Genomic DNA, 237,807 nt, shown 5'->3' on the forward strand with positions numbered 1-237,807 from the left:
CTCAGGTTCTCTGCAAACAGTGTTGGGGTCATAGGTCGCCCGTGAACATTTTTGACTTGTAGCCGGTAAACTGCTTCTATTGATTATTTGACTGTGGTGTCTATGGTCTTTGCTCTTCCAATTTCAATATATACATCACTGCTCAGATACACAAATTAAGAATCCCGAGTGACATGAATAACAAAAACAGTAAATAAAAGATTGATTATGTAGGTGCATGGATAATGTTATTTCATCATTTTACCTGTAAACTGTAAATGTGCGATCAAATCTGGTGTGTTCAGAAACCTCGGGCGCTGATTGGCTGATCGCCCTCGATGAGGCGGCGCTGTGGTCATTCCACATTCAAACAGTCTCTGCCCTGCTGTGTCAGAAAAAGATAACGGACCATGGGGAGCAGAGGAAAACTTTCAATACTGACATGGAAGCGCAATGACTTCTGAGTAACAGTCAACTGGGGCACGAGGAGCTCCCGGCGCGAGGAGGACAGGGTGCTGCTCTACGGCAAGACGAAAGGTCCATCCGCGGGCGCACGGGAGCGGAAAGCGAGACGATTTCCAAGACGGTGGAGAATACGCTTGAATTGAAAGATGAGCTTGTTGTCTGCCATAGACACGAGTGCCTCCGTGTACCAACCCGCGCAGCTTCTCAACTGGGTCTACCTCTCCTTGCAAGACCCCCACCAGACCAGCGCCTTTGACGCGTTTCGACCCGAACCCAACTCTTCCCACCCGGATCACAGCTTCAGCAAGACTCCTGCAGCGACAGATCTGAGCTCTTCCCTCAACTCCAACTATCTCAACAACTTCTTTCAGCTGCAGCGAAACGAGGTGACACTCACAAACAATGCAAGGATAATTCTTTTGGCTTAATAGGAGGAATCAGAATATAAGATTGGGATTTTTAATCGAGAATACAACCTCAAAGCCATTTTAAAAATAATGAATAATCGAATTATTTTTCAACTTATTGATTTGTTATATAACAAAGTAATGCAAAAGTTCGTCACTTCGCCTAATGATCCCATAAATCTTGCATGACTGTTTTCCATGAAAGCTGCAGAAATCTGGCAGGACATTTAAGTACCGGTACATGTATACATTAAATAGATCAGCAGTAAAAAGAGGAGCAGTGCATTTAAATAGACTTCCATGCAGGCCTGTCTGGAGAGTGCTGTCCACTCCAATCCCTTCCTGAGCTCTGCTGTCCCTGACCTCTTCAAATAGATCCAGTTGATGTGCACACAAAATCAGTTCTTGTTTATAAATGGTCTATTTTTGAAGCTGGGAGTAAATTTAGGGACAAACATGCTGGTAGTGCACATGGGGTCTAGATTTCAAACAGGACCCCAACCCCACCCTCAACAATACACATGCACAGAAAGTAGTGCATAAATGGTAGATTCACCATCCACGTTTATCCATGTGATTGCAAACAGAGAGATCATGAAGTCACTTTTGATTAAAGGATGTGTAGAAACCGGGTTTCATGCAACAGTGCAATGCCGTTCAGTTCAGAGGAGTCTATATGATTTTGAAAACACATTAGGTCTGGAAATAGTTTAAGGGGTGCGGGGCATTTTGCAACTTACAACGCAAACCAAGCCAAGGAAAATAAACCACTGCTGCAGTTGGATGATTAAATGAGTGTCTTTTTTTCCTCCGTGAGAGATCATGCAACAGTTAAATTAAGGAAAAATGTCAATTTAGTATAGAGTTTTACAGTTAAATATGTTTTATCTCCTGTGAGGTCTGTTCAAACATTGTCTAGTCTTAGGGATGTTTAAAAACCCAATTGGAGATTAATTGAACAGTAGTTGAGTCATCAGATGAAACCAATGTTTAATATGCATTACATTTTAGGGCTGGGTTAGAGAAATCAATAAATTAATTTGACTAAGAAAAAGCACAATAGATTTTCTTTACTTGCAATTTTCTTTGATACAAAAAGCAGATTTTCTGGTCATTTTTAACGATGAAAGTTCTGTCTTTACTTAAGAAAACTTTTTCAAAACAAAACAAAATTTTTAGTGTAAACTGTTTCTGGTGATAACTGTTTAAAAAAGTTAACTCATCCAAAGTGCCCAACATTTGTTTCTATTTTGAATTGGATATGTATAATGCAGGTATAGGAGTATGCTACCCTAAAGTGTACACACTGCAGCGATCTGTCACTGAAAGAAAGTGATATTCATGGAACGTGGTAAAAATATAAAACGTGTCATTTTATAGGATGCAACCTGACACACCGCTGTGATGCAGTCCTATTTATGTGGCTGATGCAGCCATCAAAGTATTCTAGACACCCGGCACTGAAAACGCACTAGGAGGGATGGACATGTAGCTTCATTGTCCCTTCCAATGCCACTCCTAACCCCCTCATGATGCCACGGACACGCAAGTACTTAAAATACACAGATCTCAACATTTGCAGATGCTTGGATAGATGTTTTGAAACAGCAAAAAAAAGCAACACATTCTGTTTTATATTTGTTAAACTAATTTCCAAATCAGCACCGACACTCGAGCTTACCAAACACACAAAAATGATAACAAGCGCACACATTACAGCACAAGCAGTAACAGATGATGGAAAAACTCTGAGAAACTAAACGCGTGATTTACAGAGACTACATGAGTCTTAAAGCTGGAGCTGTTTAGCGCTGCGATCCTACAGCCTCCAGATAAAGAGCTGGCTTGCTTTTGTGGCCAAGCTGCCAGGTCCAACGTTTCTGTTCTGTGAAATGAAACATCGACGGTAACATCAGTTCCCCGACAGAAACCTGGGTCCCAAAATGATGCATGGGTCTGGGTGGTGATCAAGAGCTGAAAATGGGGACTTCAACATACCTACACATTCAGTGATGGCTTTACTTGAGGCTTGTTTTGAGAGGAGTTAGATGGTTAAAATTCAAGGCAGATGACTGGAAAGACTTTTTCTTTTTCGGTTTCCAAAGCTGATTACTTGACTATTTGACATTTAAAAGTCCCTGTCTGTAGTTTGTTGGATGTCATGAAGACATGAATGAGAAAGGAAACAAGCAACTTCAAGCAAAGCTTTTACAGTTGTTAATATTCTGCGGACCGGCGCCGTGTGCGTTGTTGCTTGTCAGGCTGTTCGATTTGCCCCCAAGCAAACTACGAAGTCTGACCACGGACACTTTACCACCAACAATGTGTGGTGACACTGATGATGTTTCACAGGCTGATGAAGAAACATGCCCCCCCATCCTGTTTATGATGAGTCATTCTTTGTAAAGCCCCATCTTTCTCTCAGTACTTTTCCAGTTCATAAGCACAGCTGGGCCTTTTGCCAAGTGCTCCGAGTTTAATAAGAAAAACGATCCAGAAAGATTGTTTTAGCCTTAATTTTTTGTTGCAGCAGAGAATTAAAAGAAAACAAAACAAAGCAGACGAGTAATGCCATTAACTGTTTTGATGTTTTCTGTGAAAGAAAATGTCACATCCATTTCTGATGTTGTTTTGTAGGCCTTAAACAACAACATTTATAAGAATGTGTCACCCTATGGCTCCCTGAACAACATCGTAGATGGACTCAACTCCCTGACGGACCATTTCTCAGACCTTTCCCTTTCTTCAGAGCCAAGGAAACCCAACAAAAGACCTCCACCCAACTACTTGTGCCACCTGTGCTTCAACAAGGGTCATTACATCAAGGACTGCCCTCAGGTGAGACTTCCAACCTGCAGTTTGGCCTTCGATTTACTCTATTTTGTTTCTCTTTTTGTAGATTTTACATGCTTGAATACAAATCTTATGTTTTCATGCCAAAGTCTATCCTTAAACCCCTGCAGAAGACCAGTGGTGGCAGCAAAAGCTGTTGTTGCCCCAGCCTGCCTTTCTTTCTCTGCCTGACTCTCTTTAGCTCTTTTAGGACCTGGTGTGACCCACTTGTTAAACAGGCTGGCCTCTGTCTTCTGCAGTCGTGTGTGTGCGCATGTGTGTGGGTGCCTGTCAATGTGTGTATTTGTGTGCATCTTAACTGGCAAAGTATTACGTAGCACAAATAAATATGTTCAAATAAACACGTTAAAATATAGATGTGCATATTTTCTCACAATGTTCAACACCTGTAGAGAACACACGAATCAAAGGTTTTTAAAGGTTTCCTGCAAAATGTGTTTAAAGGTGCAGCTGCACAGAAGAAATAGAAGGACCTCCTAACAAATGTAACCTACAAAAGGATATGCATTACATACATGCTGTCTTGCATGCCATGGTTGCCGTATGTCAGACCAAAGTTCAAGTAACTTGGAAAGAATTCAGTCTCTGGTCTCCCATAGCTAACTCCATGACTTAGGGGGTGGGATGCCTGGTCGTCGCTGCTCCTTGTCTGTCTGCCGTGGTTTGGGGGTCGTGGCCTTCCGGTGTCCGGTGGGGGGTTAAGAGCTGCCTGGGAGAGGTGGAGGGCCCACTATCGGTACGGGACCTTGGAGGTTTAATGGGTCGGGGTCTCCGCTGAGGCAATCGGCGGTCGCTCTAGCTGGTTGTCTGCCTTGGTCCCGTCGAGGCCTGCTCAGAGCTCTCCCAGGGCCGGTGCCTTGGGGCGGGAGCCTGGGCTTGCTCCAGAGGGGTGCGGCGCTTTCTGGCTCCTCTCTCTCTTTGTGGGGTGGGTAGTGCGGGGCCTGGGGTTCGGCACTTCGGGGGATGGGACCCCTGGGCTGAGGAGACCTAAGCGCTATGCTGGGGGGGGGGGGGGGGGGGGGGGGGCTGTTTGACCACCGGGGGACAGTCTACTAGCTGCCCCCGACTTACCCTCTTCCTCATATACCGGTATTCTCTTATTAGGGTGATGGGGGGGGGGGTTGTTCAGCCTACGATGCAGCTTGGGGGGAGGAGCCACTTGGCAGTGTTCCCCGTCCCATGGTTACCGTATGGAATAGCCCCCCCTCCCCCTCTCGTTTTTAATTGCACCTTAGACATGTAGGGCCCTTGGTAGGGGGGTGACATCACTGCTTGCTGGGAGTGATGTCCTCTCAGTGCCCTACCCGTCAATTTTAACTGCACCCCCTTAGTACACACACCCTTTACCCCTCAAAGTATACACTCCAATACAAATACACATACATGCACACACACACCCTTACAAACACACACACATGCATTTCACAAGGAAGGTAGGACCTCGGACCATCTGTCCCCTACCCCATCCCTGGTAGGGGGTATTGGGCCCTTGGCAACAGCGGCCGTGTTCCCTGGGTGCTGGCTTCCTCGGCCCGGCAGCCCTCTCTCCACGCAGGGAGACGGATCCCTGATCTCTCTGGCAAGACCAGGAGCCGGGAATCACATTACATCTGAGCTTGGGGGTGTTCGTGTCCCTGTTGTGTGGGTTCTGGACCCTGCCCCTGAGCGCTGGGCCTCGCCAAATTTCCAACTGTGTCTGAGCCTGGTCGGGCCATGTTTACAACACTTCTTGTGGACCCCCTCTTCCCTTGGTTGTCCTCCTCCTGGCTGGGGGCGGCTGGCCCCTGCCTTGCTCTCTCCTGGACCAACCGTGAGTCGGGTGGGTGGGTGCCTGGAGCGCGGGGCGGGTCTCCTTTGGGGGGTCCTGGCTTGTACCTGGGGTTGGGGTGGGGGGACGCCCAGAACTCCTGGGTGGTCATGAGGTGCTCGTCTAGGGCTGTGGGCGCTCTTCTGGGGCGGATTTCTGAGCTAGATTTCAGCTTGGATGAGTAAAACAAAGACGTTCATGGATCCATTTGGTTACAAGTAAATGCATCGGAAAGAAGCGGAGCAGCAAACGTGTGGCCCGCCAACTGTCGCCTACTTCACAGCTACAAGCTTTTTTTCTATTTTCTCTTTATATATGTCCCCTATCATGAGAAAAATGCTACAAGAACATGCTAAAAACACCAAAAACATGTTGGTCATTTGAATGGGTCTTTAAAAATAAGAAGTCTTTGTTACTACAAAGTGAAAATGTTTGTTCAAATTTCTATTTTGAACAAGTCCCTGGTTGGTGTCATCCATAACTCACTACAGTAAAAATACACATACAGATATTTAAATAAATGAATATTGTGGTGTACAAAAAAACTGTTAAAAGAAAAAATTGAGTATGTTATGAGAGATTGGACTGCTGGGTTGTTGTTTTTTTAACAGTTTAATTTTTCTTCTAGTGAATTCAACCTTCACGGTTGGGACTGTAACTGGAAAGTGACCCATTTTTATAAGAGCAGAACTATGCGTCTCTACCATGGAACTGTGGCATTTAAGTTTTATCCTTTGCCTGTGATTAAATCTCCTCTCTGTGTATCTCTATAATGCCTCTCCCCTTTTTTCATATCTCCTTTTGTTTGGGTTGAGTTACCCTAACCCCTACGTTCTGTGCATGGAATGGTAATGGGAAGCAGATGTGAGATTTAAATGCTTTGACTTGCTTTATGACGTATGATGACTGGTCTCTGGAGCTCTGTGAAAGAGCCATGTACTGATGAAACATCTACATGACAGGTCCAAACTGCACTGTGAGGGAATTGCGTCATCTGTGGCACACTTAACCTGGAAATTGAGATTCCTGGTATTATAATGCAGCGCTAAACTTATTGTTCATCATTACTTAAATATATATATATATATATACCGTATTTTCCGGACTAGAAGTCGCCCTTTTTTTCATAGTTTGGCAAGGGGTGCGACTTATACTCCGCAGCGACTTATATTAGAAATAAATTGAAATAAATCCATTGTTAACCCTCCTGTTATGTTCATTTGTGAGGAACAGAGATGATGTTCCTGGCTAAATTTGATGTATGAGGTATGTTGAGTGTTAAGAGTATGTTAAGTGACTCAGAGAATCAGCAAACCTTTTTTACAGTAAGATCTTGAAGGCTGACAACATAATATTCTATTTTCCAATGATTTCATAGATTCAGAAATGCAATAAAAATGACAACTGTTTCTACAAATACAGGATGAAAACAGAGTAGTAGTTGGACAATGATGCTTCATGAAAGGAATAAATAAATAAGTATGAGAAACAATTACTGTGAAATTATGAGATAAACAGTCTGCTATGATTGTGTCATATGCAGTTGTGCAAGTTATTAGTTCTTGGTCTCAGATTTTGTCAAATAAATTTCCCGTCAAAATGCGACTTATAGTCCAGTGCGACTTATCTGTGTTTTTTTCTACTTTATAATGCATTTTTGGGCTGGTGCGACTTATACTCCGGAGCGATTTATAATCCGGAAAATACGGTATATATAGGTATATGTATATTGGTATATATATTGGTAAAGAAGGAAAGAAAGTACAAAACAGAGTATTCCCAAATTCGTGGGACTTAATGGGACTTGATAATTTAATAATAACTTAATAACAATCATGTTTAGCAGTAAAAAAGAATTTATCCCATCTTCATATTTTCCCAACCTTAGATTGTCAATTTGAGTTTAACATGTTACAAAAAATAAGCAGAGTTAACACCAAATGTTGATTTTGTTTATTAAATGAATTTCAGAATCTGCCTGGCTCTATGTAAAAAGATAAGTGTCCACCAAAATTTATTTTAGGAGTAGTCAGTCTCCATCACAAGGGCATAAAAATGTCAGAATAACACATAGAGAACTACAAGCTTCACAGTTAAACATTAGTATTCGTGGTTCCACATTGAGAGAAACTGAATAAAACTGACATCCAAGAGGAGAATTCCAAGGTGAAATCCACTGCTGATCAAAGAGAACAAAATCTCATCTCACCTTTGCCCAAAAGCTGTCAAACATCTGAGTGAACAAAATTTGTTTTTCCACATTTGACTCCCCCATGTGGGAGCGGTGAGACACAGCTGACCCCTGCTCCGGAGCCTTTTGGTGATTCAACAGATCCCGTTCTCAGGGTGAATTCTTCACCTCAAAGCCACTGGGATGGCTGCACTAGTGAGCCAAAAGTCAAACTGTGTAAAGAGTTTGCATACTATTATAGCTGGCCAAACAACAACAACAGACAAATAGCATTTTCAAAAAAACAATATCATTGTGGTGGTAGTGTAGTGGTATGGAACATTTTAGTTTAAGAGCCTTGGGATCAAACCACTAGTTCTGCCATTCACCAAACATCTTGCCATCGGTTATGACCTCAAGATAACGGTCAACAGCTCAAAGACCCACCCCAATGAAAATCGGCTTTTTAACATATTTTTTTCTGATGATAGAGGACATATATAAAGAAAAGGATCAGAGAGCGAGAGTTTTCAACGCAAAAGCCCAAAAACCACATATACGCACGTTTTTCTAACACTAGTCATTATAGACGGTCGCTTGAACGCACATTTCCGAATGTCTGAACGTAGAATTGGATTGTTATCCAGCTGAGATGCAATGAACAGTCTTAAACAGTCTGTTCACCCTAAAATATTACTGGATTTAAAAAAAAAAAATTAAGACAACAACAAGTAAAAATTTCTTATTTGAAAATAATTATTGCAGCATAATATAATCTCCAACCAGATACTACCATTCAATTTCTGCTCATGTAGTTCATTTCTGTGATTTGTCAATGTTTTTTTTCTTTCTTTTTTTTTTAAAGTTTGGGTGCGAATAGTTTTTCACAGTATGCCTAATGTCATTATTAATTATGACCATAAAGCAGATCGGTAAGGAGAAACCATTTTAGCTTTACACATCTCTTGACTTTTTAAGCAAATCACGGGACAGTGAAGTTGTCAAATGAAGTTTGCAATGAAGTCATCCATTCTTTCAGATCACCACCTAAACTCTTCAAACCTGCACAGTTCATTAATCTTTCAAAACATATCAGTGTCTCCTGCTTTTTCTCTCCCCGAATTTACCTTCCATTTGCACTGCATCCCATTTCCTGGCATAGTCTGCTCGTACGTTTAGTGTTTCCCTAGTTTGTGTTGTCCAGACATGTTGTTGCCAGTAAAAGCAGAGGCTCCAGCTTCCCTGCACATTGCTAAGTTTGTCATGACGGTCCAGCAGGCAAAATCCCATTTGGAAGGCAGGTTTAGCCTTCTGTTTTACGTCTCTTCCTCTACTCTTTACTAAGACTCTTAATGTAGGTAAATTCTTTGATTTTGCTGTAACTTGTTGGTATTGGAAACACGCAGAGCAATGCTGTGGGTGGAGAGACAGAACTGTTGTAGCTGAGTGAAAGCCACAGGCCTGGCAGCAGCTGCCCCCTTTTCCCTGTCATAGGGACAGAGGTGTTATGCAAACTAGCTTTTATTTGGAAAATGAGGTCGCTTTTCTGGTTACGAGCAGAAAACCTCTCTCTGCAATACCTGAATCCAAGACGCCCTTCCTTTTTCTCATGATTCAGTTTCGTGAGATGGAATAACTTTCTGAACATTTGGACCTGCCTTTATTCTGTGACTGATGTAGTGAAATCTCAACAGAGACTAACTCATGGAAAATATACTTGCAGCAGTGCAGGTTTGTGAATAAAGGTGGAGATTTTCTTGTCTTTTTCTTTGTCAAAAGGTGGTGTCCTGAATCACAAAAATATTCCTGCTTTTTTGTTCATTCTTTTACTATTGTAGGTCTTTTTTCATTTCTTTATAAATGTTTAATAACTGGAAAATTAAAAACCAAAAACAGCATTTTTCATGTTCACACATTGCAGGTACTTCAGGTTTTTCTTGCTTGCTTATTTTTCACTTTCATAGTCAATTAAATTACAAGAAAATAGATTTGCATTTTTTTAAGGTTGGTGATGAGGTGTGGTTAATTCTAGTTTAAATATTGTAAAAATAAAGTCTCTTTCATGAAAAATGACATCTACCTTGACTGATATGGGTTGGGATATTTTTTAACTTTTTATAATAAATGTTTCCATAAAAATCTTAGAGAACATTGGCATATATTTTTTCTTTTGTCTTAAACCTCATTGAATAATTATTTAATTCTTTAGTTCAATATTTGCAGCACAGTTAAGTAGGTTTATAGTCATCACTCTTTAGTGGAAGTAACCACACAGACAAGAATATGACTTTAACTACACAAATGTCGGATTAAAAGTTTCTAGAGGGCTCTGAGCATCACAAACTGGAGAAATGTTTGGTTGGCAGATGGATTCGTGGATTCGTATTGGAGATCTCATCAAGAAGAAATTTGGTGTGGTGTGCTCAGAACAAAAGACAAAAAGGATCAATTATCATTTCAATAGCAGGCCTTTTCAGGCTCAAGCATTTCATGTTGTATTTTCTTAATAATTGTGGTTAAAAGAAGGATTTATAAGAAAACAACCAAATATGATGCATCTGAGATTAACAAAAAACGTTGGTAAGGGGACTTTTCTTTTTGGATAATCTATCAGATTGAGCTCAAATGTGTAGTAAATGTGGAAAAATATCACACTTTTACTTTGATCAATTACACTGCACTGTTGATGGTGTACCAAACAACATGCAGTTACCGTGTAAGTATTGACCAGAAAAAGCAAAGAAATCAAACTAGTAGAACCAGCATGAGCTTTCACACTTTTTGAGAAAACAAGTTGGTGTGGACCACACAGCCCTGTGTAAAAAACTCCTTTCACAGTTTGTAAATGTGTTTTAAATAACTAATATTCAGTAGATGTGACAAACGTTTCTGGGTAAAATCTCTTATTTAAATCCTTTAAATAATGTGAGGGTGTAATGATAAATCAATGAATTGATTGATCAATGAATTGATTGATCAATGAATTGATTTATCCAACCAGATCGATCAGTCTGATAATCTTTTGATCTATTGTGAAAGCTTTCCCAGTGGTCTTGTATTATTAATTATGTTTAGCTGTTTTTAGCCGAAATCAAAGAAATCGGTATCATTCTCTAGAACATAGTTACTGCAAAGTGGCAGTAGTTCATCAGAAATTCCCCTCCGAGTTTTGATACTCCAGATTCATAAAGAAATCCTCAGAAATGGGATTTTGAGCCTAATCTTTTCAACATACGTCCTCCACCATCAGAAAAATTCCACAAGAACATAAAAAAAACCAACATGATTTTCAATGCTACTGATTGAAATGATCAAGCACAACCAGATACAATTCCAAAATTGCAAAGCCATGGCTTAGGTTTTGTGGTCCATATCCAAGTATTTGTCAACTCTAAGCAAAGGTTTTCAGGCAATATATTTTATTTAAAAAACACAAAAATATGTTCACATAAGCAGAATTTTAGCAGTAACATTATGCAACACATACGTAAAGTGTTGCTGTGAAGTGTTGTATATTGGTGCAAAGTCACTTTTCTCCGCGACAGAATCAGATGATTTACGTTGATTGCATCAACAGTTGAAGAGTAACAGTAGTCGGAAGAAGGTAAACAGTGGAGTTAAAGCTAAGTCGATAAGACTAGTTGTTTACTGATAATCAGAAGACAGCTAAAAAACATAACTGCAAAAGCATGAAATCATGCCATCCAAAATATTACGCTATCTGCAACAGAGCTAAGTCTGTAAATGAATACAACTTTATTGTTCCTTTTTAAAACTAGAAACAAAAGAAGCTGTAAGTGACATTTTTTTTACTGTCCTGCTGTGAAACAACCTCAATTTATTATCCATGCTAAAGCAATGACTTTACTTTAATCCTGAATGTTATGTACTGCATGCACCCACTTGTAGAAAATAGCAGCGAGAGCAGATTAAAAAAAGAGAACGGGGCCTGGAGCCTCAGAGTTATTGAGCAGATCAGAAACACATGGGGCCTAGTGATCCACATACAGATCTTTCTTTATCACACCAGTAAAATCTGTCTTTGTTTAAATTGTTACTGTTTTACTGGAATGAGATTTTGTTGTGTCATGCAACATAGAGCACCCATTTCTAAATGTATTTTGAAGTTTATTTTCCAGTTGTGTCAGCAGTCATACCTACATCAGGCACTGTGTTTGCATGGAAATTAACAAAATTGTGACATATGTTGGGGCATGATTCAGTCAGATTTATTACTAAAAGTGTGCTGGATGACTGAAGGCCCGTACACACCGGGACGAATATTCGCCAGGCGTTATTCGCCAGCGTTTTTCGCCACGTTTTTTGTGTTCACACCCAGGCGATTTTCGCTGACGATGAGTGGAGTGAACATGCAATTTCATTCCCTGACATTAGATGGCGCTTAATGTAAAACCGAAATACTCCTGTACACAAGGTGGCGCTGCGCAACTTTACGCTTCCTAAAGTCGCTTTTCACTCAGAAGAAGAGAGCAAGTATTTACACGCTTGTCAGAATCAAACAAAGAAAACATGAATATTTCAAGCACCAGTAGCTCCAACTGGTGCTTGGTTCGGGGATGTTTTAGAATGTCCGTCATTATTGCTTCGCGGCTGTGTAGACGCTACTTGGCGTCTATCTTCTTCGCTGGTATGTGTGCTCAGCAACGCAGTTTTGTTTGAGCGCCCCCAAGTTGTGTTTTACTGTAACTTCAGAAGCTCCAGACACGTGAGCAAAAGCGCCATTCTCATTGGTCGAGTAGATTTCGACGCGACGCGTCGAAAAAAAAAAACGAACCCGAGGCGTTTTTTTTTTTCGACGCTTTAACGCCTGGCGTTTTTTCGCGTCGGTGTGCACACTCTCATTGGGGCCCTTTGTTTAGTCACGAGGCGTTAAACGTCGGCGAAAATCGCCGGCGAAATTCGTCCCGGTGTGAACAGGCCTTGAGACTGACTTTCAGTTTGATATGCACATGTGCCGATGCTTCCTCTTATCACTGTGGCCGGTATTCAGTCAGGAAAACCTCTGTGATTTGGCCAAAGCAACCTCAGCACTTGTCTGATGTTTATCAGTGACCATATGCCAATCAGTGCAAGGCCTCACACTCCATGTGGTGTTAAACTCAACAGCAGTGTTTTCTTTGGGACAAATGGTCACCATAATCTCCTGTAACGACTTGGAGACCTGGGGAGTGCTGGGAAGTGTCAGTCTTTTCACACCACAAGCAAAGAGCACCTTGGGTAATGTGCGAGTTGCAAAAATGTGTGCCTTTCCTTAAGTTGGAGCGATAAACTTAATGGCTTGTCATTATGGCCTACCAGAGTAAATATTAGGGGTCGTTGTTCTCAAAACACATATTTACTTTTTAAGGTTTCCTTTCAAAGTGTTTGCCTGTGAAAAAGCTGTGGTTCTTTTCAGTCTCTGCTGGCAGTCATGCTAGGATAATTGTGCAAACGCTGCAATGCTCCAGTTGGTGTTTGAATTAGTATAGTGAAGGTACCATGGTGGTGGTGGGGGGGTGTAATGTGTCAACAACACATCTCTAGCTTATAATTTACAAGTGTTGAACCAATGCACCGCAAAATGTGAGGTTTACTTATGGAAAAAAAAGGATGTCAGTTGTGGGCCTGTTCTCTTAATTTCCTGTTTTTTGAAAATTAAAGTAAAACTTGATAAAGCTTTGCAGCTTCAATGGACTTTTCTATGTATATTTAAGGAGTTGAGTGCACAAACATTTTATTGGTGATGGTTCAAATTCTGTAGGATCATCAAGAAAAAGTATCAAGAATAAATAAAAATACTCTAATGGACCCGATCCAATGAAACATGTTCTTGTAGCATTTTTCTGATGATAGAAGACATGCATGTATATGAAGAAAATTAAGAATAAAACTGGATTTTCTTTTATTTTTCCATTCAAATAGATGTAAATCAGGAGCAGACAAATAATGCACTAGGAAAAAGCTAGCAGCAGTGACATCGGTGCTACAGTCAGTGGGCCTAATGCTCCCTGCTCTATTTCCTGCTCTATTTTGATCCATCAACTTGCAGACAAATAGATTCAAAACTGTACAGCTACATAGCTCCAATATTGCTCTTTATTTAAAATTATACTTAAAGTGAAAGTCCCATTAGCAATGTGTTCGCATTTGTGTTCTCTCTCTGACTGAGCTTGAAGGCCAGCTGTCCTGCATTAACCAGAGAGGTTAAAAATAAAAAAAGATTAAAATTAGGGGACCTTTTTTTTATGATTGCCTCGATGAAAATAATAAAAAAATATAAAGTTCAGGAGGCCCGAGCAGGGTGGCTCCTCATCCTGCAGCGTGTCTCTGTCTGGCTGACAACTCGCCTGCCGGGAACCAGCATGTTGATCAGGATCCGTGCGCCTGCCTTCGCCCAACAGTAGCCGGGATCGGTACTGATGGACAATTTGGTTTAGACGGGTACCAAATTGCAGCATGCCGCTGAAAACGCACTGCTGCCAGGTCTTCGCAAGGCGCCCGCTGCTCAAATTGCGCCGCTGGACCTCAGATTGAGGTGTACCATTTACTTACACTGAAACTGGCCACCTCTGCTGTGAATGGCATTCGTTGTGAATGCAGTTTAACGTAACCTGTAATCCTAAACTTAACCGTTCCTCTGGGTCCGTGTGGCTAAGAAAAACGTTCAGCACTGGCAACACGTCTTTCAAAAACTACGTTAGAATGGTCACTTTCTTTATGGCATTTCATTTTATTTGCTGTGCGAGTGAATTCAACAATCTGCATGTGTTGGCATCAGATCAGTTCTGAGCCACAGCCAGTGTTGCCTGCTGGTGTAATGTAGCCTAGGTTAGATTGTAACTCAAAGCATTTTCATGGGCTTATCAAAGTTCTTTTTTGTGTGTAATTTATTAAACAGCAGGGTCTAGTACACATTCGTGCTGTCATTCCGCACATTGTTCAAAAATGTGTCAATTTACATCGTTTCTTTATCGCTACAGATAAACCTTTGAGAATCGAGACTGTCAGTCGGTGTCGTTTGTGCCCCCCTCCCCTTGTGTCTAGCTTATTACTTATGTAAGACGCAGCTTGCAGAAAGCGATGGATCAAGGGCGGGGCTAATCAGCTCAGCACCAATGGCCACGCCCATGTAGATGAGATTTTGGAAACAGTGGCTTGAGATAAACATGAAATATGACTTTTTAAGCCATTTAGATTGTGGGATTTTGGTTAAACAATGTCATAATCAAACAAATAATAAAACACCACTTAGAACGTTTTTATATATAAAAATAATTTTGGGACTTTAAGTGTTTTGTTAATTGCAACATTTTAGTTTGTGCAAATGCTTTTAGGATCACAATTATAAAAGGCCTTGAACCTGGTGAAGGTTCATGAGTTTAACACGATAAAAAGTAGAATATAATAAATATAAAAAGCTTTCAAAGATCTTTATAAACATCATTTCCTTTCACTAAAAGATGTCAAAAAAGACACATGTTGTCTGGGATCCTGTCATTTTTTTTCATTCATGTTTCATTAAATTAACTTGATGAGCATCCCACCTTTCAACACCACAGTCACATTCAAACATTTGTCCCCAAAAACGCCCCACATTCTACCCGTTTGATCTCTGCGGCTCTGGGGGCAGCTGTTGCTGACAGGGCTGTTGTTATACGCTGTGGCAGTAAGGCACAGCATAAAACACCCCCCCACCACCCCACCCCATATGCCAGTCGGTGCTACAGAGTTCAGCCTGTGTCAGAGGGTGCAGAGCTTGAGAATGGCACAAAAGCTGGGATACAGAGGATGAGTAAAAGGGGAATGAGAGAACTTCCCCTGAAAGGAAATCAAACTTAAAAGAATGATAAAAGCGTGGTTTCCTGCCAGCTGGTTTGTGTTCTGAGCAGAAATCCCATTCTTCCTCTTCTTTTTTGCTGAGACAACAGTCACAGCACTTCCTGTTTGGTTAACCGTGACACCAAAAACCTTATTTCTGGTAGGCAGCACTCTGTTATGACAACCAGGCAGGTAAATTTAGATGGAATAAACAGGGAACTGTTAATAATATGATGGCACTGCTGGGCTGGCATTGGATATCAAAATGAAATAAATAATCTACTTGAGTCTCTTATGTGTCACAATATTAAATGTATTTTTTTAAGTTAGGAGAAAACTAGGCCAGCTCTATTCTTTATATCTTGTCTTGAAACTAAGGCAAAACCAGTTAAATATAATATGTACCTAATAGTCAACTTATTTTTGTGCTTATCTTCACTGGTTTATCGATTTTTCGATAAACTGTAACAAGGAATATTATTTTGTAATAAAATGGTAAATGATGGAAGAACAGACTAGAAAAACAGTGTTGGGGCTCTGCACTGGAGTTTATGTCAAGAGATCAGGGACTGACACTGACAGCTTTGTGTCGTGCTTGAATGGGCACCTTGGGGAGTGACTGGGATTCTGAATGGGTTCCATTGGGGAAAGCCCTAGCGGTGGGAATTGAGTCTGGCAATTAAGGCTCTCATTGTATGCCTGTAGGATTTGCTAGACGGAGAGGTCAGGAAGGCAGGCCTGCATTGTTCTCTCTACAGGGCCCTTACTGCATCACAGTGGTGCATCAGACTCAAGTATGTTTGGACAGAGCCTTGGTGTCCAAGAAAAAAAAAGAATTACAACAACAAAACCTCCCAGAGGATGATATATATTCTCTGTGTCTTTACATCAACACTTACAGGTATTTGAGCTTTTGATTTAACAGCCATTTTATTTTGTTTTTGGTACGTCTTCCTCACCGTCAAAAGTCATTGCTGCATTTTTACTCTTTAGAACTTTAGTGTCTTTAAAAAATAGGCAAAATGATAGAAACAAAATGTCTAATTGGATGGAGAGCAATCTGCAAAAAAAGACATAAAGCCTCTTTTAGAAACATACAATGGCTGGTTACTTTAATAATTAAACTATTACCATCTAAAACTACCACAAACTTTACTTTTCAAAGTTTCTTTAAAGTTATAATTGCAATTTTAAAACCGAGATTAACAAATATTTATTAATTTATTTGTTAAAATATTTGATAAAGTAGAGGCTTTATATTGGGTACCGTATTTTTTGGAGTATAAGTCACATTTTTTGCATCGTTTGATTGGGGTTCGACTTATGCTCAAATGCGACTTATATGTTTATTTTAAAAATATAAATATTAGCATTTGTTGAGTAAATTTCTCTCAAAAGTGCCACTTGTGTATGATTTTTTTCTTCTTCTTTATATGCTTTTGTCTGGTGCTGTGATTTATACTCAGGAGCGACTTATAGTCCAAACAAATACAGTAACATTTGATGTACTATTCATTAAAAGTATGATAGTATAAAGGTAGAAGGATGGTCATTGTTGGAAAAAAGTAGTATACTTTCATAACTACAGTATTCTTTATTTTTGATCATCGCTCATACAATATATTTATATTGTGTGATATTTGTACTTTTTATGAATAAAGTGGTGACTGTACTTATCATTTGCCTCAACAAATGGCTAATATTTTGGTAGGAAAGCTTCACTGTCTGCCCTTTCTGTGTGTATTGCACTTCTGCTGCAGCGTGTCAAGAAGGTTCTGGCAGGGATGAGGGCTGGGGGGAGGTGCTCCATGGGAATGTTTTTACAGAGTGACCCCTGATCTTCCTTCCAGTCCCAGCAAAGTCTATGAGGGCCTTGCATCTGTCTCTGCTCTAACACACTCAGTCAAGTTGCTTGAAGACCATAACTGAGGCCAAGCAGGGCCTGCTTTGTAAACAGATAACGCTTATCTGTGATGCAAGGGACATGCTTGAGACATGGTTTGTAAAAGAAAGCAAACAAAATACAAACGAAAAGTTGGTTTGATCGCCACCTGTAAAGTTATTATATTTTAAGTGGTTATACAGTAGATCCAATATAAAACAGGGACCGAAAGAACATTAACAACACATATACAGTGGAGTGACTATTTGCTCCCAAATGCACACAGGAACTGCAGATGACACATGCAGGATACATGCAAACATCAACAGCGGTAGCATGGACTTCCTGTGGTGGTTGAAAATGTTTTGTACACCTCTGTATGCTGCAGGCTGCCACCCAACCTGCTCTTGTCATTCACCAGTCTGGTAACCCAATGCTCCCATGCAGCTGCACAACTTGCTGGGTCTAGAGACACTGTTGCTAAGTCCAAGGCTAGTAAATGCAGTAGGGGGAATTCACTGACACACTTAGTATTTAATGCCCCGTAAATTAAGTTTGCTGTGGGACAGTGATAAACCTGTGTGAGGCAGCTTCCCTGATCTGCTGGTGCGCTAATGGAACAGAGTTTCTGTATTTAACAAGGACACTTTCTGACTAGTGTTTGTGTTTTTTATGAATGAAGGACGAAGATGACTTGGTAAAACTACCAGTTAGAAAAACCGGGGAGCATTCTTTTAATAACTCAAAAAGTTGACTCGATGTGGCTGTAGCACACAGGTCGAGCCGTAAAGCTCTGTTGAATCGGTTCCCGCACATCTCTTTCTCCATTAGTCTGTAGAGTGACTGTAAAGCGCTCTGAGCCTTAATATAGGGTAGAAAAACGGCATACAAGTTTACGCCATTTACTCTCAAGAGTATCCATTAGTCATCTGAAAACATGATATTGAGAGCCGTGGCCAATTAGGAAAGCTGCATTGTGGAAATCTAGGAATTTAGGATTTGGGCTTTGGCAAAGAGCAAGTGATCCTGGTGTTATGCCTTTGCAGCTGTCTTGGACACCAGTGATGTGGGCTTTTTACCAAGGAGAAAAATGTGAACATGTGCACGCTCTGCACAGTAAACCAGGAGTTCACAGTGTCAAGTTACCCTTTGGGGCACCTGTGGTATCAGCATATAGATATGGAATCCTGAGTTGGTCAAAATCCAACACAAAGTTTGTTTATTATGATAGGAGGACATAACCTCCTCAGATCTTATAAAACAAAATCTTTCTTTCCAGTTTATCAAAACAACGTGAAATTGCTGGTCACCAATTTTCATTAGAAAGGAATAATATTATTAGAGAGGATTTAGCTGGGATCCCGTCAGTCTAGGTAAGCATATGAGCAGTAGCTATTAAAAAATATTATTATTATTCTTCAGCACATTTAATCTTCTGATTAAAATATGTTGTTTAAGTTAAAGATAAAAACATGACATTTAAGAAAATCCAGTATTTTAAATATTTTCTAGCCAAACCAATCCTCTTATCTACATGACTGATGGATGTGGGATATTTTCTCTTTGGTTCTACTGTCTCAGCTTACCTTTTGCTGTTTGAAATGAATAGCAAGTTTAAGAACAGACTGCACAGAAGTTGCAGGACTTTACTACATCTGAAAACCTGTTGAGAGCTTGTTTGTGGTTTTGCGACCATCGCAGAACCTCAGTTTGTGCATTCTAAGACCCAGAACCGTTTTTTTTTTTTTTTTACCATAAGCTCACATCTTTAAAAACTTGTACTTGACCAAGCAAAATCTTTTTGTCAGAAGACCATTTCTTTGTCACAATGGGGTACAAAAACATCCAGAAAAGGTGATGATCAGTGGTGAACCTGAAATCAGAAAGGAAAACCTGTAAAAGGTAAATGGCGTATTCATATATAGCGCATTACTACCATTTTATAAGGTTCAAAGCACTTTGCTGTCACAATCCCTTTTACCCATGCACACACACATTCACACACTGATGGTGGCTCCGCTGTCTAACCCTGTTGCCAACTTATAACCACTAGGAGCAATGTGGGGTTCAGTGTCTTACCCACGGACACTTCCACACATGGATGGACAGTGAGGGAACTGAATCTGTGTTCTACTGATCAGATGTGTACCACTCTACCTCTGCACCATGACCACCCAACACGTAGGACGAGGTTAGTGCTTACTCCAATCTGAACAGGCTTCACCAATGTTTTCTACTTAACATTTTGAGGAGCGCGTTGCTTTGTGATGATATCAGGAAATGTTGTCAGGTTAGACCGCAGGTTCCAAAGAGCTGAGGATTAGATGTTGGACAAAGATTGTTCTGGTTTCTTTCGGCATTCTAGATTAATATACACCTGTACAAAAAACTCTCTGCTACTTCCCTTATATAAGACCTGAGGGGAAATTTCGGCAAAAGTTTTAGGCATATTTAAACATAGAAACAACTAGAATTTGCTTCTATGATAGCACCACTTTAAAGTTATTTATCAAAGAAAATTGTGTTTTTGTTGTTTTTAACATGGTCTCGAGGCATTTTTCTAATGATGAAGGACATATATAAAGAAACTAAATAATAAAATTGCATTTTCAATTTACCCTTGGAGGTAATCTGCATTCTGGATCATCTTAATAAAATTGAAGTGCTTTATTTTGAAAATGCAACACTAATATATCAAAAGCAGTTTTCCTCTTATCCTTTTCTCCCCCCTATTTATCTCAGACAAAAATAAAAACGCTTTTCTTTTCACTTTTAACTCTTGTTGTCCACCTTTCGGTATATCAGGATACACCAAAAGGTAAGATTTCACTAATTCACACAGGTGGTTTTAGCAGAGATTTTATGCTGCATGCCCTTCCTGACACAACCCTGTATTTCATCAGGGGTAGGGACAGGCACAGGAGAACCCAGACTTGAGGAGTAGCGTGAAGGGTCTTGCCCAAGGACCCACACTGGATGAAGCTCATTGCGGCCCCTGGGAATCGAACCCTTATTTATACTTTTCAGTGATCTTTTGAATTTTATAATTGAAAGTTCCACCTTTGCTCCATTTAAGATAATCCTTTACTGTTTCTCATAACCTAACAAAATTGGTTTTGTTATGGAAAGATAACAATTTTTCTGTGAACTTTGAAAAGTCAATTGCATGCTGGACTTAGGGAGCGATACCCATCCCTCTCAGCACTTTTATTTTTTTGTTTGTTTGTGAAACCTGAATGAATCCAACACTGGGCCTTTTTTTTGTTGTTAGCTTGGTTGTGTTTCCTTGAATGTTGGTTATACTGTTTGTGATTGATGTTGTGTGGACCACATGATGTGTAATTCCTTGGTTTATAAATAGAGACAGTTGCACAAGATAAGAATGCTTATCTCAGCATTTGTAGCGGCAATTCAAGCCGCTTGGTTTGGAATATGCGCATAGGTCTTAAAGAAGTCTACTGTTCAAAAACACCACAAACATGTTGGAGGTTTAGGCTGAACTGAACATGACCCAACCACTTGATTAATAGATATGAGGTTACTGAAACACGTTTATGAAAAGCTCAGGAAATATTTCCTTGTCATGTCTAAGACAAGAATCTGATGTGATTAATGCTTTGATCTTTTTTGATGTATCACAGAGGAGAAACAGTTCTCAGCTCCAAACCACATCCAGGTTTCTGCCTTACCCCTATGCAGCAGTCATCAGACCTCCAAAGCTAGCACGCTAACTGAAACCACATTCAAGCAATTAGACGTCTTATCAGAAATACTACGCTTAATGAGCAAACCAAACAAAAACTCTAAAGGACCCAAAGCTAACAGAGGAGACTGAACCCCAATACGCTGTATCTGTTTGTATATCTCCTTCTGAACTGCGGCCAAGCCAAATACAGAGCCAGAGATCGGGACATGAGTAGACACAGAAATGCACACACTTGTCCACGCTTACGGGCACATGGTAATGCAATACACACCGGTCCTGGGCTGGTTTGACGTTCTTTTACTGCTCCCTGAGTGATGTCCTGGGGGATGCAAAGAGGCAGAGCAGGCCCGAGCGCCTCTGCTGCGCCTTTGTTTACACTGATGGTTTCCAGATGCTAGCTGGTGATTGGAGCTGTTTGGAACGCTGTGGAGCAGTCCAGCAGTTCTGAGACTTCGTCAGCCAGCGAGAATTAATGCAGCTCGGATTCTTGAAAAACAAGATGTTGTTTTGTAATGGTGTTCCACATCTTTTTCGAGGCAAAGACATTTAAAAAAAAAAAAAAAGTGGGAAAACAAAGCATTATGGGAATTTCGGTGATCCTAAATATTATTTTACTACACCATAGTTCGTACAAATAGATTTTTTTAAGTAGGTTTGAGAAAGTTGTAAAATGTAGAATTGATCCAAGCTTATCCAGATCTTATATATTGCAGTTTTTGTAACCCTGCTCATGCTCAACCAGGCCAAATGGTTACTGATTGCAAATTTTCTTGTTTTACTTTTATAACCGGAGTTTATTGTCTTGTTTCAACTATTCTGCCCAGATCAAATTATTTTTAGCAAACAGAGTTGCATTGTGCTTAAGTGAAAACAAATTGATCACTTAAATGACACACCTGCTCCCCTCGTCACTTTCTTTTTCTTAAAGGCATTAGAAAGAGGCAGCTGCACCAGCAAGAGGCAGACCAGGGAGAGCGTGCTGAGAAAGATGGCAGGGAAAAAGAGAGATGCACAGGAAACAGTGGGTGTTTTCAGAACTTAGAGTGCATGCTGGGATTGATAAATAGTCTGAATTGCACCTGGCTGAAGTCCTGGCACGAGGTTGTGGCTGTTTACCCCAGCAGCGGAAACAGCAGACAAAAAAAATGCTTGTTCTGTTCGCAGTGCGACACAGCTGAGGCAGTGACAGTGTCATTCTTGTGTGAGACTTTAAACCCTGGCCATCTGCATGCCCTTCTATGGCCCCCAGTTTTGGTTACCGTGCACGCTCAGGTCTTTTATCTGGTTTTGCTATGATGTCAGAGAGGTGGATGGCCAAAAGATGTCATGAATTGTAACAGTAAATCTATTTAACACATATGGGGGTCAGAATGGGAGCATTTTGTAAGTCATTTGGCAATTGGCAACTGTTTTGCAAGAATTTGGCCAAAGTATTTACGGTACTTAAAACTTGTTGGTTCCCTACTTTTTTTTTTAACAAATTCCACAATTCTTTATATAATGTATAAAGAAAAACACTGTGGATTTTATTTACCTACCTTTTTTATCCAAATAAAATCTATCCATGTAGATTTTTTGGAGGCCGTAGTCAAACGCTCTTTTGGTGGGGCTATTCCTTTTGCCAACATCTTAACACTTCTGTGTGACCTATAAAAGGGTCATTCCGCAACAGCCTAATATTCTGCTCCGTATTTGACGCCCCCAGGAGATAGTTTAGTTGAATCAGAGGCAGAATACGTACCAAATGAAAGGGGTAGACCAAACAGTGCAATGTTAGAATGGTGCTGCAAAGACAGATTATTAGCAACTATGTTCATTTTACAAAGCTAAAAACTAACTAAACTAAACTAAATAAATATTACTGGTATAAATTTAGTTTAAAACGGAAGCCAATCACATATTGCTTCCTTTAGAAACCTGCTTCCAGTGGTCATTTGAAGAATGCAACTTTTTGCGCCTTTTAGTTGTCTTATTTTATTTTAAATTTGTGTTTAACTAAACACAATGTCACTGAACTTTTTTTTTCTTCTCCAAAATTGAACTAAACCCACCATTGTTTTAGGATGTGATGATTAGCTAGCAAAACTAGCCAGTTTGTGCAATTTAAGGTTTAAATATAAAATAAAATGAGTATCAGTTGTCATAAGTAAAGAGTGCATCCACCGCCGAATTGAAAAAAGTATTGAAATAAAACAGTTAGACCATTTTGCAGTTTATGGGGAATCCCATGTTTATGACAGGTACCCTTATCTACCCGTTACTTCATGGGTTAACAAGATTCCATTTACTTTTGTTCTCATTTATCTGACAGGCAAACGGTTTCCCCTTAAAGTTTTCCTGTTACCAGGTCAAATCAGTGTAAAGATTTGCATTTATATTTAAATTACCACATGGCTATGACCATTTAGAACAATAAAGCTTGAGTTAAGTGTAAAACCTTGTGTATAAAAAGCAGTCTAATCCAGAAAATCCTGCAGTGACTATAAAAAAAATCTTATTTGTTACATTGGACACCTATGGATTCAACTAAGAAATCATGTTTTCTTAGTGCTACATACCAAATAGACAGGAGATACACATTACACCAATGTTCTTATACATCCAACAGAGAACTGTTTTTTTGGCCTATGGCTACAAAACTGTGGTCGGGACCCGTCACCTACAGCTTTGCTATCTGTTAACACGCTCTCCCACTAGCTTACGGCCCCTCACAACCCAACCTAATATTACCAGTGCAAGAAAAACGTCGAACAATGTCTGAGCTCTGCAGCTGCAGAGTTTTGAACCAGGTGCCACTTCGGACGAGAAAAACAAAGATGTACGTGGATCTAGTCGTCTGCAAGTGGATCCTTTAGAATGGAGCAGGGAGCTTTTGGGCCAGCCCATTGTATTTTCTACGTATTCTACATATTTCTATGTAACAAATCATCCGAAAAACATTGCAAGAAAATGTGAAAAACCCCAAAAACACAATTTTCCTTGAAGTGGGTCTTTAACGTTTTTACCACTGACAATGTCAGATACATAAAGTTTACACTGATAAAAAAAAACTTTTCTCAAGTAAATTTAATAAAATATAAATACATTTACACCTTGAAAAGGGCTTTTTTTTTTTTACAATGGCTACTTTATTTTTTTCTGGTAAGGAGCATCTAATATTAAAAGAAGCCAGTCCAGTCTATTGCTGAGACAAAGACTTAAGGGTTCGGCTTTGGGGCAAGCGTCTGACAGTGTACAGTCTTGTGTCTGTCCGCTGATCATTACTCTTTTCCTGGAATGTAAGATCAACACAAATGCAAGATCACCTTCTGGCCTCAGACAATGGTCTGGACCACATCTGCCAGTGGTCACAACACAAGTCGCTCAGATTTGATCTGGAGCCAGCCTTCTAGATGATTTTGTGGCACAATGAACTATAATTTCAGGGTCAGATGCCTTATGCTGCATACCTTTCAGTACGTTTCACGCTGTGGGTGTCGTCTAGACGAGGACGACTCAAACACGTATTGCCTCCCCACCCCTTCCACATACACACACAAAAAACAAGAAAAGACTACATTCCTCTACATGATAATGACTCCAGTTCTATGTAGTTGTGGCCAGAGCTACAGCGGTTTGTTAACGCTTTTTTATCCCCCACCACTCTTTCCCTGTCTCTGAAATGCAAGGCCTAATTGAAAACAGATCAGCAATTTTATGACGGCTCTGGTGTTTTGCCCCTATGGAGGCCATCTGCTTTGGATTTACTTTTCTCCTCCTCTTCTCCCAGCTTCTCCCTTCTTTTCGAGTGGACATTCTCCCAACATTTGGCCCTGGCTCGTACTATTTGTCCATTTCTCTCCTCGTGCGCTTGCACAAATAGTGAAGATTTTCAGACCCTTTTTGTCACTGAGTAAGAGGAGGGCTTTCTTAGTCATGCCATCTTGCGTGTCCTTGTCTCTCTCTTTGTTCAACTGTCCAGCCCTGTTTATAATATATAACTCCGCGTGAGAGCTCAGTAATCCTGCGATGTGAGCCAAAGTATGACCTGCGTCCTCGAAGCCGGGCGAAACACTGAGTGGGAGTAACGCCGGAAACCAAGACTTTCCAGCTATGTCTCCAGAGTGTACAAAAACCCAAGGATGTGGAATTTACACAGTGTGTCTGTTTTTAAAGTGGACAAAAGGAGAATGACAGTCTTTCCTTGTGCTGGTGTGGGACCATGTTTTTATCTAGACACCTTTTCAGACAAAAAAAAAAATCACAAAGCTCTATGTGCAAGACAAAAAAGGAACACTACATCATTAATGTAATGTTCAACAAGCAAACAAACAAGCAAAAAATGCTTGTTTTCACTTTAAATACATAAAAATATTTTAAATTGCTCCAAAAGCGGTGGGAGCACAAAAAATGTGCTCCGTCCTGACAGGCTGATCTACTCAGCGACTGATGGGTCGGATGACGCATTATGAACTATTTGTAAATGTTGCTTTAGATGTTTAGAAATCAAGCCAAGCTGAAAGGTGAACTTACACATGAACTCAAGTGTTTACCGCTCAGGGTTTTGATCTGTCACTATCCGCTTCATTATAAACACCACATTGGACAAATTGTGTGCCTTAGAAAACCATAAGGCTTGCTTCACTGGCCTCTGACTCTTGCACTGATTAACTGAGCCTGTCCATTTTCTTGTGGCATATGTTTGTAATCCATCGGAATGTATGGTACCCACTGTGCCTGTAAAGTTCATGACTAGAGATTTAAAGTATTCTCGCCACCGAAGACCTCCATGAGAGATGATGTGTTGCAATGGCCGGAGAACAGCTGACCACAGTTTGATTGCACTAGTCAGATTTATTCCCCTCAAATTTCCCCGTTTTCCCTTTGCAGTTTTATTTAATTCATCTCCACATGGTTTTTTATGATTTATTTTTCTGTTTTCTTCTTTTGTTTAATTTGATTTCTTTTATTTGGGTTACAAGATTACAAAAAACAAAAAACACATTTTCTTTAACAAAACATTCACATTTCAAATTATTTTTGATTGATAACGGCCACCATGTCTTCCAGATGCTATATGGGGATCCATCTTCTGATCAAATTAGCACAAAGGGTCCCACAAATTGTTTTAAATCTTGGTTTTGTACATAAGAAATTACCCATTTGGAGCACCAAGGTGGTAAATCTTCCTAGCCTCAATTGAAACCCCACAAACCCATCTGGTCTTCTGTCATTGTGGCGCACTCAGCGAAGAATGCCTGGTTGCCCACAATGCCTGCCTGACCCGACTGTCAAAAAGATCCTCCATCTTTGCCTCTTTTTAAAAGCAAACCCACTCAATGGTTAAAGACTGACGCTCCTCCACTAGTTGGCCCCCACCATGCAGATGTCCCCCCCTGCACGCATATAAACAGGTGGCTGGCAAAAGCCAAAGAGATGGTTTTGAGAGTGTTCCTTTTCCAAGAAGTACTTTAGGGAACATAAGACTGTAAACATAATTAAATATATAATCTCCTTTAATATTTAAAAACTCTCCAAAATAATACTCCTTAGCTAAGCTGCACTTTCTCACCCTGTTAGTGGCATAATCCTTTTGTGCACTTTCACATTAGTGATTCACTTTCCGTGCGGTAAAAACAGCAAATATCTGTCTGGGCTGCTTTAAAATACTATTTGAGAAGTTAGAAACTAAAATTATGAATATTTTAGCATAAAATGGCAAAGTGTTGTTAACAAAATTGAGATTTATTTTAAAGACAATTACATTGCATCTTTAACTGTGTGAGAGCATTGACTGAGCATTGACCTCCCCCCTGGCGTTCCAAAAAGAAAGTACCCACTGGTTCCAAGACGTTAAGATCGAATAGACTTTATTGATAAATTCACAGCTATTACTCAATCATTATATCTGTCCTGTATTCTTGCCCTGCTACCGTGTGGTTTTGCGTCAAAAATTCAAAATGTTTGATTGACAGATACTCCTAACCTGCTTTCGAGTGGTAGTAGTGTGGGCTTTCAACAAATTCATTCTTGATTAGCAAGAGTGGTCGCCATGGAAATGTTGACTCAGGCCGAGTCAGATCAAACGCTGCTTACTAACGATTTCTGGTTCCAACACGGCGTCATCTGCATCATGAAAAATCGCGACTGAATTGACTTCATTTGGTTGAAGCCGGAAGTAAGTCGTTTTCTTCGGGCGATGTTAGTCAATCCAGTTGCTATCTACAGTCAATGTGCTAGACATAAAACCAATTTCAAAATCAAGTATTGGGTCAATCAGTCGTCCCATTAGATATTAGATTGTTACCGTTAATGTACAAGTGTGTACAAACTGTTAACTAACCAATGATGCTGCCAATTATTGGTTTCTAAGTCTGTGTAAAACTGAAGGCATTTACACACATTATGCACATGAGCCTTAGCCAATGTGGAAGAACTCCAGTGCAGGCACTGATGACAAAAGAGAAGGTGCAAGAAAAGGCAAAGGCTGGACCTTGAAAAGCGCTGTGAAAACAAGAAGAATGAGGTGAATAAGTGCTGAATTTGGAACACTAATTCATGGCTTGTCAGATACTTTTTTTGTTTTTATAGTCAAGCAAGCATCTGTGAGTAAAAATGTGATTATCACCAATTTTCCGAATGCACAAAGAGAGCAAAGAGCAACTTCCACATGCTATCTTTACTGTTGTTCAGATTTATGCTGTAAATATATAATTCCCAACTTTATATTATACAACGGCTCATTTTTTACTTACTGCAGCGTACTGTTCATAGTTAAATAATATCGTCATTAGAATACCTATAGCAATGCCTTCAAACAAAATATTCTCCCATGTTGCACTGCTTGTGAATTACAGTGTAGACTGGTGTGGGGCATGGAGGCAAGAGTCACATTTTCCAGCCTGCAGGCTGTCACAGGGAAAGATGCAAAGCTGACGGTGAGGTTTAAGTCATGCTGCAGAGGGGCTTGACTGAAGCTCTGTGGTTAATACTTAGCCCTGGTGCTTGCTGGTGCTGATGCAAAGTGCTGACATCTGTTTGGAAAGCTGCAGAAGCTGCTGATTTAACTTGCTATTACTCATTCCAGAGCTGGGACACAGTAAGGAAAGACCACCGATCAGATGCCTTAAACTATTTGTAGTTTCATGGACAAAAAAGATCCACGCACAACCGCAGAAATGCACACATGCAAAATCTAAGGCTGATTTATAAATGCTTGATTATAAACTAGTTGCACCCCTGTTAGAATCCGAATTGTTTAGTTTTAAGTTGGTGGAATTATCTTTTGGTGCACAAAGCCCACATTTTCTGTGTTAAAAACCTAATAAAGTTACATACAAACAATTCGAACACAGTTTCCACTTTGCAACACTGTCAGACAGTAGAAGTAGCATTTGTCATGGAGTCGTGACCCTGATGGCAGGTGGAAAAGAGCTATTCCTGAGTCTTTGGAGCATAGAACCTGTAAAGCCTTCTAGAAGGCATTAACATTAAAAAACAACTGTCAGAATAAAATACGAGATTTCAACATATATACATATATATATATATATATATATATATATATATATATATATATATATATATATATATATATATATATATATATATATATATATATATATATATATATATTTAATATTTAGTTTTTTGCGTTTCCAAAAGTGATCCTATATATGCGTAGTGTGTTCTGATTCACTGAAGTTTTATGCATGAGTGACAGTTCAGTTCAGACTAAACCAAACGGTTATGGAGGAGGTGAGAATGCTCTCAGCTGTGTAAAAAGGAGAATGTTATGCTTGACCTTGAATTTCTTGTGCTGTTTTTGAAAAAAAAAAAAAAGAAGAAAAAAGAACAACACTATCTTGTGGGTGGAGTTTATGTCCATGAGTTTATTGAAGAGTTTTACTGGGAGTGAGTTGAAGCAGTATAAAGTCATTAAAAAGTACACATGGATGTCCTGAAGCAGATTCTGGGCGTTGATCCTGAGTCGTTTTATCTCTTTTTGGTTTTGATGAGAAACATGTTTTTTGCTCTGGACGTTTTACTTAAAAAGTTGGAAAGATTTTACCTTTTGGACTTGTCTTTAGAAAAAATGTCTCTGATTGTCCACACTAAATTATGATTTTTCCTCATTTTGTGTTTTTAGCAGCTATTTATTGAACATGAATCATCTCTGACCTGCTCTTTCTGTTCTTTTTCTTTTTAATCTAGTCCAACCTTCTCTTTTGAAAACAAGGTTCCTCATTTTTAATTGATAATAGTTTTTTCCTTTTGTTGTCTCTTCCTTATTTTTTTCCTGTTTTTCTTTTTTTGCTGATTACCTGATCATTGTTAACTGGAAGATCTTTTTTCCGTATCCACCAAACCTTTTGTGCTCTTTCTAAGTCAGTTACTCGGGAATCCTTTAAACATCTTCTTTTTTTTATTCATGAGGGAATGTTTGCTCTAAAAAATTTGAGAAAAAATAAAACCTGAATGAATTAGGTGTATTAAAAACACATTGCATTGCAGCTAACTAAACAAGTTTGAGGTCTTGGCAAGTCAGGCATGCACTGATGGAACCTGTTTTAAATATCAGTCCTGTCAGTATTTATTAAGGTACCAACTTAAAAAAGTAAGAAGAGCTCCCACCAGAAACTTTGAAATTGGTATGACTTTTCTTAATTTAACAATATGGGTACCGGTACATTTACATTATTGAATACATTACACGGACCATTAATGAACGTTCCTGCCCACAATTCAGAGACAAATTCCGAAGTCACTACTCTAATAACGATGTCCTAAAAACAGTTTTTATGATTTATACTTAAAATGGCATGATTACAATTAAAAGACCACTGGGGACGCTTTCAAAATATCTCTAAAGATGGCCAGAGTGGGACTTTAAAGCTTAAATGTATGTTCATTCATGTAGATAAATGATTAAACACGGAAACACAAGGAGAAAAAAATGAATAAACAGCATTAAAAAGGTGCATCAGCCCAAACATATGAATAAGTTTACCTTAGAGTTGGAGCAGCAGTATGGCACAAAATCTCTAAAACGGGAAGGTTTGCATAATTCTGGCTTTGCGGCTACTTAAATTACTAACAATCACAAAGGGGTATGTTTTTCTTCTTTTAAATTCTGTGCAGTTTATGTATTAATTTCCTTTTTACCCCGTTCTAAAAAAAACACAGATTTGAAAAGTGCAAGAGATGCATTCATTTCTTGCTCACTCTCTCTCCTCTTGAATTCAAGTTTGTGTGCAGAAAAACATCTTGTTTCTTGGACTGTTGATGCATCTGGTTTTAAGAATATTCTACCTCTCCCTCCCTTTAACTCTTATCACAGCATATTCCTCCTCAAACCTGCAGCCAATATTAAAATGATGGTGAAAACAATCTGCAGCCTCGCCGGGGGATTCCAGAGTTAAAAAAAAAGGACAGGTCCTATTTCACTTTGAAGGCAGAGAATTTCCTAACTTTATGGAGTGATGCCATTAGTTGCATGCATGCTGTGAATCAATATTACTTCTTTCCGTCATATCTGATTCTCATCCGTCTTCATTTTTGCTTTCCCAAAATGAATATTGACAATGGCTAAGATCAGTAATTGGTTTTCTTCTTGTAGTAGTTTTTATTTTGTTTTTTCAAAGTCTTGTTTTATAAGAGGTTGTTTAAAAAACCCAGCCGAAGTTGGACTTATGAAATCATTGAGGCGGTTTCTTTTGACAGAATTGTCAAGAGCCTGAGGGTTAGTGCTTTTTTTATGACTGACTGACTGTTTGTAATCATCTGCCTCACAAGAATCAGAACAGTAATGAATCACAGCTGTGATGGAAGTACATGTCAGCTCCAAAACCTCTTATTGATCCAAAACTGTGTGTAGAACTGTTCTATATGATGTAGTTGGTCATAATGGACACTCCCAATTGTCATTCCGGAATATACTGTTGCACAGCTGAGTGTCTTAAAAATGTCCCTCCGTACTGACAGGAAAACTGCATCTGGTCAAGATATAAAGCCAAAGAAAATCATTTCCATATGTGCATACTTATTCTCCTGACTCTTTCTCCATAGGCCAGACCCAAAGGCGAAGGACTCACACCCTACCAGGGGAAAAAAAGATGCTTTGGAGAATACAAGTGCCCCAAGTGCAAGAGGAAGTGGATGAGTGGCAATTCCTGGGCCAACATGGGACAAGAATGTATCAAATGCCACATCAATGTCTATCCACACAAACAGGTACAGCACTCAGTTTCCCTCCTGCAAGGGGACTGACATCCATCACACAGTTTGGGTCAAAAATTGGACCAATTTAGCACAAGTTAACTGAGTTCAGACTCTGGCTTTCATAATGTTTTGAGGTTATTCCAGATGGCCTCATTAAAATAAAAAAGGATCATACTACATTGAATTATGTGGCAATAAACCAACATTGAATAAACAAATTACTTTTTTCTGACTCATTAAAGTTTAGGGTTAGTTATTAAATGTTCTTTAAATTTAAAGCTATTTTTTTATGGCTAACAGAGGAAAATAGACACGGCGGCAGAAATTCCCCCAAATGAAAACCCTTCAACGAAATGTAAAACGTTGGTAAATTCTCTGCTTGGCTCTCACAGATGGAAAAAAAAAAATCAGTTTTTAGATTAAAGATACATCTATTTGTGTTAAATCTTTCTTCTTACCTGAAAATAAAATTGGAATTGCGGCTAGAGGCCCATCCATTTTTCAAATACCAAAGCTGACCGCACTACCACCATAAGAAAAAAAAAACGTGCATGAATAGAGATGGATGGGAAGTTGCTTAACAATTCATAAAAGGTAAACAACTTATTTATTACAAGGTTTTCGATATTTGTTCACCTTTAGTTCTAAACACCTGTGATTTCAACATTTTATCAAAAACTTGCATTCAATATAAAAATACATTACGATTATCCTTTATATTTAAAAATGGTTTTAGTTTTTTTGTTTAACACAAGATATTTATTTTTAAGCAATTAATCAGCTTTTGAACCATATTGGATTTACATTGTAGAAATTGAATTACCCACTTTACAGGGATTGGTCTAGTCTTGAATGACTGAATGGAAGAAATGGAAATAAAAAATTAAAAATGTAAAAACGTATGCATACAAATAAAGAAAGAATATTTTTACACAAAATACTTCCTAATCTGATATTAATTTTAGTTTTATGCCGTAACAGTTAATTTTTTTTATATATTATTCTTAAAAAAAATTTTTTTAAACAAACAGTCCTGCTTAACAGCTGGGCTTCATAATGACTGTTATTAAGGTGTAAGAAGATTTATTTATGTGGCTTTTAGAAGAAATCAGCTATTTTAAAGTCTGCAGCCCTGTTGAGTCTTTGTTAAATAGATAAACCAATTTAATATGCTTTAATTAACATATGTGGCTCCTTCCTGATAGTGTCTGCACTGGCCTGGAGGCTTTAATAGAGGCTGCATAAAAAGCAGAGTTTTTTTTAAGCAAATGGAACTATCTTGGCTATATATTTTTCTTTTAGCTTTCTTTTTCTTAACATTTGCTGGAGCATTTCATTTGAATTTAGACTGATAATCATATCAAATACTAAGATTTTCTTCTCCTTCGTGTTCTTGATGATTTGCTCCCTTTCAGTCAGAACAAAAGCACAATTTCTGCAGCCACCAACTGGGCATGTGCAGACAGAAGAACACACACGCATGGCTTCATAAATCTGGCAAAAAAGAAAGCACATTTCTTAATCTGCACAAAGCTTCATGCACGAGGCCCCTGGTCTCCTTCAGTTAAATCACTTGGAAGAAGTGAATGTTTTTCAAAAAGCTTTAACAATAAAGGTGTAGATGACAAATAAAAATATCCAGATGGACTGTTAAAATCACTTCCAAATTTGTGGAAAACTTTCCCTTTCTCACCGATAATGATTCCAAGAACCATTCCTTCTGTTTCCATAAAGGTCATCATGAGCAAATGGATTTTTCTTTTTTTGTTAATGCAAAGCTTTCTAAGTTCATTGCTAGTTCCACAGCTATTGGTGCTCTGCCATATTTTTGCAGCTAATTGTATTTAGTGCACATCTGGCCTAAGAATGCTTTTAAAGTGTATTTTGAGGGCAGATGACTGAATAGCTGCCTAAAAAACAGTTCAGACAAAGGTGCTTGATTGTTTTTTTTATTCTAAAGACTTATCATTGACTTTCTTTTATCTCTCTTTTCCTCAAGCGGCCTTTAGAGAAGCCGGACGGCCTGGATGTGTCTGATCAGAGCAAAGAGCACCCTCAGCATCTGTGTGAGAAATGTAAAGTTCTGGGCTACTACTGCCGCCGCGTGCAATAACCGTCAGTCTAGTTCATGTCCAAGGAGGGCTCAACCCTGCCCTGCACAGGTTTTTCACTCTCCTCCTTACAAGTTGTAGCTCAAATCCTGCCTTTCTGTCTGATGCATCCTCCTCCACCACAGTGGTCCTTCTTCTATGTCTTTGCCAATGCTGGAATGTAGGATAATGTCCAAAAATAAGAGGAACACACTCAAATAGGATCAATCTCGTTATGCGCTTTGCGTTAACGTTCGGAAAACGGCATTTCCACATGATAAGCAACACAATCTTGTATTGATGCTTGTTAGATTGGTGTCCTTGACAACATTGTTCTCATCACATCACCTCTGGGTTTGTTGGCTGTTTGTTTACAGAGATCTGCCTTCCATTTCGATGCCAACAGAAGAGTATGTTTATGGGACAAATATAGAAAAAATGAGGCCAAATTCTATGTTAACGGAGGCCTCGGATATTTTTGCCGTATTATCCGCAGCACATCTTCTTAACTGTGAATTAACTGAGGGGAAAAGTGCCAAACATCCCTCGCTTACATTTGGCATATTTATTTTCTTTTTGTTTAGTGTGCAATTTGAATTTGAACTGGGACATAAACAATGTTTTTTTTTGTTTTTCTATGTTTGTATATCGAATTATTGTGTAACTGCTTTCACGTGTCTTTACAATCTACTGTAAACTGTCCATAGAGTCGCTCAGAGAAGAAGCGTTTTAGCATGACGCCTACAATAACATGCACACCTTTGCAGATTTTCAAGTGGTGTTTATTAGTAGTGTAGAATTTTTTTTTTTAATGAAATTATCGCCCTTTTAAGAAAAGGGCAAATAAATAAATGAAGAGAAAACCAACAGATTCTGAGAAGAAATAGAATATCAGTGTTAAATAATTAGTGTTTTAAAACAGTAGACCTCAATAAGCATGAGCAAACTAATTAGGATGGACATTTTTACAGGTTAAAAAACTACGTTTAATTCGATTTTTATGGGAAACTGACAGCTAGCCAACTTTGAGGTGTCCTTGAATGAAAATGGAAATCTCACAGCTAACAGGAGTTTGAAGAGAACATAAAGGCGTGGATATAAACAACTGTTCTGGTGATTTGAATATAAGACGTATCTACAAAAATGGTTAATTGAAAGTGTAAAATGATAGCTGTGGCTCCCAGCAGTGCCGGTCTTACCGAACCAAGAGAAATGAATTAATATCTGCCTTTTAAGCAACTTTTTGATCAAAAGGCTGAACGTCTTTGTACGTATTGCATTTTAAAGTTTTACAAAGACTCGACTTTATTAATGTGCCTTTAAAAGATTAGCAATTAAAAAAGCGTTTTGAGTGTTGGAAAAAAATTCATGTTAAGGCGTGCCGAGGAAGTCTCACCGGTGGAGCAGCGAGTGCGATGCAAAGAAAGTTTGATGTAGGTTCAAGAAAAAAAAAAGATGACGCTCAGCTGTTAGTGGTTGAAGTGGCGTGTGTTTGCTTCCATGCAGTTTGCTGAGCTGGAGGAGTGGGCTAAACTAGCATTTCCAGCTGGCAGTAACAGTCTTACTGTTGTCTGTTGTCATGGAATATCAACAAAGATGTTTTCTCTTTGTCAATCCTCACAACAGGATGAAGTTGCTTATGAAACTGTGGACCTCACACTTTGTTTTATCTGTCGTGTTTATCCAAGGAACTGTAGGTTTTTTGCCAGAAATATACCTAGTTAATTGCTGAAGTGGGAGTCATAATTACATTGTGGAGAAATCTGACCAAATGCCAGCTTGAGTTCAGTTGAAAGGGGTTTTAGCTTTTAGATTCTACTCTTAAGACTTGCAGGAGATAGTTCCAGCCTCGAGTGTTGCTCCAGTTCTATAAAAATCCCTTTCCCACAATGCACCACAGAAGTATGTCATGTTGACTGTCATAAATGTTCACACCTTGTGTTAATATGTGTAATACGTCCACCAACAGATTGCTCAAAAGTACGTGACATTGGAATGTGAGTAATTTGTACTTAATTGGAAAACTAAAACGGCGGGTGTTCTGTTCTTCGTCTACAGGAGATGAACTGTATCCATGGATGCAGGATTGGCTCTTTCATGGTGGCCAAAAGACAGTTCATGTTTTTAAATAAATGAAGGGTCTTAAGGTACATTAGTACCGCCCTCTGCATCCCGCGTTCAAGCGGCCACTTCCAGTGAGAAGTCTATGTAAACGTGCATACCGGGCATCTGCGTCTACGCATGTTTTCAAGACACTTTCTATGTACAAAATGCGTGGCCGTTGAATGCTCATTGCTAGTTGAACCAGGTCAAACTTTGATCAGTCAGGGATGGACTTGGAAGAGACGTATAAATTCGGTTTATCTTGTATACCCAGACAAGCCTGACGACGTCTGAAAGAAAATCCATGGCAACTCTGTGTAAGTGCAAGGATGCTACCAGTGAACCAAACCGTTTCGTACCCAAATTACAAATTGCCGATGCACCAAGCCTCTTTCAACTGTAGGTGGCAGACTTGCACCAGTAAAGAGTAGAAAAAGAAAAAGAAGCCCCTCCCTGCTTGTCTAGTGTGAACATGTGACGCATCAGATGCCCCATGTGTTTGTAGCTTTAGAGCACCTCAGATGATGGCGAAGAGTCATCATATTGATCACTAAGTAATCTACTGTGACTTTAAATGTTTTCAGATGTTCTTAGTCTCTTCATAATACCAGAACACATAAGGTGGCTCGTTTAAAAACTTGGCCCCTTTAAGAAAGATGTGGCATGTATTTATTTCCACACCTCTTTTAGGAACAATTCATTTCTACTCTGGCTAACACCCCTCTTGTTCCTCATGTTGCTTCTATAGCTTTACAGATGTCTCCAAATCTCACCACCAGGCTGAAACTAAACGAGTGATGCCTTATCATAGAGCCTCATAGATAAGTAGGAATGTCAGATGCGGTTGAGAGTTTGATTCCGCCCAGAGACAAAGAAGCTGTTCCTGATGGAATACATGCAAAAGTGCTTTCAGACACGATGTCTTGAATGACATATACTTGACTTTTCTAGTACTTTTCCAGTTCAAAACATGTGTTCTTTTTTATGAGATGTGTATTTTGGAAGACTTTGTAGATGTTGAAATTTCTAAAGGAATCTGCAAACTCGAATTATCTCCCTAACAAAAAAGAAACACCGACTTTTTTTGTGTATGTATATATTTATATATATGATGGCCATTGAGCAATATTACAGCTTTTTTCTGTCTGTGTGTGAAAAAAGGGCCTATTTCTGAAAAATAATGAAAGCTGGGAGATTTTTGTCCTTCGTTTTACATTAATCTGAAGGATTGTTCTACGGAAATATTTATGGAAGGATTTTTTTTTTTACACTTTTTGTATAGAAAACACAACAAAAGTTACACTAAGAAGAAAATATTGATATTTACATAGAATATTATATTAAAGCTGGTACATAATTAATACCCTATCAATTATAAGCCATTGTATTTTTGTTGTTTTTATTTAATAACTCGCAGTATTTAGTTGTGACTAATTCTTAGTTGCCTTATAGCTGTGTGTATTCTTTCCTATTATGAAAATACATTCTGGTAACATGCAGAAAGTGTTTTTTCTGCATGTTTATGTTTTGGTTGTTGCTTTTTTGTATTACCTAGTGTTGGATACTCACCACTGTATAAGCACATTAAACTGTGAGATGTAGTTTGCTTAAAGCAGCGATGACAAGAAACTATTATAAAAAAATGTTTTTTTCTTTTTTTTTTAGAGAATAGAAAGTGCGTGTTTAAAGCACGTGTGACAAAGAACTGTTTTGGAGTTTGCATGTGCATGTGTTTGGAGTTGTGCAATGTATTTAAATTCCTTACAGTAGTTGGCTACCATACATGCTATTTTTAACATTATCAGCAGCGTCTGATTATTAGCTCTGAAATATTTCATTTACCACAAGTGTAGCCTCTTTCAATAACACATATTCACCGAATGTAATGTGTTAACACTTCTGTGGTCAAAGTCGGAACGTTTGTATCCTTTACTGTCTGTATCTCTTGCAATGCAGTGTTGCAATAATGTAATAATGTTTGAATTGGACAGGACGCAGGCGTGAGGTCGGGAGGACGAAAAGAAACCGGGGAGACAGTGGAGGTTTAGAGTGGGCCACGGGTCTGTTTTTCATGTCCATGAAACGGCATTCCAAAATGTGCCTTATCCGTGAGTTAGGAAAACATTTTAGTTCATTAGTGCTGTTGAGAGTTTGCTAAATAAAGATTTAAACTGAAACCCTGCCTGGATGGTGTTTGTTTAATTTGTTTGGATCCTCTGCTGAATGGATGTTATCAGAAACTGGGAGGTGTTCGGGTTTGTGTTTGATGTCCGCCAAAAGCAATATTTCCTGAGAGGTCCCCTCTGTGTAGAAGTCACTAATGAGAGTGTATGTTTTTACCTCGACTTCACTGTGTGTCTGAGTACGTGTTACACAAGACTGGGCTTATAGATGACCGTATAGAAGGGTTTATTTTGCTTGTTTAACGCAATGAAGGAGAACAAACGCACAAAAAGCTACCAGGACTGCTCTCCAGCAGTCCAAGCAGAAAAAAGCAAAACGCAGACGGGATGAGTGCTGTGTTGAATGCAGACAAACACTGGCCACAGCACCACTGTCATAATGAGCCAAGTTTCCATGCACAATTTCGGACATGCATTCCAAATAACTTAAACTAACCCAGAGGGTGGGGACCCAAACTTACACCAAGTTTGTTACAACATCTCCATCTCCGAGTGCGAACTGAAGAATCACTATAGCAACAATGTAATCTGAGGATTCAAACAAACTGTGGAAGGTCAGACCACATGTGCTTTCATTTAGGGGCGCGAGCTGCCTTTGCACGTTGGTTCATTATTTACTTTCATAAAGTATTAGCTCGATAAGCAGCACCACCCAGTTTCAGGCTGTCTGACCTTCCCCAGCCTCGCCGTCTCCCTGTGAGATGATCTACGTTTCCAGGAAAGAGTCCAGCGTACTTTCAAGCCCAACATATTTTTTAGGGTTCTGTGAGGTGCATCACAAATTCTGCAGAGAATGAGCCCATTCAGCCTATAGTGCAAATGTGCATCATCTGTTAACTGTATTAGAAGGATTTCGCTGCTCCAATAGGTGGACAGCACATCCTGCTCCTATGCACAGGAAGTGAGTTGTGCTGGAGCGCAAGTCTAAAAAAAGACACTCGGATCTTTTCCGGGAAACTTTGAAACCAGCGGGACTCGTGGTACAAGACAGCAAATGTCATCAACTCAATAGCTGTAAAGACAGAAAATGTGTCTTTAGTTTTCAGTCAATTAGAAGAAAAAGCTAAATAGTTTCCAAAATGGTAAAACGTTTGTGTAAAATAAAATGAATGCAGCAGTTTATTGTAAACTTAAACAAGGTTTTTGTCTTAAAGATACTAAAAAGAATGTCACGAATAAAAATAAAACCTTTTTTAATGCAGAAGAAGAAAATAAACTGAAAATGTGCTGCAGAAAAGACCAATTTAAGAAGACTGGCGAGAAACAGAAAATCTGCACTGGACTGATGTAACAAAATATAACATTTATTTAACAACTGTTGCATGGAATTCCAGAAAAAAAAGTGTTTCTGGGTGGTGCATTAGTCTGTGAAGCATAAATCACTTGCATAACTGTAGAAAAACAGATTTTGTAATGAAAAACACTGTACAATAACTCCCAAATGTTTTTCTTTGAAAACGGGTGTTGTAAAACAGTGCGGTGTCACATTCCTTTCCATTATAACACTGTTTTAAGCAAATCTAATTATAAATTAATGAATTGTGATCTGCTACAACCCATAAAACCTACAGGAAATTGTCCTTAACATCTTTTTTGGATGATAAATGATCTTTTAAGCATTTGTGAAAAAATGTAGGGTTTGCATAGCTAAAAAAATTGGCCCTCTTTTTGCCAATAAAATAAAAAAACTAAATCTCACAAAGGGATTTAAAATATGCATGTGTTTTTAACGGTTCTGACGTATGTATAAATTTTGTTTTTATTCATAAAACAAGTCGTTTTTTTTACTTTATATGCTTAATTTTATCGCAACACAATACGTTTTTTGACCTCTTTTCTGATTTTCAATGTAAAAATTGCATAAATATGTAATGGAAGACAGGGAAAGTAGCAATATTTTTACAGTTTTGCATTGATAATTGGCCCCAAGGGTTATTTTAACTCCCCACAATCAACAATAACTACTTTCTTCAGCACTCCCCCGTCGTGCAAACCGAAGGACTCCATCTTGGTGACCACTTCCATGCCCTCCTTCACCTGCCCGAACACCACATGTTTGCCATCAAGCCTGCCAAACGACAAGCAACTTTAACGACGTGCAACATTTACATTTTAATGTGTGGAGATGAAAAATGATAATTACCACTCTGTCTTAGTCGTACAGATGAAAAACTGTGAGGCGTTGGTGTTAGGTCCTGAGTTAGCCATTGAAAGGGTTCCTGTTAAAGAATGTCACTATTATTCCAATCACTTAATGTTGGGAACGTGGCAGAAGATGTACGTTTTTTTTAAACTTCTGAAACAAACAGCATTTTTATATAAAATATTGTGCTATTTTGATTAGTGCATGTTTACTTACTAAAAAGTAGGTCAAAGCCATGAGGATTGCAAAATCTTTCTGACCACCTACTGTGATGACTGCATGCTATGGTTTGACTACAGTCTGCCATCTAGTGGTGAGTTCTAAGAATTGCAGTGAGCGTACCGGGACCGGTGTGTTTTAATTTGAAGTTCTCATCCTTGAAGGTTTTCCCATAAATGGATTTCCCTCCTGTGCCGTTGTTGTGGGTGAAATCTCCTCCCTGCGACAAACAGAAGACACACCAGTGGGGCAAACAATTTTACTGCACCGGTCTCCCCAGTGTTGCAGCTTTTACCTGACACATGAACTCAGGTAAAATCCTGTGGAACACGCAGCCTTTGTACCCAAAGCCATACTCTCCTGTGCACAGAGCTCTGCAGTTTTCTGCAATAATAATGCATGATTAAAACATGACAAAATGATGGGAAACTGTCGAATTAGTTACAAGAGTTTATATTTTTTAAAATGTATACCAGCGGTTTTGGGCACGACATCAGCATTCAGCTGTAAAACAACACAAGTGAGTTAACTGGAGGTCGACCTCCAGCGAGGAGTCTGTTAGCACAGCGAGCTACCTCGATAACGATCCTTCCGAGAGGCTCGCTGTCGGCTTCGATGTCCAAAAACACCAGCGGGTTCCTGGAGGGCCCAGAGGAGAAGAGGCGGGCTGCCGCTACACCTGGCGCGCTGTATCTAACCCGGTTTTTGAGTTGGATCATGGCTGCACCGCTTCAAGGCCATGGGCAGCTGTTTACATGTGACGTCAGCGCCCCCAAAAGAGCCCTGAAATGGGGAAAAGGCGAAACCAAGCGGTGAAAAGTGGAATTGCAACTCATTTTTCTACTGTGATTTGGATACTAAAATTTAAAACTAACTCTTTGCAAAAAAAATTGCCAATTTTAGTGTGCAACAAGTATGCTTATTCTATACGAAAGGTGGGGCAGTATACTTGAAGTTTACTTTTTATATACTATCTAAATATTTTAAATTTAAAATGTTCCAATTTAGTCTAACAAAGTATCCAGTTTGTCATGGTCTAAAGCAGGTATGTCCAAACTATGGCCGTGGGCCAAATGCGGCCCATGTTCAAACTTCCACTGGCCTAATATTCAGCCCCCAGCATTTTCTAAAAACTAGGTGTACAATGTCTTAATTGCGGTTGACCAAGCTAAGTTTTAATCCGTCGTAAACTTGTGGAAACACTGTGGTGTTATCCTTCTGTGACCCTTTCTAGCTAAAATGTCAACTGTGAATAAAAAAAGAAAAGGTGACAGAGAGTGCCACCTCTTCCAGGACAAAAAACTGGCATCTTTTTTGGGGTCACAGGGTTGCTAGAGCCTGTCCTGGCTACTGTTGGAAAAAAGGCAGGGTACACCCTGGACAGGGCACACAGTCTTTCCCACATGCACACTTAGGGACAATTGAAAATATGAGGCACGTATTTGGACTGTGGGAGGATATCAGAGTGCCTGGAGAAAACCCACGCACGCACACTCCACACTGAAAGGTCCCAATCGGGATTTGAACCAAGGCCTTCTCACTGTGAGGCGAGAGCACTAACCACTTCATGAAACAACTGTGTCTGCCTAATATGCTAAAAGACTGTGGTTGTTTTCAAGCAGTTCAATATCAAGAGGGACTATCAGACAAGACATTATCTCCGACAAGGTACATGTAAATTGGAATAACCGGTGCAAAAATTACTGTAGACAACTTGACAATCATTTTGGTAAAAACTGATGTATTTGGTTTTATGAGAAGAAATGTAAAGCATGCCAATGCAGTAAAATGTTCATTGAATAGTTCATTTGCATTTAAGGTTTTTAAAATAGTTCAAAGAATGTCAGGCCAAACGGTTGTCCCACAAACATTTTCCCCTCACCAAATGTTGTCCTATTTGCAAAAATTCTTGACACCCCTGGTCTAAATGATACTATACTTATACTGAAGTATACTTAATAAAATAAACTTCAACTGCACTACATTTTGCTAAGGGAAGATGATGAAATGTGCAATTGTTGAGGTTTAAATCACAAAATAGGTTGATTTGCAAGTTTTTTTTTAAACTTAAAAGATTAATTACAAATTTTACTAAATATGTGTAATTTCTTTCCTTGTAGGAGTTCATGACAAAAAATATTATATTTCACAACAGTATAAAAAGCTCCTTAGACATTTCCACCAGATGGAATTGTATAGTGGTCCCTTTCATGTGGAAGACCCATGTTTAACAAGATATGAGACAAACACACAAATGATTGAGAAATATTAAATGAATGTTTTTGGTAGGCATCTTTGAAATCCTTAAAAATCCTTTGAAGCCTAATAACAAAAGAACAGATGTTCCACTATCCAATGACACAAGTGACAAGTCGTCATACCTGAATGCCAAGCCCAAGAAAAAGCTCTTTACACAAGAGTCCAACTGTCCACAGGGTAGAGACCACACACTCCTCTAGATACCTCCAAGTACCTTCTGGAAATCTACTAGAGAATGCACTGGGACCAATGAGCTGATATACACCACAGCAATTGGAAAAAGATCCATTCACCATTAAAACAGCAGAAGGAGTCTGAAGAACAGTCCTCTGACATGATCCATACCTACTGACTGCAGAAGCTGACTGGACCGGAACCAACTGCTTGAGGATGAAACCCACGCTGATCTGAGAGATGGACACTCCAGGACCCCTCAAGGTGCAAGTGGGGATCCTACTTATTGAATGTAGATATTGAAAAACAACAATTTGTTGCGCAGCAATTACCTTGTGACTTTTTATTTTTGGTCAAAGTTATGTAATTTTAAATAGATAGCGAACCTCGTTTCTGGGCTCAAGCCTCACAAACTTGCTAAATTTCTGGTTGTGTCCTGGTTCCAAAGTTATAAATTATTGTTACATATAATCTTATAAAATGCGTAAAAAGTTGTTTTAGTTTTTCCTTAATGGTTTTCAAAACTTGCTTGGCAGTAAAAATACACAAATGTTATTCATTATTTATATCAACCCCAGAATGCCGCTGACCGGACGTTGGCCATTTTTAATTTCATGCTTTGATGTGTTCAAATATGACAACTGCCCTGCTGTTCTAGACAAATAATATTACTCAACAAAAACTTCACGCTCATAACGTCCTGTCTTAAAATTTTAGTAGCGATATTGCAGCACAAATGTGCCATTTTTTCCCTTTAATTTTGCGGCAAATACTTTTAAAAAGGATCAAGAGGCCTTACATTGTTTCATCTGAATACATATTTATTAGATAAATATTAGAATGTCACATCATCTAACTACATACAGATTTCCAAGACTAAAAATCACAATGTTCTTTTGACCAGTTGAAAATATGAAATGATTGTACATAGAATGTACAAAACCAAATGAACAACCGCCAGTTGTGCCAATCATTTTAGATTTTTCTTTCAAAACACTTTTAGCCAAATCCCCCAAAAACTACAAATCTGACATTTATTTTATTTTTATCATTTTTTTTATAAACTGCAAATTTGGAAACGACCCTTGAGAGCTCCATGAAGCTTTCCAAGTCCCAATTCTGTTGCAAAAGTTTCCATAATTTTGTAGCACCTTTATAAAGTACACAGGTAATAGTGAAATACACAGAGGTTTAATATTACAGAAATGGGAAAAAAAAACATTTTTTCTTTGTTCAAACCCCAAGCAAAGGGATACATAAAGTATCTTACATAAATGAACAGGCATGGTTAGAGAGGTCTGCACAGACGCAATCAAACACATACTCATTTTCCCAATTCAATGTCCCCATTCTAAATACACTATGCACACTCCCAATGGAGAAAATGAATACATTTCTGTTAATGTGTCTCTATTGTCATTTACAATATGTACAAACATTCCCCCAAAATCCAAAATCTTCTGCTTTTTTTCTCTAAATTTGATTTTCCAAATGAAACTGACTTCCCTGTAATTTCCTCCACTCTGTTTCCAGTGTCTGATGTAAAAAAAAAACACAGACAGAGTTACTAAAATGACTGTCTGTGAACACTTGTGACGGCAGGCCTTGTAGGGAACTCAAACACTTGGTGTGGCAGTGCATTATCTTTGACAAAATACACAAAATCAGCATGTAGTTCTACAGCCGTGTCAGTACTTCGAGTCTTACTAGACTGAATTAAATCAATTTTTACAGAGGGGTAAACAAAACAAAAAAACATAAGAGGGGTGCTTTTATTGGACAACATATTAAACACTTTAAATTATTATTTTTTACTGCATAAAACCGTATGAAGTGAGTTTATACCAGTTAGAAAACACTGGACAAAAATAACTTAACATAAAATTCAATGAAGAAGCACAAATTTTCCCAAAGTATGGATAAGAAAAGCCTAATAATCAGCATTTTTTGCACATTTCAACTTTAAATAGAGAGAATGTGCTTGAATACTAATAAAACAGCACATTTAACCTCGACCTTCAAGATGAATGAATAGTTGAGCAAAAAAAAACAAAGAAAATAAAACGCAGCTTGTTTAAAACAGACCGTTTTTTAAATACATTTATATAAAACATTTAAATAAAAAGACTCGTAAGCAGGGAAATTTCATTTTTTTTCTTCCAAATGCCAAACAATACATAGAGACTCAGTACAAGGCCAGTCAGAGTGCATCTGGATTAATTCCTTGCAGAATCAGACTGATTTGCAGGGACTATGTGCATTTGTGTGTGAGAGCATGTGCAGTCCTTGACAGACACACAGTACCATGAAAATCCCAGGAATAAACAGTACTTTACAGTCACAATGTAGTCACAAAGGGTATTTACAAAAAAAGGAAGAAAAAAAAACAGCTTTGGAAACACTGCTAGATCATGTACAATTCTTTTTTTTTTTTCCACTTGAGAGGAATGCAGCTAAACAACAGGGATCATCGAGACAGACTATCTGAAAGCATCTACATGTTACTACGTTGAAAAACTTTAACATGGAAGATATTTTAAAAGAATAATAAATATCAAGACAAAAACAAAAGAAAAAGAAAAGAACCGATAGAGCACATTTAAGCTGGACAAAGACTACAGGAGCTGTTGGCACACATGCACTTGTGATCAAAATAAGGCTTAAACCAATTAGGAAGATTCGTAAATTTCAGAATTTTTAAACAGGAAGTGTAAACAGATACACGTGTGTATATGTAAACACACACACACGCACGCACACACACACAGCAAGCTGCACAAAGCACACTTGCTTGCCTTGCACTCACGGACGACGTTGCGTCCTCGATTCTGTGCGCTGAAGTTCCAGTTGTTCAGCTGTCACACATGCTAATGTGTGGGCGGGGTCAAAACATTGGGGCAAACATTTGGAAGAACACGTTTAAAAAATTAAAACACTCAATGGTTTCCCTCTGATGCATCTTTTTTAAGAAAAATTCTGAAAAAGAAAATTTGTTTTCCTCGATCTCACAAAGACTCCTGTTTCCTCTGTGATTTATATATATATATATGTATATATATATATTTTATGGTTATAGCTGCACAGTTTTCAGTTGAAAAGTCACAATTATAATATACGTTTATATATACATATGTGTATATTTTATATGTACATTTATAAAATATCACTTAAGTGCCCAACAACATGGCTATAAGTGGTGCATTTCTGAGCCAGAAGGAACTGGTGTGGAATCTTGCGAGCTCGGGGGTTTGGTGCAGGGATGAGTCCACATTTTCACTCTGCCCTGCATCACATCTGTTGAGGAACAGTTTGTGTGTGCGAGTACGAACACAGGACGCTGCTTGAAGTGTCGACAAGAGGTATTTGTGGACGGATAGTCAAGCATGCCACGACTCCAGCGAGGGGTGGAGGAGGTGACGGGGGTGGGGCTAGTTGCTTTCGAAAAGGGACAGAAGGTCATCGTTGCTGTTGGCCGGGAGGTCAGGGGGGTCCAGATATGAGAGTAACTCCTCTGGATTGGCCAGCTCTGGAAGCAACTGTGGATAAAAGACGGGGGGGGAAAAACTGTTATGCTACGTATACACCGGGGATGTGTTACATGTTAAAACTGTTCTTGAACGTGTAACATTGATGGTTTTGACGTATGATGATCACACTGGACTGCTTCTACCTGGTACTAGCGTATCTACCTACAGTTGGAAGAGGCTTGGTGTGAAAAGTTAAAGTGGTGAAAATCTTGCAAATCCAGCTCCAGGCCTTTTCTGTTACAGCTCTATTCCAATATTTGAAAGACTTGGGCTGTAGCCAAATTCCCACCCTAATCCCTAACTACTAAATAACTATATAGTGCGGGACTATGTAGTCCCCTGGATTTTAAAAGCAATTTGGACACCATGCTCACTACTTTTTTTTTAACAGCAAATATGACATCATCGATTTCACAAAGTTAAAATCTAATTGATATGAGCGTTTTGCGTCATTTATGAATGAGTCTTCTGAAGATGAAAACGTTGATGGTTTATTGGTTGAATGCTATAAAGCATTCAAAGCATGGGTTGAATGCTATGTTAAATGCTATAAAGCATAAGTTTTCCTGTTTCTCTTTATTGCTTTCTTTCTTTATTATAGTATCTTCTGCCGTTTTTTGCCGCCTTTTTCCTTCTACAATTTCTCAGCTATTTTAACAATTCAACTATTAAAATGTTCAGCTCTTTCAGTTTTTTCCAGCTATGAGTTTTGGTCATTCTAATCTATTTTTGACTCCATTGAAATACATGAAGAATTCTTAGTGCAGAAGCTCACAGGTTCGACACCCGGCCCTGGCATTTTTCACAAAAATATCTTTTTTGTTATTGTGCTGTTTTCAATTTATTGATGGTCAACTTTGATCATTTATTTATTAATTTTTCGCCAATTCTTTTCCTTTAAGTTTCATTTTCATTCAGCAACAAAGCATTCAACCCTGCATTTTCTTCTGAAAATGAAGCTCCTTCTAGTTAAAAAACTACATTTAAAAACATTTTTTTGGCAAAAATTGTTCAGACACAATGCATTGTGGTCTATATTCACCAATATAGTGAGCACTGATGCACACTTGTTCTTTGCAGAGACTTTTGAGAAATTTCTAGGGCACTTGATTATGAAATTGTAAATCAGACAGCACTACAAAACGGCGAACGCACTATGTAGTGCACTATGTAGTAAGTACTGAAGGATTTCAGACACAACAGTGGTGTCATAGATTCCGGCAGGACATAAACCATAATTATGACTGATTAATTATCAAACAGTTGGCACTTCCAAGAATTAAGAAAGGACACTTTCCATTTGTCACTACCTAATCCGAGTCCCTGATTGGTAAACGTTCAACTGCTTTAGCTTTCAATGCGCGTTCAATGGCTGTGAGTTTTGTATGCAGAGCCTGAAAAAAAGCTGAACGCGAAAGTTTCTAACGTGGAAGCCTGAAACGGGCCCATACGTGTGTCTTTTACATGTTTACTTAGACTATTTATTTCATTACTATTTAGCTATTTATGTTGACTTTTTCTTGAAAGCGGTTGCTTGAACACGCGTTGCTTTGGCCGGTGTGAAAGCAGCATTAGTGACGACAAATGGTCAGTTTGAAGATGGAACTTTCCAGAAGCAACGTGAAAGGAAGCAGAGCACGCAGAAAAAGAAATGAGAGAGCAGCAGCTGCAGACAGAGTTAGCATTACCACCCAGCGAGGACACTCACATCCAAGGAGGGTTCAGGCATATCCTGCGCTCCCTGAGCCATCTGCCCTTCTGTGGAGGGGTTAAAGTTCAGATCGCTGTGGGGGTGACTGTTCTGCCCGGGATGCTGAGGCTGTGGTGGAGGCTGCTGCGACTGGCGAGGTGGCTGGGATGATTGGTTGCTGTGATGCAGGAGCTGCCCTGACTGGCCACTGTGATGCAACGGCGGGCCTGTTTGGCTGCCGGGGTGGGGAGACGCATGCAAGCTCTGCTGCATGGAGCTATGGGACTGATCTGAATGGCACATCTGCAGGTGCAAGACGCAAACAGAAAGCAAGAGAATGAGTGAAAAAGGGAAGAAAAGGTATTGTGTGGAAGACACAGAAAAGCAGGCAGAGTGTTAGGGGCTGAGAGCAGGATGAGCTCCAGTGTGAATAATGTGGAGCAGGCCTTCGAAATGGAAGCTATGATCAGCAGACATGTGCAGTTGCAACATTACATGGGTACATGAGCGCACGTGCATGCTCAGTCACTTTATCTTTCCACCTTAAAAAAATAAGCTAATTTAGATAAAAAACAAACCGGGTTTCCACAAACTGCATGTTTTATGAATGGACTTACTGTGTCATTCATGGCATGGTTAAGAGGCTTGTCCTGGGAGAGCAGACCAGTAGGTCCATCAGGGGGATGGGAGAGCTGTGGGCCATGGATAAAGTCATTCATAGGAGGTCCCGCTCCTCCTCCGACTCCACCACCAGATGGGTTTCCGTGAGGAAAGTCGAAACTTCCCTGGCTGTGATAGCTGTTGCCTTAAATGAGAAAAGTGGAAAGACTGGCTTTTACAAACGCTAACTTCTCTAATGTTGATCTAAAATCTTTTTTAGAGCGGTTGGAATTTAAAAAAGATCTTAGAAATACACTACACGATCTTTGTTGTTAACTGTATAACTATTTTTTCATTTGACATTCACAAACACAGAGGGAATCCTGGCTGATTACCTGCTGCTGGATAATCTCCCCCATTGCCGCTACTATGTTGACCTGGGTGAGGGGGGTAAGGACTTGGACCTGGCCCAGGACCAGAGCCAGGTCCTGGACCTAACTGTGCAATCATCTCCATCACGTTAGGCATGGTCATCTGACTCGGACTCATGGTCTTAAACCGCTTGGCCAGAGGTCCGTCAGGGTCCTCCTTGATGTGCAGTTCTGACTTGATGGGGACCGGTCGCCAGCTACATGTGGGGTCTATAGTGACCTCCTCGAACTCTGAACTGTTGGAGCCCACAGATTGGGAGAATTTAATTTCTAAGTCTTTATATGTTTTTTAGCAGATAAGAAAGAAGAAACTTACTTTTGGATGGCATTGAGGATTCCCCACATGAACTGGTCCACCTCCAGACCTTCTAATAATGCGGTTTTACTGAAAGCAGAAACAATACAATTGATTTACCTCATTAAATAAAAATGTTTTTTTTTTTAAAATGATAAACCCCTTCTTACTTGCACACAGGACACCTCCATGTTCCCCTCTCGCAGTTGAGTTGCAAGTACGACTCCAGATCAAAGCACTACAGAAAAGAAAATTACAGCTAGAGTGAATGTCCTTCCATTTCTGGGATTTTGTCTTTGAAGCTGCGCTCGCAGCACCCACGGCAAGTTACGTATAAGCAACCACTTCCAAGTTTATGTAAATGCAAAACATGTATTGTAAGTTAAACCACGTTGAACTGTTTGAAAATGGATCACGGAAGAGAAATTAATAATTGCGGTTTGGGCCCAGCTGGAATTCTATGACACCAAGTCTTTCCAATATTGGCATTGAGCTGTCACAGACAAAGCCTGGAGCAAGATTAGCGAGATTAGCACCACTTCGACATTTCACACCAAACCTCTTCCAAGTGTTCATGGTGGACATGTGATGTAAACAGAAGAAAAAGAAGAACAAACCCTTCCCTACCCAGTGTGAACAACATGCGCTACCTGCTTGTTCCAGAACCCATGCTTAGCGTGTTTTTTGAACCCACGTTACATGCCTGGTGTGTCTGTAGCTTTACATGCGTCCAACAAACCTGCACATGTTTGCAGTCGTGCCCCCTAGCGGGCAGCTGGATACGTCGGAAGGTAATTGGACATTTCAGCGACACTTTAATGGCTGTCTGCTCCACACCATCCTCCCCATTGAGAGTGGCACTGCCTGCTGATGCCGCCACGCTGCTGAAGTTCCTTTTAACTTAAAACAGAGACAGAGCGTTTCAGAGCAAAGCTTTCCATCTGCTATAAAGAAAAAAAGAAAACAAAAGCAACATGTGCTCACGCTATTAAGATATACAAACAAATTAACCAAGAGATCAAATGAGCCGTACTTTTGGTGATGCAGTGTTCTGCAGGGAGAAGCCTCTTCTTTAGGAGACCCTGGAGGACGGAACGCACAGACGGCCTGTGGACCAGCTGCAGCACAAACAGGTGGGACTGCAAAACGCACACAAATGGACAAAAATCAATGTTAGAAACAGTTCTGCAAAATCCATGTATTTCTGTGGATCAACAGTGCTATGCTTACACAGCAGCAGGCAGTGACTGTTATCTGGATGGTGTTCCTCCCAGGCTGGCACACGTGCTTCAGGTGCAGGGGCTTGTGGGAGGTTTTATTGTCCCCCCTCTCAATGGTAAGAGGCGTGGCATTGACGCTAACCTGCACGGATGCAGGCCAGTTGGTGTTCATTTGTCTGTCTTCGTGGTGGTAACACTTGAACTGCAGCTCAAGGTCCGACCTGTGGACCGCAGGTGGAAAACAATATTTAAAAACGCATATCTACTTTAGATTTGGGCAAAAAAAAAGGGCAATTTAAAGCAGTGATATTTTCATAAAAATCAACGAAATATGGGGGAAATGCTGCAAACCTCCACATGAGGGTCTGGTGGACGGAGGGTCGCAAGTGGAAAACATGGTTACTGACGGCCAGGTTGTGCTCCAGGCGGAAAGGTTCCAGCACAACTCCGTCCCTAACCGGGAACGTCAGGCGTAGCTCCTCGTTGGCAGTACCTGAAGCAAAAGGAGCTTTATTTTTTAAAGGTCAAACCCAACAACTGCTTAAAATAAAGCAGCTGCTCACTTGGAGGGGGCGGAAGCGCTGTCATATTTGGCTTCATGTCGGGAGGAAACGGCGGCTTCACATCCTGGTTTGGCGACAAATATGGAGGAATACTACTTCCTGGGGTCATAGGTGGTGTAGGGTTTCCAGGGACCGGAGAGTGGGGATAGTTCCCAGGCCTGGGGGGCTGTTGAAAGCCGAAAATGTGGAAACATTTAAAATCTGCTGAGTCTGGAAGTTTTCCTCGTAAATAGGTGAAAACCTACCACACTGCCTTGGCCGTAGGAGTAACCACCTCCGGAGAAGTTGGTGTTTTGAGAACTGAAAGGCTCTTGCTGCAGAGAAAATATAAATAAATAATAATAACTCCTCCTGTTCTTAGATTTTTTTTTCTAAAATGCTGTCATTACTACAGGCATACCACCAGATGGTGTGGAATTACTTACTTTGTAGTACTGAGCCATGGGCATACCAGGTGGGTACTGTCCTTGACCCTGCTGCCCGGGCATCCTCTGGCCGGGGTAATTTGGAGAGGGCAGCGGCCTTGATGCATTTGACGTGGGATACTGCCCCTGTTGGGGCTGAAACTGGCTGCTTGGCCCATACTGCTGACCTCCGTAATTTCCCTAGATTTGGAAAAATACCGGCAGATATTTAGTTGACAAATGAAACCAAGTATTGATATGAGTTTGATGTTGTTACTGACCTCCCCAGGATACGGCCTCTTCATTGCCTGCATGGGCATCCCCTGTCGAGGCCCACCAGGATACCCTTGCTGAGGCATCCTTTGGCCGTGAGCTCCAAAAGGAGTCATGCCTGGAGTTCGAGTCTGGTTCATAGCCATCGCTGGCCCACTCATGTTAGGGTTGTTCATTCCTGAACCCATGCTGCCCGGATTCATTCCTCCAGGGGGGCCTCGTGGGCCTGGCTGGTTCATGAACTGGCTGTTGTAGGCTGGAGCAGGGCCCATTTGAAACGATGGGCACATCTAAGGGGGAAACAAAAAGGATACATTTGATTATTTCTGCACATTAACACACAATCAAATTTCAGAATCTTAACTCTAAAAACGTCCAGAATCAGTTCCAAAAGTGTGCGGCTTACCTGTCCATACTGGTTCATCTCTTTATTCTGTGTTTCCTGGAGAGCTGCCACTGTTGCCGTTGCTGTGGCCGTCGCCGTGGCAGCAGCTGCAGCAACAGCAGCTGCTGCTGCAGCGGCAGCTGGCGGTGTGAAGTCACCAGGAGGACGTGTGTGGGTGGCCATTCCCATACCTCCAGGTGGGGGGTTTGGCCCTCCAGAGTAACTGTTAAAAACAGAGGGAGTTTAAACCAGAATACTAACGCTAGAGTCTTTCTGAAAACCGTCACACGGAAAGTACCTGACAATTCACAACTGGCCCCACTACCTCTCAGCTACACAAAAAAATTAACAGATAAGTGGAAGTTTGCCTTCAGGACAGATTCGAGCAGAAATACAGTATGTTACAAACGCTTATGAAGTCAGGGGAGAAGTATCAGGTTTAAGGCGGAACAATGTTGCAACAGATGAATAATTTTCATGCAGGACTTTCACCCAAAAAAGATGCTTCTGTAAATGAAGACCTGATATAATCAGTTTTTCAGTTGGAAAATAAAAATGTTGGGCCAAACATCATGGACCAGAAGACAAACTACATGAAGAAAAAAACGAAAATGTTTCCTTTTTAAAGCAAGATGGCTCAAAAAATAGATTTTGTCTCCTACCTTCCACTATATCCCCCAGGTCCCCCGGGGTAGCTGGGCCTGCCATACATCCCTTGCTGCATGTAGGACTGATTGGTGCCTCCTTTATTTGGGAACTGTTGCTGCTGAGCATTAAACTGGGGTGAACTGAGGCCCGCTGCGCTGCCGGGCATGCCCGACCCCATGGGGGTCCCCCCTGGATTCATGTGATTATTGCTGTTCGCCATGGGGTTGCAAAGCACCTAATGACAAAGGGATAATGGCTTGTAGAACAGACTCCAATGTCACAGACAGGCAGTGTTTGGTTCACGGGCTTACCTGACTTTGTGACGTGTTTGTAACTCCCCACACTGTTGTAACCACAGATAAGGACCCAGGGGGCTGGTTGGTGTTTTGTTGCCAAGGGACTGAATCATAGGGAAAGGTTCCATCACTGGAAGGTAAATAAAACCCAAGCATGTGTTAATAAATAACATCTCATGCAATTAAAAATGTTGTTCTTATTTTCAATAAAAATCTCAATTTTTGTTTATATCATGAACAGTAAGAAACTCCAAAAAGCGGCTAGGTAAACAGTCTTATCCTCAAACATAGGCAAAAATCAGAGCTGGAGCTATGGGGCGGAGCCACTTGCCCACTCAATTTTTGAGTCAAAACTAGTATCTATATTGACAAAGATTACAAAATCCTTAATACAAGCTTCTTTATGCATTGCAAAAACAAACAACCAAAAGCAATAAAAACAATAACAAGAATAAAACTATTAGAAAGACATATGTTTTATCTTTTCATTAGTAATGGCCTTCCACTTTGGTGTTTTGCCACCCTTCCAAAAGTCTTCTGCCCCATATAAAATATTTTAGCTAAATATTTTAATAAATAATATTGATTCCAACACTCGTTGAGTCACTGAGTACAGATGCAGCTGCTGCTGCTAAAGTGTTTTTAGTGCATGGATATAAAACAGCTAACAAGGTAAAATATGAGTCTGTAACCTACAATAAACATGCTAAATCCTCATGAGGAGAGGCAAGTGGCCAGTTTAAAGGGAGAGAATTGCTATTTTTGGAGTGCAGACTGTTTTTTTACTGGGAGGTTAAATCTTGGAATGGATGACATGTTCAATATTTCCTCATGCCTGCAAAACATTCCCTCAAGATCCTCAGAAGATGTAAACAGAACTTTTGGCTAACTTGAGGGTTTCTGTGAGAGAAGGAGAGGCCCGAGCACATTATGTTCTCCAAAAACATAATGTGCTCGGGCCTGCTTTCCATGCTCAATTTCAGCTCCACACAAGTTTTCCTCAAAACAATGTTGGTCATATGGGTACTGATTTAAGTTACATCTTATTTAATTTTTTTGCCAATTTTTGATAAGAGTGGCAACTTCTGATGGTGGGATTGAGCGGTCCAGGACGGACCTTGCATCTCACTAACCTGTGTGTGAGACCGGGCTTCATGCTGTTCATGCCAGGCTGGATGGGGACTTTTCCCTGAGGCTCGTTCTGCCTGTTCTTCTGGTGACGGAGCAAGAGGAGTCGGCCCAGCTCCTCGCACCACGACGACAGCAGGGCTGCAAAGAACAACACACACATGTGCACAGGTGTTAATCTTCCCAGGTTTTGTTTCTTTGGGTCAGTAAATTTAAGCAGATACCAAAAATACTCTGATGTCTTCAATGTCAAACAAAATGTGAATGGAATGGAAGTGGGTATTGTTTTACCAAACCTCAAGGGGGCACTCTAATGCTGTAGAACTGCCTTGTGTGGAATTTCACAACCGTTAAATCAGGCTGTATGTACCTATGGCGTGAAATGTGGACTGAAATCAATCTACAGCATCAGAGACCTCCCAGTTTTTCTGCAACCGTCAGGCAGAAACGGAGCAGAAGAGGCAGACAGAGACAGAGCGACTGGGGGTGCAGATAAGATCAATGTAGGAAGCAAAGAAACAGTGATATCTTCACTCTCCTTTACTTCCTCCGCTTTAGTCTCAGCCTTGTCTTCTCATATCCCCAGGGTGTAATCAGACTCTGCAGCTTTTTTTGTGCTTACTATCAAGCAAACAGTTGTTTATTTTTTCCTTTTTGAAATGATCTAGTCCTTGTTTTTTTATATATTTAAAAAAAAGAGATGATCTTCTTTGAATTAACAATAGCTTTTGATTGATTAGTGTTTGTCGAAGAGCTTAGGATGAAATAACTTCGGATACCAGTTTAGGTCTTGCAGACATCGATTAACCAGGTTTTCCTTTTTTTCACTATTTTCTCTGAAGTGTTGGCTCCAAACAGTTTATTTAACGAGCAACTAAAAATGAAATTGAAATTGCAATTTGAGACATTTCAAAATGAAAGAAAACAGCAATTAGCAGTAAGATCAATCATCTATAGCATGAAAAATGTAATATTTATAGAAAAGTCTAGTTTTTTTAATGAAGGATGAGCATCTAATCACTGCTTACTTTTAAAGACCATCATGGCTGTGAAGGGCAAGAAATGAAGTAAGGAAAAGACCTGCTGTATTTCCTCCTGGAGGGTGGAAAAGCCAAGCCTCCTTGTTAGAGAGGAATTATTCCACCCTTCCATTACAGAGAGCTTATCTCCCCAGTAAATCACCACCTCCACTCAAAGGGACTGTGTCTTCAATTGGCAACCCACCATTTAGACCCGGAGCTCAGAGGCGAGCCATGCATTCACAGCAAGAGGAGAGGTTTGTTTTCATTGCCTGCTGGATCTAACAAGCTGACAAGGCCTAGAGTCATTCATAAAATTGTGTGGGACCACCCCGGGCATGGTGTATATTTGACGAACCTAATACAGACAACATGACCTTGTTGTCACCTAACAACTCCCCGTGTTAGGACTCCTGCCAGCATTGTGATGCCTAAAACGACACCACCATGCTCCTCTCCGGACTCAGCGAGAACGTTCCCTCCACCAACACACACAATCATATTCCTCTCAGTTGTATCCCAACAGCTTAATTACCTCTCTGATGACATCCACTGGAAAGGGTGTTCATTAAGAGATTTCGTTAATGCCGTCAACGCCATGCCAAGAGCACGGACAGCCAGCCAACTAAAATATGAGGAAAATAAAGTCAAGGTCTCTGTCTAATTACACCTCTCTCTCATCTTTCCATTTATTCCCATTTTCATTTGTGCTCAACCTCCGCAGTTAAATCAAACGCTTTGTAATGAAGACGCTAACAGCACCCTAATGGAGGCAAGACAAGGTCAACTACTCACAGGCTCTTTGTTAAAGGCCTCTAAAAAAAAAATCGACCTCCCCCCACTACTTAACAGACCCAGGCGATCACTAAAGCCTGCTTCCTTTCTGAACAGACAATCTATCATGGAAAATTGACAAAATATAAATTTAAGACACAGCAATTCTGTTCCTCCTATAATGGGAGGTGTTTTTTTTTTTTTTTTGCATAAAGTTTGCATGTTAAAGGACATCTTCAAAGACTATTGGGGAAAAAAAGAAGATCAAATGTTTTGTGAGCTTACAGTTGGGAATGAAAACAGGAGTTGTTGAAACAGCATGAAGCACTTATTAAGCAGAGAAGCAGTTGCCCCATTAACGAAAGGAGTTGTTGATGCAAAATAAAAATGTCAAGAGTAACATTCAATTATGCAAAAAGTAAATGTGTCTGCATGTGAAAGAAGTCAGCCAGCAGATATACACATTGGGCTGTATTTTTAGATACAAAAACTGGCAGAGTTCCACCATCTTCTCTACAACAGAGACTGTTCCCTATTTTTGGAAAGGCTGCTTTTTTCTTTTATTTTAAAGACTCAGTTTAATGAAAGTCATGATTTTGGCGTTACTTCATGCAAACAATCATACCTACAACTCAGATGTGAATTTCTATTGAACTACTGCCGCTCTGCAGAAAATATGTCCTTTTTTATTTTGGCTAAAAACATCATAATCATAATTAAAAGACCACTGGGAACACTTTAGATGAAAATATGATTGGAGTGGGTCTTTAAATAGAAAAAAAGGCTATTAAATCAAACCTGAAAATAAAGTCCAACTAACCTTTGACATATCCGACTAAAAGTGCATGTTATGATTACTGAAGAGATGCCACAGTGATCTGCAAGTCCTTAAAACTACCACACTGCTTTATGACCGTCTCAGCGGTTTCTCAACATCTCCTTTTCAATTGGTTTGCTCTTCTGCCCCGCTCAGAAGGGAGAGTAGGACATAAGCTGATATTCTCAGGAAGCTCTCCTGAATCCCTCCACAACCAGCTCCATTTCTTAGAAGCTGGGCTTTTAATTGTGTAATGCCCAGTAATGACATTTGGGACATATGGGTCCTCCACGCTCAAGCTGTATTTAATGCTGTGTGGCTGACTGATAGCGGGAGCTCTGGCTCATTCTCACCTCACCTCAGCCCCTCTGGGAGCAACAGAGAATGAGAAGGAGAGTAAGGCCTGGTCACAGGCTTTCAGCTTCATTAACTAATGACAGAGTGTTAGTACAAGACATTTTACAAGGAAACCCAAATGCTAATCACTGTGAAGTCTGATAGCGGTGCGTGCATGGTGTGGTCAAAGCCTTTGACATCTTAACTAAGATATCACACAAGTTTGTAAATAATGTTTCAACTTGAAATGTAAAGATCCCAGCTAAGCCCCCACATCCTTTTCCCCTGGTTTATTTATTTTATTATTAACTTTATTTTACTTTAAACTGTAAATCACTGCAGTTTCAAGGAGCAAATTTTCATTGACTCCAATGTTATTCAGTTTGTTGTCAAATATTTGTAAATGTTTGTTTCTTAATTTGCTTTTTAAAAAAATTGAAAGGTAATTGTATTATTTATTAGAGCTGCTGTGCTTTTGATTGGCAGGTGGGTCCACTCTTTGTCCTCCCCAGTCAACAATTTTGACACATTGTTGGAAATTCACTCCAATTAAATTTGTGTTTTTTGGGGTTTTTAACATGTTCTAGTGGCATTTTTCTGATAATGAAGTATGCCAACAATCCTGCGCACAACTCAAGAGGCAAATTTCTAATGAACTACTGCTGCTCTGCAGACACTATGTCCTAGGAAACAGAGTTTTTTGAGTTTATTGGTTCAGCATAATAATGTCTATGGTCTCAACACATTGAGTCAGCTGCGTAAAAGTGATCGAACACTGCTTCATGACTCCTGACCAGTTTGAAACTGGTAATAGGCCAAATTCAAATGTTGATATTGCAAACGCTATCCTTAATAGGACAATTAACAGAGTTCATCTGAAACCAAAATCTAACCACTACTAGCTGAGACTAAGCTCAAACACTAGCCCCAAATTACACCTCTGTCCTAAACCAATTAATTACATTCCTCCACATTAAAAGACCCCAAATATTCTCCCCCCAAAATATAACACCTCCATAAGCCTAAACCCACACACACACACACACACACACCCACACCCACACACACACACACACACAAACAGAGACAAAATGAAAGTAAACTTTGCTCTACAGTTTAGGGGGTAAAACACTGCTAGAAATTTAAATTTAGACTTTTGGAAAAACGAGTACCCATTAAGAGATGCTAACTTTGTTCCTCTGTGTGTTGAGGGCTATTTTTCTGGGTTAGGTGGTCATTGTATTTAAAGTTTTAGGTAGTATTAACACATTTTTGTTGCACCGGTAAAGTTAGGTTGGGGTTGTGAGGGGCTGTAAGCTGGCGGGAGAACATGGAAAAAAAAATGGCATAATCCTAATTAAAAGATCACTGGGAACACTTCTAGAATAGATGTTTGGAGCGGGACTTTATTGAGCTAAGACCAGAGCATGTCATGTGTGAACAACCTAAAAATTTGTGGAATATAACTAGGAGATCATTGAAGCACTTGTCAGATGAATGTATCTACAGTAAAAGAAGAAAAAAAATGCACCAACAAAGCCAAAACAGAACTGGTAGATAATTTAAGCCACCTAATCTTCACATGGAACTCACATCCCTGCTTTCATGTTGTCAAGTGTGACAGAGTGTCGTGTTGGCGGCAGGTTTTGATTCAAACATGTGGAACCGTGCATGCAGGCACCTCTACTGTAATTTGCTTTGTAATGACAAACAAGAAAGAAACTGCTACATAAAATATTACACTTTCCGAGCATGAACACCGCAGCACTAGACAAAAGCCTTCTGAGACAGTGAGTGGGATGATAAAAAAAAAAAAGCAGTTCATATTAAAGAATATAAACAGAGGTCTAAATAAGACTGGCAGGTAGATCTGCACTGTGTGGGCACAAAATATTATGCAAAGGAAGAATATGGAAGGAATACAAAACCCTTTCAGCTGAAAAGAAAAAAAAACTGATAAAAGTCATGCTTTTTACGGAAGTGTAATGGAAGCAATTTAAGCAGTCAATGATATCCCCCTTCCTGCCCCCGCTCTGTTCAGCCAACTTCTTCTAAGACTATAGCGTATCAAATGGGCTTTAGTCTCAACAGCTTCGAGGCAGAACAACTCAAATAAATATGCCCTGCAGTGACAATACTCTGTCAGAATTCACACTTTACCATTACCGGTTAACACCAATCAGAGACTCTCACTTAAATTATCCTATACTATTTTTTTTTTTCTATGCTGGTTTGCACTGCAAAGGAAGCTGTTTTGGTTTCTGCCACACTCCAGATATGAGGACTCTCAGGGGGAGGAGAGGACGGATGTGAGGATGTTAGGCGGAGGACAGGTGGAGATGATGAGGGAGTGGGCTGAACCCCTCCTCCCTAGGATGCAAGTGGGTAACAAGCCAAAGAGATGCTGCAGCCCAGAAGGGAGGGAAGTTCTACCTGAGTCACTCTGACATCTCCTGCAGGTGCTGGTTTCTGTGGGGTTCAAATTACACATTTTTAAACGGGACAGAGGTAGAAGAATCAGCAATGACACCAAACATAATGCAGTAGAATGGCTACGTTTGAGGAGGGGTTCAAAATGTTGAGGCGCGACTACCAAACAGTCATCTTTGTATTACACGTGGCCAAGAAAAACAACCAAACTACTTTTTAAGTACTTACAGTAGTCCTTAGGTGAAAACGTTTCTATTTTTTTATGCTGCCTTCACTACCTAATTTGAATATAGAATGGGTGGCATTAAAGCTCATTGAGGTATGGTTCCAATAAAAATGTTGACACATCCTACCCAACTTTTAAACAGTATTTCATTTTTAAGGGTATAAAACAGAAAAAGTAAAAAACAGTTCATTAAAGCAACAATTTTTCAGGTTTCAAAACACTATTTGCTGATTCTTTCTTTTGTAAAGAGGCAAAATATTCTTTTTTTATTTGCTTAGTATTTCCATATTTGTAGTGGATTGTGGCCAATGGACGCATCATGCATGAGTGATGGGAAATAAATGCGACTGGTTCGTCTGCGTCTGAAACTTTGAGTGCAGTTGCCGCCGTCCTGACCTTCCACCTCTGTATCAGAAAAGCCATCACAACAACCACAGTGGTCGCCCACGATCACACACTTAGAGCTTTATTGCAATAATGGATTCATAAATCTGCAGAAGTGACAGCAGTCAGACTCTAAAATGCTAATCCTTTTCTTACTGCTTTTCCCTGCACACCGCTAAAGTCCTTGTGCTAAAATTACAGCTTTGTCACTGTATTGCCATTTTAATTCATACTAGCTTGGAGAAAATATAGCGGAAGTGTAAACATAGCATGAAAAATCAGTCAGGATTTAATTCCACTACTTTAAAAACACAGTAATGGAAGTTGCATGTGGAAACAATGTGATGTTCTATTTACTCTGAAGATGAAATTGTCCCATCTGAAGCAATAAACATCTGTGCAGTTATTCTCCTGCATGTTTTTCAGCTATTTTACATAAACTGAGCCAGTGAACACATTTTGAAAGCCAATTTTCATTTATTTATTTAACATTTGCTGTCAAAATGCTAAAAAAATGACAATAGCTAAAAGAATCAACCACTGGGGTGGGTTTTAAGTTCATGATGGCAGCAATTTGTCCTGAAAGGTCCATGCATCTAGTTCAAAGCTACTGAGCTGCAGCTCCTGACAGTTTCCCTAAAGACCACGTCTGATGAAAATTCTGTTTTCATCAAAATTTTCACTTGATGGAGATAATTAAGCCTAAAATTGCATTTCTGTGTATTTCTTTATTCAAAATGTAGTGAACCAGGAGCAGAAGCATAAATGTCATTGGAAAAACCTTGAAGATATTATGTAGAAGCTTCTACAGCAAGCCACAAGCTCTCTGCTCTGCTTCATTCTAAAGCATCTACTTGTAGACATCTTCGTTTTCCTCGGCGGGGCTGGGGTCTGGCTCAAAACTGTACAGCTGGATAGTTCCAATATTGTAATATTTTTCTGCACTGGTAATATTAAAGTGGGGTTGTGAGGGGCTGTAAGCTAGCGGGAGAGAGTGTAAGCAGATGGGTGATGGGAAGTGTGAGTGGGCTCACTCCTCACCAACAGGGAACCCTTTTAGAATAGATTCAAAGAGGATTGTGGGACTTTAAAGGAAACAGGAAGGTCCTAAAGACACAAAAGTGACATGTTAAACTGCCTCCTAATTCTGGAAAAAACAAGTGTTTTTATGTAAACCCAGATACCGTGTACCACTGAGCAAAAGTAAACAGGCATACGGGTATTAGGTCATAAGCACGCAGACACAAACAGGAACAAAAGGAAGCTAAATATGGAAACTGACATGCGTGCAGATGAGTAAACAGTCAGTCGGTGTCTGGGCTCTGTCTTCAGTAAAGAGCCTCATGCTGGTTGTGAGCATCAGAGAACAGCCAGCTGTGAATGAACAGCTCTTATCAGCTGTGTGCAGCTTCTTGACTCCAGGGGAACTAGTAAATATCAAATGCTTAATTATAGACAGACATCTACATGTCTCAACTTCCACAACAAATCTTTCATCTCAATTGGCTGCAACTTCAAAAAGGAAAACAAAAAAGGATATAAGTAATATTAGTTCAAACTCAAACATGTCTTTGAAAAAAATGCATTAATAAGGTAGAAGTTTCTTTCCTTTTGTGCTGCTTAGCAACGACAAAATGCCAGAACATTTTTTACTAAATCGAACCGAAGAGCTTCCTAAAACATCCTGCCTGAAGCTTCGAGAGCTCCACTAGCACCATTATCAGTACTTGAAATCTGTTTGCCCAACCACGAATTCCTTCCTCGTTTGTCAAGCAACAAGCGAAGCACAGCCTAACATGGCCACTCACTTTTGGCGTGGGAGGAGGAAGACTACTAGAGGGTGTGTCAAGCCTGCCGATGATTCACAGAAAAAAAAAAAGCAGAAACAACTGAAAAACAAACGTAGGCTGCAAACACACAACAAGATTTTAAATGTCAAAAGTCACAGATGAGTCATTACTAAAAAGTCTGATGGGAATAGTCGTCTGGGAGGTCAGCAGCATGTGGGGTAAGTGAGCAACGAGCTGCAAAGAAAAGAGGAAAGCTTAAGAGGAGGAACGTCTGCATGTGGCTGAGAGGCTGAGGATGCAGATGGTTTCAGTGGTTTACACCCTGCACAGGCTAACAGGAAGTTCTGCAACCCCACAACAGCTATGCTGGAAGTCATATTTTGTTATCGAGCTCCCTACATAGGTCAGCCGAAGATTGCTGTGCTGCGTCTTGGAGCTGTTTGATAATTAACTTGTCAGTTTTAAGGTTAAGCACTGATGGAACGGCCTGTAGAGTCATTCTGATTTTACAGCTTGGCTGCTCTTTATGAGACACACATTTTAACAATTAGAGGTGCATCGTCAAATAGGAAGTAGGATAGCAGCATGAAGCACAGGTCAGCCCTTAAAAAAAGGGATCCAAGTGGAAAAGTGGGTCAAATTGTGGCACACAGTTACAATTGCTCTCTTGGCAACTGCATGTAAATTAGTTCCTTCATGTGCAAAAACTGGAAGGAAGAGACTGAATGAGTGACAGATTGGGCATTATAGAAATGTATAAAATTGCAAAAAATAAATGAAATCCACAGAAAACTGTCCAACTGTGCTGCGTTTTTTTATTTTTAAGTTGTGAAGATTGGTGGGTTTTTTTTCCAGAAAACACAAAAAGGTCACAATCAGTATTAGTTTCACAAAAAATCAGTATGTAGGTCAAATTGTGGTCAGCAGATCCTGCCTTGTAAGCTGGAAGAGTGAGAATCTCCCATGATGCACTACGAAATACTAAAACAAAAATAACTAAGAAACACAGCTTGGCAAAGACAAATTCTAAGAAACAGTGATTAACTTCCTACTTATGTTATCAGGGACATCATAGTCTGAAATGAGTTACTTTGCTGGTTTTTGCTGCCACATGCACCAAACCTCACGCAAATGTTTCAGCTTTTGGCCCCAAAATGAAAAAAAAATGAACATTTGATTTAAAATAGCTCATAAAGACAGCAGTCATGCATTAAAGACGTTCATAGACTTACCCAGAACCAAGCCAAGTCCCTGCACATCTCATTTCATTTGTCACAAATGCACCTGCTCCCACAGAGGCCAGTGGCAACTCTCTTAAAGCTTTTGCTGCTTCCAAGCGTCCTGTCAGAGCCTTATCACTCTCCCTCTCGGCACATATCCCTTACGGTGCTCACTCTTTCTTTCATTCTTACTTCCTCTCCCTCTTGCTCTCTTGTTTTCTTTTCCTCTCTTGCTCCCTGATCTGTCTCTTTCCCTTGTCCAGCGTCTGCACAATGCACATCAATAATTCAGAGGCAGTCTCCCAGTTCCTGCAGCTTATCCAATCAAAGCAAGGCTCTGCACTAATGGCCTCCTGCTGTACCTGCAGTGGAGACAGCCAAGGAGGGGTAAGGATGAGAGAAAGAGATAAAGACAGCCATCCGACGCAGTCAAGAGGGAGAAGAGATTGAGAGGGCCGGATATTCTCACCTTTGTCGCAGCGGACTCGCTCAGTCTAGCACTCCATTTCCTCTTTTGTATGTGCTGTTACACAGTCCACAGTGAAGCACACATGCGTAATCCAGCTCTGCGACTGCCATTTGTCAAGAAGAGCAAAGAAAACCAGAAAAAAAAAAAAAAAACCTCTGCAAGCTCAGTTTGCAAACTTGCATAAAGGGGAGGAGCTTGATAAGCTATGCACACGAGCTGGAAGATGAGAGAGGGGGGTGGAAGAGGAAGAGGAAGTTACAGTATCTGGCTAATCAGAGAGGGCATCCCAGGAGAATGTCTGACAGCCACCTTTGTCTCTATCAAAGGCCACTTTGTGAAAAAAAACAAATCACAGAAGAAGCTGGCCTTGTCCCACCTTAGCCCGCCCCTAACATGACCCAGCGTGACTCACGGAACCCAGCTGTCATCAGGAGGGAAAGCCCACTTACTCAGTGACAGCATGGAATCTTTCTTCTGACTGGCTTTGGTTGAGTACAGTCATTCCACAGACACTGCTACACACACAACAGGAGCTTAGCTAGAGATGCAACTTTAACAGGGTGTGTCAAAAGCCCCTTTAAGGAGGATGACGGGTGGGGGTGCCGTGACAGTCCTTAGGTGTGGGTGCCAGATCTGTCAACCCAGAACAAAAGGGGGATTTAAACCTCACGCTTGTTCAGTTTTGACCAGAACAAAGTCCTCAGTGTTTGGATATCTGCATTTTTTTCACCCAAATGAATATGCTTGTGATTTTGTAACCCAATTAAGCAGCAGGCAACAGAGGGACAGAATCAGCTGGAGGCAGCAAACGCAGCCCCACTAATAAGTGTTTCCCTGTGAGTTTTACTTCTATAAACTTCAGAGTCAACTTCTGAAGGTAGTGTTGGGGTTGCGAGCTGATTTCATCATCTGAGGCGCACCACTGGAGAGTGTCAGAGGAGAGGCTTGCCTGCTAAAAATAAATCCCGTTTCCTGTTAATAATTCAGTGCACTGCTCTTACTCAGCAGTAATTAAATATAAAAGTCTGTAAGGTTGATTGGGTCAGTAACAAAGGATGGCTACACCTTCATTCAGCTTAAAGCTGCAAAGAAAGAAAACCCATCAGCTGAAGGAAAATTGAAACAGCTTAAGTAGTCGACTAAAAGAGGAGACATGGTGTGCATCCAGACCGTGCTCATTCGAAGTTTTCCTGCTTCTAGCGTTACAAGTTTCAGGCTTGTGAGGTTGTGTGTTGATCAAAGAGCATGGGGGGGGGGTTGAAGCCACACCCTGGAAGCTTTTCTGCCCCGGTTGACAGTTGCCCTGATGTGAAAGTGCAGATCACCACGCTCCGCTGACTGAGCGAGCATCGACAGCAATGGCAACAAATGACTGTTGGTAACTGATGGTAAAAAGGACGCAGGCAAGCATCCAGATCAAAACCTCTTTTTGTTTCCGTACACTTTTAACCGTCTACATTTGGGAAATTATCCTTACATGCTAAAAGACATCAAGATCAAGATAGAAAAACCACAACAATAATTATTCCCTAAATTAGTCTGCCATCAGAAAACCAGAGTTGTTATTTCCTCAAGTTGCATAAATGAACGACAGGCTGCAACTTGTGTGGAGCAAACACAGTAAAATAGTTATAGCTTCAAGGAGGAGCAGTGTGTAATCCAGAGCGAGTCTTGTCTTGTTAACTGACAGTCAAAGTAACAGGCAGCAATCACAAAACAGTTTTCCAAGGAGAACAAAACGTTTTTTGTATATTGAGAGCCTTATTAAATTACCAAAAAGAAACCCTCAGTTTTGGGATTTTCGGCTTCACAAAGAGAACTGCTACAAGCTTGGAGACAGACTGGCAGATTCACTGAGGATTGAAACAGCAAAACACTGAACAGATTATGAGGATAATCTGATTTGTCGTCTGCTGAACTTCACAGTAGCCCAACAGCTCGGTCTGTTGGGGTTGTGTGTGTTTGTAGGACAGCTGCACACCTGACTTGGAAGTCTGTTTGTAGCAGACTACGGATTAATTTGAGTAAAATTCAAGCGGGTATTTGTTAACCATTTAAAGACACACAGGTAGTGCAGAGTAATAACCCAAAGCTGCATCTGCAGAAAACACTCCTTAAAAACCTCTTACTATGTCAGATACTATAACATATAAAACTGCAATCAAGCTCTGCTTCTGCTGCAAAAATAAACAATGCTAATGCTACATTGCCTAACAGCAGATAAGTCTCTTCACAGGCTGATTCCAGATTAGAGCAACACAATAATCTCTCGGTGCTTCGCTGCAGGGCTGCAATCTCCAGACAGCTCATCAGTAGCAGCCTGCTGTTTCTGCAGCTCTCCACTTTATGTGACAGGCCTGGTGGCTGGAGGTCATTCTTTATTATTTTGAAGCCATTATAATATGCAGTTGGTCTTAAAGTGGTTTAAAGTCTTTTTTATGACCAAACTGCTGCTAAATTGGCATGCATGTTGCAGTAACATCATTCTGAATACGTTTTGGTATCGAAAAAGTTGGAATACGATAAACTTGTTTTGTTGGCTTCTTATTAACTCTGAAAGAAATGGTCAAAGTGGCTGATCTGCACTCTTAGGAGTCCGCTTCTTCCCCTGAGGAGCCCACCGGCGGCATCCAAGATTCTGCAGGCCTTGTCTTGGTTCTCAGGTGTCAGATTGGCAGGCGTCTGTCGCCATGCAGACTGTCAGAACATTATGCTGAGTCTGAACAATCTGACACTGCATCTAGCTAAATGATCAGAAGATGTGTCACTGCATCTCTGTTGAAACATTTACATGACTAATGGACGCGCGCCCTCCTCCTTGTCCATGTACTCAGACAAGCATCCTTGTAAGCGAGCTGAGACTGATGCTCAGTGAGTCACATCTGCCTCCCAAGCCCACAGCCTGCCTCTCTCTGCTGACGGCTGGATGCATCACATAGTCTACCCCCCACTCGACCTCACATAATTACGCCACAGTTCCCATTTGTCCTCTGTGCATAAACAACCCTTCCTGAAACTCAGTGTTGCCTTTTATTAGATCTTAGAACCATCAGCAGCCCCCAATATAATTCTGGCTGTCAGTCTGGCTCAGCTGGCCAATCCGGTCCATGCCTGGACAACAATAACATTATCCCAACACAGCAGCACAGACAGCAATCAATAATGTCGGTTGACGTCTGTCTGACCACTTAGGCTCCTCCCAACAGGATGCTTCCCGCCACAATTGAAAGATGATCATACGTTTGATTAAATGTTCTCATCATGGAGCATGTGAGGAAAGAAAAAAGCAGAAACTGATACGTTCTGGCCTTTTACTGAAACATAATTGTTTCGGCTTAGAGAACAAAGATCTCATTACTCTTTATGCCTTTAAGAACATTTAAAAAATGGTTATATTAATAAATTTGACTCCTCAATGTTGAACACAGCTTATCTGTCCTAAAAAACCCCAGAAACAGCTTTGTCTGAACAGAGTGGCCCAGCAACACCTCACCAGCCATCAGCCTTCCTCATTCCCTCACTTCCTCTTACAGCTCTACACGCTTCACTTTGACAAATGCTCAGGCTGCTCCTGCAGGACTGTGGGAGGCGGGGAGAGGAGGTATGGATTGGGGGAAATTGGATTTGATAGATAAATGTCTGAGGATAGCATTACTGCTCGCTCTCCGGCTTCGTGTGCGTGCACGCCGGCTGCACTCTCTAGTGCAGGCTTGTGCAGAAACACTGTCCACTAGAATGTTTTTCAAAGGATACCACTCAGACAGCTCATCTCAATAGCACATTAATGTTTAATGGGAGCTAAAAATATCATGGCATTATAAGGCTCTGTGGGCTTTTTGCCAGATGTATGTGGTTGAGGTTGTTAGTAAAACTAGAGATTTGCAGTGTTCTGAGGAGTCAAAACTTTACTCAATTATGAATATTGTCATTTTTTTTAATGAGGTGTCATGCTTTGTGTGCTCACAGCAGTAAGTGGTATGGTGAATGAGCATGCATCTGCCTCCATTTTGTAAAGGTGGAGAGTCTTACCAGCAGATTTGGGAGTGAATTTGTCTCGGTTGGCGGCGCACACAGCAAGCAACCTGTAGCCCAGGTCCAAGTCAAACCCCTGCTGAGCGGCGACACGGCTCACCACCTGAAAAAAAAATAAAATAAAATAAAAAAGACTGTGAATAAAACAGTTGCCTTTCTAAACTACAACAAACATTTCAATTTAAAACTTTAACCAAACTAAAATGTTCTTTTAACACCTTTTGATCATTTAAGTTTTCTTTCTATTTTTTTTTTTTAATTATGTAAATAAACATAAATTATTATCAGGAGGCAGCCCCCCCAATCTATCCATTTTGACTCCTATAACAGAGGACAGAGGTCTGCAACCTTTAATACTTAAAAGGTCGATTTCTCACAGAACTCAACCCAATGGAAGCCACTAAGTCTCAATTCACCCTTTAGAAAAACACCACACTTCTTTGTCTTTATGTCATTGTTACTATTATGATAAACATAAATAAACTGTTATATTGGCATAAATGTGTTTGCTTTACAATCTGATGCACCATAATTCTGGTTGTGCTTTACTGACCTCCACCTAATTTTTCGGGAGTATGCGGCACAAAAAAATCTGTCAAAAATATATAAACATACTGTCCTTCAATGAGTTTAAGTTAGTTCACAATTTTTTTCTTTTTTACTTTATTAGTTATTCTTTACTTTAAAGTTAATTTTTTGAATGAAAAATATTTTTTCTGTTTAACCAAAGCTTTAACATGTGGCTCCGAATTCTCAGGTCGCAGACCCCTGGGCTAGGCCATATGGCCTGAAAATAAAATCTCAGATTTATTCACAACAAATTCAACTTCCAATTTTCATTGATTTCTTTCTACGTACCTCAGACAAAAAATACAAATGACAGAATATAGTTAACAAAAAGTACCCAGGAGGTCTCCAGAATTTAAAGTGCAACTAAATACAAAGCTGTAAAACAATTTGTACAATAAGGCGGCAGGTGTTTTGTGAGCTGCTGTGGCTTGAGCAGCACTTCTCCCACTGACTTTCTGCATTTCTGGTGGTAGAAACAGCCTTCAAACAGATTTAGCAGCTTGTGGTTTGTTGCTCCAAGTCTCAAGTCGTGAAACTGAACCAGTTCTATATTACTGAAGAAACTGCTCCTTTTGTGGGAACAAACTCCCCTTTGCTAGTTGGCATTTTAAGCCTTAATGTGTTTCAGAAGCCTAAGAGAGCAGGGTCCTACTGAAAAAAACAAACAAAAAAACATTTCCCTAACATAAATCTTCCTTAACTGCACATTCAAAACAATTGATAAAATCTATCAATCGCCCAGTTGGAACTCTCTCACCCAAAAGAGAAACTATCGACTCTTATTTTGAAAGTAAACAAGACTAAAGACCATTCTTGGAACACAAAGACGGCATTTTCACTTCTTTTTCATTCATAGTAGAGGATAGTTAGCAAAGCTGAAGAACTCCAGAGCCTAGACGATAAGAAACCATATAACAGTTGAAAGATCAAAACAATAATCTGGACTGCAGTTACCAAATTAAAAAAAAATGACTCAACATTATAACTACCACAGAAAAAACGATCACCCTCCTAATATATTTGACTTACTGTCACCAAGGACATTGCTGTTGAAGTGACTTTAATAATCCATCTTGTTGACTCATTTTAATGAAATGAAGACAGCTTTGCACTTTCAGTACATACGTTTTATCAGTTTCGGAGGTACCACTCTGCCGACTTAATCTCGCAAACTAGCCTAACTTGTCAAACCGTGTTGTTGTCAATTGTTTCATTTCCTGTGAGAGTCTGTCATTCGGTTTGTAGAAGGCAGGCAGCCAGCGACAGAGGCCAGCATAGATTCAACATGGATTTAACAGTGTTTTCCCTCATAAGCCTTTTTTCAGCTAAATCTCTCTCAGAGGATGAACATCTAGGCCCATATTACTAGTCAAATTAAAGCACTGCCAGTGGAGTTGGGTTGGTGGGACACTCAGTTTTATTTGTCTCTGCATGGAAAACCAAAACCCAACAAAGCAGTTATTTCCTTGTAAACTACATGAGTGAATAAAAAAAGTGTGGAGAATCCACTTGTCTGCCATTCCCCAAAACAAAAGAAAGTTTTTACTCAGACAAAGCTAATTACACAGCATTGATAGTGGTTGTGAAATCTTTTATGAGCTAACATGGATCACACAGTGACCTCTACATGCCCAAACAGAACAACGCCTGGCTTGAAGACTCTTTCTCAAATTTAATTTCGGCAGCAAATCCTTGAAAGAATGTGCAGACTTGTTGCGTGCAGTAATTCTTCAGATAAGCAGCAGTTTACTCTCCCAGTCTGATAAAACCATTTAGCTGATGGAAAGAGCCCCATGCTGAGGGGGATCTCGGCAGCAAGACCCATTGTGTGTCTCTTTATCTGCCTTTAAGAGGCTTTAATTGTGATTTACACATTAATAAGCATTTATCTGTTTGTGCATGTGAATGCATGAGCTTGGACATTGCTCCGCTTGTGCCGGACTGACTGTTCTGAGCACGAAAAAATGTTAAACCTTCAACTTTGTCTGTGGATTTGAAGGTCTTTATAAACAAAGCTGACAATCAGAAATATCTGAAGTGTTTTTTCTGGAGTGTGTTGTGACTATTATGGGATGTATTTTCATAAAAGCCAGAAAAACAAAGAATTGGCACAAACATAATTGTGTAAAAAGGGCAACAAAGAAGTAAATATAACAGTTTTTTTTCCTTCTTTCACATATAATTGTTGTTTTGCTTGTCTCCTAAAAAGTACCTGAAAAAGCATCAAAAACCATAATTAGTGTTTGAGTACCGTCAGACATCCCATAAGGCTTTGCTCGAAAGGACGCTGGAAGGCCCGGGGATCTCCACACCAGTCGAGCAGCTCTGTGGCAGCCGAGTGGAAGTTGGCCGGGTTCTGTAAGTGCTGTGCAAGCACACAGACACACACACAAACACACACACAAAAGAAAAGCAAAAACAAATAATGGGGGTTATTGTTGTCCAACAATAGGAGCAATTGAAAAAAAAAGCCCAAATTGTTGTGAAGGTTTTCATTCTTGCGTCACTCTGCCTCAATTTGATGTCTTGTGTTTCTGCACAACCCTGTGAGGACCTTGACTTCTACTGTACGCCCGCTCTGATGCTCTGATCCATTGTGGGAAGACGATCACACCCATATCAACAATGATTCCAGCGTTTGTAGTTAATCTCTCTTGGCAACACACATCTCCTGCCTCCGTGACCCACACCATAACCAAATGGCTCCCTCAAATCTTCATTTTCTCAGTTCCTCTCATTGCAGCTTGTTAAATCCTCGGCACAAGAAGTCCACTGGCTGACTTGGCTCTGCACAAAGAAAACAACCTTAGTCCTGGCAGCTATGTGTGCAGACTCGATAGGAGCCGTTGGTGTGTTGTCTAATCTCTTTCAGTCCCTTGTCTGTCTCTCTTGCTTGTGCACTGAGGCCTGAAACAGTTGAGTCTTTTCTTCTCAGTGTCTGACGGCTACTGAGGCTGGAAGGACACAATAAGCGGTTTTAAAATTGGGCTTCCTTTCTTCATGGCTCAGAAGGTTAATAGCACTGAAATGGCACAGAGCTGCAGCTTGCTCAGCTGGCAAGATTGAGCCCACTTGAAAGAATTTATTATTCTCATCTAGAGCTGAAGTGTCTTGTTTTATGGGTTCGTGCAGAGAGGGTAGAACTATTGTCTTTAGGGGGCAGCAGGGGTGAGTGTTTTTGAAAGGACAGCTTTTTGGTCATGTGAGAGACAAAAGAGGGTCTTCGTTTTTGAGCGCTATGTGTCAGGTCAGGTGTCCGCCCACAGAGAGAAAATCTCCAAGAGCCTTCAGTGATATTATGGGCTGCAGGATAGGCCTTCAGTGACTCATCTTTTGTGATGAGAAGATTAGCCATTATAGAGTTAGTTGTAGGCTCTCAATGGGGTTTGACTGATAATGAAGAATAGAAGAGACTGAGAGAAAGTGAGAGATGCTCTTATTGAGTAATGGGGAGGAGAAGAGCCTGCTCTAGATGAGTGATATGATCTGGCATTACTGCTGCTTGATGGGAGGCGTATCAGCCTCTAGCGCCAGAGGAATCAGAACTAGCACAGCAGGGGCTGTCTGTCTAAATCTGAACTTGCAGCTCCACCTTCTGCAGAGCTCAACAAGCGACTCTGCTTGACAACCTCCGCCGCGGTGTGAGGGGGAGGACAGGCATAAAATAGCACCAATGGGTTTAGGAGCGGGCTGTCGACGAGGACACAAACGGGGACGTGGGGGTTGAGTGGCAGCTCTGCCGGGGGTTTTCGGCGCACAAAGAGCCAGACGTTTGACAGATTGTCCTCTGTGAGATGACAGGCTGTTTTCCCCTGTCCCCTCCGTTTTCAGGTCAGCCTCAGATCAGAGTGCTACCTGGCTCCATGATTACCAGCAGAACACCTGGCTCTCTGCCAGCGGCTTTCCCCGAACCAAAACAGCACCCTGCTGGCAGAGCTGCTGCAAGCTCTGAGCCCACCGACTTATCCCACCCTTTTGAAGTTTGGGGCATGACGAGATGTTTTGCTGCAAGAGCTGAGGAGGGTACACACCACACGACAAACTGGACAATAAAGAACGCAATCAAGAACAAGCATAGATTTTTTTCTGGGAAATATTAAATACTGATTTCCACACATGGATAGAAAGTCAGGGAGTGATCAGCCTGAAAAAAGGTTATCATAGCAGAGTTTAAGCGGGAACAGTAGAAAGGATGTGTCACCTCATAATTGTGGGCTGAAAGCCTCATCCTTCGCTGATTTATTCTAAAGCCTGGTGTCACATGGATGTTGGGAGATATAAAAGATCCCACCCACACATCATAAACAAATATGCCCAGAGCCAGCCAGCTAGTCAAGCAGTCTATGAGTTCTGCTTACTATTAATCAAAAGCAGAGGCGGTAGCCCTGGGTTACGTCTGTCTGTCTGTCTGTATCTGTCTGTGGGTCTCCCGAAAGCTGACAGTCAAGTCATTTAAAGCGAAACCACAACAAAGTCTGGCATACGTCAAGAGTCAGGAAAACGCAGGATGAGAGGAGCAAGAGGGAAAAAAAGAGACAGAAGCAGAGAGTGCTACACTGCTTTGAAGTCTATTCTTGTGTTTGCTGCCAGATTTGGTTCTCTCTGTGACCCCTGCAACATGATCTGTAGCTGCAGCTAATGGCTGGAGAATCTGATGCCCATATAAGGTGGGAAGAGATCAAAGTGATGTGAGGAAATATTTTGCTATCTTGCTCTAGAATGCAGTGGATGCCTTGCAGACTAAAAAGAGGACAAACCTGTTTGATGCACTGCAGCCTGTCATTGGTCTGCTGGATGTGCCGGTCCATCGATGGTAACGTGTTCATGTTGATGTCTCTACCGGGACTCCATTAAAAAAGCTTTTTTACTCTGCAAAAGAAGGAGAGGAGGAGAGATACATCTGTTAGAACTGTCAGGTCTCGCATGCACCGGGTTTATAGCCTGCTAAGTTCAAACAGCATTTTTCGCTGCCTGACAAATGTTCAAACAAGAGCAGCCAGTGTGTTTACACACTGACTCATTGAAGAGTCTAATGCACCCCAAGCACATATTTTTGGCAAATGCGTGTAACAAAGACGAACCACAGCAGCACTGCTAACGACAAATGGAGACATGATGAAACTGAAAGAAAAGTTTCACTGATTGTGGGATCGAGTGAAGAGCACGCCTCCCGTTTAGGATGAATGCCAGAAGAGATAAGGTTCAAGGTCACTTCTTTCTTTATTTGTATACTTTTTTCAGGATGGGCAGAAACCAAAAGCTGCTCAGTCTGACCACCTCAAAGCGACAGATTGAGCCTGGATTAATAAGTATCGTGCTGGCTTTCCAACCGGGCCTCCGTCTCTAGCCATCTTCTCTGTGTTTATCTCCATCAGAGCTTTTGCCGCCCCACATTCCTCCACACAAAGAGCTAACTGAGGAACCACAGGTGGGGGTGGGGGCAGGGCTCTGGAAAGCTGCACAGCTCAGATAAAGGGTCCCCCAAGATTCCCCACTGAGCAAAGCGACGGAGGGGCTCAGCTCAGTCGGAGTTCTCATGTGTGACGCTCAGACTGCTGTTGGTTATTACAGAGACACATATTTACCTTTTTTTTTTTCTTCATTCGACACATACGCCTAAGATCAAGTAAACTCAAAAGCAGTAATTCCTTGCTTTAATTTAGTGGAGAGCGTAAACTTCAAAGGAACCCTTTGGTTTTGAGAATTACAGGATTAGAGTGACCTGGAGTTCATTTATACACTATTTGGCATTACTGAGGACAAATATTTGGCCGACTCCTCTCTGTTTACATGGCGTGGTTCTCCAGACTGCGCCCAGTCTAACTGAGCATGAAATGACCACGACTTTAAGTGCTGCTTCGCTGTCGTGCCTCTCAGCATCCAGCAGATGTCTCCCTCTCCTGTGGCTAAGGAGCATGTCTTTGTCACAAGTGGTTCAGGGAAGGGTCCTTTAAGCCCTGACAAGTGCTACAAATCCCATGCTGCGGGCAGGCAGGCGGCTTCACAGCCCGCTAACAGGGCAGTCCAGTCCGGCAACAACCAGCTACGCTATTGATTACCAGTTTTTTTCTCTCTCCAGCTCCACTGAATGCAACACAGTGAAGCTAGACTGAAAGCGTGTAGGAAGGTGTGGGATGCATCTTAACCTGTAAATTCCTCCTCTTAGCCTTTTGTAGCACAAAGAATCCCATCACTCCATCAGAAGATAAACTGTTCTGTTCAGGAAGGAGGTGACCAGGTTGTTTCTAAGATGCAAAGTCAATCTACCTGACAGGTAGACTTTCTCAGATGACAAGATACTTCAGCACCACACCCCTGCACATCCTGTTTACCTTGTGACACGATCAGAGTGAACCTGATATTTCCCCTTTACTGTGGGAACAACTGCAACTCTTACAGAACAGATTTTCTGTGTGTGCTTCACTAGCCGTTTTTATTCAGTTTGCACAGACCAATAAGAGATATGGCCAACATCTAAATCTGCTGCACTCAGCACCACTTAGGAGGGGTCCAAAGGAAGAGAGACTGCACATCCAATTATAGTTAAGTGACAACTGTTGCACTTCTTCATTTTATAGATGAGAAGAAAACCAACTGGAGTCTGTCCAAAATGAAGTAGTAGTCACTAAATATGTAGTTACAGAAACTAATCAGCCCCCATTGACTACAATGCAAATGCTGTGGGAGGATAGAGCTTTGATTTAAATAAACCACTAGCAACAACAGCTACATTAAAGGAAGCAACCTGTCCCTTTTTTTTAGCTCTGTTGGCTGGAAAAAAAAATTAGGTTGGAGGAAACAGGGCTAAAAAATAAGAAAACAAAATCCCAGTTATGAAAGTCATTGGATTGTTGCAGGACAGGGGTGGGCAGAACCAGACTCAACCAGGAAAAGACAGAGGAAAGCAAAAGGGGAAAAGTGAGAAAAATTATCTCATTATCAGCAACACGCATGAGCAAATACAACATGTATGATCAGCTCAAACCACTAGTAATTTCTTTTTTCAGACCTATAACTATCACCCTTGTCACGCTAGTCTTTAGAGGTAGGAGGAATAAGAAAGAAGATCATGTAATGGCCTCATACACTCGTGCAAAAGTACTTTTTAAGAACTGCTTCATCTTAGTTACAAAAGTCGTAACAAATAAACACTATTTTTAATGATTTAAAAGAAAACTGTTATTTTGTTGGTTCTTAAATTAAAAATCAGGGAGAGTTTGTCTATTAAGTGGCGATCTGTTATGTTTAATCAACTATAATAACAGCCAGCCATGTCTCACTGCTATAAAGCCTAGCTTTTCAAGGCTAAAGTCATTTTCTTGTACTTTTTGATTAAACATTTAAAGTTTTAGTTTGATGGGGTTTCCAAAGGGGTCTTGAAGAAGGACATTTCTAGCACAAGAGATGCTCAACTGGTAATTGTGTAAAAGAAACATGTTCTGTTAGGATGGGTTTTCATATTCAGACCTAAAAAGCAGAGATTTAATGAATTAACAGATAAAAAAAGGAGTTATTTCATAGTTTTGCTCACTGTTTAAAGAAATTAAAATGATCGTTGGATTGGTTTAAATCTATTTAGTTAGATTTATGAGTTTATGGCAAAAATGCTCCTTATACACTTTGTGAAAATGTTGATACCGCTGTTGATATTGCATTGAATCAAGAGGCCTCATTATCCCTCCACAAATTTCATAAACTAAGCAAATAATTGGCAAAAAGTTTCTTCTTTAAGCTCCGTCTATTATTAGGATACGTAATAATGTTTAGTTGCTATTCGGAGGGGAGAAGACAAAACAATGTATTTCTATAAAAGTCATATACTTTTCGTATTGAATCATAAAATAATAAAACCATATTAGTGTTCAGGTTAACTTTAGTAACTAAGGAAAGGGATGACAGCTCACCAAAGTAGACTTACATCAAGTTAAAAGAAAATGCCTTTGTTTGTTTAACATTTTTCATTGAAGTACAATGATTTCTGATTTTTATTCTTTGTCATGATGAAAAACAAATTCTATAATTTGAATAAAATGCTACTTTCTTTAGACGTTTCAATGTTTTTCTTACTGCCAAGAAAAGCAAAAGTTCAGTTAAAAATAACAGCAGAGTTGAAGTTTTCTAAAGAGTGAAACAAGACTTTGTGGCTCCCAGTAAGTTTTGGTCAATGAGAAACTGGCCTGAGTGGTGTTGAAGGTTGCAGACCCCTAGTTTATACAGAGATCAACATCATTATCAATGGAAGAACAAGTATTACTCCTGCTCCCTGGACAGTGATCTACTCTCCCACCCATCACCTTCCCTTACAGGTCTGCAGATTTTTCTCTGCCCACCTCCACTGTCTGTTTTTACTCTCATTTTCTGCAACCCTCACTCATTACTGGAGCCACCCAGCCTGTGACTTTTCCTTACACCACCTTCCATTTTCTGTTCTATGATTTTCTTCTCTCTCATGCCACTCCCCCCCACTCCCTTTCTTGTCCCTTCATACTCCTTCCCGGGGCCCCGAGTGGGAGCTGCCATAACAGGAGGTGGAATGGATTCATTTGCTCTAATGTGGTTTGGGCTGCAGCGTGGCACGGCACAGAGCGACACTTTATCCTGCCGCACAGAGCCTCTCTCCCTCACCGTCTGCAGTTCATGTGTTTTCAAACAGGCCAATCAACACCACTCAGCTGTGTTGGCCTCTATCTCCGTCTCCCTCCCACACTCACTGCTCTCAGTGTGTCTGTAAAAGCCACCAGCCATCTCTCACACACACCATTATCTCTAATGGCAAACTCCTATAGCAAGTTGCTTTCTTTTTGTCTTTATTTACCCCCAGTTCATTCAAATCTCTCTGTCTTTAGCTTCTTTATTCACTTCCAGACTCTCTTTGCCATCATCTCTATGTCTTTCTGCCTTGTTTCTGCTTATGTTGTAGGCTCTCCTAATCTTCTCCATCACTAATCTCTCCCGCTCTCCTTTTCCTTCTCAACAAAGCCAACTATTAGTCATATCGCTCCCTCTGGGCTTTATAAAACAGCCCTCTGCACACCATCGCAACCACCAGCTTCTATAAAAATGGGAAATGGCTTGTCCCCGGGGTGGAAAAAAAATAAACTCTAAATACTGCTGCTTGTTTATGTTCTGTTTTAATGTGACAACCGCAGTTGCACTGGGCAGCTATGTGACACCCAACACTGCAATGCAAACAGCTGTGATGTGGGGATACTCTAGCCGCTCTGTAGCCTTCTATAAATATGGAGCTTCAGTGGTGGAATAGTGCAGGTATGCACCACCAGATACCCCCGGGAACGGACGATTAATTCACTGCTCTGTGAGTGTGAGATCAAACGAGGGAACACAGAGCTGTTCTCTGTTTCAGCTGATTATGTTCATTTTGATGGGAGTTACAAAAGCCTTAATTAGCGTGACACTTTGAGGTTCATCGTTACTGCGTTTGGGGAATACTTACAGTGAGATCAGCGCTGCAACTAATGATTATTTTAAATTCTCTTATATAAATCACTTTGATTCTTTGGTTAATAAGTACTTTCACCAACTTTTCTAAGCCTTAAAAAGTTGCAGCGATTACAGGAATCCAAGGGAAGGGATCCCATAATATGCATAAGATTTCTTGGGTGCAGAATATTGTTTAAAATTGCATTAACATTCAAAATAAAACAAAAAAAAATACATTTGAAGAGATAAAATGATTTACTAGGGCCTTATTTCGAAATGAAAACAATAATTTGAACCCTCCGAAAGTGTTCGATTTAGCTAAATTTGGAACACAAATGATGTGTGGGAAGGTGTAATTGTTTTTTGGAAGACTTGGGAGAAAAACAGCACCTAGCATGAAGGGTTAAAAAGTTTATTGATAGGATATATATTTTCAAAAAAGATCAAAAGATTAAGTCTTATGAGATTTTTTGTTTGAGTAAATGAGTTAGTAGATAGATTGGTCCTTCATTAGAATAAAAGAGAAGTAGATAACGTTATATAGTGTGCTGAACAATTACTGAATATTAAAGATAGATCATTTTATCATGCATTGATGGGCATAAAATAAACATTTGATTCTTACAGTTTTAACAGAAGATTGAAATAAATTTCCATCCATCCATTTTCTAAATCTGAGAAAGCTTTGTTTGGGGTCACGGGGTCACTGAAGCCAACCCAGCTGCTGAAGGATGACTGCAGGGCACACCCAGGACAGTTTGCCGGTCCACTGACAAAACAACCGCACACATTCACACCTAAGGGACAATCAAGTCACCAATTTACCTAAAGAGCATGTTTTTTGGACTGTGGGAGGAAAAACCGGAAAAAACCCCACACATATACAGGGAGAGCCTGCAAACTCCACACAAAAAAAACAGAAGAGATTTGCAATGAGGTAAGAACCACTAAACCACGTTGCAGCCCTTTGAAAGAAATTTCCATCAAATGAAATGAGCTGTCAAAGCAAACGCACAGGCTCATATATGCTGAATGTTAGGATAAAAATGATTTTGGCAGTAGATCTGATCTGACATTCTTAGAAAGTTCACAAATATGAATGAAACAGAGTCATACCACCACCAAACATGGGGGAGGTGTGAGTTTGAAATAGTTTCTTAGAGTCAAGGAAGAAATTACCGGTATTCAGAATTATCAGAATAAAAATGATGCGCAAGAGCAAAATAAAATTAGCCAGACTTATGGGAAATCTTTTGAATGCCCAAGTAAATACTTAATTAAAAATCAGAACAGAATAACCTCTATGAACCTGTTCTGTAAGTAATGTAGTCCACTTTTAATTGTTAGAAAGTAGTTCAATAAAGCAAAAAATATATATTTTAATCGGACAAAAACATATTTTCGCGGTAATTGTTTTGATTGCATATTTATGAAAACGTTTGTTTACATCTTTATTTATTTTGTACTTCAGCTGCAAATTGTGTATAAACTCTGACTGGCAGGTAACAGTCAAATCCTTAGCTCTACAACAGCCTTAATGGGCGTGCCCAACCAACTGTTAAGCTTGTTTGTCTTACCTACTTGAGCTTACTTTTGGTTATGGTGCAGCGATACACTCACCTCAGAAGTTAACCTCGTGTCCACCCTGAGACTGGAAGGTCTTGAGTTTAAATTCAGGCTGAGTCATACCAAAGACTCTAAAATGGGACCAAATGCCTCCCTTCTTGACACTCAGAGTTAAGGGGTTGGATTGGGGGGTTTAAACCTCCAAAAGGTTTCCGAACGCGGCTGTGTCTGCAGCTCACTGCTCCCCCAGGAGATGGGGGATAACTGAGCGTGGGTCAACGCATGCAATTAACTTACGAGGTGATATTGTATCAGCAAGCCATAACCAAAAGTATGCTCAAACAGGTAAGACAACCAAGCCTAAAAGTTGGTTGGACACGCCCATTAAGGCTATTGTAGAGCTAAAGATTTGACTGTTACCTGCCAGTCAGAGTTTGTACACAATTTGCAGCTGGGTTGCATGTGGGAGGACAAATTTCACACACCAAGTGTTTGACAGCTAGTGGGACTTTAACACAGATAATTAAAGACTAACTCCAACGTTCACTTTTTTTTGTTAGACAATAGCAGAGAAGAGTAAGAAGTTTGTCCAAAAGTCATTCATCCCTAATACATGAAGTTTGGTAAAGATACAGAGCACTCTGAAAGTCCAAAATGCAAAAAAAAAAAAAAAAATTCCTTTAACTACATGTTAGAGTGAATGAATGAAAAGTATTAACGTTAAGACCCTAAAAAAACAAAACACTGAATACTGAAATTGCATGAATGTTGCCTGAAAAACAGAGACTTTTCCTTCCAAAGTGTGTGTTTTTAACTATATTTATTTATGATGTGTGTTAATGCCTTTAGATGGCAGGGGAATTTACAACACTGACTATGCAAAATCAGATCCATCACAACACTGCATTGAATCATCCCGCCCAGCTGTGAATAGTCTGTCCTGTCGTTGCCTCTTAAATGTGTCTGTGTTTTCGTTTTTTATTGGCTAGTGCGAACCAACTGTGAGGGGCCATCTATCTAACCATGAGATAGGAAATCAGGTCATCAGTAAGCAGGATGGAGCATCACATGATGAATGAATGAACTCCTTATTCTGTAGAACCTTCCAGTTGCTGAGGACTAAAAATACTATAGAGGGAAAATTGCATGTCCTGGGCCAACACATAGGATTTTCCGCTGTTATGAAAGCCCTATCACATGTGAGGTCCAAAATGCAGAATGCGAGTTTAGGGAGTGCTGATGACCAAGTCCTCAGAGAATGCCTCCGTTTCTGTGCATTCAACTCAAACGTTGTATTCTGAGATACGCAGATTTATCCACTGTTTTTGAGATCATGCAAAAGGAAGTGGTCAGAGTGCAACAGAGTAAAAGAGAGTGGCGTGATTGACAGTGCAGTCTGACAGCTCTGTGTAAAGATAACCTTATGGGCCTGACTCCAGCAGAACTGTTAGCTCACACACCGCCCCCTGTGGCTGCTGAATGGGTAAACTGACAAATTCCATGTCCTTCGGTTTCAACGCTGACAAACTGCTGACCCACATGCAATTAAACCACATGCACCAGGGGTGAGAGTAACACACTGATGCACAGTAGCATATGCACGTGCATGTGATCATTTGCCAGAGGAGAGTGTGATGAAGTGCAGGAGGGGAGGAGACAGAGACAGGAGGAGAGAGCCTTACAAAGACCGAGTGTGATTCAATCTGCTCACTAAACCATGAAATGGTATTGGTGTCATTAGGGAGAGCAAAAACATATCTATGCCCTCCGCTACCCTTGTCTTTGACACTAAAAGCACAACTCTTATAGGAAAAAAAATAACAAGCATGCTAACCTTTTTGTACTTGGTGGAACAAATCACGCATTGCTGCTGCTTCACTTTTTCTCCTGCTAATGTTCTATCAGACAACCTCATTTAACCACAAAAAAATCTGTATCTTCCATTTCAATTTAGATATCCAAGGAAACTCTGAAGTATTACATAAACAACATAAGATGCCACTTACTAAGAAGCTCAAAATACAACAGTTTTCTTTAGAAAACATTATGACCTTTCTCATTCAGTGATCACAAATACAAAATGCAGTGGACAGTTATTGGACTATTTGTGACTTCACAACAAAAAAATAGATAAAATATAAAAAAGTAAATAATCAAATTAGACAACTCAAAAACATTTCTGACAATTACGCGACAGCTCCAATTGGCTATCAAATAAGAGACAGATTTTTATAATGTTTTGAGTTTGTGTAAGAACTGACCTCTGTTTGCTTTCAGTCATCTTTCATGACAAGATGGTATCTAAGCTAAACATGAAACATTATTGTATCCGATTTCCCAAAAATAAGTCATCCAAAAATGGTGTGTGCGTGGATGAACAGGGGCCTGTGTGTGTGTGTGTGTGTGTGTGTGTGTGTGTGTGTGTGTGTGCTGATCATGCCCAATGCAAATAGATTTGCATGCTGCTACACAGAGTGTTTACTCAAAAAGAGTGTCCTCTTCAATGATCCTTAGGACAACAATACCATTTTAGGTCATTTCCTGGCACTCTCACTCTGCCAGAGAAAAATGCACAAGCTCCCTCCCACAATGCAGTGCAAAAGTTTAGGTTCCCATCATTTCTATTACTGTACTTTGCTTCTAACAAGGTGTTTTCTTGCAATAATCTAAAATAATCTTGAGAGATTGTTCATGTAGTACTCTAAAAGTCTTTCTGAGTTTTTCTTAGTTTGCAATCTTCTCATTTTAGCTAAGCATTTGGAGAGATTTTTAAAGATCCAATTCAAAATTGTGTTTTTGTGGTATTTTTCTCATGATAGAGGACCTATATATAAAGAGAACTAAGCTAAAAATGACATTACTGAGTATCTCTTTGTTAAGATCTTTGTGAATCAAGAGCAGATGCTTAAGTATGGCATTGGAAAAAGCTTGTAAGAGTGACGTACAAGTTACTACAAGTTACTACGTCACAAGTTCCCTGCTATGCTCCATTCTGATGCATCCACTTGCAGACAAATTTCCATACACTTGCAGAAGTGCATGTCTTCGTTTTCCTTGTCCGAGCTGGCATCTGGCTCAAAACTGTACAGCTGGATAGCTCTAATATTGGTCATCATTTTTGTTGCTCTAGTAATGTTAGGTTGGGGTTGGTGCTAACACTCCCGCTCACTATGCAGGCAAATTTCTAATGAACTTCTGCCGCTCTGCAGCACCTATGTCCCAGAAAATGACTCCGATATTTAGATTTTGGCTAAAAACAGCATAATCATAATCAAAAGACCACTGGGAACGCTTTTAAAATAGATCAAATGATGATCAGAGGGGAACTTTACCACTTTCCTATTTATGATTTGAGCAGAAGAATAGAAAAATGTCACCAAGCAGCATTTTTTCCATGCAAAATAAAAACCTGACCAATAATCAGTTGCCTTACACAACATTATGATTATATGGAAGATGCTGCCAACAATAAATAGCGTTTCAAAGAAAAGCAAAAAAAGTTTCTTTAGAGCACGGAAGTTTCCAGGACATGTTTAGAGATGTAAATAATATTTTCACGCACACAAACCACTTTCTATGTGAAAGAACAACCTGTGAAGCTGTGATACAGCAAACGGAAACCAATCATCCTTTTTGCCTTGCTCCATCCAAACTAAATCCATTGACAGGAGGCTTTTTACAGGAGCAGCCGAATAACCTTTGAGGCTTCCAGCACAGGAACACGGAGAGATTGCTGCACTCATTCATGCTGCTCTGTTGATCAGCCCTGTGTGAAGGTAAAAGTGAGAGTGGCAAAAAGAAAAAGACAAAATGTTGCTAGGCGCAGAAAGGAAACAACCTAATGGTGTACACAGAGCACCGGTTTCTTTCAATGAAAGAACAATCCACACAAGTATTATCTGACACGAAAAAGCACAAAAAACAGCCCCGAAAGGCTGACGTGACTCACTCCAGCTCGAACAAAATACTTTACAAAAACACTTCAGTGTAAGCGTTTATTTGTAATCCCAACTCCATTCTATCAGCATATCTATACGCCTGCAAGTGTGTGTAACATGTCGAAGGGATGTTTGACTTTGCGGGCGGACACGCTGCAAGGCCTCAGGAGGCTTTAATGTGTGTAATTGTACTCAGGCATGCTTTCACTAGCAAAGGTTGCACTGCTCTGGAGATTCAAGGTGTTTAGAAGGAGGATGGGAACAGGAGACAGAAAGACACTGCATGCAGTGAGAGGTGGGGTGAGACAAACTGAGTGGGATGGGAGGGGCGGAACGGCTGCAGAGCAGGCGGGACATGGTGAGAGGTCATCCTTGGGTAATTTGTTTTGGTCCTCTCAGAGTGCAGACACACAGGGAGCAGGTAAACCAATTACAGTGTGACATGAATCACTAAGACCTACAGGCAGCCACACAGCTGGCCAGGCAGTCAGGCAGAGCAAAGAGGCGGCCCATCTCTTTCCCTAAGTGCTGGTCAATCACAAGCTGCAGCCTTCTTCCCCCTTTCTCGGCCACGACTGAACATCTGGAGCGAGACCGTTCTCAGACGGATCCTGTAAAGCTCGGACGCCTTTTAATTTTATTATCTGATGTTTGGACTTTTTTCTCTGCCATGGCTGCAGCTGAGGAGCATCTTTACCGCCACAGACGACCCTGCACAAAGATGGCTGATGTTTTAATCCATGACAAACATATCAGGAGAAAAGCATTTAGTTTCCCTGTTCTATCCATTTTCACAGCAACTAATAACAATATCATCTGCACAGACACAGGGTTGGATGTCAAGTCTTAATAGATGTTAAAGCCAAACTAAACACTCCAGGGGAGCATATTTAAACGACAAAGACCTGAGCAATTACTTTAATTTCCTTAATCTCCTGATGGCTGCCATAATGATGTTGTGTCAAGCCTCAGTCATATCAACGCCACTGGCAAGAGATTTGAAATGCAGTTACAAACTTAAATAAACAGTCAGTTAGTCTTCTTTCTCTGTGGCAGCAAATCTAATCCTCATGTTGATGTCAAATTGACAGGAGAGCCGTAAAAGAAATCCACCCAGCATTGAGGAGAGGCTGAATCTGTGGTGTTGGGGGTTCAGCTGGATTAGACACTGCCTTGGCACTTTGGTTTATTTGATGTGTCCTTGGTGCGTGTCGCAGATTCAGAAAGGGTAAATATTTGATGAAGGGCGTTGGTGTTGGCCTAGCTGCTGCCAAGGACTGATGTTAGGGAGCATTTTAATAAAGACAGCAGCAAGGAAGATTGTTGACCACCACTGTGGCTCGGCAGACCCTGCTGGAGAAACAGTCGCACCTCGCCGCGTTTATGAAAAAACAAACAAAGATCCGGCTCAAAGAAAGCCCCGTCCTTCACTGAACTACGATGGATGACCTGATGTGTGATCAGACGCCAGCACCAAAAACACAGCAGTTAGTCCATTGACTGGATAAGTGTGATGTCACCTTTTGAAAATGGCTTACGTTCAGCTCCAACAAAATGATCCTGTTGTTATTTATTTGCAATAAGGATGTCGCCATGTCGGAAGCAGGCAATGTCAGTGAGCAGTGATTGGTCCAAGTCAGACCAAGTCAATTTTTCTATGGGATCCACTCTCACCAATTAGGTGTGAGCTTATTGGAAGTCCACTGAAAGCGGGCTTTCTGTCAAACAAACACTTCGAATGTCTAACATGAAACCGCATTATTTTATTGAGGCATCTGATTGGTCAGTTTATAACTTGAATAACTTGCACTGCAAAAAAGAAATCATGCAAAAATGAATTAGTAAGAACATGTTAAATAAGGTAGTAGACCAAGAATTGTTATTCTGAAAAATATAATGGCTGCTTATTTCTCCATAGACGTCTATGGAATTTTGGCTTCTTGAAGCCAGTGGGTACTTCCTGTTAGGAACCCGAGGAGGGAGGAGGACTCTTTCAGCCAAGCTGTCTTACAGTCAGTGAATAGACGCAATTAGAGTACCGGTAGTTTCACTGAGATTTCCTCCTGCAGCCGACTGAAATTAATACCTGGTCTCTAAAAGGTGCTAACTGGTTGTTGGTGGCATTCGGGTCCACTAGAATAGGAATTCCCTGCATTCTATTGTCTCTCCATCACACCTTCATCTTTGTTTCCCCTTCTTCTTCAAATCTCCAGTTTTTCATCCCTCCATCTATTTTGTTGCCCCTCCATCTCTCTCCTCCCTTCCCACCATCCTGCCCCTACTCTCCTGACTCCCAGTCCCCCCCCACCCCTCCTTTTTCTTTTTTCTTCTCTCCATTCCTCTCGCCCCAAAACCAGCCCCTCGGCCGCCCGCTTACGCTTGCTCAGATGGTTGTTACCATGACAACCCTGTTCTTTCAGCTCTCGCAAAATAATGAAGACAATGTGTTTTCCATTTAGATGAGTTTTCTAGTGCGGCGGGGAGATATGGAGTGTCCATCTTGTCACCTTTTTCACTGCAGAGGAAATGTAATGAAAAAAAAAGATTTTTTTTTTTAAACCACTTTCTTTATGGTACTCCATCGCTCTGCCTTCAGCCTCTTGACATACCTGTGCACACACAGGTAAAGCTAATGAGGCTTCTGGGTGGTAAAGTCAGTTTAGTCTACCCCAACGACAGCAGACACAATAGCAGCAAGAAGATAAGAAAGACACATGTTCAACTTCACATTATAAAAGCTGACGTGTTAAAAACCAAAATGATGGTCCCAATTGTTGATTTCATTTTTAAATATTTGCTTTATAATCTTTAAGACCAACATAGAAATGATATTTTCTAACCATTTTTCAACACCCTTAAACTTCAAAAGTTCTGAGCATGAACTTAAATGCATCTATTAAGAAGAGAACTTTTAGGCAATTTAGACGACATTTTTTTAAACTCTCCAAACATGATTTCTTTACTTAAATATTCATATTTAAAATTAAGATCAGAGTAATTAAGTGTTCTTCACATAAATAAGGAACAACATTCAACTCGAATTTAACGGACATAAATCTTGTAGTTTTTAAATTGTTGATGTTAATAAAAACAAAAAACACTAACAATAAGTATACTTTATGTTTGTATATCTCTGGATTATACCATCTTCAGACCAAATGCAAATAAATGCACTTAAACTAAGAAAAAGGGGAGAGCCGGGAGAAAGCTGAGAGTGGGAGCAGTGTAATATGTGTATGTCAGTGTGTTTACAGTGGAAATAGTGAGTCGAGGACATTTTCTTTGGGTCTCTTTTCCAGTGTTTATGGAGAGTGGTGAGGAACAACACTTCCTGAGAGGAAAGCCAGCTTTCCGAGAGCAAACCCAATTCCAAGCCGTGCAGACGGGGAACGCTCTGTCTCCAATTTATGCTTTCCACCCAGTAAACACATGGACAGAAAAACTGTTGCAAGAGAGTGTTTCACATTATCTGCACGCACACAAACCAAAAGCAGATGAGCAGTCTAATCACAGACAAATGAAGCAAAACTTCTCACACCACATTTGGCAGCTCCGTTTTTTCAGTTGAAGCGATCAAATAAATGAGATATAAGGAGAGTCAACTTGCATCTTCGGATGTTTATCTCTACTCTACTTTTACGTTTTCACCCTTTAGCGTGTCAATATAGGTGACAGATAGACTTGGAAAAAGAAAAAGAAAAAGAAAATCCTTCTCCTTCACACTTTCTTCCTCCACGCTGCCACCCTCTGCTCGCTCTTAATTACATCCAGATCAGCCTATTAATGAAGTCAGTCAGATTTTAACAACACCTTCAGGGAGGAAAGAAGATGTTTCCTCAGCCATGGAGCATATCAAATCAAATCAGGTTCCAGGCCTTGACAAGTTTTGTAGCCAATTAAAATGCTGCACCAAAGGAAAAAAAAGGGGGCAATAACATCTTCTGCTGTTAATCATCTTTCATCATCTCACATTTTGGATCATAAAACAGACTTGGTGTTTAGAAGAAAGACATGGTAACTCACTTTTTATTTAAATTAATAATAAAATGTACTTTATAATCAATCATACCTCTATAAATGTGTCTTAAAGTCATGCTCCAATCATCTTTTAGGCGGGCTGTTGGCGGGGAGTAAGCCTTTCTCCACTTCCCATCATCTCTTTGTTTACACTTACTCCTGCTAGCTTACAGCCCCTCACCACCCCAACCTAACATTACCGGTGAAAGAAGATGGCGAGCAATGTTGGAGCTGTCCAGCTGTATAGTTTTGTTCCAGATGCCAGCTCAGACGAGGAAAATGAAGACGTCTATGGATCTAGCCATCTACAAGTGGATGGAACAGAATGGAGTGGAAGAGGGAGCTCGTGTCTCGCCGTTGTATGTTTATACAGACACACCTACAAGCTTTTACCAACTGCATTTTTTCGTCTGCTCCTGATTCATGATTTTGATTAAAGAAATAGAATTTTTCATTTTTTTTCGATCTGTTCTCCATCATCAGAAAAATGCCACAAGCACCTGAATCAGCCAAAAGTCTTCACGCCATTCATTCATTCTTATTTTGAAGTTGTAATCTAAAGTCCAAAAAGAAAAGTTATTAAAAAAAAAGTATTTTCATTTTTTACATAAAAGAAGCAAAAAAATGCAGAATAGAACCAGTTTTTAAATCTAAATCCAATTTACTGGTGATAAATACAGAATGAAACAGTTTATTATTTCTTGAGAAGAACTTTCAGAGTTAGATCGACTCTCTCAGTCAAACGTGGTGCCAACAAGTCAACCCACTTTTTCACATTAGTTTTTTATCTGTGCAAAACAAGCATTTGGATTCCCATATTAGAAAATATACAGACTTTTACATATACAGAGTTTTTCCACTTGCCTCAAAATAGCACATAAAAACTGATAAATGATGGTAACACATAATAATAGGTGTAATATTGTTGTTTTGATTTGTTAGAATTTTTTGGGTTGTTTTTGGTGTTGGCAATCTAACATACATGTCACCTGACAAATAAAGTAGTATAAATAGTAGCAGTTTCCATGACAACAGTTGCATTCTCCTCATGGCGTCCCTCTCTAATCATTAAACACTTCAATCACATCCTCATAATATTTAAATTACAAACAGACAGAACAAAGTAGCAAGTTCTCCCTGTCCAGGAACCAGAAGTAATTTGTCAACCGCTTAACAAATTACTTTAATGATTAACTGGTGATCAAAACTATTGCTGATGGATGTTCTGTCTTTGGCTGTGATGAATAGAATAACCATTCCAGCACTTAAGCAGATGTCAGCACTCTGCAGAACAAAGGGAACTTGTGTGATCAACAGCCCTCTACTGGTTGGGCAGGAAGGTGACGACAACTAAACATAACGATCCGTCAGGTATGTGAACATCATCACATGGCCATTTTTTAATTTACACTGTTTGCTAGCCTGCTATTATACACAACTGCTAGTGTTTAATCCTCAAAAAGTACACCTTCACATGAAAACGCATCAAAGACAAGCTGGGGGATGTAGATTACGTATATGTATACCATAAAGGCGGGTGTTTGATGAGCAGGTTGCCTATATGGGGCCTCTAACGTGCTCCACTTTCTTCCCACATGCATCTATATTTGATGTACAGCATGTGGCCGGGAACAGCCTCGGTGCTCCAGGCGCTCTGATCCTCTCAAGACACTCCTGTCAGAAAGCAGGATGGCACCATGTGCGCTGTAACAGTCTCATCTATTGTACACATTTATGGCTGTAACGCCATTGTCCAGCGCCACCTGCAGAGCACGCCGCGGCATTCAAAGGCGTACCCACCCTGCTTACACAAACCCCAAAAGATCAAAACCGCGGCACTCCATCAAATCCAGTGAAAAGCCTGTTTACTGATGTTCTGGTAAGAACAGACAGCTGGAGAGGGGAACTGTGAGAGACGAGGAGGAGAAGAGGTTGAGGCTTTCATGCTATGTGGGAGTGGCCCACTGCACAGAGCTTTTATATTCGGCTATTGTAAAAGAACTAGGTGAGATAATTGGTCTCCCAAGCTCAATGTGCAACCTGCATTTTAATGAGCCCCCACTCCTGCAACTCATTTAATATATAGACAAGAAACTACAGAGAGGTGTGAGCTAAAACACAAAAAAAGAATGTTTACTTTCTGCTAAAACCAGTTTGTCTTTTGTCCCATTAAAGAACACTCACTGTGAGGGTTTTTTTCACAAGTTTTGGGTTTTTGTAAGGAACTTAAGTTATGCTTTCTGTCAAATCCTATGGAAAATCTTAAAAATAACAATACGTTGTTGTTGTTGCTGCAAGAATTCAACTCTTGTTTTGTAAATGCACATTTTGATTATTTATAGTTTTAATCAACTAAACTACATTTACTGTGGTAAAAATGAGACTCATGTTGTTCATTTTGGTTAACGATTTGTTTCATATGATAATTTAATAGAAGTAGTAATGTAACAACTGGAAAATAATGACATGCTATAATCAGGAGGGCTACCCTCAGGCTTAAAACCATTTTAAAAAGTAAAACTAAAGCGAGGAGACAGTTTAACTATTAAGCACTAGGGATTTGTTGCACAAAATACTGCAATTTTCCAACAGACATATGCATATTTACAGCTTGATTTTAATGTCTTCACAATTTTTAACAGCTTATCTTCAAAGCATTTTACTTTATATTATAACATTCTATTAACTTTCCATAACCGCTTACTGGTCTTCCGGGTTACGGCGTCGCTGTAAGCGATCCAGCTAACGTTGGACGAAAACAGCCAGCCAGTCCAGCTTAAGGATAACTAACAAATTATCTGTCTTTTTTTTTTTAACCAACTTTTTTAACAAATAAAATAAAGCTCACACCAGCACCAACCAATAGAAGCAATAAATAATACTTTTACTGATCTAAAAGTGACAAGTGAAGCAAGGCTTTAAATAGCTGCAAGCACGAAAAGACTATGCTAAGTTAAAGTTAAGACGCTGGAAAAGAAAAATGCCATAAGAACATGTTAAAAACACCAAAAACACATTTTTTTTATCAGAATGGGTCTTTAACCCCAGCAAAACCCCATCTCCTGCTCAAAGGCCCGGTGCCTGCGGCCACCTCTCAATGACATTAAGTACATCTCAAAATGATATTTGGAAGGGCTGTAAAAGGAAGAAAAAAAGAGAATTAAGGAGGAAATGTGACACATTTAAAATGCTGAACAAGAGGGATCTCAAAGAGGACAGGGAACAGAAAAGAGAGGTGGCAGGTGGAAGGAGTTTGATTAATGACACCCCACCCCCTCACTTCTACAGTACTTCCTTCTGGGACCCCACAGACGCCCCTGCAGTCTCCTGCTCCAAAAGCCCTCCACAAGATCTCCAGTGTAGCACCATCCATCAATGAGGTCACCAGGCATGTTAGCGCACCCAACTCCCGTCTGTAGTAACCCTGACCCCACAGGCCTCAGCTGCTCTCTCTGCGAACAATTACTGTGTTTTAAATACAATCTGGAACTCACATCAGGAACTCCAGTTTAAACAACCAAAGCAGAGTTTCACCGTTTGAGTCGTTTACTTTTACCAAAACCATTCAGTTTGCTTGCTCTTAAAATAAACTGCTGATCCAATGTTTATCCGACAATCAACAAACTGATTTAACCGAAGAAAGGATTAATCCTTCATGTACCTCAGTCCACCGCCGCTCTGTGAAGGTTTGTCATTTTACTCAGAAAGTTGATTTGGGGAATTCTTAAGAACCAACACATGGTGCTGCCTTTAAAGCTGCTTAAATAATAAAACCACATAGGGGTTGGACTGGGCCAACGTCCTCTGCACACACGTCAGTACACATTTCTGTTCATACTGTACCATGTCATGGTGGCCGAGCAGTGTTTGGTGGCGTCGGGTCACGACTCTCCGCTTTGATGTGCGCACAAAAGCTGCGGATGTGAGCTTGCCTGCACCTCCACCCTCCACCACCCAATCCTGTCCTCTGACTGAGCAACAGCCACACGCATGAACCCAGGGCCGAGTGTAAGCATCAGGATCACACAAATGAATTCTATTTTCTGACAGCAGACAGACGGACCCGGTGCATGGCGGGCGCTAATCTGCCACCTCCCCTCCTCCTCCTCTTGCCTGCACCTATAATCCCTGACGGGGAGAGAGACGGCAAGTAAGAAGGAGTTTAGGACAGTTAGAGAAAGAGGGAGGAACATTTTGCAGAGTGGGGAAAATAGGTTTGATCTTATCCCGATTCCTGAAATGAAATGGACAGCCCTTGGGCTAAATAAACACTCGCCGGCCACTTTGCTAATGCCACTCAACAAAGTGGAAGACAGATTAATGTTTTGATCTCGCTTTCCGCCGTCTTGTTTGATGTGCTTGCAGAGCAGAGTTTGTATAGTACAATGAATAATAAACTGCCTCGTCCGGTGAAAGATGCAGCATTGCCGGCCTCACTCCAGGCAAGCTAGCTGGACATAAGATGGTAAATACACTAGAAGAAGCATTTTTTTAAAACGTACTCCAATGGAAATTGTGTTTTTAACATGATCTTGTAGCATTTTTCTCATGATGGAGAACTTATTTGAAGAAAATTAAGAATAAATTTGCATTTCTGAGTATTTTTTTAATTCAAATTGTGGTGATTCAGAAGCAGACAATAAAATGCTGTTTGAAAAAGTTTCTATTTTTTGAGTAAAAACTACAATCTGCAAGCAAAAAGCTCCCGCTAACAGTTCCGATGCATCCACTTGCAGATAAATAGATCCACGTACGTCTATGTTTTCCTCGTCCAAGCTGGCATCTGGTTCAAAACTGTGCAGCTGGATAGCTCAAATATTGCTCTGCATTTTTGTAGCACCGCTAATGTTGGCTTGGGGTTGTGAAGGGCTGTAAGCTAGCCGGAGAGAGTGTAAACAAAGGGATGATGGGAAGTTAGCCTGCGCCCACAGTCCCGCCCACAACTGAGAGGCGATTTTCTACTGAACTCCTGCCACACTGCATAAACTACCGTATGTTCTCAAAAACGACACACGTTATTGATTTTGCCTTAGAAAATTGCATAATCATAACTAAAAGACCACTGGGAACACTTTGAAGTAAATTAAAAGATGATTGGAAGGGAACTTTTAAGTAAGAAAACTAAGAAATCTTGAGTTTTGGCCCAATATCCTGTGATCCCTGTCATTATAGTGAAGAAGGCAGAAAACATAAAAATGAGGTAAATGAGTGCGAGGGGCCTGTGTGCAACAATATGTGCTTTGTATTCCTTGCAGATAACAGGAGGCCAATGGAGGGGAGAAAACAGCAGTCATTGATTTTGTGTGCTGGGCAGGCATTTCTCCATTCCAGAGTCTGGTCGATACATACACCAAGAGCAGGGAGCACTGAAGTGGTTATACACCACCATGGACACGGCACACACACACACACACACACACTTTGGCAGTCAGCAGCAAGTGGACATAAGGGCCATCGGGTAATCACAGTTACCTTATTATCTGCCAACACGTTCACAAACTGATACGGTGCATGCATGAGCCTTAAAGGAAGCCGAATGAAAGCACGGATTCCATAAGGCATTTTCTTACTTGTGAGAATGGCGTTAAAAGGTGGGGGCACAATGCAGCATTAAATCCTTTAGTAGTAGCCAGCAAATCAAACACTGATTTCCATGAAATGCTGTGCCAGGAGCAAAACAGACCTCCCTCATTAAACCAGGCACCACTGACCACGCACACAACAACAACATGCAGGCAAATACACAGAGAGCAGGCAATAAAAATGAACTTTGCATCAAATAGTTGCAGAACTGGAACAAATGTTTGCTGTTCTGTGGAAGTGGTGTGCTTTAGAGCCAGACATGGGACTAGTAAGCATTGATCAACGATGATCAGCCTTGACACAAGAGTGAGAAACATGAACAATAAAGTTGTTTAACGCAGCACAAGACAAGAGAACAGTGATAAAATCAACACAACAGCAAATAATCTCTATTTATTGTTAGGCATTTTTTTTTTCAGACGCATGGAGGATTCTTGCATTTGTGTGCACGTGTCAAACGACGTGTTTGCATGCTTGTATACAAATGAGACAGGTATTACAAGTCTATTTTCTTGGGAGAACAAGGTTGCACGTAAATAAAGTCCTCTCCATCTTTTGACAAGACCAAATCTGTGAACATAAAGTATTCTAACAGTCTGCTGACAAATATAATAAACATGATGGTTTTTCTTCATGTAAGGAACAGCTGCTTTTTTTAAACTACAGTCTCGAAGTTTAAGACTACTCTTTGAAAGGCGCAAGAGAGGGCCCTTCAATGGGAATCTGGAAAACCTTATGTATGGGAATAACAGCCCCAAATTCACCCCCTTACAGAAAATTACTGGCAGTTGCTCAACAACTGTGTCTGAAACTAGAAGATTTTAGCCCTTTGAGCCTTGAGCAGCAAGACAGATGACCCCAGCTGAAACTGGAGTCTTTCTGGACTCTCCTTTAGATGTGGAGCCAGACAGACACCTAACCCCCACTATAGTGGTTCCAGACACAAAAAACAGCTGCTCTGTTTTATCAAACTGCAGACAAATGTTTCAATAGGCATATTCAAGCACCATTATTTTCAACGGAACTCTTCTCACTTTAAGACGGCAAGAGGACATCAGCTGAACCTTGAGTAGAGTGGATAAAGTAGCAAAAAGACACACAGCAAGAATGCACTACTCTTGTTACTCTAGTAGTTAATTCTGTAAAAATAAATACTTTTCAAAAGAGGCAGAGGAGAATAAAGTTGACTATTATGTTTTCAGCTCTTTGCCAAATGAAAAAGAAAAAGTTGATTCCCTGCATATTTCTCCAATCTTGTGTTCGTCTTTGCGGAGGTTTTAGTTGGGTTAAATTCACATCTGAGCTGTGGGTGGGACTGCTGGCGTGAAGCAACCCCACCCCTCTTCCCCTTCCCATTGCTGGGAGTTGAGAGCAGGTAGATGTGGCCAACATCACAAATATGACATTTTCCAAACTGCATTTCTTTGTCTGCTCTTGATTAACAACAATTTGAATAAAAAATACCCAGAAAAGTAAATTTAAGCTTAACTTTCTTTGTCTTCCATCATCAGAAAGGAGTGGGTCTTTAAACATTATTTACAAATGCCACAAACATAATCTTTATTTCAAGCTTCTGCAGTCAACGTAAAATTGAAAACCGAATCTCCTGTTAGGTGTTATATACCAGAACTTCATTTTTGTGTTCCTAATAAGTGTCTTTAGTCCCATTTTTTCACAACAACAACAAACGTGAAAAAACATCTTGCTGTTGTTGATCCACTGGAGTAATTCTAACCCAGAGTTTATTATGCAGCCGGTTTTGTTTTAGACTTTCGGAGCCACATTGGCCTCTGGTTCTCCATTTGGTCTCCATTTCTTTTCTTCTTTTTTTTTTAAATCTACAGCCTAAATGTCCCTCATTTTGAACTTTTTTTTAACTTAAATTTGCAGTTTAGCATCAAATGAATCTGAGTCAGTTGGGTTTTTTGGGGGGTATTTGTATTTTAGACTGTATTTTATCATAATTTTAAGTATCATATTTAACAGTCCTGCATTCTTATAAATGTAGTTGATCTTAAGTGGTGCATCTTTGTGCATGTGTACGCAGTCATGTCTTTTTCCATTTAGCTTTTCATTAGGGAGAGCCACTTCACCACTGGCTAAATGGGGGAGCAGCAGCTCCAGGCTCATTGTAGACCCACTAATCCTTCATTTATCTGAGCTACGTCAATACTCTCCTCCTGGCCCCCCCACCTTCTGCCCCATTCTCTGCTTTTTCTCAGTTCTTCCTTCCCTCCGACCGTTCATGCCTCCAGCTCTCATTCCATTCTTACTGCCTCCTTCAGCCCTCCTAGGTGCTGCTCGAAATCCATCTTATCTCTTTGCCTTCCTCTGGACAAAACAGAAGGGGTAAAGGGAGTAATAAGACTGAGCAGCAGGGGTGGGATGGGCTTGGTAAGGTTATTAGGCTTCACACACAAACACACAATTCGCCAAAGGGGTACTGAGGTGAAACCCCAAGGGGTCGGAGGCCATTTCTATTTGTGCGTGTGTGGAGAAGGCATTTTATGTGTTCATGCTCACGGTGGGGGGGGGGGGGGGGGGGGGGGGGGGGGGGGGGGCTGATGAGGCCACACACCTTTTACTGGAGCTAACTTCTGAGGCTGCCATCACACGCCGATGTGCGACTGCTTCCTGAAACGACTGCTTCCTGAAACGACTTATTCATGGGAGATTAAGCTGAAAGATGGCCTTCTTTAAACCTCCCTATTACACACTTAAAACAAAATTATGAAATCTAAACTAAAAAGAAAGTGAAGGTTTGAAATGCCTTGAATTACATGACAATTCCTTAACTTAAAATCCTTGAAGTAGGTGATGAGTGTCCTCACTGCAAAAACACGAAATCTCACCAAGTATTTCTGTGTATTTTCTTGTTTAAATATTTATTTAAACTTAATATAAGACACAAGTCATTTCCTACTCATTTTTGAATAAAATGTAACTACCCGTTTTAAGACAATAAGTCTTGAATATCTTGTGAACTCATTTTGATCTTGCAAACATCTTATTTTGAGTAATATTTCTAATGAAACTAGTTTTTTTACTTAGAATTTACATAAAATGTGTAATTATGGTTTTGTTTTCATTGGTCTAGGAGTAAGGACAGACTGTTGTAGCACTTAAAATTGAATATTTTTTTGGGGAAAAGTAGTGTATATAAATGTACTTTAAAGAAATAAAACTTTTTTAAGACACATAAGTTCAAAATTATAAGAGCAGTATACCTAAATAGGAGTGTTTATAGCTAATTTCAATATTCAATTTTAAGATAAAAAGGGCAGGACAAAACTTATTTGAAGGAATCTTCCAAAGACAAATTGTATGAGTTCTATAGGCAGATGAATTCTATTTTTTTTTTATTCTACATTTTTTTTAAACCTGTTTAAAAAAGGACCTCTTTCCCAGTGCAGTACGTCAAAATTGCAGATATTTGTTAATGATTTTTATCTTTCCAGCGATGATAACAGAAGGACCTCAGACAGGATCTGGACTGATCACTCTGTAGCAGCTGGGAGCTCATACTGCAGTACACAGCCAGGGGTGGAGCATTTTTCATCTCCAAATCTGCTTTGGCATTGTCAGCCGTCTGTGTGCGAGCATGTGCGTGGTGGCTGCTTTGGGGGAGGCATCGGGCACAAGCATGCAGACCTTGAGAGGGAGGGGCCGCCATTGTGGTCCATTTCTAGTGTATTTCATTGGTGCCTTTCTGACAACACAAGGCTGGGCCTTCCCTCGCTGCTCAGATGAGCAATCAGGTCACCTCGTCTTGACAGACACAAACACACACGCACAAAGACGTAAACACACAGTGACAGACACACACATGCAGAGACACACAGTACATGCAGCCTGCAGCTGTTGCCAATGATGTCAGTCCTGATTTGGCAAAACTAGCCTTTTATTTCACAGCATGAACACAGAGGAGGTTTCATTTGGAAGTGCAGGAAGAGTCTTTCTCTTTTTAAGACTGTTTAGTTTAAGGCTCAGCTTCTGGTTGCTCACATTATAGTCCCAAAGCAAGACAAAGACTTTTTTTTTCCAACAGTTAAACAGTAAAAAAGCGATATATTTTAAAAAATCTGAGTGCAGTTCCAGTCAGTTACTCACACATATTTCTTCAGCTCTTTATGTTTCGCAATTTACTTTATTTTTTTAATCTTCACAACATGCAGTTTCTGTTGTAAGCTGTACATCTGCCAGCTGCTGTAAGTTGAGCAGCAGCTGTGCGGTTTGGACTTTTGCACTGAGACGAAACAATTCAAATTCTATATGTTATGTTATTTTATGAACTCAGGAACCTCAAACCTGGTATGTGACACTGTTAGCACGTTGAATCCTGATCTTCTGCATTTTCTGTTGTATGTTTGCCAGAGCCGCATCTTTTACACCACGCTCAAATCCAGACCAGCCGGTACACACATTAAAGCAGTTTCAGGTTCCACTGAAGTGGTCAAGATCTCCTGGTTTCACTGCAGCTGGGATGTCCTGCTGTGAGAATATTGGTACACCCTTTTGAACTGAGCAACCTTTGCTGTGAGAGCACTGAGAGACACCCATTACTAAAGTTACGTTCACAGCGCCTTCGACAACGAACATTCAAGCCACCACTTAAGAAAAAGTCTATTTCGACTCTCACGTTCACAGGTAGCTACACTGATTTTTACTACAGTTTTGGACTCTACGTACACATTGCGTGGACATTTAATGGGTGTTGCAAGTTAAACCAGATTGAACTTTGACCACTTTGTTTTGAATTTTGCAGTGACATATGGCGTCACTTTAAATTCATGGAAGTGCCCATCGTTTTCAAACGGATCATGGAGAATAAATTCATTCTTTGCCCGGCCGGAATTATATGACACCAATTATATAATCCTATATTGAAACAGAGCTGTGAAAGAAAAAGCCTAGAGCAAGATTTGCGACATTTTGCATTAAGACTTTTCCACATGTAGGTGGCGGACGTAAAAGTGGCGGTAGTAAATGGTAAAAATGGTTAAAAAAGAAAAAGAAAAAGAACCCCCTCCCTATTTGTCCAGTGTAAGCCAAACAAACATTTGGCTTACCACTTTTATTAAACTGCCAACAGACAGTTTACACAGGGCTAAATGCAGAGGTGTGTTGTCAAACGCATCCAAACAGGATAAAGACATTTTCCTCTTTGTCTTTTGGCTGCTCCCTTTAGGAAGAGTCCTCCACCTAAATCCTGTCCTTCTCATTCACACAAACCAACCTTGTGTCCTCCTTGACTACATCCATGAAGCTCTTCTTTGGTTTTCCACTTGGCCTCTTTACTAGAAGCTCCACCACTAGCATCCTTTTACCAACATCATCACTCTGACTCCTCTCAATCTGACTTTCCTGTATTGATCTCAAATAAAAAGAATACAGATATATTTCTTAAAAAACAAAATTTATTTTGTTGCAAAAGCTTGTAGACAGGCAGAATTGATTTAATCAAAAATCTGCTGATTCTGATTGCTGACTGTTTAATTGGGGAATTTAGTACAGTAATAGAGGTTTAATTAATAGTTTGAGTCTCTACAGGTATACACAAAAAGTCGAAAAAGACAACAGGTTGCTATCTGCAAGTGCAACACGTTCCTGAGAGTGGTCCCCAAACAGCAGGAGATGCATTTTAATGTGACCATATAAGGTTTGAACAGAGCCTTAATGCAATAAACTGTTCTTCTACCAGGATACATCCGAGTTTTAAGGTTTGTGCAGCCTGTCATGTCGCACAACTTTACACCATTTTCCAAGTGTGAAATTGACAGCAAACAAACCTAAAAAGCTTTAAGCTCTTGATAACTGCCAGCCTCCTCAGCAGGTTATGAGAGTACAAAACTGAAGGAAGACAAGAAAAGTTCGACAGCGTGGCTCTACTCAAACACCCCGACCCCCTTTTCCTACGCACACACACACAGACACGTTCACACAAACACTCTCCGCCTCCAACCCCCTGATGTCTGTTGGCAGCTTCGTCTGAGAAGCTTAATTGGTACTTTCTTATTTTTTTTCCCTCTTTCTCACCCTCCAACTCCATCACTCTCTCATTCAGCAGCGTGTGCACCCACATGTGTTTATGGAGTTTAGGAGTGTCTGTGTGTGTTTTCATGGCAGGAGGAGAGGAGCGTGGGTGCCACTAAATGAAACAGAGGCTAAAGCAACTGCACACTCTGTGGCAATGTGATAGGGCGAGCCAGCTCGGTTAACCAAACGCTGAGATGAGCCACTAAATCATGCACACACAAACAGATGAATGCAGGAACACACACTGAAGTTGTACCCGTGCCCAGGCAGCCTTCTTGCTTCCAATAATGAGGAGGTTTGGAGATGTGCATTTGTTTGTGCAGATCTAAAAGACATACTTTAATAGCTAACTGAGTGGCTCACACACTCCTCTCATCACACACGGGTTACCGTCAAGAGACTGAGCGCGCTGTTTGCTTTCTGTGTGCTTAAGTTACATACCACACACACAAACACACATCACACCTGCTGACACTGGATACAAACATAGCAGAGGCACTCGTCTTCTAGGCTATTATGTTGTTGGTGACATTTTCGAAAATAATCCTGCTTCTCCTGACATTTCATGTAGCGGCTGCTTACAGTACATGCTGCTGCACAATCAGGCTGCCTCTTGATGTGATATGTTTCTTGGAAGCCTGGCAGCCAGGGCTGCTTGTTGGAGCAATGATTTGATTAGGTTTGCACTGATTACAGTCTTGTTGGTTACAATATACAGTTCCATCAGTGAGTGCAGGAGGGCAGGAGCGAGAGTTATTGAGAGTGGGAATGTCAGTTTGTCAAGCTGTCAAGAGCGATGCTATATCGTTCTTCTGAGGTGTTTGTGTGTAGGCGAGTGCTCAAAATGAATCAGTTTATATCAAAAAGGACCTGTGAGGATAATAATACAAATCTTTTAGCAGCTATCAACACTCTGGAGGGCGATACGTTTCTGCGCACAAACAAGCTCCTTTGAATAAGAGGGTACACTTGAACAGCTCCCGTTTTACAAAAGAACATTTGCGCTGGAAAGCTCCAAACTTGCAGAGGCAAAGCGTCTCAGCCGTGGCTGAGAACAAAGTCTCAAATGCCCCTATGCTTTTGCAAGATTCATCAAATATTAACCAAATAAATCGACCCTATTTTCCCTGCCACTGATTCATAAGAAAACAGTAACAACTCTGGAGATAATCCAGAGAAATGTAGCAGCAAATTTAATCTCTGAAAGCCAAGAACAGGGTGTAATTATTCCTTTCCACGTACCAAGTTTTTTAGTAATTAGATGTACTGGATATTGATCAACTCCCACACAATATTGAAGAACAAGTAGTAGAAAGGATAACATTATAGACTTTGAAGTCCCTCTCCGGTCATCTTTTGATCTATTGTAAAAGCGTTCCCAGTGGTCTTTTAATTATAATTATCCTATTTTTAGGCAAAATCAAAACAACAATGCTGCTTTCTAGGACATAGTTTCTACAGAGCGGAAGGAGTTCACTAAAAATTTGTCTCTGACTTGTCAGCGGGACTGGTGGCATGGATTAAACCTGCCTCCATTTCCCATCATCCCTTTGTTTACACTCTCTCCCGCTAGCATACAGCCCCTCACACCCCCAACATAACATTATTGGTGCAACAAAAATGGCGAGTAAAATCGGAGCTATCCAGCCGTGCAGTTTTGAGTCAAATGCCAGCTCAGACATGGATCTATTTGTCTTGTGGATGCATCGGCTAGAGCAGAGCAAGGAGCTTGTGGCTCGCCCACTGTTGCACCTTCGTCACTGCTACAGACTTTCCAAATACATTTTTACATTAATAAATAAATACTCAGCAATGCAGTTTAATACAAACTTTCTACTTATATGTTATCCCAGAGGAGCTGAAGGAAGGGGATGGAGCGAGGGAAGTCTGGGCATCTTTGCTTAGAGTGCTGCCCCCACGGCCTGGTCCCAGATAAGCGGATGGACGGATGTTTTCCATCATGAGAAAAATGCTACATGAAAATCTTAAAAACAACACAATTTTCTTTGGAGTAGGTCTTTAACAGCATGGCACCTCATCACAGGTCAGATTTTTGGTTTAAACAACTATTTGATTTAAAGTAGAATAAAATGAAAAGCTGCAGTCCATGACCAAAAAATAAGGGTCACAAAGAATAACATAAAATCATCTGAAAGGATTTTATAGATTGCAAATTTAATGTCCGTCTGATGGGGGGGATCAGGATTAATCTTCTTAGCTGTTTGTTTGATAATCTGATTTAGTCTGATTTTTCAGTTGCAGTCTCTGGTTGTGGTTACTGATGCTTTCTGTGGACTGACCACAGCCGTTTTCACCTTCGGTAACCCCCCACCCTTCATCCTCTCTTGTTTATTCGTTTTTTGGCACGAGATGTAAAGAAAATATGCGTATGGGATAATCTCCCCTTCTACAGTTGAACAAATCCAGCGATGTGTTTGCTGTTGCACCGATTGCCCAAGATGACATCACTCAAGAAAAGCACACTATGTCTGTCTCTGTTCCAAATAAATGACCTACTTTGCACATTAACACACATTTTTACATGCAGTCGGGATCCAGGGCAGCTTTTTCCTTTCCAGCTCTGACACCTCTCTCTATGTGCTGCAGGAATTTTGTTGAATTCTTAGAAATCATAGGATTGTCATTCTTCTCCTGCCATGTTCAAAGAGATTAGAAAGACAGCAAAGCTGACACATTACACCACGTGTCTTCTACAGACTAGATGAAACAAAAAAGTGTGCATAATGCATGCCAGGTTCAGAAGCAGAATCACACTATTGTCACACAAGTCTGTTAAAGAAGGTAACACACACGCGGAGGCCCACCTAAGGTGCTCCCAGCTCAGGCAAAGCTATTTCCAGACCAGCCCCTCCCCTTCGCCTGCACCTCCACCTCTGGTGGGGAAACCACACTACTGCTCAGGCTCCAGTCGCAGACATGACTCAAGAATGGATCCATTATTCACACAAGCACATGCACACAGGGGACTGGCACTCAAGGGTGGGATGTGGCGGTGGCACACGAATGTTCGCTTTTACTTAACTTCACTTAGATCTGCTCAAGCAGGCAAGACACATAATGAGGTTCAAGAAGTACAGCTTTTAGTGCATTTAAGTCTGTGGGAGTAGCCACCGCGATGTTAGCATGTGAAACAACTGAAAAGTCTCATAACTGCAAATCCATCATTAGTGATGGATTTCATAACTGCTGGATTTGCAACCATGCCCATATGTGTTCTATGCTGAAACGATACATGTGAACTATGCAAAGACACGGGACTGCAGATGCACAAACCCGAGCAAAAGTCAAAACAACTTAAGACACACATGACATGTCAAGTCCTGAGAACCCCTGACAGCGCAACACAACTGCACACACATCAACACAGATGAATACACAAGTGCCCTCGCTCCGTTTCATGCACGCACAAAGAGGCCAGATTGTATATGAGCTTGCTCACGGACCATGATAAGAAAACGTGGCAAATGGGTAATCTGATATGCATGACTTGAGGTTTCTCTCTGCCTTTCTTTTTCTCTTGGAAATCGCAGGTTGCATCCATAATTTACACGAGCCTCCGTCTGTTTCTCTCTTTTCCACTCGGCTCCCTCCATCTTTTTCCCCTCTCCATCTTTCCTTCTCTCTCCTGGCAATCTGGCTTTTGCAGCTCTGCTCATTAGCATATTGCAAAATGTGCAGATGCCACCGAAAATTATTCACCTTGCAGCGCTTTGATGCCGTTTCACACATATACAAACTACAAGGTCGACATTTTGCACAGCGTCCCAAACAAAAGGCAGACGGATAAGGTCTCCTTTCGTTTCAGCCATAACATGACTTCCTTTGATCTGTTGTTTCCGTACACCCCCATTCAACCCAATTACATCATCCATCACTGTGGTCACAGGTTTTCCGTGATGATTACTACCATGGGTTTTAATGGACGCTTAAAATTCATGAACTCTGAGGGGTATCTGAAAACATAATATTCATTCCGTTCAAAGGCTAATTGAACACAATATCCATGCATGTTTTAGCATGAAATGGAGCCTCAGCTTGCAGGTTGAGCTGCAGAGAGCAGATGGCTGGTGGATGGGGAAATGAAGATTAGTTGTTGTCCTCGTCTTGAAGATTGATATTTTTATTGATAGAAGCAGATCAATAACCAAACACAGTAACTAATCATTGGTTCAACTCTGCTGTTCAAGTTTCAAACCTTAGAGTGAGCCAAAAACATGGCTTAAAAGGCGTGGCTAAAGACTATAAGCTGGTGGTCCTTCAGCTTAAGTGACATGGTACCGCAGAGTGCAAACTGACTTTACAAGCTGTTTTGGCAAATTTGGATGAAAGAACCAATTTACCTGACAAACTCCAGCTGCCTAACCACACAAAGAAGAAATGCAATCACGTGCTATTATGAAAATCATTAAGATTCCAATCAAAACAACAATGGACATCAGCTTACTGTAACATTACATTTCTAATATTCTCAGGTGTGAAAGCCAAAAAAAAATGCTCTTAAAGACCCACTCCAACTAAAATGGTGTTATTGGTGTTTTTGACATGTTCTTGTGGCAATTTTGTCATGATGGAAGACATGTATAGAGAAAATTAAGCTTGAAATTGCATTTCTGAGCATTTCGTTAATCAAATTGTTAAAAAATGTTAGATAAAATTAGAAAACGCTTGTAGATGTGACATAAGCAGGCCACATACTCCCTGCCTCGCTCTTTTCAAATGCATTTACTTGTAGACAGCTGTGTATGTCTTCCTTTTTTTCTCTTCTGATGAGTAATATTGGAGCTATCCAGCTGTACAATTTTGGGTGCCATTTTTGTTTCACCGGTAATGTTAGGTTTGGGTTGAGAGGGGCTGTAAGCTAGAGGAAGAGTTTAAACAGAAGGATGTCGGGAAGCAAGGACGGGCTTACTCCACGCCAACAGTCCCATCCACAACTCAGAGGCGAATTACTGCCCCTCTGTAGAAACTATGTCCTAGTTTTTTATTTTTTTATTTTAGCTAAAAACAGCATAATCATAAATAAAGGCTACTGGGAACGCTTTTACAATAGATAAAAGATGATTGGAGTGGGACTTTAAAGATATTTGCTAGTTTGAATTTTTCCCTACAAGAAGTTATTTTTTCTTCAGATGAATCTCAGATGTTTTTATTTCCGGAATAGAAAACTTCTTCAGTCCTTGTACGCAACATGATGGCAGGTGAAGCTTTTTCGATGTCAAAACCCAATGTGCATTTAGTGGCTGGTTTTACACAACAAAAGGTGAGCCTCCCACTGCAGACCTCCTATCTCATTTACAAAACCACAGCCAGGCATATCGATGCCGAAGCTTATGGTGAGCTGCTTAGATAAAGACATAGGTGATAAATCAGGATCTTTACCAGTTTGTTGAGGACGTTCCTGTGTTTGCTTGTTGGCAAAATCCCTCTCCTTAATCCTCATCAATCACAGAGCCAGTCTGAAATGAAACAAAACACAATGCAAGGCATATCAGGAAGTGTGGCACAAACACAATGTGCTTTTTAGTGATAGGAAGACAAGACTTAGGTGGTGTCACTTATCGAGATGTAATAAAGCACCCCGTTGTGCATGTGACAAATTGGAAACGCATAACAAGGACTGACAGAGCTGGAGAGAAAATACATCTCTAATCCTGCCAAATGTGAAACATAAAAGACTTAAATGACAAATAAAAAAATGACTTCTCGTCTTTCCTGCAAGTGCTTTGTGGCCATCCAGTTACAGTGACGGCAATCTTTAAACTCTCTCGGCTCTAATCATGCAGATATAGTTCCTCTCCTCTTTCACTGAGATTTGCAGAAGTTCTAATGGGACAACCACCTGCTGACTATCAATGCACAAGCCAGAAACCCATCCTTTACTTTATTTTATTCTGTCTGAAACAACCTCTTTATTGCATTAAGATTCTGCCACCAATTGCATTAAAAAGAAATAAGAAAAAGTTGGTTGAAGTTTTTTGTATCAGCTAAAACTTATCCCATATTTAATTACTGGTAAAAAAGAAAAGAAAACTAAAGCTATTATGCTTCCAAAAAGTGTTAAGTTTCTCACACATTTGAATCAAACTCAATTAGTCACATGGGCTTAATTAAGCAAATATGATCTAATATTATAATTTCACACTAGGATTTAGGATACAAAGACAAGTACTTGAGTACAAGGAAACTATGGCAAACCAGAGCTCATTAAAGGCTTTAATGTATTGTATGCTGGCAATACCAACAGCACCATTAGCTGAGTGATTACTCCTAATCAAGATCTACACTCTGGGAGGTTACCTTTATTCTCAGAGAACTAAGAACACTCTGCCTGCGCCATTATTCACTGTTCATTACTGAACCTTAACTTATACAAGCAACACCCCTCATATTTTCTGGGACCTGGGCTCTGTTAATTATAGTAACTGAGGACAACAGAACTGCAGTTCAGGAAAATAACAGTCTATTGACCCACTGAACCCACGCAGGCTCAAGAACCAAGCACAGACAACTCAGCTCAGAAAACGTCCGGTATGGGCTTTAAACAGGCTACTTTTACAAATCCAGCAAAGATTACACGTCTTTTCAATTTTCAAAACAATAAAAACATGGTCAAAATGTATTCTAAATTTCATAAAATACTGTAAGCTTTAGAGTCAGGAAAGGTCATTATTTTACAGCAAATCTAACAAAGATGAAATAGAATTAGCCACAGGACATGAGGAGAGTTTTTCTGCTCTCTCCAGTTTTGTAATTTCACTGCCTGTGTGTCTTTCAATGACTGAATAGTTTAAAAGCCCAATTTACACCACTGGTGTGAATTTTTCCCATTCATGCAAAGGCTTCATAATGGCATTAAGTGAGCAGCAGTGGGTGATATGAAACACAAAAAACACATAGTAATTCACTGGTATTCAGTGATGAAACATGAGGCCTGTGAGGCATGTTGTCTCACTCTCACAGAGAGGAAATATGGCTACCAGGCGCTACACTGACATGGAAAACACTGTCACCCTGCCTAACGACACAAGCAGAATTATCAGAGAAGAAACAAATGGAGGCATTGATTCAATAGTTGTTTATTTACACGCCTCTCCAGAGAAGAAATAAATTCCCGTGTTGCGGCTTTGTTTTCCCATCACTCGACACAACGGGACTGCATGAAAAGAGGGGTGAGCAGGCCACACAAGCAGAAACACCCGCAGATACCCACCCAAACATCTTACATCTGGATTAATCTCCAATGGGCGTCATCACAGATGCCATTAAACGCAGCAGAAGGCGAGACTTGTGCAGGAAAGAGGCTGCCATCTGAATAATTTATTCTGAGGCTCATCTCGTCTCACACCGGGGGAATTCCTGCTTTCAATTTACACTGTTTTCCTCCCCATATTCAAATCAGGAAGCAGATTTGTTGTGATTGGCACACAGAAGGTCAACGCTAGCGTGCTCGCCTGGATTCTGTCCTCAGCAGGTTGGTATGCTGGACTGGAGTGTTTGCATGTGTCTTTGTTTACCTCACTATGTGCTGTTTAACGCTAGAGAATAGGCCTTTGCAGCACAGAGACAGGAGTGTGTCTGAGCCTATTAGACCATTTTCCAAGGACACAGAAGGGATCCAGACTGATGAAAACCAACACACACACATACACTACAGCTAATCATAGCTGTAGGATGTTTGGACAGCAGATACTAAACAAGAGGTAGGGGGTAAAAAAGAGAGGGATGGTGAAAAAATGGAGGAGCCGAGGATGAGAACATGTGGGGAGAAGGCTAAGAGGGAAGCTGAAGGCACGCCCTCACTTTGTGTGTCACTGTGGGAGTGGGAAAAGGACAGAGAACAAGCGCAGGTCAACTGTGACAGAACGAGCAGCTATTAACCAAACAGAGCAACTGTTATGAGGTCGCTGGGCTCACTTGGAGATACAAAATATGTTTTGTTTGAAAGCTGTAGCATTTGAAGTAGGACCGGAGATCTGTCGTGTTGCTTTGTGCTGTGGTTGAGGCGTGATTCTTTTGGGAGAAGATCATTTTGTTCAGCTGTAGTTTCTCACCATACCTTTTCCAGTACATGTACTAGTATCGGCTAGCGACAGTCCAGTCTGAACACCTTATGCTCAAAGGGCGTTCATGAATGCCCATTTAGCGCATTGTTGTGCGCAATAATTGCCCCGTGTGTATGTAGCATAGCAAGAAAAAAGCCCTCGTCAGTTTTAACCAAATTTTGCTATTGATCGCAGGACTTGGCTGTTTGGCATGAAGAGCCCTAAAGTAGCCAGACACAGTGCCGGACAGGCAAGTGAAAAATGCTGCAGACGTTAAACCCCTTGACTGGTGTTGTGGCACCAAATGAGCTGGACCAACCTTATGCAAGACACAGACTCAGACAGAAGACTTTAAGTAAATATGAGTGCTTCCACAATTAGGTCACCACAGTGAATTTTTTTTTTCTCTTTCAATGCATCCCACCCTACATGTGTCTCCAATTTTTTCAACATTGTCTGCCACTCCTCTTTAAACAGTTATTCTGTCTTTTTTGTCACCACGGAAAGTCTATAAAAGTGTACTTGTTGCTTGTTAAAATCGAAACGCCAGTGTCCACAGCCCAGAGCGTTGCGTCAGTGGTTTTTTGCATGATCCTTGTGGAAATCTCTGTGCAACCTGAAGGGAAACTCGGCACCAGTATGACACAGCATGCAGGAATGCACCAGCGGATGTGGCTCGCTTCGGCTCCTTCTACTCCTCCCCCCTCACTGTGGGCAGATCCATGCGCAACCCCGTAATTATCAAGGTTATTTTCTCCAGAGATCCAAATCCCTGTTTATGGGCATGGGCGCGTGTTACCAGGCTTTGGCTGGCATCTCCACAGGACTTTGAGAGACAACCCTAAAAAAAATGTTTTTTAAACTAAAATGCTGCCCAGACTTTGCCCCCTTCCAGCTGCTATGCTTTTTGCTCACATTTTTGAACAATGCAACATTTATGATTTCAGTAGCTGTGTCAAGACCTCAAGAAAGGAAGTTAGAAGGGTCTCATGTGAGCCTTAAACCAAAACTCTCTGGTAACTACCCAAAAAAAAAAGATAGACAGTATGTCTTTAGCATGAAATAAGTGATTGTTCTGACACTAAACCCCTCAAAAAAAGGAAAATCTCAACCCAATTCCCTTCAGATACCCTAGAGGACTGTAACCGGGACGACAATAAACATTTCCTATTGGCAATGGCTACAGAGGAAGTCAAGACCAGGGAAGGCAAGTGGCAAGAAGTCCTATAAAAGCCCTAACTAGTCCAACAAGGTGGGTATTATACTGGTTAATTAGAGGCAAACAGGAGGTAACTCTGTTTTCTGAACGTGGTACAGACAAGGTTTGTTCTCATGCTACAGTAGACATGTGAGCAAACAGGAGTCCTGGGCAACCTGAAATGCAAGCTTAAGAGTAAATTTGCATGAAACAAACTGTTAGCTGGGGTCAGTAGTGCACACACGCATGCTCAGAAACCGGCTTCTCTCCTCACAAAAGCTGCTTCCTCTCCGTTTCATCAAGCAGGCCGGGCTTTGTTGGTTTGCGGAAATACCTCCAGAGGGAATGAAAATACTGGCAAGTCCCTACAGCTCTTTCAAGGGAGGGAAAGAGAGACACGCACACACGGGGAAAGAGATGGGTCATACAGCTGCAAGATCACTCACACAGTCAAGCACACATGGATGCCAAGTGCCCGTGTAAAGCTCCGGTTACACACAGAGATAACCGTGTCAACCTAAAGAACATAAACACGGGTGTGATGTTACAAGGATTTCCGTGCACCAGAAGAGCCAGAAGGAGCTAACTCCGACAGCACAGAAACCAGAGATGGACTAATTCTGTCGGCGCTGCCACAAAATTATAGGCAACGTCAGTCTGGAGGCTCATTCTGCAGCTAAAATCAGCGTTGATTAATTAATTAATTCCTAGATTTTGTTTTTTTTCCCCTATACACAATGCCAAAAGGCAGTCCAGACACGGGTCAGGAGAAGTTGAGATGTCTCAGGGATTTCTGATTGCGTTGCTGTCTACACAGCAGAGCTGTGATACACATCTATCCATCTAAGGACTGCACATAATCACACTTATCGGGAACCCTCTGAAAAACTGGTTTGCCAGAGAAAACAAATGCCGGGTCCAGAGGAATGTGCCGACAAAATAGTCAAATTCTCCACCTTCGCGGTAGCAGCCATGCAGCCACACTGCTGCTGTCTTCTGTTTTTTTCCCCCCTCAGTATTCCATTACCTCACTCTCTCTTGGCTTGTGAAAAACACATTTGTAATCAGACAAGAGCCCTTACAACAGATGACTGTAATCAAACAGTTAATGATCAGCCCTCCAGGCAAAAATACTATGCATTTGAAAGATATGCAAACCCGTGATTAAACAAAGCATGCATGATTGGTCCATTGTTTAAGTGATCACAAATATTATCCAACATATAAGGTCAAACATTTGAATATGCTGTTGTATTTTCCGTTTCATCCCGCAGAGAAATTAATGTTGAAAACATCTCATTGAAGCTCAACAGACTAGCCAGGTTAATTGTTGGCAGTATTTCAGGTAAGCACCCAACACATACACAGACGCACAGCTCTCCCTGTTCTTCCTACACTCTTATTTAGTTGACCCAGGAGATTTAAACCCAGTATGCTGTGTTTTTTATACTTTTTTATTCAAATTGTGCCTCCTACACACAACAGAAAAACTACCATGTTTTTTTCTCTCTTCGACTGCAGCAAGTTTTTATGAAATTATGCTCATCCCCCCGTGTCTGTTAGCTAAAAATATATATATTCTGCTACTTAGAATCCTGCATCTCATTGTCAAAGATTTGAACTTTTAAGGAAGAAATAGTACTAAATCGGAGACTTGCAATGTGCTTCACTCCTCCACTGCATTCTTGAGTGCAAAGGAGAAGCAAGTGGTCAAACAACAAAAATAAAAAAAACTTTTCTTCTCTGGTGCTTAAACTGATTCTAAACCAAGAGAAAATACTTTACAGAAGCAAAAGCATAAAACTGGCAGTTGCTGTGTTTAGTTTGGAAACATCAGCATTCACTGCCAACACATCTGGATTAAATGCTCAAGCAAATTGGTAACAGCACTAATCTAAACCCTCTTTTTCTGCAATTATCACTCAACACGCATCGCACTTATTCAACTGATTGCGATGAGAGTAAAATCTGTTGTTGGGTTATGTCTTTATAGAAATAAGGCTTTAAAGCCCGTTACGAAGAAATTCGCTACAGCACAAGAAGAAAACTGTCAGTCAACAGAATAAAGTTTTAATTTATGATCATTTACCACATTGATTAAATTAGACTCAAAAAATCAACAGCGGCCTAACTAGATTTGATTTAATTGCAGGGTAAATGTTGCCATTTAATTACAAAGGGATCAAAAATCAAGGTTAGTTTTGAGAAACACATTAATATGCTGTACTCCAGCAACACCACTTTGCATGTTGATCATTGTTACAGGAATCGAACAACAACAGTGATTTTCTTGAAACCTATCTTGATATCACTCATTCGCCGGGCGCCAGAGTTGCACGCCAGCAAGTCAACCCAGCAGGTTCTTTTCTTGCTTTGAACGTGACATTCCCACTTTACACTAAACCATCTGCAATAAAATGTGGAACGTTATCAATCCAGCAACCCACTGATCTATTGGTGTCAGCGGGAGGGCTTTGATTGGTGTTTGCCACTGTGGTAAAACACTCGCCTGCTATTAGTAAACCAAGTGTACCAACTGCCAACTTGTCTGTAAAAGAATACATTTTTAGCTGCAAAATCCTGCAGCAATTAAGAGGAGAAGATAAGAGGAACCACAGATTTAGTTCAAACAGAGGATGCAGGCATTCAGGGACCGCTACTTCAACGTGTTTGCTTAGTGGAGAGTTAACTTACAACCTTCATGTATCTATTACAGTTCAGCTTTAAACGTTACTAAGATGACTTCATTCATGAAATTGCTTGTTCACAAAATAAATCAAAGCAGCTTTACATAGAAAAATTGGCTCATTTAGTTATTAATGTTTTTAAATCAATTTGAAGACTAAAATTAGGTTTGGTCAGTCTGGACACATCCATCTGCATGAATAATAGCAGAAAAATGCAAATAAAATGAAGTAAAGAAAATCATATAATCAACTTTGAATCAATCTTTAATGGGAAACTGGATTGCATCAGCTAAGGCTGCTTTCACTTCCCATTATCCTATTGTTTACACTCTCTCCACTAGCTTACACCCCCACCCTAACATTACCGGTGCAACAAATATGCCAAGCAATATTGGAGCGATCCAGCCGACGCCACACAGTTCTGAGTCAGATGCCAGCTCAGACAAGGTAAAGAAAGACGTGCAAGGATCTATTTGTCTGCAAGCGGATACATCAGAATGGAGCAGAGTAGGGAGCTTGCAGCTTCCCCTTGTATGTTCTTCGTCACACAAGCTCTTTCAAATGGCATTCTTTCATCTGCTCCTGATTCACAACAATTTGAATAAAGAAATACCCAAGCTTAATTTTTATAAGATATATGTAGTGCATCATGGGAAAAAGGCAACAAGAACATGTTAAAAACACCCAAACATGGCTTTGAGAAGCCTTGGCCCCAGTAAAAAAAAAAAAACGTAACTTTTACTTAAATAAAGAGCGAATAGTTTTGCCTTTTGAGTTGTTTTTTTCCATTTTACTTCCTTAAAATCAATGCAAAAAGGCAGATTTCCCAAAAGTTCTCCTCTAAAAGCAAAAACTTTGACTTTTTTAACCGAACTACAGACTGAAACACAGCTACGGCCAGGGAGATATGAGCGGAAGGCAGACTTAAGATGTACTGACAGAGTGGAAGAGCTTTTAAGACAGCTGCTCGAGTTTCTCTCTCTGTCACTCTCACTCACACACACACCCATGCATGCACACATACGCTCTGCTCTCCTTTTTAGCCAGTGACAGCAGGCACTCAGCGATGACACAAGGAGCATCTCTGGCAGCCTGTAAGGCAGCACTAAGCAGACAGAAATATCTGTTCTGACAGACGGACAGACCGTCACCCAATACGACACGCATGCAGCTGTCACTGAGCTTACCGCACCTCTTCTTTTCCCTCTGCTTTGATTTTCCTTTATCCAGTTCTCTCTGAACTCCAAACAACATTTGCCTTTTTTCTTTCTTCTAATCAAATGCTGTATTTTGCTTTGCTCCTCCTGTTTTCTGCAGATTTGTACGTAGCTTTGCTTGGCTTATGGTCAGACCTGACCAACATCAGCCTGGACAGAATTAGCGCCTTGCTTCTTTTACTTTTTCACTCTTCCTTTCACAGAAGAATCTGCTCTTAATCTCTCTTCCCGTATAGCTCTTTCCCTCCTCAGTGACAGCCGTTCTCAATTAGGAGGGTCAAGGAGCAGAGTGGAGAATAACTCCAGCTCTGGTATTTGGAGTTTGAAGAGCACAAAGATCAGCAGCAACTAGAAACCACTGCTACAATGTGCAATGTCAAAAACCTGTGCAGCAGCATGAGTGTATGTGTGCACGTTTGCATAAATCTGCAACATGTCAACAGGCTGTCAGGGACCTCCTATGTTCCAAATTTAGAGATTTTGACATGGGGAGCAGCACTGCTCTTTTCTGCCGTTCAGTTAACAGATTCTGGAACTAAACAATGGGGGGGGGGTAAAAATCCTGTACACGAAGGCACACCAACGCAGGAAAATCTTCACACTGTTGAGAGAGCTACTTTCATGGCTTTGTTTCAATGGTCCTAACTGAATGAAAGTGAGTCTGGCGGCTGCAGTTTTACAAGATACATCTGCAGGTGTTGCATTTCAAGCTGAGAAACTCACACTGTGAGAGAGAACTCATGCACCAACACAGACACAGAGGAATATTCATGCAAGCTTTCTCCATGTCTAGCTTTGTTTCTGGCAGGCGCACGCTGCAGGTGCTGTTCAGCAGCAGAGAGCCCAAAAACACAGACACATCTAAGTGAGGTGACAATGAAAATCTTTTAACATCACCATTTTATGCCTCTAAAAAACAACAATTTCTCTATGAAACAGTTAAAAATTGATGGCAAGATAATGCTTAAATCCTGGGAACGATGCTTTGCAGTGACCTCTACCCACAGAAAGCACGACAAGGTCACCAATGTGACTTAAGGTCAAGCAAATTTGAAACAAACTCTTCACATCTAACAAATATTTGAAAAAGTTTCGGCATTTCGCTTACACGTTCCTCAAAAATAGCTCATCAGCTTAAGTTGAACGCTCTGAGGGAGAAGTCTCTGTGACAATCAAATCTGTTTGTTGCCATTTAGAGTCAAGTAGTTTGGAGGATCTTTGGTGGCGGAGCTCCTTATTCATTGACAGAAAGACCAATCAGCTTCCCTTCACGTGGCATCCAAGTCACTCAGCCTTCTTTCTCCCTGTACGTCAACTGTGACTCTCTAACACTTGGCCAGCATCTCACACATTTCCTATAATCGCTGTGAACGTGCCACAGATGGACAGACGCCTATAAGCGAGAAACACATGTCTCACGCTGACAATCAATATTTCTTCTGCTTTGTGCCCCGTCATCCAAAGCGCGCCAGATGCCAGAATTTTGTGAAACGATGCAGATGAGGACACCGTGATTCTTTTGTTTACCGATACGAGCTCGACGTGTTCATGAGAGCCATTTCCCACCCCCCCACCCCCCCTCTCTCTCTGGGAGTCCTGCTTCGGCGTGGAAGGAGCGTCCTCAGCATTGTGAGAAGCCATTAATGAGTGTGTGGCTTGGAGTGTTGTGATGTGCGGCATATTACAGCCATTCATCAGAGTCAGGAGACACTTGACAGGCGGACAGCCAACAGGTTGTGTAATAATATAACACAGCCATGTCAGGCCTGCCACAGCTCCATGTCCCATTCAGGCCTCTAATGTTGTTTTCCTTCGGGTAATTGACGATACCAGACAGAGAGATCCAGTGATGGATAACATAATGGACCGACCAGCACATAAAGATGGCGAGCCACTTGAGTGATGTCATATCAGATTATATGAGCAGATATTTGAAAGAGAATTTGAATTTATTACAACTTTCTCTCTGATTTTGTTGGCTTGGGGAAACATTTTGATTTCTATGGTAACCTGTAGTTATGCACCATATTATTCCTACTCAAACTAATTTTAGATTTGAAGTACATTTTAATTAAGCAAAGAGATTCTCCAAGAGTTTCCTGTGTTTTAGTATGTTGACTTTTCCTAAATATATTATGTCAAAAAAGTGTCATTTAAAAAAACAAAACATAAAATGATAAACTTGGTTTCTTGAAAGCCTTTGAAGCAATGTAGGTGCTTTCTCCATGTCTCCTGCAGAAGTCTTTGGACGATTCTTTTTCTACGCCTTTAAGGTTGTAATCTGCTCTTTTATCACTTTGGCCTTTGGCTCCCTTTGAAAATTATCAATGAGATGCTTTTTGACTGGACCCTATTATTTTCCCTCCTGTGGCGATCATTTTACTTAACATGGAGACCATTCAAGGTTGGTGTTTGGCGTTTTCTTGCTGCAGAGAAAGTATCCTGAAAAGTGATTGGCAACCTAACTTAGCATTAGCCTGGTGGGCGGTTTGTCTCAGTTTGACCTTTGATAAACAGGTAACCTTTGAGCACACCTGCGTTGTTTTCTACTCATTAGGTAGCATTGAGACCATTCTTTATGTCAACTGTTCTGCAAAGCAAGACATGCATTTGCTAGAAGAGCAAGTTTTATTGCCATCCAAAGATTTAAAGACCCACTCCAATGAAAATTGCGTTTTTTATGTTTTGTGGCATGACTGATGGAGGACGTTTATTAAGAAAAACAAGCTTAAAATTTAATTCCTGAGTGTTCCTTTAATCAAATTGTTGTAAATCAGGAGCAGACGAAAAAAAGCTGTTTAATAAAGATTGTATTTGTTACATAAACAATACGCTGGGTGGGCCAAGCTTCCCACTCTGAGCTCTTACCAACGGGGAAGGGAAAGGGGCCGGGGTTGCTACATGCCAACTATGATGCCCAAAACTCCGTACTGCATCTCTGCAGAAACTGTCCTTGAAAACAACAGTTTTTTTGTGGCTAAAAACGGCACAATCATAACAACAACAAAAAACACTGGGGACAATTTTGAAATAGAGCAAAAGATGATCGGAGTGGGTCTTTAACTTTTTGGTTAACAGTAACTGCTTGGATGTAGGAATTAAAAAAAGCAAGGTGATGAGAATGTAGATAAAAGGCAGATATATGTAAGATAAACATTTGGGGAAGAGATAAAACATATTCATTTGGTCACCAGATAACAGTTTGCAATAAAAAAGGCCCTGAACTTTATGCCTCTTTGTTCTCTGTTTGCTGCTGTAGCCATAATGAACAAGGCATTTTTTTCTGTGTGACTCAAACTCAGTCATGAAGGGAGAAACTGTTATAGAGAAAGCCAGCTAAATCTTTTTAATAAACTTCCTTTGTAATTTAATACAACAATTATCTCAATTGGTAGCAAAGTCGCATTGTTACTTTAAAAACTTCAGCACACTGGGAACAGAGTCTGGTGCAGAAAGAATGTACAGTTTCAAACTCCACACAACTCTCAGCTGCATCAGAGAAGGAGGGGCAGCCCTGGGGCAAAGTGAGACATTGTTAGGGAAAGCAAGTATCCTCACACAACCTGTTCTGCTCTGTCCTTAAGCTGGAGAGAAAAAGACAATGTTCTCTTTCATCCTCCCACTCGCACCACTTTATACTGCTGCTTGTTTGTGAGATGCTTCTTGCAGCACATGTTCCCCCAAAAATTACTTTAAAAAAAGTCAGCTTGAGAAAGCAGTTTTAAAGATGATAACCGGCATGAACATCACCACAAGTGATCCATTTCTGCATCCATGGTTTTAGAATAAGACATTGTTTAAAAGTAAACAAAATGTATGCATGCTATTCTGGCTTTTCACTTCTGTAAAAAAAAAAAAATAACGATAATAAAAATAAAAATAAAAAAGCAGAAAGAAACAAAAAAATAAGTCTAGCTTACTACTTTTACTTTGCCGCTGTTGAAACTCAGCTTCATTGGTCAAAACAGACTTGGGTGTAACATGTCATCCTAACCTCTGAATATCCAGTTCAAACTAGGGGAAAATTCTACTTTGTAAACAGCAACAGCCTGTAACATGGTCTCAGCACCGACAGCCTTTCCAAACTCATTAAGCCCAACGAGATCTACAATACTGAGAATGGCTGGCCAAATTCCACCTTAACCACAGAATTGTTTGATCAACTGGTGGAGCACTGTGTTAATGTGTTAACATGGCATTAAACATTGTTAGCAGATATGAGTTGATGACCGGCACAAAGCATGAATGGAGGATGGCAGCAGCAAAGAAAAGGTGATAAAAATGGTTTTCTGAAGCTTTCACGCCTGTGTTTCTTTTTTGCAGTTTTTTTCTCTAATGTGCATTACATGTGCCTGTTCTTATGGCCATAGCATGCATTTTTGAATATGTGTGTGCAAGATAAACCGGTCACTTTCTGTGCAATCAAGCCCTTAATTGCTTTGGCTGATCCCCCATAGTAGTGTGCGTTTGCACAATATCTGTCAGTCTGCACAGACATGAAACACCACAAGACAGATGCTCCCTAAAAAACGCATGCACTCAAACAGCCAACCACACAGAAACACACTGCTTTAAGAAAGATTAGCAAGCCCTTTATTTATTTATTTGATCCCTGATCTGCCCCCACCCACCCTTTAAAGCCCTCCGGTCATCTGCTCTTATCCCTGGTAGCAAAGAATCTGTTAGAGGAAACAAAAGAGTGTAAACTGATGTGGAGCTGGCATTTTATTATGATTATTGATTGTGGAAAATGAACAAAACTGCCAAATGTGAACCCAAAAACATGTGGTATAAAGAGGATAATTGTGTAGTGCTGACCGTTTTGTAGACAAAATTCAACTATAGTAAGGATTAAGAGCACAATCTATAAAAACAAATAACTGTTTTCAAGTCTTAGGTTTCCATTTCTCTGTTTTCACTCTTTTACAATCTGGTTTAAAAAGAAGAAAAAAAGGCAAAAAAAAAAGAAGGAATATTTCTGGAGTCAAGTCATTAAGGTTCTGCTCATTTTTCCAAGTATTGACACTGGCTGCAGAGGTCTGGGCAGGGCCTAGCTGGATTTTGCAGGCAGAGCCAAACAGTACTTTTTTTTTTTAAGAGCAGCTGAAAACTGCCCTGTTCCTAGTTTTTCCTGGGCCACCAGCCCAAGAGGGCCCAATAAAAATCAGCCTCATTCCTCCCTCACTTTGGCTTTGCGTGCCAGACCAGCTACAAGTCAAAATAAAAAGAAGCAAAGGCTGAAAATATAATAAAAGCACAAACAACAGAATGCTGCAAAATAATTCTTTTACCTGTGTGACCTCAGTGGTTTTGCTGCTGTGTCGCCACCCCTTCCCTGTCCCACCCTTCATGTATTCCTCATGCACACCTCCTCTCCAACCTCTCCTTGAGGGATGATCTGAGGAGAAAGGAGACAGAAGAAAAGGCTGTTAGATTCATTTTAATGGAATGCAAGGGAGAACCTGGTTCAGGCGGAGGACAAACGCATCAGAGAAAAATACACCCTGATGTTGAAAAATGTATGGAGGAAACCAGGAGGGACTTTGCTATACTGCCCCATTTACTCTACCTCCTAACCCTGCAAGAGAGCCAATGAACCGATGAACAACTGCACCACCATTCACCCTCTGTATAATGCAGCACACTTGTGTGAACACCCCCCACCAGCACACACACACACTCGTGCAACCCCACCCCCCAATGCGCAGGAACAATGTCCTTCCCAAAGGTTATCAGCAGCCTGGTGCTTGGCCAGTCCTCACCCTGAGTCCATTACACTCCGAGGGGTGAGATTCACTGTCTTAATGCACCCTTTCGTCTCTTCTGTCTCTTCTCAGTGTTTACAGCTTTTTCTGCCCCCTTCACAAGCTGATACAAATCCAGCATGGCCCCAAAACCTACAAAGACACCAAAGCCTTTGGGATTTGCTAACCACACTTACAGTCTGTTCCTTGATGCACCCTTAGCGACTGCATGTTTCAATCTTCCAGAATGAAATCAAATCAGATTGTTTCATAGTAGTTTTATTTGTTTTCTTACAAGCTATATATAGTTGGTTAAAAATGTAAGCAATACTCTTTTTAACTATATTCCCTTTAAAGGTACCACCGGTAAGTAACTATTTAGTGGTTTAACAAAAGAATTGTAGAACACATTTAATTAAATTGCATACATTTCTAAATAAAACTGTCATGAATTCTAAGAAAACCCAATAAATAATTAAAGTAATTAAAATTTTTAAGCCAAACAGTCTATAACCATAAGCCGCCAGTTTGAGTCCCACTCTTCTCAATTGAATGTTTGTTTGTTTTTAAATTCCTTTATACAGTTTTTTTAATACAGGCCAAAATCTTTGTTTTCAATTTAAATTAAAAACTGCAGCTGAAACAAAGCAGGAGTTTCAAACCTAAAAACAAAAAGAGCTGCAGCTGTTTACTTTGACTAAAATCTATATCAGCAATAGGAGAATGAGTGCATCCGAGGCGTTTTAGGGGCAGCACTAATTATTTAGAAATGGATTCGTTTAGACCGATAAGGAGGTTGTAACATTGTACCGGTCACCATATGTTTCCAGCAAACAAATCAATGTTGTAAACAATAAACAAGCTTCCAGTGAAAATGCACATTTCTAAAAAATAGATATTTTCTTTTTTTTCTTATTTCCATAAACCTGTTTAGCATCAATATTAATGATATATCTTGGCATTTTAATGGCCCATATAATAATGCCCATTTGGACATGACTGTTGTGGTTTAAGACTCAATATACGTTGTATTTGTTGTTCTGAAAACCGACAGAAATGACTTCCTTTGGTAAAATGCACAATTTTTTTCTCACTACAGTTACTTTCATTTAAAGCCACATAGTGGCAGCTCTCCTTAAACTGCACTGCATCTATAAAGACTTAAGTACATAGAACTGGAGAATTTGTACTGCAACACTGTGGTCCATGTACAAAAAATTATAAATATTTTATTGAATGAATTTGACTAAAAACATTTTTTTGGTCAATTTTTCTTATGTAGCAAAAGTTTGTTATGATAGAATAAATCAAATTTTTCAAGTTTTTCTTCTTACATTTAGTAAAATCGATGGAATTCAAGGAAAATGATATAAATATTGTTCAAAAAGGGAGGAAGTCCATGAAAGTAATAGGGGCCCCTCATACAACATAACACCTGCTCACTCATTCAACCCAGGAGAAGAAGGGAACGTAGCAAGAAACATTATGTGGGAAGAGGGGGTTGATTTTGGACAGAGGCCAAAAAAGAAGAGGACAGGGCAGAGGAGAGAGCCATAAATATGCGGGGAGGCGAGCAGGTGTCGCAGAAAAATGTAATTTACAGGGTTTAAGTCCCATACAGTGCTGACAGGTAAGCCTATTAGGTTGATATCACCCAGCTATATCACGCACCAATGGACCCAATGAAGAATGTCAGTGTCTGTAGTGTGTAAGGGTGACCGTTAAAAAAGAAAAGGATCGTATCGTACCATTAGTCTCGCCATATGTTAAGTTCTTTATTGTGATCATTTTCAATACTTTTAAATTGATTCAGTTGAACATTTCTGTCAGTTGCCAACAATAAAAGTGAACTTTCTGATATTCTGCAATGACATTAACCTGCATATCCATAAAAGGAAGACTAATGGTGGTTAAAGGCAGCACACTTTTCTGGGTTTTGGAAACCATAAGGAGCAATCACTGAGGAATGCAAACATTTATGAGAAACTAAATGCACTACAACATCTAGACCTGCAGCTGAATTTCATTTGTAAGACCGCATGAGAGACACTAGACAAGAAGAAAATTGCTTCCACTTGAGACGCGGGCTTCAGATGGAGTTTAAGCAATGTGATCCTCAATAATATGAACAGAGCAGCAAAAGGTCTGCACTGATTTCTGAGAAATCACCCTTTTAGGATATTTGATGAAATTATCGAATTTAAAGTTTCACTTCAATCATATTTTGATCTCTGTTAAGAGAGTTCCCAGCTGTCTTAATTATGATTATAAAACCAAAATGAAAAATAAAAAAAGGTGTCATTTTCTAGGCCATAGTTTCTGCAGAGTGGCAATAGTTTATCAAAAATTTGCCTCTGAATTGTGAGTGGGACTGTTGGTGTTGAGTGAGCCTTCCTTCATTTCCCATCATCCCTTTGTTGACACTTTCTACTTTTAGCTTACAGCGCCTAACAACTCCAGCCCAACATTACCTGTGCAACGAGAATGGCGAGCAATATTGGAGCTATCCAATATTAACTTTAACTTTCTACTCCAATCAGTGGTCTCTTATTTTTCACTCACCATTGGTATTTCTTTCTGAATTCTTTCAGTCATGTCTGACTGAATCGACTGAGATAAGACAAATTTCTTAACCGAGTCATTCTAGTGAACTAAACACATTGCTTATTTTAGCCACCTGGGGTAAATCCCAGTCTCCCAGACTCATCAACATATTCATGTCTACAGTTAAGGTACATATGTATTTATACAAGGCCAGCTATAAAAGGTTACCTCATCTCCTTAAAACAGACAGGCCCGTCCCTGAGTGTCTTAACACAACTCATCAACTGTTCAACCAGAGAGGGCGAGCGCAGTAAAAATCAATCCCCCCCCTGCACAGCCAACAGCAGTCAATGATTTGAGTGAGAAATTGCAGCCTGTCTGGAGAGGTAGGGACCCAGAAGGATGGCAATGAAAAGGAGAAAGCCCATGGGAATCTAAAATTAGCTGGCAAATGTTTTGTACATAATTGATTACCTCTATGCAAACGGAAGAGCTCTTAAAAAAAATTTAAAAAAATAAGGAGGAGGGGGTGTAATTTTGAGCAGCCGCTGAGTCTTTGAAATCGATCGGAGACCAGAGAAAAGGTTTTCCTTAAGCCAAGATAAAACACTTTACAATGAGCTGTCAGATATTTATCAGAAGGAAATTAGCTAGAGAAATACCATTTTTCCAAAACAAACAGGTCAAGTGTTTCTTCCCCCCATGAGCTGTTCGTCCTTCTCTATCACTCTCTCCTGCTCTGATATCATCAACTGTTATTTCCTCCCGTTTAAATGCCATCAGTGAAGAGCCTGGGATTGCTTTTCATTCAAACCGATCATTTGTGCTCTAAACTGAAAAGCGAAGGAAAGAAATACAAAATACACGTGTGCTGGGTGGCAGGAAGGTCTTGTTGTTTGACAGAAGAGGTCTCCGTATGGCGTCGGTTCCTGACAGTGACCCCGAAGCCAGCCATCACCCGCACGTAGACACTGACGCAAGCCCGTCCTCAATCTGCAAGCCTGATCTCACCAAAACAATATTTGCGTGTTTGCCCTGCAGTTCTGTGTTCATGGCTGGAAAGAGAATTGGAGGGGGGGGGGGGGACACACACACACACACAACAACACTCAGAGCAAAGCACAGAGATGTCAAAGCAGGCTGCAGCCCACACAAGACAGCTTTGTGTGACTGAGAAGAGGGCAGTAAGGCATCGACAACACTGCTTTTGAAGTTACTGCTCAGCAGGTAATTACGATAACAATGTGTTCCCTAGGCGGCCTCTCTGTGATTAAGTTTCCAAGAACTTCCTAAAAATCTCCTCTCTATAGCATCTGATATGATAAAGTCAAGAACCTTTTCAAGGAGTCCCCGTTTATCTGCGTCTAATTTGTCGAGCTTTAGCTTTCCCTTTTGCAACAACTCGCTCGTTTGATTTTGTGCGCTCAGCTAAGATCTTGTACTATTTCAGGGGCGGAGCTATAGGAGGGCAAAGGGGCAGCTACCCCTAAGCAAAAAGTTTTGCCCCCCAGTTTTTGAGTCAATATTGATATAATTATTGAAAAAAGATTGAGAAATCATCAACACAATGCAAATTCTTAAAGAAGCAATAAATAAATAACAGTTTGAAATACATATGTTTGGTCCTTTCACTTGTAATGGCCTTCCAATCTGTTTTCATTTGCCACCTTTCCAAAGTCTTTCTCCCGCTCCCCATTTAAAATGTTCTAGCTCTGTCGCTGCACTGCTCATATTGCTGTAGCATTTTGGGGGAAAAACAGTGACATAAATGTACTTTACCTACCAACAACATCTGTTCCTGAGCATTTCACTGCCTGCCATTACCTTGGATTGTAAACCCAGCCCCACCAGAAGAGGAAGTACATCAACCCATCGTATCGCTTAACATCCAGTTTGAACAGGGAGAGTCTGGAACCTGAATGGAGTCAGCAGGTTTGACCCCATGACTGACTCTCCCGCGCGGCATTTTCCTCTGCTGTCATCACAGCCGACCCCTTAAACGGCCAAAAGCTGCTCTGCAACAGGGCTAGGCTGTTGACATACTGAAGACATTTAAGATAATCCTGGAGATGTCTCTGTGTTTTCCGAGATTACATCTTCAAAGGGGATATGCACCCGGCAGCCTCTGCTTGAAAGAAAGAGAGATGGAGAGGGCTCTTGTTCCGAAGGAGGGGCAGGAATAGCTCAAGAATGCAATCATAGTTTTGGAGAGAAATAAGGCCTGTCCTGGCTAGCTAAACTGGCAGACGGGTGAAAGGATAGGAGATGAGGTGGGGGGTGGAGAGGCGTCACACCTGGGAGAGAAAACACACCTGTTGGATGGGACACAGCAGTGAGGACTCTCACCTGCATGACCTGACAGACTGTAAATCACAGAGGTTATCTTAGGCCTGCCCTGCTTGTTTACAATGTGTGCTGCAACATTGAGGGTAAACTCTAAACCAGAACATTAGATTGAAAAGGGGGACTTTTCCAAAAGGATTTCAGCCGGATGCCTAAAAAATTCGAAACTTCTTTGCACAATGGTCTTTTACAATATGTTGTTGTTTTGGTTAACTTTTAGGATTTCCCCTTTGAGCCCAAACAAAATGATGAAACAAAGCCTTTATTATCTAGTTTGCTCAATCTGTCACGGAAATGATCGAACATTGGCACATCAACAGTTCTGTTCTCCAGAAAGGGGAACTTTGCCTGCAGAGAAACACGTCTGATGTGGTCTGAGTTGTGTCTGACACTCTCAGGGTTATCTCAGTTGGGACTTCAAGACGACTAAATCGACAACAGAAAGGCTTTGTTGAAGGCTGGTGCTTAAAGATTTTCCAGAAAAGACAGTGCAGTTTGAGTTAAAACAGACTGAATGAAAAGATGGACAATTACATGTTTTTAATTCACTTTTATAATGTCAAAGAACTGTTTTTGTTTGTAGATAATACAGTCAAGGCAATTGTTTCACTTTTTTCAGATCTAGCTTAATTGTCATTTTTAAGGTCTTTGCAGATCATCATATACTGCCGTTTAATGTGTAAAAATGAAGACAGGATATTTATCTTCTGCTTTTAATCCTTTCTGACAGTGTGGGACTTGGAAGCTACAACTGCAACGATTATGATTTCACTCCCATGCAGTCTCCAGGCAGCGCACTCTCTCAGTGTAATTCAAACACCGCATCATCACCGAGCCGTTTTACACACTCTCCGTGACGTCTGTGACGAGGTGCTACACTTCAGCAGAAGGCAAGCTGGGGAGAAGCTACATCAAATGTGTCATGCTTAAATTGCCTACAAAGAATTAAATAAACGCAAGAAATTGTGAGTCACATCTGCACAAATGTCAGCGGTGACGTCCACCGTGTCTGTGAGCCAGTCTTAATGACTCATGGAAGTGTTCGATAGCATGGCTCTGACGGACATTAAAATCACTCCTTTGCAGCTGCTGACCTGCACTGTGATAGAGCAGCCACCAATTACAGGGGGTGAGTATTTTGACACAGATCACCAGGGAAAGCTGTGAGGAACAGAGAAGGAATAATAGCAATTTTTACAACTAAAAACTGAGTAATCTAATCCATTCTTCTCCAATTAAATCCATATCTCAGTTGATTTACGGACATCATTAGGGAGTCAAAACCAAAATGAAGTCTGTCCATCATCAGCTGTACATATTGTACACCATCTGATAGGTTAAAAAAGCCCCCCGACAAAGGCACAAGTCATAAAACCCCCAGAGGGCTATTCATGAGCAGCAGAAGGAAAAGAGCCGGAGTGAAACAGATTTGTCACAGGGATGAGGCTGAGAGCAAATAGACGAATCAGCTGAATCATAACTGAGACTCACAAAGGGTAACTTTTTTTAGCACGAGCACCAATCAACAGTAATCTGAGTGTAGGCAGCGTCACGTACAGTATGTTTCCTCACAGCCAGCTCTGCAGCACGCCCCTCCTCGTCCCTCCAGCCTCGCTGGCCACGGTTGAAAAATTAATGCAGCAAACTGACAACACTTAGGGCCTGCCTCCCTCTCTCTGCCTGCCTCCTCACCATGTACTGAGCAGGATCAATTACCAAAGCAGGGCTCCACTCAGCAGTGCTAAAGAAACAAGAAGCACTCTCCATCCCAGCTGTGTGTGTTTGTGTGCATGTGTGCGTGGCTCGTGCACATGAGTAACAGGCAAGCTTATGATGAGCAGAGAAAGGAGGTGGTAATAGTCTGTTTGCTTCTCATTAATGACAGCAGGAGAGTGGATTAGCAAGCATCCTAACCCATCAGCATCACTCCGCCCAGTAAGTGACAGAGCATGTAAATAACCAGTTATGGCCAGTTGCAGGAGGAAAGAGAAGATGGAGACGCAAGCAAGACAGCAGGAAGATTTCTTACAAGCGTCTTTTGCCTGCGTCCCTTCATTTATATGCAGGGGGAGATTTCAGGGAGTTCTATTTCTACAACATCAGGCAAGTTATTCAAATGCAGCACATCTGACTGGAGAGGATAACATAAAGAAAGGCATCAGCAGAAATGGCAGAAGACAGTAATCCCCTGGCCAGAGACTAGTGTTTGCAATGCAGGCAGGCAGTTCTGTCAGGAGCAGCACCCATACAGGCCTTATCAGCGACAGCCATAGGGCCCGTCTAATAACCCTGCTGATGCTCTCAGGTGCAAGGACAGACAGGGAGACAAGACCTGCAGACAGGCAGGCAGGCAGGCAAACACGTTTTATTTCCATTTTACAGATGAGCACCAGGTACCAGTATGTGTGTTTGCGTGTGTGTGTGTGTGGGCACAAGAATGTTGACACGTCTCTCACGTTTTAGCATGTTGTGTTCTGACAGCGTCACACACACTGTCCCTTTTGTAAATGTGCTACAGCGTGGACCTGTTAACCCCACATGAGTGCGCTCTATTAGCGGCGGTGTTGTCTAAACTCAGGCATGATGCCGTGCAGCTTAGGCGGAAGTGCATCTGTCTCCGGCGTCATTATCACCATTCAAAAGGTCGAACGCAAAGCTCCGTCTCCTCTGTGAAATGCATCTCTTTGTGCTGTTAACCCTGTTCGCATTAATCTCCAAATCCAACTGCAAACCACCTCACCACTGCAGCTACCGGAAAGTAGTTTCTTTGAATACATCATTGTTGACATAAAATGGACAGCACACATCACCTCAATAATGGTTGAGACCCACCCAATAGTAAAAACACGGTAAATTTGTCACTTTAATGGTTTTTATTTGCTCTAACTCACTTATGACATCCTTCTGTCTTGACAACCATTTCAAACATCCAGTTTTTTTAGTTTCTCTGTAGAGACTCAGGCTGCAAGGCTTTGTTGCCAATAAATAACTTCAGTATTGACACCACTAAATGAAGGTGTCACTCAGATGATGCAAAAACAGGGAAGCATTCAACAGAGTTGCTTCCAGGCATTCTCTGCTTGTTACCAGCCCAATAATCATTACCTTAGTTATAGAAAGCTTCTGCAGCCACTTGAAGTTTCGCAAAAACATCTACCGTACTCTTGCTGTGCCTTGAAGCACTTCGAGTGAAACAGGCAGACACTCGGCACCGAGGATGCCACATGCAGCACAAAGACTTCATCGAGCCTCACTGTGTGGAAGTGCAGTGGAGCTTTCTGAGAGAATTCTCTCTGCAAGACCTGATGAGAACCTTTGCGCTGACACGGAAAGGCCTGCAGGCCTGTCAGCTTGTCTTGATGCAACTTGAATCAGCACTTAGCTTCGGAGAATGTCCGCTGTTGCACTGGCACACACTCACAAGCCAATGCAAATCTCCTCCTTCACTTCATCCACTCAGCACATCAACTTCATACTCAGCACCAGGCATGTGGGATTCTTACCATAAACAGCAGCTGATTCATTCCAGCTATTAAAAGTACTGCACTGTGTTAGCACACAGCCAGCTGGATCAGAGGCTAGAGTGAAGAGCAAGTGCTTAATCACCAGTGTGTTTTTAAGCCTGAGATAATGTCAACCTGCAAGTCTGGGCACATAGATGTGAAGCTGAAGCACAAAGTGTCAACACTGCCAATATCTGACATCTCAAAGCATAAATTCACTTTGAGATGCACACAAAAATGAGCAGATGATACCCCAAGGGAGGTAGTTCTTCAGGAAATCAATGCACAATCCAAATTCCTGTGGCACATAGTATCAACTTGAGATTTTAAAATGGTGATATTTTATGTGCCACCAAAATGCAAGCAAGGAGCTTTCAATAATTGATGGTGCTGGAGAAGGGAGATAACCACTCTCCTCCTGTTATCAATCATTAATGGAGTTTCCATCAAAAACACTTCAGCCCCTCAAGTATCAAATCTTTCTTGAAGCTGGAGGACCCACATTCAAACACATTCCCTCTTAATCAAAGCACACGCACAATGTGCTCTCTTTCTCTCTCATTTATGCAAATTAGGATAATAACGGCACAAATTGCTAAATTGTTTGCAATGCAAGTTTGAAAGCAGGCATTTTTGCAGAGGTTTCCTTGTGAGGGATGAAGGCTAAAGGGGGGTATTTTAAATATTATATTACAAAAGGAGCACCAACTTGCCAGTCTGCGTTTCTACTTTAGTCTTTTCTTCTTTACTTGGGTTTGCAGAACAGGTTAAATCTCATCATGCAAACTTAACTGGCTCTTTAAAAACAACATGGCCTGCACACGACACAATGTGCATTAGTAACTATTTTAAAGGACTCTAATAGTAAATACACACCAGCCGTATCAACGCATGCTCAAGTGACCACTTCCAAAAAAAAAAGATTCGCAAGATTTGCACCGCTTCAACATTTCGCACCAAGCCTCTACCAACTGCAGGTGCATGTACTAGTGTTGGGCATCAAATCCAAGAACCCGCGATCAGCGCTTTCTGTGTGTATGTGGCACTATACTTTTATCTTTAAAACAAGGTTCACACACATCATTACACAAAGACGTGCAGCCAGAGTTGGATGTCACGTGCCCATCATAGCTGCACTACGCTATGTTAGCAAATAACAGCTAGAGTGAGGAGTAGCCCTAATTACCTATCAAGATGGTTTTGACAGTGTTCTGTGCGCCAGTGATCAGTGTCACGGCTCAGCGCCAGCAGCCATTCACTTCTGTTTGATTGGTGGCTGCAGCTGAGTAGCAGGTTGTACACCATCCTAGCTGCAGTGCCACACACTATCACTGTCCCTCTCCATCTTCTTCTAGCCCTCTTTTCCTTTTTCTCGACACTGCTCCTGTGCCCCCATTCTTTCATTGTCCCAACCCTTGTCTGCCATCAGTAAATAACAGGTACTCAAAGCTCCTGCCCGACAGAAACACAAGTGGGGACAATTAAAGGCCAGCTTCCATCCGTTTTTAGAAGCGTTTTTGACTGTTGTGCTTTAAAAAGATTACAAAAGTAAAAAATATCCCAACATATCTACTTTTGAAACATTAATTTCACTTTTGTGATTCTGTTGACCTAAGAGTGGAGTTGAATTCAAGCAGCGTCTGTAAATTAGATAGAATATTTGTTTTATAGCCTTCAAGGTGATCAGATGAGTCCACCACATTTTCATAAAGAACCGTAGTTCTTGATATCTCTCAATTTCTGTCAACGCCTTTATACATTTTTTATGTCTGTCTGTTTCAAAGAAAACAAACCAGCACATCTGAATAAGGCCACAAAAGGAAACGATAAAACAATTCAGATTGAAAACAACAATTTTTCTCATATCAATTGACAGAAATGGCAACTGTTCTGTAAATTTCTTTCATTGCTTGGTTTTAAGGTATCTTACCAATGTATAAAAGTCAGACTGTAATCTGAAGCAAAATCTCAAAACTATGCCTTAAAAAAGCATAAAAAGCCTTATTAGCCTATCTGAAGTCAAACAAAATATACATGAATTAAACTTTTCCATCTTTTTTTTATTACTAAAATAAATCCTCAGATTTGGTATGTGTCAGACACTTACTTTTATTTTATCTGCTTTCACACGCCACCTTCAAGTACCGACAGAATCTTCAGTTGCAATAGCTTCTTATTTAGAGTAGCAGTTAGTCAAAATGAGCTTTGAACAGAAGAAAGAGAAGCAGAAAGAAAACCAGCTAGTCATCTGTCTGCTCTAGTTTATCCTCTGATAATCACATATTAACAAGTGCCTGCAATTCTTTATTATACCACTATACCTACATTATTCAATTGTTTCAATGTTTTAAACTCATTCAGATTTTGTGATTCAAAATTTGTTTGACTTTTTTCATAGACTCTTGCTGGTTCAATTCCTTTTTTTTTTTGCACATGGAACAGTTTGTCTACAATCACACTGTTCCTGAATTGCACCAGGGTTCGCTTCCTAGTATGATTTCAAGAGGTTGGTTTCTTCTTCTACACATCAGACTTCAGGCAAGCTTTCCTACCAGTCAAGCAAATCAGACTCTGTGACTCATATCAAGCAGCCCAGTATGAAAGCCCCTTTTAAAGTAACTAAATGTTCTATATGTTGTAATGTCGAGTCTGTGGTACAAATGTCAAAAAATGATGCAGTCAGTAACTTAATTTAAAAAATAGAAAATAAAGTAAGAGAAAAAAATTCTTGTATGTATTTCTGCAAAATCATCAGTATGGTCCTTGGCTACAAGTGTTTCTTAAGAATTTGTTCTTTTCCTTTAGAAAAACAATCTTCTCATTAGGACTGCACAATAAATCGCAAATTTATCGTTATCACAATTTCAAGCTGTGCTATGCACATATCGCAAAACACTGCAAAAATTGCAATAAATGGTTACCTTAAATGTGCTAAAAACAATCTTGTAGCAGCTTAAAGTATTAAACAAATCAAACAAATCCCTTCATGCATTTGAACAATCGGATGGACCCCTTTTATGCTAGATGCTCACATCCCATGCAGAGGAGGGCCATGTGGAGTGCAATTTAAGTAGTGTTGACTCTTATTCAATTTAAACTGCTGCAGTGAAATGGAAATGAGTTGTTTTGCTATTTGTTCATGTATCACAAGTTATAGCGTCATCGTAATATTGATCACTAATATCGCATATTCCGACTTTTCCTCGTATCATGCAGCCCTACTTCTCACGATTGCACACAGGCAATTTTTTAAAGAGTTTTAAAAACAATTATACAAAAAACAGTAGCTGACGTAGCAAACATGCCACCATTAACCTATCAAGAAAGAATGTAAAGTATGAAACTTAGCAGTAATACCTAAAGGGTTTCCACAGTGAAAATGAGCAGCTGTGGTTAGCAGCCTTTTTGTTCACATTGTCATTTGTTTTGTCACTACTGCTGCCACAGATCCAGTTTAACTGTTAAAATACTGGCCTTAGATCAGCCCCCTGTCATTGCAGCTGATGGACAGCCTGATAAGAGCAGCGTTTTTCCTCCGTCGCTGCACCTGTGAATCTTAGGAGGAGCTTTATCTGGAGTTCATGTGACAGAGCTGGTCCAGTTTTTGACAAAGTGCCACACAGTCCAAAGGACAGACGCTCCACAAATACCATAAACATCCTAATAAAACCACAGCACATGCGTAGATTAAATCCATTTACCGGTAAATGGTGCTTTCTTATATTTATATAAAACCACATGGGCTAAACACACAATGATAAAGCTTCTAGATTGTTCTCTGCAGTGTCTGGAGCCACTCTGCTACTCCTCATGACCCTGACGCTTTGAGCCACAGATCAGATCAGGGAGACTGAGCGACAGATGTCTGCCCTGGTGCTCTGTTCCAGGCATGAGTGGTGCTGGCACACAAACCCAAGAACAGGATGAGCTCAGAGGAGAAGATGGACAGCATTAAAAAAAAAAAGAAAATAAGGATGACAAGGAAGGGAGGAAAGAGTTCAAATTGATGGGGCTGTCTTTATCAGTGGGGTGAGATCGGCTGTCATGTCTCAGTCATTCAACAGCGACTCAGGTTAGATAGTGACACTCAAAAATGAGACTTACGGTACCTCAAGCAGTTGCTGTCTCTTTGACTGACCTGGAGGAGGAATGGGACACCTCACAAGCCTTTCTAACCAAATAAAAACAAGTTCCTGCATAACGTTAATGTGCAGTAAGGGGACAAGAGAAGGAATTCAACGCATGACCTCAACTAGACCACTGTGCTGTTTTGCTTCCAATCTGAGGATGCAAAAGATGATGAGAACAGAAAAGAAGGGAACTAATTATAGCCTCACAGCAGGATGGCCAGAAACAAACCTGATTATCTTCATCGTCAAGAAGGCACAAAGGAAACCTGCTGCCTTCCTTCTGCCGCCACAATCCAATAGAGAGGCTTTTAGCTTTCATAACTATTTCAAAAGTGACAATTCAAACAGATTTACGGTGACTGAAAAAGACCGGCACAAACACCATTATTGCTCACGTGACAGGACCTCCAAACCCTTCTCCAATTTCCCTTCTCCTCTAACCCCCCTCCAGCCCCCCCTCCTCTCCCAGCATTTCAGGGAGACAGGGATGAAAAGGGAGGCTCAAAAGAGGCAGGCAACAAGGCTATTCAATTCCCCCCTCACTCAACACGAGCCCCCTTCAAACGAGAGGGAAAAGCTCTGCTTTGTCAAAGTTAGTTACTTAAAGCGACAGCCCGCCCGATAAGAATCTGGTCATGGAAAGCTTGTGGCCTACGGCAAATGGAGATACCTTTGTACAATTATAACACCATTACCCATGGTTTATTAGTTTTAATAAGCCATGAATGCAAGGTGAAGTTTGCAGGTTGTAGAAGGAGTGGGCAGATTTCTCAGAGGCTCTGACTATTTCAGTAACCTTAAAGACCCACTTCAATGAAAATTGTGCTTTTTGGTGTTTTTACCATGTTCTTGTAGTATTTTTCTGAAGATGGATGACATCTATCAAGGAAATTTAGATTAAAACTGCCTTTCTGAGTATGTATTTATTCTGATCATTTTTAATCCGGAGCAGACGAAAATATGCCGTTAGAAAAAGCTTGTAGGTGTGACGAAAGCATCTGGCTCCAAGTACAGCTGGATATTTTCAATATTGCTTGCCATTTTTGTTGACTTTTTAGGTTGGGGGGCCAGGGACTGTAAGCTATCGAGACAGTGTAAACAAAGGGATGATGGGTACTCTGTGTGTGCCTACAGTCTTTGCCAAAACTCAGAAGTGAATTTCAGATTTTCTAAAAAACAACACTGTTATTTTATTTTTTTACTAAATATGGCACAATTATAATTAAAAGACCACTGGGAACTCTTTTAAATTAGATCAAAATAGGATTGGAGTGTGACTTTAAAATATATCTGCATTAATAAAAACCGTTTTATTTAACTAAACACTTTATTTTGGAACATGGTTATTGCAATTTTTTTATTCATGTTTTCTAGAAGCGATCTTATGTGAAAATCCTTTTCACAGCTCTGAAACATAAAAAAAACTCCTGTTTGGGTTGCATCTTTTCCATTTTGGTGTAAGATTATCGATTTTTCTTCCTTGGTGCAAACAAACACCTTTGCTGCATCAAGCCTGGAAAACAGAGCTACCCCTAAAAGCATCAGTGCTGGGCGGCACAGGGATGTGTGTGTGGGGACTTCTCAAGGAGCAGGGACCCTCAGGCTACACAGATTCAGTTTCCCCCATTCTGACTTCCAAAAACAAAGGAATTCCACAGAAAATCAGGGCAAGACCTCACCCCAAGCCAAGGCTGCTGTTGCTACCCCCACTTTCCTTTCTCCTGCGCTTAAACACATGCACACACACTTCAGGCAAGTGCGCACACACAAACACACATCATGACAAAGGTGATTTCATGCAGGCATCAATAAGGCGCGCCTCCTCTCTTGTTAAACAGACGTGTTGATCTGATATACACAGAGACGTGGTTATAGAGACATGACAAGGAGAGGTAGACAGCACATAGTTGGGGTGGGGGGGGTAACGTACTGTTAGGCACTAATTCATCCTCGAGTGTAATGTCTGTCTGCTGTTGTTTTTGCTCTTGTTAGTGCTGACTTCTGCTAAACAGCAGTTAAGCTCCACACAGACAACAAATGCAGCACTAAGAAAGAAAAAAACACCTATCTCGAGGCATGAAAGGTGTATAATCTCTTTGTAGGTCATTAGTAATGTCAACACGTCCTATTTAGCGTTCACTTAGCTGAACGAGAAAAAAACTGATGGATGGCTTTGGAAGAAATTAATCTGGAACCCCGCAAAAAAGCTGCAATCCTATATGATCTGAAGTAAGGAGACACAAGGAAAAGAGAGGGGACTTAACTACAAGCTCCCTTTTTTAATTATCTTTAAATTTGCAACCTAAAAACTTCTACCGTTTCTTTCCTTTAGGGGTCCCAAGGCTGCTGGAGCCTATCCCGGCCCCACTGGGCGTAAGCAGGGGGCACCCAGGACAGGTCGCCAGTCTGTCGCAGGGTAGAGTGTCCACACACACCCACACACATTCACACCTTGGGACAATTTAGATTACCGTAACCAATTAACCTATGGAGCATGTTTTTAGACAGTGGGAGGAAGCCGGAGTCCCCGGAGAAAACCCACGCATGCATGGAGAGAACATGCAAACTCCACACAGAAAGGTCCCCCATTGATGTTCTGGTACAGGTCCCCCAGCCAGGACTTGAACCTTGAATCTTGCTGTGAGGCAAGAGCGCTAACCACTGCGCCACCGTGCAGCCAGGGGTGTAAACATGTTTAAAGAATAAAACAATTAAAAATAGTACATTTTCAACCGAAAGTTAAAAGCTTGTAAAATTTGGCTTCACTTTTAAGATCTAAAAAGTGTCTATTTGTGGCATAAAGCTCATAAATCAAATCTGTATCACATTTAGCCATTCAATTTGAGTAAATTAGTAGAAAAAGAATGTTTCTTCCTCTCTTTCACTTTTATAAAACAAGACACATAGGTAGAAATTCCATTTAAAAAAGGTTTTTCTTCTGATTAAAATTAAAAGTCTGAATGATAAATAGGTTTTTCATCCGGACCTTTCATTTGGGAACATATGATAAGCCATCTGACATTTGCCACAAGCAAATATTTACACTGGTCTCAAAGAGATTGATATTAATAGTAGTTTACATCAGGGGGATTTTTAGTCTGTGCTAAACTGTTGTGACAAACATTTAGTTTTTTGGTGGAGAAATGCATACAGAGGGCTATAAAAAAAGAAAATATGTTTATGTGGATCGGTTTTTCTGCCAGACTACTAAGATTTTCAATTTAACACAAATCGGCTACTTTTTCTTTTAAAATTTCCTCTCCAACCCAATTTTTGGGTGGAAAAAAACTGTTTTCAGATACTAGTGATTGGAACTGACAAAATAAAAGCCTTCATTAATCAAATAAATTATCATTTGACAAAAATGTTCAAAATCTTGATTAAAAGCAGCTAAATTATAGATGAATCAATACAGAGTTTTTTAAGAAATTAGATCAGAACTGTATAATTCTTTAACCCAGCCCTAATGTTGACCCTGTGAGACATCGCTGACTAATGGGAGCTGGGGGGTCATGTTGGTCATATTTACAGTTCTGCAACAAATTAATAGTTCTGCAGACAGCAACCATCCTCCACGGCATAAATCAAGAACCGCTGAGATCATTTTAAACTCAGAGACTTTGTGTCGCTGTTGGTTCTTCATTGACCCACGGCGTCTTTATCCCTCCCCTGGCTGTGTGAAGTTAACTCTGTGGCCCACCAGCCCATCTCTTTATACACTTGCTGCATGCACACAGTGGTTTAAAATATGCCCTGTTTATCTGAGCTGCCCAGGCGGGAAAATGAAAAGGACGTCAGTCCTTAGAACCCTGGGAAAGCGCCTGGCTCATTCTCCAGCTTCAAAAACAAAGAGGAGGGCACAGAGGGAATAAAACCCACAAACACTTTGCTACCAAAACTGGATGGAAAAGTGAGAGAAGTTTGATTACCAAAAACATTCCAGGGGCTCTCCTCAAAAACACGAACACACATCGTTGACAAAGAAAATGCAAAACAAAGAAACTGCCATCTAATATCCATTCAAAGCTGCCTGACACTCGTGTCTGTAAAGGGGGAATGCCTCGTGCGAGACTTCCCCTCTTCCAAAAACTTTAATCGTCAACAAAGAATGAATGCTGTCGGTTTGAGTTAGCAAATCCCAGTTAATTTACTTTGTCAGAAAACAAGGAAGTATGCATCCCTGGAGGCAGCACTGCAGATAATGCAGCTGCCTTCACAGAATAACTGCCATCCATCTGCATCTCCCACGCAGCCTCCACCAGAAAATCAGCATCAGCTCTGAGGGACAACAGCGCAGACGAGACAAGGGACTGTTTATAGCACAAATTGCATTATGGTGACAGCATGTGGTGATTTATCTTTAGAAATTGATTCATTATAGCCTATATTACAAGATAGAGAGATTTTGAACATGCCGAGATGAGAGGAACTAAAAGGAACTCCTGAAAAGAAGCACTGCTGGTGTTTATAAACAGCGACTGTTGCAGTTATGGTGGTTTTGGAAGACAGGTTGCATGCGAGCGTAGTCTTGGGAACCTGTGCGCCGTACAAAGTGTGAGGACTTCTGCAGCGGCTCGGAGGCACACTTCAGTATCAAGAGAGACAAGGCAAACACAGCAGATCGGCACTGAAACTGTAAACCCACTGACCCACTGTGAAGAGGGAGAGGGGACTAATTAGTGACTGTACTTACAACTCCAAGGAGTGAGGAGAAAGACGAGGAGAAAGGAGGTAGGGGGGCGCAAACAAAACACACACAGTTGGAGGATGAGGACAATGAGTTTGTTTAGCTTAAACAGGATTTACAAGCCAAACAGACACACGCCAACGCCACTCACTCAGACACATAATATTGTTGTTCCTCTCAATTGGGGAACACCCCCCCCACCTCCTCTCATTTAAGCAAGGGGTCTTTTTATGTATTTTTTTGGTGATGGTGAAATGTCTACAGCAAAGGTGGCACCACTGCTGGCAGATAAAGGAAACATTTTGTTCCTCTTATGTCTTCTCTCATATTGCTCCTGTTGAGACCAGGTGTCACTTATGATTCAAAGGCCACAGTGTCTGCAGAGAAGAAAAAAAAAAACATTGCAAGGTTTCCTGAGTTTGCCTTTCTCCATCTCTCCGGGTTGTATCACGATTGTCTGTAAAGAAAAAAAACTGAGAACAGCATCTCCTTCATGGTGGTATAGCTCAAGGTCAGCCAAGCAGTTCCTAAGAAACTGCCGTCTTGATCGGTTGTCTCAATTACACAGCAACAACTAAAAAGACAATGCAAAGAAACGGCTCAAGCGAAAATCGTATTAGAGCGATTCAGCTGTAGTGTAAACAACTGGACTCAAACTTTCTGAGAAGTAGATTAATCAGAAAGTGCTGCTTGAAAGCACTGAAAAGTTTTCAAAAACGTGCCAAACATCCAAGACAGGGGAGGGTTTTCATTCTAAGATGCCGCACAAAAGTGTGCGCATCAACCACAACCGCTCTGCCCATGCCTGCTCACGGGTTCAAAACCAGCCCTGCTGCAGTCACAAGCCTGACCGCATCAGATCACGGTTTGCAGCACAAAGGAGGATGGTGACAAGCACTTTGGTTGAGGTTTCATAATTCCAGCACCTCATCCTGGTCAATTTTTGGTTTCTAACACCACACTGATGTCAAAGTCACTTATCAAGATGAGTTTTGTCTGCTGGAAAACCTCACATTGAGTGCATTAGTTAGACTATAATTACCAAGTCTTAACTTAAAGTGAGATTAACTGAAGATTTATGGACAGAAGTAAAACATTTAGAGGTCTAACACCAAATCCCAACCCCATTTTAGCTTCTTTTCTTGAAAAGACTGTAGCCAAATAACGTCTCTTTTATTAAAAAAGAAACAGACAAATTGAAAAATAACAGCTCAGTATCGCTACGACAAATATTTGCAGATACCAGACTACAGGAATGTAAGTCAAGGAAATAGGCAGAGAGTAATTTACGGGGCTCCTCAAACAATATGAGCAGTTGCATGAAATGTCAGGCTGTCAAAACACTGATTAGCGATCACCAGGTTTTAAGCACTTAAAGCAGACTGCAGCTGCGCCAACAGCAGAAAAGCCTGTGCAACTTGGCAAATTGCTGAGTAACAAAAAGCTAATTACTGCGACACAAGTAATTAGTTGTTTTCCCCTGTTTGTACTTCTCATCAGGATTACCTCACAGCTTTGTGGAGGTTCAAAGACGGAGAGTATGATGCTCTCATTTTCTACTGAGCCTCAAGGATTGTTGCAGGTGTTTGACACTGATTTGACTCTTTGCATCCTTCTTTAGATGGAAGTGCAACATTTTCAAAAACACTGCATCTAAAAGAGGGCAATCTCTGCCTTCTGTCTCTTTATTTGGTTTGAGGAACAAACATATTGTCGAAAAGCAAACACAAATCTTTTTACTCGTGTTTGGTCGCAACTTGTAGCTCAGCCAGAGCATGTGTTGTCTTTATGTCACAGTTAAAAATAACCTGATTTTACACGTCTAACTCTATCCCCTTTTTGCAGTCTGGCAGTTCCAACCAAAACAATTAGTTCTCGCAAAGCATGCATGTATTTAAGGAAATCCTCAAAGCTTTTTGAAATTTGATTTCAGAGTGAGTCTGAAGGAGCCTGAAAATCAGACAGTCTTCCTTCTTGTCTCCAAGCTCGCCTTTCTGTCTGCTTGCCTGGCTGGTTGGTTACAGAGAGGCCCCAAGAGGGACAATAGATGGGAAGAAAACTCAAACTAATTTTTAAACACTTACTCTAATTCCTTGGGATTTATCAGGTAGCGTCCTCAGAATGAGCGTGTTCTTCTGGTGCTTTACAGGGACGACTTAATACTCCTTTGGTTTGTCAGAAAGGGGCAGAAATAAGCTCAGCAGCAGCACTAATTAATGTGGATCTGCTGACAAGAGTTGCTGCAGAAACAATTTCATTACATCACCGGTTTAAATTAATGAAGAAGGAGACACTGGAGGGTGCACCCATCTGAAATGTGTTTACACAATTTCTTAAGAGACACACAAAGGGGGTGGACACAATAACATCTGCAATTTAATGCAATCCCCATGCAATGATCCCTGCTTCAAGAAGTCATCTGTGTGCCAGATTTGCTGCTTTTGACTTAGTGGAAATAACACTAAAATAAAAGACCACCTTTTCCATGGCTTTAGCTGCGATGTGGGCTGCGGGGTAATGAAGGAGCGGATCTCCTCTTCCTCCTCCTAACGTGAGCCCCCCCTCTGCTGCGCTCTTGCCCCGGCTGGCCTCACATCCAGACAGGAGGAATTTAACAGGGGAGGGTCCGCCAGACTTCAGGCAGAAGGCTGCGCTGAGTCAAGCAGCTTGTCTCCATAGCGCACGCCGCGCGTAAAAGCGATGCAAGCGATCAGAGCAAGAATATATGCTTGTTTGTATCCCCCACACACCCGAAATATTCTGTCTTCTGGACACATAAGAGCCCTTGAGTGTCCCATCTGACCCCACACTGATTTCTCAATGATCCTCGATAGGATCCAGTTAACACAATCAGTGTTATCAGCGCGCCTCAAGGTGGCAAATATCACTGAAGCTGCATTACAGGTGTTGTTTAACAGCGGAGAGGCGGCTAATTGTATTACAACAAGTACTCGATAATGGCCTTGATAGTAGTAGTCAACAAGCCCCGGCTGACATTCATTCTTAGTTTAGCATCAACGGACGGAGCCATCAGCTGATCGACCGAGACTAGACAGTCGCCCACACAAAACCTGCAATCACTCACTTCCTAACAGAGTCCTCACAAGAATGCGCGCACCTTCGCTGACGCACGGGTTTAAAACCTGCTACAGCGCCGCTCAGTTAGTTACGGCTCCAATCTGCCTCACTGACTGACACGAGTTCACCAGCGGCAGCTCAAAGGTTTCCAGGAGGTCACCCTTTTGTTAGCAGGTAGAGACTGTCCAGCGGGAGGCAATCCCCATCTTTGGAACAAAAACATAAAACACGCACACACCAAACCTCGCTTTGCATCAAAACATAAAACAGCAAGCGCGGAACTTACTTCAGGTCTGCGCTCAGAGGCAAAGGCGCGCGCCGTTTGTCCAAACCGCGCGTTTACGGCGCTCCTCTCTTTCGCTCCGTACACTTCACAAAGACGACGTGAGATCCCCGAAGACGGAGAGACTGACTGACCGCATCAACTACCGTAGAGCACGGCAAGTTGAAGTGTCAGATTACACTAGCTATTCAGTTACCAGAGGGAGCCGTGCTCTGCGGCTGCGCGAAAACTGCGGGCCAGACTCACCGAGAGACTCAGGTGGAACTACACACTAATGCATGCTGGGAGCCAGCCGAAGCACTTAAGGTTGTTTGCTTATTTTTCTTTTGATAATGTGTTGGGTTATATAAAAAAAGTAATCTTAATGTTGCGTAGAGGTGTATCAATCTATTCTTTTTTACATTTGCTCAAGAACACCAGCAAAACATGGATGAGGATGATTTGTTACAATGCAATTCTGGCTGCAAATGTTTTCATAATATGAAAAAGCTTAAATTTGTTTCACTTGTCTACTAAATGACTGTTTGGAAAATATAAAATGTGTTTAATATAGAAAAAGCTGTAAAACGTAAGTACTTTTTGAATCACTTTGGAATACTTCTCTAAACGTGACTTGCAGGAATCCAGCCCTGTACCCCACCTGTTATTATCATGAATGACCTATCCAAACCCTTGAAAGAAATTCCAAACGCATGGAATTGAGTGGAATTGTGCACTCCGCTCCAGCAGTTCCCCAAACACGTCTCCGCGTTTTACGCGCGCCCGGACTCCGGTGGAAGCCGCGGAATAACAAAGACGTGTTTGAGAGCAGCGGCAGGCTGAGCTTTTCGGTGACGTCAAGGAACAATGTCTCTCCTCCGGCACGCACGCACGCCTGCACACAAGCTTGCTCCTCACTTCCTAGTCAGGCTAAGCTGAACTGGCCAGGAGAGCCACTCAGCTCCTCTGCACGCATTTTAGTTTTGAATAGATTTGTCACATAAAACAAGAAAAAAAAAACCATTTACACTTTACAAGCCTTCACATCAAATCATATTATTTGTGTAGAAGGTTGTCAATAAAAGGTAATATAATGGCTGAACAAAAAACCTGCACACTGTCAAAAATGCATGGTGTGAGATCTCCCAGCAGCTCGCGATTCTCTCTTTGCAGGGAAGAAGAGGATGTCATTCTTGTGGTTTCCTGCCTGCAAGGTTCCTGACACTTCTAATGGGGGTTGTGGAGGCGTTTTCAAGGACACCCCAGCCCTCAGGTTAAAGCCGCTGCGCACACTGATAGGGACAAATGTGACCAGTGACATCACCAGCTCAGACAGTCAGTCATTTTTATGTCAGGGGGGGATAACATCTTCAGTGGAGATGGGGTGAGCAGTCAATGTCATGATGTTATAACAGCAAGCTCAAGATCAGATTGTTTTTCCCCTCTGGAAATGGCTTGAGATGACCCATCTTCGTCTTGGTGTTACATCTCCTATTGATGTTTTTCAGCAGTTTGTTGCAACAGTATTGATGTTGACACTAATTCACACCAGAAAAAATCCTGTGACAGATATGAACCTGAAATCCACATGGGCAATTTAAACATTTTCCAATTTAACAGGATACAAATATTCTCGTTTTTACACAGTTTGCCAAGAACATGGGATTAGTAGCTGACAGATCTATAGTTGGCTTTTGCCTTTTAGGATTATTTTGATCGTGTTAAATTTTGTATCCATGAAATCTCAGTTTGACAGAAACTAGTTGCCATAAGACCTGGAACGGGTGTAAAGCAACTTTCATGTCATCAGAAATGTGGGTTTAAGTGGCCACCTCCAATGAAAAGTCAATGTAAACATGTGTAAATACACTTTCCACGTGCAAAACTCTCATGTTCACGCGTTTCTACTACAGTTTTTGGGTTCTTTACAAACAAAAAGCTTTGCCATTGAATGCACCATGCAAGTTAAACCAGGTCAAACTTTGACTACTCAGGGTCTTGGATTTAGTAGTGATGCATGGATGGCGTGTCTTTTACTTCAAGGAAGTGCCAACCACTTGAAAATTGATTATGAAGGAGAAATTAATTCATTAATTTGTGGAATAGAGTTGTGAACAAAGAAGACACCATCTGAACATGCGTCACATGCCCGGTATTTCTGTAGCTTCCGTGTCGTGGAGAGGCAGGTCACTCAAAACTTGTTTTGGTTCATAGTCATTACTTTCATTGCTTTGGATGAGTCACAAACTTCCCCAAACTGTTATATTATTTTCCCAATTGCTTTTGGGTTAAAACTTTAAATAATCTACATTCTAACAAAAGTTAAGGCGATTCAGACTAAATCAGATAGAAATTTTTCTTGGCAAACATTTGGATTGTAGGCGGAGGGTGATAGATGTTTCATGTACACGATAAAGGGAGAGTCTCAGCACCTACTCATAACACATCAGTTGTGCCGTGCTGACAGCGCCATAGGGCTTTATCGCTTGCCAGATCTTGCTCCACCCATCAATTCCCTTTTACTGCGAGTCCCTATAGTCAGGGGTAATTTATACGGTCATGCAGCAGGGGGCGGCATTCACTTCTTTCATTGGCCACGAGATCCGTCACGGCTCACGCTTACAAGACCTCCATCCAGTTCTTGAGTACAGACACTAATGCCATGTTACACTTCTGTAAGTTGGGTCAGAAGCCAGTGTGCGGTGATGGCACCAGAGCAATCAACCAAAAGAGCCTGCATTGGAGCCAGATGGACTGTTCCATGACCCAACTGGTGTGCTGTGAGTTGGCCCTCGGTCATGCTGACATCAGCTGTGCTGTTCACACAGAGGTGTGATTGTGGTTTACAGTGCCATCCTGCTTTTGTCACTAAAGGGCTCCTGCTGCTCAAACCACCCATTTGGAATGAAACAAGTCCTGTTGTTGGGAGAACAGACTAAGTGGCAGACTGACTGAAACATCTGTTACAGGTTCGAGAAACAGAACAGCAACTTTTTCCCCCCTTGTTAATCAATAACAACACTCCCAAACTGAGTTTGCCAAAAGTCAAGATGGACCAGTTTAGGGCATAGGTAATCCAAGCAGGTATCTTGAGCAGTTGCTCTTAATCCCAATTAAGTACCCCTGCCTTGCATTTTTAATTCATTTCTCCTCTTCATTACACCTAGCTCAACTGCAGAGCTCATCAGATGAAACCGTAACCAGGTGAACCAGGTGTGTTGGAGAATGCAGAACAAAGATCTTTGAAGACCAGGATGAGAACCTCTTGCCTATCATACAATTTAGCCTACATGGAGACTGCGGACCACATCCCCCCAACACACAAAAATGTTACGTGAAAATACACCATTAAAAACAATAGTAAAACTCAAAAGCTGTGCAGTCTTGTAATGCTATTGAGTTTATGTTGACAGCTGCGTCATTATGTCAGAATCAGAATCCTATATTGTAATTGTACATAATAATACAATAAAATTGTAGCAGAGTGGTAAAAAGGTCTGTGGCATGCAAAGGTATGTTACAGGTAAAATAGTATACAGTGGTCCCTCGCCATTTTGCGGTTCCCCTTTTGTGTTGTAATTTTGCAAGCCTTTTTTTTAACAGCACACTGTGTTTTGCATCCCGATTGGCTTGTTGAGCTTGTCAATCAATCTCCTCCATTTTGTGTCCCATGAACAGAATGGGTTTAGCTTGTCAAATCTTGACGATCTTTGATCATGAGCAGATATTCTTTTTTATTAGATAAAACTGGACTTATTTCTCTACTAAGGTATAAAATTTGAGAGTTTAAACAGAAATACGTGTCAAAATGTTCATGTCTGCTTGAGAAAAGAGTAGAAGGTGTGTAGTGAGTTTTACCGGCTTAAAACATCTGTAAACCTACTTCATAAATTTCACCCATCATGGTTTATTTTTTTGTGTAACTCCCGCAATAAATGAGGGTATTTAGGTTCAACTTTTTTAAGTGCTTGAGCTCTCAAAGAACTCAAACCAAATATTAAGTATAAAGCATCAAACATTGCAGTTCCTGAAATCACTCTGTTCTAAAACAAGCCTCATTTTAAGGCTGTTTTTTAAAGAACTGCAACATTTAATATGGTTTAACTGATACATCTATGGTGTTATATAGTTTTTATCATTGAATTATGTTTTTGCCATTACACAAATATTACGGCATGAAACACACAAGCAAAGAGATTTTTTTTTTCCTTTTACAATTTAACCCATTACTGCAGAGGAAGCCCATCTTTACAAACATCTCCACGCTTGAAGATTTAAAATGACCAACAAATACAATGACATCATACAGTCAGGACCATAAATATTTGGACAGAGACACATTCTCTCTAATTTAGTTTCTGTACATTACCACAGTGAATTTTAAATAAAACAACTCAGATGCCATTGAAGTGCAGACTTTCTGCTTTTATTCCATGGGTTGAAAGAAAAGATTGCATACAAATGTGAAAAACTAAAGCATTTTTTTAAACACAATCCCTTCATTTCATGGGCTGGTAAGTAATTGGACAAATGAAATAACTGAAAACAAAAACCCTTTCTTGGCAATGATAGCCTGAAGTCTTGAACTCATGGACGTCACCAGATGCTGTTTTTTTTTCCTTTTGAATGCTCTGCCAGGCCTTTACTGCAGAGGCTTTCAGTTGCTGTTTGTTTGTGTGCCTTTCTGTCTGAAGTTTAGTCTTCAACAAGTGAAATGCTGCTCAATTGGGTTAAGATCAGGTGACTGACTTGGCCATTCAAGAATATTCAATTTCTTTGCTTTAATAAACTCCTGAGTTGCTTTGGCTGTATGTTTTGGGTCGTTGTCCGCCTGTATTATGAAACAGTTTGGCTGCATTCACCTGGATCTGCGCAGACTGTATGTCTCTGAACACCTCAGAATTCATTGGGCTGCTTCTGTCCTGTATCACGTCATCAATAAACATTAGTGTCCCAGTGCCACTAGCAGCCATGCACGCCCAGACCATCACACTGCCTCCACCGTGTTTTACTGATGATGTAGTGTGCTTTGGATCATGAGCTCCTCCACGCCTTCTCCATACTTTTCTCTTGCCATCATTCTGGTAGAGGTTGATTTTGGTTTCATATGTCCAAAAAACCTTTTTCCAGAACTGTGCTGTTTTTTTTAGATGCTTTTAAGCTAAATCCAATCTAGCCTTCCTATTCTTGAGGTTTATGAGTGGCTTGCATCTTGCAGTGTACCCTCTGTATCTACTTTCATGCGGTCTTCTTTTTATGGTAGACTTGGATATTGATACGCCGACCTCCTGGAGAGTGTTGTTCACTTGGTTAGCTGTTGTGAACGGGTTCCTCTTCACCATGGAAATGATTCTGCCATCATCCACCACTGTTGTCTTCTGTGGACATCCAGGTCTTTTTGCGTTGCTGAGTTCACCAGTGCTTTCTTTCTTTCTCAGGATGTACCACACTGTTGATTTTGCCACTCCTAATACTGTAGTAATTTCTCACATGGGTTTTTTCCTGTTTTCTCAGCTTAATGAGGGCTCCTTTCACCTGCATGGAGAGCTCCTTTGACCGCATGTTGTGTGTTCACAGCAAAATCTTCAAAATGCAAGCACGACTCCCCTAATCAACTCCAGGCCTTTTATCTGCTTCACTCATAATGACATAACAAGGGAATTGCTCATACCTGCCCATGCAATAGCATGGAAGTCAATTGTCCAATTACTTACCAGCCCATGTAATGAAGGGATTGTGTTTAAAAAGTGCTTTAGTTTTTCACATTTTTATGCAATATTTTTTTCAACCCATGGATTAAAAGCTGAAAGTCTGCACTTCAATGGCATCTGAGTTGTTTTATTTAAAATTCACTGTGGTAATGTACAGAAACTAAATTAGAAAGAATGTGTCTCTGTCCAAATATTTATGGTCCTGACTGTAGGTGGAAGTGCCACTTTTACTGAAACTGATTCATTCAAAAAGTGGTAGCTGTGTATTTTCAAACAGTATGTTTTGGTGGGAGAACAGACTGGTGGAAAAGGGCCTGCCCCAAACTGCTTTCATGAAATTGAAGCCATTTTTTAAATGAAAACAAGTCTTTTCTTTCTGAAGCATAAGTATTTTTCTTTAATAGAAGAGAGGACCTGGCACAAACCCAGAAAAAACAAGTCCCACATCATTATCCCTCCTCCACCAAATGTCACAGTTGCAGTCAGGCAGACAATGTTTTCCTGACATGTGCCAGACCCAGACTAGTCATTCTTACCAAACAAAGAATTAAAGTGTGTTACTCCACAGCTCATGTTCATTGATTGATTGATTTGGTTCATTTCAAGCGTTTTTTGTAGAAAATGCAATTAAAAAAGAAAATCACAGATTTATCAAGCTCATTACAGAAATGATGAAATGCATAGATAAAAAACAAGCAAACAAAAACAAAGACACACTTCAGTCACATTTGATTCATTAAATAAAGTGATTTTTAACTAAAGTCAAGTAGAGCTTGATTTATTGCTTGAAAAGGAGTGGGAGGAAGCAAACGTATATAATCCCAACCCCGGTCAGTTATTTTATTTTATAGTTTTGTATAGGATAGTTTATAGTTTTGAATAGTTTTCGTAATCCGGCTCATATCAGATCAGGTGCAGATTCTTTTTCAAGTAACAGAAGCAAGTGCTTGGTGATCATCCTCAGAAAACATTCTTTCATGATTCCAGTTAACAGAAGAATTACAAATCATGTAACAGATATAACAGATGTTCATTGATTTTAATCAGAATACGATTTCATGTGAATCCATTAAATCATCTCTACCCATTGCAGATCAAGTCCTTAAGTAAAAAAATCGAGTACTTATTGATTATCCTCAGAAAGAATTCTTACATATTTCCAATAAACAATAATGATTTACACTTTAGGTAACCACATTGTCCCATTAAACCAGTAATTATTGCTACACATTGCAGATCAAGTGAAGAAAATCAATGGCTTATTGATTGTAATTAAAACATTTCAGTAATAATCATTGCATAATACACAGTGTGGTACTCATTAAAAGAGCTTTTCTTATTTCACCACAATAAAGTTCACACTTACATTTATTATTATCATTCAAGCACCTGTTGACCTTAAACTCCTCTTATCTTCATGACATGAAATCATTTTCTTGAATATTCAGATATTTGAATATTCTTTGAGCTCATTACTTAAGCCGTTCCAAAGCTTAGTGCCAAACACCGACACACAGAAACTTTTCTTTCTGGTTTCATCAATTTGATCTTAAAGTTCCTACATCCCGTAAGTTAGTAGCCTCCTACATTTTCTAAGAACAGTTATTTGATGTGGGCTGCACGGTGGCGCAGTGGTTAGCGCTCTTGCCTCACAGCAAGAAGGCCCCCGGTTCAAGTCCCGGCTGGGGGGCACGAAAAACACAACATCAATGTGGAGTGTGGAGTTTGCATGTTCTCCCCGTGCATGCGTGGGTTTTGTCCAAAAACATGCTTCATAGGTTGATTGGCAACTCTAAATTGTCCATAGGTGTGAGTGTGAGAGCGAATGGATGTGTGATTGAGGATATTCTACCCTGCGACAGACTGGCGACCAGTCCAGAGCGTCCCTTACCAACGCCCAAGTGGCCGGGATAGGCTCCGGCAACCCCGTGACCCCGAAAGGGAATAAACGGTAAAGAAGATGAATTTGATGTTGCATGGTAATGTTTTTACACTAGCTCTCTATAGAAATTGTGCGGTGTAAAAACCCACAAGGTCATACAGCTTAAAAACTCTGTATTGTTAAAATAAATTGCTTGTATGGTCAAGATAACCGGCTTTGTGTACAATTCTGATGGCTCGTTTTTTTAGGTAAAAGAGAGGCTGTGTTGAACTCTTATAATTATTCCTCAAAATTTCTATACAGTAGGTGAAGTATGGTAATATTGACGAGCAGTACAATAATTATCTACATGTGTTTTCTAATATATATATTTAGATTTATGTATGATTGAGCCCTGCGACAGACTGGCGATCTGTCCAGGATGTCCCCTGCCTTTGCCTACGAGTGGGTGGGATAGGCTCCGGCAGCCCCGTGACCCTGAAAGGGACAAAACGGGTTTAGACGATAGAAGATATTTATGATTGAATCACTTTTTGAGACTTTAGTTTGCATGTGTCTGATGTGTAGCTTCCAATTTAGTTTGTTATCGATAACAAACCCTAAGAATAGGATTTCTGTTGTGCTTTCAATTAAGGCAATATTTATTTTATTTGAGAGCTTGGTATTGGCATTGTTTATGTCTGTGTTCACCACATTGATAAGTTCCCTATAATTGTCTGTATAATAGAATGTATTTGTATCATCAGTAACAAATATAAGTTTTAAAAGTTTTGAAACATTGTATATATCATTTATGTAAATATTGAATAGCAGCGTGCCCAGATTTGATCCTTGTGGGACACTACAATTTATCTCTTTGGCTTCTGATGTAAATTTGTTATTTCGACAAATTGTTTTCTCCCCGTTAACTAGCTTTTGAACAGAGTTAGCGCTAGTCCTCTTATCCCATACACTTCCAGTTTGTCATGTAGGAAGGGTGTCATGAATGAGAGTGTCAAATGTTTTTTTAAGACAATGAAAATTCTAGCTGCATATTTCTTTCTGTCCAGAGCATTTGTGATCTATTCTACAGCATCAATGATAGCAATTGAAGTTTTCTGTAAAACAATTTGGTTTGCATTTATAATGTTATGTTTATCAATATATGTAACAAATGTATCATTGAATATCTTTTCAAAACTCTTTGAAGATTGTGGAAGCAGAGAAACAGGTCTACAGTTTGCAAAAAAGTGTTTGCCTCCGCTCTTATACATAGGAATCACTTTTGCAATTTTTCATTTGGTTTGAAAATCCAGTTTGTAATAAGTTACATATGTTATTAATTACCTTTTTCATATCTATATCCTAACAATCTTCTGAGTTTTTATTCTGGAATTTATTTACAATTGATATCAGCTCATTTTTATTCACATCAGAGAGAAGGATTCAGTGTGGGATCCTTTCAATGACGGGATTATTTTATTTGCTGGTTTTGCATTTTGGAATTTCTACTGCCAACTCTGGACCCCCTTTTACAAAATAGTTATTAAAGCTGTTTGCTGCTTCATTAATGTTATAGTTTTACCCCTTCTCCTCTGTAAAGTAATATGTGTATGTTTTCTTTTGTCCCTTTTTTAATGATGTTTAATATCTCCCAAACTCTGTTCATGTTGTTTTTATTTTGATTCAATAGATTATTGAAGTACACTTTTTTTTACTGTGTCCTGTTATTTCAGTTAGTTTCAGAGACTTGTATCTCTGTTCAGTTTCTGTTGACCTTTGTTTTATGAACTTTTTGTAGTTCTCCAGTTTCACATTGGTTTATCTCTGGAATCAGTAAAGCAATTCTTCAGAACCACCCATTTTGTTTAACCGTGTCGATTGCTTAGCTGGGGTACTTGATTTCTGTGTCCTGATTGAAGGGCCTGATAAAGTGGTGTTTACCAGCATATGAGCACATTATTATCTGTTCAAAGGGTTAAATTGGGTTAATCATGTTGAATGGCACCCAAACCAAAGTGACATATATTCAACCAGAAAACTTTTTTAGCTGAATGTCACAGAGGCTGATTCAAAAGGATTTAAAGTGGGGGTGATAATTTTCAGGGAGAGTGGATAGGCTGTGTGTCAGTAAATGGATCATCTCCTGCAGAGAAAAGGCAGAAGGGCACTATTTTCAAGCAAGACAAGTGACGTCTGGTTGAGTACACCATCGATTGTCTCTGGCTGTGAGAAGAACAAGGAGCAGAGTGACAGAAAGTGAAGAGAGGGGCCAGAAACAGGGTGCAAGCTCTGCGATGTTTTAACTTTTTGTGGAAAATCTTTGTTACTCAGTTTTACTCTCAACTTCTCCATTTTTTTGTGCAAGTCGACTGAGCAGTGGCAAATAAGTTAGACAGCCGGGGCCCCCATGCTGACTTGTCTGACTGGCTGAGGGGGGCTTGGGGGCAATCAATGAGTGTTTACAATAGAGCGCTAAAGCTAACAGCTCCCTGAGGCCATGGGAAAGAGGAGGAGAAGAAGTGGATGACTAAAGTAAGAAAAGAAAGAAGAGAAAAGGCAGAAGAAGGTGGATGAAGAGGGTTAGTATTTTAACAGACTGCCATCATAGGTTGTTTCCAAGCCATTGGGGGAAAAGCCAGTTTGAAGAGCACAGTATTCTTTTATGGTTGGTTATGTTCAGCAAAGCATGTGCATCTCTAGGGTTCACATCCAGTTCAGAAAGCAAGCAGACATCAGACGCTGGCATAAAGTTAAGAGATGTGAAGTGAAAAGCTGTGGTCTGTTGTTCAGGATTGATAGCTGCAATGACACTGTTGTTCTTTAAAGTTAGTAGGTTTTTCCTGTTTGTGATTTTTGCATGTTTGGTAATTTCTCCTAATTTTCCCATTATTATGCACCGCAGCATCTGACCTTGAGAAGATCATGTGCTCGAGGGTTCGCTAAATAGCAGAGTAAATAAGTGACCACTTCAACCTCTGTGTCATCCTTGGCTGCACATCCAGTTACCTCACTCGTCACAGAGTAGTTCTCATGAATACTGCTGCTAATTCAATTCCACCGTTTCATGCCGTATACTTTAACCAAATCTTGTTGGTGGGCTTGAACAAAGAAAACTATGATTCCTTGTTTTGACTATGGCAATGGCTCTTTTATTGCTTGTTAAACAAAGCCCCATTCACAACTCTCTCATAACCTTCCTATTAAAAAGTGCTGTCAGGGTTGATCTTTGCTTTGCCTCAAGGAGCTCATGCCTTGAGTTAAAAAGGAAAACAGACTGGCAGACAAGCCACCTCAGCTAGTGCCTATTTCTCAGAATGACATTAATATAATAGTGCTGGTGCCCAAAACAACTTTGTATTGATTCACATAACCTTTTAAGCCAGTCGATTGCTGCACTCTTACTCAGAATGCTTTAGTATGGACATGTTTTCAAGTGAGGGGCTGTTGTCTGATAGATGTAGTGTCTTTTTTTGTGTGTGTATTCATGTAAGGATGCAGAAACACATTCAACTTCCCCTTCATGACAACTAAATTGTCATTTTCTACTATGTTTCCTCTTGGTTTTCCAGCCACCTTTCAGTTAAGACAGTTTTCTATAAATACTTGACTTTTCATCTCTGCCATGCTGAGTCATGCCCCTTTGCTTTTATTGGTGCTATTGCTTACCAACCTACAGGTTGCAGTGACTCACGCTCAAACACAGAGTCTATAGATGTGTTTAAGATTTACCAATCCTGGAGGGAGTTCATGAAAATAGCAGAATGGCCAAAGATACTGAGCCTGTAAATTTAAAGCAATTTTTCTGCAATTTCCACCTGAGTGTGGCTGCAGATATCAAGCCGACTGGGTGTTTAACAGATTGGTCTCCTCATGAGGCTGCCTTAAGATAATTTGCACTGAGATAGTACGGTAACTACTGCAGAGCAGTTAATATTTTACCTATGTGTGCAATAAAGGGCCTCTTTCATTTGGGATTTATGGATTTGAAGTGGACTTGGAGTGGAAGATGGCACACTTAGCATCTTATCAACAGAAACACAGCCTGCTGAAGAGTCTCAGCATCCCAAATCTCTGTGATTATATACATTAACAATGACTAATGATGTTATACAAGCAACAACTCTCCAGAGGGACGTTGCGCTTGAGCTCACAACCTCTAGTATATCTCTGGAGGGAAAGTGCTTCGAGACAAAGAGTTTGGGGGGGGGGGGGACCTCAAAGCAGCAATTGACAGGATGGAAACTTCTCCAGAAAAAAACCAATTCCACCCCCGTCTACAAGTGACTCCCAGACTTTTAAGGCATCTAGAGTTACTGTGGCCCCAGAGAGCAAGCAGACAGGTTGTGTCTGAGAGAAATACCTTCTACCCCCAGATGACATCATTGTGCAGTCCAGGGACGGCTGAATCACAAAGGCCGACTCTTGATCAACACATAAAATCATGCCTTGATCTTTTTTTTTTCTTTTTACTGCAAACATGGTTTTGTGCATGACAGTATCTTTAAAATAAACACTTTCAAAAAGGGTTGTACAGCTGACTGATCAGGGTCCTTGTAAGACTGTTATTAGTCCATCAAGAGAATAGCTCCTCTCCTCACTTATTAGTATTCAAGAGGCATGAAGACATGACCTTAATTCCTTAGAGTGGCAGCACTCAGACTGTACAGTTCTCCATTTTAATATGTGCCCACACACACTAAAAGAAATAGTGTGATCTAGTAAGGCAGCCTTAGACATCAGTCTATTGTGTGGGATGAAATTAGCTCCCACCACCCGACTCCCAGTGAGGGTGGTCTCCCCTGGGCGGCGTGGATGACATTAAAGGGATTTGTCCATGAAGATCAGACTCTATTACTGCTGATAATGCCCTGGTAGAAAATCACAGAGATCATAGAGGAAAGGGTGTCGCTCACAACTTGTAATCATGTTTATCCTATGATGTGTAATCTTTTTTTTTTTAATCAATGTGAAGGTTTAAAGAAAGATTTTATAAAAGTAGTGGTGGAGGAGACAAAATAAAAAAATGTTTCATTAGAAATACGTTGGGATACCACAGAGGACAGCACCACCTCCTGGTGGAGTTGGGGAAAGGATTATTAGGTAGGGGCAATGAGACTTGTGCAAATAGGCAATAAATAAATAAATAAATGAAAGACACCTAATGCAGATATGACCTCTTTTTTTTTACACTTTCACATAATTTAACAACAACAGTAAATCATCAAAACTATAGGTTTTGCAGCTAGTAGATATGCAAGATTGATGGTCTTACACCTTCACTTTATTAAGTTATTTAATACTGCTCTGTGAAAAGATGCAAAAATATAGTTTTCTTTTAGCTAAAAAAAAAAAAGTATAGTTTTTGCTTTCCCATGCACACCCCATGCTGATATCCCTCTGTGATATGATGCAACATGTCACACTTTAACAGTGCAAACATCTCAGCCTTGAATAGACTCTGGACCTCAATCACCTATTGCATTGTAAATCCACACCCAACCACACATTGAGAAACTACTGTACCCAAACATCACATGACTCACCGCTGCATAAGTGAGGAACCACCCAGGTTCTTCTGTGAGCTGTGTCATTATGACAATATCTTTAACCCTCAGCACCTGACCCAACGCTCACCTCGCCGCTGACACCATGTCCTCAAGATTTGATGTTGTTTGGAATGCGTTGCCAGGCAGTGACCGCCACAAACACAAAACAAGCACCTGACAAATCCGACAGGAAACCTCTGCGAGTTCTGCTGCCATTACTGCATGCACACCCATTTGCTCAGATTACTTGATGTCAATACACGAGTCAAGCCTCTGTCAAACTCTTTGGTTTGAACTTTGCAACTGTGCAGTGATTTTTTTAAAACAGAAAACAGCCTCTTAATTTGTTCACAGACTCCCCAACACAAACTCTCCTTATTACTTTCAGCAGCCTTTTACCCATTAACTCCCCCTCTTATTAGCGTTACAGAGGTGGCCAAGAAAGTGCCATTACTGGACCTCCATGCTGCTTACTCTCTCTCATCAATTTCCTGTTATTGTTGGCAGTTGAGCTGAAGCCCTAGTATTGATCCTTCACCCTGGAAGAAGATAAGGTGGGGAATCGAGATGGATTCCATATCTATTATCTAATGGAATTCCTCCTCCCAGAAAAGGGCTATAGATTTTCTGCCATTGAAGCTGTGAAAATGTGTGTCTGCGTGGGCCTCTGCAGTATGTGTGTGCAGGTTATTGTCCTCTCTCCAAGCACAGAGTGACGCAGAGATTAATGCAGTAAGCAGAATGTGGTGGAAAGTGGCACTGAGGCTTTACGAACTGTTGAGGCATTCAGGGAAATGCGCTCCATGAATGCATATTGACCCGCTGCTCTTTAAATGGCCCTCTCAGGGAAATCCAGATCCATGAGTTCTCGAGTGCAGCATCAAACTGTGACACATGGAGCAATCCTGTGATGGTGGGGTTTGCATTAGAGTTTTACAATTTGGTTTGGTACCAGCATGATACTTTAAGAGCTGTCAGTAATAACTTCTACTGACGTTTATTCCTCTTTACGTATAGTTTATTGGTCAAACTGCCAGGCAACAACAAGATATAGAAGTTTTCAGGTTGAGGAACAAATTGATCAACTTGATTAAAGGCCAATTTATTATTAAAATTGCAAAAAAATGTGTAGAGAAATAAGACTCAAATGCAGGATTTAGAGTTTGTAATGCTGTGCAAAGAAAAAACTAAAAAATTTAGTTAAAATTGTTTTAAATTAACATTTAATTTACTTTTAATACACACATGTTTATCATGTATATATGAAATGCAGGAGGTTTAACAGGTGATTCATGATTAATGATCAACTGTAGTATTGTAACTCAAGAATTAAAAAGTTAATCAAACGCTGCACTGGAGAGTCAGATTATGTCAGATTATTCTACACAAGAAAATCTATATTAAATAATTGCAGGACTTCTTAGAGCCTCAAATATGACATTGATTTGCAGTCAAAAAATATGGAACACATTGATTTTGACTTATTTAAAATAATTATTTCCTTATTTCTTTACCGTAGCTTTTAATGAGACAAAAATTGTGCTGATTTTAAGAAAAGCTTACAAAGGTGTAGAAAAATATTTTGAACATTTAAAAACAAAGTTTTTGAAAGTATCAAGTAGTTTGCAGTGCACAGCCTGCTGAAAACAGCAAGTATATGAAACCCTTAAATTCAAAGTTTCTTGAAAATTATTCACAAATTAACAACTGCAAAGATATATCTGTAAAGTCTCAGAAGCTGCTCTGTGTGAAGAAATGTGAATCAATGTGCAGTGCAGCAGAGTGCAGGTGTCTGTGTCCTGGGATGATAAGCTGGTGTGTAATCGAGCTACGGCATCACTGCACTTGAAAGACATGCTGTCATTTTCTGAGACTGCAGATAAGGAGTTGCTTGCGCTCCAGCACAGTGGGGGACAGAGCCGCAGTGTTTTCCAAGCAGTCAAGGGGAAAACCTATTTTGTTTGCTGCTTGGATAATAGTTACCTCACCGATGGTCTATATTGAATACAGTCACATTCACAGCCGCACGCCCTTCTGTGGCCCACCCTAAAACACTAAAGTCAGTTCTGTTTTGGGGAAAGTGATAGCCTTGGTGGGCAAATGAATGTCAGCAGCAATTAGAGGCCCACATAATAGCATTTAGCAGAGGCCACAGTGCAGACAGGTCAAGAGTTTACCATGTATCACCAGAATTACATCCACACAGAGCTGACTGCTTCAGCCAAGGACGTCTCGAGGGCAAGGAGGGAGGAAGACAAGCGTAAAGGCTGAGGGACCAGCAGACTCAGAAAACCAAGTGTACCAAACAACAAATGTAATACCACAATCCTGTGCAGATGGGTAACTCCTAGAAGGACACATACAGCAAACAACTATTTTCAAAGGGAGGTTTGTTGTGGCAGTGCATGACAATGTGCTGGTCTTCAGATACCCTCAGGTGTTAGAAATAAGTGGCAATGAACCCTGATGTGATAAAAAAAAAAATAGCAGAACAAAGGCTTGGCTTTTCTAAACACTGATCGCAATTTCCCCAACGTATCATCTGCAAGAATGTATAAATACAGATGAAACATATAGAGAGCAAGAAGGGCTTTTGCTGCATATTTTAGAATTTCCTCTGTGAGTCTGACACTGGGTTAATCTCCTGCTGACAGAGTGCACACCTGCAGAGAGAGGGATCAAAAGACGAACAGGGAAATAGACGATGTTGTATAATAGAGCAAGAGTTTAAGAGCTAGAAAGCAGAGAGAAGATGACTGGAAGGACAGAGGGAAAGAGATAGGTTGCCGACAGTCCAATGCAGAGGCGCAACTGCAAAAAAAGACCAAGAGGGCCGACAGGGCTGACAAGGCTGCAGCAGCATTTATTGCTTCATGTCTGCAAGTGAAATGTAAATATGTGGATGTTTCATTCATCTTTGTCAACACAAACCTGGACGAGTTTTGTGGATGTTACTAAGATGCAGGAGGACTAGTTGCTGAAAATGACAGAGCTTAGAGTCTAATTATCTCCAGAACCTAGATGGACTGGACCAAAAACATTTTCATTTTAGATTTTAATGCTATTTACATAAATTAATAATGATATTTTGACTCATCACTGATACAAATGTATAATTCATAGGCTCTACAGGGAAGTTGAACATACATAAATTGTTCTTGTGATTTACATGCTTTATATATAGAATTTTTGGATGCAAATGTTTAAGCCCATTTTTAATGCAACAGTTTGTTTTCTAGCTTTAATTTTTTTCCCCTCTGGTTTCAACAATTTTAACAGATATTGAAGCACTTGTGTATTTAGAGGTATTATTTTTAGTTTGTTATTTTGAAACAACAAAGTATGAATATTGCACTGACCAGGAAGCACTTTTAATTTCATTGTACTTGTGCCATTGATAAAAATAAATCTGTCTTTAATTAACCAACATTAGAAACAAGATGGTAAATGGCGTATACTTATATAGCGCTTTTCTACCTCCAAGGCCCAAAGCGCTTTAGAGTCACAGTCCCATTCACCCAGTCATACACACATTCACACACTGGTGGCGGCTCCGCTGCCGAACACTGGCGCCAACCTCCCACCAGAGGCAAGGTGGGGTTCAGTGTCTTGCCCAAGGACACTTCGACTCATGGGCGTGCAAGGCAGGAATCGAACCTGCAATCTTACGATCATGCCGCTGCACCACGGCCACCCAGATCCTCATATTGCTATTAGTTTAACACATGATTATTGAGAGATGTATAAAATAAGTTGCAAGAAATGTTTTTTTTTTTAATGGATAAGCTACAAATGATCACACACATTCAGAACCCCCCCCCCTGTAAAATGACAACAACCAGGAGAATTACAATACAATGTCACTGCATACTTTACATTTTACAGAATTTGTGTAATTAGCAACGGTTGAGCAGAGATGCCTTGGTATCATTTGAGTTAACAATAAATTTACCTACTTATTAAGTAAATTTTGACAATTGCCTAGAGAGAATGAACAATGAATAGGAAGCAGCTGTGGTGATTGCAAACAAAAAACAGGCATGACAGGAAACATGTTGAACAGAAATAGTCATCTACTAGACTAATGAATACATCTACAAACAACATTTCAGGGAAAAGTCTGATTTTAATTAATATAATTTAGGTGCAACATATTCTAAACAGATGAAGACTCTATGCCTTTAGACCATTCCAGCAGAAAAGTCCTTTTTGAGATGCATCTTACAATGATCCATTATGTCCATGGCAACCATGCTTGCTGCAGCACCTTGGAGCTAAGGTGCACACTGTTCCTCCACATGTTCTTTTAAAAACCACCCACAAAGACACACGCTCGGGCTAACTCCCCTGATAACACAGCGCAGACTCAAAGCAACAAACACCAGAAACTCACTGTCAGGAATTAGCATGCAACAAGCTGAACCCCAGGAAGCAGAGACTCAGAATTAGGAACAATTTATGTCAATATGCTGATATGATGACTGTGCTGGAGCTGAACAGGAACTTGACACTGGAGAAACAATGATGATCGATGCAGTGGATCTCTCAGATCTGATGAATGGTGAGTGATTACTGGTGATGAGATGGTTTAAAGGAGGAAGCTGAGAGGATTTGGCTGAGTTTGGAAGATTCCACAGGTAAATGTGTTGTAGGGATAGAAGAGAGCAAAAGAGAAGAGATAATCCAATATATGATATAAAAATCCAAAAGATAGGAGGCAGGAAAGGGTTGAACCAAGTGATGAAATCCAGAAAAACTCACATGCTGAGACGTAGTCAGGCTAAAACAAGGCCAGAGGAAAACCAAAAACCATCAGGCACAGACTTGGAGCAGGAAAATTTAACAATTTACTGTCAGAGTCAGGTAGTCAGCTGTATTTAAAGGCAAGGGAACAGGTGACAGGAATTAGGTTAATTTTATGCAGAGAGTGATGCTGAGAGGGGAGGAGCCAGAACTTTAATGAAATTGTAAAAAAGATAACAACCTTACACCCTCTGCATGACTGTTCTCAACTCACAGGTTACAGATATTAATGCCCTGCAATAATTTTACATCGGACTGGATATTGACGTTTTTAAATAAAGAAGCAGAAAAACACAATTCACATAGTGTGTATATGTGTGTGTGTGTGTGTTTTTTTTATATATCTGAGCACATTTTTGTGGCAGATTTATTGAGAATCATTGATCCCTGTGGATACAGAATGACTGACAGTCACTAGATTGATCCTGTCTTACATAAAAGGCTCTGTGTCCCATAGAATACAGAAGATTATATTATAATGCTCCTCATGTCTGTTTGCCAATACGACCTTGCCTGTCAAAGACTCCTAAGTGGTGTAATTGCTTTTACAACCTTCAGGACGGTGTCCACCCATGTTCCCCATTATAATGAAGCACTCCTGGACACCACATGGACTCATTAAGGGTGAAGTCTGTTCCTTTTTCTGCTCACTTTTATGGGAAAGGGTAACTTTCTCATTTGCAAGTCTTTGCCTCAGAATATAAAATACAGACTCTTTTATTTAGAAGTGATTGTATCACAAACCAGATCAGTGGTTTCCTTCTGTCTGCCAACTCAGACACACTGTACAACACATCAAAATGAAAGTGAAAGTAACTTTCGAGCTTCCAGTTCGGCAGGGTAATTTTGAAAATAAATTATGAACAATTTTAGCTTCCTTATAAAGACAAATCCAGTTATTCAATCATACAGCAAGATTTAAATGTGCCAAACAATGTCTGCCTTTGTAAACTCATTCAAACTAAATTAAATACATCCTGAAAAGTATTACAATGAATACAACTCCTGGATGTTAGACATTGCAAAAAGAAAGGAGTCGTTCACATCCAACTAGGCTCTACTACTATGTAAATTTAGGTAACCAGGGTCATAATTTTTTTGTAAAAATCTCCCTTATCCTTTTCTCGTTCAGAAACCTTCTATTTGTTTTTCTGTTTTTATAATGGTTACCAAATCAAAAGTGAATGTAAATATGCAAACGATAATGCAAAACAACATCAACCAACACAGCAACAACAGAAATAATTTTACCAAAACCTTTATGTATATTTTAGGAATGCCATAACTGTGGGTTTAAAACCAAACTGCATGCTACATCACTGAAACAAGGTTTGGACCAACTTTTTTGGGGGAAAGTGAATCGACCTACAAATTTGTGCCATAAACCTTTGGCTGAAGGGTAACTGGTTGAAGGACTAAGCCATGAAGAGACACGTGTGTTTGCCCCAGTCAACATGGTTAACCCACTGACCCCACTGTCGTGGAGTAACTATATATTTATATAGTTGGGGTTAATAGAAAGTAGAATAAGAAAGGAGTTTCAGATCGATAAAAAAACAATTTTCATAATATTTTTATGAATGATTTGAAAATATCATGTTTTTACCCTTTCCCTCTGTTTAAACAACACTAAAGACAAAGTCAAGCTGAGCAGAAATCCTGTTTCTAAAACATGTTTGGGTAGAAGGTCTGCTTGGCACATTATATTTCTCAGCAGGAACAGGGGGAGCCAACAAAAAGGGATGCCGGCTTGCTGGCACACTAGTTGGTCTAATGGTTGCTCCTTTAGACTGCAGTAATCCAGCCCAGCTCCCTTGTTTCTGCAGCCCTCCATCTGTCACTGGAACGCTGCAGTGGTCCCCAGGTGGGAGGTTTGTGTCAGTCTGGCAGGGTCATTACAGCAGGGCCTGGGAGTGCTGCTGAGGCAGCCTGATCCTCTGCAGTCCCCACCCAACTCTAACCCCTGCAAGGTAACTCACAGACCTAATGCATTCACACTAATTAAACTGTGCCAAGCACCAAGTGGCCAGCTGTTCTGGAGGCAGAAAGAACAACTGTTTGTAACAGAGGATAGCAATGTCATGGACTTACCCTCTACGCCACCTGGATCGCCTGGACTTCTCTCAAACTTCACAAATGTTTCCTTTTAGAGGTTTTTTTACAGAGATGTTCAGCTTAATTAGACCTTAGATACTGCAGAGAGCTAGGGGAGCCAGTTTAGCTCGTGCTGGTTTGCGCCGCCTTCCGTCCGTGAAACCAGGGTTCGACTCCGGGCTGCTCCCTGTTCCCTTCTTTACCTCTGTGCCGGTGACCCCTGATGGGAGAAGCCGAAAGAGGAAGATACTGCAGAGAGCTGCTGCAAGAGACAGATGACAGCTGACATGCACCAAAAGACATTTGCTCCACACATTCCATTAGAACATTTTACTTTAAGTTGTTATTGTGCCTCCTTATTTTTTTAAAGAATTACAGCTGCCATCGAAATTATAAGGGCAGTCATGTAAAATATGTCTTGTGCCACATCCCTCTGAAAGCATAACACAGCCAAATGTGTTTTCCTCAAGCCAGTCTATGAAAACATATCTAAATATGAAAGCATTTAGTATTTTTTAGGTTTCTATATTATTTCAAAATATTATCCCCGTATTTCTTCGTTTCCTATCTTGATTTAGAGTTCTGCACATGATGCTTTTCAGTAAATTCCTCTATCAAATGTTGTTTTACAGACAACTCATGTCATACATCAAGCCTGATTTGATTTTGATTTTCAATGATCCTGACTAAACAGTACTCTATTTTTTCTCTTCATGACAACTTTGATGCATCTGCTACTGCACCAAGATGTAATAATCATTTGCTTTTTATATTGTATAGATAGAAAGTCCAAGTAAAACAGGAAATATTCATTAATAAAGCATGACTCAAGTAGAAATTTGAATATTATGGAGCTAGATCAGCAGATCAACAACCAAACAACATGTAGAACCTGTCAGATCAGTTTTTTTTAACAATATACCAGTAAGGGTCTTATCACAGCTGACTTACAAGCCATATTCTGTTCATTTGCATATATCAAAGTCTACATTTGACAGTCAGGCAGCATGAGTGGGGAAATGTGCAACCCCACTTTAGGAAACAGGTCACCAACCCAGAGAATAGACGGTAAATCTGTTTGTCACAAATCTGTCCAGTATAAAATGAAACTTCACGACCCAGAGGAGGAAATAGCTGATATTTTTGCATATGACTGAGGCCACTTTTATATGACCAAAGTTAACATATTCCCGGGCTCGAAAGCTAGAAACTATGTAGCTTTTTTTTTACTGTTTTTCTTGTAGCATCTTGCAGCATGTATCGATGAAAAAGAGGTGAGAGAACAAGGGCAGGATGAGCAGCAGTGTAAAGTGTGGTGAACCATGATAGTAAACAAATATGTTTTGTGCATCACTAAATCCTCTCAAAGGCAGTGACCCAAGGTAATCACTACCTTCAAACAGCTCTCTGAGAGACACTATACAGAGTCCAGACCAGGGGTCTGCAACCTAAGGCTCCAGAGCCTTATAGGCACTTTTCCCTTTTCAATGTGTACGACCGAAGACGAATAAAAATAGTAACAATTTTTGAAAGTAGGGCTTATCAATTCATGATTGGGGTGTATCTGGAACAGTAACATAAACTGTGTCTCTTTAATCTTCAGAGCTATTTTAAAAGTGTTCCCAGTGGACTTTTAATTATAGCTATGCCATTTTTGGCCAAAATGAAAAAATGTCGTAGGAAATAGTTTCTGCAGAGCAGCAGTAGTTCATTCAAAATTTCACCTCTGTATTCCTGCCCCTTCCCATCATCCATCTGTTTACATGATTTCCCGCTTGCTCACAATCTCTCACACTCCCAATCTGACATTACCGGTGCGACAAAAATGGCGAGCAACATTGTAGCCATCCAGCTGTACAGTTTAGAGCCAGATGCCAGCTCAGACAAGAAAAAAAAGATGTACATGGATCTATCAGTCTGCAAATGGGATGCATCGGAATGGAGTGGAGAAGGGGGCTTGTGGTTTGCAGTAGTAGTATCTATGTAACATCATGTTTTAGCCAATTTAATACTCAAATTCTGATCAAACCACAATTTATATTAAATTTAAGAAAAAAATTATCCTCCAAAAATAAAAATAAAAATAAAAAGGCAAGCTGATGATATGCTTGAAAATCAGGCTTAGCAGCTGGTCTTCGCTTACTTTGACAAGTGAAATAATTGTGAATCAAACTTCCACAACATTTACAAAGACTACGTTTGCAAGTTTAACAAGTTTCTGAGTGCTTGAGTGGCCTTATGTGGAGACACCACAGAACTGTAGATACAGTAGATCCCCCTTGTCTCTACAGTTAGACATTAGCAGAAGCTTACTGTACTGTGAAGACTATCTAAAGTGACAGTTTGAAAACATCATGGCAGGACTGAAAGGATAAAAGAAGGAAGTCAGCCGGAGCGTGAAAAACCCAGCATTCCTCAGAGCTCAACCCTGACGCTTACTTCTGTCCCTCAACCAGCGTCATAGTAAGAAAGAGGAAAAATAAAAAAAACAAATTCTAGCATATTAGTACAAATATGATTATATTTAATACAGAGCTTGTACACTCAGGTGCAAACGGAGAAACAGGGATTTTTCCAAGCCTCCACATTTATTACGTTTTATGTAACCACTTCTTTATCCCACGTCATGTAATAAGGTATGACGTGGGAAAACTAAGACTCTGAGGAATTTAGTAACGCGTTAAGGAACTGATTCAATCCAAACAGGTCACAGCATTGTGCAATCTCATTGCTTTTTTTTTTTTAATAAAATGATTGTCCTACTTTCAGAGGATTTATCTTAATCTTACTGACACCATACATACTGGAGCTTTCAAGGCATCAATTTTACAGTTCATTTTCAGAACTCTTTTTTGTAAGAAATTTGTACATGTTTAAGAATGCTTTTTGCATGCCTCAGACCTGGGGTCTGCACCCTCAGGCTCCAAAGCGAAATGTGGCTCTTTTACCCCTCCATTGTGTCTCTCTGAAGAAAAATGAAAACTAAGTCATTTCTGATTTACATTTTCTGGCTGAGATGCACCAACAACAGAAAACATATTATGTATATTTCTTTTATTATTACTGACATTACACTTCTATATTTGCCACATTGAAATGATCCTATATGGCACAGGGTGTCTTTTATTTTGGAAGGTCATGTAAACTTTTGTCAAAAATTGTAAACTATTTCATATTTTGCCATTTTTTTCTCATGTTAATATTTTATTTAGACAACAAAAATACTTCATTTATATGTATAATAATAGTAATAACATAAATACTAAAGCAGTGTCTTATTTTTCTGACATTGTTATAGTTAGTAAGAATTTGAATCGAATGCCTCTTTAAGTGGTAAAGGTTGTAGACCCCTGCCTTAGACCACCATCAAGTTCAGTGGTAGACTTGCACTTGGAGAACTCCAGCTGTAGAGGATACATGGAGGACTTTATGCGGCTGTTGGATGATAAAAAACAATATTTTTTATGTAAAATTGACAAAAAGTCACAATGGTTACAGCTTAGTAAAACAAACAAAAAGACTCAAACTTTGTATGACAGAGAAAACCAAGGACCCACATGCCGGATGGTCAGTTTCCAAAAAAGGTTTTTCACAAACAGATGATACACAGGAACCCAACAAAACATTCCATCACCAGTGACTCTGTGAGGGCAGCCTAAATACCTGCAACCCAAATAACTGATGAATAAAAAACAGCTGCACCCAATCAGGAGCAGAGCAGCCTGCAACAACAAACACCAACACACCCAAGTCCATGACGCTTTGACTAAAAATTTTCTTGGGAGAATTTAAAATGAGACACTAAATGACCATCCATCCATCCATCCATCCATCCATCCATCCATCCATCCATCCATCCATCCATCCATCCATCCATCCATCCATCCATAAAAACAGATTAAATATCATAACCTAACCAACACAAATTGCACTGTACCCCCCCACCTCCCACCACCATTCACCTTTACTGTTTAATCTGTTTTTATGTTGTTCCTGAACAACAGCAGGGTTCACCTGCAGCCCCATGTTTTGGGGCAGACCGGGGTTCACTTAATTCAAAGAATTCAGAGAAGCTTTCACATTTGCCACAAGCAGTATGAATACATACGGATACAGACTAAACAGGAAAGTGGAAAGTGTCTTCTAAAGCTTTTTCATGTAAAATCTATATGAAAAGATATAACAACTCACAATCTAGAAACATGGGGTCATAGATTGTAAGAAAAACATAAAAACAAATGTGTGTCATTGCCTTTGTTGGTGCTGCTTACACAGCCCCTGCTGAGGAGCAGTTAGAGGATGATGATGACCCACACACAGCAAATCTACAGGTGTCCAAAAGGGAAATATTATAATCAGACATGAGAGATTTACATCCTGTTCAAGCTGGGAAGGAATTCTTAAACATTGATATTGTGGAAGGGTTTTTTCGACACAGCATATCTGCATATCTGCACATCTTACCTAAGTGCCATTTCATTTATTAATTTATTTTTATCTCATCAAGATGCAGGAAGTATCCCAGTGATGCTCTTCATCCATCAGAGAATGCATGTATTTCAATCAGGTTTCAGGTTGGAAACATTTAGTTCTGGTCTGACAAAACCCCCACACTTCAAACACACTTTTGATGTTTCCCTCTGTTTATTTCAGGCTTCTCATGCGTCGGTACTTTTTGTGAAAAACAGACTGTGAGACAATATTAGAAACGATGCCTGCAGGCAGTTCTTTGAAGCTGAACGCCAGAGCCGGTCGGCCGGCCAGCCCATTGATAGCGTGCTATTCTCCCCACTAGTTTGTATGATGCTGGTTTTCCGACCCGGCTAGAGGGAATACAAAGCAGTTTCTTCCTTCAAGCCTTGTCAGCAGCGATGATAAATCTTAATAACTCAGCTCAGGCTTTTTAACAGAGGGCAGTGAAACTCTTCCAGTCATTTGCTCAACAGAGTGTGTAACTTTTGGCATAAAGCAACTCAAGTAGCTCACAATGCACTCATATCAAGTTAATATACCTCTGTCAAAGACCATGCCTTAAGTTCTCTGATGAATTAGGTAAATATTTATGGTGACAAGGGTTCACATTCCACATGCCTGTGCTTCTATCACTTTTTCTTTGTCTTAAGTGCTCTGAAATACAAAATAAAGTAGACAGATCCAAAGCAGCCCAAAGCAAAGTGGATAAATGCTGCATTAATCATAACCCTAATGTAACAATTCCACTCACACAACACGGTTCCTTTTCATTTAATTTGATCATGTTAAGGTTTTGCATTATGTGCGAGACTCTGGGTTCAAGCCACACTAGAAATGTACGGTCCCAGTGGGATGTTAATCATTGTTGTTGTTCCTGGAATAGCTCCACCAGAAGGCATGAAGTCATGCATATGTTAGAGAAGCCATTAGAGATTACCAAGGTGCTCTATTTTAATGCCACTTCTCCAACAAACACAGAATCAAGTGCTTGAAATGATTGCTCCTCCTGTAATGAACAATTACTTGTGTTTTATAGATATATAATCCAGAATAAAGAGACAATTACTGCTGTATTTTACAGGCATGTCAGAGTGAAACCGTGAGAGCATGTAACTGTCACATCATATGACAAATTCACTGTATCTGATTTTCCAGTAGGAGCGTCTTCTTTGGTGAGATCTCAGGTTTGCACTCTTGGAAGCCTTTCCCTGTCAGCTTCAGTGGACATCTCACTTCCTGATATCCATATTTCATAAACACCTCTCACCGTTCATCTCTTTCTACTGTGTCTATCCAAGTTCACTTTTATGCCACTGCAGCTGGATCACAACAGGGAAGATCCTATATTTTGGGCCTTTATTAATTATTAATTGACATCTTAACTTGTGGCTTTATCCTTCAGCACAACTATGAATTCTGACACTCTGAGGAGCAACCTTTGCTGCAAGATTTATGAACAAGACAGGGGTTTTTGATGAGATGGTAAGCCGTTCAAATTGGTAAACTCTTGACAAATATCCTGTCCTCAAATCAATATCTAATCTTGATGAATTGTTTTGTTCAAATTTATAACAAATTAAGAGAAAAACAGACAATTACTGTTTAGACAGTGATTCGTTTCAGACATGATTTCATGGTAAGGGAAATAGAGGAAATTAGAAATAACAAACCTTTTTTTTCTAAATTAGATTAAAGGAAAAATCTTTTTATGTTTGTTTTTTACCTGCATGCAACCAAATCCAAACACAGATGGGCATTTCTAATTAGGCAACTCAAAACCCAGGAAGGCTCACACACCCATGTTTTGCTTCAAAGTACAAACATTTCTGTTTTGTGGTGAAATGATTTCATTTGATAGTTATCATTCAAGAGCCAGAATGTTTGCCAGAACATTTGGCAATTCCAAGACCCATTAAGATTACGACTTGTTTTATTCATTTGATCATTTCATTGGCTCTGCTGAAACACGCAATACATGCACTCCTTTTTTGAGTACATCCTGCTGGGTTTGACCATCCTTTTGCCCTACTGGTGAAGATAGGGATTCTTATTCATTGTGACATGATAACTGCAGGTTTAAGGTGCAGATCTGTTGGCTTCACATCCGTCGAGGAAATTTCCTGTTTCCTCCAAACCTATAAGACGTGCTGTGTTAGTCTAAGATGTGGTGTGAGTTAGGGCATTGCATACCAGTTTTAAATTTAAAACCGTGTGCTTTATCCAGCTGGGAATTATTTTCTGAAAATGGGTTCACTGTGGTCGCAAAAAGAAGAACGTGCTCATTAGCAAAATGTAAGGAAAGGTTATTTTGACGTCGACCTATGCTGATGAATGACATAGGTCACTGGACACTCAATCAGTGGATAATTTCTCTTTTTGGACTATCATCTTTAAACTGTAAAGATGTGTGGAAAAGCCCATAAAGAGAATGCCTGACACTAATATTATTTCCAAGTATAAAGACCCACTCCAATACAAAATGTGTTTTTGGTGTTTTTAACATGTTCTTGTTGCATTTTTCTCATGATGGAGGACATATATGAAGAAAATTTAGTGTGTTTCTGAGTATTGTTTATTTTCAAATTGTTGTGAATCAGGAGCATACAAAAAATACCATTTGAAAAAGCTTGTAGTTGTTATGTACAAACTACCATTGGCAGACCACAAGCTCTCTGCTCTGCTCCATTGTTATGCATCGACTTGCAGACCCAATAGATCCATATACATCTTTGTTTTCCTCGTCTGAGCTGGAATCTGACTCAAGACTGTACAGCTGGATAGCTTCAATATTGCTCAACACTTTTGTTGCACCAGCAATGCTAGGTTGGAGTTATGAGGGGTTGTTAGCCAGCAGGAGAAACTGCAAACAGAAGGATGGATGATGGGAAGTTTGGGAAGTTACACCACACCAATGGCCGTGCCCACAACTTAGAGGCAAATTTCAAATGAACTAGGACAGAAAATATTTTTTTTTTTTTGCTAAAAATGGCAAAATCATAAATAAAAGACCACTGTTATCACTGGTGTGGGACTTTAAATCACTGCTTTCATCTCATTCACAGTTTGCCATCTATGTACCTATATGCAACTCATTTCTGTCATCTGTTTTGAGTAATAACTTACCTGTGTTAAAATCCTTCTGTACTTAACAAATTAGAAATATTGTACTATGGTCTGTATTTATAGATCAGCAACAAAACCCACTGAGATTATTACTGTGTTGACTAGAATCTTTTTGTGCAGTTAAGTGCCACCCAGCTGTTCTATTCGGGAGACCGTACAGTGAGACACCAAGAGATGCACTTTGTGCTGCACTTTATGCGGAGGTCTCCAACACAGCCCCTGACAGGGGTGAGGTCAGAGTTTATTGATTTATACGCTGCTCAATGATGAAGCTCAGTGCCGCAGATAGCTCTGTAAAGTCAGTATAAAGAACATGGCCCCAGCTCAGTTATACGCTGTCTCTTACAACCATTTCATGTACTATATGTGTCCTGTAATGAAAAAGCAATACAAGGGATTTTTCTATGATTGGATTTCCACCTGGATGCTTTCCTCCATTTTATCACTCAGATCTGCAATCACCTTGGAGGAAAAAGGCAGCAGAAACATGTGTGGTGGGGGGGTGTTCCACTGCGGCATCATGCACGATCCAAACGTAGCCTCTGTGTGTTCTGCGGCACAAGTCAAAGAGAAAGTGGGGCAACGGTTCTTTAATGTGCAAAGTGGAATTATACATCCTTTAAATCCCCCCTCTCACAGAAGCATTTTAGGATGAGAGAGTGACAGAAAGCCAACATGAAGCTAATTCTGCTCCTGTCACATCTGATTGTCTCTTACCTCGCAAATGAGCTGCAGTAATGACACTCGCCTCGTGGCTCATGTTCATGCGCATTTGCATTTGCAGCGACAGTGTTTGATAGGAATCAATCTGTGATAATATTCCGGATGGGAGCACCTAAGTCATTTCCTTTGTCTGCTGTAAATAGCTCCAACTGTGAAGATGTCTTTTTTGGCTCCAATCAACATGCAAACCAAACAATGTTTCACGTCCGACAAAGCAATAATTATTAAATGTTTCTTAATAATAAGAGGTCGTCTAATTAAAATACCCATGATAATCTTGAAGATTTATTTACTGCAACAAAAAAAACAATGTAAAACAAAAAAAAGGGCAAGGGTTAGCTAACCCTTTTTTTGGTTGTAATAAAGTACCATAGTCATTTGAAATTGCCTTTTAGCTAAGTATTTTCAAAAAGATACGACTAATGATGTTCAGTTATACATTTTTACACAATTAAAGAGCCCTTCTAACAACAATCATCTGCGTAAAAAAGTTAGAGAGAATCAAGAGGCTATAGTTTACAAGTTTCAACACAAGACAGTTTTCATTGAACATTTAAAATTTGACCAGCAAAACAACGTTACCAATTTGCATCATCAAAGTTTACCATAAATTGTCTACACTTCCATTTTTACTACGGTACTTTAAATTCACTTTTTTGCCATTTTTGTAGCATCTCCGCCCCTTAAACCCAACCAGGGATAAAAATGGTACATTAATTAGATCTTGCCTTGGTTGACTTACAATGAGAGTCTTTCATCGGAGAGACTGGCAACGAAAAGGTGGAAACTGTATGTAAGGAATTTAACAATTCTCCAAGGACTAGTGTGTTTACCCAGCTAAAAGCCGCTGTTACTCTGCAGTACTTTCAATCAAAAAAACAACAACAAATATTCCTTTTTTTTTAAGCTTAAAAAGCTTTATCAAGATACGCAGTTGGATAAATTACCACAATGGAAGATATGATTAGTGAAGCAGCACTAACAGGATATTATGAATTTAGTTCCCTGAAGTGTAAAAATTCCTTTAAAAAACTGCTAAACAAGAAAGAAATTATTGTTCCAACTATGACCTGACATAATTATGATTAGTAATATGACTTTTTTCATTCATTTTATGTTGCCCTACAAATTCTGTTTTAGCTTAGAGCACTAATTCACAACTGTGTGAATTAAACATTTTTCTGTGACAGGACATATTGTGAAATCTAAATTACAATGTGCTCAGTTTTTTACATGCCTCTCCTGTTTAATGAATCGCATGGAGATTGCTCTCACTGTTGCCGATTAATCAGAGCTTCTCTGCTGCTGATTGAGGAAAGTATGATGAGCGAGAATATCAATGAGTGGAGGAATGTGCAAATGTGTTTGAGCTAAAAAATGGCAAAATATTACTCAGCCATATAGACAGCTAACTGCTGTGTGCAGCTCAAAACATAGCACTGTTTCATCCTCGCAAGGAATAAAAGTCCATTATGATTCTTCAGCAGGGACTAAATCAAATGCGCCTGTGGGCCCCAAGAGACAGACACAATTTGCTTTTTGACTGCTATTGGAAAACCATGTACCACAGTCATAATAGTACTTTGGAAGCAGTATGATGCAATGTCTAAAGCACAAATTTGTTTCATTGATTGAAAAGAGAAAAACTGTGCCAGGTTGGTACTTTACGGAGCATTGCGTTCATTAATTTCATCTCTATTATCGTCCATGTGCATTTCTTGGAATCCAGAGAAAAACAAAGAAATGTCTGTAATTGTTTTTATCTTGTGAGATATTTTGTGTTGTCTTATAAGGTCCCATTAATCAAAATATGTATTGGCTAGCTAATTGTGTTGTCTAGTACAGAAGCATAAATATCTAGTCAGCTAGCTAATAAAACTTTAGTCTTATTGCTGTGCAACTCTATAGCTATGGACACCAGGCACGTGACACGTGTTGAAGAACCCGCTAAACGGACATTCTTATACGCGCATTAAACCCATGGTGTTCACACTGGACAAACAGGGAGGCCCTTTTCTGCTTCTTCTTTTTACTGGCTCATGACCATCATGTCAAGGTGGTGCAAATCTTGCAAATACTCCAGGCTTTTTCTTTCACAGCTCCATCCCAATAGTATGAAATGTGTCATATAATTCCGTCCAGGTCACAAACCACAATTATAAATTTCTCTGAGTGGAGCCCAAAAACAGTCATAAAAAACTGTCATAGCCGCTCGTGAACACAATCATTTTTTTAATACAGAAGCCCGAAACTGACATTTACGTGCGTTTACACTGACTTTTCATTAGAAGTGGCGCCGCTTCAACGCGCATTGCAGAGGCCGGTGTAAATGTAGCCTATGAAATCATAAGAAATATAAAGCTGCAGATTAATTTGTCCGTTTATAATGGTTTGTGTAATTGCTGGAATATAATGTTTTCCAATTTTTAGATCTGATGAGTTAACACACAAGTCTAGTGCATTGATTAATGATGTCCATTAATGCGTGAAGCCTATTTAGAACACTGATGCTATGACCTAAGCCGCCATCATTGATACAATAGCTCTGGAGCATTAGCCGAAAAATGATGCTTCTTCAGCTGACCTGTCTTTTGTGATCAGATGCCATGTCTAAACCAGTAATGTTTGTTTCTATAAAAAGGGTGATAACAAAAGTTTACAAAAAAGCACAAGGAGAAAAGCTGCAATCGACAACAAAATCAAAAGAATTAGTATGAACTGTGTGTAAACAGACCATGTTTTCCCACAAAGCTATTAAAAACAACCATTTTTTAATTCATTCATTTTCTAATCCGTTTCGTCCCTTTCGGGGGCTGCTGGAGTCTATCGGATAGGCTTTTTAAATTAATTTCATGTTGAATATGAAAAAGCACCATTTAATGAATATGTACATTATTACACTGTACACAATAAGGAGAGATCTCAAAAATATGAATAATAATTTATTTGAGATATGAAAAGTGTGCATGACATCCACAGTCTTTGGCGGTTAAGCTCTATTTTGATGACGTATTTCATGCTGCTGGGATAAGCACGGACCATAGATGAATAAACCCCAGGGCCTAGACGCTGATGGTTGTTGAAGGCCAGTACATGACAAAGCTTTTGTCTAGGAGATGAGGGTGGGGAGGGCCGGCAAAAATGCGGGGAGATAAACTTCCGTGAATTTACAAGTAAAAATGTGACTTAGAAGAAAAGGCAGGGGATTCAGTTATTGGTTTAGAGTGAAGGCTTAATTGATGAAGTGAGGTATGCATTCCTTATTCAAACTTTCAAAGTTGTTCATTAACTTCTCAGTAAAGCAAGGTGGCTGTTTTGTCTGCAGTGGACAATTTTTTATATATTTAAAAACTCATAATAAATGCATTAAAGTATGATGTTTGCAATTTTAGATGAATTCAACCATTCCAGTGCTTTTGTAAGATGGTTTTTGTTTTGCAGGATTCCGGATTTTTATGAGCTATGCAAGTCCTGCAGTGGAGATTCATATTGTATAAATGCTAAAATAGACCCATAAGTTAAGTGATTAACAGTTCTCCTAGTGACCTTAGTTTAAGAGGTCTGTCTTGCAAAATAGTTGTTAAATTCCAGCTGTCAGCCAGTTAGATCAGTAGAAAACGCGCATAAGCTGGATAATAGTTTTTGCTCTTAAAGCATTATTTTGACAGCAAATGTCCATGTTAGTCTTTGTTTGTTGCTGCTTTAGTCATTTTTTATTTGATAAAGACTGAGTTGTCAATGATTCTCTTTAAAATAACAGCTTATATTAAAGGAAAACACAACTTCCTAGCATGTTTGCTTTGAATTTGCCAGCTGATTTATTTTAACACCATTTAGTTTTTTGTAAATGACACTGAGCATTTTTTTACTTCTAAAAACCGTTGCCTCCATGCATGCCGGTTTCTTCAGTAACTTCATTTATTCACACACTCACACCTTGGACTCCAGGGAGCATGCCTTTCACACAGAACATTCCATCATACTGTCACTCACATTTGCTACTTTTTTTTTTCCATTTCGACACAATCCGGGTTTTATTTTTCTCCTTTGCCTTTCTTTCTGTCAAACTCTTTTCCGTATCATCCACCATATGCAGTGTCCTTCTGCCTGTGCTGCTCCACAGCCTACTCCTCAACGCCGACAAAAGGAGCAGGTTTCTTGAAGCCTGGGTGTGCTGTGGGCAGCCAGGTGAGCTCACGCGCTTTTTTACTCGTCTGATGTCCTTTGAGCTGCAGACAGCATGTTAACAGCAACAGGAAAAGCCCTCAGTACGCCTACTTTCAACACACAAAACTGAACCAAAGAGGGGATTTTTTTTCAAATGTGCACACCAGAGCCAGAACCAGACGGCAGGTAGTCGTTTTTCTCTCTGTCTTTATTTTTTACCTGAACCTCTGGAAATGGATTGATGGAAAAAATACCAGCATTGCATTTCAGCGATGCTACACAGCTGCTGCAGCCTGTGTTTAGCCCTCCTATCTCAGAGAGGGATAAATGACAAAACCATGTCAGACTGGTGATGCAAAGAGGATAATTAGGATTCACAAAACACAGTTTGTCCTCAAAAGCAAATCACTTCCCTGGTGCTCAGGGGCTACCGAGGCACAGATCATTTTATATATCAGCACCTAGCAACTGGCAGATGGAGTGAACTTAGAGCAGGCTGCCAAAGCTGATAGGACACTGCAGGACTGCAAAATGAGCTGTGATGATTCCCCCGCTGAGGCCAACAAGGGAGACATAACTCATTAAGATGCAGCACATCTTTGAATGCCTGGCCAGACTTTACAGCAGCAACTGCAAACATGTTCCTACTGCCAGTGAAAATATCAAACACAATTAAAAAATCTTTGAGAGGCACAGGAACACCAACGTTGCACGTGAACGAACTTTTATTTGCCATAAAACGACTCGGGGAGCAACAAGACTTGCATTGTTTGTTATTTATTGTTGTATCTGATGGATTCATGGCACAAAACAGACAGCAGGCCGTCTGGGATTCTGTTCGTTTCCGACAAATACCGCTCTGCATGGAGAGAGAAAGGCCATTAAAACGGCACCTGGTGTGACAGAAAAAGAAAGGGAAAAAAAGCCGGCTCTTCTCATAACCATGTATCATCTATCTGACTCCAAAAGCATGTTTGTTGTAGGAGCATGGAGAGATGTTCTCATTACAAGCCTGAGTGGAATAAAACCAGAGGTGCATGCTGTCCCCTCTGTCTTTTTATCTGGGGTCTTTGGAGGTCCCTGAAGGCCTTTTGAACCCCCTTGTGGATCTGAAAATGTATGTCCAGTACCACGTAGATATGAAAACATGGGTTTTACTAAAAACCCATTATCCTGCCTTCATAATCACCTTTGGTCAAGTTCTTGTGTTTGGCTGCCTGAGTTATTGCATTCTGGAAAACTAGGGTTAGCATCAAAACAAACAAAAATAAAAATCGGGATAATGAAACGGAGCCTTCAAGTGAAACAAGGAAGCAGAAGGAAGATAAGAGCCAGAATCAAAGAGGGAAGCTGCAAATATGGGCTGAGACAAGGAAGAGAGACAAAAGCAGAAAGGCAGAGACTCCTGGGACAGGCCGACATGGAGAGAGGCTTAATTTCCCAACACCATCTGTTACCATTCCCTGGGTTGAAAGCTCCACTTATGTCAAACCTCCTACAACCACACACCAGTAAGGAGCCACAAAGCTGCTGGAGACAGCAACCTTTTCCTTGTCTGTCTCCAGCAGTTTAGCTGTCTTTACACCACTGCAAGGTCACAGCAACTCTGATAGAGTTTAGGGTTTGAAAGAGATTTTTTCCCCCGGAAGTAAGTTCCTAACAAAAATTGTTTGTTTAAAAAAACTATATATGTTTCATCATTGCAGCTCTGCTCAAAGCTGCTAGTTTTAGGAGAGAGTCAGGTCAATCTATATCTCCTATAATGCACGTTTGGAGTTTTGTCTTACAGCTTTGTGCTACACAATTTGATAAAAGGTAGACGAATACATCAGGATGTGAGGCTGAGTACAAGACACAAATATCTTCTTTGTAACTGCTCAGGAGAATTTATCAATATTTTTTAACTGTTGTGTCTTAGTTTTGTCGAGCTTAAGATGTCCAAATGTCTCCTTATGCCAATGACAGATTTAATGGTAAATGTTCTAGAGTTGATGCTTTTAGGCAAAAGAAAAATTTCCTTTCAATAAGCGTTAGATAACACGACATTTCAACATATTAAATTTTGTTATATAAATATCATCACATGGTGATAATGAAGGAAGAGAAACCCAGAGATGCTGGGTTTATGTTGAGGTTCTTACAGAGAAAACCCACAACCACAAACCCTCCAGTCAAAATGAGTTAAAAGCCTCAAAGCTAATCATCTCTCTTTAAAACAATCAACCAGCATTTTTAGAGGTGTAAGATTTCAGTACAGGAGCTAGATGAGGCTTTAGAAAAACACAAGTACACTTGGGTAAAATATCTGCAGCACTAATGACTGATTTGGCATTTTCCTTGGAAAATAAAGATCCTTACAGATGCAAACCATTTCTTAATGATTCAATCTTTCTTTAGTCAACTTTAAAATAGGCCAACTAACAGTTGCGTACACTGTTACCATATGAAAAATAATCCAGTGCAAATTAGCTTTCTTAATGACAGATAATGTACTATTCTTTGATTAAATCCTTACTTTTCTTTCAGGTTTCCATTACAATCCCTTGCATTGGTTAAGAGCGCCCTCTTCTGGCTGATTTTCTTACTACAAGTGTCACATTTAAAACTGATAAAACTCAGCAACTTATCCATACTAAAATTATTTACCGTGGACCACAAGATATCATCTACCAAGTCAAAACAGGAATAAGATGTACTTTTTGAAACTAATATTGTATTGCTGTACCGTCTTAGGTTATCATACAAACTAGAAGTTGTAATTATCCCAGTGGTGTGGCTTAATTTGGTAAGATCTTACAAATTGTCTTGGAACAAAAATCACTGGACTAGAAACAGATTTGTGTACCAAAAAAAACGTTAATGTTGACTAAACTTTAGGTTTAACAATAGATATAAACAGGCATGACCTCAGTCTAAGTGAATATTGCATTTATTCTCCTTTGTGGAATCATTTATTTTTGTCCAGAGTAAAAAACAGGAAAAATAAATCATAAAATGGTTTGAAATGAAAAAACAACAATTCTCTTTTCCTCCAAATTTTATTTGATGACAATATACAAGAACATCTTGAGTACGAAGATCCGTCTGGTTGTCCAGGCTCACTGAAAGGAGATGGCAAAATATGAATATAGAAAAATAAATCAAACAATAACTTGGGCTCAATCAGTGAAAACAAAATTGTTACATGTTTGTTACAACTTGAATAAGAAATTTTGCTTTCAATCTCACACTTTGGAAGTTTTTTTTAGTTCAGTTGACAGACACCAAAACTTCACCTTCATGCAGTTATCCTTTACATGTTGAGTTGTTTTCTCTGTTCAAATCAGTACTTGTACTACACTCATTAAAGCAAACAGCTGGAGAAAACACTGGAAAAGTGACTGCTAAAGGAGTTTCAAAGCACATGGGGAAGGGAGAGGCCACTAAGGGATCACTTCTGTAAAAATGTAGTGTGACATGCACGGCACATCTTCAGATGTGCTACACAACACACCATGCTTTTTATGCTTATATACCTGTAAATGACACTTCATTTCTGCAAAAGAAGTTTAAATGAAACATAAAAATGTTAGTGTTGAAAATAAAAGAACAGAAACTTTGATGATTTGATATTTTATCAGCTAGAAGCCACAGCAATGTGAGCTAAGTGGTATTAGGCCAGTGGACTGCTATTACAAAGGCTGTTGAAATAGATAAAGGGTAAAGGGGAAGTCACACTAAAATTAGAATGACAACTACATCTATATATTTTTCATTAATTAAAACACTAGAATTGATTGTCTCAAGGATCTCCCCACCAAACAGTCTACATCAGCGTTGCAGTCATGATTAGTAGCAGAAATAAGCATGACTAGGGGTGTAAGAAAAAAATCGATTCGGCAAAATATCGCGATAGTTCAGCACTTGTATCGATTCAAAGTACTGTCAGGACGATATTTCTTTAAATATTTCTGAGCGTCCTAGAGTGTCTGACTCTTGTTGTCCACTTCACTCTCCGGCCACTAGTTGGCAGCAGAGAACACAGATACTCTGAGCAGCTCTTCACCACACAGGACAACAGGAAGACCTCAGCTAGAGGCAGCTTGTAGGATTTCTTTTTTTGGTGCTCTTCAAAGTTTCCCTTTCCTATTTCTATTCAATTACAAAAGCAAATTATATTATTTGGAGTAGTTTCTGGTGATAATCTATTTGATTTGACATTTAATACCTTATTAATATCTGGGAAATTTTTCATTCACAAGTGCAGATTCTTAAAAACCAAACCATTATTCAATACATTTCTTAAAGAAATCAGTTTATATTTTAAATCTCTGACATTGATGAAAAACAAAAATGCAATAAAACTGTGTGTTTTCATTGAAGATCACATTCTGTATCACAATCCCTAGTACTGTAAACTACAATTCTATATATTTTTTTTTATTTATTTACTTATTTTCTTTTTCTCTCTTTTTTGTGTGTTGTTATTATGTGTATGTTTAAAGTTCAAATAAAAAAAAAAAAAACCTAGAGGCAGCTTGTTCTGTTATGGGACATGAACTACTTTGTTTTTACTAGGGATGTATACCAGACAGAAACTCTGTGCCATGTTGCTGCCAGTAACATAAAAACGCAGATTGTGGTGCTTTTAAGCGAGTCCGATTAAAACGAGTGAAGCACGGCAGCCTCAGCGGCTAATAGGCTAACACACTTACTTAGCATCGGCTAAAATGCTATCGGCAAAGCGGGCCAAAGTTCTTCAGAACCTCACAGCAATAGATTCTACTTTAGTGACCTGATCGATCAGAGGGATGTGTACAACGCTTTGAAAAAAGGCAGACATCGTGGCGATCAGCGTTACTAGCTTACTACAAGAGAAAGCGTGGTTGCAAAGCTGTAGTGCAGACTAAAAAATAAATAAAGCTGTAGTGCAGACTGATATATAACAAAGCTTCTTTGTCACATTAAAGCAACTTTCCTTCATTCTATCATGCTGCCTCATGATCACACCATTGTTTCTGGTAAGAATTAGGACTAAGAATTTGCTTTGGTAAAAGCAACTTATATATGAGATACAGTTGCAGTGCTTAACATTGTGATCATTAAATAAAATGAATTTGACAATTTTATTACAACGGAAAACATATTGAAATTCAGGTATTTTTTTTTCAAAGTCATATTTCCAAAAAAAAAAAGAAAAAGAAAATATGTTTCGGTAAGATATCGGGATACGCATCGTCTCGCCAGCCTCCTGCCAATACACACCCCTAAGCATGACAGCAAATACTGCCCAGCAGGTCAAATCCTTTCATAATTGATTATCTAAAAACATGTAAATTATCAGCTAGAATACTTTTGACTATAAGACACACAAGAAGGCAGGAGGGAGCTATCGTCTACAACTCCTGGATTACGGTCACAATGCGGTTAGTCTGCTTATGGAGAACATTTACCTTCTAGTTCCAGAAGAAATTTGGAAATAATTAAAAGATGAAAAAAACAATAAAAAGAAAACAATGAAAAATGGATGAATAGAATAGATGGAGAAAGAGTCAAGAATTCATATTTAGTTAGATTAAAGTACAGAAGTATAAGATATCCTTCCAGCATATTCATTATTAATGCTTTAGGAGACAAAAAATGAAAGACACAAGACTCGACTTGATATAATCACTATACCTTTTTGCCAGCAGCGCCAACACTGGCCTTCTTGATGCCTCGCACTTTCTTCATTCTGTTCTTGCGTTCTTTGCGCTGTTTCCTTGAGGTCTTCTTTTTCTCATAAAGTCCATGCTGAAAGGAAAACATACATTTGATTATTTTACTCCTTCTTAACCAAACAGATTAATAATTTGAACACATTCACTTCATTTATATTTAAAGAACTCCATGTTTAACTAAACAGTACAATAAATTTAAATGAAATACAAGAAAATTTAGATGAACAACTAACATGACCTTTGATTTGATTTTTTTTAACCGTATGTTAATATTAAGCCTTGGAACAAATACAAGGTAATCTGTCGAGTTAGCAGAAGTTTAATGTGGAGATAAATGGTCCATTAATGAAAAAGCCACTCAAAGAAGTGCAACAATGTAAAAGAAAATAACATTTTCAAGGTCTAAAACAAGTTACCAGTGAACGTCTTTATGAAAATGTTGACCACATTTAATCTTTGAATGAAAAACACATTCACTTTAAAAAATCTTAATAAAATAATATTAAATTACGAATTGTATTAATCTAATTTAGAGTTTTATCAAAAGGATTCTTACAAGACCCTTTCACCAACCTATGTACAATGTTGTTTACACGAGCTTTGAAAAAAGAAAACAAGCCAACAAACAATATTATCCTAAATTTCACCTAGCTCAATCTTAAGTCAAAAGAACGTTCTGGCCATAACCACCCAAAAAAAGACAAAAAAAGAACAATTCACTTCCGGGTTGCATCAATGATCTCTTATGTCCTGACTGTCGAGTTGTCAAAATATCAGTTTGCCTCTTTACAAACAAGAAACTTCATAAAAAAAGAAAGTTAAGCTTTAAAAAAAAAGAAAGTTAAGCTTTAAAAAAAAAAAAAAAACTCTTGAAGACAACATTGTTTCTGCAAAACATGTGCCTTTGTTTACATCTCATCATGAAGAAATAAAATACACAAAAAACGTCCAAGTCCGTCCAAATGAGCAGATGGCATGCAGACAAGACAAACACTACAAACTTGAATCTGAAAAGACAACATTGGATTTCAAACTCACCCTTGCAAGTCTGTGCTTTGGCTCATTCTTCTTAGCATAATCTAAGGAATCATAAACCATGGCAAAACCTGTTGTCTTGCCACCACCGAACTGAGTCCTGAAGCCAAAGACGAACACAACGTCAGGGGTGGTTTTGTACATTTTGGCAAGTTTCTCCCTGATTTCAGTTTTGGGGACCGTTGCCTTGCCAGGATGGAGAACATCGACAACCTATAGAGAGAAACAGGACTGCATGAGATCTGCCTTTAAAACTGCTTTGAGCAGACTCTAGAGCTCAATAGTAACAGAGCATGAGAAACTTACCATTTGCTTCCTCTGGAGGAGCCGGTTCGTCATGAACTTGCGGGTCCTAATTGTTACTGTGTCATTCTAAAGGGAAATCAAACAGTATGTTATTAAAAGTAACACTATATGAGAATCCAATATCACAAGCTTCAGCCTTCATAAGGAAACCTCAACATGCTACAGGTTTGACACATTGCCTGACGTTTTAAGATGATGGTTGCCCTTGCATAAATCACAAGTATACAGACCTAAAAATGTTCAGAGTCCTAATATACTAAATCCACAAGACAGCGAATATTTGAGATAACTTTCAAGCTTTTGCATGTTAGCATCGCTAGACAGGAGGGGCCTACCTTTAGCACTCTCAACAGAACGTTAGCTACATGCTAGCCCATTTTACTATCACTCTTTAAAGACAACACGGGGTCTTAATTACCGGAAACGGGTTATCAACATGCTTGAGAGTGAAGTTACAACAAATGGCTTGCAGTTGTAGTGCAAAAACATCATTTTTATTCGCTAAAAACAGGGTTTATAGAGAATGTGTGACGTCCGAACCAGTGTGTTAGGTTGAGCATTCAAATGCTCCACCATATTACTGTCTACCTGCTTGTTTCAGGACAATAACTTTATCCTATTGTAGAATAAGCTTTAAGTATCACTTAATATGCAAGATTTGTATGTTGGTGAACGGATGGTTTCGATGGTCGACGGATTAAAGTTGTAATTTTTGCCAGCAGACTCACCATCTTGACGCCGGCCTCGCTCACGGACGTAAAAAAGGAAGAAGGACCAGCGTGCGACCCGATTAATGCCTGCCGAAAATTCAGTGAGCAATCGACTCAATTGCCTGACGTAAATGCAATACCTTACCAAAATACATACGTTTGTTGTTTCTGTCTTACAGATACCCATTTAATTAATTCGTTAGTTTAATGTTAAATTTAATTGATTAAAAAATCGATCGAGGGGTTAAAGCATTAAGGCAGGGATGAGTATGGATTAAAGATTTTTCACAGCTTTTGAGAGTTGGCTGCCACTAAACTGGATCTGTTTCATTCCAGCTTTTGAGATTTTAAAATATTAAAACTATTTGTTTTATTACAGCCATGAGAAGGTGTTTAGATGATGATATGGTCAACTGACAGTAGAAGTATTTCTATGTTTAAGTGTTGAAGATAAAAAAAAAAAATTCTCAACACATTTCTGTGAGTGTGCAATACTCTACATTTTTTACGTGTACTCAAAACATGCATACACTTATGCATAGAGAAAATCTGATAACACTAAAAATCCACTAGCTCCATACAAAAGAGCCCACGTCACTCCTGACATGTACATTTTGCCCAATTCCATATTGGTTTTTAAAATATACTGTTAGTTTTTAGAATTTTACTTTGACGGTTACTTGAGTAGGTCTGTGACCTTTTAACCCCTTTTCCCCAGCTAGGCTTCATATCAAAACCTACTGTCGGCACCCAAAACCTGCTTTATAACCAAGGAGGACCTCTCTTTCAGATTCTCTCTGCGTCTAAACTCTTTTGAGTCTTAAAAAACAGGACAAAAATGACTTATTTAGGAAAGCCTTACACACAAGAGCTGCCTTTAGATTCATAACCATGTTGTAATAATGTCTTTGAGTCCTGTTTAAATTTTATTGTATTCTTTTCTTTAATCTAACCATGTTCTTATATAACCTCCCTCTTATATATTATAAAGCACATTGTGTTTTTGTCTGTAAAAAGTGCTTTTTAGGCTTCCTCCTATGTGGTTTGTCAGTGTAAATTGCACCAAGTTGTGTGAAATTAAGCTGTTTTGACTGTGTATCAACAAGCAACAACTGTTGAAATAAAACAAGACAAAAATCTTCTATTCTCTGTTAAAGAATTTTATTGATCTCGCAGCAACAGTGTCCACTCCACTGGCATTGAAGTTTTACTTGAAATAAAAAATTGTTTGAAATTAAAACAGAAAGTTACAGTCAATTTGCCTTAAATCTTTTTCATGACACACCAAGCCCCCATCGTTAAACCAACTGAAATTGAAATGAATCTGCAGTTTGGATGTCATAATATGAAGACTTTCACCAAAGAATGTGCATTTCAAACAGGTTTTGACCTGATTCTAAATGATTTTGTCACCAAAGATTTGCAGAGGGTACTCTAAAGAATATCGATTCCTGCCGGAGGTTGACTGCGAGATGAGCTGCATGGTGACCCCTTTACTCAGGTAAGCAAAATTCGTACTGAGTGGTGGAAAACAACAACTAGAGACAAAAATAGTTGGGGGGGAGTTAAAATGAGAGTGTGGCACTTTTAGAAAGATGCCGTCAACACCTGAAAACCCTTTAAATGTCACCAAAAAATGTTTTTTAAACTTCACAGAGGTCTGAAGAGAGAAATCAAGATGAAAAATATATATGTTTTGCGTGACTGTCAGGTACAGGCTCTTCTATTCAGTTAAAAAAAATAAACCTTTCTTGGAAAGTGCAACCAGATGAGACGGAAACTAGTTTAGTTACTGCATTTCAAGTGAAGTAAGGCATGGGTGGCTAAGATGCATGAAAAGAATAAGATCATGTCGAATGGATTAAGGACACTGGGGGATCCATTTCTAAAATATAGTACAGCATCTATTCAGCCGGATGCAGATAAAAGTCTGTTTCCTTTCTTTGATGAGAACATGTAAACGTTTGTCAGAATTTTCACCCAAAAAACCTAAATGCTGGGGAACTGTATTTAAAATAAAATGTCTAGAAAACACCTGGATCATTTCAAGTTATTATTTAGCAAAAACAACAACTAAAACTGAATATAAAAAATGAACCATTTTCATGTGTACATTTCCATCTGGTCTGGATATGCTCCTAATTTGCAGAGTACCACCTAAAAAAGACAAAAAGTCTGAGCTGAGCGCAGAAAATCTTCTTGGTCTTAACTTTATATATATATTTTTCATTTTATACATTAATAAAAATCTTCTTATTTTTATTTAGGTGGCAATGATTAAAATCTGCTTCATAAGCAATTTTTTTAAAATGATCCACATTCAGTTGGGGTTTGAATAAAATGGAAATTGTAAAATTGCTTAGTTGTTAACATAGCTTGAAATGGCATGAAATTATACTTCTATAATTTGGAAAAATTAAAATGAAAACATAACATCTACATGCCTTTACTGAAAAACTGAGCAGCCTTAGTGAGAATGAATGATTGAACCTTTCAAGTACTTTGAAAAACCAAACAGGAAGAGATAGGATGGTTTCAAAAACATGCTAAAAAGGATCATCCAAACCAAAAACTGCAGCAAAAAAGAAAGCCTTTCATTCATTTGAAGGCCCATCGAAAAATCATCGTTTCCCGGTTTGTTTGTTTTTTAAGATGATCATAGTTTTGTTGCGGATCCTGAGTCGCAGAAAACTACAACAGACTAACCAGGAAGTTAGTTACGTTACAAGACTTTCGACCCACTCCCTTGTTGTGCAAATGTGGATTTACACAGCAACTGGAGACTTAAAGAAGCCGAATTTTTCAGGCCTAGCTGCTGTGTATGTGCATGGATGATATTTCTGAATCCCCATGGTTTGAAGACAGCATATCCAGCAGTGAGACAGAGAGCTAAAGAAGATGGCTGCCATGAGGGCTCACAACATTGGTTTCTACAAGCCAAGCCGCTGGCGTGATCGATGCCAGGTTCTTTCCTTATGATGGTGCGGTTCCAGTCGGTTAGATGTCCATTTCAAACTGAGAGTCATCACCTTAAAAAAAAAAAAAAAGTTAAACTTTTTATAGGTATATCCATTTTATAAATACAAAAAAAATACTACATCTAATCCTTTATGTAATTGTTGTAATGATAAGCAATTTATGCAACAATCTTGTAAAGCAAAAAAAAAAGAAGAAAATTCTGAAACAGTCAAACACTGGAGTTATCCCCTAAAAGGACAAAATCTATTTGGGTTCTCATAGAAATATCTAAACCTTTTACATTCAGAAAGTTCCTGTTTTTTCATACTTTGTTGTCATTTTGAAGACTTTAAAACTCAAAACATATCTATGTTTTTTATCCTATATCACAAAAATACTTAAATTCAAACTTTAGTCTTTTTAAAACTTGTTTCACTAAAAAATATAAGCCAATATTGAATTTCCATTGTTGAGCTTACACATCACTTGTTCTGAACTTTTACCTGCTGCAGGCTTTCCACCATGATTGTTGATGTGGTTGTTGGCCTCATTTTTCTGGTTCTCACGCAGGATGTTTTGGCTGGTAACTCCAGGAATGACAGGCAGATGTGCTGGAGGAGTCTGGGCGATGGGAGAGTTGCGCCTGTCCAGGAGAAACTTCCGGTCATAGATGATACGAGTTCCTAGAGAAAGATAGATCTGGGTAAAAGAACTGACATGACTTGAGCCGGGATTTCAACCTGTTCTCTCAAAGGTTTCTTGTCTGGCATGTTTGGCTTATCTCTCAGTTGGAAGCACTTTGACTAAAACCGTTTTGTCTTGCAGACATGCAACTGACGCAGGATGACGGTTAGAGGAAAAACTTGCTCGGGTCACGCTTTGTGTGTATAGAAATCATCTTGTCACTCACAAGAAATCTAAAGTCTGCTATCTTGTAAGTGGCAAGACTTTAAAAAAATAAACCTTTAAGATACAAAATAGAGCCATTCTTAAAGACTCACTCCCAAGAAAACTGTAATTAGGTGTTTTTAACATGTTCTTGTGGTTTTTTTTCTAATAATGGAGAACTTATATAAAGAAAATTAAGTTTGGAATTCAGTTTTTTATGTAAATTGTTGTGAATCAAGAGCAGACAAAAAATTCAGATGGAAAGAGCTTGTAAGTGTGACATAATACCAACAACGGCCAGCCACAAGCTCCCTACTCAGTTTAATTCCAGTGCATTCACTTGTAGACAAACAGATCTACGTGTGTCTACATTTACCTGGTCCGAGTTGGCACCTGCCTCAAAACTGTGCGGCTGGTTAGCTCTGATATTGCTCGCCATTTTTGTCTCACTGATAATGTTAGCTTGAGGGTGTGAGGGACTGTAAGCTAGCAGGAGAGGGTGCCAACAGATGGATGACAGGAAATAGGGGGCTGACTCCTCACCAACAGTTCTGCCAGCAACTCAGAGGCAAATATCTAATGAACTCCTGCCACATAATTAAGACTAAAAGACTACTGGGAAAGCTTCTAAAATAGATTAGAAGAAAATCAAAGTGGGACTTTATGTCTGCAAAATTAACATGCATTGAATTTTAGCATAGAACGTGACAGAAGTGGGAGATATATGAAGAAACCTTGATGCAAGGACAACAAATTTAAGGAAAAGCAAGACATTTGAGGATGCCTGTAACATGTTTTTTAGAATAGAATAGAATAGAATAGAATCTTTATTTCTATAGCACTTTTCTCAGAGCAAGTCACAAAGTGCTTTACAAAAAGCATAAAAGCATATCAACACACAAAAAAGTAATAAAATACAATAATAATAATAGTAAAATAAAACACAGTAAAACATGGTAAAACTAGGACTAAATCAACTAAAAGCTCTCCTAAATAAAAACGTCTTGACCTGAGATTTAAAACACTCAACGGAATCGATCTGACGCAACGACAATGGGAGGGAGTTCCAAAGACGAGGAGCAACAGCTTGAAATGACAGATCTCCTCTAGTCTTATAGCGGGTTTTTGGAACGCTTAAAAGATTCTGGTTGGAAGACCTCAATGATCGGGCCGAAGAGTATGGGGTTAAGAGGTCAGATAAGTATGTCGGAGCTTGACCATGCAAGGCTCTAAAAACTAAAAGTAGAATTTTAAAATCAATTCGAAATTTGACAGGTAACCAATGTAAAGCAGACAAGAGAGGAGTGATGTGTGTCCGTTTACTTGTTCCTGTTAAAAGCCTCGCTGCAGAGTTTTGGACAAGCTGAAGACGGTTTAGGGAACGTTTGTTAAAACAGGTAAAAAGAGAGTTGCAGTAATCTAAACGAGAGGAAATAAAAGCGTGGATAATTGTTTCCAGGTCTGATCGAGACAAAATACTTTTTAATTTTGCCACGTTCCTCAGATGATAAAAACAGTTTTTCACTATCTGTTTTGAGTGACTTTCCAGAGACATAGACCTGTCAAACGACATTTTTACATTTTAAAAAGATGATTGTTCACTATTGAAAAATAAGAACACATTTCTGTGTGTAATAAAATAATGTCACATAACAATATTTGGTGTTTTTGTCTTTTTGTTCCCGACTTTCCTTCTTCAGAGTAATATAATAACACTAGTGTTATACTAAATAACTGTAAAGCAATACTTTTAAAATTTCATTCATTACTTTTAAAAATGTGTGTGTATATATATATATATATATATATATATATATATATATATAAATTGCAGGACTTGGGGGGGGAAAAAACAGCCTTTAGAATCGCTGCAATGCGAACACCCAATCAGAGCACAGGGAACGGACGAGGGGCGGGGCTAGTCTTTGTTTTTGTTTTGAACAGGATGACAAGCGAGCATACACAGGCCACACGAACAGGAACTGGTAAAGGTTAGACTCAACAGACTGAACGTGATTCTCTAAACAGGCACCAACAGACAGGTTTTTAAGTTGGTTTACCTCCAGGAGTGGTAGAAAATAAAGTGCCTCCGGGGGTGGTACAGTAGTCATGAGGTAGCTGCGTTGTGTCGTTGATCAACACCGTCCTGGTCGGGATGGCCCTGCTCTCGCTATGCTGACGACTAGTAGACATTTTTCTGCTTCCGATTCGGTGACAATTCAAGCAGCTTTGGGGAATCTAGATGTTTATTTCCCGACAGACGGTGAAATCCCGGGCCGTTCTGCACTCTTTTATATCTTTCCAAAAGCTACCCTGTCTCTCCTTTCGTCCTCCCAGCCGTCAGCACCGTCCCCTCACTCAGCAAGGCAGGAAGCACGACGAGCTCCGGGCGGAAGTCGGACCTGCGCGTCACCCGAGATGACAACATCCTTTTTGTATTTTTAATTTTTAAAAAAAAGCTGTTTAAACGATATCAACTAATACTAATCAGTGTTAAAAATCTTTACAATAAACATTCGTGTTGGTTTAAATAAGTACATTCTTTATTATTATTTTTTGTTATACAACGTTGTTTTATTGTTGTATCCTATTTAGAATGTGGCGTGAAATGAAAGATATATTTAATACTACCAAACTATATAACTAGATTAACAATGAGTTGTATCGCTAGAGGAGACATCACGCAGTTCCTCATGGGAGGAGAGCACCGCCATGTTGGTGAGGTCAAGTCCCTGCTGCAGGGCATGCATTTGAACAGTTTTTGCAAAATGCCACTTCAATGTGCGGGTTTCAACAGCCAAAATCGGAGAAATTAGTCCACGAAGGAGAAAGGCGTAACATTTCACAGGTGAGTATTGTAATTTTTTTCTTTTAAAGCTGCAAGGGCTTCATTAAAAGTACACATTTTTTTTAATAGTACACACGTTGACATGCCTGATGCTGCAGGGCTATTATCAACATGCTGCATGATGTACGTATAATTTGCTTTCGATATAAATGTAAAATCTATTTTGTTAAACCTAAAAACAGTATACTAGGACTAGGCTATTATAGTAATGTAGATTTATACATTTATGACTCAGAGACTGAACTTTTCTTGTAGGTTTCCAAAATATTCAGACTTAAGGAAAATGTGGGCCTTAGTATGGAATTACATCTCTGCCATAAAGTGAAAGGGCATAAAGACAACTGAGCGGGCGTATTTAGGAACTGAGTGAGCAATAAAAAGAGCGCTAACCCAGATGGATCACTGTGGTTACCAACTAGTCATACAGTCTGGCTATGTTCAAAACATTTGTGGAAACACATTTTGATTGTCAGACTGTTCGCTTGAAACCCGGCACCATACCATCTATGTTACACAAATTGATCACTCACATGAATCAGTAGGGTAAACAACAGATTTACCCTTAAAATATATATATATATATATATATATATATATATATATATATATATATATATATATATATATATATATATATTTTAAGGGTAAATCTGTTGTTAACTTCTGGACTTATTGATCTATTATTATTGATTTATTATTATTATTTATTACCATTGACTTATCATTGATTTATTGTTATTGATTATTTATATATTGTTATTATTTATTATTATTATGATTGACTTACTATTGGGCTATTCTAAATCATTTAGATTACATGTCAAAGAGGTCTACAACTTCTACATGTTTAAAAAATTATTTAGAAAAATTCTTTGTTTTTTTTTTTTTATTTGAAAGAAGTTCTGCAACTAGCATTTTTCATTAAAGTTTGAGCTTTTAAGGCTGCCTGTTTCTCTTATTCAACAACAACAAATGATGTATATATATATATAAATTATATACATATATATTATATATTTATATAAATGTAAAAATAAATATAAATTATATAAAAGCTACTTAGATGCCACCAAAGGCTATAGAAAGCATTGTCATGTGGGCGCCGACGACCTCATCAAGATGGCGTCGCGATCCGCCACCATCGGCCAGACTGCCAAAGCGGGCGTGTCTCCTCTAGCAATTGTAGATTAATCATTTTTACAAAGTAATCACAGTCTTCAAGATTGTAAACAGATTTTTCCTATTGCCAATGAAGGTATCATTGACGTACAGGATTTTGTGGACTGCCAGGGCGGAGAATTGTATCCTACTAATGGCGCGCGCTGCCCCGGAAGTTCACTTACTCACCTATCAGAGTAATGGAAAAAATGTGTTGCGAATGTGCTGTTATAATTTGCCTTGATTAGTAAATTAGGCCAATTATCTCACAATTGCAACAGGCACGGGCATGGCATTTAAATATAAAATCCAGTCAAAATTACCTTTGAAAGCCAACTAAATAGTTTCACTGTATTTCTTCCGTTTCATCAGCACAGTGTAAAAGAAAGCAATGCACAAACACGCAGTCTGCAATTCGAATGACAATCTAAAAGTAGACAGAGATCCAAAAACATGATGAACGATGCTTGAATTGCAGAAATCATAAAAAATTATATTTTTTTTCGAAGCTTCAACGTAAATTTTAATAAAGAAATGAAAATTCCAGGGCTATTTGTCATTATTTATAAACACACCATTTATACTTATGTGTTTTAAACATTATGTACTGGAAACATATTAAAAAAAGCTTACTGCAGAAATTTCATCCAGCTTTGCTTTGCTAACTTCCGGCAAAGCGCGCACCCGCGACTTTCGGGCACACCTTTTTGAATAAGCTGAACCTAGCACAACAGCAGCTCAGACATCTCCTTCCGCCGCCATCCTCCATCCCGAAGCTAAACGGTGACAGAAACTCATCAGAACATGAGCTTTACGGTCGAAGAGAGGGGAAACCCGAACACTCTGGGCTACCGCCTGTTCTTTAGTAAGTAGAAAAGGAGGTAAAACGGCAACATTTAGGCTTTGTTTACTACTTTGAGCGCTCTATTTGTCAGGCCAGCCGCGGACACCTACACGTGTCACTAATTCATTATGCTCTCATTGGTTTGTTTCTTTATGAGTTACAGCTTTAAATGTACCTCAACGTTTTATAAAGTAGATTAATCCACACAATTTACATTTTAATGTGAGCGTTCTTAGTTTCCTGAGTTTGACTGGTTAAATAGTTGCTATTCGTTGTGTTACAGCAGGTATCATCATCTGCTGTTCTGTGACCCTTTTTGGATTAGATTCACGGAAGTTGGGAGTTTTCTGGGAAACCTTCCTGAAAATGTCAGCACTTAACCTGGATATTTTGTTATTTGTTAACACACCTCAATAGTTTTTAGCAAACCATGGTTTTGTGAGAATGTGTTCTGGTTTTATTCACTGGAAATTCATGCAAGTCAAATGTAAGTCAGTGAAATTTTAAAATAGTGATTTGTAATAAATAACTGTGTTCAACATTTGCCATGCAGATATTAGAAATTAGACCAATAAACACACAGAATAAAGGTCAGGTGACCTCAGGTTATCAATAGGAAAATATAAAATCTGGCTTTCATTAGTAAAACTTGCACAGCCTGTTCTTTTATGTGCACAAAACTGTTCAGATCCCCGAACCAAGATAAAAACACACCCAGTCCTGTTTGACAGTTAATGAATGTGCATCTTATGTGTATTTATTCAATGTTTGCGTTTTTTACAGAGAATGCAGAGGGAAAATACATCTCACCGTTCCATGACATCCCCATGTATGCCGATGAGAGTCGGGTAAAGACACATTTATGAACTATATGTGTGTGTGTTTACATTTCTCTGCTGCAATGCTTTCACAAGTAAACGTTTTCTCACCTTACTGGTTCATAAAAATGAAGCTGCTTTCTGTTTAATCCCTACAAAGAAAAACAAACAATAAAAGGTCATAGTCTGTTTGAAAAGCTGATTAAATGGCCTTTAATCTACTTCTTTCTCAAAGCTGAGGTAATATTTTGACTGCTTTCTGTAGAATAGATAATAATAATAATTTTTATTATTTTAGAGCATCTTTAACATGGTGGTCGAAGTACCAAGATGGACAAACGCAAAGATGGAGGTAAGTCATTATCTTTTGGATCAGTTTTGCTTTTTCTTGAGTCTTTGTTTTTTTTTTTTTCTTTTTTAAGTAAGCCAATAGCAAAGTTGCAAGAAAACAAAGTTGATCCGCCCTGGATATTATCTGTGAACTTGTACAGCGAAAGAAGGATTATCCAAAGCAACCTTTTTTATCAACACCTTATCATGTGTGTGCGATTAAGACAGTAAAAGTGCCTTACCTAAACTCATTCTTCGTGATAAGTCACAAAGTACATTTGCTTTGGAGGAACATTTTCATTTTTAAAAATATCAAGTCAATGTTTTACGGAACTACAAACAAATTGATGATGCATGAAAAAATTCAAAAGCATCAGAAACATTTTCAAAGTTTCAATTGAATTGGTTTGTGAACATTTATACTTTTACATTTACTTTTATAAAATACTTGTATAACGTGTCAACTATTTCCTGTATTTCTGCTCAGTAAACATTAGGAAGGCTTGCACTTGTCTATAGATTTTTCCACTAAGTGGCCTCACGGATATAAAGGCCTCTGTTGGTGTTCTGCCCTGCTGGTTTGCCCTTACAGACACACCCCTGTTTGACTCTGACTGCCTCCATTGACTACCCAGAGACCCACAGGGGGGCGATACATGTGTTCATTCAACATGCAGCGAAGCACGTTAATGCTTCCTATGGTGACCAGTGTGGGCAAAAAAGCGTTGATTGAAAGTTTATAAATGTGTAATACAAATAAAATATGCTGAGATATTGCTATTGCTGCAATCTGGAAAAAGTCACATGATTTCCCTGCTTCTATCTCTGAAACATCTACCATGAGCTGGTCCTCTGATGGATTCAGTCCGGATACGATCCACCTCATCACTCCCAAAGAGAACCTCAAAATCTTCATCTCTGCTACCATAGCTGCTACAATCGCAGTCTTATACACCTTTCCTTTCCTTTTCGCTCTTTTATCACACCTTAGATGTTTCTTGCACCAGTTCCAACCTGCTTCCACATGCCTCTTAACCTCTTTTCCACACTCTGTTTCTCTAGACTGTTGACTCTTAGACACACGATGAATATTATATTTTTAACAATTTTTTTGTGGCATTTTTCTGGTGATGGAGGACATACCGTATATAAAGAAAACTAACTTTAAAATTAAATTTCTGAATATTTCTCTATTCAAATCATTGTGAAACAGGAGCAGACAAAAAGGCCATTGGTAAAAGCTGGTAGCAGTGATGTAGAAAATACAATGGGCTCTCTGCTCTGCTCCATTCTGATGCATCCACTTGCAGAAGCATAGATCCATGTACGTCTTGGTTTTCCCCGTCTGAGCTGGCATCCTTGATCAAAATTGCTGGATGGCTCCAGTATTGCTCATTATTTTTGTTCCACCTCTAATGTTAAGTTGGGGTTGTAAGGGGGCTGTAAGCTAGCGAGGGAGAGTGTAAACTGATGGATGACGGGAAGTAGGGGCGGGCTTACTCTGTGCCGACAGTTTTGCCCATAACTTAGAGGCGAATTTCTAATGAACTACTGTCGCTCTGCAGAAACTATGTCCTAGAAAGCGGCATAATCATAACTAAAACCATGTGGAACGCTTTGAAAATGCAAAAAAAGATGATTGGAGTGGGACTATAACCACCTTCTTCATCTTTGCCCCCCTGTAGCCTCAACATTCTGCTTGAGTTCCTCTCATTTTCACACACAGACTCTTTCTTGCTGCGGGTGACCGTCATTCCTCTCCTTTCCACAGCAAACTTCCACCTCTCAACATGTTGCTTCACATATTTTTCTCTCACTACAAAATCATCTGCAAACATCATGGTCCTGAGAGACTCCTATCCAACCGCCACTGTTTGTCTGTCCATCACAGCAAACGACAAGGAGCTCAAAGCTGATCCTCGGTGTAGTCCCACTTCTATCTTGAACTTCTCTGTCACACCTAGAGTACATCTCACCACTGTCTGCCATCTTTAATTCATCTCCTGTATAACACCCACATACTTCTCTGCTACTCCAGACGTCCTCATACAGTCCACAGCCCCTCTCTCCTGTCATGCACTCCCTCTAGCTCTACAAAGACACAATGTAGCTCCTTCTCTGTTCTTCTCCAGAAGCCTCCTCAAAGCAGATATTGCATCTGAGGTTCTTTTCCTTTGCATGAAACCCTCACTTCGTTGTAATTAATCAGCTTTATTCCTTTTATACAGTATGTCTTCCTTCTTTTTAAAATGACCACCAGAACACTTCTAAGTAATTCCTCAAGCATCTTCTGACTCAGATCTTCTTCGACTGTCCAGCCAGGAGCTCTTCTTTTTTTTTTTTAAAGTATGACAAAAGCAGCATCAGTTTAGTTCAGCGAGACACAACTTATAACTCAGATGTTTAAGTATCAAGTTATTTCATCTTTTTTTTTTTTTTGGAAAAAGAAAAGATCAACTTAGAATAAAACATTATACAGTTACTGCATTTTTAAAAGCAGTAAAACTCATTTCTTGCCTTCAGGTTTTGCATTAAACCAACAAGAACTTTCAATCACATATAAAATGATATATATAATTTATGCTTTGATTGTGTTTACATTTAAAAGTAAGTTTGAACAATGACCTGACAGCCACTGCTGCTTCAGTATAAATTCATCAGCGTTATTTTTCCTCGTAGATTTTTTTTAATCTTAGGCCTTTTTTTGTTTTTGCTGTTGAGCAAAGTGATGTCATTCATCTGTTTATTTTTCCTGATCTTTTTCTGTGTGACCATGTTATATGGTTGAACTTAAAATATAATCATTGTATCAACCAAAAAAGAAGCCTTTTATTTGATCATTTCAGATTGCTACAAAAGACATCCTAAATCCAATAAAGCAAGATGTGAAGAAGGGCAAGTTGCGTTATGTTGCCAATGTTTTCCCACATAAAGGCTACATATGGAACTATGGAGCCATTCCCCAGGTCAGTAAACGCATAGAAAGCTTACATATGACCCTGAAATCTGTTATTTAGAGTCTCGACAATGAGAAAAGGAGGAATTGTGAAGCTGTGACTTTACTGTTTCAGACATGGGAAGATCCAGCTCATAAAGATGGAGACACCGGCTGTTGTGGCGACAATGATCCTGTTGATGTTTGTGAAATCGGCAGTAAGGTAAGTTTCACTCCAAATAATAGTGGAAAAAGATTAATTTCTCGTCCAGATTTCACAAACTCAACCATCATCTGTAGGTGTACTCACGCGGGGAGGTCATCAAAGTAAAGGTACTTGGGGTTCTGGCCATGATTGATGAGGGGGAGACTGACTGGAAGGTGATTGCAATCAATGTAGAGGACCCTGAAGCAAATGACCTGAACAGTAAGTGTTTTAGGTTCATCCTCTTTGACTGCGATGAATAAATGCATCCTTCTTTCACTCGTCCCTGTCACTGTGCAGACATCAGTGATGTTCAGCGCCTGAAACCTGGTTATCTGGAAGCCACGGTGGACTGGTTCAGGAGGTACAAAGTGCCTGATGGGAAACCAGAGAATCAGTTTGCCTTCAACGGGGAATTCAAAGATAAGGTCTCCACCTAACACCTCCACCTAATGTTGAAGGGTTTTGTTTAGCTTTAGGTACTTGATTAGTTTGTTATATCCTCTTCAGGCTGGTATCTTGTAAAGCTTTAGATAAAACTAGCTAGCTAGAAGACTAGCTAAACCAGCTTTTTATACTTTTGTATTGCAGGACTTTGCCATTGAAGTAATCAAGAACACACACAACTTCTGGAAATCTCTTATTTCTCAACAGGCAAATGCTGGTGAACTCAGCTGGTAAACACTGCTCCAGAATTATTTTATTTTAATTTTTTAATATTTCTAAAATAAAATCTTTATTTAAAATGAATTTCTACAACACAGCAAAAACACGTGCGTGTCGGCTTGTGACAGCCCTTACTGCTGCTCGGCAGATGAGGCCAAGACTGCTGTTGGAGAGGTAAAAGTTTCTGCTGCCTATTTTGCAACATGGGTTTCAACACAAAACATTTTCAAATGACATTTGGCTTTGTTTTAGACATGTCCCTGTGGAAAAGAAGAGCCTATTCCTTCATCGGGTATGACTCTTTAAATAATCAGATATTTGAACTTTTCCTAATTTATCTTGACATTCATCGTAGTGTTTTTCTTTTCGTGTACTTCTAGTGGATAAATGGTACTACTACGAGAGGAAGTGATCCAGGTGCTGAACGGGTTGGAGGAGATGGAACAGCCGGATTTGTGACAATACTTGAGGCTTGGATTTTCTTAGGACATAATGCCAACATTGCATAGCTGCAACATTTGTCATCTGTTTTCCTGCAGATGGAGAGATAGTGGTTAGAGACTTTAGACAAAGACAAGTCCGTATGTGATATCTGGACCAACCAATTCTAACTTAAGACGGAGCTCTTTGCAGATGTACTGTCGGGTCATGTGCCGCGAACATGCTTGTGCACTGCACTGTGCTGCACTGCTGTAATAAAGAAAATACTCTGGGTAAAATATTAAAGTCTGGTTTTATTCACTAAGTAAAAAATATTTACAATCTTACTGGGGCAATGCTTTCACTTAAGGTCATTTTTGTTGTTGGATGCATAGATATTTAAATAGGCTACATCTAATGATAACTTTATCCAAAGAAAGTTGAGCAAAATTGTAGAAAAAAGTGATTAATAAAATGAGACTCTTTAACAAAGCTATAAAAATGAAATGTATATATTATTAATTTTCATTAAATTAAAATATTTTTAATACTTTTTTATGCCAAAATAAAAACTTTACTAAATATTTAATTAAAAATCATGATTTGTTGGGGGAAAAATTATGAAAACTTTTTTTGTAGTTTTGAACAAGTTTTAAAGCAAACAAACATGTTTAATATCGCTGTAAACAGAAGCTTAGCATATCATAAAGAACTTTTGGTTTCTCTGAATGAAAAGTGCTCGAGGGTTTCTTCAGGCGGTCTTGATGACGCACTTCCGGTTAACTGTCAGACTTCGGGCTCGTCGGTGGTCGAGAAGCTTGGACAAAAAAAACTAACGGACGAGGAGTTAAAATACTCGAGAAAAAAGGTAACAAGAAAAAACTTTGCAAATTCCACATTTTCTCTGGGTCTGTCTTTCTTCACCTGTGGACTTTCGCTAAAACTCTGAAATAAATGATTTATTGGAGCCATTCTGGACTTCAGTGCGCTCCTGATCGCTAAATGTGACGTTCGTTGTTTACCTTTTCTGCTGCATCAGCGGCACAGATGATAAGCAGAGTTGTGACATTAATTCAGAACTTACACAAGAACTTTTTTATGCTACTTTTTTATTTTATTTCCTGATTATACTTAGAAATGTAAGTATTAGAATTGACATAAACTTAACCTAAACTTAGATAGCTGGAGGTCTGTTGAAAGAACCGAACTCTGGACATTACCTTGTAACTCCTAAATAGATAGAAGATACAATTGGAATTATGTGCTTTGTGACTCAGCTGAAACGTTTATAAACTAAACAAGTGGGTAATTTCTGGAAGCTTTGGCCACAGAGGCCTCAGTGCTCACAGCAACAAGAACATTCAGTTCACACAGTGACAGGTGTTGGTGTGTTTGTCAGGGAGGGCTGAGGACACAGATCAAGTGTCCTTGTCCACAACTTGACATAAAAATAGTCAGAGCTCCATCAGTGGGAAGGAGCGACCACTTTCTTCTTCAGGCAGTATACAAAAACCCCTTGTTGCCTTGGATTATTTCCTCTCATGTTGTAAAACGGTGTGTGTTTGCCCAGGGTTTACACATACCAGCAGAGTAATCCAGGGTCAGGGAAAAACGATTTCACTCTATTTAAGCCTTAAAAGCAGGATTCGCTAACACAGCTGAAATCTTTTAAATTCAACCTCCTCCTTTGGAAAACACCACTTCATTACCCATCAAAGGGGATTGAAAGTGACAAAAATACAGACATGATAGTAGAATCTAATAAAAGTCATTTATTTGGGCTGGATAGACCTTAAAAGTGGAGCACAGAAACAGTTTTGGGTTGTTACTGTATTTCACATTCTTGAAATAGTTTTTTTAATATTTAAATTACTTTTGGGTGTACCTGATGGAAAAGTACTTTTTGCATGTTTTGGAATAAGTACTTATTGTAAATATTTATATAAAGTAGTACAAGGTATTGATTTTTTGTTTTGTAGGGTCTTGCATTGCAGGTACCAATGTCTTTTTTATGGGATTGGATTTACAGAGGCTTCAGCAGTGTCCTGCATCTATTAGGTACAGTAAAAAAACAGTTTTTTTTACTACATTGAAGTGTGTGATGTAATTTTTCTGCTCTACTGCTACAGAACAAAGGCTTATGACCAATTTCTGTGTCTTTAAATGGCTAAAGACAGACTGTATTATAATTTGTGCTAAAAACATTTATTTTTACAATTTTTGATATAATGTTTTCTATAATAAAATTATCTTGGCTATGAAAATACTTATCTCGGCTTAGAAATTTAACGTTATTAAATTAAATGAATAGATGTGACGTTTCTCATGCACTCTTTTCCTAAAAATTTCCTGTCTTTAACCCATAAAAGAACATTTCCCTTAAAAATTAAAATTGTGTGGACCATACCAAAGACCAAGTGGACCACATAACACATTTCTGATGTTTTTTCTGTTATACTGATTTCAAAATGGGTTATTTTGGGTAAAACCCCCTTTCAAATTTTCCTCCTTGTCTTCCCTTTCTTAAGGTCTCTACAAGAAGAGCGGAAAGCTTGTTTTTCTGGGACTAGACAATGCGGGAAAAACCACCCTGCTGCAGATGCTCAGAGATGACAGACTTGGGCAGCACAATCCAACATTATACCCAAGTATGCTTAGAGTTTGATAAGTTTAGCTCTTAGTTTGTTACGTTTTTTCATTCAGTTTGAATGCAGTACCTCCTTTCTGCCATCAGCATCCGAGGAGCTGACCATAGCTGGAATGACCTTCACCACGTTTGACCTCGGAGGTCATACACAAGGTGTGAGTAAAAAGTGTTCTGCTGAGCCTCTCTTCAGTTTTGCAGAAATCTAAACTGGTGCCACAATCATGATGAAATTCTCCCCGCAGCCCGGAGGATCTGGAAGAATTATTTTCCTGCCATAAATGGAATAGTCTATTTGGTGGATTGTGCTGATCATGAGCGACTAGGGGAGGCTAAAACTGAGCTTGATGTGAGTTATTAATCACATTTTTTTTTAAATCCCTATTACCAGCTGTCCATTTAGGGGCTGTTGCACTCATTTTGTTTATGTTTAGGCTTTGCTAACAGATGAAACCATTGCAAACATCCCAGTTCTCATATTGGGTAATAAGATAGACCGACCAGAAGCCATCAGTGAGGACGGCCTCAGAGGACTATTTGGCCTTCATGGACACACAACCGGAAAGGTAAACATCAAGTGGGATTTCCTGATTGGTCCCAATCTTGAAAATAAAAAAATAAAAAAACAACAGTAAAGCATTGCATTGTGGGTGATAAAGCCTCTTAAATTAGCTTGGAGCATAGAGAAGAAAACTGTTGTTTTATTTTCACTGATGCAGATGTTTGCATTTCCTTAAAAATGAGTTTTTTTTGTGAAAGTTGGATAAAAAAGGACTGGTAAATATACTGTCACAATCAAAACAATTTAAAGAAATTTACCTCAGTAAATAAAAATTCAAGGAATCTTGATGATTACTTGACATTTTACAAGAAAACTGAGGTAGAGGACGGTTCATGTGTGAAAAACTGACCTGACCTTTACAGACACTTTTTTTCTAACATGTTAAAACCTGGGAAGAACGCTTTATGAATACTGAATTCCTTTCCTTGCTTTTAGATGATTTCTCTTCTTTACAGGGCAATGTGTCACTGAAGGAGCTGAATCTGAGGCCGTTGGAAGTTTTCATGTGCAGTGTGCTGAAAAGACAGGGATATGGAGATGGCTTTCGTTGGCTCTCGCAGTATATTGACTGATTTTTGCCTTTCTTTTAAGCCTTAATAAAACGAATCGGGTTCTCTGTGTACACAATGCCATGCTCCACACCTGCAGAGGACACACACCCCTAAAACTGACCTAAACTTATGGTAACGTTACCACCAATAACAATTGGTGTTTTAGTTTGATATACCCTTAAATTTAAACAATTTCACAAAAGTTAGTTTTCTACCATCAGTCTGTTTTATTTTGTGAAGAGAATAACCAAACCTTTGTCTTTAGGCTGTTTTGGAAATGCTGTTAGCCATGTCAGTTGCTGTGAATCGTTATCATTTCTGTATGCTGGTGTTGACTTACAGGGAAGGACAGTTGAAGAAGTCGCCACTACAGATTTAGGATGCCTCCCACTTGCCCTATCTATGGAAGCGGTGCTTCTGTGTACACAATTACGTGTTGTGCCTTTTTATTTAACCGCGCTTCTGTCAAAGTCACTTCAGTCTCAAAGTGCCAACAGTTGCTGCCAAAAACAAAACGTTTTTTCCTCTTCAGAATTATGTGTTAATGTAGGTTTGGGAGCCTGTTTCCTCCATGGATACTGTGAAGACATCGTTACAGTCAACTGTTAGGATTTAGAATCTTACACAACAACATGTCAGACTTAAATACTTTTTGCCACGATAGCCTATTTTGAAACTTAGAAAAACACAATGAAGTTATGAAAGGATAACCTGAGTACTTTGTGAATAGTTCCTGCCTGTAACCTGCAGTGATATTATGAGAGTACTCGTGGGGGAGGCACTGCTTGCAAGTTGAACCTAGATTAATTAAAAGCCTCTGAATCAAAACAAGAGTGCAATATTTCTTTGTTGGGTGTAAAATCTTATTTATTTTTTGCAATAAAATATCCATGACCTATGTTACAAAAAGTACGCGTTACAGATGAGGTTATTATCATCTACATGTAGAGACTGTTTTACATGTGGGATATTATGGCATAATAAAACTTTTTTTCAATCCTCTCTTGTTAATTTATTGTTTGAAATAAATTAATTCACAATTTTTCTATGCTTTCAATATATTTTAGTCATGTAAGGCTATCTCCTATGAAGAGGAGAAAAAGGTCAAATGTTAAGAGTATCTTTGTGAGCACAGAGAAAACTGTACACTTGTGCTTATATTTACTCTACAGTCATCAGTCAATGTTCACATCATGAGAGAAATGGTTGACACTAAGAGAAAATGGTGAGAGAAAGAGATAGTGTACCATCAAAACTAATTGCACCCCAATATACAACATTGTGTACAACTTTGCTGATATTAGTGTTTTTTTCTACATAGCAAAGACACAGGAAAAAACTTGACATCTAAAGTAATAACCATGCGGTGTAATATTTTGTTGTCATCAATTTTTGTGTCCTGAACAATAAAAATCCCATTTTCAACTCGCTTTACATAGCACTTCAAAATTGTAGGCTATATGTTAATATTTAATTAAATGGTAAATGGCATTTACTTATATAGAGATTTTTTAAACCCTCTATAAGGGTAATTCAAAGTGTTTCACAATTACTTAAAGTAGGAAAATAATTATTTAAAGGAGTGTATTTGGAGGCTGTTTTCCTTTTTTTACTTGTTGTATGTAAAATTTGATCTGTAAGGAATACATTTAAAAGGGTTTCATATTTCTTCTGTTATGGTAGAAATAGATCATAATTCCATCTCAATATCTCTTCATCCCCCCCCCCCCCCCCCCCCCCAAACCTTTAAAAACCCCAAAAGACAGTCATCAAATATTGACACCATTAAATTGCTTAACATTAATTATTAAAGGTTATTTCAAATGTGCAATCATTTGAATTTGAAAGTGTGATAAAATACATACAATATATTGCCAAAATTGTCCATTCAAACAACTGAGTTTGGGGTTTTCAATTATTTTTTTTTTTTTTTTTTTTGCTGTGAAGTGAGCAGTCACGTGTTCTTTCCACTCATTTGCCATTGGTTACATTTATACACATTGTGACCAATCGCGGGAAATGACAACATACAACCCGGAAGTTTGGATCCAGAGTAGTTTTGTTATATCATCACGCTCTGAAATCAACATATATGATTAAATAAGAGCTTTATACAAGTGCAATCAATTGTGAATTGCTAGAGTTAACAATTGTCTTCTTAACCCGCAACAGTTCTGTGCATATTTTACTTTCTCCGAATATTACTAGTGCACCCGGCCTTAGCGACATCGGACATGGAGTTAAAAGACGTGGAGAACTGTTGTTGTGTAATCAAGGTTTTTGAGGCGTTTTCTGACAAACAGCACATAAGCTGCAGCGGAGTTCTTGTCTCTCCACAAACCGGAGTCATCTTAAGCACCGGGATCCCGTTTTCTCGGTACATTAAAGACCAAGATTGTCTCTCTTCAGATCCACGGTTTCTTTCTCCAGACAACTTTAGTGACAAACTTCAGATCCGCGTCAGCTTTTCTTCTCCGCGAGACTGGAACCAGAGATCACGGGAAAAGGTACCTCCTCACTCCACACACCGACAACCACAGGCAGTTTCATCTAAGCTGCTGATGCTGGTGAACTGTGTGGAGTTTAGGCAGGCCTTCCTGGAGGTCTTCCCAAAGGCAGACCTGTGGAGTTTCCATGGTGACAAGAAGGAAGAGGAGCTAGCCAGAGATGCCCAGTTCCTCAGCTGGTTTGCAGTTCTCAAAGTAGATCTAAATGACAGCTCTGCAGGGACCATCCCCTGGCAAAAGAGCTTATCTCTTGAGAAAGGCACCCCTGTATTTGCTTGTGGCTCCCCTTTTGGCTCCCTGTGCTTAGACCTTTTTATCAGCACCCTCAGCAGAGGAATCATCAGTAATCTTGCTGGAGAGGACAATGCCGTGATCCTTACAGATGCTCGCTGCTTGCCCGGCACGGAGGGTGGAGGATTGTTTGTGGTGAAAGGTGCAGACGCTGCAAGCCTCATTGGGCTGATCGTGTCTCCATTTGGCTGGAGAGAAACTGAGTGGATAGGCCTCACACTCGTGTGCTCCGTTCAATTGATCTTTAAAAACATCATCCACTGCTCAGGTGCCCGAAATGTTCTCAGCAATGGAGGGCCCCATCCAGGAATGGCTGACCTGCACCTTTCTGCCACAGGACAGGAGTCCAAAGCTGTTCAGTATCCCACTGTGTGCTTTGTTGATAGTGGAAACGTCTGGGGCTCAGGAGTTTTTGTCACCAAGAAGCTGGTGGTGACTTGTCGCCATGTTGTCAGTGGGAAATCAGCTGTCACCCTGAAGTTCCACCACATGAACAGGTGAGAGCAAATTTAAATATTCAATAATTAAGAAAACTTTGAATTCTGAACATCTGTAATGATGTTTTTGTGTTAACAAAAATTGTAGACTGAGGTTTGAAACTTTTTGCTTTTCAAGAGTCTTTGATGTCTCGGGAGATGTCATCTTTTGCACTAAAGCATCATCCCCATATGATTTGGCTCTGATGGAGCTCAGAGTTCCTGTTCCGGAGGCTGTGGTCCCTCGCATGTCACAGAGTTTCAATCCAGGTTTGATTTCAGATGAGGATCATCCTCTTCTTCACATGCTTGCAATTGTTGCCAAAAAACAGATTCTTGTGCTTTTCAGGTGTGCCTGTGCTTGTTGTTGCTTATGGTGGGTTGGGTCGGAGATGTGGGCCATCCCAGACCTGTGGGATCCTCTCCAAAGCCATTTGCTTGAATAACCAGCCTGTCATGCTCCAAACTACATGTGCAGTACAAGCAGGCGCCAGTGGGGGTGCTGTGGTGCAGAAACAAACAGGAGAGCTGCTAGGTAAAAAAAAATACTTCGTTTGAACACTAGGGGGCACATGGATATCACTGAAAAACACAACTTTGATCCAAAAGCGTGAAAAATAACAGCTATGTATTATGAGTAGTTGTCAGTGCTGTTTTTACATTTTGAACAAAGTATACCGTTGTTTTATGCGTTTTAGGGATTGTGTCCAGCAACACAAGAGACCTGGCTGCAAAAGTGACTTACCCACACCTCAATTTTAGCATTCCAGTGACGGTTTTCCAGGCATTGTTGCAGAAATTTCGTCAGACCATGGATATAAATGTGTTCAAGGAGCTGAACACCACAGAAAAGGAAGTCAGACGAGTGTGGAGGCTGCAGGGCCAACAAAGCAAACTTTAACCACAACTATGATGATTTTAAATAATTTATTAATCCATATTAGTCAATATTTGTCATTTTGCAAACCTAATTCTTTACTACCATAACTTTTTTATAAACAGGCGCAGTTTGACTGAATGTATTCAGTAAATTAAAAAATATTAGACTTTGGAATAATGCACTTTAAAATAATTTGAATAAATGTGTATTAATCAGATTTTTGTAGCTTTATGTGTTGTCAAACATGTCTGAAAAAGCTGTGGGATGTGTGAAACATCAGTACCTACAGTTGTAGCATCAAATATATTTTGGTTCAGCCTCGCTCTGGTGCAGTAAGTTTGTTTTTACCAAACACCGGGAATATTCTGCAGGCTGACATGCTACTAAAAGTGATTGGTCCCTCTGGGTCCCTATAAAAGGCTGCTGTCTGTATCAGGTGTTCAGACATCTGTTGGCAGCCATATCCACTCACACCAAACACATTTGAGGTTTCACCCACAGGGGCATCACTCTTACTGATTTCCATTATCGCAGAAATGTGAAACTGAGAAATTGCATTCCAGAGAATTGGTTACTGTCAGCTTTAACGAGACTAAGACAGGCTTTCTGTGCCTGAACCCTCGCGATTGTAGTACCGGTAATACTGCAGGGCTCCTATTTCACCTTCCCCAAACTGAATAGGTTTGAGTGGAGAGGCTTGAGCAATGTCCCAAGAAGGATGAGCAGAACAATTTCTATAGGTAAGTGCTGCAAGGCAGACTGGGGTCTGGATCTCATTTCTGCAGGTTTTTCCATAGGTATAAGCTCCACTTCACTGCAAAACGAGGTAAGCCGAGAGCAGTAAGCCAACAATAAGATTTGTGCCTCTGCAATCTGTTCCTCAGAGAACAGGTCACACGGAAAGCAGGTTTATGTGTTGGAAACAATAGCTTTTTAAATTCACGTGCAAAAAATTAGTGGATTTCAGGGACTCTGCTGAATAAAATGATTAAACTGTTTATTTTACCTGAGTGAAGTCTCTCCAAGATGTTCACTCCCTCGTGATTGATGTAAAACTATAAATTAAAGTTGAAAGTTTCAGATGCTTTGTTTGCTTTTGTCCTCTCATCTATCAATGCCTATGATTTATGAAGGATTTGAACTACCATGCTTCCATGTGGCAAATGTATGTACAGCCCTGCAGTCGTGACAAAAACCTGCTATTAACTTTAATGTCTAATTTCTTTGAAAATCCACATCCTCTGATGATTCCTAATGCACTGACATTTCTAGGCACTAATTTTTCCTCATACATTTTTTGTTTTTGTTTTTACATTTTGACTTAAATATAAAAGGTTGCTATGGAGACCTAACCCTCAAATCCAAATATTCTTATTTAGAAATTAACATAGGTAGCTGTAAATCTATTGTAATGACAGGTATACTTGGATAAGTAACTTTGTGTTTTAAGCTGTCTTAATGAAGTAAATGTATGTTTTAAACTCCTTCTATATCAAAGGGCACGTATAAGTGGTTAGAACTTCCTGAAAAGGCTGCCTGGTACATGCTGATACAGGTAAATGGTTTATGCTGCAACGGATTTGCAAGTATTATAGTGCAAACACTCCCTTACCGAGGTTGGTTGTTTCCTGTCAGGTTGATTTTTGTAAGTTTTGCCAATCTTTTTAAACCTTACTTTGTACCATCATTCCTCCCTTCCGCTGCTCTCTCAAAGGTCTTATCAACAAGACCCAAGTTGATATGAAATTTAATCTGCTTATAAACAGTTTTTTAGCTGCTCTAATTTGTGAGAATAGCCAATTACAAGTGTCTGTTAAACTGCTATTCTCAGCACACATCTCATTAAAGTTTAATAGTTTTGATTCAGTTGGTGCACGCTTATATTTTTATAAGCAAAAATAAACATATAATTAAAAAAAAGAGGCCAGACTCTGGTGAATGGTGGCCAGCTGAGCCACAGAGATACCTTTATTTAATTTCATTTTTTTATTAAACACAGTAATTGATCCACATAATGACATGATGCACACTTGTCAGCTAAGCAGTTTCATTCTGCTGTTCTTTCAAGGCATTGACTAGAAGAGGACATTCTGACTTCAGATACACACATTATATTACAAGCTTAAGAGTGATCTGTGAGAAACTTGTTCTTAATAAGTCATTAGGGAGACAGCACTAATGTCACATATGAGCCAAAGCGCATGACATGAAAATCATAAAGTCAAAGGGTGTTCTTTTTGTTTTCTGACTGGGCTTCCTGTCCAACATACTTTCCAACCATAGAGAAAAGCATGTTGGAGCACCGAAATGCACCCAGACTAGCTCAGTTTTTTCAATGCAAGTACATGACGAGTACCTGCAGCTTCTTAAAGCCTCCATTTTGCATCAGCTAAAAACTGCTCAAAGATAGTTCAAAAGACATACAACAAAGAAGAACGAGGAGTCACACGTACGAAGGACAAAAATCTCAACTCCAGACCCATGAAGGGTTAATAGCAATAAATCTCCGCTTCCCTTGATCGTTTTAAGAACATCCTGTAACATTAAATGCTCCCATCTTCAACCTCCCAGCTTATTAAACCCTCTCCCTCACGTTTTCCCTAAGCAAGTGTTGTTCTGAGTGTGAGCTGTTCATCGTGTCCATCTGTCTGCAGGATCTGTGTGTGTTTGTTAGTGTGTGTGTGTTTTCAGGACCATCGAAGTGCTCCTGTAGAGAGGTTGGCTTTCACGTTGGGCATTTACCAAATATATCCCCCATCATCCACCTCTCCCACTTCTCCCTCCTCCTCTTCAGCCTCCTCTGCAGTCTCCTCTGCCTCTTTCTCCTCCTCATCCTCCCATCCGACTCCGCTTCCGAAATCTCCTGAATATGCCATTTCATAATCTGCAAGAGGAGAGAGCAAACATAAAGTAGATTGACCTTGGCTGTCATGTTAAAAACGCAGCTTACATTCCAATAAGAAATGCTGAGGCTAATTTAGAAACAGTAAAAAAGAAAAAAAAAAGAGGGTGAGAACATGTTTGACTTTGGATTTTAATAGCTATTTAAAAACCCTGCCAGGGGAACCATTCTTATCAGGTGCAGGTTCAGTCCAGCCAGCCCTCATTCATCTTGAAAGACTTTTCTCACAGCGACAAGCAGCGCTTTAGAATGCAAATGACTCCAGGCACATAAATGTGCCTCTGGTCCCTGAAGTGAGCTGTGCTGCAGCGGGCCTCAGTATTGAGCAGGAGGAGTATTGAGCATTTTTAGAAAAGGAGGCCTTTTCTGAAAATGCATGTGGAGTTGGAGGAAAGAAGTGGGTTGATATGCATCGGATCCTCTGCTTTTCCTTCACTTTTGTCAGCGCTGAAATTCAGATTCAACAAATTATTTGACTTCTTTTAAGCTTACCACAATTTGGCTTTCCCCGAATCCTCGATCCAGCTATTTCTCCTCCATTCTGATCGACACACCAGCACTCGCCCCTGTCGCACTGCTGCCTCCTGTAGAAGCCATCTTCATTGCAGCTAGGGATGAATCGACCTGCCAATCAAGAACATAAAGAAAGAAATAAAGCCGTTAAGAAACAAATTCTACAGATTTGGTCTGAACTACAAAGAAATAATTTCAATAAATTCTGTCTAAGATTTGGTGTCACAATGGCACTTATGGACGACAAAAATGCAAAAAAAACATATGGCTTAATAGAAAAATTGTCAAAATAGGTCAAATCAGATGACAATGGAATGATCCAAACTATTCAAGCTTAGCTAAAAATTATATTTGTGCTCTGAAAAATCCCTTTTTTCTGTAACGGCTGTGGCCGTATTTGGTTTTGGTTTATTTGTTTGTTCTGTGTTTAGGCACCCCGAGAAACAGAAGGGGGTGTAACACTTGCATATGGCACCAAGAAAAATGTTTCAAATGCTAATGTATGTAGTACTTCCAGTTTTAACTGATTGGGAGATTACCAATTAGAAATGTTACAATAAGAAATCTACATGACATGAATTTAAAACAGAGCTTTCAGCAAAAAATGGGCTGTTGTAAGCCTGTTATTAATAACTGCAGCTGTAACAGGTTGGCAGATCTGATGGTGTTGAAAAAACCTCTCTGATAAGGTGATTAGAAGAGATCAAGCTTTTTGAAATTCAGTCTTTTCCTGGCAAAAGAAGAGAGTTGGCTCCTTCACCACCTGAAGTTTCCAAAGGCTTAAAAAAAACAGCTAGCATGTTTACTTTGCATTTACTACTTATATGCTTTTTGCTTCAGTAAGGAGTTAAAATTACCCTAAAATAGTTTTGTCACCAAATTGGGTCTTGATATCCGATTTAGCGAATAAATATCCACATTTGGGTTTCTGTCTAACTGTGGTGTAAGAAGTATTCAATTCAAGTCAATTCAATTTTATTTATATAGCCCATCTTCACAACAACAGTCATCTCGATGGGCTTCGTATTATGTAATTGAATAACAAAATATATGGGTGTAAGTATTTTTATGGGATCAAATGTGCTACATTATGGCGTGGATGAGAGTTTACCAGTGTACAGGCATAGAGACAGTATAAAACACAGTTCTGGTCATAAACTGTACATTTTAATAATTTAGCTGATAGTTTGAATCTGCTTCTGATTTATTTCTTCTATCTCATTGACTTTTGGTGCTATAATGTGTTTTTCCTCATCGTAAAAAATGATGCTTGTATTGGTACCGTTTTAAAAATGTTTTTGATTCTTGATTCATCACTTGACTGCATACATTTTATTTGACCATAATTATTGATTTGAACGAAGTAAAAGTGGAGCAGAATATAGCATACAAGCAAAATCAACCAATAAATTGTGAAGTTCAAATCCTACTTGATAAAATTATAAATTGAGCCCTAGTGGCTTGTTTTCTAAACATAGTTAACATATGGATCCATACAAGTTCTGGATTTGAAGGAATAAGATCACAGCATTTATAACCTTATTCTGTAGAGAAGATGTAACATTGCAGCACAATTATAGACTAGCATTCCAAACAGCAAGTAGCCAAAATGTACTTTTATTGAGAAATAAACAGCTATTACTCAGTCAATATATTTGTCAAATTAACCATTCTTGCTCTGCAACCTCTTTTTTTTAACATGTTTTTGCTAATCCTAACTCATTTTCATTATATATTTTCTGTTGTTATTCAATTTATGAACTGACCAATCAGATTCCTCAATAAAGGTATGTGGTCTCACGTTGAAAGTTTGAAACGTTTCATTGACAGATTTCCCTGAGCCTGTGTTCAAGAAGTAGGGGTGTGGTCTTCCAACAAGCTCACTCCTGATTGGAGAGAGTTGACTTGGACTGGTCACTGCTTACTGACGCCGTCTGGTTCCAACATGACAAAGTCTGTCTTGTTAAATAATGGCAACTGAATTGACCTATTTTCCTTAGAGCCAGAAGTAAATCATTTTCTATGGGTGATGTCACACTTGCTTGGTCCTGTTCTCTTATACATCAAAGAGGAAAACAAAACAAATATATTAGGTTTTTTGGGGGGTTAAAATAATATCTAAGCTGTCACTTGCATTTATTGTAGATAAAGCTGAGTGTGTTAGAAGGTTAAAATACTGTGTAGAGAAGAGAAGGATGAGACTAAGAGTGAACAACTATCCAATCTTTCATGGGAACATCTGAGAGTCTCTTAGTGACAGCCACCCCCCACCCCCCATCCCACTATTTTCTGTTCTGTGTCCTTGGACAGTATTGACTCAGAGCACAGTCATGCAGCCAAATCTGCAGTGGGAACGGACACTCGTGCCCACATTCTCATGACATGTGGAAAAAACAAAACCATGGTTACAATTTATAAAATGAATACTTACCAAACTTTCTCTTTCCACCATCCAAGACCTGGATCCTCTCCAGTTCAGCCAGGCACGGTGGTTCTTTAAAAAAAAAAAAAAAAAGTTTGCAAATTGTCAACATAATCAAAGATTGTTGTAATCTATCTTTTTTTTGTTTTTAAATTTGATGTATTTTTGTCAGAAAAAAAGTGCATTTAAATATCTCACACTATTTATTCAATATTTTCAGTCTAAGTTTTAACATACTTTCTGGAATGCTCTGGATCTCGAGGTCAATTTTATATTCAAATGAAGATGTGTAAATAAAAATAATACAAGATGGCAAAAAACAGTAAAGCAAGCACTTCAGATCAGCAGGAATTTGGCAGTTTAGTGCAAATCATTGCATTAAGGTCCAGAATCCTCTGGAGGCATTTCATCACAGCAATGCCGTCTTTGCTTGGTTTGAGTGAATAACAAGAGATGTTGTCGATTTGTTTCGCTGTGGAAAAAGGCCTGGGGTTTATCTCAGGCGGAGAATCTGGCCGGCAGATATCACAAGGATGTTTTCTATGCATATGAATGACCACTTCACCACATCAAATGACAGGAGGCTGAATAGAAAGATAAATGATTGACTAGAACGGACACGGGAAGCCCAGAGGACCTGGAAATTTAAGTGCCCCCCCTCAAAAAGGAAAAAAAAAGAAAGAAAAAGAAAACATCTGTTGGAACATGAGAATATGTCGATGCAACCCTCACACTACACCCACTTTCTCGCCAGAAGCAGAGGCACCATTCCGCTGTGGAGACCTTGCCATCCCTGTACGAGTCGCAGGAGTTGAAAAAGGGCCGAATGCAGATCTCATACTTGTCCAGGTTGATGGCAGCCAGCTCGGCCTGATCCAAATACAGGTCATTATTCGTGTCCAGCTTGGAGAACATCCAGCCTATGGAGTCCTTACAGCTGGCCACCAGGCTCCTGTCCAGCACTGCCAAGACAAACACAATAAGCATCAACATCAGGAGGTAGCCGCACAAATGAAAATTAAAATCATGCCTGAGTTAGCATGCTGGAAAATATCAGAGGGAATTTATTTACTGAATACGCAGCTGACTTTTTAGAGCAAAAAAGCATCTTATCATCACTTAAAAATATGAATAAAAAAACTCTAACAAATTGTGTTTTAATTAAAATATTGGGAACTTGATTCTGCTTTTCAAAACTTCAGAAGGTTTATTTAGGTTTTGTATGTTTCCAAAATGTTCATCCAAAAATATTTTAATGTTAACTTGAAGTCTTTATGAAGAATTCTTTTAAACTTGATTTGAAAAAAAGTCTAATTGTTTCTTTGAATGTCAGAGATTGCAAAAAAATAAAAAAACTTTTTGTTTTTTAATTTTAGGTTAAACTAAAAGACAGTTTAAGTTTTAAGGGACAATAACTTACGCATTTCCTGTAAGAAAATCTCTGTCTTGAGAACAAATAATGAATAAAATAATAAGCACAGTAAATAAATAAAGCAAATGTTTCCTTTTAATAAATACCTGAAACATGATATATTTTATACCAGTGTAATTTAACTATGCATTTGATATAGATGCATAGTGGTTTGGTAATACTGTTCCGGGACTTCATCCATTTGATTGAAATTTTTCTTTATATTGCTATTCAGCCTTTTTATTTAATTTGTTCTTTTATTTTCCCAATCACGTTTAACTTTGAAAAGGAATAAAAAGTTAAGAGAATAAGCAATGATTCAATTAGGAGCAAAGAAGCAGTGGTGAGTTCTCCATAAAGTACTTTATAGGGCTGCATATCTACCCATGCATCCATAATCTGCTAATATTCTTATGTAATCTGCACAGATAAGGACAAATAAAGCATTAAAGGTCTAAACAGAGGACTTTGAATTATTTTTTCTTTGCAGAAGCAGCAGAAGCATTTTTAAAAATCTTGTCTATTAGACCTTAAAACACAGCCCAGGATGAATCCTAACCTGATGTGGTGCTGGATCTGGCCCCAGCCTTACTGTTATTCTGCTTAGCATTGCTCTGCAGAAGCTGGAACCAATCCCTCAGACGCTCGCCGAGATCAGACAGATCCTGTCCAGTGCAGCCCTCTGTGTAAACCAGTGTTACAGCTGTTGCAACAATTTGTTCCATTGCAGTTATTTGTATGGATTGTGCAAGTGAGAGGAAAAAAGAGGAATCAGATCTAACCATGTTTGCCTTCCTTGGACGTAGGAGCAGCCGTTGGACAAGGACACAGACCTGAACACTTCAGGGTGAGGTCCTTCCCTGTAAGGCACGCCTGCTGCTCCAGCTTGCACTGAAACGCACACACAAAAACCCACCGGCATCCCCGACAAGGGGACACAAAGGTGAGGTGAAATGAGTTATTGCCCAAACACAGATCAAATATTCATGAGGCAACTGGAAGGCTTGATTCAAATCTGAGACGTATTTTAAAACGCATCTACCAAACCTTTGCTCACAAACAAGGTCAGGAACAGAAATCCAAAAGATGAAGCATTAATCAATAAACACATAGGACTCTGTCACCACAAGCCACCAATTGGTCCCTCTGAGGTCACATATCACAGCTCTTTGTCTCCATTTTTCCCTTGGGAGTCTCCACACACCATTAAGCCCAGAGTAAGAAAAGTGTCCCTGCAGTATGCATGCAATTTTTGTCACAATACTTATTTTAAAAATCTATTTATGTTTTCTTACTTTAAATATAAATTGTTATTTAATCAGTTTATGTGATGCTGAATCAACAAAAATATTTACATAATGTTCACAGCATTACCACTGAGGCTGATGTCAATCAATTTCAATACTGTAAAATAATCATCCGCTTCTGTACCTGTTTACAGTTATAGTTTGACAGAGCGTAAAAAAACAAAAAAAAAGCCAGACAATCAGAATGGATTACATAAAATGTAAGTTAAAAAAGCAACTGCACAAATAAATGTCACTTTTCTAGGCAGGAGTTACCTCAGATGATAAAAAATAGGAATAATGTTTGTTGTCAGATAAGTTAAATTGCTTCAGGTTGCAGTTGGGAAAATGGGACTTCAGGTACAAGCCAAGTTTTAAAGGATCATGACACTGTTGAAAGGAAAAAAAGGTATTTTTGATGCAGAGGCATGTCTGGAAATGTTATTTTTACTGTTTTTATGCCATAAATGCAGCACATTTCATGGGAGGTCTGCTGCTGTCTCAGTAAAAAAGACCAAAACTCTACATGACTTATGAATGCGTGCTTATGCTTCACTGCAGTCTAGAACAGTCTGCTTCTAAAAAAGGTTTGATGCATCAGGAAAAGGAAAATCGGACAAAAATGACCCAAAAATAAGCGTGGAAGCATTTGCAGTTTCTTCCTGCAAAACTGCAACACTTTGTATCCAGTTCTAAATGTATTGCTTCTTTTACATAAGGATTTTTACAGATTTACTTGTGTTGCTATACCTTTGAAGCATAGTTGTGACCGTCTGATCCGCACACAGGCCCGGTGGAGGAGATGGGACAGGGCTGACAGTTTCCATCAGGAGAGCGGAGGGCAGGCTGCTTCAGTCTGTGAGACAGCAGAGACGCAAACCCTTCAGCTCACTTTGTCCAGCTGGGACAGCCACTGCAGTGGTAACTCAGACGCAGCAGGTTCAACCTAAGCATGGGAGCATGACGCAAACAGCCTCCTCCATGCTGTCTGAATGTATTAGCTTATCATTAAACAGCGGGAAGTTGAATTGCACCGATGCACAAAAAAGGTTTTTCTATTCCCAGACTGGCTTGGAGCAAAACACATCCATGCACCGCCTGTAAACTACATGAGTTGACCGGGTGAGTCTACATGAGGAGCATTTCTTTTTATCTGTGTGTTTGAGGAGTTAGTCAGTTCTTGCTCATGGGCCACAAACACTCACCTGTGTTCAAGCTTCTTACGATTGACACACACAGCTCTCTGGTAGCCCTGGGCAATACACACCTTGTGTCGGCTGCACTTAACCTTTTGACAAGGGTCCTTGGTGGTGTCTACATCTGGGAGAAAAAACTAAATTAGTCCACATTGCAGAATCCCAACTGGTTCCATTTTTTCTTAGCGCATTGGTCAGTTTTGATTTACCCTCTGCTTGTGTGTATGTCGCTTCTTGAAGCATTATTTGATCAATAAAGGAGAAAAAAATATTTGAATGGGACTTTAAATAAAAAACAAAAAACAGAATGAAGCATAATGGGTTAGTTTTTGGTGTTTTGTATGTGACTAAACATCTTTGGGATAATTAGCAGCTTCAGCGTATGTGTTTGGAGTGTAACTTGCAGCTGAGATGCACTGACACGCAGAGCGGTTGAGGAAAGACACACCAAGTGCAAACAGATGCTGCACATGAGCTACCTCTTATATTTGGGATATTTTCACCAACATCTGGATGATTTTCTTCATCCGTAATTTCTTGGGTAAGCATGCAGCAAAGAAAACACGCCAATAGTAATGTAATATAAACATCTTGATTATCAAAAATTTTAAAAACTTAATTCCAAACTTGATTCTAAACACTCTACAAACATTGTATCATTGAAGCAGTCTTCATGAAAACAAGTTCTTTTGTGTGATTAAACTGGGTTGAAAATACAAAATCCGTATGTCTGTAAAGTCTAAAACCTAGGGGTAGGCAAAGTTTTTGACTCGTGGGCCTCAAAGGGAAATTTGACAGAAGGGCCAAACCAAAGGGCTGATGCATGCTGTGGAGGGTTGTGGTAATCCAGATCATTAGAAAAAGAAAATATGGAATCTGGATGAAAACATGCTTTAATTTTGAATGAAAAGTGATATATATATTTTAAAGCTAAACACTTTTTAGTTTTTATTTTAAAGCTGACTTTGATTCTCATTTTAGTGTCAAATGATGCAAATAATGCTAACTTAGTGAAATGCTGCATTCATGTGGTATTGGAATGATTGGAAAAATGCCTATCTGACTTGAAAAACGTCAGAAAAATAACAAATCTTCCAACATCACATGAATGCAAAATAACTTATACCTGCATCTAAGCAAAGGTCAATTTATTTGTAGACAGCAGAATTACAAGACAAACATTAATCAGGATTATGAATTTATTCCATCTTGGTAGACCAGATTAAATAGTTTAAATGGTCACATTTAGTCAAATTGCACTTTACGTACTATGTAATTCATTGATAAACTTGATTCCAAATGTGCTCTAAGTTGCAGATGCTTTCTCTACTTTTTAAAAATTGCAAATTTCTCATAACAAATTCATCATCTAATTCATCTTTCTATTCACCAAGACACATTATAGATCAATTTCTGCATCAGAGAGTATCTCAATAGTTTGAACACATTTTTACAACAATACATCATCATCTAATGAGAGCCATTTTTACAGTCAACAAAAACCATAGAAAAAGTGATTTCAACATTTGATTTAGTACAGTGTCAGCACTGAAGGATGCTGTTGAGTTTTGACAGAAGATGAAAACAGGGGAGCAGAAAACAGCAGCAGCAACTTATGTCCACATCATGAGAGGCCTAAAGTGAGCTCTTATTGCCGTAAATCACCTCCTATTGTTCTGCTCTCACACAGCAGTGCAATAAGAGAGAACAGCTCTTATTGTTTTGCTGTTGTGAGAACAGTGCCGACATCCCTCAACGATGCAACTGGTCACACTAATACTGATCCGATCTCAGCAGCTAATATGAAAGCTGGAGATATTTTGATCAAAATATGTAAACTGTTTGGTTTGAATTGGCCTTTGCCACACTAACCAACTGCTGAGAAAAATAACCTTTGCATCAATTGTTGGGTATGAAGTCTGTTTTTTCACAAGATTTGTTTAACGTAATAAACTCTATTTTAGCTGACTTGTTTAGACAAATGCCTCCAATAATCTAGGTTAAATCCAGGATTGCTCCCTCACTCTGCCTCATCCATCATACTCTCTTGTGGCGGCTAACCCCTGCGTCGGCCCTTCACACACACTCATATGTCACAGCTGTCTGGTCTGAGCACAACTGCTGGAGTTTCCTTTGGATGTCGCCTTCATTCTCGTCACTGTTGCAGACTTTTTATTCGCCTACTCTATCCATCAGCACATGGCTCAACTGCAGGTTTTTGTCCGTGTGACAGAGCTGCTTATAAATCATGCTTTCATTCAGCTCTTGCTCTTACGGCATCCTGCTTTATGGCGCTATAATCGTTAAGCAGGCGGGCTTAGCATCCCATATCTTGTCTTTTTTTTTCAGCTGATGAATACATTAATGTTGCAGATTTCACAGGATTAGTGAAGCAAACTGCCAGATATCTGGTTTAAGGGGGCAAATCCAAAACAATAGAGTACTTTCAGGGTCAGGGGCCTGCAACTGACTGCCTCTGCTGCAGAAACGGTTTCTCGGATGCAGGAACGCCCAAATGGAGACTCCTCACCCTTTTAGAATGTCAGCAGTATCCTTGGTTGCCTCATATCTGAACATCGTGTGTAACAAACACCTCTCGTTTTTGTGCTCCTTCTCATTTTTAGCCTCTTTCTTTGGTGCCTTTCTTTTGCCTTCAGGTTAAATATTTGGCTGTTTCCGTCTAATGCACAGAAAAATCAGGGACAAGCACTGCTTAAAGTCTGGAATAATAACTGTTTCTAGAAGGAGGAGACGCAGCAAAGTAGGTAAAGAACAAAAACTATAGCCTGGAATGAATTTAGCTCGCAGCTTTGCCAAAGAAATGAAAAGAAGCAGTGGATAATCCCGCCTCCAAACAGCAAAAAATCCCCCCAAAAACGAGTGTGAAGAAATCTTATCTGTAGAGAATGGCTACAATGCTGGCACAGTGTTGTGTTGTGAGTAGAGAAGCATAAGGTGGCTGCCGGAGCCTCATGTTAACTTAACAAGCTTCCACGGATTAAAGCAGTGCCTGCGATGATGACGTTCCCATAGCAACAGGCTCTCTGTGGTCTGGGAATCATTTCTGGGCTGACTAAGATTTGCAGCTCAATCTGCTGCTTTTGAGAACACTTCTTTTCTTTAAACGAATTCCTCTCTTCAAATGGGAAGAATTTCTTCAGCATTCCTTCGTCTTCCAGAATTGACATCCTCATGGCAAACAAATACCATGTTCTGTATGCTCAACATTTCATAAATATCTTCTCCATAAACTCCCTGCAGCACTGGCCACCTGCTTTCGTTTTTTAAAAAAAAATATTCAAACTCTTTCTCTGGTATTAAACTAATGCCTGCAGCGGTAGACCTCTCCTAATTAGGCCCGCCAGGGCTTCAATTTAATCCAATCCAGATTTGCATGAGGTTTATCCCTGCAAAACCAGGATAACGGATGCAGAGCTCAGGCCACATCCTCATCATCACCCCTCTTATCTTCTATTTATACACTCACTCTTCAAAGTCATCGGAGCTATCTGGACTTCCAGGTAGCAAAGAATTCAGGCTTGTATAGAATGTAACTACTAATATGATCATATGAAAATCTGTAAATCAACAATATAAAATATAATTTAAAATAATAACTACACAAACCCATGAGTGAAGAATTTATCATAGAAGAGAATAGAAAAAAAACGTTATTGATCCCACAATGGGGAGATTAATGCACAGGATCTCTAAAACATGACACAAAAATTGTTTGAATTAAAATGTTTTTAATGATCAAATATGACACAAATTAATAATTAGGGTGGAAAAACACCCACTTTGGAGAGTGAAATGCTGAACAAATTTGCAAAAAGAAGTGACAAGAGAAGCTACACCTATGCCAGATCTTACACAGTCGTGGTGCAGAGGTAGAGCGGTTGACCCCCCTGATTGGAAGACTGCAGATTCTGTTACCGCCCTTCCTGCCCATGTGTCAAAGTGTCTTTGGGCAAGATACATTGCTCCTGGTGGTTACAGGTTGGCGCCAGTGTAAGGCAGCAGAACTGCCATCAGTGTGTAAATGTGGGCAAATGGGACTGTGACTGTAAAGCACATTGGGCCTTCTAAGAAGGTACTACTACTAACTATAAATGCCATTAACCATTTAGTTAATGGAGGCTGACCACCATTGCATAATTGAATGCCGCAGAAACAACAAAAACATTTGTACAAACAAACTATTAAGAGTGCAGCAGTTTAACAACAGAGGCAGCAGATCTGCTGAATCCCCTTAAGCTGGGAATCCAGTACTTTGGTGGTAGCAACCCAACCAACAATATCAATGAACAGCCTCAAGAGGCTTTAAACCCTAAACCTCAGCGTGTCCTCCTATCTCCTGGCTGTCTGCCATTGATCTGGAAGCAGAGATTTCACTAGAAATCTTTACCCACCATTCACCTGGCTTTTCTGGCTGCCTTGGAGATGTACACACAATGTACACAACTGAGCGCAGAAGGTGCAGGCCTTTTGAGAGCATTGTGACGGAGGCCGTGCATGGACACTCATTTTCACTTACAAGTCCAAATTACAAGTGTTTGCCTGCAGTGTTTGCTGTCTTAAGAGCTTGCTGATTCAATCAGCAGCCAGATTGATGAATCGACTACAGAAATCAACTGCAAATTACCTTGACCTCTCCCTCACTTCGCACAGACTGACTTAAGTGGAGTCAGCCATTACACCGCCTGAATGCAAATTTAGATCGCGTGTTGTTGTTGGCGTTGACTCCCTAACACTGTGTTAGAAGTGTTGACAGTTCTAAAGCCCTGTCTGCCTCTGCACAGCACTGCAGCGGTGTGGGCTGCCTGGCTGAGAAATGAAGCCTGCAGGCTCCGAGCTGTGGAATAAAGACATCACACTGATTTAGTGGTGTCTCAGAGGGACAAATCTTCTCTTTTTACCTCCTCTGCTTCATTAGGCCACTCATAGAGGCTGGGAGATCAATGATAGCAGATAGAACGTTCATGTTGAAAGGAAGGAAGGAGAAAAAGACAGATTAAAGGCTTTAAACTCAATCAAATGAAAGCACTGATTACTTTTCTCACACATCAACAGAAACTTTTATTGATAATGATTAGGTTTCATGCAAAGCTTCAGAATACTTGGTCGATCTCCAATACTGGAAAGGAAAAATCCATATTTGGTGATTCAGCAAATCAATGGTTGTGTCTAATAAGAGTGTTTGTCAATAGCCATTACTTGATTAAAAAAGGGTAAATAATTGTAGAAAACAATTAAAATAAAGATTCTTGATAAAAAAAATTGTTTTTGCTTTTTTACTTATTAAAAAGAAATGTGCCAATGGGAAAGAATGTTTGACTTAGCTCTGAGGAGCCTGTTTTTGCAATGTAATAAAAAAAACAGTAAAACAGACCTCTTTTTACCATTTTTTTTCTATGAAAATAAGGATTTATTCATCCACTGTTAAGGTCAGGTTTTGCATAACAGAAAACTATCAATGTTAGATAACTTTAAAATGAGGAAACTTGCTTTGAAACCAGCAGTTTTGAATTTGAAAAGCTCTTTGTTACTCTTTGCTACACTAAAATTTGCAGTCAAAAAGTCTCAAATTAAAATTGCTGTACTCCTTCTGAGAAATCCTTAAAGGCAAAAATCAAAACCTTTAAGCATATATTTTTGCAGAAAGCAATTCTGCCCACAAAGTTTATCATGTTAATTTGCAAACTGTTGAATTCTTTGTACATTGGCTGTGGTGGTTTCACAGTTCACATAAGTTTTTTTTTTGACATGTAATAGTTTACATTATGACACTCAGTTACTATATCAGACTGATTGCTTACGTTTCAACAGTTCAGGCAGGCCAACACTGTTCTTACAGGTAAACTATTAAGCAATGGGAGCAAGGAACATCTCAAATCTGTTGAGATTTAAATGGCATTAGCTTTTTCAGAAAGGTAGCCCCCCACCAGCTAAATGAATCTTGGCATGGGGCTACAGTAAAGTGAGTCGATTAACGCTAAATCAAAGCGTTTAAGCTCTCCTTTTCTCATGCTTTTACCCTTTCATTGTAAACCATAATTTGTCCTTCATTAAGCCTTTTGAAATTGCACTAATGTACTTTGCCACTCGGCAGACTTAATTTAAGCAGCAAATCAAGCCACAATAGTTGAGGACATGTCTCATGACTTCATCTGGCACAGACACAATTAAAGCTGCAGTCGCAGCAGGAGTGGAGGTGGAGACCTCAGCAGCTCCAGCTCGACTGGAGACGGAGGGGAAAAGGGACGAAGCAGAGGGTTAAGACAAATGTTTAGCTCCTCCTGGGGGCAAGAAAATCGAATCCACTCTAGCAATAAAAACAATCAACCTGTTTGTTGGCAACAGAGTGAAAAGCTGCCAGAAAAAAGAAGCACAAACCACACCCAGTCCTGCCTGATGGTTTTACTCACAACTTAGAATCTGACTCTGCATTGTAGGTAAAGGCCATGTCTGTCATACAGCCACTGCGTACATTTTGCGCATATCGGACGAATGAAAATTAGTCGTACATGAATATAACTGGAAAAAGTGAGACAAAAGTTCTGGTCTATATGTGACATTTTCACAGATGTATCACAAATGTACTACATTAAATGAAGGAAGAAGTCCAATAAACCAGGCAAAGAACACAAATCAACTTAAAAGCCAAATCTGGCCCAAAATTTGTGCGTCAATTATGTAATTTGAACACGGTATGTGTGCCGTATACGCAAAATAAAAGTTATACATCTGTGGTACATGCGTGAAAAGTTTGTTAGACATACGAGGACATACGTGAAAAAAACCACAAATTCGAGTATGCATTTTGCAAAAATCACGTGCAACTGCGTAAGATTTACATAGTAATCGTATATAAACTACGTAAAATACTACATAGAATACTGCGTATTCTCAACACACCAAGAGCTTTGAACAGCTCAAAACTGAATTCACGTAAAGACCCGTCGTCCAAAACCCCCAACGGACATCTGCACACATCGGCAAATGACGAAGGCAATAAACACTTATGAATCATGTAGATCACGAAAGACCGAAATTTCATAAGTGGAAAATTGTGCAAAATGTATGTAGTGGCTGTGGGACACGGCCTTTAAATGTGTAGTTCATTGATGTCCAAAATTACCGTACTTCCATAAACCTATTTAGACCCATCCTAGCTTTTAGTCAAAACTCTATTTGAACTCCAGCTTTTCTCCACAGATCTATGAAAAGTGCCCAAAAAAGACAAAGATGCCAAAAAGCACCACTTTATTTAAGAAACCACCTTGAAAAAAAAAATGTGAGTTCAATTGACTTACTGTCATTGGAGCTTTGATTTTCATCCCAGGTCCGAACATAATCATCCTGCAGGGACACAAAGCAAACAGCCTCTTAGCGGCTCCACGCAGGAGCAAGCAGTTTTTTATTGATGGCAGTTCACATAGAATAACATATGGGTATCATTACAGAGGAGATGTAATGCAGTTCAAATGATCACCGCACAGTGACGTGTAATGTGTATGAGTGTGTGATGAGTGAACAACAGCAGGTGCAGACAAATGCGATGCCTTCTTCCCGTCCTGAATGAAAACCAGCAGGAGGTGCACCTTCTCTCTGAACGGTAGACATATTGCAGCAGAGCAGTTCCTTTAAGTGCTCTGCCTTTCTGCCTATTTTATGAGAACATTAATCCTAATTAAAATGAGGGAGTCACAGTTGATGGATGGAAAGATAAAGGCCCACAAAAAGATGAGAAAATGAGTCATAAATGAAGTAGTCATTGGACAAAGGCAGCTGAAGGAGAATTAGACAGAAATAGAAGGGAACTGACCTCGACCTCCTGCCGAAATGAGAGCGGAAAAGAGAAGGAAGAGCTGATATCAGTCAAAGGGAAAAAGTTAAGTCCAAGACATCAAAATGTAAAGTTGCATTTGATCACAAGAAACACATTTTCTTTGGAGAGACAAACACAATTAGAGAAGAATTTGGTAAAACTTGATCAAATTTTAAGCCTCCCTTCATTTCCCATCAGCCCTTTGTTTATACACTTTCTCCCACTAGCTGACAGCCCCTCACTTCCCCAACCTAACATTAGCAGTGCAACAAAATATTGGAGCTATCCAGCCGTACAGGTTTTATTCAAATAAAGAAAGATTCAGAAATGCAGTTTTAATCAAAAATTTCTTTCTGTTCTCCATGATGGAAAAATGCCACAAGAACATGTTAAAAACACTATTTTCATTTAAAATACTCCAAATAAATAAAATAAAATAAAACACCTAACTTTTATTTAATAGACACCATTTAGATATAATTATAAGAGATGAGAGCCTGTTATACTAACTCATTTCAAGTTACCTGTTGGCCAACATTCTCGTTATCGATGACTTCCTCGTCGCTGCAAACATTTACTGTTTTGGAAGTGAGAGTCAAGCGGCGCCCTGGAAGGCGATAAATCCTCACCGGGCGAGTAAAATAAAATAGTCACACATGAAAGCCAGGACATTCATCTCTGACCCGTGTGCTTTTATCCCACAGAAGTAAATATTGCCACTAGAGGCGGGGGTCTCCACTTTATCGCTTTCTTGCTGCAGTGCCAAGTTCAGCTATGAGCAGAGAATGCACTCCTATCAGGTTGGAATGATTGCCTGTTAGGAACTTCAACCTTGTTGTGCCTGATGGAGTCATGTATTAGCTGGGTAAGACCTCAAAGAAATTATGACCAAGCCATTAATCTGATGCCTCCCATGTCTCTTTTATTAATGGCGTGCCTCCTGCATTATTTAGCAACCTTTCTGTATTTGTGCTCCTGCCAGTGTTGATAAGGAAACTGTCCTGCTGAGCTGACAAGACTGGAAATCAATTATTTTTTATAAAAGAGAGGCCGCACAAAATGTATTACAGGGGAATAATGATCAAAAGTGCTTCATGAGCAAGGTGACCATTCAGGGGGAGATTACATCACCGGGATTTGTTCACAGGCTAAAATCCTGGTGATAAGACAGCAGACATTTTTTTAACACGAATATGATTAAAGAAAGTGGGGTGAGAGATAAAAAAAAAAACACTCAGCTGCATCCAGGAGCTCTGTGATCAAACTGATAATATCAGAAGAATTCCTTTCTTTAAAAACAGAGCAGTGAGGCCTTGCCTCTGCAACAGAGCTGGCAGAGTGTTAACCCAAGGTCCGTGAATTCAAAAGATCTCAAACCCTGATATCTGTGATGAGAAAAATCCCAACCTGGATGAAAAAAAACTGCTGTCAGCTCAGGAGGAACTTCACAGTGTCAATGAGATCCCTGAAGAGATTCTGAGAGTTCGGTTGGTTGATAAAAGAAAAAGCAGCCGAGGGACTGAAATGTGTGTGTGGGTGTCTATATCTGACAAGTCATATGTGTGACTGACAGGCGTTTCAGGGTAAATGTCAGCTGTCAGTGACGCCCCATGTTCGCCGTGGTTACCCAGAGGAGTTTGCTCACAGCGACAGCGCAGAGCATCAGTGCCTCATCAGTTACAAAGGACAGTGTAAAAACACTCCTGTGGGGATCTGTCAGGCACGGATGAAGCTTCGCACTCAACCTTTTATTGCAATTGCTGTTAATATTGTCCTTGAGCAGATTCATCAAACACACGATGAACTTTACAGAGCTTCAATGCATTTAAAACAATGAAAAAGACTGCAGCCTCTGAAAGAAAATCCCCTGAGTGTCTGTTTTTTTTTTGTTTCAAACAGCAGGACTGCCTTTTTCTTTAATCAAAAGACAGCAGGTAATTGTTTTCTTGTTTTGAATTTTCCTACAGGAAAAGAAAATGTCTCCTGCATGCAACATTAAGAAAATAATAAATCCTTTATTTACAGAAAAACAGAACGCCACATGGCATTCAGAAAGATACTTTTATGCCTTAGCTTAAACGATCAGACCCACCATTCTAAAGCTATAAAATCTAGTCACGATTGACAGAAATTTGATTCTTGCACTGATATACTTGAAATATTATAGGAAATAACGTAGTTTATTAGAAATTGGTTCAGATCTACAACTCACAGGAAAGCACAAAATGCTTACAGGGTCTTTAGCATATGCTCGTTCTCTCCCACATTCTGTGTTCTCTGTATTTATTTCAGCTGAATTCCTATTCAAAACACAACAAATAGTGTAAAATTTAGCCTGAAATGGCTGCGTGTTATCCAGCAGTCACTGATTTTATGACTGCTGCCTGAGCTCACAACAATCTCCGAATACAGAGGCTGATTTACATGAAAAAGGGTCAGTCAGACAGAAAATTATTCCGTATATGAGGCTCACGGCTGCAGCTCACACTGACTGGCCACAGCAGACAAAGAGGCGTGTTCAGGGACAGGGCAACACTCGGTCATAATACCCAGCAGTTTCAACTACCTGCTTTTCTGAGGGTGTACGCACCAAAACTGGCAACAACTGAGAAAGTGTGGGAGAAGTAGATTTAGACGTTCACTTAAGTCGACGAATGGGATAGTTTTGAAAAGAAAAATTGTTCCGGTTTATTAAAGAAAATAGTTAAAGTGAGATATGAATTATCCTCCTTTTTCTTGTTTAAGAAATGATGGAAAATTCCTTGGAAGAGCAAACTGAGAAATAACAGCATTTGGAGACATTTACAAAAACAGGAAGGGTTAACCCAAACCTCGATTGCCAGCGTCCTCTTGTTCATCCTACTATTCTGCATTTTTCAGAAAAATTATATAAAAGCATGATTACTCTGGACCTGACTTTATGTGGAAAAAATCAGTTGGAGTCTAGATGACCTACTGTTTTGAATAATTTATCTTCATAAAAAGGATTAACATGCGGATGGGATTTTACAATAACCTGATGGATTATCATTGAAAACAAAAGAAAAGCAAGTGGTTATGTGAAGAAGTGCGAGCCAAATCAAATAATGATTTCAGATCTACTCATAAAAAGGGAAAAATAATCAGTGGTATTGGTTCAAAGGAGTTGCACACTTTATTTTAAATAGCCTAATCATTGTCTTCACATTAGAAAAAACTCAGCCTTCTTTGTCTTTAATTGTCTAGCCATATCAGACTGTTCTATATTCAATATATATATTCAAACCCTTATCTGACATGAAATCTACATTTTTTTCTTTAAAAAGTCATGGGGGGTGCAATTGACTCCTTCCACATCCCAAAGAATCACAATTCTCTATTTACTTCAACTATGGTGTGCAAAGGGCACACCTTTCCCTCCACTTCTGAAGGCCTCCTTAAATAGCTTGCCTCATGTTAGGGGACAATTGAACTTCACCATTAAGGAAGTAAAATCTCTTGCACACGTTAGATAACCAAACCAGGAGTCATAATGCACCCCTTAAAAAGAAAAAAAACAACACTTAAATAATTTTCTATTAGTACACATTATGTACAAGTCAAATTGAACAGTCAAGCTAAATTAAATAAACCAACTCACTACACCTCAAAACGTCCTTAAGCATCATCACTGATGTGATTCTGTCAATAAATACAAGGAGGGGATTGTGCTTCTTCCTTTTGCTCCCATGGCAACCAGTGGTTGAACAGGTAATCTTTCTGCACAATTAAGGGAAACCAATATAATAAACTGAAACTTTTCTGTTTAAGCCTGTAGGTATAGTGGATTCTTAGACGGACTAAAACAAAACACAATGAAAACAAGGCTAAATGTTTCTGAGCTTGAAATAAATGCAGGAAGATGGAATGGGGGCAAATTGGTGTAAGCCTTACTCACTGTCACACTTTTATGCCACATTGGCATAAAAACGTGCACAAACAAAAAATAACAGCATTTTAACACCCCTCTGGCTGTTAATTATGTGGCTCATTTTGGGTAAATGTGTGCTTGAAGAGAAAAAGATTTGATTTTGGTGGAAATATTTTTGCGTCGTGCCTTTAAATGAAGCGGCTCTTAGCCCTTGTTGAAACACTGATGTTTTTGTGGTGGTATATCACACACACATATGTTTTTCTCATCTAAGTCGAGAGTCACTTAAGTAAAGTAAGAGCTAGTCAGTCGAGGGGACCTTCAGTGATGAGCAGCTCTGTACTCACGAGGTCAGACTGATGCATTAGAATTTTCCCCCAGACTTTGGCAATGAAAGGGCTGCGTTACTGTTTTACTGCTAAAGGCTGCTTTTATTATTATTATGATTTTTTTACTTATTTCCTGACATCTTTGTCAACATTGGAAAACCACTTCAGAGAGCAGTTAATGAGAGATGAGGGGCACAGAGAGGCAGAGCTTCACACAATTCAGTCAAGACACATCATTTTAATTCTGTGTACGCAGCAAAACATCAACAGAAAACAACAAAAAATAAATGTGGCCCTCTATCGAAGACTCCCGATGCGGATTTTACACAAGATGTAAGACAGAACTCCCTAAATGTAAGGCCTTTAAAATCCTTTCAGCACTAATATAACATCAACTGCTGTAAAAAATAAAAAGTCATGCTGTTCTGAGGTTTTCTGCAGTGCAGCATACGATGCCACATGCAGCATCGTATCACTTCCTCCTACCTAAACGCTTCTGTAAGGTCTCACTTGCTTTTTGTAGGTTTTTGGATTTGCTTTCTCATGTGACATTCTTGAGATGAAAACAAACCTTTAACAATACCTTTTTAAATGTTCTCTTATCTTCAGTGCCCACAAAGCTGCAGGACAAATGAAGCAAGCCTGCTTCTGCTTCTTTTTTTTTAACATGCACACTGCAGGGCTTTGAGCTTGTGCTTCAGTATTCCAGAGTGGAGGCACAGCATAAAAGGTAGTTTAGATCGTGTACAGACCTTGGAGGTATATAAAATGTTAAACAGAGCGTGAACATATTAAAAAAATTCAAACAAGAACAAAATGTTTCCATTCTAAATTACAGGGCAAAATAAAGCTTTAGTGCATCTTAATGACTTGAAGGGAAAAACTCCCTTTCTACTCAGATTAATTACACCTACTTTTCTGTTTTCCTTTAATCCAATCTTTGCTTTGCTCCCAGAGGAATTACTGGATAATTTGATGTTGTTACAAAAAAGCAGTTTTGAACTTCAAAGGAAACACTTTAAATTTGAAATTGCGACTGTAGGTTACGAAACATCCCAGATATAAAACTTTTGTTTCTACAAAGGGTTGGTAAAGGGTGGCAGAGCAAAGATTGGATCTGATCTCAAACTTTTTGTCTTGCAAGAAAAATAATCTTGTCAAGAAAATATTGCCATCCCAATATAATTTCTTAGCTTGGGGACAATGTCCATAGTTTTCTAGATAGTATATATTTTTTGCTACTGCTAAGCCTCAGCTGTTTAAATACGAACAAAAAAGACTTTACGGAATAAAAGGATCCACACAACTTTCAGATATGGAAAAATAATGAAAAGGGTCAGAAAACTGCTGATGTTGTTTTTTTTTCCTACAGTTTGTGACCCAAAACTGAATTGAGTTCTGAAAGTAAGAACTTAAAGATAGCATATTTTCTTGACTTGTCATCATTTTGTATTAAAAAAAAAAGTATAAAATAATTTTTTACTTCTTTTAGGTTGTAATTTTCAAATCCAGGAAGATTTTGATGAGATTATCCTTCCTCAGTCTAGAAAGTTAAAGCCTTGATCTTCTCACATCCTGAACCAGGAATTAACCAGTATTATGAGTGCAAAAAGTTATTTTAGGAAACAAAAAAAGTATTTTAGAATGCAGCACAATCCAAGAGAGGTGTAGAACTTTTAAGAAAAAGCTACCAATGCAAACAAATAAAACATGATAGGATCTGAAAGGAAATCTATCCTGTACCGTGTTGTCAGAGTTGCCCAAATTGAAATCTTCTCCTAAAACTACCCAAGTAACATTGCCAAACAAAGCTCGTTTAAAGTTCTCCTCCTTCAACAAACTTTTTTTGTGTCTAATAAGGAAGAAATTGTTTTTTAGAACAAATAAATCAAACATTCCTATGTTGTTGTTTTGAAGAACATGCAAAGGAGACACAAATCTCTGTCTCTTTCGGCTTTTCCCATCAGGGGTCGCCACAGCGAACAAGTCGCATGGTTAACTTGGCAATGTTGGATGGCCTTCCTGACGCAACCTTCTCAAAGCAACCAGGCTTGGGACCAACACAGAAGCAGAGAAGGGAACAGGGAGCAGCCCGTATTTGAACCCTGGTTTCACGGACAGAAGGCGCCGCAAACCAGCACGAGCTAAACCGGCTCCCTCCCGCAAAAGAGACACAAATGAAAGGGGTAAAAATTCACACTTAAAAAAACTACAGCTCAGAGGAGAATGTGGCATAAACAGTGAAAACCTTCACACTTCAGTGAAGACACCAAGCTTGACTGAAAAAACTGACTTGTACAATAGAGAAGCAATGGAGTTGCCTAGGTGAAGACAACAAGAAGGAAGGGAATCAGACAGTGATTTGAAATGGGGAGGGTCTAAAACAATGAGAATCAGAAACAGAAATAAGCCTAAAACCTGGCTCCTCCCATCAGCTGGGTCTCTGAAGACCTCTTAACTTTATTCACACAAACTGAAGGATTCGGCGCACAGCGAGGAAGATCCCCAAATCTGCATTCATTCTATGAAATATGGACCGTTCTGATCTTTTTAGTGCTTGTCATCCCTCACACTCCTAGCCTTGCATAATTCCCAGACCCCTGCTGTCCGTGACCCTTCTCCACGTGTTCTCTGAGCCCCTCATTTTTCAGATCCACTTCCTCAAAATTCATTACGTCCCTGTCATTCTGCATTTCAGATACTCTTGTCCTCTTGCTCCTCATTTCCACCCAAACCTTACTAAGGTCAAATGCACCTCAGTTGAAACATCAGACATCTACAAACTTCTCCATAATCAGAAGGTCCTTAGCTCTTCCTGGGATTTCCTCCTGATATCTGTCAAATTCTGCATTTGCCGTTCAAATATTTGACGGTCAAAGGATACTTCAAAAGTAACAAGATCTGGAGGGGACCCTGTCTCATCACTGAAGCCTAATTGGCCTGGGATGTTTTACATAGATGGAGTTTGTTTCTTTATATGCTTCTGCACCTTGCTGCATCATGCAAGTGTGGTCTAAAAGATTGGTGACAAGATTGATTAGTTAGCCTCCTTAAAGACCCACTCCAAAGAAACTCGTGTTTTTGGTGTTTTGACACGTACTTGTAGCATTTTTCTTATGATGAAGGACAAATATAAAGAAAAGTGAGCTCAAATTTGCATTTCTCAGTATTTCTTTATTCAATTCATTGAGAATCAGGAGCGGATGAAAAATGTTGTTTGTAACACAAAAGCTACAATCAGTGGGTCATAAGCTCCCTGCTCCACTCCATATGTATTGCATCCACTTGTAAACAAATAGGTCCATGTACGTCTTTGAATTCCTCGTCCGAGCTGGTTTTTGGCCCAAAAGTGTACGACTTGATAGCTTCAATACTGCTCCGAATTTTTGTTGATGATTTGAGTGGGACTTTGAATCACAAAAATGTTTATCCACATTTTCATTGCCATCATTCTAAGACTTCACAGTTTAATATAAGCACTTTTTAATTTTAGGGTCTATAAAAGAGTATTCACTATTCACTACACTGTATGTAGGGCTGCACGATATAAAGAAAATTTGCGATGTGCGATATTAGTAAATAATATTGCGATAACTATAACACTTGCGATACATGAACAGATAGCAAAACAACCAAAAACATAATTTCCATTTAACTGCAACTGCTTAATTTAAATAAGAGCTAACCCGCATCTAAATAGGAGGCGAACATCTAACCTAAAAGGGCTCCATCTGATTGGTTAACAACATGAAGTCGTCCAACCGATTGGTCAAATGCATAAATAGATTTATTTGATTCGTTAAATACTTCAAGCAGCCATAAGATTGTTTTAGCACATTTAAGGCAACCATTTATTGCAATTTTTGCCATCTTTTGCGATATGAGTATTGCACAGCTAGATATTGCGATAACGATAAATTTGCGATATATTGTGCAGGCTTAACTGTATGCTTGATACATACAGTCTGTCTTCTAGTATGTTAAGTTCTGGTTCATGTGATCCCCTCAGAAACTATCTTTGTATGCCATAAATGTTTGCTTCTGTGTATATTTTCCCGAGTCTGATTACAGCTAATGCCTTCCCAGCAAGTCCTCTCTCTGGAGCATAAATGATTTGATTTATGCTGCAATTTTCTGCCAGTTTTCTCCCAATAGTACTAATCAAATCCTTTTGTATCAGCATCAGTTCCTGGAGGAACTCGTTCTACACCGGCTGTGATTATGCCCAGTGGAATTTACAGCACTGAAAGCTGCTATACTGGGAGCCTTTACAAAACCTGTCCATAAATTCAGGTTAAAAACAAACCATAAACAACAAATATGAACTATATCACGAAGGCTGTATGTATTTATGGACAACAAAGAGACTTCTGGTTGTTGTCGGAAGGAATGTTAAACATTTATAGATATATGTTGGATTTTTATTTTTAATTTATCTTTCAATTTTTCATTTAAAACACTTCACCTGTGATTGCAATTTCATTTGAAAGGCTTTCAATTATAAGAAAACAGCAACATTTTACGCTGTGTGTAGCTTTATCACACCCACACATGCATAAAATAAACTAATAATTCAGTATTGCAAACAATTACACCTCTTAAAAAAGATGACATTCATGCTTTCTCTTTATGACTCCTCTGCCCTTCAGCAGTGGCAGATCTTGTTTTTTATTTCTTCTTTTTTTTTCTAAAAGCAGCAGCAATTCAGAAGGATGAAAGCCGATTTCTTTTAGTCTACTCAATTACAGCCCACCTACACCCCTGGGAGCCTGCCAAAGCCGCCCCCCCCACAGAGAGCTGGTAGTTCATCTATGCCCTGAACAACCACGCTGACCATCCCAGAACAGTTGGATGTGATTAATATGCAGTCCATCTGCTATTCCACAGAGCTCTGGATGTTCAGTTACAAAAAGAATCTGGAGTATGATAAGGAATGAATCATGTCAGCGCAAACCATGACTAGGTAGCCTAATGAAATTCTGATAAGCTGCTATTATCATTCATAGCATTAATGCACCAGTGGCAGTTGCTCCTAACATCACGGCACACCACAGAGTTGTTGCCAGACTGCGCAAAGGGCTGGTGCTGATAATTTACTGTTTGTCTGGGCAGTCTTTAATGGAGTATTTGGCTCTGATAATACAGATACCGTTACCCACAGTTATTCTCTGTGTGCCATGATGCAGTGATAAAAGAGAGGTCCAAACCCACAGAAACAAAGACGTCTAATTTTGCCGGTCTGAAGTTGGTGAATAAGAGCAACAGAGCCAATGATACATTAAAGAAAAGGGAATGGTGTTACCTGACTCAGAGAGACCTGTCAGAACCAGCAGCAAACACTTTTCACCGCTCTACATATTTAATCCAGTGACATCGATGGGGAGTTCTGATGTTTTTTGGGGGGCAGAGAAGGTTTTCTGCTCATTAAAATTGAATCAAGCAGAGAACAGGTGCAGAAAGAATTGGACCCGGATGGATTAAACATGATTGTTTGTAGGAGAAGGTTTTACCAACACAGACACAGAGGGAGATAAGGGAAAGATCCCACCTTAAACAATGAACCATTTATAGGGATTCAACATTGGAATACAGGAAGAATGCCATCAACAGAGAAAACCAGCATTAGGTTCTCTGAAAAATTACAAGAAGCAATAACATTATTATCATTTTTTGGGAGTTTATCTACTTCTTTGATGCAATAATGACTGTAGACTTGCATTTTGTTGTTATAATTCTATGATTTCAAAATCCTCCTTTGTTCATTTTGAATCAATAAATATGAGAAAATTGTATTTCATGACCAACAAAAGTTAATTTTTTTAAAACAGATTGTATGAAATAAAATGTTGTCATCAAATTTCTGATATGAATTGATCCAAAAATTAAGAATTTAAAGGACTGAGTTTATTATAAAACAGATTTTTTTAGATTTATTTAAATTTGGCTATCACTTGCGACAAGACTGACTCTGTCTTCTAATTTCTAAGATGAGCAAAAATATGATAATAATGTTTACATTAAGACATGTTATTTCCTTCCACTGTACCTATTACTCTTATAGGTCATTTCTTTGTTTAAAAATTTTAAATTCTTTAATAGTATGCTTTTTTATCATTATATAATCATAATTATAGTAAAACATTTTCAATATCCACAGCAAATGTAAATAACTGTGAGTTTTATTTTCATTAAGAGTAAGTCACAATTATTACTGGCTGTTCGTAGTTTTCAAATATGACTCTACTTTTTAATAAAAATCTTTCCAGTGATATCCAACTTTGCAAACGTTTGAACCAAAATAGGAAATGGTTCATAATGATTTCAGCTGATGCACTTTGGAAAAAGAACATTTATTTTTATTTCAGTTTGGTTTATTTAAAAAGAGGCAATCCACTGCTGAGGTTGTTTTTAGGAGTTATGCCAGAAAAACAACAAAAGAACAAGATTTTGGTATTATCACCCACACTGAGAATGCAAGTGAGTGGCTGAGGAGAGACAAACTCCCTCCAGTCATTTCTACATTTCTGTAAATAATAGACAAAGCAAAAATGATTTTAAAAAACATATTTGACATTCTTTTGAGTAGACATAAAATGGAGCACCACTGCAAACTTAACTTAATCTGTTTCATATAATTCTTCAAATACAGTAAGAAAAATTTCATCTTTATATTTAAAAAAAAAAATTCCCTTTAAGTCTATCATCCCAGAAAACATCAAAAAAAGACTGTTGTCCCTAGTTTACCTTTTTTGTTTCCCAAGGATTTGGTGCATTAGTGTAATGAAATGTTGCTTGCACCTGTCAGATTAAAGGATGGAAGGTATCTCATCCCATTATTTGTTGATTGTCGCTGTTAAATCCAATCGCCTCATCTTCCTGTGAGATTGATTGAATTGAGGTGTGAGAGCTGTTTTTACTGGAAGTGAAATATCCTCTTATCCTGATTCTGCCTTAACATTCTGCAGAAGAATAAACATGAAATATTTACAGTGTACTTTCTGCAGCCTACAGTTTTTGGTGTGTGCAAGGGTTTGTGTGCATCTGTGCTTACATGCAAAAAGGGGGAGTCTTTCATGTTTGCAGCTTTGATTATTGCTTCCCACCGAAAGATTAATAATATGCGGCAATAAACTCTCAGAGGATTGTAAAAGTCGACATCAATTTATATACTGACTATCTATAACTGTGTCATGGGCAGTAATTTATGCATCAGCCAAATTGTTTCTAGAGACTGAATAGCTCATTTTCTTGTTGTTGTTTTTTTTGTGTTTTTTTTTTTTTTTTAGCTCAAAGGCCAACATGAAACACAGCCAATTAAATGCTGGTTCCTTTTAACATTGAGCAACTTTCATTAAGAATAATGAGAGGAAAACATTAGCTTTTTTTTTTTTGTAGCTGAAGTTCACTGTTTTAATGATGTGGCTGTTAAAAGATGCTTCCACTTTCCCCCGTGAAGCAGGACTGGTGAGGGAATAGAGCCATCAAACTCCCAGTGAAACAAGCCACGTCTCAGCAGCAGAACACTGAGACTGCTGTTGCTACGGCAGCAAGCTGGAATCAAAGTGGTTTCTATTGGCGATACCCCGGGGAGGTTTGGCGGCACACTTCTCTGATGTTTTTCCTGTCATCTTCATCATCAGCACACTTTAATCTACAAGCCGCACACAGAAACAGCCCCGACTAAATCACATTTACGCACTTGCATATGTGTACACAGCCCCATATCTGCATGCTTTTGTGTGCGCACACAGAAACAAACACACACTCCTAGAAGGAACCATCATGAAAGAGACAACAAAGGGTGTTTTGTTGTAGCTTTGATTTGAGGGAAGTGACAGCAGGTAAGGAATGTGCATGACGGGATGTTAGTTTTCAGGATTTTTCTTTTCCTTTTATATCATCAACTATGATGAGGTTAATTCAGAAGGTCATTCATGCCTGAATCAGAACAAATAAAGTGTAGCACCCAGAGAGTTATAATCCCACAATAATTCTGACTTAATCTTTCCATACAATTTTCAATACTTCCCCCTAAGTGTACTGAAGGACAAACTGTGCTCTTAAGTAATAACAGTAAAACTAATCCCTACACAAGAGATGTAGTTGTCAGATTTCACACAATTTTACTATTTTCCTCATTGAGTTTTCAGGGTAGGGTTTAAAAGTGACCCCAAAAGACTCACCAACCTTCCCATCCTCGCTTGTCTTTTGGATCTTCAACCTCAGTCCAGCTGCTCACATTTCTGATCCAATAATGAGACCCATCACGTGTCGAAGTAGACCTCGCTGGATCATTTAAACCCAATTACCAAGAGTACAATGGAACTTAATCCAACTGCTGTACACTGTCCAAATCCTGTCAGGATCATTAGTAATCATTTCAAAGAGCTGGAGGCAGGACTGCATCCATACACTCACAGACAACAGCCATATATCACCAGGCATGCCCCACGGGCTTTAATCAATCCATGTAACCCAGTTCAGTCTTTTCAATAGATCCATATGCACACCAATCACTCAATGCTCCTCTGTCCTAAAGCTTTTCTTTGTGCAATTTCTTAGGATGAGAGATACACATTTCAGGTAACCCAGCTTAGGCACTGCAGAGCAGATTTGGTCTTTTTGTCTGTGAACATTTGCAAAGAATCCATACAGGAAAACAGGGTTTTAGTTTGGAGTGCTTCATGAGATGGATTCAGTACTTTTACATTTAACCAGAATTTAGTAAAAGTTCTTATTAGCACTTCTGACTTTAATAATCCCAACCTTGAGTTATCAGCAAAAATGTACAATGATGGTGTCATTTTTCTCAAAAACAATATCTAAATAAATAAAAAACGTGAATAATAAAGGTTGATTCACAGTGACACTATTCCATAAATTAAAATAAAATCAGTTTTTTTTTCTTTCATATTTTACATGCCTTGGCTATAATTTATAATAAATATGCTACTTCGGATTAAATCTCACTTTAAACAAATTAGAAAGCTTTTCTTAGGGTGTCGTGCACCAAGTGTGCGCTAATGAAGGTGCTCCTTACAGACGCCAGTGCGCATCTTGCAGCGTGATAGCGCATTCTCTCAGTCAACACTCACATCTCTGAAGCGATTCCAGTGCTTGATCTTGCGGCTGTACTGTGAAATGGTGGACAGCCACTGCTCGTCTTCCATGAAATTCCCCGCTTTTTGCGCCTCCTTGCCGCTTTTCTCTTCCGGCGCCTGCAGGCTGGACCTGGCAAGCATCACCAGCGGGACGAGAAGGCACACGATGTCCGACGTTTTCACCATGTTGGCGGGATCAAAACGGCTCGCGCTCCGGCTGTCTGGCGGTGGTCCTCCTCCTGGAAGCAGCGGATGCTGAGACTGGGTTGAAACCACCACCTGATTAGCCTATAGGATGCTCCTTCTGCTGGGGGTGGGGGATTGAGGGAGGCTCGATGGCAATTTAAGTACCAGTGACACTGGGACACATGGGATATTTTCATTCTGTGAATAAAACTGAAAATTATACATACAAAATTAAAAGGCTATCAATTATTTTTTCTGCTGTGCTGTTTTAGGGTGGACTGTTCTTATTATGGGTGTGATAAAACAAAAAGGTTGTAGATTGAATAGTAGGGTGAACGCTTTCAGGCAAAAGGCTGCTCTGTGACCAGATATGGTTTCAATCCACCTTTTTATCTTTTCTTTTTTTTTTTTACAAAACAGAAGGATAGACGTATCATTATTAAAAAAGAATGAGTATATAAGGTTGAATGTTGGTGAAGGTTATGTTTTTTTTAAGTGATGTCTTGAGGTTGAATCATGATTGGACTTAAAGAGAGGAACAGAATAACAATGTCCAAACATAAATGAGTTAAAGAACAAATATAGAAATATGGTTGTTGAAAGATATATACAAATAAATAAACTGTGATATATCTGTAAATCCATCCATTTTTCATAACCCGCTTTATCCCTTTTGGGGTCACAGAGCCTAGCCTGCCTACTGTTGGGCAAAGGCCGGGTACACCCTGGACAGGTCACCAGCTTGTTGCAGGGCCACACAATCTTACACACTCACACTCACACCTAGTGACGACCTCAATTAACCTATGAAGCATGTTTTTGTGCGACTGTGGGAGGAAGCCAGAGTGCCCGGAGAAAACACACGCATGGACAGCGAGAACATGCAAACTCCACACAGAAAGGTCCCAGCTGGGATTTGAGCTTTCTTATTGTGAGGTGTGAGGGCTAACCACTGCACCACCGTGCAGCCCTATTTCTGTAAATATGTATTAATACACATTTGATTGGAGTGCCCATGGGTGTGGTGAGGAACAAGCTTTAAATGGAACCAAATGACAAAAATGTGCGTCAGATGTTTCCATGTGTATATGTATCTATACATATGTGTAGTTATGTGCGTGTATTTTTCTGAAACTGAATACTCATTAGAGAGGGAACAGGACTATGATACTTGTGGGTGGGATGGGTGTGGTGATACGTTTAAGTAGGGCATGGGGATGAGTATGTATAAGGTTTTTTACTTCTTCTCACTCCCTGTCACCAATTTGTTGTGTTTTGTTGTTCATCCTGACCTAGCTTTCCTTTTTAAAGTATACATGTCTGAAATAAAATATTATCATCATCATCATCACCATCTTTGTAAAACGTTTCAGTCATTACTTTGTAGAGTTTTCTAAAAAAGTAGGTTTTTTAAGTCTTGACTTGACTTTGACATTTGATCTAAATGTAACGGTAACTGCTCTGAAATACCGTGAGAATTGAAGCAACCATTGAAGAAAATAGGAAGCTTTCACGTGGTAAAAAATGGCAAATGGTGTTTACTTTTAGGGAGCTCGTACCTTCCTTTAAGGCCCAAAGCGCTTCACGGTTACAGTCCGAACACTGGCGCCAAGCTATTGCAACCAGGAACGTTATGGGGTTGAGTGTCTTGCCCAAGGGGACTTCAACACATGGACGGGTGAGGCAGAAACCGAACCTGCAGGTTTGGTGGAGTGCAGAAAGCAACCCTACATAAAATAGTTAAATATGTATTAGTAAAAACTAAGGCTACATGTTGTAATAAATTTGTTTTAGAAATGACAACAGTATGGTAAGTTTTAGTTTTTTATTTAAGAAATGTGGTTTTTGAAAAAGTTTCAGAAGCATGGAGGAGTTTAAAGTTAAAAACAAAATTTAAGGCAAATCCTAGTTAATGTTTTTTTTTTTCAGACATCGCCGATTTACTTCATCACACTGACATGTTCAGTGGATGAAGGTGACACGGTTGCCATAGTGATAAATCACTTGGAGTGTGCTCATCAAAACTAGGACAACTATCATAGATTATTTAGATGTTGTTTTCTTAGCTTAAATAATTAACCGCCTTTGTCTGCGACACTTTTTCAATTCAAATAAAATTGTCTTCTGTTTTTTTTCATTTTTTTTTCATTAAAGGGATAGTCAGTTGTTTAAGGTGCTGAAGAAAAGGGACCACTGAAATTCACATTTTACATTTCTAATATTAGCTCATTTGACCACACTGGAAATGTTTTAAAGAATACAAATGTAAACAAAAGGCTATTTTTGTCCAGACCCTTAATGTCTAATGTGCTTCCAAAGCCTTTACTTATGTGAGTTTAAACTCCATATGACATTAATGCAGCCACATATAACAATATAATTTGAGCTTCATCTATTCTTGTAGGTGGAGGCTCATGGGCTGCATGCTGAGGCAACTTAGAAAAAAACATGCATGGGGTGATTCACAAAGGAGGGCGGTGCTTTTGGACTCCCCTGTAACTTTACCACATGTGGAACTGAGTATGGTGAATTAAGCTGATATTCCACAATTTTTACGTCGTTTGAAAATGTTCTACCTCTGCCTGAAGAAACGATGACGTGACAAACTTATTTTTTCAATACAGCATTCATTTTACTATTAAACCAAAAGGAAGTCAAATGAAACGTTTAGGACTCCATAAGAGTGGAATTTGAAGTTTTATATTGTCTTGCTTCTGATTTATTTACTAATTTATTTAGGAAACGACACAAACTAGATCTTTGTATAAATCTGATACATCTAAAAAAGATCATTTAAGATCTTAAAAGATCTTTTAAGATATTTAAGATGTTCTTTGTTTCATGAACATTTGAGGTGCATTGAGACTGGCTACTTAACTCGTGTCTAACCATTCAGCCTTAGAGCAACACTCTTAATCTTAGCATGTAATTAAAACCATGAATTAAGCGGTGCCATCTTTATTTGATCAGTGGTAGAAGTGTTTTTCAGCCTGTTGAACCATCACTACTGTCTGATGAAAACAACTAGGTTACCATGACAACATTATAGTAACATGAGGTTGGTCAAACTGAACATTTACCCCCACAAAAAAAAATGTATACTACAAAGGAGGCATGTTTTGATGCCACATTGTCAAGCAGGAAATGGAGTCCAAAGAGAAAATGCGCAGCTCCACATAGAACATTTTTTTGGTTTTCTTTCTTTAAACAACAACTGAGAGGTCATGCCCTGACCCAATTTCAAGACTGTACCAATGGAACTGCTGCAGAGTCTTCACTGCAAGCAGCATTGATTAAATAAAGAACAACGAGCCAAATGAAGGGGAAAAGCTGATTTAGAGCTTTCCATTTTAGATCTCAATGTGGACGCCAAGCTAAGATCCGACCCACATGCATGTTGACTGATAGCAGAACAGGCATCAGAGAAGGCCAGGAACATGCCAGGTGTCTTCGACTGTTTCACAGAGAACAGGGGAGGAAAGGAATGGCTGAGTAGTTTTAGAGCCACAGGCCGTGGGAACACGGTAAGGACTAACATGGAGAAGGCTGCAGAGACTGCAGGAAGGAGTTGCATCAAGTAATCACAAAGGTGTGGGAAACAGTGCAACAAACATAAAAGCTAACTTTGCACTATTTTTCCATTTCTTTTAAGAATTTAAACTCATTACTGTGTGCTTGAATTCCGTACAAATTCATTTTCAAGTGCTGTCCTGTTTTTCTGTTCCTAATCCGTATATGTTGTTTTTGTCACTGATATGTGACGTTAGCAATAGCTGCACACTGATCACTGACATTGATCTAAACTGAAATGTCTTAACAATCATTACAAAGATTTTTTCAAATGAATTAAGTTTGAATTTAAGTGTTTCAATTGTGTTTTAGAAGTAATTTAGGAGTATTTTTAAAACTTCTTGCTAAATTTAATTTGTTTCTATTTAATTTAAATAAAAATGACAATGAATAATATTGTAAAATGCTGCATAGTTATCTCCAGCATACTTTTACTCGATCATTTTAGTCAATTTAAGTTAATAAAACAAAAGGTTTTAATCTTGAAGACTTGCTTTTGTAATGCAGACATACACTAACCAACTTCTCCATGAACTTTTACACCACTTATGTGTTTAAAAAGATGTAATATTGTGCAAATGAACATTGAAGTAGTTTTGTTGATGTACTCATCATATAGATCTAATCATACAGTTTTGTACTTTACTGTTACCAACATCTCTAAATGCATGTTGCTATCTTAATTACAATAGTTTAATCCTTAATTTTAGTTCCGTTGTCTGCCAATCTTGCTCTGCAGCAGAGACTTTGAACAAAACAAATCAACCAGAACTGAAGACAGACTTTTGTATTCGGAGGATAGGCTGTTTGAAAATGGTGTGTTCAGTGTTAACTCTTTGATAAAGAGAGTTTGCATCAGCAAAAACTTGCCAAACGTCACAGTCCCTTCTCCTCTGGGAGTGCAGGTCTGTTTCTGCTTCTTTAAGCAATAAATCAAAGCCTTGATGAAACGCAGCCCCAGCTTCAGCTGCATGTGACGCAACCTCAAAACACTCCTCTGTTCACAGTTAAAGGGTCTCCCAACAAACAGGGATGACATGACATAGATATGAAAATGTGGAAGCCCCAGATGGAATGCTCTTTTTCTTTCATTGATGCGTTTATTTTGGTTTCTTAGCAATGTTGTTGCTATAGTCACTGGCTGTAAAAAGCAGCCTAGGGGCCTTGTTATCACTTCCTGAATTAATCACCTCAAGCATATTCAACACAGCATGCAACGGAAAGGAAAGCTAATCCAGGTGTAATTATAAATCATTTCCCACTTAAATAAATTATAATTGCTCTTTTTGTTCTGTGCTAAATTGCGAAAACAAACTGTACCTGAACAATATAATAGGGCATTTCTTCACAGTTCATTTCAATGTTCTTTTGATTAAGAGAAATCGTCCCGGAAAAAGGAAAAATCCTTTAATAATCCATTTGGTAGTAGATCTATTATACATGAATTACATAGCCTGAGGCGAGTCAGCCTTACAGCTCTTTCAGGGCTGTTTGACTTGTAAAACACAGCTCCTGCCACAGTTTTTTCTTTTTCCATTCAGCTTTTTTTTGTGTGTGTGTGATATTTTGCACGTAATTTTTCCCTCTCAAAAAGTGTAACAGGAGCCTGAGGCTCATCTACATGATGAGCCATGAACACATTCAACCACTGTGAACAGGTTAAAAACTACACTATTCATCCAACACTTGCAATAACCTTTGGATCAAGCCACTGGAAAAATACTAAAAGACATTATATTAAAAGACTAAGTCTATTTTAAGTTATCAAAAAAAATCTGAAAATTATAAATGAATGCTCCTATCACTGATTTGGTCTCACTGTTCTATGTTAAAACCCTTGGAAATGTACCTTTGTCATTATTCATGACAATACTGAATTTAATTTTAGAGTGAATTATTTGAAAACTATTGAAACTACTCAATTGAAATAAGAATTAGAGGCAACTACTCTCAAGATTTTTTTGGATCAATGAAGTGTTAAAACTCCCTTACCCTGTGTAAAGTACACACTCACTCGGAAAAACCCCACTACAGAAGCTGCTGTCGTGGGAACAGGCACGTGCTGGTTCTGGAGCGCCCTCGTGTGGACATAAAATGGTACTCAAACTAGACAGCAGAAATGTTAATAAAGCATCCGTGCTTACTTTAAGTTTGAATATCAACAACAACAACGATAATAATGATAAGTTTTACTTTAACGTATTCTTTTAACTGTTTTTTATTCACAAGTAGTATTATAGAATAATAAGCCAAATAGTAGCAGCATAATCAGGGTTATATTTAAATAAGGATGATAAATCAAAACTTTGATTCGACCCAATTTTTATTTACTCTGAAGAGCTTCATTAATAAAAAGAAAAAAAGGGGGAAATGTAGAAAATAAATTTGATTTTAAAAATAAATATACTTTAAGCAATAAAACATCTATAGACGTAATGTTTCCCCCTCACTTTACATCAAATATGTTCCAATTAAAGTGGTTAAATCCAAACCAGTCGTATGTTTAAAAAAAATCAAGAATAGGTTTAGTTAGACTTAAAGCAAACACAAAACTCTTAAGCCTCTTTCTTTTCCTAGGGGAAGGAAGGTCCAGGCAGGGGGAGGAGGGTTTGGGTGCAAACGTGCCAGAAGTCAGGAGGCACAATTCTTTGAGTTTCACTCTCTAGTTAAATGAACAACAGTTTAGTCATCTTCTTTTTTTTAATGGAAATAATTGTATAGCATCATCCAGTAATTTCCACAACTATAATGCTGACTCTGCAATAAACATATTCAGGTCAAGTAGGATCATACAAATCATAAAATCGTTGCTTTTGTTATCATAAATGACGATTGGAATTGATCTAACACATCATATTTTAATAAAACTGTAATGAAGGAAAATAATTATTAAAAGTTCATTTTTGGTTTATGT

General features: G+C 39.6%; 9 protein-coding genes and 1 long non-coding RNA gene across 21 annotated transcripts; 4 read left to right on the forward strand and 6 right to left on the reverse strand.

Annotated features, from left to right (window-relative positions):
• Window positions 1-383: 383 nt before the first annotated feature.
• On the forward strand, window positions 384-37,662 carry LOC101174942 (zinc finger CCHC domain-containing protein 24). The gene is made up of 4 exons (XM_004077105.4): window positions 384-830; window positions 3,489-3,689; window positions 31,135-31,299; window positions 33,287-37,662. Exons 1-4 carry the CDS (start codon window positions 591-593, stop codon window positions 33,398-33,400), a joined length of 720 nt encoding a protein of 239 aa, XP_004077153.1. The 5' UTR covers window positions 384-590; the 3' UTR covers window positions 33,401-37,662.
• Window positions 37,663-38,946: 1,284 nt separating this feature from the next.
• Window positions 38,947-40,804, reverse strand: LOC101175187 (peptidyl-prolyl cis-trans isomerase A). Its single transcript, XM_004077106.4, has 6 exons — window positions 40,601-40,804; window positions 40,499-40,529; window positions 40,321-40,409; window positions 40,149-40,245; window positions 39,807-39,882; window positions 38,947-39,731 (listed from the first exon to the last, which is right to left on the reverse strand). The coding sequence occupies exons 1-6, from the start codon at window positions 40,742-40,744 to the stop codon at window positions 39,596-39,598; spliced, it is 573 nt and encodes a 190-aa protein (XP_004077154.1). The 5' UTR covers window positions 40,745-40,804; the 3' UTR covers window positions 38,947-39,595.
• Window positions 40,805-43,258: 2,454 nt separating this feature from the next.
• On the reverse strand, window positions 43,259-138,229 carry LOC101175428 (zinc finger MIZ domain-containing protein 1). 7 transcript variants are annotated; one of them, XM_011484425.3, is made up of 25 exons: window positions 138,047-138,229; window positions 117,023-117,129; window positions 103,967-104,043; window positions 72,743-72,854; window positions 70,237-70,350; window positions 67,413-67,518; window positions 59,298-59,333; window positions 53,924-54,059; window positions 52,806-52,920; window positions 52,509-52,729; window positions 51,868-52,069; window positions 51,470-51,751; window positions 51,210-51,389; window positions 51,030-51,098; window positions 50,785-50,950; window positions 50,573-50,714; window positions 50,232-50,442; window positions 50,035-50,140; window positions 49,741-49,901; window positions 49,172-49,239; window positions 49,023-49,091; window positions 48,671-48,942; window positions 48,293-48,480; window positions 47,694-47,978; window positions 43,259-45,994 (listed from the first exon to the last, which is right to left on the reverse strand). In XM_011484425.3, the coding sequence occupies exons 4-25, from the start codon at window positions 72,809-72,811 to the stop codon at window positions 45,887-45,889; spliced, it is 3,306 nt and encodes a 1,101-aa protein (XP_011482727.1). In that variant the 5' UTR covers window positions 72,812-72,854; window positions 103,967-104,043; window positions 117,023-117,129; window positions 138,047-138,229; the 3' UTR covers window positions 43,259-45,886. The 7 variants fall into 7 exon arrangements, with proteins under 7 accessions (XP_011482727.1, XP_004077155.1, XP_011482728.1 ...); XM_004077107.4 differs by lacking the exon at window positions 59,298-59,333; XM_011484426.3 differs by lacking the exon at window positions 47,694-47,978 and having other exon boundaries at window positions 138,047-138,228.
• A 16,663-nt stretch (window positions 138,230-154,892) lies between these two features.
• LOC110016475 lies at window positions 154,893-155,984 on the reverse strand. The gene is made up of 2 exons (XR_002291766.2): window positions 155,905-155,984; window positions 154,893-155,758 (listed from the first exon to the last, which is right to left on the reverse strand). It is a non-coding gene; the product is annotated as an uncharacterized LOC110016475 (long non-coding RNA).
• A 17,561-nt stretch (window positions 155,985-173,545) lies between these two features.
• On the reverse strand, window positions 173,546-178,374 carry rps24 (ribosomal protein S24). 4 transcript variants are annotated; one of them, XM_020709210.2, is made up of 7 exons: window positions 178,295-178,364; window positions 177,567-177,632; window positions 177,264-177,473; window positions 176,185-176,298; window positions 175,959-175,961; window positions 174,042-174,061; window positions 173,546-173,627 (listed from the first exon to the last, which is right to left on the reverse strand). In XM_020709210.2, exons 1-6 carry the CDS (start codon window positions 178,295-178,297, stop codon window positions 174,056-174,058), a joined length of 402 nt encoding a protein of 133 aa, XP_020564869.2. In that variant the 5' UTR covers window positions 178,298-178,364; the 3' UTR covers window positions 173,546-173,627; window positions 174,042-174,055.
• Window positions 178,375-179,415: 1,041 nt separating this feature from the next.
• On the reverse strand, window positions 179,416-184,510 carry eif4ebp2 (eukaryotic translation initiation factor 4E binding protein 2). Its single transcript, XM_023963048.1, has 3 exons — window positions 184,183-184,510; window positions 181,738-181,917; window positions 179,416-181,305 (listed from the first exon to the last, which is right to left on the reverse strand). The coding sequence occupies exons 1-3, from the start codon at window positions 184,313-184,315 to the stop codon at window positions 181,274-181,276; spliced, it is 345 nt and encodes a 114-aa protein (XP_023818816.1). The 5' UTR covers window positions 184,316-184,510; the 3' UTR covers window positions 179,416-181,273.
• A 2,319-nt stretch (window positions 184,511-186,829) lies between these two features.
• LOC101154892 (inorganic pyrophosphatase) lies at window positions 186,830-192,647 on the forward strand. Its single transcript, XM_004077109.4, has 11 exons — window positions 186,830-186,993; window positions 187,756-187,820; window positions 188,089-188,142; window positions 190,967-191,086; window positions 191,192-191,278; window positions 191,356-191,482; window positions 191,561-191,688; window positions 191,852-191,937; window positions 192,025-192,100; window positions 192,179-192,218; window positions 192,307-192,647. The coding sequence occupies exons 1-11, from the start codon at window positions 186,933-186,935 to the stop codon at window positions 192,336-192,338; spliced, it is 876 nt and encodes a 291-aa protein (XP_004077157.1). The 5' UTR covers window positions 186,830-186,932; the 3' UTR covers window positions 192,339-192,647.
• Window positions 192,648-193,089: 442 nt separating this feature from the next.
• On the forward strand, window positions 193,090-197,103 carry LOC101155138 (GTP-binding protein SAR1b). 2 transcript variants are annotated; one of them, XM_020709554.2, is made up of 7 exons: window positions 193,090-193,214; window positions 194,326-194,404; window positions 194,875-194,994; window positions 195,081-195,146; window positions 195,236-195,339; window positions 195,425-195,556; window positions 196,008-197,103. In XM_020709554.2, the coding sequence occupies exons 2-7, from the start codon at window positions 194,347-194,349 to the stop codon at window positions 196,122-196,124; spliced, it is 597 nt and encodes a 198-aa protein (XP_020565213.1). In that variant the 5' UTR covers window positions 193,090-193,214; window positions 194,326-194,346; the 3' UTR covers window positions 196,125-197,103. The 2 variants fall into 2 exon arrangements, with proteins under 2 accessions (XP_020565213.1, XP_020565214.1); XM_020709555.2 differs by having other exon boundaries at window positions 193,095-193,211; window positions 194,324-194,404.
• A 961-nt stretch (window positions 197,104-198,064) lies between these two features.
• Window positions 198,065-201,337, forward strand: tysnd1 (trypsin domain containing 1). The gene is made up of 4 exons (XM_004077360.4): window positions 198,065-199,398; window positions 199,517-199,647; window positions 199,727-199,912; window positions 200,076-201,337. Exons 1-4 carry the CDS (start codon window positions 198,338-198,340, stop codon window positions 200,276-200,278), a joined length of 1,581 nt encoding a protein of 526 aa, XP_004077408.1. The 5' UTR covers window positions 198,065-198,337; the 3' UTR covers window positions 200,279-201,337.
• Window positions 201,338-202,192: 855 nt separating this feature from the next.
• On the reverse strand, window positions 202,193-231,406 carry LOC101155377 (testican-2). Of its 2 annotated transcripts, XM_004077111.4 has the most exons (11): window positions 231,132-231,405; window positions 217,816-217,824; window positions 217,304-217,349; window positions 209,997-210,111; window positions 209,542-209,647; window positions 208,288-208,396; window positions 208,065-208,187; window positions 206,838-207,056; window positions 206,104-206,166; window positions 203,652-203,783; window positions 202,193-203,141 (listed from the first exon to the last, which is right to left on the reverse strand). In XM_004077111.4, the coding sequence occupies exons 1-11, from the start codon at window positions 231,321-231,323 to the stop codon at window positions 202,996-202,998; spliced, it is 1,260 nt and encodes a 419-aa protein (XP_004077159.1). In that variant the 5' UTR covers window positions 231,324-231,405; the 3' UTR covers window positions 202,193-202,995. The 2 variants fall into 2 exon arrangements, with proteins under 2 accessions (XP_004077159.1, XP_004077160.1); XM_004077112.4 differs by lacking the exon at window positions 217,816-217,824 and having other exon boundaries at window positions 231,132-231,406.
• Window positions 231,407-237,807: the final 6,401 nt, after the last annotated feature.

Source organism: Oryzias latipes, chromosome 15 (genome assembly GCF_002234675.1).
Source record: "Oryzias latipes chromosome 15, ASM223467v1".
Classification (NCBI taxonomy): domain Eukaryota; kingdom Metazoa; phylum Chordata; class Actinopteri; order Beloniformes; family Adrianichthyidae; genus Oryzias; species Oryzias latipes.

Excerpts from the sequence above, each read along its gene's own strand:
- LOC101174942 (XM_004077105.4), top strand. The coding sequence starts at position 591 with ATGAGCTTGTTGTCTGCCATAGACACGAGTGCCTCCGTGTACCAACCC. Across the intron at positions 831-3,488 it reads TTCAGCTGCAGCGAAACGAG|GCCTTAAACAACAACATTTA; the intron begins GTGACACTCACA and ends GTTGTTTTGTAG. Across the intron at positions 31,300-33,286 it reads ATGTCTATCCACACAAACAG|CGGCCTTTAGAGAAGCCGGA; the intron begins GTACAGCACTCA and ends CTTTTCCTCAAG.
- LOC101175187 (XM_004077106.4), bottom strand. The coding sequence starts at position 40,744 with ATGATCCAACTCAAAAACCGGGTTAGATACAGCGCGCCAGGTGTAGCG. Across the intron at positions 40,410-40,498 it reads TGTCGTGCCCAAAACCGCTG|AAAACTGCAGAGCTCTGTGC; the intron begins GTATACATTTTA and ends TTATTATTGCAG. Across the intron at positions 39,732-39,806 it reads TGTACGACTAAGACAGAGTG|GCTTGATGGCAAACATGTGG; the intron begins GTAATTATCATT and ends GTCGTTTGGCAG.
- LOC101175428 (XM_011484425.3), bottom strand. The coding sequence starts at position 72,811 with ATGAACACGTTACCATCGATGGACCGGCACATCCAGCAGACCAATGAC. Across the intron at positions 49,902-50,034 it reads AGAACACTGCATCACCAAAA|TTAAAAGGAACTTCAGCAGC; the intron begins GTACGGCTCATT and ends CTCTGTTTTAAG. Across the intron at positions 48,943-49,022 it reads ATCCTCAATGCCATCCAAAA|TTCAGAGTTCGAGGAGGTCA; the intron begins GTAAGTTTCTTC and ends GGGCTCCAACAG.
- rps24 (XM_020709210.2), bottom strand. Across the intron at positions 177,474-177,566 it reads TCCTCCAGAGGAAGCAAATG|GTTGTCGATGTTCTCCATCC; the intron begins GTAAGTTTCTCA and ends TTCTCTCTATAG. Across the intron at positions 176,299-177,263 it reads CAAAGCACAGACTTGCAAGG|CATGGACTTTATGAGAAAAA; the intron begins GTGAGTTTGAAA and ends TTTTCCTTTCAG.
- eif4ebp2 (XM_023963048.1), bottom strand. The coding sequence starts at position 184,315 with ATGTCTACTAGTCGTCAGCATAGCGAGAGCAGGGCCATCCCGACCAGG. Across the intron at positions 181,918-184,182 it reads ATTTTCTACCACTCCTGGAG|GAACTCGTATCATCTATGAC; the intron begins GTAAACCAACTT and ends ATCTTTCTCTAG. Across the intron at positions 181,306-181,737 it reads TGGTGGAAAGCCTGCAGCAG|GTGATGACTCTCAGTTTGAA; the intron begins GTAAAAGTTCAG and ends TTTTTTTTTAAG.
- LOC101154892 (XM_004077109.4), top strand. The coding sequence starts at position 186,933 with ATGAGCTTTACGGTCGAAGAGAGGGGAAACCCGAACACTCTGGGCTAC. Across the intron at positions 191,938-192,024 it reads AATGCTGGTGAACTCAGCTG|CAAAAACACGTGCGTGTCGG; the intron begins GTAAACACTGCT and ends TCTACAACACAG. Across the intron at positions 192,101-192,178 it reads CCAAGACTGCTGTTGGAGAG|ACATGTCCCTGTGGAAAAGA; the intron begins GTAAAAGTTTCT and ends GCTTTGTTTTAG.
- LOC101155138 (XM_020709554.2), top strand. The coding sequence starts at position 194,347 with ATGTCTTTTTTATGGGATTGGATTTACAGAGGCTTCAGCAGTGTCCTG. Across the intron at positions 194,995-195,080 it reads CAATCCAACATTATACCCAA|CATCCGAGGAGCTGACCATA; the intron begins GTATGCTTAGAG and ends TTCTGCCATCAG. Across the intron at positions 195,340-195,424 it reads AGGCTAAAACTGAGCTTGAT|GCTTTGCTAACAGATGAAAC; the intron begins GTGAGTTATTAA and ends GTTTATGTTTAG.
- tysnd1 (XM_004077360.4), top strand. The coding sequence starts at position 198,338 with ATGGAGTTAAAAGACGTGGAGAACTGTTGTTGTGTAATCAAGGTTTTT. Across the intron at positions 199,399-199,516 it reads AAGTTCCACCACATGAACAG|AGTCTTTGATGTCTCGGGAG; the intron begins GTGAGAGCAAAT and ends TTGCTTTTCAAG. Across the intron at positions 199,648-199,726 it reads GTCACAGAGTTTCAATCCAG|GTGTGCCTGTGCTTGTTGTT; the intron begins GTTTGATTTCAG and ends TGTGCTTTTCAG.
- LOC101155377 (XM_004077111.4), bottom strand. The coding sequence starts at position 231,323 with ATGGTGAAAACGTCGGACATCGTGTGCCTTCTCGTCCCGCTGGTGATG. Across the intron at positions 210,112-217,303 it reads AAATCAAAGCTCCAATGACA|ATGTAGACACCACCAAGGAC; the intron begins GTAAGTCAATTG and ends TTTTTCTCCCAG. Across the intron at positions 208,188-208,287 it reads GTCCAAGGAAGGCAAACATG|AGGGCTGCACTGGACAGGAT; the intron begins GTTAGATCTGAT and ends TGGTTTACACAG.